The sequence below is a fragment of the Saimiri boliviensis genome, chromosome 3 (assembly GCF_048565385.1).
Source record: "Saimiri boliviensis isolate mSaiBol1 chromosome 3, mSaiBol1.pri, whole genome shotgun sequence".
NCBI lineage: Eukaryota > Metazoa > Chordata > Mammalia > Primates > Cebidae > Saimiri > Saimiri boliviensis.
In genome coordinates this window covers 9,370,677-9,659,034 of record NC_133451.1, presented here as the reverse complement: position 1 = coordinate 9,659,034, position 288,358 = coordinate 9,370,677, and the positions used below count along the sequence as shown (strand labels likewise).

Sequence of the window (288,358 nt, the reverse complement as noted above, 5' to 3'; positions counted from 1 at the left end):
TTTAGGAAGAAGGGCTCCAATTTTGTTTTCCCTAAGAGTGGTATGTTTGAAGTGTGACTGAAGTCTTCATTACCGAAAATAGTCTCTTTCCCCTGAGAGAAGCTTTGGGAAATATGGTTGCCACAGAGACTCACAGCTTGAGAGGAGAAAATCCCCAGGGCCTGTGGGATCAGCCTGTGGGGCAGCCCGTATGCATACCTTTAAGCTTGATGCTGTGAGTCCTTCTTGGAATGACTGTAATCGTCCATCCCCTATCACACGCCTGCAGATCATGGAACAAAATTAACTGAACTCTGCCTCTTGCTGAGCTCAGTTAAGCTGCTCAGAATTGCCAGGAGGAGACAGGAAAGGCCACCCACATGTATTTCAGCATGGTTGACACCTGGCCTATACAGGCAGTGGAATCCAGCCATCATTTACCAAACATGACTTCATGCCAGGCTCTAGGCTTCACTGTGGAGACAAAGAATAATAAAGCATAGGTTCTTTCTCAAGGAGTCTCCAGTCAAATTAGAGAGGGCCACATAGGCAGGAGGAGAATCTTGGGAAGTTTCTCGATGGAAGCATTTTTGTTTCTTTTTTTTTGTTGTTGTTGTTGTTGTTGTTGTTGTTGTTGTTGTTGTTGACCTATCAGGCAGAAAGTCAGAATGCTCAAAGCAACAGGGCAGGGTCTGAGCTTGGGATGGCCTAGAAGCTGGAAGCAGCTTTGGAAAAATATGCTGGGTCTCATTATGAATGCAGGGCTAAAGCATGTGATTGTTTATCCCATAGCCAACAGACAGTTCATAACGGATGTATTTATTTCATTTATTTATCTATGTATTTTGAGATGGAGTTTCGCTCTCATTGCCCAGGTTCAAGTGATTCTCCTGCCTCAGCCTCCCAAGTTGCTGGGATTACAGGCACGCACCACCACGCTCGACTAATTTTGTATTTTTAGTAGAGACGGAGTTTCTTCACGTTGGTCAAGTTGGTCTCGAACTCCTGACCTCAGGTGATCCACCTGCCTCAGCCTTCCAAGTGCTAGGATTACAGACATGAGCCATTGTGCCCAGCAAGGATGTATTTGGACACTCATTTAAGTTAATAGTTGAGCAGCACTATTAACACTGGAGAGGGGAAGATGAGCTAACAACCCCATGTGAGAGTCTGAGGGAAAGGCAATGGAGGTGGGCCTTCTCCTGGGCAGCAAGGAATCAACTGAGAGGACAGAGTTCCTTATACAATGTACACACATGGCCACCATGCCAAGTGATGTTCATGACAATTCAATTTCAACTTTAGAGATGCAAAGAGGAGGTATGGCTTATCCTAGGGCCAACCTCCATCCTTCTTGGACGCAATCCCAATTTACCCATCCAGGGCAGTCTGTGGACCCAAGGTTTGCAAATGAGGCATGCCTTAACGGTAAAAATCATAACTTGTCTCCAGAATTCATGCCAGGTTAATGACTACCTTGAATGCTGTTAAAAATAAATCTTTGGCACACAGGGAGAGGAATTTCAGGGATGCAGATGGGGCTATGCATTTAACCTAGCTTCTTCATTTTTGAAAACATCAAACACAAATTTTGAAAATAAGCCTCCAGAATTGAAATGTCTTTGCTCGGTCAGTCCCTTACTAAGTCATTAAAGGAGTGGCTTCCTGCATGGTCAAATGCAGTCTGAAGCAGATGTGTTTAAAATGTATTAATGATATTTGCTGGAAAATATAACCATTTCCCAACATTTGTATTCATTTCTTTGAGCTGTTAGCTTATTTCTGGATATTAATTTAAATCTTTTCCTAATTTTAATTAGAGGTAGGATTTAATAGTGTTGAGTCTTTTGGTTTTTTTCTTCTAAGAATGAATGTTAACTTCACCAATCCAGGATTTAAAGTATCTGTATTTATTCCAGGACTTAACAATGAGTGGGGATTAATATTTGGATAGGGAATATATAAGTGCATCCACTGTGCCTTTGGAAATTAATTAAAAATGTTTTAAGATTTTTAAATGGGTTATTTAGTTAAATCATCCCAGAGTAATGAACTGGTATAAGCCAAGCTTTACTATAAGTCTTAGGTATTTGAGTGTTTTATAGTGTCTGAGTTTATCCCACCTCAGTATTCAGTAACATTAATATTCATTTTATCTCATCTCATGTCTTGCTTTGCAGCCCTACTGCAAAATGTAGAGGCTGAACCTGTTCACCCACTGCATGTTCAACTGTAGCACTGCTCAGTTCCTTTTGTCTTTCTTCAGACACCATGCTGGTCCATGCCCATTTGTGTATTTTTTAAGCATAATTCTATTTTTAATTGGAAAATAATAATTGTATATGTTTACAGGGTTCAGTGCAATGTTCAATACATTTATACATTGTGCAATGATGAAATCAGGCTAATAAACCCATGCCCATTTGCTTTTGTGCCTCTAGGTGCCTCTGCTTGAACCCCTCTCCAGAGCTGTGTACACCTCACAAATTTCTGCATATTATTAATAGTCAAAACTTTACTAAGACATCCCCTTTTGAGCAAAGTCTTCAATGCATCTTCTAGACACATCTTATACATTCCTCCTTTCATCATTTCTACCCTTTGAACAACTATATTTGTATTCATAAAAAGGTATTGCACTTGTGTTTAAATGTCTGTCTCCCTTTATCCCCCTGCAAGGCTGAGTATAGGGCTTCAAAAATAGCAGTGTTAAAACATCTGAACTCAACTTCCTATCTGAGTTCTTTCAGTGATGTAATTAAATGAAAAAAAGTTGGCTTTTTTAAAAAACTGCCAGGTAAATTATACTTTCAATTTGTCAACAGTATGGGTTGAGTTCAGTCATATGTTGGAAATTTACTTAGTGCAGTTATTAAATGCCAACTGAAAGAAACTGCAGAGAAATCTATTGATTCTACAGCTTAGAAATTACAATTTTCTATTTTAAGGAACACTGCTTATATCAGGAATTGAAATGAAATATCAGTGATATGGTCTGATTACAGTCTATGAGTAATACAGCAGAATTTCCTCTGCACTAGGAGTTTTCCTACTTTCTTCTGTGAACGAACCAAAGTGAGACCTTTAATGAGGGGCAGAACCCTACTGTTTGCTTTCTGCTTTGGTTTCTGATTGTCCAGGACCAACCTGTGATGCCCAGGAAGAATAAAGTGTATGTTAGAGGCATGTCACACAATCAAGATTCAGAAATTACAGTCCAAATGAACTTTTATTATTTTAAGCTCAGAAGTGTAATAAGCATACCTAAAGCTTAAGTTAACAGCAAAATTCTTCAACAAACTCTCATAATATGTGTTTTCTAACCTAGCATTTTACAAAACATGCTGCCAAGGATGGAGTCTCTAGGCTCAGAAACATCTGCCTGACTTTCCCTATTCTCTATGTTGTCATTATTACTTACTTACAGCATAATAGGCCAAGCACACCAGAGTTTGGCTCTCCATCCATGGCTTTGAATTCCAGTTCAGGGAGCCTGGTGACCACTGGCCAGCAGCTCCTCCCCTTGGTTTCCTCCTGTGGGGATATTGCATCACATGAGAACCCACCTCATGCGATCGAGACAGGGAAGATTTCTCCTCCTTCCAGATGACTTACCCTCTCCCTCTTCTACCTTCAAAGGGAACAAAAGTAAATGTTCATGCTTAAGCTCTCCTTCTAAAGAATGCCACATTCTGATGTATCTTTTAATCTGCCATGAATTGAGAAATCACAAATAACCAAGTTTATTTGAATTACCTAGAAATAAGAATGGAGTTAGTGGAAACAAAGAAAGAAAATTCCAGAAATGTATTTAAAAGTCTACCTTCAGGACAAGTTCAAAGGTGTCTGTATAGTAGTGAGGAGGCCACACTGAACAGCTATCATCCTATGTAGATCAAACATCCACTCAACAATTGTCACTTTGCCTGCTGAGTTGTGGTCAATGGACTGAATTCTGCAGATTCAAAGGTGAATTAACATGGAGATACCCTCTCTGCAATTCAAGAACTAGTGTAGATTTCCAGGTGTGACAAGGAGAAAGACAGGAGTCAGGGGTTGTGTCTCCCCACCCTGTTAAGGGACAATGGAACAGAGTTATCAAAGAAGGCTTTATTGAGGAGGGGCTTTCTGAGACAGAATGTACCATGACCTGACACCCACAAGAAGTGAACAACAACAGTTCCTAGGCTAGGGAGGAGGAAATTAATGGCATAATCAGATGTGTGTTTTGAAAATTTCATGAAACGGCCCTCTTGTTTTATAAGATCTTCAATGTCTACATAGTTGTATTGCAATTTACCAAAACTTTGTTATCTAGTAAGTTGTAATTATCTAAAAATATCATGAGACATCATGAATATAGTGAAATATTAACACTCTTTGAAGTTAATACAGTCCAGCTTCACTTAGGAAGAGGGTTTGTGGAAGAGGACGTTTGCTTTAGTGAGTAAAGGAGGTGTCAGTGAGTGGTAGGAAACAGACATCTGTGGGTAACTGAAACTGGAAAATCCCATTGCATCTAGATGTGTAGGAGAAAAAAGTATCAAATCTATTTTTTCTCAATTTTCTCTGGTTTAAATTAAATTTTCTGAGACTAATTTTTTTATTACGAACTATTGTGTTGAATGCCTCCATTTATCTGTTTATGCATAGAAGAAAAAATGTTTTATTGAGTACCTACTATGTACCAAGAACAGAGTAGGTCTTTGCTCATGCTTTATTCATTTAATGTTCACACATTACTAAGAGGTAGATGCTGTCATTACATTACAGACAATGAGACAGTAACGCAGAGGTAGTTTCCTTGCCAAAGCTCAGTCTTGGTTTTCAATCATCATTCCTTCCCGGGCTGCAATGTTTGGCTAAATGGGTTGTGAACGATACCCTCTGGGGTTGTGCAGGGTGATAACCTGATTACACCCCTATGTGGCCCCAAAAGCTAGTGTAAAGTACCACCTAGCCCACTATCCTAAGGGACATCTTCAAATCACCAGTTCTCAGTTGTATTTGTATTTAGGCAGCGAGGTCTTGGAGAAAGGGCTCCATACACTGGGCACTCCACACATTTACAGTCGTGACTCATTATGGATATTTATTTTGTTCTCATGAAAAATAGTCTGTGGAAAAAAGCAAACCGTAGCAGTTTTTTCAAAGTGTTAGTAGGAACCAATTAAATGGGTTTACATGTTATAGTCCCATTTCATTTTCCTTACCCAGAATCCTGAGCCCTCCAGATTTCAGGAAACAACACAGAAAAAGACAAAGATCCCTCCCAGAGCCTCCAGAATAACTTTCAGAAAGTTCATGTTCTGAAGCATTGGCAGATTATCTCTGGGTGCTGACTTACGTTTCCCCTTTGTCCCTTTACATAATTTTTCTTAACTTAGAACCTTTTACTCTTAATTTTCATAAAACTGTAACATGATTGATAATGGGATGACCAGCCCACGGCACAGGCGAAGCGCCAAATGAGGTGTTGGAGGGACCAAGGCAGGAAGCAGGCACGGACAGCAGAGACAGCAGAGCAAAGAGAAGAACCAGAAAGAAATTTTTAAAAACCTAACAGTTGGCCATCTTTCCTGTAACAGCAGACATCCATCTCGATGTCAAACAGCATAACTCTGGGGAGGAGTCCTCAACCAGCCTGTGCTGGTGCACCTCACTTGAATCATAGTGGAACTCATTGGTTTACTTATGTCACAGATGCTTTTCTGCTTCGATGGCAAAGTTGAGTTGTGAAAGAAAGCCTAAGGCCCATAAAGCCTAAAATTTTTATTAAATCTATGATGGCTTTTTATTAAAAACATGGGTCCTTTTCCAGAAAAACCCATGTTATGAGGATTTTTTTTCCCCATTCATCAGATTAAACTCACTTCTGTGGGTCACTGCTGGGCTATAGCTCTCTGGAGCAGCTGTAGAGTCAGCTTGTCACCATGGTGCTACTAGCATGGTACACAGACCTTCATCTACTGAACAAAGATTCTCCAACATGAAAAGTTGTTAAAAGGATATTGATGCTTCCAACAATTGCTTCCAGAACATTTGCTTAAGTGATATTAATGGATTTTTCCACCTGGAATATTCTCTCAGATATCTGTATGGTGTACAGATTTATTTTACTCAGGACTTTGCTCAAATGTTATTACCTCAAAGAACCGTCTTCTCAGCAGCAGACCTAAGTACACATACCCTTTTTCTCCCTAACACCCCTACTCTGTTTTTTCAAAGCACTTAGCACTAACTCCTATGGTACTGTGGAAACATTGGCTTATTATTGGTTCCCTTTCACTAAAATACATCATCTGTGGGGTCAGACATTTTGCTTACAATTTTACTCTTATATCCACACTTTGTAAACATCTGGTTTGCTTGGGCAATGCTTGTTGAGTGAATAAACAAATGAAATCAAGCAACGGTGCTAAACAGATATTATCTCCTAGTAATGGGTTAGATCAGGTGCCTCAGAAAGGAAAAGAAAAAAGATAACAAAGAAAAAATAAGTTTCTAATTAAAACCTGAACTATTTCTTTAACTCAAAGTTGTACAAAGAACTCTCACAGAATTGTCAGATAAAATGTTTCTTCTATTCTATGGTGAGGCTACGAGACATAGTGACATGTGCCTGGAGTAACCCAGGTCTGCATTCAAATTACAGGTCTTTTTCTTAATATTTAATCTTTTTATATAGAAATTATCTCTATATATAATGTGGTTAAGATTAGCTGCCACCAAAGGTTCTTGTGGGTATTAACTAAGATGATATGTGCAAAGTCCCTAAATGAGAACCCAGCCCTCAAGGTGTTCCGTCGGTGACTGGGTTTGCTTCCTCTTCCAGCAGGACAGTTGCCCGTTGGAGAAGTGAGATATAGCCGCATGGCCATCCTTTCCGAAGGCCTCAGGTCCTCACTTTTCATCTTGAAAGTAAAAATTCGAACCAACAGCAGTCTCTCAGACAAAAGTCCCTCCGGTCACAGCCTCCTGTGTTGGGATTGGGGAGGTGGACTCACCTCCCAGGCAATTCTGGGAAGTCTTTGAAAAGGGGCTGCAATTTGTTTACCATTTCCAACAGTCATACTGGTTGCCATAGCTTGACTTTAGGCAGCCCTCCTACCAGCTGCCTCGTTAAAATAAAGCCCTCTTTATGCCTTCAATGGCCAGTGGCCTAGCACATAAAAAGAGCTGCTAGCCACTCCCTGGATTCCACCATGCTTGCAGCCAAAGGCTTGGGCCTCCTCATCAAGGGTGGGTACACATTCCCCATCCTCAACATGCTCCCAAATAGCTGCAATAACGCTAAAAGCTTTCGGGAAAAAAAAACATCCTTCTGCATAAAAGGCGAATTTTATACTCTAATCAAAATAACTGCCAAGTTAAAAAGCATTCTATGAAAAGGGTGCTCTGGGAGAATAAATGAGAAGCAAAGGAATGTTCTCACCCAGACACTACCTCACTGTGGTAGGAAAAACAGAATAAAATAAAATAAATTGAAAGATTTGCATTATTCTCTTCAAGAGACAGTGTCCAGTTCAGCAAACAAAGAGCCTTTCTGAAATGTGAAGGACTTCTAATTATGACTAATAAGCTTGGCCTCACACTAACTTCCAATGCTAAGATTTACGGCCTCCAGCTGCTAGGAGGATTTTAGTTCTTCAGTAGGATGCTTCCAGCTAATTTAGTTGATTCTTGTGTGTCTACAAGGTTGAGGAAATGGGGAATTTCTAGTCTATTAACTAATTCAAGTCAGTAGTGACAAATACAACCAGACTTGGTTTCAAATCCTGGGTCCATTACTTGATGGCTGTGTAATCTTGGACAAGATCTTAGCCTCTCTGCGTTCAATGCTGTCATTTGTAAAATATGCAGAATATTGCCTAATTTTTATGGTTGTTTGGAAGGAGCAAGAGGCTATTTTCAAGGTGCCTAGGACACCATGGCTGGGAGTAATTGCATCTTATTTCTTGACTTCTGTACACCACACAAATGTAGGAAAGGTCTCAGAAACTTAACTTGAAAACCCGTGACTCAAGTGATGTAAATCCAGATACTCAATATGTAGAAGACTTAAGGGGATATGAAAACATCTTTCTATAAGTGAATAGACTTCTACAGGTGACATGAAGGAGTCAGGAAGAAAGGCTTAGCAATTGTAAGGAGACATTTCAGTTTAGATTTAGGCCAATATGAAATACTAATTAAAATTCGCCTGTGAAGTCAAACAAAGCTCAGCTTTTTTATGAACTATGTGACTTTGATTTTTTTTTACTGCCTAATGTCTCAGTTTTGTTTGTGTAGAATGGAGTTTTGAATCGTAACTTCAAAACCAATTTATGACACAGATATTAAATACTTAGTGATGTAAAGCACTCTGTGAGTAGCTCATAATAAACATAACAAATACAATGCTTTATAAAAATGTAATGTAATAACATAATAATCATAGCAGCTATTAAGCTTCCTAACATGCAAAGAGACTCATCCAGAGAAAGAAGAGTGATGGTTCCTGTCTTTGGTGTGAGGCTAGCACAGATGAAAATATTTTTCAGGAGAGGATTCAAGCAAACTGAAGATCATTGTCATAGAAGATGCTCAAGGTTCATTCGGGTCTTAGGAGTTTAGGATTCTAATGCTGACACTGCTTTCAGCTTAATTTATGCAGTGTTTTTAAATAACAGCTCTATTGAGGTACAATAAAAGTCAGAAAACTCACTGTGTCAAAGTGTACAATCCAATGATTTTTAGTATACTCAGAATTAGGCAACAATTATGACTGTTTTATTTTAAAACATTTCACTACTCCTTAAAAATTCCCAGCCCAATTAGCAGTCACTCCCTGTTTCCCCTACCTGCTTCTGAACAACCTCCAATCTACCTGTTAACTCTATGGATTTGCCTGTCATGGACATTTCATAGAAATGAACTCATATGATATGTGATATTTTGTGACTGGTTTCTTTCACTTCACATGTTTCCAAGGTTCATTCACGTTGTATCGTGCATGCGTACTTCATTCATTTTTATGACTTTATAACGTTCCATGGTATGGATATATCACATTTTGTTTATCCATTCTTTTGGTGATGAACATTTGGGTTGTTTCCACTTTTGGCTAACACAAATAATGCTGCTGTGAGCATTCATGTACAAGTTTAAATACCTAGAAATGGGATTTCTAGGTTATAACTCTGCTTAACATTTTTCCACATCCTTGTTTATACTTGTCTTTTTTATTTTAATCATCCTAATGAGTGTGAAGTGGTAGCTCATTGTGATTTGTATATACATTTCCCTAATGAGTAATTATATTAAGCATTATTTTGTGTGCTTATTGGCCAATTGTGTATCTTCCTTGGAGAAATATTCAATATTTACTTGGAGAAATGTCTATTCAGATTATCTGCTCATTTTTATTGAGTTACTTGCCTTTCTATTGTTGAGTTAAAATTTTTTTTTAATATAAGACAAATTCCTTGCTAGATAAATAATTTACAATTTTTTTTTTCATTTTGTGGTTTGCCTCTTCACATTCTTGCTGGTATCCTTTGAAGAAAAATTTTTAAAATTTTTATGATAAATATAAGGGTTTATTTTTGTATCCTTTATTTGATTCCATTCTTATGCCAGTACCACACTATCTTAATTACCATAGAATTGCAGTAAACTTTTAAGTTAAAACATGAGTTACTCAACTTTGTTCTTAGAATTTTTTCTTCTAATCTGGGCTTCTTGCTTTTCCATATAAATTTTATAATCACCTTAATTTCTTCCAAAGAATTACCTGAGACTTGGATAGAGATTTTATTGAATCTGTAGATCAATTTTGGGAGTATTGCCACCTTAGCAATATTAAGTCTTCCAATGCATGAACATAAAATAGCTTTCCCTTTATTAAAGATTTTTCTTTAATTTTCCTAAATTAAAGATTCTTCTTCAACTTCTTTCAGTAATGTTTCATAATTTCAGTATACAAGTATTGCACTTCTTTTGTTAAATTAATTTTTTAATATTTTAATCTTTTTTAATGCTGTGGTAAATTGAATTATTTTATTAGTTTACTTTTCAGATTGTTTATTGCTAGTATATAGAAATGTAACTGATTTTATATCTTGATCTTGTATCAGTTTAAGCTAACAGTAGGAACACCAGCCACACATGTACAAATATTAATAGAAAACTCAATTTACTTGAGAACAGGTAAATTCTCAAGTAAAGGATGCTTATTATTTCCTTTTATCTCTTAAAAGTGTTGGTTAGAACTACATTTTCAACCTACCTCAATTTTGTGTTTGTCTTTTAAAGAAATTGTCAGAGAAGATAGAAATCAGAATAATGGGTAGGAGCAGACAGATGCGAGCTGGTGGCATAAACCATGGTCCTGGAGGTCAGAACGTGCTTTGTTCTTCATAGCCCTGAGAGTTATCCTGCAGTTTTATGCCATCTTATATTATTCTTGCAATTAGAGAACACTGAAGATAGAAACTATCGTATTAATTAACGACGTGCTAGAACAAAAAGGCAACAAATCCTAAGCCTTAGTCAATGTGCTGTTTTCAGAAATATTTTTTCCAGGTTATAGTGAAACCTAAAGAAATAAACAAGTTTGGTTCAATCTATGCTTCTTGTTTTACACAGTTTTGGTATATTCTCCCCAAACCACTTCTGCTCTCATTCCCTGAGGATCCTATTTCATTTTCAATTTTAACGCCATTCTCATTTTCAAAATCGTTCATGCGGCACACAGAAATAGAAATGTAGGCTACCTAACTCAACCTGAAAAAGCAACTATCCAGTACATCCTCCATCCATAAATGACCGCTGTGGCACTATAATGCTTTGCACACACCTCCCTTTCAGCCCTTCTCACACTCTGTTACAGCCATTCGCTCACATATTTGCCCCCACAAACTCTTATGGAAAAGAGCCATGTCGTTTTCATCACTGCATCTCTAGAGCACAGAGTAACCCTTAGTACGTGCTTAGAAAATGTTTTCCAACTGAGTATGTAAAGGGAATTTCTTCTGAGACTCTTCTTTACCCTTTGTAAGTCTCAAAACAGCTTTACAAACATAACTGCTTTGGCATAATTTTTCTAAGCATTTCTTCTGACATTTATTTTGGGAAATAATTTTACCGAAAGTCAATAGAGTTATTGAGCACCTGCTGTGTGGAAGACTCTTCCAGATGTTATGGCACATAGATCGGAACTTTTTCTCTAGCTGCGGACACAATGTATGTATGTATGTATGTTCACAGAGCATGGTTATGTGCCAGAGATGGTGCTTTGATGAATGCAATTCATTTAATTCATGCAGCAAATGCATACAATAGGATACTATTGCATACTATTCTCCCTGACAGGTGAAGGAATGGCAGGTGAGAAATGTCACTTGCACAATGTCACTCAACTCGTAAATGGCCGAGCCAAGATTTGATCCCAGGCAATCTGACCCCAGGACATATTTACTTAACAACAATCTACCCTGCACATACAAAGTCACAGATAATAGTTGACAAGTAAATTTTTTTTCTCCAAAAATGCAGGGGGACAAATGATCACTATAGACCAGGATGTTCACTGAAGGATTCAAAGAGATGATAGATTTCAGCAAGCTGCATAAAGTTGAGCCAAATTTAAACACAGTAACAAGGAACTCCAGACAAGGGGAAACTGTGCACAGCACTAGAGAGATAGGTGGTGGCTCCAGTCACTCTGAGGTAATGGAGAATAGTACCCAATGTACTATTCTAGGCAACAAAGATAAAATAAGACAAACTACATGTTCTCATGGACCTTATATAATAAACAACAAAAAAATAAAGACAGATTTATCCAGTGGAGAGATGCACTATGAAAAAAGTAATAAAGCAGCATAATGAAATTGAAAGGGACAAAGGAAGTGTTGCTATGTAATAAAGTGCATGCAGAAAACAGCCTGTCTGTGAAGGTGACATTCCACCTGCCACCCAAAGTAGGAAAAACAGAGAGACATGTGAAAACCTGGGGATCAGGCATTTGCAGGAGGAGGAAACGGAATATCCAAAGGCCATGAGGTGGAGCATTCTCCTTGAGTGTAAAGAAAGTAAGGGAACCAATATGGCTGGAGCACAGTCAGTGAAGAGGAGAGGTAGGAGGTGAGACCCACAGGTAGCTGGGGCCAGGTTAATGCAGTGAAGAGGAGAGAGGTGGGAGGTGAGACCTACAGGTACCTGGGGCCAGGTTAATGCAGTGAAGAGGAGAGAGGTGGGAGGTGAGACCCACAGGTAGCTGGGGCCAGGTTAGTGCAGTGAAGAGGAGAGAGGTGGTAGGTGAGACCCACATATAGCTGGGGCCAGGTTAGTGCAGTGAAGAGAAGAGAGGTAGTGAGTGACACCCACAGGTAGCTGAGGCCACGATCTATAGAGTCATATAAATCACTGCAATCACTTTGGATTTTTCTCTGTTGAAGACTTTCTATCATCTTCCCATTTGACTCACAGGAGCAATACATGACTCTTCCATTTCAAAAAGATCACTCTGGCCAAATGCTCCTAGAATGAAAGAGTACCTGAGCAGGTAACTAGGGATGCTTGAGGAACCGTATTCTTGGCCAACTCATATAGAGATTGTTTGTTTAAAGAAGCAACAGGAATTGAAGCTAAAGATGGTTGGTTGGGAGTAATCTTGGTTGCCATGCTGGCAAGCTTTGACTTTGACTCTGTGGCAATCAGCAGGTTTGGAGAGGGCACGACATCACTACATCAAATACATGATATGATGCTCTTATTTCCTGTTTCAAATGTCTTCCTGTACTATAAATATCATAGGCACTGATAATATTCAGAATTTTTAAGAAGTATATTTGACTAGGTGATTTACAGGAAACCAATGAAACACAGAACTATCAGGGGCAGCACCATCACTGATCCTTAGCAAGTAAGACAAATTCCAATTTTATTTTAATAAGACTGACATCTTCTGAGCATTTAGCATATGTTAGATACTTGGCTACATAATTTCTTTGCATTAGCTCATTGAATCTTTATAAGAACATAAACAATCAGGTGTATCTTGACTCACAGTTGTGAAACTCGAGACCAGGAGAGGTTGGGCAACTTAGCTGTGGTTACAGTTAAGAAGTGGTGAGCCTTGGGAGTTAGTGTGCTAATATTCCACATTTTGTTTTAAATAGTTCCATACTCCAGTTAAATATTTACAGCCAATTTACTTCTCCTAGGTTTATGAAGAAATTCTAGTAACTCCTAATAATTTGTCTATAAGAGATAAACTGATATCTGTATAACACCTAGAGTGGACACCTGTGTCTAGAACTTGGGAAAGAGGAGGAATAGTGGATCAATTAAGACACAGGAGGAGTAGTGATATTGGACCACAAAATAATAATTTGTCATAAAGTAAAATTCATAGTTCTTCAGAAAAAAAATAAAATGTGTAGTTTTCTTCACAGGATCCTTAAAACATTCTAATAATTACTAAGAATATTTGGTGAAGATTCAGTTCTTACCAAAGGTAACTAAAAATGACTTGGCCACAGTCACACACATGATGAAGCTTAACCTGTATTAACCTCACATACAACTATCTTGGGATTTATTTACTTTTCAAACTCCGAATTCCCTATCTGATTAGGAGGGCAGCTACCATGACAGAAAGAACCCAATTTTGCATCTTAGCCCTCCAACCAAAACCACATTTTACTCCTAAAGAAATAGGGGCTTCCCTTCTGGCTTAGGTTGCTGCACTGAACTCTGCAGGGTAGAGTTTTCCATCAAATGAGCCTAACTCAACTTTCACCTCAGAAATCATAAGTAAGAGTAATGCCTTCTTCACATTAAACATGCAGCATATAAGCCACGAACAGAGTGTCAGAGAATTTCCTCTTGGCGACATCTTGTATTCATCAGTTGGAATTCATTTAGCAGAAAAGACCCCTCTGTCCCTGTGAGTCACCCCTTCTAGCGCTATGACTAAAGGTGATTCCTTTTGACACAGCTCATTTTTGTTTTCTCTTCTGTATAGTATATAGACTTCTACCATGTAAACACCTCATACATGTTGCGTCGGGTATAACTGGCAAAAACATTGCTTTCTTACACTGCTTTGAAAGGAAATTAGATCAGCTGTAGGCAGCTTTGAAAAATTGAGTGCTTATTAAATTCAACAGCAGCAACAAAAGTTGAGTTGTCCATCTTTTCAGGAAAGGAGTAGAGAAGGAAACCAGCTAATTCAATATGAATATGATAGAACACTGCTTAGGACTTTCCAAAGAATTGAATGGGAAGGTCACGAAGAATGGAAAAGCAATGAGACAAAAGAGCAACCTGGGCCTGGCATCCTCACATCCCTCCTCCTCTTAGCTTTGTCTCCGTGATCTACCTATGTCTCCAACTGCTTATGTGTCTATCCCTCTAATTATCTTTCTATTTACATTTATGTATCATTTACCATCCATATCAATTTATAAACTGTGTATGTAGGTGTCCGCCCATCTGTCTCTCTGTTCTTATTTTGATTTTTTCTTTATTTTACAGGAATATATTTGGCACTTATTGTATTAGTCAGTCCCTCTATTAGATAAGGGTATGACAGTCAATAATGTAACTGTCTGGCCCCCATTAGCTTACAGTTAAATGGAGGCAGACTGACAAGTGATCCTAATAACACTTCAATGGAATGAACTCTCTCACGAGGTCAGCACATGGTGCTGTGGGGACATGGAGGAGTGATGCCTGAAAGATACTTGGTGGATGGCTAGGAATTAAACAGTCAAAGAGGGGAGGAGGAATAGAATGCAGAGAGAAGAGGTGTATCTTGATGTGCAGATGTAAAAGGAAGGTCAAAATCTGATTAATCTGAAGAGGTGTGTGTATTAGTCCATTTTACATTGCTATGAAGAACTATGAGACCGGCTAACTTATGAAAAAAAAGAGATTTAACAGACTCATAGTTCCATAGGCTTATGAGGAGTATGACTGGGAAGCCTCAGGAAGCTTACAATCATGGCAGAAGGTGAAGGGAACACAAACACATCTCCCATGGTGAAACAGGAGGGAGAGCAAGGGGGATGTGCCATACTTTTAAATTATCCCATGAGAACTCACTTACCATCATGATAACAGCATGGGGGAAATCCACCTCCATTGTCTAATCACCTCCCACCAGGTCACTCCCCTGGCATGTGGCGATTACACTTCGAATTGAGATTTGGGTGGGGACACAGAAACAAACCATATCAGTGTGGGTAGGACCTAGTTAAATTTTTGTTTCATCTCACTATTGCTTGTTTCTCAACAAGAGACATAAACATAACTAGAACTCCACCCAGAGCACCTGCAATCCAAACATAAACATGCAGTATGGTTTAATTCATATTCCCAGAAATAGGTGAATGCTGATGTCATGCAGAACATTTAGAACATCAACACAGATCTGAGTATACTGTCAGGTTATATGACAAACACAAACCCTGGGATGCTGTTTGGCAATATGTGGAAAACAAATTACTGTTAATAGAGCAACTGTTGAAAAAAAAGGCAAAAAAAAAAGAATAGATACCAGGAAATTAAACAGGAAAGTCAGCCCGGCACTGGTACTGTATTATGTATTCCTTATCGCTGCTTGGAGAGTTTGTGTTTTCATGTAATATATTGCTGCCCAGGTGAAAACAACTGAGAACGTCGATTGTTATCCAAGTAGGATTAAGAATCTGGTTTCTACACTGACGTGTTGATCTAGCACATTTTTTCTCTTTGGATTTAGTCTTCTAAACACAGCCTATTAAAAAGTGCTTTAATTGGCATTTTGTTAGAAGGTTAATAAAAACTTACCAAAAATAGCTTGTGAAGGAAGTAGATAGAAACACAACGGAAAAATATATTCTACATGCACAAATTATTTTCTTTCATTCAGGCTTCTTTGAAGGCAGTTTTTAAAATACTGGGTCAATAACTCAGCCTTTGGCAGTCTCGTCTCTCCAGTGGCCTCCATTATTGCTTGAGGGATCTCTCTAACTCCTGCTCCATTCTTCTGCTTCTATATTGTTAGCTAAAAGGCTTTTTTATTTGCCTAACAAATACTACTGATGATGCATTGCAAATTTGTCCTTGCTACACACAATTGCGGTTTGTTTGATTCTTTTCTGTTTGCCCCTTTTCCGAGAAATTACATGTTCATGTGCATCCTTTTAGAACTGTTTAGAAATCCTACTTCTGAAAGGTTTCACTACAGTTGACTTTTATTCTTTTCCCAAACACAAAGATCCTCATTGTCTACCTTGTGCTGGGAAACAAAGGTAAAATACACACGTAGTGCTCACCTCCAAAGAATTCATTGTCTGGTGGGAAAGAGAGATAAATAGAAAATTATAATAAAATCTGATATGTGAAATGTTAATGATACAGAGTCAAAGATAAAGACAAAGTAACACAGGCTGGCAGAAGGGTAAGGGGGAGTTCTCAGTTTACACTACCCAAAACACAGATGGTTTTATGTCATGAAAAGGTATCAAACCTGTGAGTTAACTCAACTTACCTAATGAGCTCCCCATTCAACTCCCCATCTAAATACTGCCTTTCATTATAATTGTATACTTACTTCTATCTTGAAGCCACCAAGAAGCCATTAAAAAGTTAAAATTAGAATCTGCTTAATTTGACTTCTGCCTCTTTCTCTAGCTAGATTTTTCTTCCTGCTCTACCTTGCACCCTTCCATTCACATGGATCTTTCTCCTTCACTAACCTACACACCTGCTCTTCTCTTTCTGAAGCAAGTGGGGAGAGTAAGGAGGCTACCAAGGTCTGACTCACAGAGAACATGAGGTCAGCATATGTCATAATCACCATCATCATCACCATAACAACCATCACATTTGTTGAGCAGTTAGTATAGATGTGTAGTGGGTGGTATAAGGGTTTCACCAATATCCTTAAGAAAGTTTTATGTCAACTCTGTTAAGTTGGAATTACTCTCTTTGTTTTGTAGATGATGAATTAGTTGCTCAGAAAGTTCCTGACGCTTGGCCAAGATCCTTCAGTTGGGCAATAGTTGAACCATTTGGGAATAGGCTGGGGACATGGGCCAGATGCTGTGTTAATCAAAACTGAAGCTAACAAGATTTGCCTGATAGTGAAACCAGGACTGTTATTTTGGAACTGCTTAAATCCTGCTTTTCTGTTTCAATTTTAAAAGCCCTGGCTTTGAGAAGGAGGGAGAGGCAGAGAGCACAGAGCAGGCAAAGCTGGCAAGACAACCCCAGGTTCTACCCCTGCCACTGCAAGGGCTCTTCTGCCCTTGCTGCTCACCACCAGCTCTACTCTGATCCTGTGGAACATGTCAGGGCTGCTCAACCTCTTGCGGCAGAACCAGCTGTATTCAAACTCTTGTAGACACAGGGCCTGATGGGGATTGAAACTCAGGTCTCTCAAGCGGCATAATGTGTACCCCTTCCCTCTGCTAAGGTTGCAGGTAATGTATTAGCTAAAAGTTCTGAGTGTCAGGTCAGCTTTGTTCTGGCTACTGAACCTTCTGCCAGGTGCTGGAAACATGGTCCTCATTGTCCACAAGGACAATTGCCCTTATGATGGTCCACTACAGGCTTAAGCCCTATTCTCCTTCCTGTCCCCTGTGTTCTAAGATTGATAACTAGATTGCTGCCCTAAACCTTGGGTCAAAGCCTCTTTTGATAATCCATTACTCCCATGGTTCCCAATCTTTCAAAGACTGAGCCCTTAACTTTCTTTCTTGGCTATGCTTCTCTCCTCATTTCCTATCTGTCAAGCCTTATTTTATAATCTCATACATTTCACCCTGATGCTAATAAATAGGACAAAGACTGGGAACCCCGTAACTGGCAGAGTAAGATCTCACCTTTTTAACACAGAGGAGGTGTGCTCATGATGACACAGACCCCAGCAACCTCTCTGGCCTCACACTTCCCATCACAGGCTACACCTTCCTGAAATCACCTTGAAAAAGCACTGGTGTAAAATACCAGGCATTTTGACATCAAAGATGTTTGTTATGGCAGCTGGAATTTGGCCATAATCTAGAAGACACATGGGGAATACAGTTGCAAGTCATTTAGTCGTATTTCTTGCTCAATTGCTGTGCCTTCAATGGTGAGTCTGTTCAATTTTACTTTTGTTATGCTTCCCTCAACCATGAAGAGGAGAAACTTTTCAACAGATTGGTCCTGAGTAAAAGTGGCCTGAATTCTCTAATAAAGAAGAGGGAAAGATTGGGATGGGTAATGTCGGGTTTCTCTCACTTGACAATACAATGTAAACAGTTTTGCCATAATGTTGTGAGAGGGGATATGTGTGGGCCTAAGACCAGAATGGCAGAGCTATACAAGCGACGATAGATTTACAGCATTGCATAAAACCAAATGCCCAGGTTAGGTGTCAGGCAGCCCGGGTTCAGGCTTTGCAAATCCTAGGTCTGAGTCAGTTCCTTAACATCTCTGACTTTTAGCTAACTTGATTATAGGTAAAAGAAGGCTTTTCATATGGCTGTTTTAAGGAAGAAATGAGCTAATGACTATAAAACTCACAGAAGTGCAGGAACATAGCAGATGCTTATTGAGTAGTGGTTTGTCTCCTTCTCCTATTCCATTCCATGGGAAAAAGAAGAGAAAAGAAAAAGATATGTGTCTCTAATGGGCTAGCAGGCCATATCTAACTTTAAAAATGCACTTTTAGGAAGTAAACAGTAGCAATACATATTCAGAAATGAATATTCAGGAGAATGTCATTTACGTATGGTGGATATGCAGGAGTGTCCCCTCTCTGGGGCTGGGACACATCTCTGCGTTCTCTGCAGTTCTCTAGTATTTAGTTCAGCAGTAACACAGAACTAATATTCTATGAAAAGTGATAAAAGCATCTCTGGACAAAATACAACAAACTCCTGTCAACTACAGCCAGCAAAAGAAGGTGGACAGCATGGTGCCTGGCATATGACAGATGCTCAGAATGAATAAATTAGCAGGTCTTTGAAAAACACAGAGAGGCACCCCAAACCAGGTAATGCATGAAATTAATCATCAGAGAAAGCAATGTGCTGTCATTCACCAGTGGTGCTAGGCACTTTGAAATGCTCATTTTCTCAGTACCTAACTTGGAAAAAAAAAGATCCCCATTTTATACATCAGAAAACTAATGCCAAGAGAAGTCCCCTAAATTAGCAAGTATAACATGGTTAATGCATAATGAGGCAGGAATTTGACTGTCTCCAAAGCCGTTTTTATTAAGGTTAACCTGACCCAGGACTGATGGGGATACGGTCTGAATGGGCAGTGAAAGGGAGAAGGCGAGCTGTTGTCATGAATGTCCAGGGTGGTGGTGACCTGAAGGGTTTGGTGACCAAGGGGTGGACTGTGGCCCAGGGTTTCTGGGTAGACATGGGGGCTGTAGTGCCATCAGGGATCTTGCCATGAAAGAGGTTATGGCAGATGCTGGCAGAGGCGCCCCGGAGACAGGCAGCTGTGGAGCCAGGAAGCTGTGGCTATCACGTGGAGATGGGGGAAAATAAAAGCCAATGACATCATGACAGCTATAACTGAAATAGGAGCTCAGAATTGCTGGTGGATTATTCGCTCTCCTAGTTGAAGCTGCTCATTTGTCTTCTTAGTCTTGGGTTGTGCTCTCTGAAATCTCCTCCACAAGAAATTTTCTGAAATGAAATGCTGCAGCATTTATTGTCCTGTTCACTCCCACCAAAATGGAGTGGCATAAATAATTCACATTATTCTCTTTAGGATTGTGTTGGCAAAAATATATTAGCTGATATAATTGTCTGACACTTCAAGGAAGTGATGTTTTAAAAATAGGAACTCGTGAGGAGGGAGAGAGAGAAAAAACACCTGACTCACTTAGCTTCCTGTGGCTATTTACTTTAAAGAAAAGGCTTTTTTTAAAATCTTCGAGTTGCTGGCATATATAAATATATATATATATATATATATATATATATATATATATGTGTGTGTGTGTGTGTGTGTGTGTGTCTGTGTGTGTGTGTGTCTGTGTGTCTGTGTATCTGCTTATAATGTACAAGACACCACTTCTAGGTTCTTAATTCATCAATTCTCACCTCTTCTGCCTGTCCTCTAAAAGTTGAGTCTTTCTTTGCCATGGAACTTCACGGCTGGATGGAATGTAAAAGGCTAGTCCCCATGCAAAGCTTGAATTTCTGTCCTTGGGTGTTTACTCAAATTCAAACAAAACAACTCAGCGACAGGAAAACCCCCTCATCTCAGGGCAGGACTTCCCATGTTCAGTCCTACCATTTCAATTCTACTTAAAAACCTCTAGCTTTTCACTTGTTATTAAGATGAAATGCAAAGAGTCATACCAGCCTTGTCAATCTCTCTCTCACTACAGGGCCTTTTGCATGGGTTGCTAGCTCTGTGTGCTCCTCAAATCCTGTTAAATCTACTCAATCTTCAGTAATGTACGAGATAGAGCTTGAATAAGCTCACAAGGACTGTTAAATTTTCAAATATTTTATGAGCTGATTGTTAAACAGAGCTATTATTAAGAATGAAATTACATAAACTCATAGATATATTAAAGACAAATATAATGAATACTCAAAACTCATTACCTTCTAATTATTTTCACCACATGATACTCTATGATCTTGAGGTCGTTTTTGTATAATAGAAATGCTGTATAATGGTGGCTACAGCACTTGTCTTCCCAACTCTACATTCAAACACTGATAGCTTGAAATTAGCCATAATGGGGACATTTACAACATGAAAATCAGCAAATACTACACACCAGGGCTTGTCCCCTGCCCCACATCCAGAGAGACAGTTGCTAATCCTTTAGCAGCAAACCACTGTTTCAAACTCACCAAACTTCAAACTAGGTTAGATTTGCATGTGGTTTGATTTCATTGGACTGAATTCCTTTCTTGCAAACCTTCTCTTTTTGTAATTACATGTTAACAGCAACTGATACTACTACATGTATGGATTCTACACTCCAGGAGAGCAGATTTCTTGACGGGTTTTACATACCATTATGATATCACAGCAACAAAAAGGATGCCAAACTCATAAGAAGTTATTGGTAAATAACTGTAGGGTAAATATCAGACTCCAATTATTAGAAACATTCAACATGAGTTGGAATCTTCAGCCCCTTTTAAGAGAGAATAACAAAATATTATCTTAACAGATGAAAGAGAGTTCCTCTTAGGAAGAATCTGTCTTTCTTTGAAGTAACATTGATAAGCCGAGGTTATAGAAAAGGCCTGAGAACTGTGATTAGCAGAAACCCAAGGAACAAAAGATGTGGCTAAAAACCCCTGCGTGAGAGGAGGGGAATGGGTAGCCCAGTGGCGTGAGACTGGAAGACCAGGAGCCCTGAACCACCGGTGAGAAATCCCCTGTGGTTGCATTGCCAGAGAGTGTTTAAGAAAAAGAATGTCTGTTATTTCATTTGAAGTTTTCGTTGATGAGAAGTAAATAATTCTTTTTCTAAAACAAATATATGATGATTATACAAATTTCTAGAGAAGCTGTTTAATGTGCACAAAAATACAGTTACGCGGAAGGAATATAGTCCATTGTTTGATAGCACAGTGTGGTGTCTATAGTAAACAATAATTTATGGTATATTTCAAAGTAGTTAGAAGAGAAGACATGGAATGTTCTCAGCACAAATGATAAATGTTCAGAATGCTGGATATTTTAATTAGCTTGATTTGATTATTACACATTGTATGCATGTATCACAATATCACATGTCCCCAAGAAATTTGTAGCTTTCCTTCGTAACTAAACTTTAGTGGGTCCACACACAAAAAGATGGTGTGTGTGTGTATGTGTGCACATGAGTGTAAAATAACCAAGCAAATGAATTCCATGCTTGGGGTAGTGCTACAGGGAATAGATACAGTATGCATGTGATAGTTAAAAAAAAAAAACCCTCATAACTGAAATGGTTAAACATGCATATGAGTTGTAAACTAGAGGTGACCATATGAAGTAAGAATAGATCCATATGAAAATCTTAGCAGTTCTAGAGTTGCCAGTTCATGAGGCATGTAAGATTTTTAGTGGTTGGTTGGGTTTTTTCCTTAGATCTCAAGGTGCTGGGAGACTGGGAACATATATTTCAATGGTGGTTTTATTTCTAAATCTATAGAACAAGACATACTTCATTTCAGTTGCAAATCCCTTTTGAGGTAGGGGAAAGGGAAAATTTGGAGACAAGATTAAAATGCAAGATTAAAAATTCATTGTACAGTTCAAGGTCATTATATTCATCCAGCAAGAACTATTGGAGGCTGAATGGGAATGAGTAGCAGACAGATTTTCAGATATATTTTGGAGGTAGCACCATCAGTAGGACTTGACAGTAGACCAACATTGAAGGTGACGGAAGTAGAGGAGTCATCTAATGACTCTCAGAGCTGAGGGTATGCTAGTATCCCTTGGTGAAATGGGGAAACTGCAGGAGCATCACACCATGGAAGGACAGTCCGTACAGCGTGAGGTTCAATGGTGAGGTGATGAGCCAGGATGGCTGCAGATGGTGGCTATGCAGACCCCACGCTTAGCAGGTAGGTGCCCAGAAATACAGAAATACTCAACGGTTCAGTGGTGTGACTAGGGCCCCACAGCCCCTGCCAAAACAGCCACTGGCCACATCCTTTGGCTTTTACTTATCAACTCACGTCTGCTCAGCATCCTGTTGATTTCTTTGGATAAACTTAGCGATTTGAGTCATATAAATAAGTGTCTATGTTTCAAATCCATTTATTTTTCAAAAAAAAAATGGCAGTAAAAAATATTGTCGAGACCAAATATAGTAACCGCTCTGGGAATTTCCAACATGCATCTTTCGTGCTTTATCTATCTAATCTTTCATATTTGCAAGAACTATATATTAAACATTTAATGAAACGTGGTCAAGTAAATATTATGGGGAAAAAGGCAGTGGGCAGGTAATTGCATATACTTATATTTTTCTAAATTTTGCAATGTTTCTTGTAGTACTTACAATATAGAGGTTTAATGAATGTTAAAAAGCAAACCATGATGGTATTTGACTTTCTGTTTCTGAGTTGTTTCACTTGAGATAATGGCTTCTAGTTTCTTCAGTGTTGCTTCAAAAGGGATGGTTTCATTCTTTTTTATGGCTGAATAGTATTTCAGTGTTGATGGGTGTGTGTGGGGGTGTGGGTATGGGTAAGTGTGTAACATTTTCTTTATCTGTTGAGGGACACTTAGGTTGACACTTTGCTATTGTGAATAGTGCTGCAGTAAACACGTAAGTGCGAGCCTATTTTTCATATAATAATTTATTTTCTTTTGGGTACTCAGTAATGGGATTACTGGATCAAATGGTAGTTCTGTTTTTAGTTGTTTGAGAAATCTCCATACTGTTGTCCATAGAGGCTGTACTAATTTACATTGCTACTAACAGTATATAAGAGTTCCCTTTTCTCCACACCCTCTCCAATATCTGTTATTTTTGACTTTTCAGTAATAGCCATTCTAACTGGTGTAAGATGAATAAAAGACAATCCAGATTCTGAATTAAAAGGTACAGAGTGCCAAACAAGAGACAAATTCAGAAGAGGAAGCAATCATTCTTACTTAGCAATGATTCAAAGATTTGAGTATGAGATATTAAGAAATTAACAGAAATCATTATATAAAATATGCATGTGGGCTGAAGTTCATGGCAAAAGATATATTCCATGAGTAATTAATTGCTGTATAAAATGATCAAACTTGAATGTTTAGTATACGAGCCAAGAATACTATCAAATGTATATGCTAAAAACAAAAGAAAGGATATACCAAGGATCAGTGACCACCGAGGTGACTGCAAACGTGCAGCAATTCATTGGTAAAGGTATCTGTTGACCAAGGGAAAGCCAGGAGATTTTGCTTTAGGCATCATGTCGTGTTATTTCTTAACACTAAGATCATCTATTATAAATGCTTTTAGCTACTCTCTCTCTCTCTTTAAAGTAAAATGTTGCTTTGTTCCTGTTTGTTCTTCACAATAGAACAACAGAATACCTAATTTAAAACTCGTGGTATTCATTAAATAAACTTTATTCTTCTAAATAAAGTTTGGCAAAGGTTGTTTTTTTGGGGAGACAAGAGAGGTTTTGTGAAGGAGACGCGTCACTCCTGACATTTAGGGCTGGATAATTCTTTGTTGTGCTGGGCTGCTCCGTGCATTGTGGGATGATCAGCAGTAGCCCTGGCCCTAACAGTAGATACCAGAAGCCCTTCCCCAGTTCTGACAACCAAATATGTCTCCAGACATTGTACCATATTCACTAGGCGGCAAAATACTCATGCCTCTCCATTTGTACCTCTAATTTGGTGGTTCTCAACCTCAAGCACACTATGCATCAGAATCCCCTAGAAAGCTTGTTAAAACAAGGTGCGAAGCCTCACCTCCAGATTTTCTGATTCACTAGAACTGGGTTGGGGCCCAGGAATGTGCACTTCTCTTAAGTTATCAGGTGATTATGGTGTCACTGGTCCTGGTACCACTGTTTGAGAATCACTGTTCTAGTTCATTTCTTCTCTCTGCTGCCTGATGTTCCATTATTTACAACTGTAGTATTTTATTGCTCTTGTGTTACTTCCCTCTTTTCATAAACAAGGTTGCAGTCAGCATTCTGATGCCTGTCCCCTTACCCTTTGGGGTGTGACTTTCTCTAGGTCTTTACCCAGGAATAGCATTGCAGGTTCATAGGGTGTGTAAATGCTTTATTTCAATAAGCGTTGCCTGATCACACACTAGAATAGCTGATCCCAGGTATGCATAAATAGCTTTATCCCCATTTAACAAAGGATGAAACTATGAAACTGAAATTTAATTAGTCTGGACCTCCAACTCCACCATTAACACCACTAGTGAGTGAATGTCTTGGTGCAAACCCCAGTCCGACTCCACCCTGCTGGTAACTGACGAAATAATCATTCAGTGGCCTTAAGTTCCACCATGGAATTTTCCACAACTCTCAAGCTGACCTTCAGTATGACCCCACCTGTAAAGTGTGCTTGTTTACTCTCCTACTCATGTTCTTAAGTGGACAGAAAGATCAGTCATTTTGCTGAGAATTTTGCAAGTGAAAAGAGTAATGGTTTTTGCTTTATGTGAGTTCTCCACAGAATTGGGTTGGATTTCCTGAGTCAAATTTCTGTTTTTTTATGGCTTGAGAATGAATTGTTGCCATGTATCCCCTGTGCCTGCTTGTGAGTCTCAGATTTCTGCCTTGACCTCTACACAGAAGAGTGGCTGGGACAGTGCTTTGTCTGAGGAAAGAACTCCAGACTTGATGTGATGCTCTATAGATACGTACTGCATGTTGGCCTGTCATTTGCTATGTGGCATTAAAGAAACACCTATTACACATATATGTCTGTTACAGGTGACAACATGTTTTCATAGCAACAGTTATATTTGATCTCAAACCTTCCTGCTAGGTAACAGCAAGCAGGCATTGTCATTCCCATGGGAAGGATACGGCTCACAATGGGGGATTCTAAACCATGTGGTTTATCATGGGTGGAGCTGCAGTGGGCATGTCTTTCCCACTTCAAACTACCCTAAAACTTCTCTGGGCTTCAGTTATTCCAATTATAAAATTGGAAGGTTAAAGAGGTTGTTTAAATTTTTAATAATAATAATTTTACAATTGGAATCTTCATTCTACCCTGCTATGGGTGGATTGTGTCCACCTGGAATTCATATGCTGAAATCCTAATGTCCAGGACCTAGGTGTGTAATCTTGCCTGGAAATAGAGCAATTGCAGATGTAATTAGTTAAGATAAGGGCATACTGGAGTGGGTTGTTCCCCTAATCCACTGTGACTGGTGTCCTTATAAAAAGATCTGAGCCCCAAGCTGTACCTGCTCCTGCTTTTTTTGGATGATCTCTAAGGAAATTCATATCTTCTTATCTGGCAATGGTTGCTGTCAAATAAATTCATTCATTCATTCATCTCTTCTTCCTAAGAGCTATTTCCTCTCTAAAGCCCCATCCGATTTATTCTTTTATTCATCAAACTTTGGACATATACGGTGTTACTGCTCACTGTTCCAAGTACTTACATACAGCAGTGGACAAAGCAGAAAGAGCTTCTGCCCTCATTGGATTTATGTCATGATGGGGGAGGAAAAAAACTTCTTAAAAAAACTAAAAATGTAACATCAAGTGTGGTGTATAGTATTCCAGAAGATGACTTAAACTATAGCAACAGGAAAAGGTAGAGAAGGATGAGGAGGATTTGAATTCTGAGCATAGAGAAGACAGGTTGTAGAATTACATAGGATGGCAGGATAAGCCTCTTCAAGAGTGTGACATGTGAGCAAGGACTTGAAGGGCGAGGTGAGGGAGTTATCCATGCAGGCATACAGCAGGACAGCATCCTGGACAGATGAAATAATGAAACAAAGAGCAAAGATGGGACTGTGATATGTGCAGAATACATTATATTTATATAATGTTAACTATATATAAATATTAACTATATAATCATATGTAAGCCCTTATAGAGTTTCTTTAGTCCCGTGATAAGGACTTATACTGAGAGCAACCCAACCCCAAGGACTCTTGTTGTGAAATATCTCACAGAGCATCTTATGCTATCTTGACAAGGAAGAACTTCTTGTTCAAATAGCTGCTTATTCATTCCTGGGCAAACTCATTTATCCCACCCACACATAAAAGCAACCAGAGCCACGCTGCCCTTTTTTCTTTCTCTCTCTCTCTCTCTCTCTCTCTCTCTCTCTCTCTCTCTCTCTCTCTCTCTCTCCTTTCTCTCTCTCTCTCTCTCTCTCTCTCTCTCCCTGTCTCTCTCTCTCCTTTCTCTCTCTCTCTCTCTCTCTCTCTCTCTCTCTCTCTCTCTCTCTCTCTCCCCTAACCCCCTCTCTAATTCCTGTGTTATCTTCAGACCCCTCTAGGGAGCACTAGAATTTCAATGAACAAAGATTAATGTGCTCTGACTGGAGGAGACAGAGGAGACACAAGAAGTCCTGCAATCTAGTTATTCCCAAACAAGCTGTTTTAACAAACCTGTGGTATCTACTATGCACAGGTAAGTAATATGTTGTGGGGTAGGCATGATTAGTTTTAGTAATGTCGTTATTACTGCCAAGGGTCTCAATGAACAAGAAATAGTCCCTGCCTCAAGGAAGTAGAAACACAAAAAGGATTTCCCATAATACCCCAAGAACCAGCATGTTTTCAGGGCCACCTACATTCCAGGCAGTTTCCTAAACCTTCTTAGTATTACTTCTCTTAATCCACACATCCGTTCTGAGACAGGAGCCTATTCATATCCATAAAGTCTTTCACAAGCTTCCCTGAGTTAAAACAATTAAGTGTTAAAACTAGAATTTAGTTTTCATCCCTTTGATCCCGAACTTCGTAACACGTTCCCTGTACCGACTGGAACTTGAACCAAATGTATCCATAAGTGTTCTTGAGGCAAGAGAATAGAGTCTGGAAGCAGGGACCCTAAGGACTTCCTGGAACTAAATCACAGGGAAAATCCCCAACTTTCTGTGTCCAAGTAAATAACAATGTAACTTTACTTCAGCTGTGACAGGAAACAACCTCTTCATTTGCCTGTAGGGTGTACACGAAGTAAATAACTTTGTAACTTCACTACATCCTCTTCATTTACATAGGGCATACACCAAGTAACCAATGGGAAATGTCTAGAGGGTTTGTTTTGTTTTGTTTTGTTTTGTTTTGTTTTGTTTTGTTTTGTTTTGTTTTGTTTTGTTTTTGAGAGAGTTGCACTCTTTCTCCCAGGCTGGAGTGCAGTGGTGTGATCTCAACTAACTGCAACCTCCGCCTCCCGGGATCAAGTGATTCTTGTGCCTCAGCCTCCCAAGTAGCTGGGATTACAAGTGTACACCACCATGCCCAGCTAATTTTTGTATTTTTAGTGGAGACAATGTTGTGCCATGTTAGCCAGGCTGGTCTCAAACTCCTGACTTCAGGTGATCCACCCACCTCAGCCTCCCAAAGTGTTGGGATAACAGGCATGAACCACCGTACCCAGTTGTCTAGAGGCTATTGAAACCCCAGAAAATTCTGTAATGGTGCTCTTGAGCTGCTTGCTTAGGCCCACTCCCACCCTGTGGAGTTTCAATAAATCAGCTTTTATTGCTTCATTCTTTACTTGCTTTGTGTGTTTTGTTCAATTATTTGTTCAAAACTCCAAGAACCTCAACATTCTCAACTGGTAACATTATGAGAGCAGAGAAGGGCAGGTCATTCACTCCTCCTCTGTGGAGATACAGAAAGTTACCGAAAACTGCATAATAGTGGGGCACTCGGTTGACAAGTGGAGAAAGGACATTCCTGTGAAGGAAACAGCAGGACCACACGCAGAGAAAGTGGAAAGCACCTACAGCCCAGCTGAGCTAACAGGAGATGGGCTTGGAAGGTGATGTTAGAGTCATGTTGATGAGAGCCATATGTTTCATATTTAGGAGCTTAGGAGCTTGGACTTTATACTGGGGATAATCAAAATTCAATCCCATTGAATCTGTAATCTGGTATATCCTTCTTCACCAAATTGGTGAATTACCCTCCCTCCTTTCCTCTTCCATGTTTACCTTATCATATTTATTTATTTACTTATTTTTGAAATAGGGTCTCTCTCACCCAGTCTGGAGTGCAGTGGCATGATCAGGGCTCACTGCAGCCTCTGCCTCCAAGATTCAAACGATCCTCCCACCTCAGCCTCCCGAGTAGCTGGGAATACATTCATAAGCCCCTTGCCTGGTTAATTTTTGTATTTTTGATAGAGATGGGTTCTCACTATGTTTCCCAGGCTGGTCTCAAACTCCTGACTTCAAGTGATCCTCCAGCCTTGTTCTCCCAAAGTGCTGGGATTTCAGGCATGAGCCACCGCATGGCTGTTTATTCATACTTTAATGCTAAGCAGTATGTCAGGCGTTGGCAATACAATAGGCACCTGGTCAACACTGGTTGTTTGGTTGGGTTGGTACTTGCTTGGTGGAATGTATAAATAAATGCGAACTCTCTAAATGCAAGGTCGTGCCATGCTGCTTCTCACTCTCTCCTGGTGCTTAGTGCAATGCCTAACATATGACCTGATAATTACTGTCTAAATGAAAGGTAAAGTGAACAAATGAATTAATAAGTTTATAAATGAATGAATGTATGAGAATATAAATGTGTTGACAAATTGACTTCATCAGCAAATGAATAAAAGAAGAAAATATATTAATATTCTACCCTATCTATCTTTCCCCATAAGGAGTAGAGATTTCACCCTCACATACCATATGCTCTCTATGCTTCTTTCCACTACATCATGACTCAGAAGTGGCCCATATTTTTGGGAAGAGAAATATGTCAATGTGTTTTTTTTTAATTTTTAAAGAAAACTTTTAAAATTTTCAGATGATTGTAGAGTCTCATGCAGTTGTAAGAAATTAAAAAAAATAAAAAGAGCTCTGTGCGTCCTTTACCCATTTTCCCCCAGTGGTAATACTTTCAAAACTATTATTACAGTATCACCATCAGGGCATGGAGTTGATACAGTCAAGATACAGAACAGTTCCATCGTCACAAGGATGCAGCCCTTCTATAACCACACCCAGTTTCCTTCAGCTCCCCCCATTCTCAGTCCCTGGCAACCACCTGTCTGTTCTGCATTTCTATGATTTTCTCATTTCCAGAATATTATATTAATGGAATCATATGTAAGTCATCTTTCTGATTGAATTTTTTCACTCAACATAACTTTGAAATTCACCCAAGTTGTGTACTATTAACAATTCATTCCTTTGTATTGCTGAGCGGTATGTGATGATACAAATGTACCACAGTTTATTGAATCGTTCTCCCATTGGAGAACACTTGTATTGTTTCCAGTTTTGGGCTATTATAATGAATTTGTGTACCAGTTTTTGTGTGAATGTAAGTTTTCATTTCTCTGGGATAAATACCCAGGAGTGCAATTCTTAGTTGTTATTGTTTTAAGAAACTATCAAGCTGTTTTCCAGAGTACCCGTACAATTTTACATTCCCATCAGTAACGTATGTGTGATCCAGTTTCAACATATTCTTGTCACCATTTTGTGGTGTCACTTTTTTTTATTGTATTTTTGTTCAGTTCTTTATTTTCTTCTTTCCCATGGTTTTTCTGTACCTAATTACGTCTTCATAGTACAGTAGGAAGTAAAATGCACAAGTTCTGGGGAGGAATTTTTAGCCTTTCTAACAGGTATGCAGTGATAATGCTTTGCAGTTTTGATTTTCACTGTTTTAAAGGCTGATGGTGTTGAACATTCCACGTGCTCATTTGTCATCTGCGTATCCTCTTCTGTGAAATGTCTGTTCATATATCTAGCCTATTTTCTAATTTCATTTTTTGCATCAAATTTTGAAAGGTCTTTAAATAGTTTGTAGTAATGTTCCTAGTAATCTTTCATTCCTGGTAATGGCATTTTGTGTTCTTTTATTCTTTGTCAGCCTTTTCACAGAAACTTGTAAATTTTATTGATCTTTTTTAAAAAAAGAACTTTGTTTCATTGATTTTTTTTCTGTAATATATTTTGTGTTTTGATTTCTTTCTCCTCTGTATTGTTTTCTTCTCTCTTCTTCCTTTAGATTTATTTTGCTATTTTTTCCTAGGTTCTTGAAGTAGGATCTTAGATTATTGGTTTGAAACTTTATTTTTTTTAACATATGCAGTTAGTGCTCTAAATTTCTCAATAGTGTTTTAGTCATAGCCTACAAAATTTTTATATGTTAATATAAAATATAATTATATACTCAATGTACTTTTTAAAAAAATTACCCTGGAGACAAACTCTTTGACCTGTGGGATATTTAGAACTGTAGCTTATTTTGCAGGGTGTCTGGGGATTTTTCTGGTATCTTTGTTACTGATTTCCAGTTTGATTCACATTGGCTCTGTGTGATTTTAAATACTTTTAAGTTTGCTGAGGTTTGTTTTATGCTCCAGGATGTGGTCCATCTTGATATATGTCCTATGGTCACTTGAGAAGAATGCTACTCTGCCATTACTGGATGGAGTATTCTGCAAAGGTTGATTAGATGCTATTGGTGGTGGTGTTACTGAGTTCTTCTATATCCTTGATAATTTTCTGATTTTTCTATCAATTGTTGACAGTATAGTATTGAAGTTTCCATCTACAATTGTGAATTCATCTATTTCTTATTTTAGTTCTATCAATTTTCAGTTCATGCATTTTATAGTTCTGTTTATTTGTGAATGTATGCACATATATTTAGGATAGTTATGTCTTAGTGAGTTGGCCCTTTTATCATGAAATGTTCCTCTCTGGTAATTTTCTTTTCTCTGATTTCTATCTAATATTAATACGGTCACTCTTCTTTTGATTAATCTTTGCAAGTTATTTAAAATTAAAATATTGATACATTTTCCATCCTTTTAAACTGTTGTATTATTATATTTGACATGAGTTTCTTGCACAAAGCATATAGTTGGCCTATATTTTTTAATCCACTCTGCTTATATTTGTCTTTTAATTAGCATATTTAGGCTGTTTACACTTAGTATGACTATTAGGGCTTACGACTGCTATTTTATTTTATGTTTTCTGCTTGTTCTTTCTGCTTTCATTTCCGTTTTATTTTTCCTGCCTTCCTGTGAGTTATTTAAAAACTTTGTTAAAATTACATTTTGATGTATCTAAGGAGTTTTTGACTATGTCTTTTTGAAGAGGTTTATTTATTATTTTTAGTGCTTGCTCCAGGTATTAGCTTATATATTCAAAATTTATTACAGTCAACACAGTATGGTGTTGTCATTTTACCAGTTCAAATAAAATATAGAAAAATTACCTCCCTTTTCATCTCTCCTTCCACCCTCCATTTTTAATATAATTATCAAAAATATTTCCTTTATATACATTTAAACATATTGATGATGGGTTGTAATTTTTGCTTTATCCATTAAGCATAATTTTGAAGACTTAAGAGAAAAAGAAAAATCTATTTTGTTTATCCATATTTTAACTTACCGTATTATTTCTTTCTCATGTTCTAAGATTTCTTATTTTAACATTTTCTTTTTTGTTTAGAGATCTTTCTTTAGCAATTTGTTAAAACAGGTCTGCTAGTGACAAATTCTCCTAGGTTTTTTTTTTTTTTTTTTTTTTTGCTTTTTTGTTTTTTGTTTTGTCTGAGAATTTTTAATTTCTCCTTCATTCCTGAAAGACATTTTACTAGATATAAAATTCTGGCTTTACAGCTATCTTATTTTCTTCAGGACTAAAAAATATTAGGCCACTTTTCTCTGGTCTCCACGGTTTCTGATAAGAAATTTACTGCCAATCAAAGCATTTTTTCTTTATATGATATTGTTTCTCTCTTTCTGCTTTAAAGATTTTTTTCTTTGTCTTTGGTTTTCAGAAACTTGACTATTTATTTGGGTTTCTTCTGTTTAAGGTTCATTCAGCTTCTTGAATATGTGGATTTATGTATTTACAAAATGGGAAATTCTTGGTATTTATTTCTCTGAGTATTTCTTTCAACTCTGCCCTTTTTCTCCTCTCTTTCTTGTTCTACTTCAGTTCATTGATTCTTTACTCTGACCCTTTTGTTATGCTGTTGAGCCCATCCATTGAGGTTTTGTATGTTTTTGTTTGTTTGATTGTAATTTTGGTTATTGTATTTTCACTTCTAAAATTTCCATTTGTTCTTCTCTATTCTATTTTCTATAAGACTTTGCTTTTTTGCTAAGACTCTTATTTCTTTATTTGTTTCAAGCATGTTGATAATTGCTCTTTCAAGCATTTTTGTGATGACTCTTTATAATCTTCCTCAGGTAAGTCTTATCACATCTCTGTTGGCATCTATTGATTGTCTTTTCACCAACTGAAACTTTATGGTTCTTGGTATAATGACTTTTTTATTGGACATTGCATATTCTAGGTATTATATTATGAGACCCTGGATTTTGTTTAAACTTCATGCTTCAGCTGACTTCCTCTGATACTTTCTGACAAGGGAAAGAAAGCGGCTCCCAGGGGTAGGTTAGGTGTAGAAATACAGATTCCTCACCTGACTCCATTGATACCTCCCTCTTCAGGAGGGGAGGGAGTGTCTCATTCGGTTTTTCACTACTCCCTCCTCTGATACCACCCCAATGAGGAGGGAGCAAAACACCTTATTACTGCTCAATGAGGCTGAAAGTCTAGGTATCCCACCTGGTCTTTACAGACACCACCATGGGGAGGGTTTATTATTGCCTGGCAAGGAGGAAAGCTCTAACTTCTTGCTCAGCTTCCTCCCACACTACCCCAGCTGGGTGCCTGTGGCCCCTCACTGCAAACAAGCAAGGTGAAAGTCTAGGCTTCCCTCTCTTCCTTGGCTGGTGTGGGTGGAATATAATGTTTTTTCTTTGTTATTTGGCTATGGTGCAGGAGTTACTGTGGAAAAGTTTTCTGTCTTGCTAGCCTGCCTCTTTCCTATTCCTTTTGGCAGAGAGGGAAAGTTTTTGTTAAGGCTGTTTTCATCTGTGCCTATCAGCATCTGCTGATTGTTAATTCTTCAACATGAAGTTTGGGACATGTAAAACTGAAAGAAAACTCAGGGAACTGACCATCTTGTTGTTCTTGGGTTTAGAGGTCCCTAGCCAGTCTATCACCTTCTCTCCACATTTAAGTTTTCTCAAATTTTTTTAAGAATGCCCAGGGTTTTTAATTGCATTTAGTGGAAAAAAGTGGGTAAAATACATCTACTCTGTCTTCACCTCAGCAGAGGTTACAATTGTCCTTCATGATTCACCTTTAGAAATATTAAATTGTTTACATGCCTACCTTAACGGAGACATACATTTATTTATTTATTTATTATCATATTTACTTGATCCTATCGATCCTCATCCTCGAAGCCAACAAAAGTTGAAAAAAACAAGGAAAAAGAAAAAACAAGTCATAGAAGCTTTCCTGGCTTAGGAGAGAGTTAATGTTGTCACTTCTAAAGAAGAAACTTTCTTGAGAATTAATTCAGAAACTGCTTATTGTTGATTTCATATTGCTGAAACCTCAATTCTGTGGCATTCACTCAGAAATCTAAATTTTAAAAATAATATTACATGTTGAACTTTGGTTCTACATTATTAAAAAACTTCCTACTTTCTCAAGCAGTGGATCCTCAGGAAGAGAATTCACCTCTTCTTGATGACTCAGTCCTAATTCTAAGCTGCTGAGGCAGTTTGCTTTCTCACTGCCAAGGAACTACAAGCTCTTAATGCATTTTCCTGAATCTGCAGTGCCCCACATCCCTAATTCTTGCCCGTAATGTTCTGGGGAATTGGAAATGAGATAACTATGCCTGATGAAGTAGTGGGTAAATTAAGAGTCAGATACTTGGGCTAAGGGCACAGGGCTTCTCCTACCAAGGAACAAATAGGGATTTTGACATAGGTGATTTTGATAATAATTACAGTGACACTAAAGTAATGTAAACTTAATTTAACAATCTTAGTTATAAGCTATGTGACTGAAGTTGCCAAAGTAGATGTTAAAGAAACAACAAAAACAACAACTAAAGATAAAGAAGAAGAAATGAAAGAAGGAAGAATTGTGGGGAACACCCGTGTGAGACCCCCCAAAAGGCGTGAGTCTCACTATACAGTGAGTTTGATCCCAAACACAGTTTCCTACTGGAGGCAGTCGAGCTATCCGGAAATATAGGAACTTAAAGATGAATGATCAGTTTCTAATGTCAACCACAATATCGTTTTGGGCCTAAAACTATGCGTTGCTGCTAGACCGAGTGACCCCCTACCAGCAACCAGTTCCTGCTTTTAACCTTTTTATGACTTATTATTTTCAAAAATACAAAATGCAACTCTTAGTTGTATTTTTGAAAATAATACAAACACACCTCCTAGTTGTATTATTTTCAAAAATACAAAATGCAACTCTTAGTTGTATTTTTGAAAATAATACAAACAAACACACCTCCTAGTTGTATTTTTTTCAAAAATACAAAATGCAACTCTTAGTAAAAAAAAAAAAAAAAAAAAAAAAAAGAATAAGCCTTAAACCTTACCTAACAGCCTTGTACCCTAGATAATGGTTTAACTGTCGATATTTGCAAAGCAAATGCCACCATAAGGGATGGCTTTGATTTCTGACTCAGAGACTCCTGAATGGGGAAGTTGAGTTAAGTCGAGTCAGGAGTAGACAAAGGAGAATCCGGTTAAAAGATATTCTGATGAGCAAAACCAGAAAACCTTTTCACATCTCAGTTCTAAAACAAGGTCAAACCAGAGATACCTGCAGCCAGGAGGAATAATGTTTGGATGTAAACAAGCTTTGTGATTACAGGAAATTCTGTTACTTTTTACAACCACTGATTGCATATCTGACTTCTCTGTTGTATAAACCATGTAAGGTATACATTTGCATTTCCTCTTGCTATGACATAAACCAGAGCCAAGAAAGTGTATTTATTCCTGGCCTTTGAAAAATAAAATTTGCTGTTTAGGCACAGCCTATCAGCCCTCCAGACGCCTCGCTTTCTCTCTCTCTGTCTTTATTATTTTTCCAGGTGCACTCCCTCTTCCAGGTATTGGGACCCTCTTGCAGGTCGAGAGACCCCCGGGCAGACGTGCCTACCTGTCCCGGACGGTCCACAACAAAGAATAACTTTTTCTGTTGGGAATAAAATTTGTGGAATGTTAGTGTGAATCACAAGAGTACACTGGATCCATTACAGATACTATTATTTTGAATAAGTCTCACTTTGCAACATTGTGGTAAAGATTATTATCCATATTTTGAAAATAAGAAAACTGGGGCTGGAAATTTAAGTGAATTGCCCAAGGTCTGGATTCAGCTCAGTTCTGCCCTTGTCCATTCCATTGTGATGGGGCAGGGGTGGGAGCTGCAAGGTGTAATTAAATACACGGACAATAACCCCATGGTAAATGTCATGGATCTGTCTAATAAAGTGTTTCTCAAACACTGTTGGGCAGGAGACTCCCAAGTCAGTAGGTCTAGAGAGGGGCTTGTGGTTCTGTATTTCTAACGAGGTCCCCAATATTTCAATGCTGCTGGTCTACAGACTACATTTTAAATAGCAAGAACCTAAAAGACCCACTTTGACAATACATAAAGTAAAGTAATATGAATTTGACTTTTAATTGAAATTTATTTTGGGGCAATTTATTGTTTGTGTTCCCCTAAAAATGAAATGTAGTAATAAAAACTATATGAACATTTTATTACTGATACTGAAACCAAAGAAAGATGTTGATTTAAATAGGGGGAAAAAAACTTAATGTACATAAATAAATTAAAAGCATAATGCTGAATATAAAAAGAAAAATTTCCTACCTCTTACCAGCATTTTTCAATATTCTTTAGCTACATTGAAGTCAGAATGCATAATTTAAGAACTTGACAAAAAAAACCCTAAAAAATGAAATCAAGATTTTGCTAACTTAAGTGACTTTTTCACTGAGATTTGCAATATTTAACTGTTAAGTCATGGAATCAATATGAGAATAACACACATACACACACACACACACACACACACCACTATGAATGTATTATTTAAGATATTTTAGATTAAAAGAGATCCGAGGACCACAGAATATATATACAACTATTGTCCTGATTTTTGATCTATGATTTTTTAAATCAAAACAATAACTCTCTGCATATTAATCTAAAAGAAAATATTTAGTCATTTGAACACTATATACCTAAGTATGTTCCAAATGATTCTTCTTTATGTGGCATATGAATTGGTCTTCTGTGACAAAAAGAAGCTTGTAGGAAAATAGGTTTGGAAAATGCAGGTCAAAGTTAATAAAATTATTTACTGAAGAACTTTGCAGAGCATAACTTACTTACTTTATTTCCCACTGTTTAAGTTCATCATCATGGTGTCTAGTTCTTTCTGTTCCCTCACCTCTCTTAAGTAACACAACATATTCTACTGAGTTTAAGTCACCAGTATAATCTTGCTTTACTGTTTAAAATATTTATTACTATTTAAATAGCGAAATCCCAAACTTGATTTTGAGTCTCAGCCCCTCTCCTCCTGGGAGAGTCTATAGTTTGTGGAAGCCACAGTCAGGGAAGGGGGCTCTGGTTGGCTGCAGCTCTTTCTCCTCCATGGCACTTTCTTCCCCAACAAGCTCTGCCTGTCTAGGTTTGTGGCATGGGAAGAGAGCAGGAAAGAACAGAATGACAGAAAGGCTCTTGTTTGGCCAATAGTATCGGCCAAATGTTCTTGTTTGGCCAATAATGAGCTGCTGCCTGGGTTTGGCAGTTACAAAAGGCCCATGAAGTGTCTAAAAAAGGATTACATTAGTCTATCTTGCATTCCTATAAAGGAATACCTGAGATTGGATAATTTATTTTAAAAAAAAAGGTTTATTTGGTACATGATTCTTCAGGCTATGTAAGAAGCATGGTGCTGGTATCTGCTTGGTTGTCACATGATGAGAGAAGGAGTAAGAGAAGAAGGGGAGGGATGCCATGTTCTTTTTTTAACAACCAGCTTTTACATGAACTAAGAGTGTGAGAACTCATTATTGCAGTGAAGGCACCAACCCATCCATGAGGGATCCCTTTCCAGGATCCAAATACCTCTCACTAGGCCCTACCTCCGGCATTGGAGATCAAATTTTAATGTGAGATTCTGGAGGGACAAATGTGCAAACCATATTAAGGGTAAATTTTAGAAACACCCTCACTACCCCCAGGTCTCTCTCTGCAGCTATCTGATGTGGGTCATAACCTCATCTTCTTCAACACATTCCTCTATCTCCTCCACCTCCTCTTGGCTGAGGTTATTCTCCCTTCTTCCTGGTACCATCTTGGACAGGTGCTAAGATTAATCCACCACAGTTCTCTGTTGTTCATGGCACTCATTTTGTCCATGTCTCACTCATACATCCTTTTCCCAGAGTAATTCTTGGAGTGTGGGACATTTGATATCCCCATCTCCCATCCAATCCAACTTCTCTACATACAACTGGTCAGCTTATCTCTTATTCTTTACCTGTGTCAGAGACGATTCAGATTCCAGAACTCTGTGATCACCATTTTTACAGCCCAATGGGTTCTTCTTTCCTACTGCCCAGAAAAAGCCAATGCACTGAGATCAGCAGCTGTTGCAGCAAAGAAAAAGTTAAATAATCACAGAGAGGCCAAGCAAAGAGGATGGAAGATATCTATCAAATCTGCCTCCCCAGGACTTCAGAGACTTAAGACTTTTAAGCATAGCTTGGTGGCTAAGGGGCTAGGGAATGGAGTCTACTAATTGGATGGGAATGAAGTCATTGTGGTGTTGAAATTAACTTCATGAGCTAAGTCAGTTTCTGGTGGGAGTTATAGGACCAGTTGAATCACTTCTTCCCTTGGTATGGGCCACATGTCTGGTGGGCATCAGTTGGTCCACAAGAATGCAGACTCTGAAAAATATCTTAAAGACCAGTCCTGAGTTTCACAATAGTGATGTTATCTATGGGAGCAATTTGGGGAAGTTATAAATCTTGTCCCTCCCACTGTCCCTGGCTACTTGACTCCATGAGCAATAAAGTGAGCAATTATAGAAAAGGAAGCTAAGAAAAAGTGACTGTTACCATTTAACTTCTGCTTATGCCTTAAGAGAATTCTGCCCTTGATTACAATTTCAGCCTTGTAGGTTTTCATTAATGCTATGCAGGTTATTTTAGTCCCCAACCATGGAGGGGTTTAGTTTCAGGAAGGAGCTGTTACTGACTTTGTTTTAAGTTAAACTGTAAGCTAAATTCCTCCCATCGTTAGTTTGACCTATTTGCAGGAATGAGCCAGGGTGGTTAGCTTGTGTGGTTACAAACAAGATGGAGTCAGTTATATTAGATCTTTCTCATTGTTACTGTTAAAATCTTTGCAAAGGCAGCTTCACCACCAACACCCCACCCCTGATCAATATACTCCACTGAAGGGGACTTAAGTAAAATTCTCTGAGTGGTCCTGCTGAATACCACCCACCCCTCAAATCACCAGGCTTGAGGTTAGAGACTTGCATCTCCTCACTTTTCTCTCCACGAGGGGTAAAGGCCTCACAACACAGCCATATATTTTCCGAAAATACATATTCAAAAAAATTCCCTTACACTCCCCTATGATGCCCCTTTTGATACCTTGGACATGGGTGAGACATCTAACTCACGTTTGATCACCTGCTTTGAACTTTCTGCATGTGATCTAGCAGATAACACAATTCTTTTGAAAGGCTATATCCATTGTCTCCTGGTGCCTCAGCCAATATTTCCACGTCCAGGTTCTGTTGTATATGCTAATGAACCTCCGGAATCCCCAAGAATATTTCTGAAATTTCTCCCAACTTCAAACCTTCTTTTCATGGTGCAGATCACAGGACTAGTCAGGAATGCTTCTTGTAAATACTTCAGTGGAATGTTGGCATTGCACAAGACAAGAAATAATCTATTTCAATTTCATCCTTTAGTAAAGAGGGTGATCTGAGACTCAGACAGTTTATTGGCGAAGTCAAAGCACCCAGGTTCTAACTGGAAGAGCTGAAACAAAGTGAGCTGCCCTGACTTGGACACTTCTCAATCACCAATGTCTAGGAAAAAGACAGCCTTTAATGTTTAAATTTTTTTCCAAATTGAGGGAGACTAAAAATATGTTTCCATTTTTAAGTGGAAATAAACCAGTGTTGCTAAACAAAAAGACTCCATGAAGAAAATATAAACAGTATGTTTTTCTAAGACTCTCTGTTTCAGTGTTCTCTGAGACATTTTGTTTTATGGATTAATATATACCTTTTATATTTCAAAATTATTTGGCAGCTATTCGTTGGAAGAGAATGTTATGTGGCTCTGCAGTATTAGGCCGGAAGGTCTTCTGTGAGATTAAAGACCCAAGTTAGAAAGTACTTGTTTTTTCAAAGAGAAATTGATGTTTCTTATGCTTGTATTGGACACCAGAGCCTGAACTTCATGAAGAAAGGAACTCAGAGTTCTCCCTGTTCCTAATTCCCATGACTCAGTGCAGTGAGTCCATTCAGATCAGTGATGCTTTAGTGTTCCAGACATAGGCTTGGCCACCAGTCCATGCCTTTAGAGAGAAAGGAGTATGCTTCCCACATGTTCTGCATCTGTCATATTGATCTACAAATTTTTTGTTTGCTGAGAATCTGGAACCACCACACCTTAAGTATGAAACCAATCTGAAGCCAAGACAGATTCCTGAATTGTAAATAGCACCCAGCTTATGCTCAGTGTCAAAGACGTCAAACCCCCCCCAAAATATTCTTACAGCATTGAGTTTCAAATTCAAAGCAAATAGGTTGTCCTACCTATCAATTCTATAATGTTCTCTCATCAAATTGTTCATTTTTCTTTTATGGAGGAGTGATATGTGAAGAGGACTATACAAAAAAATTGCAGACAGAAGCTGAGTGTGAGGAGGGGACAATGTCAAGGGGGACAGACATAACCAAGGCTTTAATGGGTAATGTCTGTAGTACTAATTACCCTACTCTAAGAGGAATTACCTCTGGGAGGCACCAAAATGGCTCAGGGGAGAAAAAGGCCCTCTGCCTTTGGAGTTGAGCACATCATAGCTCCATTTCCAATCAAGTTCTCAAAGCAATAGTGTCTTCAGCTGTCAGATGGGGACAGGAACTGTGCCTGCCTCAAGAAAGCGTGAGAATAAAATGAGTTAATGCTTTTAAATTAGCCACATAGTATCTAGCACATAATCAGTTCTTGAAGAACACTAGTTTTTATTATTAGAGAGGATTATAATAAAGGAACACATTCCAGAAAACAAAACCTCAGAAAGGCTGGTAACCTTTGGTGGCTTTACTTCAGTTTACTTAGCCCACTTTTTCCCCTTTATATTTTAATTGTGATGGTTGGACCTCAGCTCTGGTTGGTCTGACCAGCTTTCTTGGTCACTTATCACTTCCAGACTGAGAAGCACAGGAAACCAACCACTCTTAATGCCTCACTCCTCTGCCCAGAAATACAAAGGCTGTGTTTCTGACCAGAGCCCAGATCTGTGCACTTGCTTGAGTTAGGATCCCCTGAGAGAGGGCAACCTGGGAGGCTTGCTTCTGCCTATTACCTTATTGTACTTATTAAGAGAAGCCTCTTTCCCTTCCAGAAATGTTTCAGTCTGAATATTGCAATCAAATGATTATCATATCAGCTATCAATAATGCTGTCTAACAAACAACATCCTATCAAAGACTTGAAACAATAAGAAATTGTTGAGCCTGCAACTGAGGGTGGCTTGGGCAGTGCTTATGATCTGGTTCAAGCTCTGCTGGTTTGAGGTGGGATCCCTCCTGCATCAGTAATATGAGCATGCATGTTGGCCCATGATGGGCTGATCTTGGATGGCCTCACATGTCTGCAGTTGTCAGCTATGGTGATAGAGCCACTGGGCTTTGTGTCTGTCATCTTCCAGCAGTCTTGCCTGGTGGTGTTTATTTGGTGAGTTACTTGACAGGGTTCTAAGTGAGCTAAGAAAAGTGTGCAGAGTCTTTGGAGGCCTGGTCTTAAAATTGGCATAGCATCATTTCTGCCACATTCTGTTGCCCAGAGCAAGTTACAAGGCATCTGGATTCAAAGAGGGGGAGTGGAGTTTACCTCCAAATGGAAGATCTAGGACATTGTATTACAAGAAACTGGCTAGGGAGAGGGATAGAGAATTATGATCATTTGTAGAGATAGAGAGCAATGGAACAGAGCTGAGGTCTCGGAGGCAACACCACACATCTACAACCATCTGATCTTTGACAAACCTCACAAAAACAAGCAATAGGGAAAGGATTCTCTGTTTAATAAATGGTGTTGGGAAAACTGGCTAGCCATGTGCAGAAAGCAGAAACTCAACCCCTTCCTGACACCTTACAGTAAAATTAACTCCAGAGGGATTAAAGACTTAAACATAAGACCTAACACCATAAAAACCCTAGAAGAAAACCAGGCAAAACCATTCAGGACATAGGCATAGGCAAGAACTTCATGACTGAAACACCCAAAAGCATTGGCAACAAAAGCCCAAATAGACAAATGGGACCTAATTAAACTCCAGAGCTTCTGCAAAGAAAAAAAAAATCATTAGAGTGAACTGGCAACAACAGAATGGGAAAAAATTTTTGCACTCTACCCATCTTACAAAGGGCTAATATACAGAATCTACAGAGAACTAAAACAGATTTACAAGAAGAAAACAAACCCATTCAAAAGTGGGTGAAGGACAGGAACAGACACTTTTAAAAGAAGACATATATCAGGTCAAGAAACATGAAAAAATGCTCATCATCACTGGTCTTTAGAGAAATGCAAATCAAAACCACATTGAGATACCATCTCATGCCAGTTCGAATGCCAATCATTAAAAAATCTGGAGACAACAGATGCTGGAGAGGATGTGGAGAAATAGGAACACTTTTACACTGTTGGTGGGAGTGTAAATTAGTTCAACCACTGTGGAAGACAGTGTGGTGATTCCTCAAGTATCTAGAAATAGAAATTCGATTTGACCCAGCCATCTTATTACTGGGTATATACCCAAAGGATTATAAATCGTTCTATTATAAAGACACATGCACAAGTATGTTCACTGCAGCACTGTTTACAATAGCAAAGACCTGGAACCAATCCAAATGGCCATCAATGATAAACTGAACAAGGAAAATGTGGCACATATACAGCATGGAATACTATAAAGCCACAAAAAGCAGTGAGTTTATGTCCTTTGTAGGGACATGGACCTTTCCCACCCAGTCTGGAAACCATCATTCTCAGCAAACTGACACAAGAACAGAAAATCAAACACTGCATTTTCTCACTTATAGGTGGGTGTTGAACAATGAGAACACATGAACACAGGGAGGGGAGCATCACACACTGGGGTCTGTTGGGGGTGGCTAGGAGAGGGACAGTAGGGGGTGGGGAGTTTGGGGAGGGATAACATGGGGAGAAATGCCAGATACAGGTGATGGGGGGATCGAGGCAGCAAACCACATTGCCACATATGTACCTATGCAATAATCCTGCATGTTCTGCACCCATACCCCAGAACCTAAAGTACAATTTAAAAAAAGATAAGTAGGGTTGCGAAGGCCAAGGTTTTTGTTATGTAGATGAAGCTCCAGGAAGCAGCCTTCAGAGAGAATAGATAATAAATATCTTTTTCAGACCCGAAAGGTATCAGATTCTCAGTTAATCACTCCTAGATTCAGGAAAACAATCTAGAGAGAGAAGATCTACAGTTGCAAATTTCCTCCATAAGAGATGGCTTTGTAGGGTCATTTAAAAATGTGTCAAAGAAATACATTTTAGGATAGGGTACTTTTATTTCCTTCAGGATCTGCTGTCATAAGATGCTACAACAGAGTCAGGTTAGAATTTGGCGTCTCATAGCCACAAGTCTGTTTTGTCCCCCTCTTGGTCTCTATTTCAATGTTAATGCTGGTGGTTGTGCCTAAACACCAAAAGGGAGGAGGTATAATGAGGCCTGCTCAGCTTCCCTTCCCATTGCAGTCAGAAATACAGTTTTCCAATTTTATCCAGGGTCCTTTTGCCCAAGAGGATGGTCCTTTCAGTTGGTTGGCAGTCTTTTATTTTTGGTTTACAGACCTCTCACAGGGAAAGGCAAGGGAGAGTGGCTTGGCCTGCTCAGTGCCCTCCTGAGTGGTCCCTGCTTCACTGTACCTGTACAAAAGAGACCACAAAATTCTTCTTGTGTAGATCACAGAACTCCCAATATTCCAAGATGTGAGGGAGGGATTCAATGAGAAAAATAGATGAGCAGCTCAGGACATCCATAGGAGACGTATGCAGAAGATACATGTGTACCTCCTCTTTTTCCCTTGAATTTCCCACAGCTGATATCAAACAGATATAGATCTCTTCAGAGATTGCCTCAGAAGGGGTTGAAATGAAGTATTTCCCTTGCCCAGTGAAACCATGGTGTTTATTTTGGCATCTCCGCCTGTACACCAGGGAACCCAGGCATGTGGTTCTTGGCTGGGAACTTCTGTGTGGAGTCAGCTTAACATAGAAACTAAGTCTGGTATTATCTCAAAGTTTCCCCCAATAAATCCCTTTAGTCTTAAGTTTATAGTCATAGCAGCACAGCCCTTGGAAGGACACGGGAGGTTTAGGAGTTCAGAGGGTAAAACTGAGAAGCATGAAGGAGGTGATTTGCCCAAACACAGGTGTGGGCTGAGACTCTGAGCTGCTGAGACAGGTGGAATTTCCACTGTCTCTATTCCCACGTTCCCTGTTGGAGGGCAATGCTTCGAATCTCTTTGTAAACATGCAAGTATGTGACCCCAGAGCAAGACACTAACACAGACCTGTAACCCAGTCACTGGACGGACGGGGCTCAGTTTGCCGAGCCATTTGATGTGCCCGAGGTTCTTGGCCTCTCTTTGCCCCAAGAATGGGGAAGGGGCCTTGGCAGCACTGTGAGCTTACAGTTCAAGTAAATATCGGACCCAAAGAGTTCAGCAGAAAGTGATTTTTTAGGCAGAGGGAGATAGAAAAAGAGTAAACGCTCCCACGCTGTCGTGGGATGGGAATCCGAAGGGGATATCAGTACAGGTAGAGAGGGGAAAGGGGATCCCAGAGAGGGAAAATCCGCACAGGTAAGGTGCAGTGCATTTGAACTGCGAAGTTTTAACTTTGAAGTTATTCCCGCCCCCTTCATGTTCTTGTCCAATGAGAGGATTTATTTCAAACTTGCTCTGGAATGATTGATCTTCAACTCTGACGCTGGATTGGCTGTCCAGCCCAGAACAGAGGCCCTTCCTCCCAGAGTTTTTCCCAGGCTTTTTTAAAACAAAGGAGCACACCTGAAATTTTACCTATCCTTGCCGGGGAAAGTTAGATAAACAACTCCAGGTTCCCGGACGGGGAGGTGGAGGGAGGCATGGCGCCGGGAAGTTCTTGTCTTTGAAACCATTTCCCCTGTGGACCCAGGAAGACACGTTTCTTCCTTTAACACAGTCCCTCAGACCCATCCTGTTTCTGCTTCCTCTTCTCCACACATTGGTTGTGAGTCTAAATGGCTTCTCAGGATCACACACGTTCAAGCAATGATGCTGAAACCAGAGAAACTGTGGGCTTCTCAAATCAGTTCAGTGTCTTACACTTTTCCCGTGCTCCTTACCCGACTTAAATGGAATATTTGTTTTTGTGCATAGTGCCAGTGGAAGGAAGGATAGCAGCCCCAAAAGCTGATTATATCCTAAATCCAAGAGGCCATAAATGTATTATGTTACATGACAAAAGAGAATTAAGGTTGCAGATGGATTTCAGGGTGCTAACCAACTGACCTTAAGATTGAGAAATTGTCCTGGCTTGTCTGAGCAAATGCAATGTACAATTGCAAGGGTCCTTAAATGTGGAAGAGGAAAGCAGAAGACGGGGTAAGAGTCATACAACTTGAGAAAGGTTCAGCCCGATACAGTGGGATTTGAAGATGAAGGATGAGGCCATGAGTCAAGGAATAAGGGAAGCCTCTCTCTAGAAGTTGGAGAAAGCAAGGAAAGGGATTGGCCCCTGGAGCCACAAAAAAGGAAACACAGCATTGCTTACACCTGGGCTTTACCCCAATAAGACTCATTTTGGAATTCTGGCCTTCAGAAATCTAAGATTTTAAAAAATGTTTAAGCCATTAAGATTTTGGCAATTTGTTATAAGAGCAAAAAAAATAATAATACCATCCAACTGTAACCAGTGTTTCTCAAGGTCACACCAATTGGTGAAGACAAATGGGTTCTATCAGCATAAACGTGTATTTCCTTCTCTCTTTCTCTCCACTCACTGCAGAAGAAATGCAGCCTTCAGACTCGATTCTTTCCATCCCATTATTACCTGTAGTTCCCAAGGAGTGTTTTTTATAAGCTTATATGTAAATGTTGGTAATGAGGCCGCAGGTAAATTATTCCTACTCTCTCCTAGTTCTTTACTGATGCCTACTTCAAAAATTACCCTTACCTTTTTTGCTTAATGAAGGTACTTCATTAAGTACCATGCTCGGGCCATACCCACCCTAGTCTCTTGGCACTCAGATGCCTAATTGACCACGTTGGTACCGTTGGACACATTTAGGACTGAATTTAAGAGAGGAAGAGGTCAAGCGAACAGGGACCAAGTCTGCTTTCATTAACCTGTACTGCAAATCTATTGGGTGCCAGACATTTCACCAGACACTTTATAAAATTGTGTCATTTATTGCTCCAAGGTCAGGGCTCTGAGCTTCAGAGGTGTGTTAACTACTCCCTGATTCCACAGCCAGGAAGCAGACTGCCTAGTATGTTGGGTTCATGGGGGCTTGACCTTGTGAGCACAAAGATTCTATCAGCACCAGCTGCTTTGGGCAGAACGGTCATGTTCTGGGTCTAGAGGCTGTGTGTTGTCTAGGCAGCTCCACCCTGCCCAACCTAGAGGGACACACAGGGACCTACTGCAGCATACATTTAATCGATTAAAGTGGAGGGAGGGAAGGGGTCTGGAGGCTACAGCATCCACAGGGGATCAGAGTAGGGAGCTGACATCAAACAACAAGGAAAAAAATATTTTTCAAATGGCAAATGAAAAATTAAGTTTGCAGTTCCATTGTTGCATGTAAAAAAAAATCAAGAATAAAAGTAAAAATGGTTCTGAGTTATTTTATCCCGAATTTATTTTTAAGGCCACTGACAACAAAAGAGCTCTTTTACATGAGTCATTTTGCAAAACAGAAAACATAATTTCCTGAAATGACATTTTACAGAGGCTTAAAGGAAACCACTATTTGACATGAGAAAGATGGATTGCAATTACTTGGAGACTCTCTCTCTCTCTCTCTCTCTCTCTCTCTCTCTCTCTCTCTCTCTCTCACCGCCCCCCCATTTCCTTTAACCACATATCATTCTTGCAAATCTCAAATTTATTACTTTATCAGAGAGGTTTTTCCTGACCAACCCCTTATTTTAAATAAGATTCCCCTCCACCGCCATATGCTCTGAAAGAATATTGTACTATTTCTTCATAGCACTTACTGAAACTGTGATTATTATTCTGTCTGTTTATGTGACAGGTGCTCAGGATATCATGAAATACAATCCAAGCACCACATGATGTTTTGGTCAACAACAGATTGCATATACAACAGTGGTCCTATGAGATTATAATACTGTATTATTACTGATCTTTTCTGTGTTTAAGTATGTTCAGGTACAAAAATACTTACCATTGTGTTACAATTGCCTCCAGTATTCAGCATAGTAACATGCTATACATATTTGTAGCCTAGGAGCAATAAGCTATACTATATAGCCTAGGTGTGCAGGAGGCTATACCAACTAGGTGTATGTATATAAACTCCATGATGTTTGCATAACTACAAAATCGCCTAATGACATGTTTGTCGGAACATACACCCCTTATCAAGTGACACATGACTGTATAGACCCAGAAAAAATTCTGCTCTTTGGAGCTTACAGTGAGACAGTTTCTGCAACTCTTAGTTATACTAAGGAATGCAAAACCCAGCAAACAAATGGCTTTGAGACAAGAAACCCAGGGGCACATAGCAGGGGGTGCAGGCAAGTCATGCTTAGACATTAAACAAATCCCAAAACGTGTTTTTTCTTAGAAATGCGTTTTGTTCTATTTATCCTACCAGTTGACTCAGTATTGGTCATATATTATGTACTCAACAAATGGTTATTGAGTCACTTAAACAAAAAGTAGTCCATTCCTGGCATGTGGATAAACAGTGTAGTTAGTGCCTGTGGCTCCAGGTTCAAAGCTGAACCAAACAGATCTAAAAATTAGACATTTAGACTGTTGTCACTAACAATACCTCAAAGCCCATGCCCACTCTTATCCTTGAGGTGATACTAAACCTAATTAATCACTTTTTTATTTTTAACTTAATTGTCCTCTGGGCTGAAGGCTGTCCTGTTGATGCCATCTCCATGAGGAAACACACCTCATATGACGTGCACTTCCACTGGACTTCCTCTGTGTCCCTTAGTGGTCCTTCTCACTGTCATCCTTGGCTATTTCTAAGCTGCTGGCTCCTCAGACTTCTCCCTCTGTTCTTATGCCCAAGACCAGCATAAATCAAGTGAAAAGGAAAAGTGCAGCTCTTATCTCAATGGGGGTTCATCTGCTTATTTTACTTGTTTAATAAGCACTTATAAGTTACAGGTACTATTCTAGGTGTTTCATAAATGATAATTCATTTAAGGCTGATAACTTCTACAACTTAGGAGTAAGCCAGGCCAGAGACAGAATTCCAAACTCCTATCTAAGAAATAGTGTCAGAGACATATACACCATGAAATACTATGCAGCCATAAAAAAGGATGAGTTTGTGTCCTTTGCAGGGACATGGATGAAGCTGGAAACCATCATTCTCAGCAAACTAACACAAGAACAGAAAACCAAATACTACATGTTCTCACTCATAAGTGGGAGCTGAACAATGAGAACACATGGACACAGGGAGGGGAACATCACACACCAGGGAGCCTGTCTGGGGATGGGGCGCTAGGGGAGGGATAGCATTAGGAGAAATACCTAATGTAGATGATGGGTTGATGGGTGCAGCAAACCACCGTGACACGTGTATACCTATGTAACAAACCTGCACGTTCTGCACAGGTATCTCTGAACTTAAAGTATAATAAAATAAAATAGAAAAGAAGTGGCAGTGCAAGAGCTTGGTATCTAGAGGTCTTGGGCTGCACCACTATCTCCTCCAGAACGCTCTTTCCTGAGAAATAATTATGCATGTCACTGTTCTACAAGCACAGCTGTAAGATGCTTTAGTGCTTCTGCCCAGATTTGCTGGCTCTCAGCACTTCTATCTCTATCCATCCTGTGATGTGCATGCATCATTCTCGGCAGATCTCCCAAGTAGCTTCAGCCCTAAGTTTCCAAAACAGGACCAACTTCCTCCTCCCTACTTGATCTTAGATGTTTCCTTCAGCCCACCTAAACTGGCCATACTCCTCAGCACCTTCCTCTTCTCCACTTTCATGGCCCATTGTTTTCAAGTCTACTTTTTGCATATTTCCCAGTCCATCTTAGGCTGAGTGTTTTTCCTGCCTGCAATGTCCTATCTTCCCTTAGTGTCTGGACACTTGTGAGATCCTCTCAGCTTGTCTCCTTCCTTGCTCCAGGTCTTTACCCACAAGTCTGCTCCTGCAAATGACATGGAAAATGGAAATTAGATCATACCATTCCTGTACGTAAAATGTCTTCAGTGGCTTCTCGCTGTCTTCAGAATAAAGTAGGGACATCTTTACAGGCAAGGGGCATGGTAAGTATGCTGACCTGTGTGGTGCCACCTCTTGATTCTCATATCTTCACACCCGTGTGCCAAGTGGGAGATCTGCAATCCTGCTGTGCCCTCTCAGTGCCTTTGCCTCTGAATAGGCAGCTCTTTCTGCATGGAATGTGCCTCCCACTTCTTTTGACTGCTTAACCACTCCTTCTCCCACTGGCTCCTACTGAAATGGTGTGAGATTCCTCTTAAGAGTATGAATTCTGGAGCTAGTCTACCTGGATTTCACTTTTAGCAGATGTACTTGTTCTTGTTTGGTGACTCCGTGTCACCTCACCTTTCTGTGTCTCATTTTCCCATTTATAAGTTGGGGATCATCCAATCTACCTCACAGAGTAATTATAAGGATCAAATGAGCTAATAAACATGATCCCTTTTCTATGGTGCCCTGTGGTAAGCACTATGTGAATGTTTCTTAGGATCCATTCCTGCATATTATCAGGTTCGTGTCTGTATGCTTCTATTCACAAAACAACTTGCCTATATTCAGTATCTCACAGCACGACAGGTTCTTTGAGAAAGAGGACTGTGTCTTATTTTTCCTTCCAGCACCTAGCACATGACATGCAAGGGCTAGGAGTTCAGTGAAGGTTTGCAGTAGCAGCAAATAATGCTGGTTTTCAGCTATATTCTCACACACACAGCCTGATACAAGGGGGTCAGCACATACATGTTTAATGGAGGACCTTCAGCCACATTGGCTGAGAGAGGCAAGGAAGATGATACTTTTAAGGGGGAGATTTTATTTTACATTCACAGGCAATAGATGCTAACAAGACTTAAATTGACAATGTCTGCTTGCAAAATCTGTAGCATGAGTTTAAGTATTTCCTTGTCAGAATATTGACAAACAAATGAAACAACTGTATTTCATTCATGGCTAGGAAAGTTGGATGGCGATAGTCCCGTAGACATCTTTACAGAAGAATTGGAAGAAGGAGTTGAAGGCTTAAGGCAATTTTGACTAAACAAAAGTTAGAGAGCTGGTAAAAGCTGTTACAAGTGCAAACGGTGATCATGATTTTCCAGCAATTTAATTGTAACAATTTGCTGAAATGTTTCAAGCAATAAAACAGTTGACTAATCTTATTTTCAAAAATCAAAACATCTGTAATTATATGTGTATCATTTTGCACATATATAAAATATACATATATATAATCAATATTTTCATTCCACAGTGACACTTGTGTATTAGTTTGCCGTTGTCTACACAAAACCATTAGAGATTTTTGTAAGTAATTTTCCCCATGCATGCTTGCTGCCTTACCAGCTTACAGAAGAATGTAAACTCCTTTACGAGCCACCCAGACCAAATAAAGGGTCACATGGCTTAGAGTCCTGAGACCTGAGTTCCAGCATGACCACTGCATTCAAGCTGCATAACTAAGAAATCTTTCTATTCTCTATGTCCTGAGTTTCCTTATCTGCATTATCTGTAAAATTCTAAATGTCACCTACATCACAAGTTGGGTTCTGAAATTTGAATGAGGTAAAGATTTTTGGAAACTGTGAATCCCTGTGAATGTATAATAGCAATCCACCTAAGTTTGTCTTGCAAGATAATAAATAATTCCAACGTCTCTGTAAAGTCAGCCTGGATATTTATTTGGCTTTGGAGTTAGACAGACTTTGATTCCAAGGTTCAGTTTCCACCTGCCAGCTATTATTATAACCACAATTACCTTCAGTTTCTTGTAAAGTAATCATATCAGTCTCAAAGCATTTACTGAATATATCTGATGTTGGATATACTATGTAGCCTATCTTATTTATCACAATTATCATTCTCACTTTCTTTACCCCAAAGTCAGCATCTTCTTCACCTCATTATGCCTTATTCCATAGATAGCCATTCTTCCCTCTGCGAAATCTGTTTCTTCTCTGATTTCTGTGAAAATGTAAAAACTTTATGAGTACATTAGTGTTCTCCACACAAGCAGAGCCAATAGGCAACACATATATACACACACACAATGGGTGTGGTGACAGGCATATGTAACCCCAGCTACTCGGGAGTCTGAGGCAGGAGAATCACTTGAACCCAGGAGGTGGAGGTTTCAGTGAGCTGACATTGTGCCACTGTACTCCAGCTTGGGCAACAAGAGTGAAACTTCGTCTCAAAAAAAAAAAAAAAATATATATATATATATATATATATATATATATATATATATATGGAGCATGCGGGTAGGTTATATACAAATACTATGTCATTTTATGTAAGGGACTTGAACATCCATGGGTTTTTATATCCAATCCTCACAAATAGGAAGGATGACTCTGTGTGTGTGTGTGTGTGTGTGTGTGTGTATACACACATGTATGTGGTATGTATGTGTGTGTTTAAGAGACAGAGAGAGAGAGAAAGATGTAAGGAATTGGCTCACACAATCACGGAAGCTGAGAAGTTCCAAGATCCGCCATCAGCAAGCTAGAGACCCAGGAAAGCTGATGTGTAGTTCCAGTCTGTGTCCAAAAGCATGAAAACTGGGAAAGCCAATGACATAAGTTCTAGCTGAAAAGCTGGCAGCCTTGAGACCCAGAAAGAGTCAATCTTTAAGTCCGAGTCTGAAGGATGGAAAAGACCAGTGTCTCCACTCAAGCCACCATGACAAAGAGTTCCCTCCTACCCAGTCTTTTTATTCTATTTAGGTGTTCAGTTGATCAGATGAGACCTACCCACCTGCAGTAGGGAGGGCAATCTGCTTTACTCACTCAAATGTTAATCTCATTCAGAAACACCCTCACAGTAACATCCGGAATATGGTTTGCCCCAATGTCTGGTCACCTCATGGCAGAGTCAAGTTGACACATAAAACTAACTGTGGCAATTAGAGTTCACAAGAGCTCTTTCACTGCTTAAGTTGAAAGATACTCCTTGACCTTTCCTTGCAGGTTTTAGTGAGGGGGTGAAAATATCCGAGAAATGAGAGAATTTTGGAAGGTGCTCTATCAAGAGACAGAAGGAACAGGTGGATCTGTATATGGAAGCAAAAAGCAGAGAGCAGCAAGAACAAAATTAACTTCACAGATTTTCGGAAATCTGAACAAAGCTGTCTTATACATATTGTCACATTCATTTTTCCATTAGTCGCCCATTTATTCATTTATGTATTCACTTAGCAATTAACATTTACTAAGGGCATAACAGTGGCATGGGTATTTCACCAGGTACAAGGGTCAAAGATTCAACTGTAGTATGGACCTTGCCCTCAAATTGTCCCTGTAAACTTGACCATGTTTATAAATGTATTCAGAATGATGTTTAATAAAACCCTATAATTGCTAGTTCAGAAGTTGCCTTTAATGTTACCTAGTATAAAATCACCATCACCCATGACACCACTCTCACCACCAGGGAATTCCCAATTTTCAGACATGTGACTATAGGAACTTACGAGGAACTCACAAACCACCTCCTGAGTTAATAGTTCATAGATGTTCACCTCTCCTAAAGGTCTCCATTCTGTACTACAATCTGCTTATTGCAGCTTTCATGCCCACACTCCTACTCATGTTACAGAAATTAACACAAAACAGCACTTCAGTAGACATATACCCTGTTCTGGCCTTCATGGTTCTGTGTGATGATTATCATGATGGAGACAATGAGGATTAGTATTGACAATTTCATGACATATTATATAACATGGTTCTTTTATAATGAGCCTCGTTTTATTCTCACAGTTCAATAAAATGAAGGCAAGGTGGACATTGTTCAAAGAAGTAGATCGAAATTTAGAATGACTGGGTACAGTTCAATGTTCCCGAGAGAGTGAAGAGCCAGTTTCACCTTGGAAATCACTAGGCAGCTTCACTGAGGAGGAGCCAGCAGAGAGAAAATTAAAAGCAAATGTATTCTCTACACACTCAGTGGCCCTCCTAAGTAGATGAAGAATATACTCTGGCATGAGAAGCCATTCTTGTTGGACTGTTAAACTTAGAGAATGAATTATTTGGGGAGGAGGAAGAAGGTGATAATTATTTTTTCCCTCACACTGTCATCCATTGCCATAATCTTGTTTTCATTGCGCTTATACTTACAAGGACCACCAGTGGCTTATTTTGCTCACCAAAAGAAATGATGGATTGGAATTCCCTGGAGAGACTGACCCCAGCTCCAGCGGAGTCTTCCTCATTAAGGCAGTCATGCAGGCTCATCTGACATTGTCTTAGTTCTCAGAAGCCCTTGCCTGCTCAAGTATTCATGTCTCTGAACTCCGGATGTTAAATGAACCACAGTAAAACTCAGGAATTCCTCATGAGAAACTTTAGGGTGGGAGAAGGCATGGGGCCAACATCAGTGAGATCACTGCCTTGAATCTCCATGGTAACCCTGAGTCCAGGTGCACAACTGACTTTTATGAAGGGATTTTAATATTTCTTTTGCAATCTTGTGTGTCTGGAACCATTCACCAGTGGCAGAAAATGTGGAAAGGTTGAGGTGTGACCGCTGGGTTTCCTAGTCATAGCCAGAGATTTTTCAGTGGTTCCAAGAAAATAGGAAACCAAAGATTGATTGTACACCCTGACCTTCTTCCTCAGTCTAGACTAGACTGCTGGTTCTCAGGCTATCAAGTGCATAAGAATCACCAGGAGAACTTGTTTAGAATGCACAGTTCTACACTTGAAATCCAAAGATTTTAATCACTGGTCTGGGGGAAGTCCCTGGAATCTGCATTTTTAACAAATCTCCTGATTGATCCAGAGAGAACACTGTAAACTTAATCTTAGAGGAAGCCTGTCTTGACGTGGGTTTCCCAGAAAACAGAACCTAAAACATTTGTGATTGACTACTTCATTTGAGAAGGCAATCCTAGGGAGGCTGGAATGAGGGTAACTGGGAAAGCGGCAGGCTGGGTGGGAGACCCAACATGAGGAGATGTTCAGTTGCTGAGTTCTTCGTGTCATGCCCAAGGAGTGCTCCATCTCACTGTCTTGTGGTATTCTTCTCCTATGTCCCTTATAGGCCACTGTGTCCTGAGGAGTTTCTCTGGAGGACAAAGTACAAAGAGCTTATTTTCCAGCTTACCTCTTCCAATGTTAAAGTTAAAACCCACAGAGTTTCAACTCCTCTAGACTGTCAGGTGGTTGGTGCACGGGTTGCAAGCAAGCCCTAAAGCATCTCATGCCTCAGCAGCAACTCGGTTGCTCAGTGCTCCAGCAGGAAGCTCAAGGTGGAGACATCAGGCTGGGTGCTGGCACGTTGCAAAGTGGACGTGGAGCAGATGCACCGAGGGAGCCGGCGAAGCCCGTGGTGAGTGTGACTGTACCTAGAGCTGGGTCGAAACAGATGACCTAGGACCAAAGAACAGCAAGGCCAAAAAGACCTGTGGTGAAGACCCATCAGATTCCAGGCTCAACCTCTGGGGATACAGAAGCAAACTCCTCAGGCCATCTACTTAAAGAAGAAGCTCTAGGCCTGGTGTGTTGGCTCACACGTATAATCCCAACACTTTGGGAGGCTAAGGTATGTGGATCATCTGAGGACAGGAGTTAGAGAACAGTCTGGACAACATGATGAAACCCCACCTGTACTAAAAATAAAAAATGTACCAGGTGTGGTGGCACGTGCCTGTAATCCCAGCTACTCAAGAGGCTGAGGCAGGAGAATCGCTTGAACCCGGGAGGCAGAAGTTGTAGTGAGCTGAGATCTCACTGTTATACCACAGCTAGTCAAGGAATGCACCACGCTCTGAGATTTAATTGAGTTCTTTATTATCCCGCAACTGAGAGGTGGCTAACAACCAAAATTCTCTCTGCTCCTAAGAAAAAGTTAGGTGGTCTTTTATACCCTAGTTTTGAAGGGGAGGGGGTAACCTAGCTGCAGCAAATTTCTCACAAAAGCAGAGTAAGCAAAAGTTAAAAGATAAACTAGTACATGAGAAATAAATCAGTACCAGGTGCGAGGGGTAAAGCTGTCATGAAAGACATACAACTCATAGATAATGGGGGCTCTGGGCGCTTGACGGCACCTGCATTTCCAGGCTCTGCTGGTACCACTTAACTCTTCCTCTTACCAATGAATGCATCCCCACAGGTGCCCAGTGTCAGCCTGCCCCAGCTACATACTATAGCTACATAGTCAGTGGTGAAAACATAACTAAAAAGGAAGAAGCTAAGATGGAGTCTGTCCGGCTCAAGAAGCTAACATAAAGCCTGAACAGCTTTTAGTCTGAGAAAGAGAAAGTTAGTTTTAGCTGGCAAAAAGCAGGTTATCACAGCACCACTGCACTCAAGCCTGTGCAACAGAGTGAGACCCTGTCTCACTCACAAAAAAAAAAAGAGAAAAAGAAAAAGAAGCAGCTATAATTGTGAACGAGGACAAAATGAGATTCTCAAAGACAAAGCAGGGGAATTGAATGTTCTGTGGGGTAATAAACGAATCTCTGAGCTGGAAATTCCTCTCCTCTTCCCTCTTCATTATGTTTACCTCTGTGTTGTAGAAAATAGGTTGGTGAACCACGTACTTGGAAAGCTGGCCTTGTCCAGGCTGTGGGGATACAGAAGCAAACTCCGAGAATATGACTCAGAGGAGAGGGTTTTATCCCCCTTATCATCTCTCGCCTCTGTGAGCATAAGATCTGGGAGGCCCTGACGGGCAGGACAGGCTTAAAAAGAAGCAGGCACAGAATGGGCCACTGAGTTTAGTCTGAGAGGAAAGCAGAACCAGGCTAGGGCGTGGAGTTGGCCAGGTATGAGCTAGCTAAAGCACAGACCCATCTACTTTCTGATTTTATAACATTCAAGCTCTCACAGCTTCAATCTTCTTCTTTTTATTTATTTTTTATTTTTAATTGACAAGTAATTATCAAATTATAAATTATAAATTGAGAAATAATTATCAATTAAATAATGATTGTCCACACATTTAAGGAGTACAATATGAAGTTATGGCACATGTATACATTGTGAAATGATTAAATCACACAAATTAGCAAATACACCAACTCACATACTTATCCTTTCTTTGTGATGGGAACATTTAGAATGTATACTCTTAGCAATTTTGCAATCTACAATACATTACTGTTAACTATAGTTATCCTGTTTACTAGAACTGGCTCCTCCTGTCTAACTGAAACTTTGTATCCTGTGACCAACACCTCTCCTTTCCCATCCACTTCTACATCCCTGCCAGGCCTCTGGTAATCACCATTCTACTCTGTATTCCCGTGAGTTCATTGCGTGATTATTCACAGCAGGCAAGATATGGAAATGACCTAACTGCCCATCAGCAGATAAATAGATACATGGAATATATTCAGCGTTATAAAAGAACATACTGTCATTTGCAACAACACGGGTGAAACTAGAGGACATTATGCTAAGTGAAATAAGCCAGGAACACAAGGACAAATGCTGCATGATCTCATTTTTAAATGAAAATAATGACCACCCTGAGAAATGTTGGTAGTATAACACCATAACATAATACAGTCATGAATCACCAAATGACTAGGGCAAGTTATAAGAAATACATCGTTAGGTGATTTCATAGTTGTGCCAACATTGTAGAGTGTACTTACACAAACCTAGGAAAGTATAGCCTCCTACGCAGCTAGATTATATGGTATAGTTCATTCTTAGGCTACAGATTTGTAGCAAACTATACCATATAATACAGATTTGTAGCCTAAGAACAATAAACTATAACATATAATCTAGATATGGTGGGACATTACAACATAATAGTTATTATTTGTGTATCTAAACATATCCAGCATGGAAAAGGTACAGTACAATTATGCTGTTATAACCTTTTAGGACCTTCGTTGTGTATACAGTTTATCATTGACCAAAACATCTTTATGCATTGCATGACTATACATGCCCAGTTCCGAGGACTAAACGGATGCCCAACCACTGTGAGTGCCCTTGTTATTTACTTCAAGGTGTCTAAGGGTGTGAATGGTAAGCTGAAGGCCCATGCTTGGTCCCACCTGGTCGGATAGAAACTAGAAATTGAGAATCTAGTATGAATCAGCAAAAGAGGCAGTATATTTCGCTGTACTTATGTCATTGGTGCTTCTGCCACTGAAAAGACTGACATGGTAATTGTAGAATCCTGGAGGATGACTTAAGGACAGGGCCTAAGAATGGTTCCCTCGCCTCTACCACAACCAGTAGCAAAGGCTGGAAAAGCTGGTACACCATCTCCAGAAGATACGACAGTATTTTTGCTGAAAAGCCTAGAATATTTGACTGTGTTATCTCAAGTGCTATTTAAACAAATTATAGCTGTTATCCATAGGATCTCTGGCCACTGGAGCTTCAAGATGGTTTCCAACAGCAATCTCCTCACTCTGCAACACATGGTTATGGTCTATATGCATCCCCAAGGAATCTCAGATCCTTAATTTAAGATCACATTTATTAGGTGGCTCACGCCTGTAATCCCAGCACTTTGGGAGGCCGAGGTGGGTGGATCACGAGGTCAAGAGATCGAGACCATCCTGGTCCACATGGTGAAACCCCGTCTCTACTAAAAGTACAAAAAATTAGCTGGGCCTGGTGGCGCATGCCTGTAATCTCAGCTACTCAGGAGGCTGAGGCAGGAGAATTGCCTGAACCTGGGAGGTGGAGGTTGCGGTGAGCTGAGATCGCGCCATTGCACTCCAGCCTGGGTAACAAGAACAAAACTCCATCTCAAAAAAAAACAACAACAACAACAAAAAAAAAAAAAACAATGGTTTCCCTGAAGATTAAAAGGGATAGGGAACTAAAAATACATAATCTTTAGGCATAAATATGGATTTTCTATAGGAATTTTCAAAATATTGATGCATCAGAGTAGTAAATATATGGCTCTGTATCAGGCACTTAGGGCTGCTGTAACAAGTGCCACAAACTGGGTGGTTTACAACAAAAGTGAGTCCTCTCAGGGTTCTGGAGAACAGAATCCTAAATCAAGGTGTAGACAGGGCCATGCTCCCTCCAAAGCATCTAAGGGCGGACCGTTCCTTGCCCCTTTCAGCTTCTGGCAGCCGTAGGCATTCCTTGGCTTGTGGCCACATAACTCCAATATCTGCCTCTATCTTGTCATAGCTGTCTTCTCCCTGTGTGTCTCTGTTCCTTCAAATGCAGTTCTTTTTTCTGTGTATCTCTCCTTTTATTATAAAAGTGCCAGTTATCTTGTCTAAGGACTACCCTAGTGACTTCATCTTGACTTGATTACATCTGGAAAGACTCTTTATCCAAATAAGGCCACATTCTAATGTGAATGGGAGTTAGGACTCCAACACATTTCTTTGGGACAGGCAATTCAACCCAGAACAGGCTCCAAAACCAAAATATCGCTGAGAAGTCCAGTCTGTAATTATAACCAACTTCGCTCCGGAGTCTTTTCTCCCATCAGCACCATAAGAATCACTTCACATTGCTTTTACAACTACTAATCCCTTTTACAGTCATTGTTACCAGACTCCTTATACCAGGCTCAAGGATAACCAAATAAAACAGCTGTGTTGCAAGCCCAGACAGTTCCCGAATGGCCCAGAATCCGTGCTTCCTACCCAGCTGAAGTTTGTTGTATATACGCTAACTGGCCTATCATGAAAATTATGTCCCCAGATTAACTGATCAGTATATATGCTCAATCCACACAAGATAATCTCTCAATACGGGAGCCATACCTTAATCTAACACTTAGTATGGACCAATTTGGCTTAATGATCAAATTATTTGGCATATATTATGAAGTATATTTAACCCTTTCTTTTCCTCTTTTCCGTCTGCTATTCTACAAGGCTGAGTAAGTGCTCTTTGCAGGTGCTAGGAGGTGCATGAACAATACAGATAAATCCCAAGTCCCGTAGAAGTTTTATCATTTTTTTATTAATATTCGCTGAGCACCTACTATGTGGCTGAGGATGTTCTACATGCTATATTTCAAATGAGACAAAACCCCGCCCCCACATAGCATGCATTTTGAAAATATTTTCTCGTTTTCTCCTTACTGTGCCTTAGAATCCTTTCCTCCACATTTTGGATTTGTATAATCTCCTTCTTAGGATCTTAGTCTGCCATAAAATATTTTGATAATTTACTTTTCTTTTCTTTCTTTTTTTTTTTAGACAGAACTTTACTCTTGTTGCCCAGGCTGGGGTTCAATGGCACGATCTCAGTTCACCACAACCTCCACCTCCCGGGTTCAAGGGATTCTCCTGCCTCAGCCTCCCAAGTAGCTGGGATTACAGGCATGTGCCACCGTGCCCAGCTAATTTTGTATTTTTAGTAGAGACAGGGTTTCTCTATGTTGATCAGGCTGGTCTCGAACTCCGCATCTCAGGTGATCCACCCTCCTCAGCCTTCCAAATTGCTGGGATTACAGGCGTGAGCCACCATGCCTGGCCTATTCTGAGAATTTTCCATGCGTGGATCTGATCATTAGGGAGCCATGCTGCCACTCGGAACCCCAGTCTCAGAGTGTTCACGTGCAAGGAGACCATGGAGCTGTGCAAAGACGTCAGGCTTAGAACCCAAGTCACGGGACCGCCAGTTGCTGCCTGTGAACACAGCCCTGCCTTTCAACCTTGCTATGCCTCTGTTAACATACTGGCAAGGACAAGTGATCTGAAGGTTGAAGATCTGAGCCTGTCCTTGCCCAATAGATTACAAGCTGCAGGATCCAGGCAAGACTGGGAACTTAACCTCCTTGTGTCTCAAAAAATTATGCTGAGGAGTTTGCACATTGTAAACTAAAACTTCAAATGAAGGAAAACAAAGTACAGGAAAATGTTGGGAAAGTGTCAGTTACTCTATTTATACCAGCTATTATTATTTCTATTTGCCTTAAAGAGAGGATAGTAATTCTGGTTTTCCTCTCATTCTTTCTAGAGAAGAAAATTTAAAAAATTAAAAAATTAAAAAAAAAAACATTTAAAAAGAGAGAGGTAGGGAGATAGAATGAGGAAGTTGAAAAGTCCTGTCCCTGTATAAAAGTCAAAGGTCTAATTTTATTTTAAGAGTTGAAATTGGCTTCATGTCTCTTATCTTCTATTCTAGGAGTCTCCTTGTCCCACCCATAGATTAATAATCACGTGCTAACACGAAGTTCATCAAGCGATTCTTTGATGGTGTTTTGTGCTGTTTTTTTCTTTCTTAATCTGATTCTTGCTTCAAGACCTAAATTCAACCAATTTGAGGACAGATGGTGTGGGACTCTTTGCCCTGCCAATTTGGAGACCCTGGCAACAATTCAGCCCCTGCACAGAGAGGGAATAATTTTGACAACATGGATTAAAAATACTACAGTGTTTTTAACCTTGGGGAAAAGTGTTTGGCAAATAACCCAAAGCAGATTTTTTTTTGTTGCTGTTAGGAATAATGTCACACTCCCAGCCAGATTTGTCTAAACAAAGCTCTGCTCAAGATAAATTGCTAGCAATGAATACAATTTAAATGTAGAATTGAGAAACATAGCTATTCTAATCTGGAAAGAGATTTGGAACCCAGGTCTCTGTCTTGGTTCTTCCCCGTACTCACCTTGGTGGCCAGTCACTTCACCTAGTTAGGACTGCACCTTCTTATTTGAAAATGTGACATTTAGACTATAAACATTTCAGTTTAACTATTGCTGAGTGATGCAAGGTGGATCCTTAGTATTGCAATGGATTCCAAGATGAGAAATAACTGTGGCCACCCTCAAGGAGTTTTTAATTTGTTAATACATATTATATACCCAAAGCTAATTCTTCCCTCAGAAATTCCCATTGGTTTCCTCTATTTGGAAATCTCTCCCTTCCAGAGCTTCACCTGGCTGGGTCTTTTTCATCACTCAGACCTCAGCACAAACCTCACCTCTGCAGAGATGCAGACTCAGACCTCCCTGTAAAAGGTTCCCACCCCACACATTGCAAGCCACTCTTCATTTCATTATCCTGTTTCATTCTTTTTTTTTTTTTTTTTTTTTTTTCCTGAGACAGAGTTTTGCTCCTGTTGCCCAGGCTGGAATGCAATGGCCCGATCTTGCTTGGCTCACCGCAAACTCTGCCTCCTGGGTTCAAGCGATTCTCCAGCCTCAGCATCCTGAGTAGCTGGGATTACAGGTGTGCTCTACCACACCCAGCAAATTTTGTATTTTTAGTAAACACAGGGTTTCTCCATGTTGGTCAGGCTGGTGTCGAACTCCTGACATCAAACACCTTGGCCTTCCAAAGTTCTGGGATTACGGGCATGAGCCACCCCTCCTGGCCCATTCTTTTGTTGCCCTGCAGTTTCTCTTACACGTTTACTTATTACTGGCATTTCACCAGGTCCAGTCGCCTCTGCCTCTACCTGCTCCCATGGCCTCAGTAGAACAGAGCTACCAATGTTCTGAGAGCCCTCATGGTGCCAGAACGAAAGGGCATGGAGACAACAGGGCATGAATGAATGTATCACTAGTGTTGTGAGAACTTGGTGACTCTGAGACTGGTATAGACAAATGTATAACAGCAATAATGATACCAAAGCTTTCTCAAAGGTATAACAATAATGATACAAACACAGGGGCATTATTGTAATGATTAAATTCTGCATCCATGCAAAGTGCCTAGCACAATGATAGCATATAATGAGGTCTTAATTAGTGATAGCCCCATGAGGTTCTTTTGGGGAAAAGTAGTGTGAACTCAGCAATGAATTTGTAATTAATGGATGTTTATTAATTGATAAACTTTTATCATTTTTTTGGAAGAAGAATTGAGAGAGGTAAAGGAAACCAAGGCAGAGATTTTCAGAAAAAGCTTTTTCTACATTCACTTATCACCTCTCCTTCAGTGATTTCCAAAGAACCTAGATATGAATACAACAATGAGGCTAAGAAATAAATACAAAAGTCAGAAACCATGTTATGCTCAAAATGACTGATGAGCTCATACACTGAGCGCTGAATTTACCCATGTTGGGTTCTTCTGTACTGTGGGATACTTTAGTCAGGGTGGTTGGGCCAGGAAGCAGGGGACACCTGCAGATCCTTGCTGGAGAAAGGTAGGAACACCCCCACCCCAATATAGTTCCCAGACTTGACTAGATGAGTTTGAATGCCAACCATGTTTATTTACTGAGGTGTTGACCAAGGAGTTATTTCTTAGCAGCCACGAAAATTGTCTAACTCATGCCGTAGACCGTGGCAGTTTAAATTCAGCATGTCTGAAATCCAGCAGAGGACATGACTGAAGTGCACACGGAGCTTCCCCTTTCAAAAGTTCTAGTGGTTGTGAAAAAGAAATCACAGTTAATTATGGGGAGGCTCGTAGCATGTGTCCTGAAGGAGACAGGCCATGAGATGAGAAGGGAACAGCAATTAGTGTGAGTTGAGCTCCTTGAAAGGGCCTGGAGTTGCTGCCCGAGGCACCAATGTAAACAGGTGCTAAACTGTAATAAACCAGAGATACTGGCACTAATTAACACAGGTTTCCACTCACATAATTTGTTGAAAAAAAATACATGGGTTTTCATCCATTGAAGGAGATAGCACTCTGAACTAGGAATTTTTTAAACAAACAACACACCCTCTGTGACTGTGTTCAATAGTTCTCTTTTGTGTTTTGAGGGTCTGTGTGTGTGTGTGTGTGTGTGTGTGTGTGTGTGTGTGTGTGTAAGTTGCAAGGTGCAACACCAGTCCTTGAAACCAGCTTGAGACTAGCTGTCTGACAGGAACCTGAACTGGCAATCATTACCAGCTGAAAGGATGAAACCAAACACTGAATAATGTCAGGGTGTTTACCCAAAACCAGGAACTTCTTTCATCAGTTAAATTTGTCTTGTTGGAAACATTTCAAAAGAGGACAGGGTATAGCGGCTCACATCTGTAATCCCAGCACTTTGAGAGGCCTAAATGGGGGTTTGCTTGAGATCAGGAGTTTGAGACCAGCCTAGTCAACATAGGGAGATCCCATCTCTACAAAACTAAAGAAAGTTAGCCTGGTACAGTGTCATGTGCCTGTAGTCCCAACTACTCAGGAAGTTGATGTAGGAGAATCACTTGAGCCCAGGAGTTCAAGGCTGCAGAGAGCTATGATGATAGCAATACTGCACTCCAGTCTGGATGACAGAGTAAGAGCTTGTCTCAAACCAAAAAAAAAAAAAAAAAAAGGAAAAGAAAGGAAAAATAAAGAAAAAGAAAACTTAGATAGCAAAAACAGCAAGAAAGTGGTAAGGTTAGGTAAGGTTTTGCCATCTTTTATTTTTCCCCCAGCACACTGCCTCAATTTTAGAAAGAGGAAGTGAATTAAGAATCAAATCTGTCTCTGCACAAAATGTTTATTCATAAGAAATCTGTTTCTTGGGGGAAAACTGGGTGGCAGGTACTACATAGGACCTTTCTGTGCTATTTTTTTTTTCTTTCTTGTCAGTCTGTAATTGCTTCAAAATTAAAAGGTTAAAATAATAAAAATGATATTTAAAGCATAGATAAAACTGTCAGTTTCTTCTCATATGCACTAAATGAATAGCTGAAGCTGAAAAAAATTTTAAACATGTTCTGTTTGAATAGATTTCAAGTAGTTAACAGATGTGTTATGCCCATATATTCTTCCCTGCAAGTATTTGCAAGATAACTTTATCATTTCATGCATTAACAATGCTAGGAGGTTAGTACTATCAAACCTCTTTTTATAAAAAGGAGAGATTCAGTCCGGTGATATAACTTGTCTACATTTATCCAATTAGTATAGCTGGGTGGGATTTGACCTAAGCCAGTGTAACTCCAAAACCTAACAGTCACCTGGAAAATTAGCCTCCCAGCAGGCCATGCGAGAGCCAGGAAAAGCTCTTTCCCAGCCATCCAGGCACCATGGTTCTACTTGAATACGACTGATCTTAAAAGTCCTGTTTGGGATTTTTCCCCTTGTTTTTTTGCTTGTTTTTTGTTTGTTTGTTTGGCTCCCTGTAATTCTTCCACATGATCTACCCAAGAGTTTCATGCCTTGAGTAGATTATCCAGAAAGTGAAAAGTTAGCAAAATCACTAGGACAAGCATTGACTCAGAAATATCCCACCTGAACATAGATTCAGCTCCATACATATGGCACATACTTCATTCAATCACTTATCCACAACTGAGTATTTCTGGTGGTCCCATACTATGCTTTAGTGGCACTGTGAGACAGGGCCAACAAAAGCCATGGTGGCTAATGCTAATTATAGCCAGGCACATACTAGACCTTTGCAGGAGGTAAGTAATTTTATCCTAATAGCCACTCCTCCAAGTAAGTATTATCATCCTTATGGCACCCTGAGTAGTCAAATTCCTTGCCCAGATCTAGGCACCCACTCTGTGATGCACCTGGATAGTGTGTAACCTGGTTGGCAAAACCCAAATGTCTCTGGATTTATACTTCTTATTATGCCTCAGGGTCCATGAACCTAATAAACTATGCAAGAGGGGGATGGGGGATAAGAGGCAAGAAAACTCATGAAGCAACGAACACAGAACGAATTGTCACCCAAAGAGAAGATGAACGCAAGGGAGTCCCTCAAACTGGAATGTGGGCCAGGCAGCAAGAACACGCGTTAGAACTTGCAGCTGGCCTCCCCTGCTGCTTCCTTGCTCCCTCTCTGTCCTAGCCACCTTTTGCTATATAAGCTTTTCCAGTGAGTTGTGCTGTTTTTCCCACCCAGGCATCCAGAATGACAATATCTTTGGCCTTGAATGTGCTCCCAGACACCTGCTTTACTCTTCCCTTCTCCCCTCCCTCCTCTTCTCTTTCCTGTTTCCTTCCTTCTTAGAAGGCTTCTTTTGTGTCTTCCTTCCTTTCTTCTTTCTTCTTCCCTCCCCTTTTTTCTCCACTTCTGGTCCAGCAAATTTCTACTTATTATCACCACCTCAGCTTTCTTGGCACCTCTGCAGAGGAAATCTTGTCTGAATTCACAGAGTAGAACACATTTGCCTCTTACACATTTCAGAGCCCTCTTTGTTCCTCTCTTGAGGGTTTATTTCTTGTTCAGTACGTCTCTATCCTATTAGATTCTAAACTCCATGAAGGGAGGGACAAGATCTTTTTTTTCACCTCTATATTCCCACACCTTGCCCAGTGCCTGGTAGTAGTAGGTAGAGGATGTGCATATCTATTTGTTTAATCAATACCTGTCTGATCAGGCACTATTCATTGCATTTACCAGTAATTGTAGTCTTGTATATATCTGAAGTCCATTCATTTATTTTCACCTCTTCTACACCATAAGCTCCATCAAACGATTAAGCACATCTCTTACCTAATTTTATTTTTCAGCACCTTAATAGAGCCCCTGATACATGGTACATATTCAACAGATAATAAATTAATGAATGATATTCCAAGAAAAATGCTATAAATATCACCTACACTATTATCAACTTTCTCATTAGACCACACTGTCTTCAGTTCTTTCTTGGTAAAAAACAAGAATGTTCATATCATTAGACTTGAATTCTTATTGTGGTCTAGCCACCAATTGGATGTGAACATGGATTTTAGATTATTTGCCAATAAAGACCACAATAATTCACTTTTCTGTATTAACCTCTTGGATAATCTTCTCCCGCATTCACTCTGAACTTGGCCATGTGACTTGCTTTGGCCAGTGGGAGCATGGCAAACAGAATCCCATCAGAGGCCTGGAAAAGGCTGGAGGCTGGGGCTTCCCCTCTTCCACTGTTCTTGGAGCCCCAAACTCACCACGTAAGTGGACCAAGCTGGCCTGCTAGATAGAAGGAAGCTATGCAGAGGAGAACTGAGGCACCTGGCTGACATGACTGCCAACCAACAGATGCATGAATATGATGATCCTACATCATCCAACTGCTTCCCAACCCACTAGCACAGATCAGTTGATCAAGTCTCATTACGGGTCAAATATGTGCCTGTTAAAATTCATTGGTTAAAGTCTTAACCCCCCAATACCTCAGAATGCCATCTGACTTAGAGACAGAGTCTTTAAAGAGGTAATCAAGTTAAAATCAGGTAATCAGGGTGAGACATCATTCACGGTGGCTTCTGTCCTGATTAAGAAGGGGAAATTTGGACAGACACAGAGGGAATGACACATAAACACAAAAGCAAGGATGCAAAGACACCCACAAGCCAAGGATAAATGTCTGGAACAGATCCTGCCTCATAGCCCTCAGGAGAATCGACCCTGCTGACACCTTAATCTCAGACTTCCAGAGGCCAGAACTGTGAGACAATACAGTTCGAACTTATGTTTTGTTAGCCACTCAGTGCTCAGGACTTTTTTATGAAAACCCTAGAAAATTAATATACGTCCAGACCAAAAGAAATGAGCAAGTGGCACACACACAATCATGAACTAAATAAAATGGTTACCGCTTTAAGCCCCTGATGCAGCAAAAGCTAATTGATAAAGTAGTTAAATTACTCCAGTCTCCCTAGTCTTCAGTGTTCACAATTACAAAATGGGGTTTAAAGTATGTTCCTTACAGGGTTATTAGTAAGATTAAGGAGGATAATGCTGGCAAGTTGCTTAGCAATGTGACTGACTCGTAATTAGCATTCACTGAGTGCTTATTTTAGTGTTTTCCTTGGGGTGTATGTTAAGTCAAAACCAGAGATATTTACCCAAGGAAATATAAACCTCTACCTTTGAATTTATTGTAAATAATGTTGGAGTTTGTTATGAAATTCAGCATCAATTTACATAAAACTAGAATGTCAAGTCCCCAGAAGAGGAAACAGGTACTAGGGTTGGAAAATTTTAGCCTCTGAAAGCTTCATTTATTGCACTCCAACTTAAGAAAAGGAAGTCCTGCTGGCCCTCGGGTCCGAACTCTCAGGTCTGTGGCTGCATGTCACAGGAAACCAAACCTAAAAGGGACCTATCAGGAGGTTTTCTGCTGAAGGGCACTGCTCAGCATTGAGAACAATTCAAGCCACAGCCTTACTAATTTCCAGCACCCCCGAGGTCTCTGCATCGCCCTCCTCACAGGAGACGGTAGCCTCAGCCCAGCGCCCTTGGTGCCTTCCACGCTGTTCAGGTAAACTCGTTAGGCCAGCTTGTCTGAGTGGGCATTTCATGGTCATCTCATTATAAATGATCATAGGAAAGACCTGAGCACGAAACCAAAATGTGTTTCTAGCATGGAAGTCTGGGCCTTCTCTATAACATCAAAAAAGCAAGAAGAAAGCCCTTAACTCAATTGTTAAAGATTCTTTCATTCTTTGGGAGAAGGAATCAAGATACCTACCGATAGAAAATTGAAAGACTAAATGTTTTCAATCTTCTTTTCCTGGAGCTTGGACTCCCTGACTGTTTGTAACTGAAATCTAAAGACCAGGTCCCATGGCTGGCTTTCCTGGCTGATCTTCATTAAGAAAGACCCCTAGAAAGGAAGCCTCCATTCAAAGTAGGTCATTCAAAGTAGAAGTTAACTCCTGGAGCCCTGTGGAAATATATTTTTAACATTTTATGAAGTAATACGATTTTCTTTCTGCTTTGGTATAGAGGAGACTTAGACTTTGGAATCACGCAGACATTTTTTCACTCACACGAGTAAGGAGCTCAAAAGTGAGGTTAAAGTTGGGGTTAAATCCTTACTCTTGAAAAGAGCCAGGAGTCGTCTTTTCCTGGTGTTTCTTGGGTAAAGCAAACTGGAGTGAGACAGAAAAGAAAATAACTATCATCAAAAGAGAGATACTTTGATTTTAAAAGGTGTCGATATGTCTAAACTTTTAATCAATACTATTTTTATTAGTTTACACCAGTGTTACTCATCTGGCTTATCTGTTACCAGTGTTACTTGTCTGTTATCTACCTGGCTATTTTTCTGGCTGTCTCTCTTCACCTATGCTGTGGCACAGCATTTCAAAAGTGTTGTTCTTTGGATTTCCAGGGGTCTCCCAACCCACCAGGAATAATCATTGCAAATATCAAGAAGATAATGGTAGAACTAGTTAATTGAAGGCTTACCAGAGAAATGACAGAGCTTCAGAAATCCTCTGAGAAGTTTAAGATACAATGTGCCCTAGAGAAGCAGGAAAGGTAAATGGCATTTACTTACCTCCAGCTCCTGCTGGCCTAGAAAGTTGGTTATTACTTTCCCCAGTTTACAGACGAATAACTTGAGTTATCTAAGTAATATGTGCACGGTTGTCCGGTCACTAATGTCAGTAACTGAATTCAAAAGGAAACTGAATTTTCTCTCTGACTGATCAGAATGGTGAACAGTGTTGTTCTGCAGTTTCACAGAGCTCATCCTTAAACTCATTCCTGGATGGTCTCTGACACCAACCATCTAAATGGTAGTATTTCTTTCTTATTTCCAACCAGCACTCTCAGATCTGTACCATTTAGCCAGCTCTGGCTTGAACACCAGGGGATTCTGTTTCTTGCTCACTTTGCTGCAAGTCAGGTGCTGTCTTAGAAAGACTGTAGGATTTGACACTTGACCAATATGGTGAGGATCGTGACTCTGTCACTTGTACCAGGAATGTTGCTTCATATCGGATCCTCAATTCCTGCTTCTTTTTAATAGAGTAAGATCATATAAAACCTGTATTGACAATTATTTAGCCTCAATAATATAACAGTTATATTACATGAAATACGGTATATTCTTAACATTTAGTAGATATTCAATAAGTGTTGCCTTCTTTCTCTATTACTTTCCTTTCCTCACTCCAAATCAGCTCTGATTTTTTTCATAAAATATCCCCACAATTACCATGAAATTGACTAAGACACATATGTTTACACATATCTTATTTTAATCTCATTAGAATATAGTAATATTCTACAGTTGTATAGCCTTCTGTAATCTAGGTCTATGAATACGTATTTTCTTCTTGAATGATCTTAACAACTTAATGAAGTAGGCAGAGCACACATTAGAGCATTTAAAAGATGAAACTGAAGCTTAGAAAAGATAAGGATAGACAACATGGTGGAATGGAAAGAAACAGGGCTTTGCGATCATCAAAAATGGATATGAATCCAGTGTGTGACTTCGCTGTTCGTCTTTAGCTAAGTAGCTTAACCACTCAGATCTTTAGTTGGTTATTGTTGGTGTTGTGTAATTTGAAACTGGGTGGAAACATACATTTTGTGCGTTGCTGTAAGAGTGAGAGCAAATGTGCACACAGTGTCTGACACAGAAGAGACAGCCAGGAACTGGATAAATGGTGGCTGTGTGGTATTATGCCCATAGTCACATGAAGAATAGAGACCTAGAAGCATCCTTTTCTGAATCCTAATACATGAAGCAGTTATATCCACTACCACAAGCTACTGACAACATCTGCCAAGACTTCAGTTCTGCAGAGTTTCTAGGCTATACCTAGCCCCCCAGCATGACAAAGAGAGAGATGTAAAATGTTCAAAGGAGGTAAATTATTAACCAGAGGGATAAGTACTTGAATATAAATTATATTTATGATTTTTAACAGATTAAACCAAACATTCACTGATTTTACCAACAAAACTGAGGAGCATCAGGTTAGATATCAGCAATGAAGAAAAAATAACCACACACACACACACCAAACCAGAATTGTAAAAAAAGGAGTTATTATAGGACTGCTTTCTGTGTTTATTGTTTGTTACTCTTGTGGGCAGAATATTTGGGAATAATTATTGTGATTATTCTGCTTAATTTTAATCATGTCTTCCAAAGACCAGTGACTTACAGGTTACCATTTCAGTGTTTTTAGACAAGAAACGCTCATCATTTCTCATTTTTTAGAAGATGTACTTAATTCTTACGTTACAAAACCGGGTTCTGAAGTTCAGGCAGGCTCCACCCATTGTCTGTTTCATGCAGTGAACAGCAAGATATGCCATAAATGAGACCCAGGTCCACCGGAACCCAGAGCTCCTGCTCTCTGCATGGCGCACAATCAGTGTCCTGCTTGTGTGCCCAGGGTCATGGTCAGAGCATTGCTGACTTTCAAACTAGCCAATGGCATTTTAGGAACTCCCAGATACACCACAAGCATTAGCCAAATATGTATTTTAGTTGTTTCTTTTAAATTTCATGGGTGATACTAATTGAAACACTGCTTCCTAAACACTTATGCATGAGAATCAAAATCCCATTATGTTTAAATGGTACTGTGGTTTGTCATGTGAACTAAGATAGGCCAAAAAGACTAGATGCAACATGAAAAGTTAATATCTTAATATTCATGTGTTTGGGTCATAATCTTTAACTACGGTAGGTTCTCTGTTCAACTTAGTTTAAGATAAAGATGAGGGCTAATAGCCCAGGTCCAAACTCTGAGAAGCCTGAATTTTTGTGGAGTGCCTAAGGAATCACATTTCACCATCAGTTTTGCAGATCCAGGAGCTAATTGCATCCAAGCCACAGAGAGTTGGTGGAGCTCCGGAGGTCAGTCCACTGTGGCATGCTGGGCTATGCATCCATCTTTGGTGATTTTGTTCAAGTGTACTCAAATTGTAAGTTCAGATGATTGGCATGTTCCCTCCCAGAAGACAAATGTACACAGGAAACTAAATTGCTATTAGACAGTAGCTTGGTGAGCACAAAGTCAGAGCTGTGTCACTCAGTAGCTGGATTTGCTAAGCTATAGGTGGTCTGATGCCTTGGTAGGCACCTGGAAAGCCAGTCTGCTCCATGGCTACCTACAAATATTTATATACCAGGATGTCCTCACTCATGGGCAAGTCTAGGGAACCTCCCAATCAACTTTATCTGTCTGGGCATTTTACACAGGACACCTCCACACTGTCCGCGTCCCAAACTCCTAGTTATCTACATGCTCTTTTCACTATACCATGCCATCCAGTCAATGAGACATGGATAGCTTGAGTTTGAAATCAGTTACTTCCTGGCAATATGTTTATTGAACTCTCAGAACCTCTGTTTATCCTTTATAAAATGGAATAAAAATATCTACTTCTTGAATTTGTGGTGAGAAATGAGATTTAGTACATAAAAATGCATATCATGGTGTTAGCAATTGTTAAGGACAAAGTAAATGGTACTGGCTATTATCATCATTGTTAGCATTCTTATTATGAGTTTATTTTATATTTAAACAAACCTTCCTTAGATTCTTGGCCTTTTGTCCTCTTTTAGGAAATTTGACCTGAAGAAGTCCTATTTTAAGGTGATTTCTACAGAAAGCTAATTTCGTCATATTCTTATTTTTTTTAATCATTCATCTATCAAAGCCTTGGCAGTGTCTCACAATTCCTCAAGTGTACTAATCCTCTGAAAATGTTAAGATTTAATGAAAAATGATAGAAATTCTTTTGGAATATCTTCCTAGCCAATCTTAAATTCTCAGAGTCCTTCATGGCACTGATACATAGAAATTATTCAGTAATTATCTGAGGAACTATACTTGCATAGCAGTTTATACTTTACAAAGTGCTTTCACTTTCATCATCTCATTTGGTCTTCAAAGTAATCCTGTGAGTACAGAAGGGTGAGCAGTCTCGTAGCTTCAACTTTCAGATTAGAGAAACTGAGACTCAAGTTGTAGAATTCGCTGTATAATTCAGCACAACTGGGCTGAAAGACTTGCCTCCCATCTTGCTCGATAAGTGATCCTGAATAAAAGAAAAGAAAAAAGAAATAGCTAATTATGCAAGTGGAAGTTTAATTCAGGAGTTAGGTTCTAAATGTACTTGAAGTTACAGATGAAATGATGATCTCATCTGGATCCACACTGTGCATTTGTTCAATGGACTGACTTGACTCAGGAAAAGTCTCCTGCACAGAATGACAGAATTGTTCAATACTGAAAAATCTAGGTCATTTGGATAGTTGCTGTATAACGGAAACTAAATTAAACAAAATGCCCTACATACAGTTCTTGTAAGCAGTGAATGGTATTATGATTATGATTATGATTATGATTATGATTACTTGTATTAGTCAATTTTCACTCTGCTGTAAAGAACTTCCCTGAGATTGAGCACCTTATAAAGGAAAGAGGTTTAATTGGCTCACAGTTCCGCAGGGCTGGAAAAGCCTCAGGAAACTTACAGTCGTGGCAGAAGGGGAAGTAGGCACCTTCTTCCCAAGTCAGAAAAAGAGAGAAGAGTGAGCAAGAGAAGGGAAAACTGCCTTATAAAACCATCAAACCTCCTGAGAACTCACGCACTATCACGAGAACATCATGGGGGACCCCCCACCATGATCCAATCACCTCCACCTCCCTTTCTCCCTCAGCACCTAGGGATTACTAATTGAGAAGAGATGTAGGTGGGACTACAGAGCTAAACCATATTACTACCATTATAAATTGTATTACTTTTTTCCAGTTTTGATTCGACTATCTGGGCTTTTGTGTTCCTCTTTTGGATTTTAAATTTCCCTGAAATTTTTTTCTGGCTCTCCTGATCATGAAACAGCTCCTCAGAAAATCACCAGCATACAGCAGGTGCTTAATAAATGACTGTTTAAAAAATTGCAGTGTTTTTGCCATTGGCTTTTAGATGCCCACGGAGATGGTGAGGTTCACTAGATCTATCTTCATCCCATCTTCACCCAAGGACCAGCCTGTAAATTATGGTAAATAAATAGCAATCCCTAAGTCTTAGTTTATTTTCTTACATATTTTTTCCTCTAAAATTTGTTTTCAGTACCACCTCAATACATTAATCAATCATTGGAAGAACAATCACAGTTGGGTATGTTCTGATTTAATCCAGGGCTAGAAGTACCTGCCCCTTGTCAGTGTGGTTCTGTCATCATTTATGAAAGCCAAAAAAAGAAAAAAAGAAAAAAGAAAAATAAGGGCAAGACAGAGGTAAACTTAAAAATAATAAAATATGATATCTGTTAGGATTTTGGCAAACTGGGAGACTATTTTTCTGTAGTCTCACTTTACATGAACAGAAAAATTAAAGAGAAAGGCAAGATCCAAGGAAAAGAGGAGGAGGTGGAGAAGGGATAAAAACAAAGGATACAGGAAGGAAAGGAATATGAGAAGTCTACATGAACAAGACAAGGGATAATGAAAGGGTCTATTCACCACAAAACGGAATAAGAGGAGAGAGAAAGAATCTTACCACTAAAGAAGAATACTCTTTCAGCTCAAGAGAAAAAAAGGAATGGTTTTTTTAAAACAAAACTCAACAGGCTTAATAAATTCAGATACTATAGATTGCATCAGTTCATTAAGAGTGTTTTCAAAATCATTTAAAATAAAAAATGAATGCATAGTCACATTGCCTTGAGATACTTAAGGGAAGTTGCTCATTACCAAGACAGTTGTAAAATCTTATAAAAATATGCCATATATAATAGCAGAAAAACTAGGAAAGCAGTTTCCCTTACCCTCAAAAGAAAGGAAATCTATAATAACCATCCCTTTGACTCCAAATGCCTCCACTCAATGGAAATCCAATAAAATTAAATGTTATATTTAATTAAATTTAGCTGATTGACCTGACCGGGGTATACAATTAGAAATCCAATCAGCATATATTTTCCTCTAAGTAAGAGCATCTCTAAAATGTAACTTTCTCATTTTCGATATGAAAATTAAAGAAAATACATATAACTCTGAAATGTAACCAAATGAATATAACCTGCATCTGAGAAATCTTGATTGCAACATGTTTACTCAAAGCTCCTACATGTGTGGGCAAACACAGACACACATAGACACACACACACACACACTCTCTCTCTCTCTCTCTCTCTCTCTCTCTCTCTCTCTCTCTGTACTGGTTCTCTTCTCCAAATATACATAAATTGCTCTCTTTCTCAATTCCAAAAGACATTTACCATTTTGAATATGTGTGTTGTGATCGTGTAGAAAAAGTCAGACGTGTATCATGTGGGTTTTATGTTATTTTTCTTTTTTCCTGTTTTAATGAGAAAAAAAGCCTTAAGACAATATAGACCTTATTCTCCAACCTTGACCCAGTTTTACCTGCACAGCTACGTCCTACCTTCCTGATTCATTCAAAGCATTTCTTTAGCCATTCACAGTTTGCTTTTGGTCATTTCCTATATCTAGAAGGTATATTGTAGCTATTATTAGAATGATGTTTCCCAAGCTTTAAAATAAACAGGGGCCAGTATTTTTATAAGCATTATATTCTAGGAATAAGTAAGTAATGTTTGGGAGCAAAATAATTTCTTTATTCTAAAAGAATTTTTTTCTTCATGAAATATTAATTTTGGATCAGGTGAAACACAGCAGCATTATTTATGATAAATGTCTCTTTGCAAGCTCAGTTTGGTAGTACTGGTGAATTCCTAGTGGATAACAAGAGTTCTCAAGTATAACAAGGAAATGCGATTTGTTGCATTACGTATTTCCAATTGTTTAAACTGCTTGTGATACCATAAGGGTATTCATTATTTTTGGATTAAGACACACATCAAAATCCAGCCTATTTATAAAACAAGGCTGTGCTTCCTAACACATTCACTCAGACCCCAGGTGGGTTCTGAGCTCAGAAGCCACCATCAGGGTTTTAATTCCCAAATCGAATGCATGTTCTTCAGAAATCTTATGGATACTTTCATCTGCAGAATACTGTTTTCTTTATTTTAGTTTTCTAAAATATAGGTGTGCTTTTTTAACCCTTGAATCTATTACCTCTTTTTTTATATATACTTTAAGTTATAGGATTCATGTGCAGAACATACGGGTTTGTTACATAGGTATACACGTGCCATGATGGTTTGCTGCATCCATCATCCCATCATCTAGGTTTTAAGCGCATGCATTAGGTATTTGTCCTAATACTCTCCCTTCCTTTGTCCCCTTCCCACAACAGGATCCAATATGTGATGTTCCCCTCCCTGTGCCCATGTGTTCTCGTGGACATGGACATGGGTATGGATGGAGCTGGAGGCCATCATTCTCAGCAAACTAACACCAGGACAGAAAACCAAACATTCACATGTTCTCACTCCTAAGTGAGAGTTGAACAATGAAATCAAATCCATTATCTTTACAAAACATTTTTCAAACCACAAGTTATTTAATGAGATAATCAAATATAATGATTGAGAACATCAGCTCCGAAGCTGTAACGCTGTTTGGTCCCAATAAATGGTTGAGACAGGGGTCGCTCTACTCAAGATATGAGCCACCCTGTGTACCTCTCTTTGATATGGTCCCCTTTATACCTGGAAGAGAGTACAGTGAGCCCTGTAGGGAGACAACACACACCACTTCTCAAACTGGGGTTCATTTTGGTTCCCCAAAGGGTTCCAGATCAGGGTTTATAAAGTATATGGGAACTGTATTAATGAAATGAAAGCACAGCGATTCAACCCAAAGTAAATTAATTACGAGCATATTCTGGTTCTTTTGGCTAGGCTTTAGGGCCTGATATACGCTCAGGCGATTTTATTGCCCATGTTGGCATTTGCAATTAGATTTGCATTGGCATCTAGCACTTAGTACAGTGGTGTTTTTCCTTGTTGTAGAAGTAAACTGGCGTTTTGAAAACAGGCACCCTCTCCTTGTGGACTCCCGGAGGACCCAGGGCTCCTTTGCACCTCTACACCACTCCACCCAACACCTCTCTTTCTGCCTGGTCCATCCCTGATGGTGAGTCCCTGAAGGTAGGGTGCGGTCTCCTCTTGAGACCTTCAGAACTTCTTTCAGCTTCCCCATGGCAGAGTCGACTGTGGACCTATTAATATCACCCATGCCAGGTCCCTGCTGAGACTCTAGACTCCACAAGCAGAACTACAGATGACACCCCAGTGTCACTTCTCTTTGACAGAGAAAGCTATGCATGACCTTTATTTCTGAGCCTAACCAGGAAGAGAAACCGAAATAAATGCCTCAATTCCTATTGAAAGTGAATGCACAAACACCATGAGATATACTCCGTTTCTGGAGCATTCCAGCTTCTCAAGGTCTCCTAATCAAGGCAAGAAGAGGTCGTACACTCTTTGATCTGGGTCAGATCTTAAAGGAAGACCCCTTGGAGAAAGACCTGGAAAGCTAGGGCTCCAGAGCCTTCACAGCCACAGGCTGGGGATCCTGCCTCCCCTTCCTTTATCATGGCCCACATGGGGGTTGGGATTACTGCTAAGGAGAGTTGTGGCAAAGCTGGGTAAGACTGTTCAATAGGAAGCTATGTAGATCCCTCTGGGGCTTATTTTTCTCTGTGCTCCCATAACAGCTTATATTCCCCTATTTTTTACAGGTCCATATTTAATGTCACTTCATTACAATCACTAAAGCACTATGGAGAAAATAGATAAACACAGTGATGGCAGAGACCATGCCCTGTGCTCTGTAATTCTTACTATCTGGGATGTGACTGGGACATAGTAAAGCCTCATAAATAGTTGCAGATACAGTAGTAAACTCTACCCTGTACAACTGCAAGAATCTGGACTTTACTTCCTCACTGGCTATAAATAAGACCTGATAGAGAAATTGATGCTTGACATGATTAGAAACCTTTTCCATGATCAAATTGTTAAATGCTTGGATGTGGTAGATTGTGATTTTTTTTTAATTTTTCACTAACAATTGACCCCAAAATAACTCTAACTGTATAGAGGATTATTTGCAAGCAGTGCCATTTCCTAAATGTCTATTTACGATGCGTTTGGAAAGCAAGGTGGGTGAGCATGTGATTATTTGGTGCTTTCCCTGAGAATGAGAAAACATAGGTGTGTTCAGTGACAAGCTGCCAGAGCAGCGTGGTGCTGGGCAAATAGAGAAGGGAATAATGAAACTCATGTCCACTCTTTTCTGCCTCCCTGCCTGTTAAAATACCTGGGACATTTAGACAATGTCCATACCTGGGCTTCTCCCTAGTACAACTGAATCAAACTTTTTGGGACATGATATATTTTAAGGTTTCCTGGTAATTCCAAAGCTCAGGCAGATAGAAGATTCTGTGACTACATCAGTGGTTATAAGCAGCAGGTAAGCATCTTTCACTTCTAACTAAATCCAGTGCCATTTTAAGTCACTTAAAGTGATATAAGGCATTTAATTAATCTTCAAGTTCAGGTTCATATAATCACTATTTCCCCATGTCTTAGATATAGTCTTTTTTCATGTAATCCTCATAAGAGTGCTAAAAGGTAGCTGTCGTGTTACCCCCATTTTACAGATAAGCATGTGGAGGTTCAGAATGGTTAAATGGTTGTCCCAAAGCGTAACTGTGTGAAACAAATTCACCTGTCCAAACCCAAAGAATGGACTCCGAGATCCGGAGAACGGCAAACGCGAGACTTTTAATGGCAGCCTTGCAACATCCTGTATTTAGCATGCACTCACACCCAGCACAGTCTCAACAAGCAATTTATCTGGTAGGGTGCAGGTCCCTCCCCAGTTTCCTCATAGGGTGAGTACTATGGGGTTACCATCTTCCGTGACCTTGCCTATTTATTGTTAGGCAGGGGCTTTAGGTGTACCTTTTTCAGGGTTGTCTTGCTTCACTTTGTAGCCGCCCACAATGCACCGCAATCCTAGTTAGCTCAGGGGCTCTTTAAGTATTTGACTTATGACCTAAATAGCTGGGCAGGCTGGTAAGAACAGACAAAGTGACCTATTGCATACTACTAAACTATTATCTTTGACAAAAAAATCTTTGGTTCAAGTGAGGGCAACTACGTTGGAAGACAAGCTATTTCTTCTGTAGTTTGCTGACCTAAGCTGATTCAAGGCACTTTGTCTTGGAAATAAACCACAATTATACATTATTTCCTTTATAACTAAAACATGTCAGGACCAGTGGGCTTCAAATGCTGGCTGATTGTATTCGGCCAGGTAGAGCCAAGTACTTAACTTTTGTGAATTTCAGTTTGGTTTTGTATAAAATGAGGATCATAATACAGAACGTGTGAAGTTACTGAGTTGAGGAGATGCAGGAATGTATAACAGGTGATCTATGTTCATTCCCTTGTCTTTGAAAATGCACACATCAGGAAGGGAAGGGCCTGTATTGTATATAACATATTACCTTCATAAAGCTGGTGAACATAAGACTCTTTCTGACTGACTCACCACATCCTTTACACAATGACTAAGATCAGATCAGAGTGTGGTGCTGTCAGTGTGTCAGTCATTCTGAGTAGAGCACAGCTCTTTGCCCTGTAGAATGCCTGCCTGTCTTGTCTTGCTGATGACACTGTGTGGCTAGCTCAGTCTCTGGCATGGGTTGCTGAGACCTCAAATTCTGCTTTTTTTTTTTTTTTTTTTTTTTTTGAGATAGAATTTCGTTCTTGTTGCCCAGGCTAGCATGAAGTGGCACGATGTCAGCTCACTGCAGTCTCTGCCTGGATCCAGCAATTCTCCTGCTCAGCCTCCTGTGTAGCTGGGATTACAGGTGCCCACCACCACGTCTGACTAATTTTTTGTATTTTTAGTAGAGATGGGGTTTCACCATATTGGCCAGGCTGGTCTCAAACTCCTGACCTCAGGTGATCCACCTCCTTGGTCTCCCAAAGTGCTGGGATTACAGGCATGAGCCACTGCGCCCGGCCTCAAATTCTGCTCTTTAAAATGATGGAAGAATTTGGGTTCTCTCTATATTTTTAAACTCTTCTAATACAATAAATTGCTTGCATCTCTCAAAAGCTACTAATAAAATATTTTTACCTTTTATTCAAAGTTTAAGATACACATCTAAAGAGCATTGATGTTAATGATCAAATAATATACAGAAATTTATATAAGGCAAAAATTAAGGATTCCTTCCTGATCCCTCAGTTTCCATCCCTGCTCTCCTATGTATTAGCAATTTGTCAGAATCTTCTGCAATTTGGCTTTACACAGAGCTCTATTGGAAAAGACAATAAAATATAAGAAATGTAATGGCATACTCTAACTTTTGAAACCGTTTTTGTCACCAAATATTGATGGATTCTAATTTTTTTAATGAAACTATTTCCATTTTTTTGAGCTGAAAAAGATCTATTTGGCCTGAGCTGTTCATTTTTCAGGTGAAGAAACCAAACCCCAGAGAGCTCCAATGCCTTACTCAAAGCTACATGGTGCATGGCAGGGCTGGGGCTGGAAAGCCGCTTCCCTGGCCACCTTGCCAGACCTCTAATTTGAGGCAATAAGCCTTGCAGAGCACTGTCCTGCATCTGTGGTCCCTGTACTCTATACATGAGAACTGGCCAAGAGCCAGGCATGCAGGGAGCCCTCCATAAAGACGGGTTTTTTTTTTTTTTTTTTTGTCCTATTTCAATGCTACTTAATGCATTCAAAAGAATGGAGTAGCTGTATAAGCAACTATCATTCAGCGGCAGATACTCTTTTTTTTTTTTTTTTGAGATGGAATCTTGCTCTTGCCAGTCTGGAGTGCAGTGGCACGATCTTGGCTCACTGCAACCTCCAACTCCCGGGTTCAAACAATTCTCCTGCCTCAGTCTCCCCAGTAGCTAGGATTACAGACATGTGCCACCACACCTGGCTAATATTGTATTTTTAGTAGAGATGGGGTTTTACTGTGTCGGCCGAGATGGTCTGGATCCCCTGACCTTGTGCTCCACCCACCTCGGCCTCCCAAAGTGCTGGGATTACAGGCGTAAGCCCCTAGGCACTTAAGGCATAAGGGATGAATTTGTCCTGTATGACTGTAATCAATTAATTTAATCTCTATAAATATTAATATTCAAAAATTGGCATCGATAACCCTACAAACCCAAATATAACATGACTGATGTTAAAGCAACTTGCAAACATTGCTTTGTTATACAAGTAATTGCATATCTGTATTTCATAACATTTCATAGTTTGTAAGACATTTTCATATGCATCAATTTATTTCACACTTAAGACAGGCTGTAAAAGAAAGATACTGATACTACTATTTATAAACTAGGAGAGACCAAATGTTCCTTCAAGGCCACACAGCTAGTTAATGACAGCACTGGAACTGAACGGAGGTCTCTCAACTTCCGGTCCAGGAACCTTCCAGTATTTGGTGTGCATTCTTTATATTACACTAATGAAGGTTCAAGTCCTCTTTCCCACCACCAGGTTGGAGACGACTTCCAAATGAGGCCATGAGCTAGACACTCTACACACTGTCCACATCAGGCCATCTGTGAATGGCAGCTTAACAGCCTCCTCCCCTGTCCCTGCTGTCAATATTGACCTACAAGCATAAGATGAGAGGATGAGGCAGGGGGGTGAGGGCAGAGGAAAATACACAGGGTATCAGAGGGCATAGAGCTTAGTTCAAGTTCTTTAGTATGGGTTGAAGATCACACAGTTCAATTTCAAATCCCATCCCCTGGCAAGCATGATCCTTGATCATCTCAATCCAAGGGACTTTCCCTTGATCTTTTTCAGGCACTACCAACATCCCAGCTACCGATCCTTCTAGTTTCACCAAAATGTGCAAAGCCACTCTGGCACAATGTGCATTATAACATCTTCATACCTTTACACATGATGTTACACTTACTTGGAACACTGTCCTTAATTTTGAACCCAGAAGGCTCAGACTTACCTGGTAAGATGCAACTCAAGTATTCTCTTCTCTATGAAGATCACCTTGGCTGACTCTTCAAGATAGAGTTAGGATTTATTATGTTTTGTTTTACCTTCTCTTTTTTTTTGCAAAACATTTTAACGACAGCCATCATGGAGAGATGCAGAAACTGTAGAAGTGGCTTAAGGGCAGAGGCTGTGTCTCACTGGGCGCAATATTTGCACAAAGTAAATTTTCAGTAAATGGTAGTTTCCTAAATGGATGAATGAATGGATGGATAGATGAGTGGCAGAATATACTAAAAATGCTTAAGGCACAGTGGGGTGCCATATGCTGACAGGTTAGAAAATGGAAATTTCTGGGTCCTCTGGACCTTGGCTCTTATTGCATATGGATGTTCTTGGTCACGTAATTTAATCTTCCTGCATCTCATTCTTAACTGTGAAGCCCACTGTCTACCCTACTCCACCCAGCTGGGAGCCCAGGGAAGTTGATGGATATTAAACCATTATCAATAGCTCCTTGCCCTTGGCTTCCAATTGAGTTTCGCTAATGGGAGATAGCATCAGGAGATCCAGGGGAGAAGGAGCATGAGATGGAGATTTTCATTCCACTCACCACAGCTCCCTCCCTGCAGGTCCCACAACTGAAAGCAACAGCTCCTCTTCCTGCAACCCAGGAAGAGAGCTCTGTCTCTGTGTCCCAGTGCCCACCTGGTCCCCAAGCCCCTCCAAGCCCAGGCATGTGACAGCCCCCTTATGTTACCACCTCCAGATACTTCACTGTCTCCTGTTCATTCGTTCTACTCTGCTCACACCTTTTAAATGTTCTCTTTATTAAGCTGTACTCAAATTACCCAATTTGACAGTGTCATCTGTTTCTTGCTGGAACCTCAGCTGATATCCTTTATGCCTCTCAGGGTCTTTGAGTAGATTATATGTGATTATTGACACGAAGCCCTTACTGAAAACTCCTAGCATCTCTGCCACTAATTTATATGGTAAATAACTTAATCTCTCCTATGTGGGTAAATACAAGGCTCAAATAAAATGTTGCATTCTACGTAAAGGGATACAGAATTGTAACTTCCAATAAATATCTCATGGTAAAGTCAAACTTGGAAATGAAAAGCACCCCTTCTCCTACAGGCTCTGGCTCGGAGCAGAGCCAGCCAAGCCTGGCTAACGTGCCCTTGGTGCCCAGGGGAAGCACACAATTGCACGCCAGGGAAAACCAGGTTCAGTTTATGGTTGCTCAGCTCCCGGGGGCAGATGGGATGAATGCTGACAGAAAGAGGACACAGCCTGTCAGAGAAAGAAATCCCCTCCCCCACAGTGTTCCAGAAATAAGCCAATTCTTGACCTGGATTGATTCTCTTCCTGTCATTTCCTCTAAACCAGCACCTGCATCCGATTTTAACAAGAAGCAACGGCGGCTTGTTCCCCCAGAATTAAAACATGATGTGGAAGTTCCAGTAACGAGTTTGCTTTTGTTTTCACAGGCTGAGTTGAAGATCCCTCCCTCTTATCTGCTGGGTGCCAAGAACTATGAACAGGCAGTAAGTACCATGGCATCACTGTGAGCCCCAATTCCCTTCTCTTAGCTGAGACAGGACATATTTCCTGGAAGATGAACTAAGAAATGATGCTACTGTGTCCCCTCTGCCCACCACGGAAAGGGGATTTCCTGAGAGGCCATGGTTGAGAGTGTGCGCTTTGGTGTTGAGAAAACTCCTTTTTCCAGTAGCTGCATTTTCTTATTGACAGAGCACTGGTTCTCACCCAGCATGGTTGTGTGGTGGTGCAGGGACAACATATCCCAGTACCATGATGCTAGAAGAGCACCCAGTCACTTTCCATCCCTGGGTGTAAGGAAGTAAGTAAAAGGAAGTGGGGTGTTCACTTTTTCCCTCCGGAGCAAGCCTGGAGTCCCTTTCTCTTTGTGGACACCCAGAGTAAGTGGTATGGTCAGTCTGAGACACCCAAATTTGTGCGTGAAATTTAAAAATGCCATCCTTGATGTCTTCATATAGAAAAAAAAAAGCAGGACTCAAAAGTTTGAGACATAATTACAGTGAAAATAAGGACCTTGAAATTGGCAAAGTTCGGTGTACCAGCTTTAAAATTAATCTCCTTTATTTGTTCACTTTATTTTGCCAGCCAGAAAGGTAGCTTTGTTATTCGTCTTTGGTGTGAAAAGCAGAGTGATTGTGTTAGAAAGAGCATGAGTTTCAGAGTCAGGCAGACCAAATCCCTTGCCCTGTCATTTTACATCCGTATGATACTGGAGAATGATGATATCCTAACCCTCTGGATATGTAAGAAGTTACTTAACCCTCTGAAAAGCAGAATCTGACTTGGGGAGGGGAACTGCCTGGCTTCTGGGTGGATATCTTGATCCTAGAGGGAGGCTAGGGCACAGAACAGAATAACCAGGCAATGGCTGCATCTCACAGGTGGACACTGGCTGGAGGGCTCTGGTCCAAGAGACAGAGGGAAGAGCAGGTGCTATAGCAGCCCTAGCATCTCAGCTACCCATGGATGCCCACAGGTGTCCAGGTGGAGCAACCTGACTCACAGCCAGGCCCAAGGGATGAGAAGTCTGGAGCTTCTGTTCTTCCTCTTGCCATAAACAGCATAGCAGGAGCTCCCTGGCATGTAGTCCACAGATGGGCTCCTCACGCAAGTAAGAATTAAGCTCATCAAGCATCCTTTCTTTGCCAGGAGTTATGACCTTTTCCTCCTCGATCCTTACAGCAGGACTAGGTGGCTAGTGATACAGCAGATATCACTAGCTCCCTGGAAGATTAGCTTCTTCGTCTCAACGGCTTGTCTGAGATGGCTCAGAGCATTGAGATGAAGGTGGAGCTGGAATTCAAGTCTGACTCCCAGTTCAGTGCTCCTTCCATTCTTCTCCCCACCATGGGAAACGGAGAAAGCACCAGTAAGGCAGTCAGGGGTAATGTCAATGCAGGTGAGCTGGTTAACCTGCGGTTGCACCACAAAGGGGATGAACTCTCAGAACTAAGGTTGGCATTGGGGATAAACGTGGCAAACAGCAGTTTCCTTGTAGGAAAGATGAATTCGAGGTTCGCACTGATGGCATAACCAGCACAGCAGGTGTATTGGTGTCCTGGGCTGCTCTAACAAATCACCACCACATGCGTGGCTTAAAACAGGAGGATTCTATTCGTATACAGTTCTAGGAGGCGGAAATTCAAAATTAATGGGTTGGCAGGGCCTTTCTTCCCCCAAAGCCTCAAGGGAAGAATCCTTCCTGGTCTCATCCAGCTCCTGGAGGCTTCTGGCTTTCCTTGCCTGTGGCTGTATCACTCCACTCTCTGCCTCCATTTCACATGACCTTCTCCTCTGTGGCCATATTTTCTTTTCTTCTCACCTCAAATCTCCCTCTCGCTGTCTGATAAAAAGATATTTGTCATTGGATTTAGGAGTCACCTGGATAGTCAGAATGATTTCTTATCAAGATCCTTAACGACATCTGCACATTTTCCAAACAGGGTCACATCACAAGCGACAGGGATTTGGATGTGGATGTGTGGTAGGGCCACCATTCAGTCCACAGCAGCAGGCACTATCTTCACACTCTCTCCTCTCTTGGGGGCCAATATGGGATGGCTTTGAAAAGTCTGGCAATATTTGCCAAGAGCGTCTGCCTGGCTTTGTAGCTGAGACTCCCACCCCTTCTATCTCTGCTTCTAGGCCTTTTAATAATTCCACCCTGTGCCAAGGGCCTCTTCTATAAGAGGAGAGGTTTTCCCCTTTTATGAGGCCTTTCCATGGTTTTGGTTTTTAGCCAGGGAGTTGGTCTCCGTTGAAGCTTTCCAGAGGGAAGCTTTGTGGTTTCAGCTTTACAGTCACCTTAGATCTGAAGCAGGCAATGCATAGACCAGAGGACAGTCAAACCATCACCATTTCACAAGCATTAGCTTCCTCTCATTAGGATGAGTTCACATGGAGCCTACACACTTGACTATCTGACACCTCAACATTAGGCACCTGCCTTGACGAATAATTCTTCTTTCCCAAACCTCAGGCATCTTTTTTCTCCCCTAACCCCAATCTCTTCTTTCCTCTTTCCTGTTGTGCAGCCTCAACCCAGTCAATCCATATGGGATTATTGCTGGCCTGTCCCAAAGTGAAAAGCAGATACTAAAATTAGCATCCCCCCTGCACCATCCCCCCTGCCAGTGCACTTACACATTAAAGAGAAATGCATAAGCTGGCACTATCCAAATGAAAGGTAAGATGCCCTAGTACACTCCACGTTTTATTCTCCACCTTCAGGTTTCCTGTCCAGGGTGTCCTGAGCTGGAAGACAATGTTGATCTAAGTGCAGACTGCATGACAGCAGTGAAAGTATCACCAGGGAGCTTGCTAGAAACGCAGAATCCCAGCTGCTACAGCCTAGCCCAGGCATGCTGAGTCGGAATCCATACTTTTACAAGATCCTCAGTTGATTCCTGGACACATTAAAGCCTAAGAAGTGCTGAACTAGAACAGGAGTTCCCAGCACCGTTTCCTTCCCAGCACACTTAAGAATTTATCTACAGTAGTAGCCAAGGCATGACTCAGAGAAGGCAGCCACATATGGGTCTGGGTGTGAGTGTCCTTTGGAAATGTGTGCCCCAGCATCACCACACACACAGAGGTTTTTGTTTTGCTGTGACTTGTGAGGTAGTACTCACTTCCTCTGTCAAAATTATTAACTCAGCCAACTCAAGGTAGTAGATTTTAAACCTGAAGAAATATTAGAATCATCAGGGAGGCTTTAAACAAAAACAATTTCGATGTCCTTCCCCAAAGCAAAGAAACCAGAATAGGTGGACATCAGTCTTGTCTTTTATTTGTTAATGCTCAACTGAATGTAATCTACTGCTGCTTTTGTGAAATAATGTCTCACAATTCTATAACCTGGAATTTCTTACAGTTCTATAACCTGAACTACTAGGCAGACTTTGTAACTACACTAATTCCTTACTGTCAGTCTTCTCAGGCTGCTATAACAAAATAGCTCAGACTGGGTAACTCAGAAACAACAGAAATTTATTGCTCACAGTTCTGGAAGCTGGGAAGTCCAAACACATGGGGCCAGCAGATTTTGTGTCTGATGAGAGTACTTCCTGGCTCATAGATAGCTGTTTTTTGTTTGTTTGTTTGTTTGTTTGTTTTGTTTGTTTGTTTGTTTGTTGCTGTGTCTTCACATGGTAAAGAAGGGAAGGAATGTATCGGGACCTTTTTATAAGGGCACTAATCTCATTTCAGGGGAGTTTTGCCCTCTCGGCCTAATCACCCCCCAAAAGCCCACCTTTTAATACTATAACCTTAGTGATTAGCTTTCAACATATGAATTTAAGGGGTTCAAAACATTTAAATCATAGGAGTATCTCTCATTAAGCACTTTTACAATGAATAAATTAATAAGAACAAATGAATTGATGATATTGAAATACATATTTTATATGTACACGGTTATGTGAACCTATGGGTGTATCTATGGGTATATCATTGGATTTAGGGGTCTCACAATACAAACATAGGCACACATATTTGTATATGATCGTATCAGTCAAAAGCATTTATTTATTGAGTATACATTTCACGTGCCTCATTTATAAAGATGAATAAGATTTAGTCTCTGCCCTCAAAGAACATTAGCCATATGTAAAGAGAATTATTTCAGTATTACGTAGAGAGTGATGAGAAAATTCCACAAGTACTAAGAAGAGGTTCTGATGGTATGATTCTAAATTGCTTCTGAAATTAGCAGGCTATTTTTCATTGACTTTCCGTGCAACGAAACTTGCAGCTTCCCTAGCAATGCATTAAACTGCAGAAAGCCTCATTCCTGGATGCTGTTAGAGAAGAGCAGACAGAGTAGGCAGTGGCCCTATTATACCGCAGGGGCTGGATAAGGGCATCTTGGGGTTTGGTTTCCAGTACCTCTTCATCATTCTGGACAGGACTGATAAGAACCTTGACGCTGTGGCTCTGAGTGCTTTGGAAGAGACAAAGTCACCCAAGTGATTGCTTCTGGGCTCTTTCCAGTAAGTGTACTGTACTGGCCAGCCAGGCTCTTTTGGAAATTTGAGTGAAAGACACTCTTGCACATCTCAGATTGGGGATAGATCAGAGAGCAAGGGTCTCCAGAGTGTCCACTTTGAAATAAGGCTTAAAAAGTTACTAAGCTTGTTTCGTTCATTGGTGAAATTATCCCCAGTACTGATGGAAATTTTAGAAAATACACAAAAATACACAGAAGAAAATGAAAATTACCAATTATCCTCACACCCAGCACTAACTTGCTACAGTTGTCTTAGTTCATTTTTCTATATCTATACTTTTAAAACTCATTGTTTTAAGTCATTCACTTAATAATAGTGTTTCCTTTTCTGAGCATTGTCCTACATGATTAAATTTTCTTTAGAATCATGGTGTTTTGAAGCCATGACTCAAATGAGGTTTACCACCCCTTCTCCATAATTTCAAAGTCAAAAGGCTTTGAAATACTGAAAGGTCTGTATAGTGAATTTCACAGAATAACCTGACATGCAACAAGCTACTAAGTCCTTCATTTATCCTAATTAATCTATCACAGGTTTCATTACAGAGATATCAGCATATTTAATAACCAGAGGTTGTTCCAGTCTTCACTGGAAATATTACATAGTATACAGCACAAGCACTCTGTTACTTTTTAAAATCCACGATATTCTGAATTCCTGGCCCCAGGGATTTGGATCAAGGATGGCAAACCTGTATTTTATTTGGCAGTTTATTTTATCTTGCCCTTGGTGTTGGACGTTTAAGTTGTTACCTATAGAGTTTTATGAGGCAGTTTTATCACCAAGATTGAACTTAACACTATATACTGTAGGAGTATTAGAGCAGACAGTGTTGTGGTGTCCCCCAGCTGACAACACTGTGTATAAGGCACACATTTGCTAACTCTACCCTAATTGTCTACTACTATGTAGGAACACGAGTTCAAATTATCTAGTAATAACCTAGCACTTCTTTTCTTGCATAGGGAGTATGCCTTTCCTAATTGCTTGTTTTGGAAAGAAGTTTGATGGTAAATACAGCAATAAAATAGAGGTAGAGATTTAGAGGTGGAGAGAGTCCTAGAGGTGTAGAATTCCACCTTACACACATGGTTATAATTCCCTTAGCAATAGCTCTGTGAGACAGAATTGAGAATCTTCTAAAACACTCCTTCGGAAAAAGAGATGATCTCTTCTGAGGCTATGACTTAGGAAACAGCAAGAAAATTCCTCTTCGTATTGATGTCAACAAAGCCACCTTCAAGTCAATGTTAATCACTGATATTTTACATTTTCCTAGTCAAAAATAGTGATATATCTCTGCAATGCTTTTCCCACTTGAATTTAGTGTCCCCTTTTGAGAAAAAGAGTGAAAAGAATACAGAAATTGTTGACCCTCCATGACATGCCAGGCACCATGCTGGTCATTTTCCACGAGGATCTGTGTCATACTCTGTGACTGCTCAGCACTAAAACAGCCTTCCATATTGCCACATAAGAACAACTTTCCCAAATTCAGGTTCAGGAGTAAAACTGACATATTTCTGACTCCAATATCCGTGATCTTATGACATAAGACGTAGTGATTAAAAACATCTTGCTGTGTATTTCTCATCACGGATACATCACCCGAGTGAATGACGGTTTTGCTCATTAGAGGCATATTTTCTCTTTGAAACCTTGCACAATAAAATGTATTCAGTCCCTAGGTGGGGATGTATATCAGCTCCTCTTGAGAGGACTCAATGTCTGGCAAACAGGAGATGTCCAATAGATGATACTTCTCTCTGTGTGTATGAATGATAAAACTCCATGTAAACTCCAGATCATTATTTGCCTTCATGACATGTGTGAACAACCCCTGCTTTTGACCACCAGGGGTATCTTCATTTTGATTTGCTGCAATAAATAAGTGTAAATCCCACTGAATCTAGGGAAAATGAGAACCAGCAATTTTGGCACCCTGAGATCAGAGTCCCACACCCAGCTGTATAGTCAGTATGGCTGCCCTCCTAGTTACCCAGAAGTAATTATGAACAAACTCTTGGGCCAACCGGGCCTGTCCTCTGATGCTATGAAAGTCACATAGGTAGGATTCAGCTTCGTAGTTGGCTGGTAATTAAAAAGCTGCAAGCTGTGAGAGAACATAGCTGAGATCCAGAGAGAGACTGCCAGAGGTTGCAGACATGGCCAGTGATACTTTTGCAGGAGCAGTAGGTGTGGTTGGCTTTGAGATTCAATAAAGATGATTGGTGATGAGGGAATAGAATATTTTAAGATAGTCTTCTCTCTCTCTCTTACTGGCAAGATTACCAGCTGCTGATAGAACTAGTTAACTTAACCAGATTATCACCACTTGGGAAACTTCCAGCTGAACAAAGTCTCCTGCTGACTGTCCACGGGTTAGAGTTTCCATCATTATGGTCTTTGAAAATGTCACAGAGGATAATAAAGGCTCTGATGTATTTAACACATGAGTTTATTGTTATCATATAAGTAATGTGTATTCTTTGTAGAACATTTAAGGTACAAAAATATAAACATTAAAGGAAACTACCACTAATTGAACCACTGAAAAATGGTAACAGTATTGGATTTTTTTTTTAGACTTTCCAGTACAACTGTGCATTCTGTTTTGTTTTTAACTTGATGTATCATATGTATGTCTCCCAATGTTACTATAGTCATTTTATAGCTATGCAATCTTTCATCCCCTAGGCATCCCATATTTTATATTCTTCCACTGCAGGAAAACAACACAACTCACGAACTAATTTGACAAATTCAATTAACCATGCCCAAATATTAAGAGGCTGTGTTTAATTACGTAGAACTAAGGAAAAACAATCATCCTAGAAAATATTGTGAGCTAAGCCAGTGTTTAGAGAGCCTGAGCCATAATGACAGTGTATAACAGAGTAGTATTTGATTATAAAAACATACAGAGAAATCAGTAATAAGGTCCAGCATTTGTGGTTGCTATTTTACCCATGAAGTCCACACCATTGGTCATTTGCATGTCTATAATTTACATTGACCAACATTCCCGTATAGATGAGACATAAGAAGGTAGAAAAGTTGACATCAGGAAAATTTTGGTCAAGTTCAAGTACACCTGATAGCAAAATTGTAAAATGATTGCCGAAAGTTTTGAATTAATATGATTTGGGGCCAATATCAGGAAGTTCTAGAAAATGTGTCCATTGGACAGGGGGAAAAAAGGAATTCCTGGAGCTCTAGATGCCTAAAATTTCAGAATTCCTAGTAAAGAGAGATCAGATCACAGTAAGAGGAGAGGAGTCCTTACCATAGCCAGGTATCAGTTGCCTCCAGCTTGGTTTTTCATTCTTGCCTTCCGTTCTTCTCTATATTATTTTGTGGGGGTGGGGAGGATATTTTCTGAGAGAGGTCAGAAAGGATTCTGTTGAGGTAATCCATGAAACGAGATGATAAAGTCAAATATTTATCTCTCCCATGGTGGGAAGAACAAATACTTCAATAGAAGTATCACTCTGCAGTAATCCGACAGAAATATTGGTTGTGCCATGTGCCAACGGAGCTGTGACATTTTAGGAACTTAGTCCCTCTGAGCCTCATTTTCTTTATTAAATGAAATAGTAACTATCTCAAAGGGTTGTTGAGAAAATTAAATGACTTAATGTATACAAGATGTGTAGCTCTGTGTATGGCACATAAGGAGCATGCCATAGGTGCTGTAGCCAATTGAATCAGGTTGGTGCAAAAGTAATCAGTTTAAGCAATTACTGTTTTTTGTTTTGTTTGTTTTCTTGTTTTCTTTTGTTTTGTTTTGTTGAAATGGAGTTTTGCTCTTGTTGCCCAGGCTGGAGTAGTACAGTAGCACAATCTTAGCTCACTGCAACCTCCACCTCCTGGGTTCAAGCAATTCTCCTGCCTCAGCCTCCCAAGTAGCTGGGATTATAGGTTCCTACCACTACACCCAGCCCATTTTTTGTATTTTTAGTAGAGACAGGGTTTCACCATGTTGGCCAGGCTGGTCTCAAACTCCTGACCTCAGGTAATCCACCTAGCTCGCCTCCCAAATGGGCAATTACTTTTATTTTATTTTATTTTATTTATTGCATTTTAGGTTTTGGGGTACCTGTGAAGAACATGCAAGATTGTTGCATAGGTACACACATGGCAGTATGATTTGCTGCCTTCCTCCCCATCACCTACATCTGGCATTTCTCCCCATGCTCTCTCTCCTCAACTCCCCACCACCCCAGTCCCTCCTCTATTTCCCCCCTACAGACCCCAGTGTGTAGGGCTTCCCTCCCTGTGTCCGTGTGTTCTCAATGCTCAACACCCACATATGAGTGAGAACATGCAGTGTCTGATTTTCTGTTCTTGTGTCAGTTTGCTGAGAATGATGGTTTCCAGGTTCATCCATGGCCCTACAAAGGACAGGAACTCATTGTTTTTGATGGCTGCATAATATTCCATGGTGTGTATGTGCCACATTTCCCCTGTCCAGTAGCAAAAACTATGATTACTTTGACACCAGCTTAATACTTTCCAGAGGTGGCTACAAAAATGTATCCCACCCCACATGCTTTTCTGCGGTGTATCCTGGACACTCCCCATTCAAGGACGAATCATTTTCTCCACCCTGCTTAACTTGCATGGGCCTGCAGCAGTTGTGACCAACAGACTGTGACAGAAGGGACACTATGTCAGTTCTGTGCACAGTCTTCAACTGTCTGGCCAGCTCTGTTTCCTGCCTTTAGAAGCCAGCTTCCACCAAAGTCAGGCACTGTGACCGCCCTACTGTGAAGACACCCAAGCCTTGTGGAGAAGCCCTGGAGAGACCCTGTGGAGAGATAGAGAGGCTGGTGGCACTAGGCACCCACCTTGAGAACCAAGGATCCAGTCTGGACATTCAGCTCAGTTCAGCCCTGAAATAACCATCTGAATGAAACAGCACCAGAGAACCCTAGAGGAAACCACCAGCTGAGAAACAGGAGAGATAAAAAACAAATCGTCATTTTAAGCTACTGTTTGGGAGTGGTGTGTTAGGAAGCAACAGATGACTGAAACATATTGTCTGCTGTTTATATCATCATCACAATCAACGCTTCAGGCAAGGGCCTTTCCTGTTAGATATTCAGGATACAATTTAAAGATTCATAGGGCTTGATATTCCACCATGAAGAACATTCATTGTAGGTGAGAATAACAATAAATCAGCAAGTGATAGTGGGAGAGCAGGATGCTAATAAGAGGTTGTCTGTTCTGAGTGTGTGCAGTGTGCTAAGAGGACACAGAGGAGTGAGTGGTTATTCTACTGGGAGCAAATATTGGGAAGGGGTGTGGTGGCAGTAGAGGAGACATCTTCACAGAGGCAGTGATGCGAGCTGACCTTGAACAATGGGATGTTATCAAGCAGCAAATGGAAGAAGACAGTGGGGATAGATTTTCTCAACTAATTACAGCAGCTGGAGAACTTCTACCCAGATTTACTGTAAAGAATAACATTAAGATTGATAATTTGACTTACGTCGCTCAAAAGCTCATTCTGAGTAATTGGAGAGATAATTCGAACTACTTAGGATAGATGGTGGGATTTGATTTTTCCTATCTCTCGATTGGCAGGGAAAAGAAGAAGCTGCAGTGCAAAATCAGAAGGAGAATAAAGGTCTGAATCTAACGGGCAATTTTTAAAATCCTGTGTTGGCGGGATGGATTCTGCTGCCCTGAAATGCTTCCTTTTGGGTAGGCTGCAATTAGAGGCATTTGTGCTGCCATTTGCTGCCATTGTTGTTTGTTTGAACAAAAATTCCGTGAATAACAAAAATTCTACATCCAGTTCATCTTCCGTAGATTTTTCTACGAATTCTATCTGCAAAGATCCAAGGAGTTTCATGAAGAAGAAGCATGAAGTATTTTTCTACCGGCTTTGTCAAGGTTTCATTTTCTCCTTTATTTTTTCAATTGTTTTAAATATTGATTAGATACCAAAAAATAGTAATAAAATATGCATGAGGCATAAAAAACAATAAAACATATTACACACTTGTGTAGTTTCTCAGTTTTTATAAATTACCGTTAATTTTGATGTTTTCATTCCACCTTTTATGTTCACAACTGCTCACTTCCAACAAGCAAGAACTATCCTGAAGTTTGGGTTGATCATTCACTTGCTTTAACCTTTAGTTTATATTATGATAAATACTTCGATTTTGCTTGTTTTTGAGATTCCTGCCAAAAAAATCATGTTACAGATTTTATCCTGCTCCCCAACAACTGGTTCTACCGGTTATGAGCTATGAGATCTTGAGAAAGTTAATGAGCCTCATCATACCTGTTTTCTCATCTGCAAAATAAAAAACAAATAGTATGGACTATGCAGTATGCTTGTGAGAATGAAATGAACTAATTTATATAAGACATTAAAACAGTGTCCGAAACATAATGTGCTATGTAAATGTGAGTTCTGATTGTTCTACAGTCTGTTTTATGATTGTCCCAATGTACATTCCAAAGATAATCCATGCTATTGTGGATAGCCATACTTCTTTCAATTTCATGGACATATAGTATTTCTTTATGTGCATGTAATACCATTTATTTACACACTCTCCAGTCAATAGACACTTGAGTTGTTTCTTAAATATTGCTTATGCCAGTGCTGTTAAAAACATTCTAGTTTGTGTGTCTTAAAACATATATTCAAGAGTATCTGTATAGAAGGTATATTCCTAGGATTAAAATTTCTGAGGCTCAGAGTAGGCATACCTCCAATTTTACTGGGCAGTGTCACAACTGTCAAAGCAACCAGGCTTTCAACCCACAAGTGTGCCCAAGTGACCCAGTTTCTTCATGACCTTGTCCAACTTCCATACTGGCAGTTTTAATTTTTACCAAACCAGTGGGTGGCGTTAATCTGTATTTTGTTGACTATGGTGTAGCTAAGCATCCTTTTGGATATTTATTAGCCATTAAGCCTTTCTCTTCTGCACACAGTGCCTGTCAAATCTTTTGCCCACTTTTGTGTCAGGCATTTGTCTTTTTCATATTGATTTGTATGCATTATTTATTTATTCTGTAAACTTTTCTCAGTTTGTGACTTGAGTTGTTTCTTTTTTTGATATTTCCTTTTGGTGACCATAATTTCAGGTCAATGAGTCATAGCAAACTTATCCTTATAATTCATTCATTTTGTGTATTGTTAAAAGAAACTTGAGATCATATCTTCCTACATTGAATTCCAAACATCATAAAATCTGCCTTCCCTTTTTAAATCTTTAATCAGCCTGGAGTTGATTAATTTGTGTATGAGGTGAAAGGGTTTGGGGGTCTTTTATTTCATAGATAAATAACTTTCTCATCACTGTATATTAAAAATGCTATCCCTTCTCCACTGATCTGCAATGCCAGCTCTGTCATAAACCAAGTTTTAGTATGCAGATGGTTCTTTTCCAGGTTTTCTTTGCCATGATTAATGTATCTATCCCATATCAGTGCACATGTCCTAATTAGTATAGCTTTATTGTAGCTGATAATATCTTAGCATGTATATTCTCCAGCTAGTACTTCAGCAGGAAATTGGCTCTTGAATGGCTACTCGTTCATGTAAATATAGGAAACACACATTCACACACACACACACACACACACACACACACACTTTTGGGATTTTGTGCTGGAATTACTTTGAAATCTACAGATAACTTAGATGATAAAATGACATCTTTATGATGTTGATTTCTCTAGTTCATGAACATGTTATATATCTCCAGAGAGACCAAGAGACAGAGAGAAATTCTTCAACATAATTCCACAATGATTCATAATTTTCTTTCCAAAAGACTAGACCTTAAATTCTTTTGAGAAATCTTCTTCAGGCATTTTACTTATTTTAATGATATTGTAAAATGCTAAGATATCAACATTTCATTTCTTCATGTCTGTTGCTGGCATATATTTTTTTATGATGATGCAGACGTCAGGATTTCTAAAAGTTTGATCAATTCTAATAATCTGTTTATTCTTTTCTGTTTGTTATATAAATAATTATATCATCTGTAAATAATTAAATTTTGTATCTTCCTCTCCATTTCCTTTACTTTTTTTCCTTACCTGACTACACTGGTTAGGCTAGATTAGAGTCATGGTGATAGCAGCCATCTGAGTTCTAAATCTTAAGGGATATGCTCTAATGTTTTACCACAAAATACAAGTCTTGTTTTCAGATTTAGATAGGCTTTGAATATCAGGTTAAAGACTAGTATTCAAAGATACTTTAAATATATATATAATATGTATATACATATTTAAAATATATTTTCCTTATTTATTAAAATGATTACATATTTTTCCTTCAGCTTTTGTTAATGTAATAATTTCTATTAGTGGGTTTGCTAATGTTAAACAAAACTTGAATTTCTGAGATAAATTCAACTTGGTCATGACATCTTATTGTTACTATATTGGTGCAGTGTTTCATTAATGAGTATCAATGAGCATGGCCTGTAATTGTCTTTCTTTCACTTTCCTTGCTGGTTAACATCGCATCTGTGCTAGCCTCTTCAAACGGGGTTGCCATGTAGTTCCCAGTTTTCTATTCTGTAGAAGATACTATTTAATGGAGAATACACTGAACCTTTATGAGTAAACTGATCTTGGATTGGTATTTCCTTGGGGGAAGATTTTCAGCTATTGGTTCAATATAGTAGATGGTTACAGAAAGATATTTAGTTTTACTATTCAACTTACTTCATGAGTAATTTTTGTTGCTATATATTTTTCTAAACGTGTTTGTTCACTAATTTTCTGTTATCATTTTAAACTCTGTTGTGCCTATAATAGAGTTCCCTTTTTCATTTCTAACTTTGTCTGTTGGTGTCTTGCCTTTTGCTCCTGATCAAGCTTGCCAAAAGTTAATAAATTTCAGTAGTCCTTTATATTTTCATTTTATTTTCTATATGAGTAATTTCTTGTTATTATTTCCTCTGTATGTGTTCTCAGCAATATGAGTTTGGTATTTCACCAATTCACCAAATTAGGTGCTTTGTTAATTAAAATTTAGCCATCGTTCTGTACTACAAATATTTCACAAATCTGCTTGATCATTCTTATGTCTCATTTTTACTTCTATATGAAACTTTCTTTTTCTTTAGTTAAGTGTAGTATGTATACTTTGTTCACATGTCCACTATGGATATATGACATATAACGTCAGTTCACTAATTTTTGTGTCTAGTCTGAACAGCTAATCCAATGGTCTGTTGTTTCTTCTAGCTCTTGCTTTGCTGTTGTTATCTGAGGGTTTCTTTTTTTTTTTTTAATTTTGTCCACATGCTCATATTTCTTAGAAATTAATCCGTGGGAATGCTTTGAGGCCTGGGTTGAAAGTGTGCTCCTCCAGAGAAAATTTGTACTTGATTTTTCAGTTGCCTAAAGGAACTATGAAAACAGGCCTTCCTTACATTACTCTGATTGGAGGTTTCTAGACAATCTAGGCTGAGAGCCCACACATATCTGTCAATTCGCAGAAGGAAATTTTGTCCTCTAAGTACCAATGTTTGAGCATGCAGAGGTAGGCTTCTCTCTAGTTCACCCTTACCCTGAGAGACCAGCTCTTTAGGGGCCAGTTTCACACAAGGGGTGTCTCTTACCAAATTCTTTCTCTTCACTCTCCTGCTAGGTTATTCCACAGAGTAGAATGTCTGCACTTTGTACCAAGTCTCCCATGTTCTGCCAGGTCATGAAAATCAAAGACCATTTTCCTCTGTGTTGGCAAAGCAACCAAGGAGAAAGCAGATTTCAGTTCTCTGCTTCTCCTTCTAGATTCTCATCTTTATTTACCTTCATTTAGATTTTGGGATGTCTCTGAATGCTCCCTACTTTTGGCATCTATTAATTCAAAACTAGCTTAGTTTCTTTTTTAAAATTTTTTTTCTCCTTTTGCCTGCCACCATCCACGTAAGATGTGACTTGCTCTTCCTTGCCTTCTGCCATGATTATGAGACCTCCCCAGCCACATGGAACTGATCCAACCTCAGAGTTTTTGAGAAAACTCAAGATTGGTCTTCTCTCGGGACAATTAGCCTCAATCATTAACATCCCTCTTGATGTTGCCAAAAGTAGGATTCAAGGCCCTCAGCCAGTTCCTAGAGAGATCAAGTACACAACCTGTTTTAAAACAATGGCAGCCGTCTATCAGGAAGAAGGAATTTTAGCTTTGTACAAAGGCCTGCTTCCCCAGATTACAAGACTTGGACCAGGTGATGCAGTGATGCTGCTGGTTTATGAATACACCTATTCATGGCTTCAGGAGAACTGGTGTTTGCCTAGGAAGTGGTTTTCCCCCTTGAGGTAATGGATATTTGCTATGTAGCACCATGAAGAAGAGAGGCTATTATCAGCCAGGTATATAATTGTGAAGGAGAAAACTGTTCAAGAACAAAATATATTTTAATACTTTAAAGTTATCTTTAGACAACTTGAGATGATAGTTCTGGCCATATAAATAATACTGTGAGAAGAAAAAAAATACATAGAACAATGTCGTATTTAAACTGAACATAGAAAAATAGCATAGAAATTTCACAAAATAAATATAAACTTTGTCTCCAATATTCCTCTTCACTGCTTCACAATGAAAATTCACTGTATTGATCATTATTTTCCCTAAGAGGTCTAGAAATGGTTTAACTCTTTAAAATAAATCAAATTATTCAAAGAAAGACTGGGTTAAAAAAAAGTTAAGCCAAAATTTAAACAGTTTTTATAATGAATTAATTTATGCCATAAATAATATTTAAAGAGCACAAGAAAAATGTTTTTAAAGTACACTAAAATGACCTTTTAAGAATGTTTAATGTTATGAATACTACTTTAAAATGTAGACCTGTTGGGTTTCTTTAGTAACTATACATGTCTCAGCTCTATTTTCTTACATCTACTTTATATCTCACATTGTTGTAAGATAATAAACAGGCATTTTCAAACACTATTTGAAACAGAATGTTAAAACACTGTTGTCTAAGCATGTATTTTTAAATTATGATATTCAAAATCTCTTCTAACAAATAGAAAACCTGAAATAAAATTAAACGACTTTCCTTCACATAGTCCTCTTTGAAGACCACTTTTGTTGATGAGATATTTTCACATTAAATCACAAATTGGAAGCACTCCTTGGACCCATTTGTGCCCTTAGTATTTACATCCAAATACCTTTGCTCAGCTTGCTTACCTGTGCCATTCTTAGGAAGAGTGTATAGAACAGAACTGCATTTCCAGGTCATTAGTTTTAAACGACAGCTTCAGGTGTGACGTTGGCTGTCTGCAATATTAAAATATACATGATGAAGGGAAAATGTTCCGAAAAAGAAATACACTTAGCATTTCCAAGGATTGCTATACTAACATGTGACACCAAAAATAGCTCCTTGGTCTTGATGTAACCAAACTTGATTTTATATCTGCATCCAGAAATGATGCTGATTCAGTAGCTAAAGTCAACAAGAATACCTGAAAGTCCCCATGACATCTGTCCTAGATTACCACTATGGGCTGTTTTTACTATGGGGCTATTTCACTAAAGCATCTTGAAAATAAAAAGTAAAAGATAACATGGCAATTATTACTTTTTATTAATTTAGAGCATTTGAAGTATAGAAACAAAAGGCTTTTTGACATACTCTCTATACATAAAAAAAACTTTGCTATTGAAGGTTAATCATAATATCTATTTATTATGCTACAAAAAATAATATGCTCCCTGTGGAATTCAATTTTTTATTTTTATTTTAATAAAATGTAGTTAAAAATAGAAAGAAGGAGGATTTTATGTTTTTCATTCCACCATCGATGCTCTTATTTTTGCATAAAGTAACACATCTGTTCTTTGCTTAATGTGATTCACCAACATTTTACAAAGGCACATTTGATGAACATGAATTAAGTTCTTACTGCAGGCCAAACTTTGTGCTATTCCTATTCAAATACATTATCTCATTAGATTTAATCTTCAGAGATAAAGGATTCAAGAGTTACTCTATATATTAAGATGTAAAAATGAGATCTTGTTTTGAGAGATGAAAGAGAGAACATTAGCTGAGGTTCGTAAGTAGAACCTGTTAAACCTCTCATTGTCAGAGAAATGTAAAATAGATAAGATGCATGAGATGTTGGAGATATCTTTGAGAAGGGTTTTGTTTGTACTGAGCTTCTGTGTTCTTTCAAGCTTTGGGCATGAATGTCTAGAAGAATGGAACAAAGGAGAAACCATTGACTCAGAACCAGAAAGCCAGAGCCCTCATTTTCTCTCCACTACTCAGAACCTCTATGAACACAGGCAAAACCTTTACTCTGTAAGCCTTGCATTTCTTTATTGGAAAAAGAGATATAATAACTTCTACCAGTTTTCTCCGCCATCTATCATATGCCCATGCTTGAAATAGTGGAACATTTGATCATGAAGATAGATGACTATGGCTGCTGTAACAAGAGATTATGTGAGAAAAGATTAAGCTTTGAAATCAACCAGTTCACAGTTTCAATCTTTTCTCTGCTGGATAAGAGTTGCATGATATAATGTATGTAAAACATATGAGAAATGTGTGGCATTAAGTGCCTCTTAACTTTTAGTTCTTTGAACTTGGAGTCTTAAGACAATAACAGCTCCAACATAAAATGGCATTTGAGACTCAGATAAACTGGTCAGTTTCCTCATCTATTACATAAAGCAGAGATAATAATATATGTCTCACAAGACCAGTCCCCTGATGCCACTTGATATAATACATGGGAAAGGTCTTAATCACTTCAAAAGGACCACAAATATGAGATATCTCATTACATGGTAATTTGTACAGTGAGATATTAACTAAGAATATCAGTAACAAGATAGGGAGTCTTTCCTGTAACACCAGGATTCAAGTGAAATATGAGATATGATATTATTTTTTTTTCTGGTTTCTAGCCTATGTAGAAGGTGAATCTTGAAGGTCTGCTAGTGTCTAGAGAGGAGTCACAGTGAAATCAGTGGATTTGACGGAATTAGATATAGTGGAATGAGCACTGATCTAGAATCTGGAAATCCATGTTTCAGTTCAGAATCTATGACAACATTTTGAGGATAAGAGAAGGAGGATCTATGGGATCTAGGGCACCTAATATACCTATGTTCATCAGGCTTGCATATCCATCACCTATGATCATTTCTTGCATTGAGTCAGGTGAATAAATAAGTGACATAATGTTTTTACAGTTTGTTTTCCCTCTGTAAAATACTGATTATAATGCCTACCTCTTAGAATTACTTGGATACATAGGAAATACTTTACCTAGGACATAGTAGTTGCTTAATATACAGTATGTCCCTCCCTGAACTGCTAATAAGAATCTCATATTTGTATCCTAGGTGGATTTAATATGACTTCTTTTCCTACAAGTTAGAGCTCAACAGCATGTCCATAAAATAAGTGCTCTTCCTAACTCCAAAAGGCTATGTCTTAAATTCCCTTCTTGTTCTTCACTGGAATTAATAGCAACAATCAAAAGAAAATGAACATATTCTGCTGGCAAAACTCAAAATCCAAATGAGACACATGTATAACTATTTCTCAGTCTTCAAAGACTTCAAAATCCACCAGCTCAGATGCCTCATAACAAGTAGTAAGATAGGTGACAGAAACTGAAAATGTCCAAGGACCTCCAACAAGCCTGAGATTCTATGATAAGTCCCCATATTTCAACAGATAGTCACAGAGGAAAGTGGTTGAGAAAATGAACGATCTCTTGATACATAACAAGTGTTTGGTGGTTACTCCAGGGCCAGCCTATGATAAGCTATGATTTCTGTATATCACACAGAGACTGGACCCACTTATTAGAGGTTAATGAAGTAAGACTCGGTCCTTATCCCTGAGGATGTGAAAGTCTATAGGGGTCTGGAAGGCACACAAATGACAGCATCACCTGGGAAACACATGGATAGAGATGTATACAATGTTCAGTGATGGCAACAAGAGTGTGAAAAAAACCTACCCAATGATAGGCTGTCTTGAAGACATATGTCTTCAGGGGAGTCTCAACAACAAGAGTCTTGATTCAGCTATTTCTTCCTGTTGCCAAATCCATGACTTGTGAAATCATGCACACAGTTTGTTCACAGAGTTACTATAGGAACATCTGAACAAAATTGATCTTAGGAGATAATGAATAGTAAGAATAATGGTTTGAATGGATGTTTTGCTCTCTTGCAGAACATATTTTACCCATGATTATGTTCAGGTTTACATGCTAGAAAAAAGAAAAAAAAGCAGATGAGAGAAGAAAGTCTTTCTCTATCTTGATTGCATTGTGGCTGGGATGTCACATTCCGTGCCAAGAAGCATGCAGCTTAGTGGCCCACTTCTGTCTTCTCCATTTCTGTCTTTCACAGGCTACTTTCACTGGCACTGAAGAATTTCTTCCTGGCAAAATGAATTTGCTTGGGTACATCTGCTCCAAAGCTGATATGTCTTGGAAACCCATTATCAGGCCATTTCACTTTGCACTTCAAGTATTGGGTCTATTTCCTGAGCTGACACATAAGTGACATAGAATGTCTCTTAAAATGCCAAAGTTCTCTGGATTTAAAAATAAACCTTAACCTTACAAAATTCAGTCTTTAGCTCTCTTTAGGCTTTATTTAAAAGAAACATTCAAGTTAACTAAAATGCATTTAGAATTTGAAAATTTTAAAAACACTTTAATTGATATATAATAATTTTACATATTTTGAGAGTACAGGTGATATTTTGGTATAGGTATACAAGGTGTAATTGTTAAATCAAGGTAATTAGGATATCTATCACCTCAAACATTTATCTTTCCTTTGTGTAAAGAACATTAAAATTCTTCTCTTCTAGCTATTTTAAAATAGACAATAAATTATTGTTGACTCTAATTTCCCTACTGTACTCTTGAATACTGGAAGTTACTTCTTCTATCTAACTACATTTTTGTACCCATTAAGCAACTTCTCTTCAAAGGAGCTATGTACATAATTTTGTTGTTGTTGTTATTGTTTTCTTGTTGTTGTTCTTTGTTTGTTTTGAGATGGAGTCTCACTCTGCCCCCCAGGGTGGAGTACAGTGGCATGATTTTGGCTCACTGCAACCTCCGACTCCTGGGTTCAAGCAATTTTCCTGCCTCAGCCTCCTGAGTAGCTGGGACCACAGACATGTGCCACCACGCCCAGCTAATTTTTTGTATTTTTAGTGGAGTTGGGGTTTCACCATAGTGGCCAGGTTGGTCTCGAACTCCTGACCTCATGATTGACCCACCTCGGCTTCCCAAAGTGCTGAGATTATAGGTGTGAGCCACTGCACCCAGATAAACTTTTAATGAAAGTTTATCTGTGTGTGCATATGTGCAATTTTATAAGTACCTACTACATATCTGTTACATATATTATGGCATAAGCTAATCCTAAATATTGAATGATGTTTAAATATATTATTATATTTAAGGTAAATGGTTAAGCAGTTAAGTATTTAAATTCACATCTATCTGACTTAAGCACTTGTATCATCTCTATTTAACCATGTAAATTTATAAGCTTCTTAACCCTCAGAAAGGAGAGGAATGGATATTTCAGGATGAATATAGAATCTTAAAACAATAGGGTTAAAAGTTCCCTTGAAGCACATTTATTCACTGTGCAGGCATTTAGTGTGCTCTGTAGTATGGGCTGAGCAATGAGTAGACTCTGGGGACAGTGACATGAAATGTCTCCATCTGTCCATCATCATTCACTTGTGTCTTCACATCATACTATTAGCTAGAGGCAGCAAGGCTCAAGGCTGAGACATGGAATGCATGCTTGACATTGCAGGGGACACCTACCTAAGGCTGGAGTGGAATCCCAGAGAGGAAAGAGATCAGGGAAGGCTCTCTGGAATATGTATTTATTTTCACCATTCACCCCACTTCCTTTAATGGCTCCAGGTCAACTCATAAATGTATTTCAAGATTCAATTGCAGGCAAAGTAAACAGTATGTGCAAGTGCAGAAAGATACAAGATGCTTACCTAGCTCTAAACTGGGATCTTCTAAGCCTTGAGATCTAGCTAAGATTGGTGTAAATGCCCTTTTTATTCTTTGTAAAAATTTGAAGCCTTACTTAAGAAGTATATGGATCCCCAGAATGACTATCTTCTCATAACTGTCTCTGGTTCAGAGTGCAGGGCAGAAATTGGGAAGCAGCAGAAAAACTGATTTGACTTAATATCTTGCTGAGCAATATTGAAGTCAATGAGAAAAGGAAGATCAGTAATACTGATCCTGTTTTCATTTTAAAATTTGTTATTATAAATTGTTTGCATTAATGTTATTTTTTTATTGCATTCATGTTGATTACTGCCATGTTTTGCTTCCCTCTTAAATTTTGCTCTCAATGCAAATGCCTCCCCTGTCTCACCCTGTTCTTCTTCCTGAGCATCCACTCTGTTCTGGGTTGCACAGTGTAGACTACCTGAGCTCAAACTTAGGCTCTGCCTCCTCCTAGCTGGGAAACAATTTACAAGTGACCAAACCTCAATGTTTCTCAGTTTTCTCATCTATAAAATGGAGACAGTTGTGAGGTTTAACTGAGTCAATACATGGAATGTGGGAGAAGAGAACCAAACACCTAGAAAGCACAGTTGTAAGTTGTTATGAAAGCACCTAAATAAACATGAGCAATCATTGCTCTTCCTCTCCCACTATAGCAATAGCCAAGACAAGCAAAGCTTTGTCTTTGTATGTGAAGCAAATATGCTGTATGTGTGAAACAACTTAAATCACCCAACAGACAGATTCATTCCTTGTGACTACTTCCCATGCTGCTCCACCCCTCAAATGTCTCAGCTTCCTGACATCCCACAGGCTCCCCCATTCTCCCTTCACTAGGGAGGGTATCCTTCTTGCCCTCTTGCTCCTGTGTTGCCCCAATTAGTCTCCATATTATACATAACACTTTGATTTTTTTTCTAGTCCTTTCAAAAATCAGTTTCAGGCCTGCATTCATAGCCATGCTCACTGAGATTCACAGTAGAGAGAAGGAATTTCCATGTAACATGATCTAGGGAACTACAGTTATAAAGCATCTAAGAGCATAAAATAATTGAGGAACATAGGTTATTTGATGTGGTTAGGGACCCAAAGATGTCATGGCGGAATTTCCCTCTGGGACATTTGAACATTTATTTGTGACACTGAGAGTTTACAATTGAATTGGTATTTTGGCATGTTATAAACTAATTTGAACTCTGATAGGGGTATATTAAAAAGTGGAAGACGTATGAGAGTGGGGATACTGGTGTAGCCCCTCCCTCACCCATCTTGTACCTGTCCTCTGTTATTATACACCTGTGCATGGCTGCATAGCTTTTCCCCAGTGTTTTCTCCTTTGTCACTTTAGCACCTGTCCTTGTGAAAGCAGGAATTTACTAGATAGTAGCAGCAAGCAAAAGAAGAAGAAAAAAAAAAAACAGTGTTCTGAATCTTGGCTAGTATGTGACCCTCACCTTCATGTTTGCTGTGTTTCTAACTTATGTCACCTGGAGAAGAAAGCATCTTCCTGGAAATTACAAATATTTCTTTATACTTACTCCTCTCTGTGATAGCTGCAGAGGGAGAAACTGATATGACTTCACACTCATGAGATACCAACTTTAGTTTCTGCTCATCTTTTAATCAATTGCTCTAGCACCCATTAATCAACAGAAAGTGTGTTGGATGCCTACTCTGAAACAGGCTTGGTGCTATATCCTTGAGATGGATAAAATAATGATCAAGAGAGATACAGTCCTTGTTCTTACAGTGCCTACAGTTCAGAAGTAAGAAAATAGTCTATCATGGTTGCCCAATAGTGACTGTCACCTATATCTGGCATTTCTCCCCATGCTATCTCACCCCAACTTCCCACCCCACATGGACACAGGGAGGGGAACCTTGGCCTTTCAATCAGAAGCTCTCTGAGGGCAAGTGCAGCATCTCAGCCATCTCTGCATGATGGAGCACAATTCTGAGACATGTCAGGCATGTGGCCGGAGGAACTGGACGTGAAGTAAGAGTGTATATGGCAGTGTATGCTGAAAATAGTAAAGAACTATGTGTATGGCCAATTTCTGTGTTTATTTTTACTTTTATTTATGCCTTTGTCTTTACTGAAATTGACTTACACAGTTTGTTTCTTATATGTTAGGTCGGTGTATGAGGTCCATTTCACACTGCTGATAAAGACATACCTGAGACTGGGTAATTTATAGAGAAAAAGAGGTTTAATGGACTAACAGTTCCAAGTGGCTGGGGAGGCCTCACAATCATGGCGGAAGGCAACAGGCACATGTTACATGGTGGCAGGCAAAAGAGAATGAGAACCAAGTTAAGGGGAAACCCTTTATAAAACCATCAGATCTCATGAGACTTATTCACTACCATGAGAACAGTATGAGGGAAACCACCTCAATGATTAAATTATCTCCACCCAGTCCCTCCCACAATATGCAAGTATTATGGAAGCAATAATTCAAGATGAGATTTGGGGTTGGGCACAGTGGCTCACACCTGTAATCCCAGCAGTTTGGGAGGCCAAGGTGGGTAGATCATGAGGTCAAGAGATCAAGATCATCCTGGCCAATATGGTGAAACCCAGTCTCTACTAAAAATACAAAAACTAGCTAGGCATGTGGTGCAGGCCTGTAGTCCCAGCTACTCAGGAGGCTGAGGCGGGAGATTCATTTGAACCTGGGAGGTAGAGGTTGTAGTGAGCTGAGATAGTGCCACTGCACTCTAGCCTTGGGACAGAGTGAGACTCCATCTCAAAAAAAAAAAAAAAAAAAAAAAAAAAGAGATGAGATTTGGGTGGGGACACAGTCAAACCGTATCAGTAAGAGAGTTGTATTTTTGAGAATGCTAAGTTAATTGATGATGTACTTGAAGGATGCATTTTTGTCATTCATTTATTTATTCATTTATTCACTTATTCAGAAGAAGAGGTCTAAAAGCTAAGAGCTGTCTATATGCAGCACTCCCAGCAGCTGAGGAAATAAATCTCTTAGTCCCAGAGGAGTTCTGGGCAGCACATCACAGTACAGTATCCACTGCAGTCTTGGCATAATGTTTGGATTCTATCCCAAGGGCAACGGGGTCTCCACAGGAGTGGGAGGAGTAGTATCTGCAGTTGCCCCTCTACTCCATATAGGCTCCTGTTTCTGCTGAAGTCATGCTGTTCTCTTAGTGCAGACTCAGGTTATCAGAAACCCCAATGATGGGAACCACCTACTGTCTCTCTGCCTCCATGGAGGCTTCTGATTTAACTAGCAAAACCCCAGTAACAACAGTGCAACTCCCCATCCCTCTCCTACCAGTCCTCCAGCCCCAGGAGGCCTGCAAAACCCCACTGAGTCAACCCACCACACACCCCTAGCAAAGCTTCCAGGCTCCCACTCCAGCTGTCGCTCAAGAGATCTATTCTTCTCTGCTTAAGGGTCAAAATCATGTTAGAAAATTTAAACGTGATTCCCTGTATTCTCCCACAGCTTCAACACACCCAAGGCAAAAATCCTACAGAAATCCAATGCTTTAATTCTTTTACATGAAAAATAGCCCTGACATGTTCAGGAGTTGAGGCTTGAGCTTCCAGAGGCAGCCGCCACGAGGCCCGCTTAGCTGTGACTTCACTTCTAGCTATAGCAAAGGTCTGCCTCTGAAGCTTGAAGCACAGGCTCCTAGGTGAGCGCTTCCTGCTGGCTTCCAGCATCTGCTTTTTATCTGCCTATAAGTAGGTTTCACGTTGCTGCTTATAGTTCTTGCTACAAGGACAGTTCCTGGGCGAGGAAGCAGAAGCCTGTGGTGCTTGGAAAAAGGCAGAAGCATGATGATGGAAGAGGAAGAACAATAGTAACAGCTCACACTAGTGGAGCCCTTCCCAGTCTGCATCTCAAGTCTGGCGATGTGAACTAATAGCCTGGCCATGAGATCCATATTTTGTTAAGGAGGTGGAAGTGAAGAATATGTGTGCAGTTTCGTTAACATTGCATGGCAGTTAGCAATAGAGGAAGAATTATAATATAAAAGGTGTGTGAGTGTGTATATGTGTGTGTGTGACACACACACAGAGAGAGAGAGACACTTTCAAAACCTCTTCAAAATTTTAGCCCATTGTCCTCTTCTATACAACAACGCCCTAAATAACCTCCTTGCCAGAGGCTTCAGAAACAAGAACCGTACTCACTGCCTTGAAAGTTAGACTGTAATGCTATTGATTTGAATGACTGAAGAACAATAGTCTATCATCACACTGAAAATAGAAGGTAGTGTGGTACAGTGAAACAAAGCCCAGGCATTAGAAATTGGGTCCTTGTGGAGTTGAGTTTCAGTGATATTCCACTTTATGTGCATTATGGAAGAAATAACTTCACATCACAATGCCTCCGATGTTTCACCAATGTAGCAGTAATTTCTTTCATGAGGGAATATTTGTCAGGCACTCAGAGCTGCACCATCCAACAGATCTTTCTATGATGATGGAAATGTTCTAAATCTGCTCTGTCCGGTATGGTAGCCGTTTGCCACATGTGGCTATTGAGAACTTAAAATGAGACTGGTACAACTGAGGAACTTATTTTTATTCATGTTTAAATGTTTAATTAATTTTCATTTATATTTCAATAGCCACATGAGAGCATGGCTACCATATTGGACAGTAAATGTCTAGAAACTACTAATTCATGGTCTTAATTGTCCTCCATGACTTATATAATGTAGAAAGTCTTTTCGTATTATGGATGAGGAAACTGAGTCGCAGAGGAAATCCCACTAGGCTCTCATAGGGGTGTCTCATGCCATTAGCTGTTTCCCAAGCTGAGAGCTATAGGCAGCCCCCTCTCACCCAGCTCAGCAGGACATATGCAAGCCCTAAAGCCAGCTGATCATCGCCTGAGCAGAGAGCGTGCTTTGGACAATGAGCCACAGCCACTGACAAAGCATTATTCGTTGTGTCATTGCTGAAGCATCCTGTCTAACCCATTCCCATCACCAGCGGGTGAGGCTGGCTGGGTAAAAGACTCAGAGCCATTCAGTCAGTTTCATGCAGCCTCACTCAGCAGTGCAGGAAAGGACCTGAAACTTGATGTTAGGCTCTTTTTGTATTGGCCAGAAATGTCTCTAACTCACCAGGTAAAGAATAGTCTGAAATGCCCACTTCAATACAATGATTGTGGGCCTTAAAAGACGCCTTCTGGAAGTCATCGGATATGAGCCGAATTGTGTCCCACAAACATGCATATGCTGAAGCCTTGACCCCAAGCATCGCAGAATGTGACTGTACTTGGAGACAGGGTCTGTACAGAAGGAACTAATTTCAATTGGGCCAATTAAGTTGGTCTCTAAGCCAATGTGACTGATGTCATTATGAAAAAAGAAATTTGGGCACAGAGGTATGGACAGAATCATGTAAAAACACAGAGATAAGACAGCCTGCTACAAGCCAAAGAGAATGGCCTCGGGAGAAACCTTGATCCCAGATTTCTGGCCTCCAGAAGTCTGAGATAATATATATTTGTTGTTTAAGTCATCCAGTCTGTGGTTCTTTTCTACGGCAGCCCAAGTAAACTAATACAGCATTAATTTGATAAATCTCCCCAGATGAGTCTAGCAGGAAGCACAGGTGGACAACTCCAGCTTTAATTCATCAAGGAATGATAATCACAGCAACACCAGTGTCAACACTCACAAGCAATGAGAGCATTATAGATTGTCACAATTATATACCCCTGTCATGTACATTTTCAAGTTCACAAAGTCTATATTTAATAAAGCTGAGTCACGAACGTTAATTCCTAGACTCTTCAATTCTGGGCAAATTCCATGTCATCATTTCATATACCTGCTTTTCACCAAAGCCACCTTTGATTCAGGGTTACCATATTCCCCAGTTTTCCTAAGACTGTTCAAGTTCATGCTGTTTTCCCAGAGTAATTATTAGTAGAGCCCCCTCTCCCCTTCAAAGCATCTGGATGTATACAATTTATTATATAGTCATCCTACATATAAGCTATATTAAATAGTGAAAGTTTTCCCAGGGTGGTTACAAATCCTCACTAGAGCATGGTGGCTGTCAGTATGGTAAGGAAATGTCTATTTGCAATCGGTGTTCTCACAGGCACACCTGTGGGTGCAAACGCAGGCTGAATGTCAGGCTGTGGTGTAGAAAACATGGTACAGTTAAGGGCTAAATTCAGGAGACCAGTACCTTGGTTTGGACCTGCCACTGGCTTGCAGTGAGAGCATACGTGAAATGAGAGAATTAAACTAGATGACCTTGTGCTCACTCCAGCTTTAATTTTCTGGTTAATTCAGTAATCACCTAATGTGTTTAAGGGAGCCTTGGAGAGAGTATGCAATAAAAGAGGAATGATGGGCATGTTCCAGGAGCTGGGAGTCTTTTGGAAAGGTAGGACATACGTGTGATTCTAATGCTCCAAAATATCTGAAGTAAGAAACAACCTTGCCACACACAAAAAAAGTTTTTAATTGTTGCTTACCACATAAAGGTCTATTTTTTTGTTCTCACAAAGCTTGTTGTGAGTACAGCAATTCTTCTTGGCAGATTTCTTCCAGGCAGTGATATAAAGGTTCCAATCTTGTAGCTTCCCCATCTGGAACAGGCCTCTGAGGCTGGAGATGGAGAACTGGGAGGCAGTAGGTAACATACACTCCCTTTTGCTCGAGCCCCATTGATTGGAACTAGTTGCACAGCCTTGCCTAAGACTGAGAAATGTGGGAAAACACACAGGTCCTCAATAAGCAATAGGTGACTTTGATGAGCAACCTCACAGAATCCAGAGAATGATAGAAACACGTTTATTTGCTGTTCCCATGTCCTTCTTAGCAGCCTCTGCAGTCTGCCTGCAGTAGGCACTTGGGAGACCCTGCTCCATACTGCAACACCTGTGTGCACAGAGCCATGGTGCCCAGCCTGAGGGAACTGTTTCTCTCCTCAGAGTCACAAGTGTGCTTGGAGTCCAAAGAATGAGAAAGGGGCAGGAATTTACAGTAGAGAGATATATTGGTATGATAGATGCTCTACTCTGAAAAATGGGAAGACTTAAAAGACCTCCCCTACAAAAGCTTTGGTGGGAAGAACAAAGTGGGTGAGCAGGGATCAGACAGCACCTTTACCAGGTAACCTCCATCCTTCCAAATTCAGTTGCAATCAGGCATTTAAGCCTCACAGATAAAACGTCCTGCCTGCATGCCCTAGCTCCAGACACACTCCCAGGTGTGTGGTACGAGAGCTGTCTCCATGCCTTGCCATGCTGCTGTTCCTTCTGCTATGCTCTCCTCCCCTCTCCTCTACCCAAGACCACTCGGGCCCCATGATACATTTAGGTGTCAACTGCCTGTATGCTTTCCTAGGATGGCCATAACAAAGTGCCACAAACTGGGTGGCCTTAACAACAAGAATGTATTTTCTCTCCAATCTGGAGGCCAGAAGTCTGAAGTCAAGGTTGTGAGCAGGGCCGTGTGCTCTCCCCTGTCTTCCAGCATCTGCTGGCAGTCCTTGGCATTCCTTCCCTTCCAGCTGCGCTACTCAATCTCAGCCTCGATCCATGCGTGGCCGTCTTTCACTCTATGTCTGTTGTCTTCACACGTGCTCCTCTTTCTGTGTGTGGTTCTCTCTGTGTCTCTTCTCATCTTATAAAGGTACAAGTCATATTGGATTGAATGGAACTTCCATCTTAATTGCTTCTGAAAGACCCTATTTCCATATAAATTCACATTCACAGTACCTGGGGTGAGGACTCCAACACATCTTTTTGGAAGACACCACTCAACCTTGACAACGTTTGGGAGGCCTACCCAGTCCCCGTCAAGCAGAATTACTCCCTCCCTCCTCTTTGTTCTCATTAATCATAGACTGTCTGTTATGAGTATAGTGTTTGTTCCATGGCAGGAGTTAGCAGTTTGCACATCTCTCTTTCCCACTTTGTGAGAAAAGCAAATTGCAGAGAACACATCTCATGTACCATTTGCATGTCTCTAGCAGCATTCCTCACGAAGCCTGATGCTGTGCAAAGGAGCCTAGTCTAGAAGGAAAAAAAAAAAAAACACGGATTTTGGAGACAGGCATTCCTTTCCACCCCACACCTACCATCTCCTAGCCATGTAACTTTCGACAAGGTCCTATAGGTTGGACAACCTATAAGCACTTTCATTTCTTCATCTTTGAGATGGAATAATAATCCAACCAAACCCATTTAATTCATGAAAAGAATTTATTGGCTTGGGAAACTGGGAGATTCCAGAACATATCTAGATTCAGAAAGAGCAATATGCAAGGATTTAAAGGACATCAGCAGGTTCCTCTCTCTTGCTCTCTTCCATTTCCTTGCTGATACTCTGCAGTACCAGCTTTATCTTCAGACAGTCGCTTTCCACGTCCAGCACAGATGGTGGAGAGTGTCTAAGTATATATCATCTGGAGAACATGCTATCCCAAGGAGAGAAAAGGCCTTCTCGCTCCTGGTGAGAGTGCTTACTACACAGCCAAATTTCTGCCAAGAGATTAGTGTCAGAGGTGGACAGGATCAATCAGTCTCTGCCACAGGAAATGGAGCGATCTGATTAGCCAGGCAGGATCTCCTGCACTTTACTGTCAGGAGAGGCAGATCACATGACTGAGAGCAGTACCCGTTGAGGAAGTTGCTGGTCACAACGGGGCAGTCAAAATGAGCAACATGTGTCTAATACAGAATATCGGAAACTCAGGAAAATCACAAAGCTTCATAAACCTGTTGCAGCATCCAACTTCCCTTTAAATTCTTGTCAAAATGCTGAATGCCTAAGTAAGTAAATTAACATAGCACTTGACCAGTCAGTAAATATGTTGTCAATCTAGAAATCAGGTGAGAAGTTGCTTCAGAAGATTGTCATCTCTTTTGAATGGGGAAATAGCCAAAGGGCTGTTATAATGGGAAAGCTCTAGACCTGGAATTGAGAGAGCCAAGATGTCCACCTGCTTCAACTAAGGAGCCATGCAAGTGGGATAGGCCTTTCCTCTCTCTGGGCCTCAGTTTCTGCCCAGAAGTCCCAGTCCCAGTCCAACTGCTCATTTTATCAAACATTTTTTTTCCAGCAATGATATTCTCAGATCCTTCCTCATCTCTAATGACTTTCATTAATCTGAATAAACCTGAAGGGAAAAGTCAATTGTTCTGCAGGAAGTTTGCATAGGAAGGAAGCAAAAAAGCTTCAGAAGGCAGAGCAGTGACAGGTATCACACAAAACCAAGGTTAGACGGGGAAAGCTGGAAATGAAGAGGTGCCTCTGACAAGCAGTAGGGCAACTGAAAGTACTTAGAGTAATTAGCGCTAAAAATTCAGTCCTTCAGAGCACAGGGTAAGCCCAGTAGGCAGAATCCAGGCTGCTGGGTTATTTGTTCTTCCTTAGATCAAAGGTGGAGAGGTAGAAAGCATGAAGCTTGAGTTGCAAGGGAAATGACAGGCAAATGAAGAAAAGAGAACTAATTAACTGCAGCCTCGTTCCCCAGATTACAAAGGGCGGAGTGCACACAGCAAGCTGGCTGGGAAGCTGGGAACAGTGGGGTCTCCAGGCTTGCCCACTGACTAGGTGCTAATGCAGGGCACACCTCCCAAAATGACCACCCTGGCGTCTCCTTTTATATCCGAAACTCCCTTTGGAAAAAGGCACTTTTTCAAGGCAAATAGTCAATCTTCATTCCCTAGCCTCTACTCTGTGTCCCTTCTCTTCTCATGTGCCTTACTGATGACCCTGATGGCCTCTGTTTCTCTTCTCTGACTCTGGCACCTTCACAATGCAAGTATTATCCAAGGAGAGTGAGTTCCACAGGATGATGAAGGGAAGGGTTCAGAGTGAGTCCATCAGTCTGCACCCAGCTCTACCTGTGTGATCTTATACGGGGGGCTCAGCTATGCTGTATCTCATTTTCCTTGTCTGTAAAATGGGAGTTCTAATTCTGACCTCACTAGTTGGCCTAAGTGTTAATGGGAATATGGTTGGCCTAAGTATCAATGGGAACTCAGCGCATAGCTGTTACCATTATGTGACTGAGCACCCAGCATTGTTTAACCTTTTCCACTACGACCAACCTCAAAGGGTTGATACGGGAACAAATGAGATATTATATGTGCAAGTGCATACAATATCTAGCACAGATTATATTATGATTGCCAATTCTATTACCATTTGAGTGACGGATTCTGTCTGCTTCTGTATGTATATCCTTCAGCTCCATTACATTCCTACTGTTTGATAAATGAGTGAAGTACAAGAATGACAGAATTCTTCCTCTTTGGAGATCTTGCAGATAGACACCTACAAACATTGGTTCTAGGGTCAGATGTTTCTGGATTAGGCATGGGTCTCTGTCAAATTGCCTAGCTCGTTTTCTTCCCCTGCAAACCATGATCACAATCAAATTCACCATGTAGGGAATGAGAATTAAATGGGAGAATGTCAAAGTGTTAACCTATCATCTGGTACATAGTAAGTGCTCAATAAACGTGTGCTTGCATCAGATACTCTGGGAAAGCCACAGCCCAATAGTTGCAACAAAGCTGATGAGGAATGTAACACATGAATAAATAATAATGCTCTTGATTTGAGAGAATGCACATTCTCTAAACTTAAGAACTTTTAACTTAGCTTTGATTCTGTAAAGGAAAGGAATATCCAAATTTAAAATGCTTCCAAGCTGGGTGCAGTGGCTCATGCCTGTAATCCCAGCACTTTGGGAGGCTGAGGTGGGCAGACCACCTGAGGTCAGGAGTTCGAGAGCAGCATGAACAACATGACAAAACACCATCTCTACTAAAATACAAAAGTAGCCAGACATGGTAGTGCATGGCTGTAATCGCAGCTATTCAGGAGGATAAAACAGGAGAATCACTTGAACCCAGGAGGTGGAGGTTGCAGTGGAATGAGATCACAACCCTGCACTCCAGCCTTGGTGACAGAGTAAGACTGTCATAAAATAAAATAAAATGCTTCTATTATGAGTTAGCAGCCACATCTGATTATTTGGGCCTAAGTTTGAGGCATTTTAAAATAGTATTTAGTTCCTAATATGTGATGAATGTAAAAGTGGTGAGAGCATTGAAAGTTGTGCAAATGAAAATTGAGAATTTTTCTGTGAAAGCTGAATAAAAATTGCAAAGGTAACATGAGTGTGTGGCATGATCTTTTCAATGGTAAGAACATTCAGAAAGACCAAGAGAAGGCTGTTATGTTTGAAAATGGGGGCAATGTGCACCAACAGTGTTTAGCAAGAGATGAGGAAAAGTGAATGCTGGGCACTAGGCTAGACCCAGGGTCCAGTGATGAGCAAAAGGAGATGTCCCTGCCCTTGTGGCATTGCAGGGTAGTGCAGGAAACAAATATTCCACAAATAGTCACACAAAGCTTGTAGATGCTAAATGAAAGTTGTATAGTAATATCACATATTGTGGAACCCTATGCATGTTGCTTGGGCAGAATTAGAAGTCCCTCCCCCTCTCCTGATGTATTCCTATTGAATCCCTGCTAAGGGCTAAGGACATTGTCTTCACCCTTTGTGGGCTTGGAGACAGAAAAAAGTGATTGGTGGACATGGCGGAGGTCAGATGGAGAGAAGTGGGAAGACCCAAGAGAGTTTGGAGGGAAGATCTCCAGGATTGGTTATGAAATGGTCCAGAGGTGTGAGATGGCCAAGGATGATGCCTGGACGCTCATACTGTACAGCTGGGGGAAAGAAGGTGCCATTCACTGAACCAAGGAAGTCTGGGAAGATGGAGTTTTCAATGTTAAGAGTTACATTTTGGATATTTTAATTATCAGATACTTGTCAGGCATCCAGTTAGAGAGAGCAGGTGAACCAGGCAAGAGCTATTCATGCCTTCAGCTGCCATATTAAAGTGCAAACTCAACCTGCAAAACAGGTAATGCATACATTGAGCCTTCTATTTCTGAAACAGAGGGTAGGTGTTTAAATAAAAAGACAGACCTCAGAAACACACACATTTGAATCCTTATCCCATTGTCCAATAGCTGTGTGATATTTGAAAGACAGTTGAGAAAATCTTCTGCTTGTGTGAGCTTCACTAAATGTAAAGGTAACTCCTATGTCACAGAGTTGCTTTGAGACTAAAATGAAAATTTTCTAATTGGCAGACACCACTGTTGAAATATTTTCCCTTTCACTTTTTCATTTCCCTTTCTCTCCCCTATATCTCAGTTACTTGATAATGAGGCTAGAGTTAATTCATATTAGACATGGAATCAAAGATATCCGAAATAGTTCTGCAATGTTTAAAATTATTTGCCTTGCCCCCAGCTCCTGACCATTGCATATACATGTCTACATTGATTGATAGATCAGTCGCCTATCCACCAAGGATCCTCATCTTATTTTCACATAACGCAAAGATCTGAAAAACATTCAGCTGCCCATAGTTGTGATCTTTCCTCTCTTGCCATTTCATTTCCTTTTTTCTTGGTCTAAGTATCTGTAGCCAAGGCAGTACTTCCTCTCCCACCTGTCTCTGGTTTCCAGCCTTCTACTTACCCAGTGCCACCCATCCTAGAACAGAACATAATTAAGTGACTTCCCACAGAAGGCAGCTGGAGCACTCAGCCTTTATGAAAGAGCACGTACCTTAGACACTTGGACATGCTTTTCCATCAATGTGTTCCGGGCAGCAGTCACTTGGACTCTGCTTAGAACCTGTAGAGCTCTTTGGGGCTGACCTCACCGTGTTTACCCAAAGACTGCTAGACATCGGGAGGAGCAGGAGGGACACAGAAGGCCAAAAGTGAAGCTTTCCTTAAGCTATGAGAGTGGATCTGGAAATGCTGATTCCCTAAAGCAGCACCGGCATTTGATACCAATGATCTGTGAGAAAACGTCAGGAAATGTATTCCTTTATGTTTCTCCTTCATACATTGTGTAAATAACATCAGTATAGCCCTTATTTATTTCTCCATCCATTTATTCATTCAGTAAATATACATGGAGTTAAATGGCTTGGGCTAATGAGAGAAACACCCTCAATTCTGCTTACCTGTTTATAAGCAGATGCCCATCCCAACACCTAGGGTAATGGTGCCTGGCACTGTGACAGGCCAGTGGTAAGCACCCCATAAATAATGGTTTATTGTTATAATTACTGAAGAAATTTACAAATTTATGAATAAATGAAAAGGTGGGCTGAAACTTGATGAATGAATGAATGAGAAAGAAGGATGCTAAGATTGTATAGACAGGAAATGGAAATGAGGTGGACTTGGGGAAAGGTATATAAGCCTTCCCTCTCCCTCAATACTGCTATAATTAATGTTCTTGGTTCTTCCCCTCCTAGAATTCACAGCCTATTTGGAGAGATAGTGGCTCCATAATACGTGTTGTGAATCCACAACACATAGCCCCGAGCTCAGAGTAGAGTGAGCAGAAAGAGTAGAAATGACTCTGAGCTTCTGGCTCAACAGACACAAGTTGGAATCCCAGCTCTGCCTGTGAGAGCCTGGGCCAGTCTTTTGAGCTCACCAGATCTTTATTTTTTTCCTTGAGGGTGGGTGACAGGAGCTTATCTTACAGAATGATCACAGGGTCCAATGGGTACAAAAATGTGTCATAGTAACTTGCCAATCATCAACTACTATAGAAAGGCAAAATTGTTCAAAGAAATTAGCAGGCTCAGGAATGAACAAAATTTCAGTTCCAACCTACAGTATCTCATCAGTGTCCACAAGGCTGGTGAATATTTGCAGACAATAATCTAATTTTCTGGAGTAGGAGCAAAGTGAGGCTATTCTCTGTTTTATCCTTTAATTATTGTCAATCTTGCAGGTCTTTCTTGCTCCCCAGGCCCTCAGAGTTTTTGCACTGCCATGGTCCCCTAATGCCATGCATGACTTGACATTGCTTGGTGATGACTGAGGGGGTAAGAGAAAATTTTATTTTTAAAGATTTATGGAATATTTTTAAAGCCTTGAAAATAAACAAGTTTGAAGAGGTTCTAATTTTGGAAACCTTGAGAGAGACTGTGGCTCTGTTTATAAAAGAATTTCCCAATGAGCAGCCAGCACAGTAGGTAGCTCCTGATATGCTCACCTTCACACTGCCTTCCCTGCTGAACTCTGCAGTTTGTAGGACAGTGTCAAAAACTAGTTGGGCTTGAGAGACATTGGCCTGGGTGGTCTCTTCATGAGTAAATGTGCGATCTCCTTGAGGTTTGCTGAAACACTGAAACTTGTGCTGAGGTTTTCTTGATGTGGTCGTCCCCTTGCTGATGCCTGGTAGGTGTTAGCATCTCCTCACCCTGCCCCAGCTGTGCCCACCTCTGATCCCTAAGATGTGTAAACATCAGGATGCCTCATATGTGAACATCCCATGACCTTGACTCTCAGGCTGCCAGTATGTCTTGGGAAAGGGAGCCTGCCTCACCTCTTTTCTGGAAAGCCCAGGCCACGTCCATGCCAAGAATTGAAGACGGACCTTCACGCAACCTGTGAGGGAGGCAAACGTAGGTGCAAAGGGAAGATTTCTCCTTTATCCTCTGAAGTTTCACTGATAAATCAATTCACAAAAGGCAGATTCGTTGAAGAAAACACATACAAATTTATTTGACCATAGTTATAGGTGACACAGGAGCCCTCTGGATGACGACCCAACCCCACCATGGGGTACAGAAGCTGATAAATCATCGTGAGGTTACAGAAAGGATGGGGGCATGGGAGCTGGTCATACAGGTTATGGGAGCAGGGAGAAGAAGACTTCTGTTGAAGGATGTTATGTGGCTACTAGGGAGAATTTAAGAGACTTAAAAACAGGCAGTCATCTGGGGCAAGCTCTGTTGGGCCTGCAGAGCAGACAACGTTTTGTGACAAAAGTCCATCCAGGTGTGTTGACAGATTTTAGCCTTCCTCCCTGCAATATGAAGTCAGCACCACCCCCAACCAGTCAAAGTGGACGAGTCAAGGGTGTCCCCCAAGATTCAGCCTCTACAGCTGAAACGTAGGAATTATTTCCACACACAAATGCTTTTTGTGAAGGTTAAATTAAAAGGGCAGTTGAAACAAATGTGCCCAGTACAGAGAAGGTCACAAACATTGGCTTCCTTCCATAATCTAGAGAATTCCTTCCCCTTATGAGAACTCTCAGCCTTGAGCTACGCTAGTCTCAGACATGTCAGTAGGAGTTTGATTGGTAGCGGACTGGCGTAATTCAGCCGAAGTGGAAGGCTTGATGTTGGCACTTCTCGCCTAGCTCCGTCTCTCTCTGTTTCTGTCTCTGCTTTTCTGACTCTCAGGTTCTCTTTATCTCTCACTGTCTCTGTGTCTCTCTGTCTTTGTGCTTCTCTGTCTCTGTCTCTCTTTATCTCCTGCTGTCTCTGTCTCTGCCTCTTCCTGTCTATCTCTGCTTCTCGGTTTCTGTCACTCTGTCTGTGTCTCTCTGTTGCTCTGTCACTCTCTGTCTTTGTTATCTCACTGTCTCTGCCCCTCTGTATCTCTGTCTTTCTGTCTCTCATTGTTTCTCTCTGCCTCCCTGATTTTATATATATATATATATATATGTGTGTGTGTGTGTGTGTGTGTGTGTGTGTGTGTGTGTGTGTGTGTCTATCTCTCTCTGTCCCTCTGTCTCAGTACCTATCTTTCTCCTGCTTTCTGACTCTCTGTCTCTCCCTGTCTATCTCTGCCTGTCTCTGTCACTCTGCCTCTTTGCATCTCTCTCTGTTGCTCTGTCTCTGCCTTCCTGTTTCTGTCTCTGTCCTTCTCTGTCTCTCTTTATCTCCTGCTGTCTCTGTCTCTCTGCCTCTCCATGTATATTTCTGCCTATCTGTCTCTGTCACTCTGTCTCTCTGTGTCTCTCTGTTGCTCTGTCTCTGTCTGTTTTAATCTGTCTCTGCCTATCTCTATGTCTCTCTGTCTTTCTGACTCTGTCTCTCTGACCCTCTGTCTCTCTCTGTGTCTGTCCTACTCTGCCTCTGTCTGCCTTTTACACACAAGCACATGCACCCACCCACGCCTGTAGTACAATAACCATCTGGCATTCTTCATTTCCAAAGTCTATTCATGATCTCACTGGGTCTAAGGGGACCAGTCCATTGGAAGAAGAGCAATGAGCCCAGAAGGGCCAAGCTCAGTGCAGAGGCAGCAAGGAAAGCAAACACAAACTGTTGAAATAACCTGAGGGTGGTGTCAGGCTGTCATGTTTGCCCTGTCTCTCGCCTTACACACCAAACGCCTCCCTCTGCAGAGTGGAGGACAGCTCTGCTTTCAATGACATCAGTTAATGTTTCCCTGTCACGGCGATGCTCAAATCCTGCCAGCCATTCCCAGGGCCTGGTGGATTGGCCTGTTAAAAACTTGCATGGCTTAACAGCACCATGGGCAGGAGATCTTCCTATCAAAGGCGTCTCTGAGCTAATGTTACTGTGATCTTAATGTGCCTGCAGCTTTGGACATGAAAGATGCATTCACATTCACAATACCAGGATAGTTATTATTCTACTGCCCAGTAAAACTACTGTGATTTGTCCTTGGAAACTACCAAGAAAGATATCACAGACTCTCGTCTCTGAAATCAGAGAAATAGAGTTGAGAAAATGTTAAATCCAACCTGAGTTTCCACCTGTGAGTTTAGAGATGTTGAGCTGGTCAGCTCCCTCTGTAAGTCTATTTCTCACAGCCATAACACAAAACGTTTGGGCAGAATCTCCGTTTCCCAAGGTATGTTCCTCCAAATGCAAGTCATCAAGATTCTGCAAAAGAATAAAATGAGTTGTTTCATAACCAAATAATATGGGAAGCAGCTCAAACTCTCTGGAGTTTCATGATGCTTGTTTGCATATTAAAGATCCTGAGAAGTCCTGCAGGAGTTATGCCTGTGTGTTTGCTATTAAATAGGTTTCAAAAAAAATCTACTGGACACTAATCTTTGTGGAATATCTACTGTTTGACATGGCTTGAGTTTATCTTCATTGAATAGCTACTGTTTAACATGGCTAGGGGTTAGGGTTCAGCATATCATGTTAAGGCTTACCTGTTCCAGCATCTGCATTCCTCCGGCTCACGTGCTCTGGATTGTTTTGATTGTGTAAACCTAAACCATTTAGGCTATTTACTTTTCCACCTAGGGATGGGGAAAATAAAAAGTGCTCTTTTCAGAGAATTCTAGGTTGTTGCAATCACTGGTACACTCTCATTTCACAGGAATGTATGTTTTAGGCACATCTCAACTTTTCAAGTCAGACACATACCTTGCTGCACGTAATATTCAACATGTTTTCTTCCTTTCTTCACTTTTCTACACTTCTTATTTTTCTTCAAACATGTACACTTCTTATCCTTTAAGAGAAGACATCACTGTCCTGATTTGGAGTTCCACAGAACGTTTTCTAGGACTGGGTTCTTCTGCGGCAACTATATTTTTCATTATCTGGGCACTTTTCACACTGAACTGAAATTGCTTATTTTTCTATTTCCCTTCTATACTAGGAGTTCCTACAGGTCAGGGTACAAACTTTTAAGTATTTTATCGCCTGTGTGGTTAACACTTAATATCTGAAACTTACTTTAGATATTGTTCGTATATCTAATTGATTTAAATACTATGTCAGGTACCATCTTTTTTAATCCTCTCAATTATCCAATGAAGTAGAAGCTGGCCTTTCACCTGATTTATTGATGAGGAATTGGAGGCTGAGAAACATATCCTGGCATTGCCTAAGGATTAGAGGCTGCATAACTACAAAGTTAGGGGCTGAAATTTGAACTGAGACAGTCAGATTCCAGAACTCTTACTCTGCCCACCATATTATATTATCCAGAAGCACCAAGGAGATGTTTAGCAAATATTTGTTGAAAGAGAAAAGTATGAGGCTTTATTAGAAGAGTAATCCATACGACAGCTGCTTCTCTGATTTTACATACTCTGAATCTTGGGGCAAATAATCTACCAACCCTGTCTAACCCAGGTATCTGTCTTGAAAAACCTAGAGAGGGATTTATTAAGTCAGGAGTTCATGAAGCTGATCAATGTGTTTACTGAGTAAAGGAAGACTTATTTTCTGGAATGAGAACTGTAGGTAATATAGATTTGTAATTAATATTTAACAGCTTTATTAGGGTATAATTTACTGCTATGGACTAAATATTAGTATTTACCCCAGACTGGTATATCAAAGCCCTAGTTAATCCCCAGTGTGATGGCATTTAGAGGTGGAGCATTTGGGAAATAAATGGGTTTGGATGAGGTCAAGGGGATAAAACCCCTATGATGAAATCAGTGCCCTTGTAAGGGAGGAAGGGACCAGAGCTCCCTCTCTCCCCGAAGTGAGGACACAGTAAGGAAGCAGCTGTTTGTGTGCCAGGAAGGGAGCCCTCACCAAGAACCTGACCATGCTGGCACCCCAATCTTGGACTTCCAACCACCAGAACTGTGAGGAGAAAAAATGTTTATTATTTAAACCACCCAGTCTATGCTATTTGTTTACAGCAGCCCACGCTGACTAAGACATTTTCATAATAAAAATCATTGTTATATACTCAAAATGGGTGAATTTCATAGCACAATTTTTATATGCATTTGTACTGCTGTTCCATCCACCAAACCATGACAGCAAGTTTTAAGACCAAAATTATGTTCTTTCTTGGCAAAGAACTGGTGAAAACTTCCAGATGGTGTGGGTGCTCCCTTTCTGCCCTATACTGTTTCAACCAAGGTTGTTCAAAGACCTTCTTTCCTCATGCCCGTATTGCAGTTAGCCATAAGTTGTTATAGCCTGTCACCTCCTCTCATGAATTGTAAGCGCTCAGAGGAATGACATCCGTTTTACATTTTTAAATGAACCCAAGAATAAAGGAAGCGACATACTTGTCTGGTGAAAACAGAAGACTGAAAATCAGGTCACCCAAGTTTGCCTCCCAGCATCACTCCTTTATTTTTTTTTACAATGAAAAATTAAATACATATAGATAAATTAACACTATTTGTTTATAAAAATAAAACTTTTATTTTTATTTTTTATTATTATACTTTAAGTTCTGAGATACATATGCAGAATGTGCAGGTATGTTATATAGGTGTATGCCATGGTAGTTGGCTGCATCCATCACCCCAGCATCTACATTAGGTATTTCGCCTAATCCTTCCCCTACCCCTCACTGCCCAACAGGCCCTGGTGTGTGATGTTCCCCTCCCCAGGTCCATGTGTTCTCATTTTTCAACTCCCACTTATGAGAGAAAACATGCGGTGTTTGGTTTTCTGTTCTAGTGTTAGTTTGCTGAGAATGATGGTTTCCAGCTTCATCCATGTCCCTGCAAAGGACATAAAGTCATCATTTCTTATGGCTGCATAGTATTCCATGGTGTATATGTGCCACAGTTTCTTTATCCAGTCTGTCATTGATAGGCATTTGGGTTGGTTCCAAGTCTTTGCTATTGTGAACACTGCTGTAATAAACATATGTGTGCATGTGTCATTATAGTAGAATTATTAATAATCCTCTAGGTATATACACAGTAATGGGATTTCTGGGTCAAATAGTATTTCTGATTCTAAATCCTTGGGGAATTGCCACACTGTGTTTCACAATGGCTGAAAGAATTTATACTCCCACCAACAGTGTGAAAGTGTTCCTATTTCTCCACCTCCTCTCCAGCATCTGTTGTTTCCTGATTTTTTGATGATTGCAATTCTAACTGGCATGAGATGGCATCTCATTGTGGTTTTGATTTGCATTTCTCTAATAATCAGTGATGATGAGCTTTTTTTTTCATGTTTGTTGGCCTGATAAATGTATTCTTTTGAGAAGTGTTTGTTATATCCTTCACCTACTTTTTGATGGGGTTGTTTGATTTTTCTTGGAAATTTGTTTAAGTTCCTTGTAAATTCTGGATATTAGCCCTTTGTCAGATGGATAGATTGCAAAAAGTTTCTCTCATTTTGTAGGTTTCCTGTTCACTCTGATGGTAGTCTCTTTTACTGTACCAAAACTCTTTGGTTTAATTAGATGCCATTTGTCAATTCTGACTTTCATTGCCATTGCTCTTGGTGTTTTAGTCATGAAGTCTTTGCCCATGCCTATGTCCTGAATGGTATTGCCTAGGTTTTTTTCTAGGGTTTTTATGGTTTTAGGTCTTATGTTTAAGTCTTTAATACATCTTAAGTTAATTTTTGTATAAGGTGTAAGGAAGGGGTCCAGTTTCAGTTTTCTGCATATGGTTAGCCAATTTTCCCAATACCGTTTATTAAATAGGGAATCCTTTCCAAATTGCTTGTTTTTGTCAGGTTTGTCAAAGATCAGATGATTGTATATGTGTGGCATTATTTCTGAGGCCTCTGTTCTCTTCTATTGGTCTATATCTGTTTTGGTACCAGTACCATGCTGTTTTGGTTACTGTAGCCTTGTAGTATAGTTTGAGTGAGCTGGCGTGATGCCTCCAGCTTTTTTACTTTTGCTTAGAATTGTCTTGGCTATATGGGCTCTCCTTTGGTTCCATATGAAATTTAAAGTTGTTTCTAATTCTGTGAAGAAAGTCAATGGTAGCTTGATGGGAATAGCATTGAATCGATAAATTACTTTGGGTCAGTATGACCATTTTTGTGATACTAATTCTTCCTATCCATGAGCATGGAATGTTTTTCCATTTGTTTGTGTCCTCTCTTATTTTCTTGAGCAGTAGTTTGTAGTTCTCCTTGAAGAGGTCCTTCACATTCCTTGTAAGTTGTATTCCTGGGTATTTTACTCTCTTTGAAGCTATTGCAAATGGGTTTACTCATGATTTGGCTCTCTGTTTGTCTGGTATTGGCGCATAGGAATGCTTGTGATCTTTGCACACTGGTTTTTTATCCTGAGACTTTGCTGAAGTTGCTTATCAGCTTAAGGAGATTTTGTGCTGAGATGATGGGGTTTTCTAAATATACAATCATGTAATCTGCAAACAGAAACAATTTGACCTCCTCTCTCCCAATTTGAATATGCTTTATTTCTTTCTCTTGCCTGACTTCCCTGGCCAGAACCTTTAATACTATGTGGAATAGGAGTGGTGAGAGAGGTTATTCTTGTCTTGTGCCGATTTTCAAAGGGAATGCTTCCAGCTTTTGCCCATTAAGTGTGATATTGGCTGTGAGTTTGTCCTAAATAACTCTTATTATTTTGAGACACCTTCAGTCAATACCTAGTTTATTGAGAGTTTTTAGCATGTAGAGGTGTTGAATTTTGTTGAAGGCCTTTTCTGCATCTATTGAGATAATCATGTGTTTTTTTGTCATTGTTTCTGTTTATGTGATGGATTACGTTTATTGTTTTGTGTATGTTGAACCAGCCTTGCATCCAACGGATGAAGCTGACTCAATCGTGGTGGATAAGCTTTTTGATATGCTGCTGGATTGTGTTTGCCAGCATTTTATTGAGGATTTTCATATCGATGTTCATCAGAGATACTGGCCTGAAATTTTTTGGCCAGTTGTGCCTCTGCCAGGTTTTGGTATCAGGATGATGCTGGCCTCATAAAATGAGTTAGGAAGGAGTCTCTCTTTTTCTGTCATTTGAAATAATTTCAGAAGAAACAGTACCAGCTCCTCTTTGTACCTCTGGTAGAATTTGGCTGTGAATCCATCTGGTCCTGGGCTTTTTTTGGTTAGTAGGCTATTAATTACTGCCTTGATTTCAGAACTTATTATTGGTTTATTCAGGGATTCAGCTTCTTACTGGTTTAGTATTGGGAGGGTGTATGTGTACAGGAATTTATCCATTTCTTCTAGATTTTCTAGTTTATTTGTGTAGAAGTGTTTATCGTATTCTCTGATGGTAGTTTGTATTTCTGTGGAATCAGGGGTAATATCCCCTTTATCATTTTTATTGTGTCTGTTTGATTCTTCTATCTTTTCTTCTTTATTAGTCTAGCTAGTAATCTATCTATTTTGCTGATCTTTTCAAAAAACTCACCCCTGGATTCACTGATTTTTTTTATGTCTCTATCTCCTTCCGTTCTGCTCTGACCTCAGTTACTTCTCATCTTCTGCTAGCTTTTGAATTTGCTCACTCTTGCTTCTCTGTTTTTTTAAGTGTAATGTTAGAGTGTTGAATTTAGATCTTTCCTGCTTTCTCTTGTGGGCATTTAGTGCTATAACTTTTCCTCTAAACATTGCTTTAACTGTGTCCCAGAGATTCTGGTACACTGTATCTTTGTTCTCATTGGTTTCAAGGAACTTATTTATTTCTGCCTCAATTTCATTATTCACCCAGTAGTCATGTAGGAGCAGGTTGGTCAGTTTCCATGCAGTTGTGTGATTTTGAGTAAGTTTCTTAATCCTGAGTTCTAATTTGATTGCACTGTGGTCTGAGAGGCTGTTTGTTATGATTTCCATTCTTTTGCATTTGCTGAGAGGTGTTTTACTTCCAATTATGTGGCCAAATTTTGGAGTAAGTGTGATGTGGTGCTGAGAAGAATGTATATTCTGTTGATTTGGAGTGGAGAGTTCTGTAGATGTCTATTAGGTCCACTTGATCCAGAGCTGAGTTGAAGTCCTGGATATCCTTGTTAATTTTCTGTCTCATTGATCTGTTTAATATTGACAGTGGAGTGTTAAAGTCTCCCACTAGTATTGTGTGAGTCTAAGTGTCTTTGTAGGATTCTAAGAACTTGCTTTATGAATCTGGGTGCTCATGTATTGAATGCATATATATTTAGGATAGTTAGCTCTTCTTATTGCATTGATCCCTTTACTATTATGTAATGCCCTTCTTTGTCTTTTTTGATTTTGTTGGTTTGAAGTCTGTTTTATCAGAGACTAGGATTGGAATTCCTGCTTTTTTTTCTTTCCATTTGCTTGGTAAATATTCTTTCATCCCTTTATTTTGAGCCTATGTGTGTTTTTGCATGAGAAGTGGATCTCCTGAATACAGCACACCAATGGGTCTTGACTCTATCAAATTTTCCATTCTATGTCTTTTAATTGAATCATTTAGCCTGTTTACATTTAAGGTTAATATTGCTATGTGTTAATTTGATACTGTCATTATGATACTAGCTGGTTATTTTGCACATTAGTTCATGCAGTTTCTTCATAGTGTCAATGGCCTTTACAACTTGGTAACTTTTTGCCGTGGTTGTTACTGTTTTTTCCTTTCTATGTTTAGTGCTTCCTCTGGGAGCTCCTGTAAGGCAGGCCTGATGTTAACAAAATCTCTCTGCATTTGCTTGTCTGTAAAGGATTTTATTTCTCCTTTACTTATGAAGCTTAGTTTGGCTAGATATGAAATTCTGGGTTGAAAATTCTTTTTGTTAAGAATATTGAATATTGGCCTCCAGTCTCTTCTGGCTTGTAGGGTTTCTGCAGAAAGATAGGCTGTCAGTCTGATGGGCTTCCTTTTGTGGGTAACCCAACCTTTCTCTCTGGCTGCTCTTAACATTTTTTTTCTTTATTTCAACAGTGGTGAATCTGAAGATTATGTGTCTTGGGGTTGCTCTTCTCAAGAAGTATCTTGTGGTGTTCTCTGTATTTCCTGAATTTGAATGTTGGCCTGTCTTGCTAGTTTGGGAAAGTTCTCCTGGAGAACATCCTAAAGAGTGTTTTCCAACTTGGTTCCATTCTCCACATCACTTACAGGTACACCAATCAAACATAGGTTTGGTCTTTTCACATAGTCCCATATTTCTCAGAGGCTTTCTTTGTTCATTTTTATTCTTTTTTCTCTAATCTTGTCTTCATGCTTTATTACATTAAGTTGATCTTGAATCTCTGATATCCTTTCTTCTGCTAAATAGATTTGGCTATTGATACTGTGTATGTTTTGTGAAGTTCTTGTGCTGTTTTTCAGCTCCATCAGGTCATTTATATTCTTCTCTAAACTAGTTATTCTACTTAGCAATTCCTCTAACCCTTTTTCAAGGTTCTTAGCTTCCTTGCATTGGGCTAGAACATGCTCCTTTAGCTCAGAGAAGTTTGTTATTACCCACCTTCTGAAGCCTACTTCTGTCAATTCATCAAACTCATTCTCCATCCAGTTTTGTTTCCTTGCTGGAATGGAGTTATGATCCATTGGCAGAGAAGAGGTGTTCTGGTTTTGGGAATTTTCAGGTTTTCTTGCACTGGTTTTTTCTTATCTTCATGGATTTATCTACCTTTGGTCGTTGAGGCTGGTCACCTTCCAATGGGGTTTCTGTGTGACATTCTTTTTGTTGATGTTGATGCTATTCCTTTCTGTTAGTTTTCCTTCTAATAATCAGGACCCTCTGTTTCAGGACTGCTGAAGTTTGCTGGAGGCCCACTCCAGTCTCTGTTTGCCTGGGTATCACCAGCAGAGACTGTAGAATAGCAAAGATTGCTGCCTGTTTTTTCCTCTGGAAGCTTCGTCTCAGAGGGGCACCCACCAGATAACAGCTGGAGCTCTCCTGTATGAAGTGTCTGTCAACACCTGATGGGACATGTCTCCCAGTCAGGAGGCACAGGGGTCAGGGACCCACTTGAGGAGGCAATCTGTCCCTTAGCAGAGCTCAAGTGCTGTGCTGGGAGATCCACTGCTCTCTTCAGAGCCCATAGGCAGAAACAGTAGGATCTGCTGAAGCTGGGCCCACAGCCACCCCTTCTCCCAGGTGCTCTGTCCCAGGAAGATGGGTGTTTTATCTATAAGCCCCTGACTAGGGCTGCTGCCTTTCTGAGATGCCCCACCCCTGATCAAAGAGGATGAATCTAGAGAGGCAGTATGGCTATCCACTACTTTAAAACTAGATGACCACAAGCCTTAATTTTCCCATCAATATAATGGGACTAATACCTCCTATAACCCCAGGTTCCAGGCTGGCTATGTCTCTGATAATCTATATGGTATTTACCAAATAAAGGGATAGAGAGTGCAAAGACTTTTATATATTTTCTATTCTTTGAAATCTTTGATGCCTGGATTTTAAGAACTCAAATTTCCAAACAAAAACTTTTTTCTTAGTCTCTAAGCAGCCATTGTTCCAAAACCACTTGCTTTTATGACCTAGACTGCAAATAACAAGTCCTGTTTTGCTCAGTTGAAAGAGTGATTTGAGAACCATTTAACGGTGTACATTTTCTCAGCATCGCAATCACAGAAATACCTAGGCTAAGTGGCTCAGTGCTGATCCACTGTGAAAATTTGCAGAGTGTTCAATTACCCCTAGAATTGTTCATCTCTTACCTGTGGAGCCCCAGAGTCTAATCACAGGACAATACGCTGCAGTTGGAAATTTTTTCACAGCACACAAAGAAAGTTCACAGAGAAGCCACAGCCCCCACACCCCACCTGGAAAGTGAATTGTTCTGCAGTTTTCAACACACGTATCATCCTTTTCTTGACAGTGTGTTCTTAATGTCTTCCTGGAGATGACAGAATAATAAATAATAACAATAAAACTAACATTGGTTTGCAAATCTAAGGACAGAATAATTCAAGGGCTATGGAGTCCAGTGACTAACATTTGTAGATCTTAACTGGATCTGATTGGATTCAGACACATGTCACATTTCTGACCACAACTTGATCAAAGATCTGTTCCTTTATCTGGTAAATATCATACAGATTTTTAGGGGCATAGCCAACCTGGAATCTGGGGTTACAACAGGTATTATTCCCATTATACTGATGAGAAAATTGAGGCTTGTGGTCATATGGTTTTAAAGGAGTGGATAGCCATACTGCCTCTCTAGATTCCTCCCCTCTGGGCAAGGGTAGAGCATCTATGAAAGAAAGGATAATATCCATTATCCAGTGGGTATCCTATGAGTCTTCTTGACTGGAACCCGGAATGGAAAGACCTCCAATGACATTTAGTTTTCTTGGATTGAATTATAGACTTCTTCAGTTATTCCTTATTCTACAAACATTTAATACAGGTCAACTATCTTCCAGTAACTATCCTTGGGGCTGCAGTTAGAAGACAGATAAAATACAGTCCCTGCCTTCAAGAATCTCCCTATCTGAGGTGTCCTGTTACCATTCTGCCCTCTCCAGGAAGACGCTTCCATTGTGTTTCAAGAACAGGCAGGCAAGCAAGCCAGCAGTTACAGTACTGTACTGTCAACATTATAAGAGAAGTAAGCACAGAGCACCAGGAGAATTAGGAGCCATGGAACAGGTGCAGACAGGCACCACATGCTAAAGAAGGCAGACCTGGATCTCTGTTTTGAGAGCAGAGTAAGAACAAACTTACTCTTGAAGTGTGGGGGAGCCCCACAGCCTAAGCATAAGAAACCTTATGGATATGAGATGCTGCATGCCCTGTGAGGAATGGATGGCACATTTGTAGCAAATGTAAGGGGATGGGACAGCTTTGTTAGAGAGAGCCCCACTGAGTGGATCCAAATAAAATCAATAACAATTGTTTGACATTTAAGTCAGTGCCTAAGTGAGGTGATTTTAGGATAGGCGGATTTCTGGCATTGATGTTGATTGACGTGGATACTCTGGGTGACAAAACCTCTCTGAAAAGGACAACGCAATGGATTCCAAATGAAGCGACAGCCTCCTAGTAAAATGATTCATCTAAGGAACGAAGTTTGTTACAGCTACCACCTATCCTGTGACTGGAGTAGACAGTTTCCTGATTCCAGATTCAAATCTTTCATTTTCATAGCGAGGAGTTTTGAGTGCTTAGGCTCTGAGGAAAGGGAGGAGGATGGGTCTAAGAAGATGAGACACAGGCTCAGTTCTCTCCCGTTTTCTTAATGCACAGAATTTCTCACTTGGCTGTAAAGAGCAGAGAAAGAAAGGGACTGTCCTGGCCACAGATTTCTCACATTCTTGTGTGAAAAGAAAATGGGATGGTGAGTGAGGATCCCTCTTTCTGTACCGTTGAAACCCACTAGAGAATATTCAGACAGAGTATTGTGGGAAAACGTCCTGGGCTTTGAGCCAAAGAGGAGAGTCTGGCCTGCAGCAGCCACTTACCTCATGGCGACTGAGGTAGGATTTTTACCCTCCTTAGCCTCAGTTTCTTCACCTGTAAAATAGAAATAGGAATGCCAGCTCCACACAATGCAGGGAAGACTACTTGAGTGTCTCTATGTGGATCACACAGCACAGCATGCTGACCGCCTTTCTATTTGTGGCTGTTTGTTTTGTTCTGTCTTTTGTAGATCATAGAGATCTATTCCGAGCCATTCATTTGCTGAATGCTCCTTTTCCATTCCCTTTCATTTATTTTCCCTTTTTCCACCCCAACACCTCTGTGTACACAAATACACTTATGTTTCCTGCAGAAATGAAGCTAATTCTTTTTTTGTTTTTCTTTTTTTTTAATACATATTTTTTATTGCACTTTAGGAAATGAAGATAATTCTAACACTCAATTAGTGAAGTCGTTGCCACACAAAGAGCAGCCAAGGTGCTGTGAGAGGGAGGGTGGCTCATAACATTTCATTTCATTCTGAACAAGGTTAACTACATCATTATTAAAAAAACACAGTCCCAAAGGCTCCATCTGTCTCTCATTGATGTCTATTCCTGGTTTGCTGGCAGCAGTTCAAGGAGTCTGACCGGTATAAAAACACAAAGCTCCTGAAACCAGAGTGAGTTTATTTTCCTAGCAGATGATTACAATGCTTAGCTCTAATTTAGCATGAAAAGGCTCCAGCGATTGCCTTTGGAGATAGCTGGGCATTGTTAGCATGAAATAGAGCACTTGGTTCATGGGTGTTCACCTACCTGCAGGTATAGCTCTAGAAGGACTAATGTGTTACCAAGTTTCAGTGGAGCTGAGCAACTGGCGGTATAGAATGCAGAGCTACTGACAGATTTTCTGTGGTCAAAGACAGAGCCTGAGATACTCATTGATGATTGGTCAAGGCTGAAAGAATGCTGGCAACATGTACTTATCTCCTGAACCTTCTTTTAGATATAAATTTATTTAGGCATACTGCATGGTTTGGATCTGTGTCTTCACACAAATCTCAGGTCCAGTTATAATCCCCAGTGTTGGAGATGGGGCCTGGTGGGAGGTGATTGGATCCAGTGGTCAGAGTCCTCCTGAGTGAGTTAGCACCATTCCCTTGGTGCTGTTCTTATAATAGAGTTATTGTGAGATAGGGTTGTTTAAAAGTGTACAGCACCTTTCCCCTTTCTTTCTTGCTCCCACTCCTGCCATGTAAGATGTGCCTGCATCTTCTTCACTTTCTGCCATGATTGTAAGTTTCCTGAGGCCTCCCCAGAAACAGAAGCAGCTATGCTTCCTGTACAGCCTACAGAACCATGAGCCATTTAAACATCTTTTCTTTATGAATTACCCAGTCTAAGGCACTTCTTTATAGCAGTGCGGCAATAAATGAAAACAGCATTTTTTACATGTCATATAATGCACTCATTTTAAAGTATACTATTCAATGATTCATTAATAAATTCACCAACTTGTATAACTATCACTCTAAATAAGTTTTAGAAGATTTCCATCAACCTAACATGATGTCTTATGCCCATTTACTGTTGGTAACATTTTTTTTTTATTATTGCATTTTAGGTTTTGGGGTACATGTGATAAACATGCAAGATTGTTGCATAGGTACACACATGGCAGTGTGCTTTGCTTCCTTCTGTCCCCTCACCTGTATCTGTCATTTCTCCCCATGCTATCTCTTCCCACCTCCCCACCCCCCCGCCCCTCCCCAATTTCCCCCCAATGGATCCCAGTGTGTAGTGCTCCCCTCCCTGTGTCCATGTGTTCTCATTGTTCAACACCCACCTATGAGCGAGAATATACGGTGTTTGATTTTCTGCTCTTGTGTCAGTTTGCTGAGAATAATGGTTTCCAGGTTCATCCATGTCCCTACAAAGGATGTGAACTCATCGTTTTTGATGGCTGCATAATATTCCATGGTGTATATGTACCACATTTTCCCTATCCAGTCTATCATCATTGGGCATTTGGGTTGGTTCCAGGTCTTTGCTATTGTAAACAGTGCTGCAATGAACATTTGTGTGCATGTGTCCTTGTAGTAGAATGATTTATAATCCTTTGGATATATACCCAGTAATGGGATTGCTGGGCCAAATGGGATTTCTATTTTTAGGTCCTTGAGGAATCGCCACACTGTCTTCCACAATGGTTGAATTAATTTACATTCCCACCAACAGTGTAAAAGTGTTCCTATTTCTCCACATCCTCTCCAACATCTGTTGTTTCCCGATTTTTTAATGATCGCCATTCTAACTGGTGTGAGATGGTATCTCAATGTGGTTTTGATTTGCATTTCTCTGATGACCAGTGATGATGAGCATTTTTTCATATGTTTGTTGGCCTCCTGTATGTCTTCTTTTGTAAAGTATCTGTTCATATCCTTTGCCCATTTTTGAATGGGCTTGTTTGTTTTTTTCTTGTAGATCTGCTTTAGTTCTTTGTAAATTCTGGATATCAGCCCCTTGTCAGATGGGTAGACTGCAAAAATTTTTTCCCATTCTGTTGGTTGCCGATTCACTCTACTGACTGTTTCTTTTGCCGTGCAGAAGCTGTGGAGTTTGATTAGGTCCCATTTGTCTATTTTGGCTTTTGTTGCCATTGTTTTTGGCGTTTTGGTCATGAAGTCCTTGCCTACACCTATGTCCTGAATGGTTTTGCCTAGATTTTCTTCTAAGGTTTTTATGGTATTAGGTCTGATGTTTAAGTCTTTAATCCATCTGGAGTTAATTTTGGTGTAAGGTGTCAGGAAGGGGTCCTGATTCTGCTTTCTGCACATGGCTAGCCAGTTTTCCCAACACCATTTATTAAACAGGGAGTCCTTTCCCCATTGCTTGTTTTTGTCAGGTTTGTCGAAGATCAGATGGTTGTGGGTATGTTGTATTTCCTCTGAGGCCTCTGTTCTGTTCCATTGGTCTATATCTCTGTTTGGGTACCAGTACCATGCTGTTTTGATTACTGTAGCCTTGTAGTATAGTTTGAAGTCCGGTAGTGTGATGCCTCCCGCTTTGTTCTTTTTGCTTAGAATTGACTTGGCTATGCGGGCTCTCTTTTGGTTCCATATGAAGTTTAAGGTGTTTTTTCCAGTTCTGTGAAGAAGGTCATTGGTAGCTTGATGGGAATAGCATTGAATCTGTAAATTACTTTGGGAGGTATGGCCATTTTCACGATGTTGATTCTTCCTAACCATGAACATGGAATGTTTCTCCATCTGTTTGTATCCTCTCTTATTTCGTTGAGCAATAGCTAGTAGTTCTCCTTGAAGAGGTCCTTTACGTTCCTTGTTAGTTGTATTCCTAGGTACTTTATTCTCTTTGTAGCAATTGTGAATGGCAGTTCGTTCTTGATTTGGCTCTCTTGAAGTCTATTACTGGTGTATAGGAATGCTTGTGATTTTTGCACGTTGATTTTGTATCCTGAGACTTTGCTGAAGTTGTTTATCAGTTTCAGGAGATTTTGGGCTGAGATGATGGGGTCTTCCAGATATACAATCATGTCATCTGCATATAGAGACAATTTGATTTCCTCCTTTCCAATTTGGATACCCTTTATTTCTTTTTCTTGCCTGATTGCTCTGGCTAGAACTTCCAGTACTATATTGAATAGGAGTGGTGAGAGAGGGCATCCTTGTCTAGTGCCAGATTTCAAAGGGAATGCTTCCAGTTTTTGCCCATTCAGTATGATATTGGCTGTTGGTTTGTCGTAAATAGCTTTTATTGTTTTGAGATACGTTCCGTCAATACCTAGTTTATTGAGGGTTTTTAGCATAAAGGGTTGTTGAATTTTGTCAAAAGCCTTCTCTGCATCAATCGAGATAATCATGTGGTTTTTGTCTTTGGTTCTGTTTATGTGGTGGATTACGTTTATGGACTTGCGTATGTTGAAGCAGCCTTGCATCCCTGGGATGAATCCTATTTGATCATGGTGGATGAGCTTTTTGATATGCTGTTGCAATCGGTTTGCCAGTATTTTATTGAAGATTTTTGCATCTATGTTCATCATGGATATTGGCCTGAAATTTTCTTTTCTTGTTGAGTCTCTGCCGGGTTTTGGTATCAGGATGATGTTTGTCTCGCAAAATGATTTGGGAAGGATTCCCTCTTTTTGGATTGTCTGGAATAGTTTCAGAAGGAATGGTATCAGCTCCTCCTTATATGTCTGGTAGAATTCAGCTGTGAACCCATCTGGACCTGGGCTTTTTTTGGGTGCTAGGCTCTTTATTGCTGCCTCGACTTCAGACCATGTTATTGGTCTATTCAGGGTTTCGGCTTCTTCCAGGTTTAGGCTTGGGAGGTTGCAGGTGTCCAGGAATTTATCCATTTCTTCCAGATTTACTAGTTTATGTGCATAGAGTTGTTTGTAATAATCTCTGATGATGGTTTGGATTTCTGTGGAATCTGTGGTGATATCACCTTTATCGTTTTTTATTGCATCAATTTGGTTACTCTCTCTTTTCTTTTTTATTAATCTGGCTAGTGGTCTGTCTATTTTGTTGATCTTTTCAAAAAAACAGCTCCTGGATTTATTGATTTTTTGAAGAGTTTTTTGTGTCTCTATTTCCTTAAGTTCTGCTCTGATCTTAGTTATTTCCTGTCTTCTGCTAGGTTTCGAGTTTTTTTGATCTTGCTCCTCTAGCTCTTTCAATTTTGATGATAGGGTGTCAATTTTAGATCTCTCCTTTCTTCTCATGTGGGCACTCATTGCTATATATTTTCCTCTAGAGACTGCTTTAAATGTGTCCCAGAGATTCTGGTATGTTGTGTCTTCGTTCTCATTGGTTTCGAAGAACATCTTTATTTCTGCCTTCATTTCATTATTTATCCAGTCAACATTCAAGAGCAAGTTGTTCAGTTTCCATGAAGCTGTGTGGTTCTGAGTTAGTTTCTGTATTCTGAGTTCTAACTCGATTGCACTGTGGTCTGAGAGACTGTTTGTTATGATTTCTGTTCTTTTGCATTTGCTGAGGAGTGATTTATTGCCAATTATGTGGTCAATTTTAGAGTAGGTGTGATGTGGTGCTGAGAAGAATGTATATTCTGTGGATTTGGGGTGGAGAGTTCTGTTAATGTCTATTAGGTTTGCTTGTTCCAGGTCTGAGTTCAGGTCCTGGATATCCTTGTTGATTTTCTGTTTGGTTGATCTGTCTAATATTGACAATGGGGTGTTAAAGTCTCCCACTATTATTGTGTGGGAGTCTATGTCTCTTTGTAAGTCATTAAGAACTTGACTTATGTATCTGGGTGCTCCTGTATTGGGTGCATATATATTTAGGATCGTTAGCTCTTCTTGTTGCAGTGATCCTTTTACCATTATGTAATGTCCTTCTTTGTCTCTTTTGATCTTTGTTGCTTTAAAGTCTATTTTATCAGAGATGAGAATTGCAACTCCTGCCTTTTTTTGCTCTCCATTTGCTTGGTAGATCTTCCTCCATCCCTTTATTTTGAGCCTTTGTGTATCCTTGCATGTAAGATGTGTTTCCTGGATACAGCACACTGATGGGTTTTGGCTTTTTATCCAATTTGCCAGTCTGTGTCTTTTGATTGGGGCATTTAGTCCATTGACATTTAGGGATAGTATTGTTATGTGTGAATTTGATGCTGTCATTTTGATGCTACCTGGCTGTTTTGTTGGTTAGTTGATGCAGATTCTTGATTGTGTTGATGCTTTTTTACCATTTGGTGTGTTTTTGGAGTGGCTGGTACTGGTTGTTCCTTTACATGTGTAGAGCCTCTTTCAGGAGTTCTTGTAGAGCAGGTTTGGTGGTGATGAAATCTCTGAGTGCTTGCTTGTTCACAAAGGATTTTATTTTTCCTTCACTTATGAAGCTTAGTTTGGCTGGATAGGTGATTCTGGGTTGAAAGTTCTTTTCTTTGAGGATGTTGAATATTGGCCCCCAATCTCTTCTGGCTTGTAGGGTTTCTGCTGAGAGATCTGCTGTGAGTCTAATGGGCTTCCCTTTGTGGGTAACCCGACCTTTCTCTCTGGCTGCCCTTAGCATTTTCTCTTTCATTTCAACCCTGGTGAATCTGACAATTATGTGCCTTGGGGTTGCTCTTCTTGAGGAATATCTCTGTGGTGTTCTCTGTATTTCCTGGATTTGAATATTGGTCTGCCTTGCTAGGTTAGGGAAGTTTTCCTGGATAATATTCTGAAGAGTATTTTCCAGCTTGGATTCATTCTCTTCATCACATTCAGGTATACCTATCAGACGTAGATTAGGTCTTTTCACATAGTCCCACATTTCTTGAAGATTTTGTTCATTCCTTTTTGCGCTTTTTTCTCTGTTCTTGCCTTCTCTTTTTATTTCATTGAGTTGATCTTCGACCTCTGATATCCTTTCTTCTGCTTGGTCAATTCGGCTGTTGAAGCTTGTGCATGCTTCACAAAGTTCTCGTGTTGCGTTTTTCAGCTCCATCAATTCATTTATACTCCTCTCTATGCTGTCCATTCTCATCAGCAGTTCGTCCAATCTTTTTTCAAGGTTCCTATTTTCTTTGCGATGGGTTAGAACATGTTCTTTTAGCTCATTGTAGTTTCTTACTACCCACCTTCTGAAGTCTGATTCTGTCATTTCATCACCCTCCTTCTCCATCCGGTCTGGTTCCCTTGCTGGTGAGGAGTTGTGATCCCTTTTAGGAGGAGAGGTGTTCTGGTTTCGGGAGTTTTCATCCTTTTTGCGCTGGGTTCTTCCCATTTTTGTGGGTTTATCCACCTGTTGTCTGTCTCTGTCCCAGGGAGTTGGAGCTTTATGAGTTTCCCTTGCACTACTGCCTTTTTTGATTTTTCTTTCAGGTGGGACCCGCCCAGCTAGCAGCATGCCTAGCCACTGCCTGCCTGCAGGGGCTTTGCTGAGCTGCTGTGGGCTCCGCCCAGCTGCCCTGAGCTCTTCCCTGTAGTCCTTTTTATAAGGGCATAGTTAGAACTGTCTGGGCCATGGTGGCCCCACCTCTGTTATGGTGGACTCTCTCTGTTGTGGCAGGTTGCCTCGGCAACGGCAGCCTGCCTCCATAGCGGTGGAGAGTCTCAGTAATGGCGGAAACCCCTCCCCCACGGAGCCAGACCGTCCCGGTTCAGCTGTACTTGGTTTGAAGGGCTCAACCCAGAGGGTTTCCAATTACTGTTTTTGTTTTGGTTGTTGTTGGGGGTGGAGGGGTGGGACCAACCGAGCCTGATCACCTGGCTCCCTGACTCAGAGTCTTTTCTTTTAAGTTGAACGACCCCACGTTCTGGTCGCTTGTTGAAAAGGCGCCGGGATGTCCCGTGCTGCGACTCACGGAGTCGGCTCGAACTGCGGCGCCGGCTCCTGGCGGATTTTTTGCCTAGGAATCTCCTGGCCTGACTCGCTATTTCAGATGAGTGGGGAACTGTGCCGTCTCAGGGCTCTGCTCGCCAGCTAAGAGGGCTCCCAGACCATTGGCTTTCGTACGGAGAACCGCAGCAACAGGGAGTGGTCACAGCAGCCGCGCGGGCGGAATCAGCCCCGTGGGGGCCAGAACAGCCGCACCGGCTGGGACTGCGATGCTGGCGACCCCTCTGCTTGGGTATCTCCTGGTCTGTGGGCAATAAGAGTTCGTCTGGAAATGCGGCGTCCACTCACCCTCTGCACTTTCACTGGGAGCTGAAGTCCTGAGCTGTTCTTAGGCGGCCATCTTCCCAGCATTCTGGGACATTTCATTTCATTTCAGTACCCCATCCCCACCCACTTCTCCAGATAATTACTAATCTACCTTTGTCTCTACAGATTTGCCTTTTCTGGATTATTTCACATAAATGGAATCATTCAATAGGTGGTCTCTTGTGTCTGGCTTCTTTCACTTATCATAGCATTTTTGAGGTTAGTTGACATAGCATGTGTAACAGTTTATCCATTTTTATTGCCAAATAATATTCCATCGCATGGTTATACATTTTGTCTATCTACTCACCAATTGATGGGCATTTGGGTTGTTTTCCATCTGAGGCTCTTATTGATAATACAGCTAGGAATCTGAATGTGTAAGTCTTTGTGTGGACATACATTTTTATTTCTCTTGGGTGGATATCTAAGAGTGGTATTATTGGTTAACATGGTATATCTGTGTTCAACTTTTTAAGAAACTGTCTCCAGAATCTTGATTCTTTTGCAGAAGCTCATTTCCTCTTTGCTCTCCAACTAAAACACTAGTGATTCAAATGTAAGCAACATACTTCCACACTTCTCCCTACAGCCCAGAATGAAAATCAAAAACAGAAGGAAACAAAGCTGTTTTTTCTCTCCTGATTGCACTCACAGTAGAAAAGTGCAGAGTTCGAACCATAAAATGAGACTGCCAAGGAAGTGATAAACTCTTTTTTCCCTCTTTTTCAGTCTTTTCTGGCTGTATGGTACAAGTAAAACGAAGTAACAGTAGAGATACTGAAAATCAAAACACAAGCTTCAAAAGTCATGTTTGACTCATGAATCACTAACTAAAGCCTTTATTTTTAATGTTCTGAGCAAAGATTAACTATTATTTCATTGCAATTTGATTTACCAGAGAGTTTTGTGCACCTACCAAGTGCCTAGTACAGAAAATGATGGAAGTAGAAATTTCAACTGAATAGGCCAGGCATGGTGGCTCATGCTTGTAATCATAAATCCTAACACTTTGGGAGGCCAAGGCAGGTGGATCACCTGAGGTCAGCAGTTTGAGATCAGCCTGACCAAAATGGAGAAACCCCATCTCTACTAAAAATACAAAATTAGCTGGAGGTGGTGGCATGTGCCTGTAATCCCAGCTACTCAGGTAGCTGGAGGTGGTGGCACGTGCCTGTAATCCCAGCTACTCAGGAGGCTGAAGCAGGAGAATCATTTGAACCTGGGAGGTGGAGGTTACAATGAGCAGAGATCAGCCATTACACTCTAGCCTGCGCAACAAGATCAAAACTCCATCTCAAAAAAAAAAAAAAGAAAAAAAAAAAAGGAAGACAAAAGAAATTTCAAATGAGCAGCTTATAGTCCCACTGGTGAGAAATCCGTACCTTATTATTACATATCACATTGTAGTTCATAATAGGATTTTGGATTTTTTTCTCCCCTTTTGCACACATCAATCCTATTAACAAAGATTCTTTCAGAGGAGAAGAGGAAAAGGAAGATTGAACTTGGAATGGTCCCCAGTTTTACATCTCCAGCTATAAACAATAGATACTGGGGAGTTAAACTTGCAGTACAGCTAAACAAATACTGAAGACATTAGCATATTAGGCAAGGGATAAGGAGGTTCTTTAATTTGTATATGTATGCATTGGGATGGGGAGGGGAGGGAAAAAGGGGGGGAGGGGAGGGAAAAAGGGAGGGAAGGAAGTTCTATGGGATTTCTGTTTCTTTTGTGTTGCTATTCTTGAAAGGATAGTAGCATTAACTTATGTTGTCCACTCACTCTCCCAGTACACCTAAGACACTATTACTGTTCACACTTTAAGATAAGACACATGTGGATCAGAGCAGTAAAATCATTGTTAGGCCAGAGGCCCGGGGTTTCATTCTAGGTGTTCCATGCACCAGCTATTTCTGGCCCCCAAGCTGAGCTCGTTCTACCACGGGATGCTATAAATGGCAATGCTTTAAGGTGGGTTAGCCAGCAATGTTCTGGCAAATTTTCGTACATGTTGAACAACTCTCTAGAAAAAAAAAAAAGTATGCCTATATATATATAAAGTGTGTGTGTATATATATGTGTGTGTGTATATTTACACACACACACAACTTTGTTATAAATGTCACTGGTATAAAAGATGTATAGTACATAATTTACAAATAATAATAAAATATGCAGTACTCCTCATTATAAATTCCGTATAGTCAGTTGCCTCTCATAGAATGATTTCATTGATTTTGGCTGAATGCTTCTATTTTTAGCAAATCTGTGGTTGCAATTGACAAGTGGTTGTAGTTCTAACATCAATATCGGTCTATATTTTCCTTTATAATAATGAGTAAAACAAAAGTGAAACAACAAAGAAATATGAGAACTTCACTTTTTCTTCAGAGATGTGGGCAACTTCTTTGTTGAATCAGATAATAGTTTTCAATACTGGAAGAGCACATCCTGTTTTGTGCTATTCACAGTGTTATAGATATCGACACAGCACACTTAAGTTAAATCTGCTTTATTAACATTTCCTCCATTATCTTCTTAAGTCTAATGTGTCAACAAAGCAATAAACTGACTTGTAGCACGTGCCAATTTCTATAGTGTAAATACTCCCACTGTGGCCAATGTCTGGCTGCAAATATGACTTCACTAAATTGAGAGTGGTGAAGAGCTGAACAGTAGCATATTTCCACCATTCAGATAAAATAGATGTACATAACATCAAGACCATAGATAATAGCAAAATGTGATAAATAATTAGAAAGTGATGCATTTTGTATATTCATTATGTTTGATCTTTTAGTCTAATTTATTCAATTATAATTTTACATAATTTAATGTTTAATGATGACTGTTTAAATACTGGTGTGCAAAATTCCTGAAACTTTAATGCAGAAGTCAGCTGTGCTGGGGAGCATAAGCCAGGTTCAGCACACCACTGATAACCCAATATTGCCTCTGCCCTTCTTCCTCTCCATGCAGGTTTGACATTGAATGCCTCCTTTATTGCTGACTCTCTGTGAAAATGTTTCAGGCTTTCCAGAACACTACCATTGACTAGTTGACCTTAGAAAAGTATTTGACCTCAGAGAGTCATTTCCTTATTTGTAAATCAAGGATGATTGTACCTGCATCACAGCATCACTATAAATATAGGTAAAGTAACCAACCAGTACCATGGCAAGACAGCATACCTACCCAGAAACTATGAACTTGCACCCTCATCTCCCCCTCAAAAGTCCTGGGGTCTATACCTGGAGGAGGTGCATGGAGAACTCCACTGGCCCATCTTTGCTCTTCTTTTTATTTATTTATTTTTATTTTTATTTTTTGAGACAGAGTCTCACTCTTGTTGCCCATGCTGGAGTGCAGTGGTGCGATCTCAGCTCACTGCAACCTCTGCCTTCCAAGTTTAAGGGATTCTCCTTCCTCAGCCTCCCAAGTAGCTAAGATTACAGGCACGTGACACCAAACCTGGCTAATTTTTGTCTTTTTTAGTAGAGATGGAGTTTTGCCATGTTGGCCAGGCTGGTCTTGAACTCCTGACCTCAGGTGATCTGCCCACCTTAGCCTCCCAGAGTGCTGGGATTACAGGTGTGAGCCACCGTGCCCGACCTCTTTCTTGTTTTTTAAGATAGAGTCTCACCCCGTTGCCCAAGCTGGAGTGAAGTGGTACAATCTCAGCTCACTGCCGACCTCCACCTTCTGGATCTAAGTTATTCTCCTGCCTCAGTCACCTGAGTAGCTGGAATTACAAGCATGCACCACCATGCCTGGCTAATTTTTGTATTTTTAGTAGAGATGGGGTTTGGTCATGTTAGCCAGGCTGTCTCGGACACCTGGTCTCAAGTGATCTGCCCTCCTGGGCCTCCCAAAGTGCTGGGATTACAAGTGTGACCTACCATGCTGGGCCCTTCTTTGCTCTTCTAATCTCTGTTTTTAATGCACCCAGAACTGATAGTGACCAGATGGCCTCTGTGATTAGGAGAGTGGGTACTCATAGGAATCAGTCACAACAAGGCTCTTTACGTATTGATTTTTTGATCCTCACAATAGTTCTCTGAAGTGTTCTCATCAACTGTATTGCAGATAAGAGAAATAAATCCCAGAGGGATCACATCAACTTTCTCCAACTTGAATGTGCACACAGATCCAATGGCCTCTTATTACAATACAGATCCCGATTCATTGGGGCTGGGGTGGTTTCTGGGATTCAGCCTGCCTAATCAACCCTTGGGAGATGCTGCTGGTCTAGGGACTACACTTTGACTACCAAGAAATGGGAATGCCCAGGCTGAAAATCAGATATGGGCCATTTAGTCAAGTTCACATCGCACGCTCTTAATGTCCATGATATTCAACCTTCTGGAAAAGCATGAGTCTATGGAGAAGAATTCCTGGAGAAACAAGAGCATCATAAATACCTGTAGAACCAAGGAAGAAAAGCTCTTCCTTAAGGGAACCAGGGGTCTTTGCGGATAAATCTAGCATACCCGGGTCACCTGGCATCTCTGTAATGACAGTGTTTACCATTATTTGAGCCACTCATCAATGTGCTAGTCACCATACACAGACGATGTCCAACATGCCACAGAAATCTCCCACCAGCAGGCTCCGTGCAGACATCTCACCCAGACATCTGCCAGGGGAGGAAAATTTAATCACTAAATTTATTGAAGTTTGAGCCAAAGACTCTCGGAGCCCAAATCATCTAAATTCTTACATTACAGCTGGAGAAATTTCGGTCTGGAGAGGGCAGGCACACCATGAGTCTGAGGTTGCTCTCTCGATCTCCAGTTGGTATGATGGTGGCCACTGAGGGTGGCCTAGGCACTCAGGGCCACTGGTCAGCACCTGGCTCCCTGCTTCCTCTGGAAACCTAAGCACATGCTTCAGGTGGGACAGAACCTGTCCTGCAGGATGTCAGAGACAAAGCCGCAGAGTCAGACAAACTATGCGGGATGGAACAAAGGAAAAGATGCAAAGTTGGAAGACTTGTTCTTTTAATGGCTTCCAACAGAGCAGACATTCAGGAGAGATTAATTCTGGGGGTGAAGTTTCAGCTATTAAGAAGATAATAGCACTCCCCTGCTCCCATCCTGCTCCATCTTCTGCTGGGGTTGCAACAATAGCTTCCCAAAAGGTCTCTCTGTCTCCACTTTATCCTTCAATGACATACCTATTCTCCAGCCAGAAGACAGAGAGATCCTACTGAGTCATAATAGTTATCTTTGTGTTCCTCCGTCTGAGACCCCGACATGGCTTCATAGCCATGGCCCAAGTGCACCGCCTCTCAATGACTATAGACAGGGTCTCCCCACATCTTCCCTGATTCTCCCAAAAGGCTCTTGGACCGTCTTCCCCACGCATCCCTGCACACATTTCATTTCAGCCACGTGGACCTCATTACCTTGATTCAACTACTTAGCCATACGCCTGCCTTTCAGCTTTTCCTGCAGAAACCCCACAGCTGATGTGACCAGTGCCTTTTCCTGTTCTCCTTTCCAGCAAGGCTGACCTTGACCACCCCAAGGAATATTCACACCCACCTGACCACCCCACCCAGCCCTCTGATTCTGGCACCTGCTCTGTGGTCCTTCCAGAGCACCTCGTCACCTGCCAACATGCTATACCCATTCCCGATTCATTCTGTTTACTGTTATTGCCCTTCTCTGTTCCATGGACAGAGATCCTTTTTTGCTTTGCTCCGTAAGAGTTAGGCGCCTTCTTTATTTTGTTCACTGATATATCCTGAGCACTGAGAGTAATTCTTGGCCCACACTGAGCCGTAAGAAAAAATAAATGTGTTGTTGAATACATTTTGGTAAAAATTTCTAGACTAAATACTTATTGAGGACTTGTTCTATTCCAAGCATGGTTGTAAGCATTTTGTATGCATTATCTCACTTAATTCTCAGAATGTTCTCAAGATAGAGCAAAACCTGAACACCCTCAGTGCCAAATGCTGCTATTAAACAGTCCCTGGGGAACACAGATGAGACGAATTGTAATGATTGACTCTGACCCTGGCTTTCTAGGTTTGATTATCTTTTGATAAGTACTTTGAATACTCATGTCACCAGACAACACGATAAGATAGATCTGCGGCACCCAGAGCTCTGCAGCCTGGCAAAGCTACTGTGTACCAAGGGCAGTAGACAAGCCCTGGGGTAAATCTGGGCTTCTAGCTGCTCTCCATTTCCATGAAACCCACCTTGAAACGAAAGAAAGAAAGAGTCTTTGGGTCAGATAGGCCTGATACTGAATGCCATCGGGCATTTACTACTGTGCAGCTGCATACAATAGACTTTGCCTCCCTGGGCTTCTTCTCCCTATCTGTAAAGTAGAAATATGGCTTAACCTGAAGTGTTGTCAACAGGAATAATTGAGAAACAGGGCGGGGTGGGCGGGAGGCTGACACATTCTCAGCATGACACTGTGGAAGTGGTACCTTTCACAGGCCAGTGTCTCCATTGCCTTTTGTTTTGGGGAATGGCTTCAAACTCAAGCTTCTTTCTTGGGACCATGATGTTGGACAGTCCTTACACAAAAGCTCAGTTGTGTCACTTCACACCAATCTGTATGGAACTCTTCCTGTGGGCGGGGGCCCCTTCTAAGAGCTGAGAATATGGAAATACAAAACATGTCTTTTGTTTTCTTTCACTGAGAGATGTGGGCAGCTTTCTTCAGCTCTCTCAACACTCTGCTACTGAGAGGATCAAATGAGATGGGCCTAGCACCAGAAAGCTCGCCGTCAGTGTTGACGTGTGCACCTTTTCACCGTAGACACTGTGGGAATACGGGCTGTGACATGCTGCATTTACCGTTTACAGACAGAGCTCTGGCCAATTGTTCATGATTGCTGCTCTTTGGGGCAGAAGGGGAGCTGTAGGGAGAGTGTGGGGTGTCAGGGACCAGAGCATGAAGGGCCTGTGAGCCATGTTCCAAAGACGGACTGTGACCACAGGCAGCAGGAATGACCGATTTGAGAATGAGGATCCTGGCTGCAACACAGCAAATAAATTGGAGGAAGTGAGAAGTGGAGGGAAGGAAGGGGAGAGAGTGCTGGAGATTCCCAGAGGACAGAAGGCAGGACCCACCCCCAGGAGCCGGCACATCGTCAGACCTCACGCTCTCTTCTCATTTCCCTTCCCTACCCTGTTTTCCCTTCTTTTCTTTGGACCTGCTGGAGTCATAAAGTATAGCAGTAGGAGATGGAGGAAAGGCTATTTTTTCTGGGGGCTCCTTCTCCGGAAGCCCCTCCAGCATTCACGGGAGGCCCCTCCTAGCTTTCCTGCAGAAGAAGCTCCACCACGTCTTTTTTTTTTTTTTTTTGAGACTTAGTCTCCCTCTGTTGCCCAGCCTGGAGTGCAGCCTCCACCTCCCAGGTTCAAAATGATTCTCATGCCTCACTCTACTGAGTAGCTGGGATGACAGGCACCGGCCACCATGCCCAGCTAATTTTTTTTTTTTTTTTTTTTTTTTTTTTTGAGATGGAGTCTTGCTCTGTCACCAGGCTGGAGTGCAGTAGCGCAAACTCAGCTCACTGCAACTTCCGCCTCCTGGGTTCAAGTGATTTCTGTACCTCAGCCTCCCAAGTAGCTGGGATTATAGGCACAAGCCACCATACACAGCTAATTTTTGTATTTTTAGTAGAGACAGGGTTTCACCATGTTGCCCCGGCTGTTCTCAAACTCCTGACCTCAAGTGATTTGCCTGCCTCAGCCTCCAAAAGTGCTGGGATTACAGGCGTGAGCCACCACGCCCGAGCCATTACATCTTTTTCACTTGGCTTTTTATGGGTTGTCTACTTACCAGGTACAAATCAAGTTTTTATTACGCAGTTTTGTGTGTGTGTGTGAGTGTGTGCTGATTTTTTCATGTTGTTTTCTATCACACATCCAGAATCTTCCAGGTATGACCATCTATAAATTAAATCCCACCAGGAACACATCTATGGACCTATAAAAAGAGTAATTCACTGTTGTTATTGTATTTCCTCATTACATACATCGATGGTCTGTTAAAAGCCACATCCCCTGACAGTCAAGACAGAGCAGAATAAAAGGAGAAAGCATTCGAAAAGATGAGCTGTAAGGCCTCTCTGTCTGGGTTCATTTATTTCCTCTTGCTGAATCAAAATTTAAACAAAAAAGAAAAGGGGGCAAAAAGCTTTCATGGGGTTTCTGGAGATCTGGGCATCAAGGATTCGTGATTATTTTCTTGTTTTCTAAATTAGATCAGCTTTTTTCGTCTTTCTCTTTTTCTCTCCTCAAGAAGATTACAAAGAAAAAAAGCACGCATTCGTTTAAAAGGCACATAATGAGGCTTAATTAGAAAACGAATACTTAAGAAGTCAAGGCCAAATAAAAGGGACCCAGATCACCTCAGATGGAGCCAGAAGCTGTAGTGGAACCTTCCCTGTCTCTCAGCATCTGGTCGGCTTGGAGGGATGATTTCACTTCCCAAGGTCTCATTTTTCTCATTTGCAAAATTGGCAGGTTCAAGCAGATGATATGTATTTTTCCATCTAGCTTCATGCTTTAAGATTCTTTGAGACTACAACTCTGGGATGGGAAATGAAGGAACTAAAATCAAATGCCACCCTCCAACTTTGCACCTGCAACCCATAGGCAGTGCTGGTCTATTCTAGGATACTCTGAATCCCTTTTCTGCCTCAGTAAACAAGAATTAGTTATTCCCTTGAGGCTTTCCTGCCTCCAGCAATCTTGGATCTTCTCATGCACAAATATTTCCTCTACTGCTCTTCTGTGTAAGGGTCTTGACAGGTGGTCCCTAATGTCAGGAAACCCAGAGTTTTGGTAGAAGATGTGCCCACAGATGATGACTGTGCAGGTGGCAGTCCCTGAAAACCAAAGTCTGATCCATTTCAATGGAGAACCCAGGGCCTTACTCTGAGTCAGAAGCTACAAGACAGGAATGCAGCCCAAGTGGACTCCAGGGACTGGAAGGAGATCAGAGAATGAGTTACCTCCTGACCAATAAGGAGTTCTGACTAGGTATGAATTCAACAGGCAGCTGTTAGAGCTGAGTGCCAAGGGATAATCGGGCCAGAGCCAGGTAGACTGTCCTGAAACCTGGCAGCCATTCAAACCAGGAGTAAACAAAAGTAGGAGTGTGGGGAAAAGAAAGGCAAGGGGAATGAGAGCACCTTGCTCACTGGCTTGGTTCCCACTCACTTGGCTGTCAGCTTCATGAGTGAAGCATCTATTCTGTCTTGTTGAATGTGACCCATGCCTGTTATGAACTGAATGTTTGTGTCCCTTAAGTTCCTGTGTCAAAATCCCAACCACCAATGATGGTAGTAGGAGGTGGGGCCCTTGAAGCCCTCATGAATGAGTTTAGTACCCTTATAAGAAGAAATATGAGAGAGATTTTTTTTTTTTTGGCCACGTGAGGATACCACAGGGAAACAGCTATCTGCAAATCAGGAAACAGGCTCTCACCACATGCCAGTTGTGAGGGTACCTTGATCTTGTACTTCTCAGCTTACAGAAGTAGGAGGGATAAATATTTGCTATTTAAACCCCCAAGGCTATGGTAATTTGTTATAGCAGCCTGAATTGACTCAGAAAAGGCCTAATACAATACCCAGCCCATAGTGGCTACTTCATGCATATCTGACTTCAGGATAACATTAGGGTTTTCTTCCCAAGTTTAATTCAGTTCAGTAAAGAATTTTTGTCGTTGTTAAGGAGTTGGTTCCCATGACCCAGACACAGAGCCCTTTAGGAATAGTCAGCAAAGATGCAGAAGGAGAGGCACGGGGTTCGGGATGAAGCTGGGGGCTCAGGAAACACAGCTGTTGTTCACTAAAGAGAAAACAAGCATCATTCTAGTCCACAGAGGAAACATGTTATACTCGCCTAGATAGATTTCTGAAAGATGATTGGAAAGGATGGCATCTGTGCTGGTACCAGAAGACCAAGGAGAACTGGAAGATGTAGAAGAGGGAGAAGAGGAGGCAAAGGGAGGGAATGGGCCCAGCAGGCCAAGGAAACTGCATGAGCAAAGTACGTCTCAACTTGCTATATTTCAGCTGAGCGAGAAGTCCAGTATGCTTGGACTATAGGTTGCAAAACAAAACTGAAAAGTTGAAATGATTACGAAGATAAAATTGGAAAAGATCTTTGAGTGGAAAGGGATTCGTATCAAGGAGATCAATGAAGGAATTCTTGCAGGGGTCCAGGAGAAATATCAAGAGGCTTTGGTAAGCACAGGACACTCCAAGTTCTCATGTCATGTTACATATGTACATCTCTCAGAGTACATGGAGTTTTCAGGACTCTTCTACTAGACTTGCAGCTGCTAATGATTCAGGACTCCTTTTCCTCTCTGTTTAACACAGAGACAGAAAAGTGCTTAGGATATATTTGATTATCCACCATGGAAAACATCAAATAGCCTCACTCTCTGATTTGACAGAAGCATTAACCAGGGCTTATAGTTATGAATGGTTAGTGGTTTAGTTGAGTGACACAATGAGTTGATAAAATAGTTAGGGCTTGGCTGGGCACCATGGCTCATGCCTATAATCCCAGCACTTTGGGAGGCCGAAGAGGGTGGATCATGAGGTCAGAAGTTCGAGACCAGCCTGGCCACTATGGTGAAACCTCAACTCTACTAAAAATACAAAAAATTAGCTGGGTGTGGTGGCATGAACCTGTAGTCCCAGCTACTCTGGAGGCTGAGGCAGGAGAATTGCTTGAACCCAGGAGGTGGAGGTTGCAGTGAGCTGAGATCACCTACTGCACTCCAGCCTGGGCAACAGAGCAAGACTCTGTCACAAAAAAAAAAAAAAAAAAAAAAAAAAAAAAAAAAAAAAAAAAAAAAAAAAAACACCAGGGCTCAAACCTGAATCACACAGCCAAGCTCTCAGTTCCATTCAGCTGGCTGCCCCTGGACTCATTGTCCAGGATTGTGGCTGAAAGTGAAAACTCCACAAACGGGAGGCACTGACAAGATGTATAGGACTCTCTGAGCAAGCTCCCTAACGCTGCAGCTGCTTCTGAATAGAAGTTTGTCTTATATTTGAGCCATTTCCACAACTTTGTCCTACAGACATATTGCCATGCAGTACAGAAACAGCCTCCAAATTCAGTGGGTTGTGCTTTCTCGCATGCAGATGCACAAGGAGATACAGTACTTTATAGGATTCCAATGTCTGAGCAGGGTTTGCAATCATGCCTTATCATCAGTGTCTGCTTCCCAGCAAATGAAGCTTCCTGCTAGATAGCAAGGCACAGGTTCATTGCAACAACCCAGATCAGGAGAGAGCTTGTACTATGGCCAAATGATAGATAACAAGGCCCACTGTGTCTTTACTGGCAGCTCAAACTCCGCTATGACTCAGCTGGGGGAGAGCAAGCATGCCACAGCAGGGCAACAGCAACCCGTTAGGAACCTCCCACCGGTCCTTGTTCTTTTTAGCAGAAACCAGATCAGAGCTTTGCTCAACTCTTGTGAGATCCATCAGTACAGAAACTCTTATGGATGTACCTTTTCCCCCATTCCTCAGACACCCAGTGTTGCCTAGAATGGACAACCGATTATCAATAGTGTCTGTTCACTGAAGTGACAGGTTTTAAACCAAGATATGACTAACTATAGGACCCAACTGGCTAGAGCTCTGAGCCTTGGTTTTCTCCTCTGTAAAATCGGGACAATATGTGTATCTGATTTAAGAGATTGTGAGGATTAAATCAGCTCACCCAGGACCGTAGCTGCAACAACCGAGGTGCTTACTACCTGTTAAAGATGTTTTTTCTCTTCTATCTGTCTAGAGGCAATTCCCGATGAATACATCTTTATGATGTGTATTAGTCAGAGCTCTATAGATAAACAGAATCAACCGTGTGTATATATAGTCATGCACCACATAACATTTAGGTGAATGATGGGCCTCATATATGATAGTGACCCCATGAGATCATAATGGAGCTGCAAACTTCCTGTCACCTAGTGATGTTGCAGCTGCTATAACACTGTAATGCAACACATTACTCACACGTTTGTGATGATGATGATGATGGTATAAATGAGACTGTGCTGCCAGCCTATAAAAGCATAGCACATACAATTACATAAAGTACACAATACTTAGTAACAGTAATGCCTATGTTACTGGTTTATGCATTTATTAGCCTATACTTTTTATTGTTATTTTAGAGTATGCTTCTTTCGAGTGTGTGTGTGTGTGTGTGTATATATATATATATATATATATATATATATATATATATATTTTAAAAGTTAACTGTAAAACAGCCTCAGGCAGTTTCTTGAGGAGGGATTCCAGAAGAAGGCATTGTTATCACAGGAGATGGCAATTCCATGTGTGTCATTGCCTTGAAGACATTCCAATGGGACACGGTGTTGGGACGGCAGGCAGTGTGGTGTTGACCCTGACCCCATGCAGGCCATGCTAATGTCTGTGTGTCTTAATTTCTTAACTCCTTAACAAAAATGTTTAAAAAATAATAAAAATTTTGAAAGTTTAAAATTAAATGTTTACAGAATAAGTAAATAACAAATATCTTAGTACAGCTATACAATATATTTTTGTTGTGTTATTATAAAAGTCAACATTTTAAAAATTGAAACATTAATAGAGTACAAAAGTTAGAGTAAGCTAAGTTTAAATAAAAAATATTTTTAAAATAAATTTAGGGTATCCTAATATACAGAGTTTCTAAAGTTGACAGTAGTGTACATTCATGCCCTAGGCCTCCACGTTCATTCACCACTCACTCACTGACTTACGCAGAGCAAATTCCAGTTCCACAAGCTTCATTCATGGTAAGTGCCTTATATTTACCATGTGTACCATTTCTTATCTTTTTTTATTTATTTTTACTGTACATTCCTATTTTTAGATATCTGTAGATATACAAGTACCATTGTGTTACAATCGCTTACAGTATTCAGTAATATGCTTTTTGGGTTTGCAGTCTAGTAACAATAGGCTATACCATATCACCTGGGTGTGTAGTAGGTTGCACCATCTAGGTTTGTATAAGTACACTCCATGATGTTCATACAAGGACACATTTCCCAGATTCCCATCATTAAGTGAGACAGAGACAGCGCAAGAGAGATTTATTGTCTTGCAAGATTCTGGGAACTTGCAAGTTTGAAATCTGTAGGGCAGGCTGGCAGGTGAGAGATTCGGCTAAGAGTTGATGTTGTCATCTTAAAACTAAATTCCACAGGGCAATAGGCTGGAAGCTCAGGCAGGGTTTTTATGTTACAGTCTTGAGGCATAATTTCTTCTTGTTCAGGAAACCCTAGATTTTGCTATTAAGGCCTTCAATTGATTGGATGAGCCCCCCACCCGCTCACCATTATGAAGGATCATCTGCTTTAGTCAAAATTTACTGATTTAAATGTTAATCACATCTAAGAAATAGCTTCACAGCAATGTCTAGACTGGTGTTTGAACAAACAATTGGGCACCATTGCCTAGCCAAGTTGACACACAAAATTAACCATCACACCATGCAACTGCAAAGGCAGTGAATAGGTGACGAGTAGTTATTAAAACATCTCATTGGCAGAAATTCATTATTGGATGATCCTCTCAAGTTCCTCCATGAAGGGTTACAAGCTCAAATTTTCAAGGGGCAGTCTGCAAATTAAAAACATGAGATAATAGGGAATGAATGGTGGGGCTTCATGAACTCGAAAGAATAGACCCTATGTACATATATTTAAACTTTAAAAAAAGCTGTGACAAGAAGGTTTTTTGCACTCTGTGCTTTTGCCAGGATGGACGGTGATTGGCATCTATACCATGGTGCATCCCGACCCTGGAACCTCACTTAGTTGCTCAAAGAGAGTGCTTAAAATCTCCTAGGTTTAGAAGAAGCGTGTGCAGGAATATGCAATTTGAAACAAGTTTACACCTAGCACCCTTACAGCTTGGAGACCACATGGAATGAAGAAAATGGACATCCATCACTTGGCTACAGTTCTAGAACTGCAGCTTTGCCTCTCTATTATTGAATAAGCCACATTTCTTACCTGGCTGAAATATCTTAATTACCAACTGCTCTTCTTGATGCTACTGGTTGTTCAACTATGATATTCTTTAGTCATTTGGGGTAAGAATTGGGCCCTAGAGAATAAATCTGATCATGAACACGTAATCAATACATGAGGAAGGTACTATACCCCACTCTTCCCCATGTGCACAATGGGAATCAGATTAACTGCATAGCTTGCTCAGTTGGCAAAGCTGCATTCATATCCATTTTACTCACTCCCAGGGGACACCTGCCTTCAGGATTACTCCTGCCTTTAGCTCATCCTTTCTCCTTCTGATCCTCTTTTACTGAAAATATAGCCAAAGCCCATCTTGGCTTCTTTGCATCCTCAAACTCACTAAAGAAAAGAGTCAGAATCCAAGATGATCCTGTACTACATTCTGTGAGTCTCCATCTAGGTTTCCCCCTCAACCTTCTTTGGGAATTGCCTTGGCTGAGCAGGGTTGCCTGACCTGGAGCAGCCCACACCCACTGACTGGGCACCCAGTGGTGCATAGACCTGGCCTTCCCACCCCAATGTGGGACACTCAGAAGAGTCCTCATTCCCTGTAGGGGCCACTGAGGCCTCTGTTGCAACTGCGTCATGGCCCATTTTTCCCTTTGCCCAGTCCTGCCTCTTTCTCTTCCCCAGAGGGGCTGGTACCAAGAGCACTCCCTAAAACACTTTCTGCATGGTCACCTCTGTCTCAGAGTCTGCTTCCTCAGGAGCCAAACCTGTGGCAGTTTCTGAAGAGATGAAACATGTGATAAAGAAATTCAGCAGGATAGGGATAGAATAGGACTGGCCTCATAGGATCGTTCTGAGGATTAAATGGATTCATATGTGGTGAAATACCAAAGAGGACCAGTTATGTGAAAATCTTATATAAGTTTCTTGCAGCTCTGATTTCATTATAATGACAGTCTTATACCTTATTATTCCTCATGATGTTTGTATCAAAAATCCAACTGTAGAAGACCCTGAAAGAGAACTGTGGCTTAAGAGTAATTTTAGTGTTTTTTCAGCAGCCTGCAAGCTCACTGTGAGTGTATAGAATGAGAAGCTTCTGGAAAAATCAGAACTTAAGCTAAAAGTCCATTGAGAGAAGTGTAGTTTCATAACAGAAGAAACGGCATCCTTTCTGGGCTGGTCAGCCTGCACCTGCTATATTGGGTGTAGCTGGGAGCATCTCACTGTATAGATGAGAAATTAGAGGAGAATGACCAAGTTGGGATGGAGAAGATGTCTTTAACTCTTGGAGTAGGCTTCGCTGTCAACTCACTGTGTCATCTGTCTGGCAAGTTCAACCCCCCGCTGGTTGTCACCACCTACTGAAAGCCTTCCTTGACTATACCATCACTTAAATATTTGAACAGCTTCTTCCTCCTTTTTCTTCTAGACCACAGGTACATTTTTTTTATCATTGTGCCTATTGCACTACCCATGTTTGGATGTGAGTCTGATTCATTTTTTCGTATCTTGGGACAGATGAGATGTTCAGTGCTGCTTCCAGCTGGGTCTCCTCTGGGTCCCTCTGCAACATAGCTGACACATACTCTGCAAGAGACAGGCAAACTGATGCTTAGCCCTGGTTCTTCCCTCTACTAGCCTGGTCACCTGGAACTAAATCCTCTCCACTCTAAAGCCCCATTTCCTCATCTGTAGCATGGAGCTGAGAAGAATGCCTGCCCATTTACTACTGAGGGTTGCTGCAAACATGAAATAAAAAGAGAGTTTGAGTTCAGCTCTCTTCTTTAAAAGGCCAAAGCTGAGTATCTAGAAGGGTCAGAGGTAGCTCCCAGGCTTTTGGGTTCTTGAGGCACCTAGGAAGAAGTTGAGAAATTCCCAGACTGTGTCTCATCCTCCTAGAAGTGGCTTTGTTAAAGCCATGTAGGCAAATGCTACATGGGCTGTCAGAGCACAGAAATGATACATATAACCTCTCACTAAGAAAAAGATCTGTGTCTGATGGAGAATAACCAATTAGAAAGACCCAGAAAATAGTTCCGTGTTTACTATCTGGAACTTAGTACAGAAGTCAGAGTGCAGATGGAAATTTGAGGGCTCCTTCTCAGTGAAGGGGGTAGGTCAGAATTCCCCTGGTATCAGAAAGATTCAAAGGACTCTATCCGATTAACTACATGGCTCACTATTGTGTATGAGCCCATATTCACAGGCCATTTATGTATTTGTTATCTAGGTATCTATTCATTATCTTACAAACATTCCTGCAAGCATGCAGGGTCAGTTACACAGTGTCCTGGGAGAGAAAAAGATGCCCAGGATACAACCTACCCTTGCAAGACTCCAATACAAGGAGACATGGACATGGACATGCATAACGAATGTATATGCAAGGCATTTGACAAAATAAGATTGATTAGTTGAGTATGGTCTGGCTCCCTAAATACACTAAAAATTCCAGGAGGCAGCCTTCATCTGTTCTTTAATTACTATACCCTATTGCCTAATGCATTGCCTGGCATGGAAAAAACCCAACAACTGTTTCTCGAGTAAATGAATGATTAGACTCACAAACAAAATGAATTACAATAGAAAAGTATACAAAAGTACCAGAGGGACTCAAAGTGGAAGCAGTAGGAAAGAATTCATAGGGATGTAATATTTGAACTTGACCTTGAAGAATGAGGCCGGGCGCAGTGGCTCAAGCCTGTAATCCCAGCACTTTGGGAGTCCGAGGCGGGTGGATCACAAGGTCAAGAGATCGAGACCATCCTGGTCAACATGGTGAAACCCCGTCTCTACTAAAAATACAAAAAATTAGCTGGGCATGGTGGCACACGCCTGTAGTCCCAGCTACTCGGGAGGCTGAGGCAGGAGAATTGCTTGAACCCAGGAGGCGGAGGTTGCTGTGAGTCGAGATCGCGCCATTGCACTCCAGCCTGGGTAACAAGAGCGAAACTCCATCTCAAAAAAAAAAAAAAAGAGTAATTAGGTCAATGATGGGAGCATTTAAAAAAAAAGTCTGGCCAGAGGTCACAGTGTGGGGTGACCTGGCAGAGAGAAAAGGTAGCAGGAAATAAAGGAGCAACAGAAATGGGATTCAGGGCCACTGGGGCAGGAATCTTAGCGATCATGGTTAAGACTTCGGGTTTTATCTTGCAGTAATAGGGAACTGATGAAGATTTTCAAGGTGGTGACTTGATAATATTCTGCTATTAATAACCAGAAAGGTTGTTCTTGCTGCAGTCTGGTGTATGGATTGGAGCCCAGGAGGCCAGGAAAGCAGTTAGTGGTAGATGCTGGAGGCCAGCCTAGAGATACTAAAAGCAGAAGTTAGGCTGAATATATTAGCTGGCTCATGTGACAGGAGACAGAGTCAGGAGGCATGTGCAAAATCTGACTGTTCAAATACGGTATCAGATTAGGATGACGGTAATGACAGAGGGGAAGGAATGGGAAGACTCAAGGTTAGCACCCAGGCTACTGCTTTGGAAGCCATGTGAGCAATAGAGCCTCTCACTAGGATAAAGGCCTATGTCTGCTGGGGAATAACCAATTAGAAAGACCCAGAAAATAGTTCAGCATTCATGTCTGGAACTTAGTAGAGAAGTCAGAGTACAGATGGAAATTTGTGAATTTAGCTGTATTTGGATAAGGAAAAAAGAACTATGAATTATGGAATATGTGAAATAGTGCAGTAGTGAAATTTTAAAATTAAAAATGGAAAAATTAAATTAATTTTAATTAATAAATAATGAAATAAGCCATCATCTTTCTAGATGGTGAATTTATATAGTGACAAGATAAACCCAAACAACTCACAGATTTTTAAATTTATTATGCTCTATTCTATGGGCTACAGGCAGAATCCCTGTAGATGAAGAGAGAACCTCCAGCCCTCATGAAGTATTTCCTGGACTTCTTTAGTTTTGTGTGTACATGCATGTGTGTCCACGGAGCTCTTTGGTGGGTCAGGCATTGACCCATAATATTGAATTAATATATTCAGCCTTACTTCTGCTTTCAGCATCTCTAGGCTGGCCTCCAGTATCTACCCCTAACTGCTTCCCTAGCCTTCTGGGCTCCAATCCACACACCAAACTGCAGCAAGAACAACATTTCTAGTTATTAACAGCAGTGTATTATTAAGTCACCTTCTTGAATTTTGCAGGATGCTAAGCCCTGCAAATCCTGCTGTGGTGGAGATGGAAGTTCAACAGTCAGATGTGAACACAAGTTACCAGCTAAAACAAAAGTAGAATTAAAATTCAGGCAAGTGCTGTGAAGGAGCGAGTCTGAGAGGTCGAGGAGGATTCTCTGAGGAAGTAGCACTTGAGCTGAGTTCAGAAGTAAGGGCTGCAGTTAATGAGAAGAAGGAAGACAAGGGCATCCGAGAAACAGCGAATGGTACCTGAAAGAGCCACATGGGTGGGAGCAGAGAAAGTCCAAGGACCAGGGAGAGGCAAATTTGCCCCAAGTGGAATTGTTAGGACAAGGAGGGTAACCAAGCTAAGGAGGCAGTTGTCAGGAGCATTTGAGGAGGAAAAAATCACCAGTCAGTGTTTGATAGAGCTCATGGAATGGCTGCAGAAGAAAAGAAAGTGTGAAACATGGCTGATTAAATGAACTAGGAATGTGTAACAAAGATGGTTTATGATAGTGAATATATTTAATGAATGTTAGCAAATTAACTCAATGAAAAACAATTTAATCTTTTCATAGAAAGTGCCTTAGCAAAGTGCCTAAATGATAGGGGAGCTCAATAAATATTATTTGAATCAGAGTTGTAAATAGTCTGTCTTCCCACGTTGGATAATGTTTACTAGATTTTTATCAAATTCAACAAACACAGGAAAGCATCTGAGACATTGCCTGGCTCAAAGTTGCTGTTCCTCAAATTTCTTAATAGCCTCTCATCAACCATGTGGCAAAAGTATGATGTTTTACAGAGGAGACAGATACTGGCAGAGCTTAAGGAAGATACTAAGGTCACCTTGCTGATGAGAGAGAGGCAGCCCACATTTTTGTCTTGACTGGGCACTTATTCTGCCCCACACTACCATTTTCTGTAAAATAAAGCTCTTACTTTTAAAAATTAGGTAATTGAATTACTTTAAACATAGATTTTCTTTAACCTCAATGGTAATGCAAAGAAAGATTCAGAGTTACGTGTGAGACGTAATTACTTAAATCTGACTGGGTGGTTGCTTCTATGAATGAATGCACTTAATTAATTTTTTCCCTAGCTTCTTGCTTTTTTCCCAGCTATAATTTATTTTCTTTCATCCCAGGGGCAATAGAAGGACAACTAAAGAAGGATCCAATGATTTGAAATTCCAGAACTTCAGTCTGCCGAAAAACAGGTCAGAATATTTACTTGTTTATTAATAGAGGAGTGAAAAAAAAAAATTTAATTCTGTAGCAAGTAAGCCGAGCATCACACACACGGAAATTGTCAATGTGATGGAGTGACCGACAGTGACTTAGAGTCAGATAGAGACCAAGGTGCAGGAGAAGGGACTTGGCGGGGTTGGAGGAGCCAGTTGGTGTGTGTGATACAAACCTATGCTGAGAAGCCCCCACCTCCACAGCTTTGCAGGCCAGACCTCTTTCCGCCAACCCCTCCCAGGCTCTGAATAACCCCAGAGAGAGCCAGTGATGGGGAGGCTTCTGTTCCTCTGCCAGTGAATGATTTGAATCACGAATCATGGATCAGGCCACAAGTTTGCCTTGGAGTCTCACAGCAAGCAGACAAGAGAGAGCCAAGTGCTTACATTGTTATCTGCTTTGTCCTTCGATTGAGAAAAACGTTTACTGAGCAGTTATACCATCAAAACTTGCACAGTCTACTGAAAATGCAGAGACAAAACACAGTCTTTCCCTCAAAGGCCCTGCAGACTAGTCAAAAAGCTCAGAATCGAGTGCTAACTTGATGGAATTACTGACAAGAGACAAAACCTAAAGTCAAATCCAGCTCTGCGCTGCCCAGCGCTGTCCAGCACGCTAAATCTGGGCCAATTCCTCATGTGCAGAACTGTTCTCAGTCCTGCCTCATGTGCAGGCAGGACTCCCTGGTTAAGCCTTCCTGGGGTGGCTTCTATTCCTAGAGGTACCCAAGGGTCTTCACAAGCTATATTAATCCTCGAATCCCAATTCAAGTCCACCCATCAAACATCCTTCAATCCCCTCTACTATGTACCAGACACTAGAAGCAGTCTTGGAATCCTAAAATGTGCTGGAATAAATAGTTCCCCTAAGCAGACTGAATGAATCCAGTAAGATGATAGAATAAGAATACTTAAGGTGTTTTTCAAAATCACTTTGAGATGAGGGAAATTTGTGGATGTTCTCAGATTTCTTTAATGTTTACATTAAATACATTTGAATAATGCATTTTAAGTCCGTTTTCCTTATTTCTTGACAATAGCAAGAGATGGAAGATGGAAGGTTTCGAAGCCTTCCTTCAAATGGAGAGGGTTGAAGCAATTACATACATCAAAGTAATATTTACAGTTACATTTGGAGGGGAAAAAAAAGACAGAGAGAGAAGAGCAGTGCTTTTTTCTGAAGCAAATTATTTCAGAATGTGTCATAGCACGCTGAAGATATATTAAAAAGAGCAACAGATGATGTTTTTGCAACCTGTTCCAAACTACTTATAAACCTAAAATTTTTAAAAATCTGTAGACATACAAATCTCTACACCACTGCACATTTTATAATGAATGTATTATATGAAAATACACTACTATTTGAGATACGTAAATCAACTAAAACTGTCTGAAAACTACAAATTTGTGTCTACCATCTTCCTGTAACTATTAACCAATATATTTACTCCTGTAAAAATTTTAATTATCCACATTTGATGATAAGGCAAGGAAGAAGCTACTTGTGGGCAGCATTGCAGTGTAGAATGAGTCCATTGGATCGGATTTCAGCTGACCTGCTTATTAGCTGTGTGGACCCAGACAAGCCTCTTTTCATCCCAACACCTCCTGTGTTTTAGAAATGGTATTTGAAAAAGTAGACTCTCTTGTTCGCTATTAAATCTTTTGAACCTTCCTGTATTCACAAAAGAAATGGATGACCCATGAGGTTTGCCAGGAATAGAGTAGGTTCTCATTAAATCATGTGGACTAAGAGTCACTGAGTGCTCACTATGTGCTAGGTGCTGTTGTAAGAGCTAATAGGCAACTCACACTGGATCCCAACAATTACACACTTGTTAGTCTCCTTTTTACAGGAAAGAAGAATGCAGCCCAGAGAGGGTGAATAACTTCCCTCAAGGCTCCGTGGCTAGTTGTTTCATGGCAAATGGCTGCTGTAATGATGATTATTAATATCGACAACTCTACTGCTCCCCACCACTGCCCTCATGCTAGGTTGAATGTGGGAATTAACTCTCCTGAAAGCTCAAGAGGGCTGCTTCCCCCACAGCCCGGCCACCCCAAGCTCAAAAGTGCATTGATCACCTGGTAATAAACAAAATAAAACACCAAGCTGAGTGCTGGGCCCCACTTGGATGATACGGCCCGGGAGAATCTCCAAGAAAAATGCAGATTGCATCCACATTCATTATCTATGAACTGTCTGCACTATTGAGATGAATGTGTTTCATAACATCTCATGAAAATTATCTCATTAAATCCCCAGTACCCACTTTTATTTTGTACTGTTTCCTCGTGTATATCGTGAAAGAAAACACCAATTGATGTTTCCCAATTAAATCCAAATTCCACTCAATAACTGAGCACTCGATATGCACCAGAACTTTGGCATTTAATCTTCACCGTAATGCTCCGAAGTAGGCATTTGTATTCCCATTTACAGATAGAGAAAAATAGTCTAAAGAGGGTTACATGTTTTTGTCACAGTCCCAGTAGAAATTGGTACCAGTTGGGTTTGAATGCAGAGTCTAGCTTCAAGTCAAGGGCATTTCTGGGTTCCAAGTAATCAAAACTTCCTTATATGTCAGCATATCCATATGAATGCAGGTTTTGATTCTCACGAGTCACTAATCTACTCATGTCAAGTCTCCCCACCATGAGGAACGAGCATGTGCCCAGCCCCTGGAAAGCTCAGCCACATCTATCGCAGGGAGGCCTGGTAGCTGCGGTTCCTAGAGCATGGGCCTGGGACCAGCAGCTTCGGCATCATCTGGGAACTTAGCAGTGCAGATTCCCAGACTCTGGCCTGTTACACCACTTCTGCTGCAGCCGGGTTGAAATAAGCCCTCCCCGTGGGTTCCAATGTTTGCTCAAGTTAGAGAACCTCAGATGGAGGCCTGGTTACCAGGAGTACAAACTTCCAGGTTGGAGTGAGAGGCCCCTGGGCTGGAATTTTGCTCTGCCCCTACTTGCTGAGTGACAGTGAGTGGGGTGGAGGAAGGAAGATGGAAGGTAGAGGATGGCAGGGAGATGGGAGAAGTGGTGGGTGCAGGAGCTGTTTTTCCCACTGGGAAAATGTCTGACCCGTCCCATTAACCTCCTTAAGTTCTCTTTGTTGGGCATTGGAAAAATCAAAGATGACCGAGACATAGTTCCTGACACCCACATGCTCAGTGTCTGGTGGGAAGCAGAAGAGTGGGTGTGGAACTATCAGATACATACATAACAGATCATAAGCCTGTGCCATGCACGTGGCAGACATACACACAGGACCAGGGAACAGGAGGGACACAGGATCAACCAGCGAGCCGAAGGGCTTGCCAAGTCCTCACTCTAGTGAGCAGCGGCACCAAGGTTCCAATCCGCATCTTCTTGCCAAGCTCTAGTCTCCTTTCCATCCCCTGCCCGCGACAGCACTGCTGGAAACAGTGTCACCACACTATCCACATTCAGCCCCTTCCCATTCGTCACCTCATTGGCTATGGACTTCTTCCTTTCTCCCATAGCACTAGCAGCAATAGTTAGATCCAGGGGGACAAAGTGCAGGCAGCTGTAATCTCTCAGGGCCTGTGAGGCCCAGGTGTCATCCTTTGGAGACTGGAGTCTTTTGTTTTTTTTTTGTTTTTTTTTTGTTTTTTCCGAGACTGAGTTTCACTCTATCCCCCAGGCTGGAGTGCAGTGGTGCTATCTCAGCTCACTGCAACCTCCGCTTCCCAGGTTCAAGCAATTCTCATGCCTCAGCCTCCTGAGTAGCTGGGATTACAGGCACCCACCACCATGCCTGGCTATCTTTTGTACTGTTTTTAGTAGAAATGGGATTTCACCATGTTAGCCAGGCTGGTGTCAAACTCCTGACCTCAGGTGACCGCCTCTCTTCGGCCTCCCAAAGTGCTGGGATTACAGGTGCGAGCCACCACCCTGGGTCTGGAGTCCACTTCTATTCTGTGCACTAGGGGGCCCTCTAGTGGGCCCCTTCAGCCAGACAAGACCAGGAGCTGGTTGACCACCACCTCCGCCTGCTCTCCTGGTCTGGCCCTCCTGCCCTGAACCTCTGTAGCACTGAGACTGCCATAAGGGTCACTCTTCTCACCGTGGGCCACCTCCCTGTCAGAAGGCATAGTGCCATCCAGAAAGATCTCACAAGCAGAGAGCTTTACTACAGGTTCTCGGTTCTTTCCGAGAGGACACAGGGAATAGAACACGGTGCTCCACAGGCTTTCCAGGAGTTGCCCCCAAAGGGCTCCTACAGAGTAGATGCTCAGGCCAGGCACTGTGGCACACGCCTGTAATCCCAGCATTTTGGGAGACCTAGACGGGTGGATCATTTGAGGTCAGGAGTTCCAGACCAGCCTGGCCAACATGGTGAAACCCGGTCTCTACTAAAAATACAAAAATTAGCCAGGTGTGGTGGCAGGCACCAGTAATTCAAGCTACTAGGGAGGCTGAAGCAGGAGAATCCCTTGAACCCAGGAAGTGGATGTTGCAGTGAGCTGAGATTGTGCCACTGCACTCCAGCCTGAGCAACAGAGTGAGACACTACCTCAAAAAAAACTAACAAACAAAAAATAAAAAACAGAGTAGATGCTCAAGAAACACTGGCTGATGGGAAAGGAGGAAGAAGGGAGAATCAAGGCAGAACCCTGGGTTCTTATGTTGCGAATACCCTAGGACGGTGTTGACCTGTAGTATACCAAGAGCCTCCTATGGTGCCTGGCACTTACTAGATACTTAAATAGATGTGAAAAAGCAACTTTAATAGGGAGAGAAGGATGGAGAAAAGAGGAAGTGAGGGAAATGGGGGAGGCTCAGAGAGGAGATGAAAGGATTTCAGGAATTGTCCTGCCCATTGGAGGGATGTCTGAGCTAAAACAAGTCCAGCAAATTGTCCTGCTACTCTGCTTGTCTGCCGCAGAACCCACCAGAATGTCAAATCTTTTTGTTTTCATTGTTTAATATTCGCTGGGAGCATTGATAGCTGATAGAAACAGGACTATAGCTTACACAGACATGTTTTCTGCCCTCAAAGAACTTAAAATCTAATTGAGGAAAGGAAAAAAACACAAGTAAGATTTTACCGTATGAGAGTTAAATAATAAATTAATAATGATATGTCTTCTTCTAGATTTACTAAATGCATGATTCGAGCAAGAAGTGCCACAGGTGCTCAGAGGAGGGAGGAGACCAGGTGGGCCCCAGCAGGTCAGGTTTCTGAGGAGGTGGGAGCCTCACTCGGCCAGGGGGGTCTTGGGGAGATGAGCTTAATGGGAGTTCTGAGTAGCACCAAACACCTACAGTGTTTTCTCCAGTTTCCCTTCAGGGAATTGCATGCCCCATATATTTATTATAAAAATAAAATAGGTAAGAGGAGAATTCTTGAAACCAATTGGGAATTCCCTTCAAGAAAGAATGAACCCATGTATTCACTTATGAAAAATGAGCCTTGGCCTGACTCCACCTTGGAGAGAATTTCATCTGGATCAGGAGAAGCTCTCTAATCTCTAATCTTTAATGAAAATGTACAACCAATTCAGGGGAATTTAAGTGGAACTTGTGCACACACAAGTTGCTGGGATAAGACAGGTCCATGGGTAGACCCAGATGTGATCTGCAGCGTATCTCTGGACCATCTCACTTTGGGATGCCCCTCTTTTCTATGCTTCCCTGTGCATGTTCATGTGGCATTCATTCACACAGGCATTCACTCATTCTCTCTCATATAGCAACACGTTGGTGTGCACATGCTCCAGGCACTGTATTAGGCACCAGGTCTCCCTTTTAGGAGCTAGAGGTTCAGTGTAGGAAGTCTGAGAATTCAACTTGCATTCTGTTTTTGTTATGCCAATATGAGTTTCATTTCTTAGGCACCAGGAATGTGCCCAGCTAAGGAGAAGAGGGTATTGGTGGTCACATGGGAAGCAAGGTACACAATATATCCAGGCCATCACTACCTATTCCCTGGAACATTATAAAGCCCACTCCTTCTCTCCCAAATCAATGCTGTGTGTTCCTATGTTACTTCTATGAGACACAGTTCTAAGCATCCTTTAGCCTTGTGAACGTCCACACTACTTCCAGGATGACAAAGGCTTTGCTAGTTCATCCCCCCAGATTCCCTACTCTCTGAGCACACTGTGCATTTCCAAACCATAGTCCCCACAGCTCCACTATGTAAATGCTCCACCTGTGAGTGGTGGAGACAAAGGAAGGAGAGAGGTATCATCAAACAGGCTCGGTGTGACTCCCAGGGGGGCTAACCTCAGCTAATCCATCTGCAAAATTAAAGGGTTCGTGTATTGTCTTTAACATCTTTTGTGGCACTCGTAATATTTTATAATGGCCCTCAAATTGAGATAAAGTTGCTTCCCACCAAAAATTGCTATGAGGTTTGGGTGAAATCATTTTTGTAAAGTGCTCAGTTCCAGATGCAGTGTGGACATTCCACTAGAGGGAAGAAGGTGATGATGAATGCAGAAACTTCCCATCCTTCCTTGTTTTTCACTAGATTATATTTAAAATGAGTAACTCTTAGAAGTATAAATTGTTTTTCCAAATTTAGGGAATCTTATTCTAGAGTAGCCTTTTAATTTCAGGGGACAAACTTAAAACGAGACGTGGTGCTGAGCCAGTTAATTTAAGAGGTTTGAGAGAGAGAGAAGGCTGAGGCTGGCAGTGTGAAATCGCCCTGATCATTTCCCGAGGGTTTTGCTGCTAAATCCTGGACTAATAGTCGGTGCCTGGGGAGACCCAAAGGACTGCATACCACACACGAGGAGGCAGAGAAAGATTCCTGTCCATGCCAGGAGCTTGACCCTGGAGACAGAACCAAATCCCTCTCTATGGGACTGGAATAACACACCATCCAAACTCTGTTCCCATGGATAAGTAGAAGGCAAGCATGCCCGGTCTACTTCATCAGAGCCAGTTCTGCTGGGCAGCAGGAGAGAGAAGTGGAAGAGGGGAATGAGTTTACTTTAGTAGCCTTTAAAAATTAAAAATTATTAACTGTGTTTAATTATTGAAAAGTATTACAAATTAAAAATAATTCAGAATTTAAAATCGGTATTTGTAATGAGCTTTAAATATTAAAAACCACAGTCCTCCAGAGGTCGGGCTTGTTCATTTCCTGCGCCATGAACTCTCCTGCTGCAGTGTTGACACCTGCTTACACACACCGGAAATAGAGAGGAAGGAGGACTTGCTTTCTTCAGGCCCAAACGTGAAGGGGAGCAGAGACAGGGAAGGCAGAAGGGCGGCTGCCAAGTTATAACACCATCCAGCTGTGGCCTGTTCGCACATGGCCGTGTTATTGATGCTGTTGACAAAAGGAAGCCGGGTGCATCCTTGTAATTCCCCGGCAAGCGGCAGCTTTCTAACACATGGGCCTTGCTTGAGTGCAGATAGAGTGCATCAAATCTCCATGAAGTTTGCTAGCAGTTCCCTTCATTAATCACCCCGGGCTGTCAAGTTGCAGCATGTTAACACAGGAGTCCTTTCAGATAGCTCATCCCTTGCTTGTGTCAAGACAATGTCCACAATCCATTTAGACAAAACCATGGTGTTCGGGACACCTCCCTGATCCCCCCTCTCCCAGACCCTAGGCGGCTGGTCCCAGCCCTCCACTTTTTCCTTCCTGCTTTGTTTCTGCAGCTCTCTGGCTCACAGCAGCAGGCTCAGCTGGAATAACAGCACCATTCCCTGTTTTGCTGATGCTTCCTCTGCTAATTCACTTGGCTTGCATTGACGTACGGAGAGCCCCAGGGGGCCTCCTCCCAGAGGATGTGACATATGAATGAGCACCATCACTCTGGAGCCCCACTGAGAGGCAGAGTGGATTAGATAAGCCACTTGCACAATCCGGAGGAAGCTCCCAGACAAGAGAACTCCACGGCTAAGTTGCTGCTATAGGCATGTAAAGAAGAAGGGATTTGGTGGAGGGAGTCCGACAAATTTCAGCTCTGCTGATTGCTTGTGCCACTTCAGGCAAGATGCTGAATTCGTCTCAGTTTTAGTTGCAATCTACAAAGCGGAGCTTAAAATGCCTAAAGCCTGAGTCTATGCCTTAAATGTCTGCCTCACCGCCAAAAGTTTCCTCCCACCCTCTTTACTTACTATTGTGTGTACATCAAGAACAATTAACATAAGATTTACCCCCTTAGCCAAACTTCAATTGTATGATATAGTACCGCGTAGGCACTGTGCTAGCCAGATCTTGAGGACCTATGTATCTTGTCTAACCAAACCCTTGTACCCTTTGATTAATATCTCCTCATTTCTCATTTTCTCCTCCACCCAGCCCTTGGAAACCACCCTTCCACTCTGCCTCTATGAGTTTGACTATTTTACATGTATCATAAAAGTAGTATCATGTAATATTTGTCCATTCACAAGTATATACTTAATATCCAGCCTCAACAAGTTGTATACGTTAACTATGTACAGCTTTTTGTATGTTAAAAAAAAATAGGTAAACAGGAACATTGAATTTCAAAGTATAATAAAAATTGTGAAAATGAATGTAAATGGGTTGAACAGACCATTAAAAAAAATGCCTGCCAGCCAGAGGTGAACCTACCTCAGTGCTTAAATGGGTTATTTTCCTTTCTGTTTGGTGCCACTCTTTTCAGATGTCAAAAGACTCAGTTCTGCCTCCAAGTGTCTGAGACTGTGAACAACCCACTGGCCACTCTAGGCCCCAGTTCTCCCATTTAAAGACCTAATGCACTGGACAGCATTGTCCCCAACATGCTTTTTAGCACCAGCTTGCCTTTGATTCTAAAATCCCGATAAGGCCAGGGTTAGAAGATGGTCAGAACTCTAATTTAAAAGTCGAAATTCTTTCTGGAATCTCAGAACAGTTTGCCTTCTATCGAAATTCCTCAGCTCAGATCTGCATGCTGCCTGCGCTGGATGCTCTGCCTTCGGTCAATGGGATGGCTTGCCACACTTATGTTAAACTCACTGTACACAATCACAAAAATGTATCATTTCCATTTCCCATGTCATGAGTTGTAAGTCCTGGGATCCTTTTGAGGCCTTAATCAAAGACCAAGATGTCAGAGAAAAGGCCATATGTTTTAAGTGTCAAGAGAAAGCTCTCAAGCCCTCGATAAATGACTTGCTCCTCACTGGCTGATTTACTGTTAATTTCTGCAGAAACTCCGGCAGCTTGAAAGGGCGCCAACTGTTAATTACAAGGGCTCCGAGGTCACAGCTGCTCAGTACCTCCTAAGCAGGATTTGCCATTTCCTATAGGCCTGGGGTAGGGGAAACAGTAGGGCCGGAGAGGCAGACAGGCTGGTGTCAAATCCCTCACTCTTAGACGGTCTGTGCAGTGGGCAAGTTGTAGAGCCCTCTGACCACCCTGTTTCCTATTCTGTAAATTTGAGGCAATAACAGTGAGCCCACAGGTCATTTGGGGGTTTAAAAATGATGAGCAGGCTGGGCGCAGTGGCTCCCACCTGTAATCCCAGCACTTTGGGAGGCCAAGGCAGGTGAATCACCTGAGGTCAGGAGTTCGAGACCACCCTGACCAACATGGAGAAACCTCATCTCTACTAAACCTCATCTCTACTAAAAATACAAAATTAGCTGGGCGTGGTGGTGCAGGACTATAATCCCAGCTACTAGGGAGGCTGAGGCAGGAGAATCACTTGAACCCAAGAGGCAGAGGTTGCAGTGAGCCGAGATCACGCCACTGCACTTCAGCCTAGGCAACAAGAGAGAAACACTGTCTTAAAAAAAAAAATGGTGAGCAGAAGGCAGCAAGGTAGGCTGAAGTCAGACTCACATCGCAGACTGTGGTCTCCTGGTTACGGATATCTTACTGCTTACCTATTCTGTGCCCAATGTCCCAGACACTGAATAGACCTCATAAATATTTACACTTAGTGTGTGTTGCGATGTTGAATTAATTGCTCCTATGACGCACTTTGATTGCCTTGGAGGAAAGGTGTAATGCAAAGGCCTGTGATTATTAAAGGCACAAACAAGTCAGTTCATGGAAGCAGCATCCTCAGGAGCCTTCCACTACCTTGGGGCTTTTCAAAGCATTGCCCAAAACCTGGGGAAAATGTGTTTCCAAAAGGACCCCATCCAAGGGTTGGATTGTGGCTGTGCAAAGACCTTGTCAGAGAGTGAGACCAGGCGTGGTGGCTCATGCCTGTAACCCCAGCACTTTGAGAGACCAAGGCAAACAGATCACCTGAGGTCAGGAGTTCGAGACCACCCTGGCCAACATGGTGAAACCTCATCTCTACTGAAAATACGAAAAATTAGCCCAGTGTGGTGGCGCATGCCTATAGTCCCAGTTACTTGTGAGGCTGATGCAGGAGAATGGCTTGAACCTGGGAGGTGGAGGTTGCAGTGAGCCAAGATCGCGCCATTGCACTCCAGCGACAGAGCGAGACTCTGCCTAAAAAAAAAGGAAAAGAAAATGGGCAAAGATATGTACAGATAACTTACCAAAGAAGACACATAAATGACCCAAAACCTTTCAGCAAAAAAGAAATTCAATCGCACTAGTCATCAAGGAAGTGAAACGGGTAAAATGAGTGCCATGTAGGCAAAGTGGTTCTAAGGTATAGATTTAAAGGTGGTGAGGCACAGTGAAACGATCACACTCCATGAGTAAGACTATAAATTAATATAAATTGGCACAGCTCATCCAGAAAGCTACTGAGCAATATGCAACAAGGGGCCTAGAATGCTCACATTATTTGACCCCTTAATTGTGACTGATAACATCTCTCTATAGAAAGATTCAAAGATGAGGCTTAAATATTCAAAGATGCAGGAATAATACACACGGCAACATGATTTTTAGGACTAGCAAGAACCTAAATGCCCCTTTGAAATATCAGGTAGATCAGGCGTGTCCAACCCCAGGCCACAAACCAGTACTGGTCTGTGGTGTGTTAGGAACTGGGCCGCACAGCAGGAGGTGGACAGTGGACTAGCGAACATTATCACCTGATCTCCGCCTCCTGTCAGAGCAGCCTCGGCATTAGATTCTCCTGGGAGCACAAACCCTGCTGTGAATTGCGCGTGGAAGGGATCAAGTTTCACGCTCCTTATGAGAACCCTACTAACGCATGATGATCTGAAGTAGAACAGTTTCTTCCCTTCATCCTAAAACCATCCTCCACCCCCATCCGTGGAAAATCTCTCTTCCAGGAAACTGGTCCTTGATGCCAAAATGGTTGTGGACCACTGAGGTAGATGATCAGTACCTTGTTTTTGAATAACATTTGAAGATATAGAATGTATTTGTAACATCAAAATTCTACACATTCTTTTATATTATTTTTTCAAGAGATCTTGCTAGGTTGCCCAGGTTGTACTTGAACTCCTGGGCTCAAGTGATTCCCTCACCCCAGCCTCCTGAGTAGCTGGGACTACAGGTGTCTGCCACCATGCTGGGCTCTTTTATATTATATTTATGCTGATAAAAGAAAAACTTCAGCATAATGAAATTTAAAGGAGCTTAATTGAGCAATGAATGATTTGAGAATTCGCTGGCCTTCCCAGCCAGCGGAAGCTCAGAGACTCCAGTGCAGCCACATGGTGGAAGCTTTACGGACAGAAAAAGGAAACTGATACATAGAAAACGGAAGTGAGGTGGTACAGAAACAGCCAGGTAGGTTACAGTTCGGCGTTTGCCTGATTTGAACACAGTTCAAACCATTGGCTACATTTGATTGGCCAAAACTCCATGATGGGCACAAGTGAAGGCTATTGTCTGTTTACACCTCCACTTTTTATAGTTCGTGATGTGCAGAGAAACCTTTAGGCAGAACTTAAAATACGTAAGGATGTGGTTTTAGGCTAAACTTGATTTAACAATACGTCTATGTGTTTAAATGTAGGCATACATCTTCAGGTACGTACATATACAGCTATGTACATGGAAATAACCAAAATATAATCTGTGGTGTCAATTTTCATTTTCTTCTACATGCCATTTTCTAGAAAATAGAAATATGTACAATATTTCTATATATAATAGAATAATATGTAACTTCAGATCTACAATAGTACATACATAAAGTAACTTCAGAGGCTGACTTGTGCAATGACCCTTGATGACTGCCTGTTCCTATGAGGGGGGTGGTCGGTGGAGGCAGAGCAGTGGACACTTAACTTGGTTCTCTTTTCTGCCCTAGGTCATGGCCTCACCTCAATAGTGACACAGGTGAGTTGGGGCTCTCTGCCACCTAAGTGGTGGGAATGACAGCAAGGGTCTCTTGGGCTGTTATTTCCATTCTTTTCTGTTTTCATTTCAATAAAACTATGGCCTATTCGAAATGACATTAGCTACTAATGCCATTCCTTCCAGTTGCCCCACGGTACAGCCTGATCTGTGACTCTCACAAGCTTTGGAAGGTGGCTGGCCAGATGGGGATCCTGGCTCTCTACTTAGCTGTGCAGCTTTGGATGAAGCACAGATCCTTCTGAGCCTGAGTTCCTTCATCTGTGCAATGGGTATAAGTCTACCTCAGTGCCAGTCCTGTGGCGACTCACTAATTTACCCCCAGAATATGAGTGGAAAGAATGAATGGTTCAAAAGCCAGCTTTGATGCTTCTCCTGTATCTCTCTTCATAGCCTATTTGCTCATACTAGACACTTAACAGGAGCCCATTAAAGTTTGAGTAAAAGTATGTACTGTTCATCCGGGAGGGTTATTATTTCATGGAGAGTCCCACAGAACTTCCCTAGAAAGCTGATGTCTACATAGAATGACTGGAATGAGGCAGAAAAACGGAGACATTGTCCAGAGGCAGCATGCAAAGAAGTGATGGAGTTGTGAAGAGTTACGCAACCAGCAAAGGAATTCAGAAGTTTCAACATAGAACACATTGGCACATATAACTCAGCATGTCCCACCCAGCAGCCGGGAGAACTGGGCAAAAGCAAAAGTGAAATTGGGAAATATGAGTTCACACAGGGAATGAGCCCCCAGCCTTAATCCCTCTTACAGAAAAAGTTTTCGTTCAGATTCCCAGTCAGGCCTAAGCCAGGTTATGTTCTCTCAAGGTAGATGTTTCCAAATTGTGTTGGGGTTGTTAGTATCAAATGCACCTCTCCACCTACCTGCACCTCACATCCCCTCCCACCCTGCACTGACATCCTGGAGGATAGAGAATATTCTAAGGGGGTTGTACCTGGGAATGAAGTGACTTGTCTGATGTGCTTGGTGACTGGTCAATCATACAGCGCACGGTAAAATAGAGCAGCTAGCTCCACCTGCCTGTACCCTCTTTTTTCCATCTTGCTGCTCACCTTGGTTAAGGCAGGAAAAAGTGAACAAATTGAAACCCCACAAAAGTCCATTGAGACAAAGTCTCCCAGGCCAGCTCATACACACTCAAATGCACACCTTACCAAAAACAGCAGCAAAGCATGACATTCCCAGTCTGTTAGAAATGACAGCCCAGCAGACCTATGCATACTTATGAATCAGTGAAGGCATACTTATGAACCACTACAAATGTCTACTCGAGTATAGCAGACCTGATATAATTAAGATATGCATGAGGATTTACAAAAAAGACAGTGCCTGACAGCGGTATTTATAACATTCCTAGATACTTCTGGTTGTTTCCAATTTTTTACGATGTGATTATCTGAAAACAGGAGAGGGCATTCATGTGAGAAAATACTACAGAGCCATTAAAATGATGATGATGAAGCATATTCATTGTCACGGATATGTGGATAGCATGTTATTTTGAGAAAAAGGTAAAAATAGCATACACAGAGTGATCGTATATGTATAAACTATATATCTATGATGTGCAGTGTGTGTGGTTATGTGTGTGTATCAGTGACTTGACTATAACCAAATATTTGTATATTTGTATTATTTGTTTGCTAAGGTAACATTTTAGTAATGTTTATTCCCTTCTTTTTTGTATATCTGTGTCTTATAATTTTCTACAGAAGCATATGTTTTTGTATGCTAAAAACTACCTATAAAAAAATATTCTTTAGAAAACTATTCCAAGCCTGGAGAAGACACAGACACTTAAACTGGGACAATCTGTCAAGGTCAATACTTTCTCAAAGGCTGAGACACAGAGAACAGTGCAATGTTTTCCATAAAATAAACTCATGAGTTTTTCTCCTTCCACTAAATAAAGAATGAAGTTGGAAAAGATGGCCCTATTTAGAAAGTGGGTCCTTCTGTCTTAAGCCTCCACATGTAATAAAAGCATTGATGACGATAGATATTAGCTGATTTGATTTAAAAGACAAGAAATTTCATTTTGTCCAGGAAAATGTTACTTTTTAGTTTTTCTCAGGAAAACAGTCTTCAAGGCTGATTTTTCCTTCTTGTAAAAGAAAAAAATAATTAGGATTTTAGGACAAGCGGGAGACAGGCAGGTATAGAATATGTGAGCATCCAATGCCCCCTGCTGGCTGTTTCTAGATGCCGCAATGCCTGTATTAATTTAGCGGAGGCTGGCGTCTTCCTGGTTCTCTCCCCAAGGTGTTGGGAATATTAGTGAACAGAAACAAATAAAAAAATGACAGTTGAATTTCTGGGACAAGCCAGGATTTCAAATCATCCCAAGATTGGTAAACCCAAGGATTAACATTATCTTCAAAATTCAATTACAACAGTTAAAAATCATAACTGTTAAAAATGAATATTCTCAAGCCTACTTTAGGGTTTAAGCTTTTTGGCCGGTGTATAAGGCCAGGAATCCTTACTTTTAACAAGATAGTTTCAATTCAAGTAGATCTGGGCCATTCTTCTTTAGAATTGCCAGCCCAGGGTTAAAGAGAGAGAAAGAAGAAAATTATCCAGACTGTTCCCACCAAGAAGCTGTTCTCAATTCTCGAGATAACAAATGTCTCTATATTTTGTTTGAATTTTTAAGGAGCATCCAAGTTATGGGATGGGAGGCAGCTGTCTTATCTATCACCATTCACACATTCATCCATCCATCCATTCAACCAATACGTGGTAGGTCCATATAACCAGCTTTGGGCACAGATTTTTTAAAAAAGAAAGTAAACAAAAATTAAAGGTCCTGGTGACTCAGGTGGTCTGAGAATGTATTACTGTATTTTGCAGATGAGGAAATTAAGAACTAGAGAACAGAAGTCAATTTCCAAGGGCCACCTGGTGAGAACATTATGCCTGTTTTTCAAATTTCCATTCACTGTTTCCTGTGTAGCTATTTCTGTGAGTTTGGACTATTTGTGGCTTAGAATTATTAGCTCATAATCAACAGATCAAAGAACTGCTGTTCAGTGAATAAACTGCAATGCCCAGAGAGCTAGGTCACTGAGTCTCTCTCTCTCCTCTCTCTTTATATGTGTGTGTATGTGTGTATGTATACACACACATATATATACACAGTCTTGTGTCACATACTAATGGAGATGTGTTCTGAAAAGTACACCGTTAGGGGATTTCAACATTGTGTGGACATCATGGAGTGTGCTTACACACACCTAGACCGTGTCGCCTACCACATACCTAGGCCATATACTATGGCCTATTGCACCTAGGTTACAAACAAAACACCCTGTGCAGGATGTTACTATGCTGAATATTGTAGGCAGTAATAACACAATGCCAAAATTGTTTGTATCTAAACATAGAAAAGGTATAGCAGAAATACAAAATAAAAGATAAAAATGGTACTCCTGTGTAGGACACTTACTGTCAATGGAGCTTGCGGGACTGGAAATTTCCCTGGATGAGTCAGTGAATGAGTGGTGAGTGAATAGGAAGGCCTAGGGCACTGTAAGCCAATGGAGCCATTATCATTTCTACACTTAGGCTGCCTTAAATTGATAAAACTATATTTTTTCTTCAATAATAAATTAACCTTGGGTTACCATAACCTTTACAATTACAAATGTTTCAAGTTTTGTGACTTTTTGGCTCTTTCCTGGTAAGACTTATCTTAAGCACAAATGCATTGTAGCATTTTACAAAAATATTTTCCTCTTCATAACCTTATTCCAGAAGGTATTTTTCTATTTTTATTTTTTTTTTTCATGTTTTAGCCAAAAAATAAGACACAAACGCACACATGAGCCTAGGCCTACACAGCATCAGGATCATCAATATCACTGCCTTCTGCCTCCACATCTTACCCACTGGAAGATCTTCAGGGGCAGTGGCAGGCATGGAGCTGTCATCTCCTAGAATAAGAATGCCTTCTTCTAGAACCTATCCAGAGGGACCTGTCCGAGGCTGTTTTGCAGTTAACTTTTTCTAATAAGTAGAAGGATGCTGTAAAATAACAATCAAAAGTGACCGGGCATGGTGGCTCATGCCTGTAATCCCAGCACTTTGGCAGGCCGAGGCGGGCGAATTGCCTGAGGTCGGGAGTTAGAGACCAAACTGACCAACATGGAGAAACCCCATCTCTACTAAAAATACAAAATTAGCTGGGCATGGTGGTGTGTACCTGTAATCCCAGCTATTCAGGAGGCTGAGGCAGGAGAATCACTTGAACCCGGGAGGCAGAGGTCGCAGTGAACCAATATCACACCATTGCACTCCAGCCTGGGCAACAAGAGCAAAACTCCATCTAAAAAAATTAATGAACGAAAAGTAAAAAGTATTACCTAGTAAACACATAAACCAGTGTTATAGTTAGTTTATCATTATGAAGTATTACATACTGAACATAATTGTATATGCTAGACTTTCATATGACTGGCAGCACAGTGGGGTTATTTACACCAACGTCACCACAAGTACGTGAGTCCTGCATTGTGCTATGATGTTATAATGGCTACAACATCATGAGTAATGATACAGATCCGATGAGTGGAGGAACAGCAGAGTCCTTAGTCTTGTGCCAAACTGGTTAAAACGGCGCAGACACATGTAGAGTAGTTTTAAGGAGTGCAGAGTTTAACAGGCAAGAAAGAAAGAAGGAAGAAGAAAGCAGCTCCCTGGTGCAGGGACAGAGGAATGGGGGATTTGAACAAAGAGAAAACCCCATGTATGGCAGAAAAGTGGCTGCTTACATGAGGAGGCTGGAGGAGGTGGAGCCTGATTTGCATAGGGTGCAGGGGATTGGTTTGACCAGGCCTGTCATTCATGTAGCCTGTGAAAAAACTGGCCCTCCCACTTTAGCCTTTTAATATGCAGAGCAAGGTGCCATGATGTTCTACACAAAGAGAGGGTGCAGATGTGGGGGTGGCCATGTTGGCAGGCGCATGTGGGGCAAAGGCAAGAAGAAGGGGGCGGGAATCACCATGTTTGTGTGGACCGGGTTTCTAATGGCTTGCCTTTGCATGTCAAAGCTTGCCAGAGGCTCTGAGAGCTGGGGCTTTCCCGCTAGATGAGAAACATTTCTGGAGCTGCTCTAAAAGAAACAAATACTTTCCAAGGACCCTTTTTCCTCTCTATTTGCCTAAAACAATTTCTTAACAACTCCTTTAACAGTAATAGGAATTTTTCTGCTCCATTATAATCTTATGAGATCACAATCATCTATGTGATTCACCGTTGACCGAAACATTATTTGGCATTGTAAATGCATATTTTTTTCCTATATCTATCTCCTTCATTTCCCTCTTTCTTCTTTTCTTCTTCTTAGTTATAAGCCATATAGTCAAAACTCACTGACTATCATAATCCTTTACTCAGGAATGGTGAAAAGGAATACAAGAAACTTGATTTCTCCCTTTCCCTACAGACATAGATTGATGCCAAATTGAAGATGTTCTGAAGTTTGGAAACTTCCAGGGGAAAGGGATTAGACTACCCTATTTCTCATTATACTGAGTAAAATCAGCTTGATGCCCTCTATCCCCAAATATCATATGGTTCCTAAAAGAAACTGAGGAAGACCTCATAATATAGAGAAAAGAAAGTGTGTGGGGCTGTCAATCCAGATCCCAGAGTTTGAACCCTGGTTCTCTCACACCACCAGCGAGGCTTAGGACCTGATGATGAGGAAAAAGGAAAGACACCTACATACACGGAGTCCTCAGCTTGTGCCTGGTACTTTATAAACTTATCCAATTTAGCTTCACAGGACTGATCTTATTATTCTCACTATACAGACAAGGTAAACCAGCCAGGCGAGGTGGTCATGCTTGTAATCCCAGCACTTTGGGAGGGTGAGACAGGTGGACCACTTGAGGTCAGTAGTTCAAGACCAGCCTGGCCAACATGGTAAAACCCCATCTTTACTAAAAGTACAAAAATTAGCCAGGCGTGGTGGTGCATGCATGTAATACCAGCTATTCAGGAGGCTGAGGCAGGAGAATTGCTTGAATATTGAACATTAGAGGCAGAGATTGCAGTGAACAGAGATCATGCCACTGCACTCCAGCCTGGGTGACAGGGTGAAATTCCATCACAAAAAAAAAAAAAAAAAAAAAAAAAAACAGATAAGGCAAAACAAGTCCAAAAGACAGAAAATTTGGAAAGAAATCAGTGAAGTAGAACTCAAATCCATAACAATGCATGCACTTGTTGGTGTTATGTGCCAAACAGTTATGGCCTCTGTATTTTTTTAATCTTATAATAAGGGGACACCCTTATTATAAGGTGGCCACTGAATCCATGTGCTTCACAGCTGAAGGGGACCCCAGCTTGAAGAACCCTCGTGAAGAATCAGCAGGTGGATGTCAACAGAGTTGAATGCTAAAAAATCCACACATTTTGTTTAAAAATCAGCACTGAAAATGAACAAGTTCTCGATATAGATCTGAAAGCAGTGGAACGACCCAGGTTGAGTGAGAAGGATTTGATCGTGAAGTTAAACTTGAAAAGACAAACACAGAACACAGCATCTTGTTACTGGGCGCTGAGCCAAGAAGTTATCCTCTGGTAATTATGAGTTGATTTCCCATGTAAATTCCATTGACCAAAACTTCTCAACAGCCATTTGAGGGTAGGTACTATTATTCCCATTCTACAAGTTAACCCTGGTTAACTGAGGCTTATAAGTAATTGGGTTTGCCTCAGGTCACGTCGCTCAAGAGTGACAGGGTCAGGATTTAAACCTGAAACTTCTCGACCAGCTCCCATGAAAAACATGTTGCCTTCCTCATGCCTTTGATCAGCAGCTCTGCTCTGTTACTGCCAAACACTAACCTCCATAAGGAGATAAAACATCAAAGACTGCAAGACACTTAAAAAAAAATCATGGGGCTTAAACACGATAGATGCTTATTTTTTTTTCTCTTATGTAAGTCAAGTCCCAAAGTAAGCAGTCTGAGGCTCTTTGGCAGCTCTGATCCTGGAAGGGAAGTCCTCAGAGACCCTGTTCTTCCTGCCTTCTTCCTCCCTCCCTGGTATTGGCCTCAATCTTACAACCTAAAATAGTGATATCTGTACTCCAGGCAACAGGATGGAGAAAGAAGAGAAAAAGAAGAAATAAAAGGTGCAGGCCGGGCACAGTGGCTCAGGTCTGTAATCCCAGCACTTTGGGAAGCTGAGGCAGGTAGATCATCTGAGGTCAGGAGTTCAAGACCAGCCTAGCCAACATGGTGAAACCCCATCTCTACTAAAAATACAAACCGTAGCCGGGCGTGGTGGTGGGTACCTGTAATACCAGCTATTAGGGAGACTGAGGTAGGAGAATCGCTTGAACCCGAGAAGCGGAGGTTGCAGTGAGCTGAGATCGCACCACTGCACCACTGTACTCTAGCCTGGACAACAGAGCAAGACGCTGTCACACACACACACAAAAAAGTTCATAACAACTTCAGGAAGTATCCTAAAAATTGTGACTTGATTTTCCACCTAGATTCCATTGACCAAAACTTGGACTCATGGCCATGTGTTGCTACAAGGAAGATGTATAGCTCCAGGTGACCACATGCCCAGCTAAGTAGCAAGAGGTTCTAGTACCTGAGAAGACAGAGAAAACAGACATGCGTGCAGAGACACACAACTCTCTCTGCCACAGAGTGGTTAGTGACAGGTAGCCAGGACTCATGGACCTCTCAATTTTCAACACATATTATTATTTGATTATGCTTTAAGTTCTGGGGTTCATGTGCAGAACGTGCAGGTTTGTTATATGGTATACACGTGCCATGATGCTTTGCTACAACCATCACCCCATCATATACATTAGGTATTTCTCCTAGTGCTCTCCCTCGCCTATCATCCTACCCGCAACAGGCCCGGGTGTGTGATGTTCCCCTCCCTGTGTCCATGTGTTCTCGTTGTTCATCTCTCACTTAGGAGTGAGACCATGTGGTCTTTGGTTTTCTGATCTTGTTCAACACGTATTATTAAATCTAGCTGGCAACCTCCAGATTTGGAGACAACCCTGATCTTTGCCACACCTCTCCTTCCCTTCTTCATTTCCCGAAGTCTTCTCTTGTAACTGAAATGAAACTTGGGGGACCTGTCTGGCTTGAGAACATCTGAGAAACCTGCTGACTTTCTTTTCTAGAGAAATAGAAAGTGCTAAACCTCTGCAGGCTTCCTAATTTTATTTCTCTTCTCATACAAGATACGCATATTCTTGCCATGGGACCCACTGGGAATTCTTCCAGTCCAGATTTCCTTTGAATGTGAATATCCCATGGCAACAGCATTTGAAGGTCCACTGGCTACCCCGTCCCTGAAAAGCCACTAAATTGGGGCACAGATGAAGGCACCGGCCCTGTACCTCCAGAGACTTAAGCTCACAGAAGTGTTTCCAAATGAAAATAATCCGAGAGTCTCTATTTACTTAATGGCCTACCTTCCTCTGGAAGGGAATTGGAGCTTCTACGTTAGCGGTTCTAAAACTTCAGGGTGATAAATGTCACCATAAGAGCTTGAGGAGAAAAGCAGACTGATTGAACTGGTTTGCTCTGGGGCTCAAGTTTTGCCTTACTTACTTTTTTTAGCTGAGGCCGATGCAAATGGTGAGGAGACCCCAGTTGGATGGGTATTGGCCACACACCCCTGTCATCCTTGGCTGGGCCTCTGTAGATGCAGAAGAGCTGCTGAAGGGCTAGAGTCATTGCCTTCTGCCTATCAGGAGACCCCCTGGGCTTTACACTGTGCATATCCATCTTCACTTCCCTCTTAAAAATAACTTTCAAAGGGACTTTTTTTTTTCTTTTTCGAAAAGATGTTTCCTTGAGGGAAACACAGAAGTCAGTTGTTTTCTGGAGCTGTCTGGTGTCTGTAGGTGATGAATGACCCTCCACACATCCACACAACACAACCATAACTCTCCCGGGATGCAGATGTAAAATCTACTAAGAAACTCTCTTTCTCTTTTTCGAAAATGGCCCTAGGAAGCCAATCTATCTTTCAGGTCCAGGAAGATGCAAAGGCCTGGAAGGGTTTGGGTGAGCCACTTTGGTGGGGATCCGGGTCCACGAGAGGAAGAATAAAGCTCTATTCCCTGAGCGCGGGAGAAGGAAGGTCCCGCCGCGGCTTCCCGGCTCTGACATGTTCCTGCTGTACCACATGCTATATTTGACAATTGATTATTTATTTATTGTGCATTCACCATATGCCCATCTCTGCTCCACGTGGGTTGCAGAAGCCAAAAGGAGCCTGAAGTCTTGCCGTTGCCTGGGGAAAGGCAGGTACCACAGTCTGTAACGAGATTATTTACTGGTTGACTTTGTTCCTAGATGCTATGGAGAAATTTAAAAAAAAAAAAGTCTGAATCAAGGAGGACTACCATCTATAATGAATAAACTACAAATGTTAGTGGAATATAATATAGGTTTCTTTCTTGCTCACATCACAATCCAATATGGATCAAAGGAAGGCTTTTTCCAAACACTCATTCTGATTCACCTCCCTTTTACCCAATGGCTTCCATCATCCCCATGGGCCTCAGCGTCTCTGCCGAGCCACCAAGGCAAGAACAAGAGCATGGAAGGTCAAGTAGGGCAACCTAGAGTCCGTCGCAGCCAACGCCCCAGGGGCGAGAGATCCATACCATGCCCACCTGCCTGCCCAATGCAGGGTAGGGAGGGAGGCGTACAGCAGCCAAGCACTACAGGGAAAGGAGGCCGGCCTAGTGCACACGTGTGGGCAACATTCTCACCGCCATACCAGGTGCCAGGGGTGGTGAGGAACGGGGCTGGAGAGGGGCTTTTTAATTTTTGCCTGACATCGGTGGTCAGGGAAGACCACTCCAGGAGAGATGACATTTCAGATACAGTTGGATGGTGGATAAAGATCCACGCATGAGCAGAGCCAAAGAAAAAAGAGGGTAGTGGACAGAGGGATGGTGGTGTGTGCAAGCTCCTGCAACAGCATGAGCTGGGTGTGCTGGGAGACTCAAGGGATAAGATTAGGGGATTTAGAGTGAAAGAACTAAAGTTTAAGAAAACTGTAGGCAGGGTGCAGTGGCTCATGCTTGTAATCCCAGCACTTTCATAGGCCAAGGCAGGTGGATCATTTGAGGTCAGGAGTTCAAGAGAAGCCTGGCCAATGTCGTGAAACCCCGTTTCTACTAAAAATACAAAGATTAGCTGGGCATGGTGGTGCCCTCCTGTAATCCCAGCTGCTCGGGTGGCTGAGATGTGAGAATCGCTTGAGAGGTTGAAGCCGCTGAAGTCGGAGGTGAGAGAGAGGTAGAGGAAGAGTTTCATGATTATTATTACAGAATAGTGAGACTGGCTTTATTCCAGATGATGGAGATAGCTACAGGCATTACCATAATGAGCATTTGCAATACGGGAGAGATTGGGCTCAACTCAAAATACAGTAAGTACAAGTGGAAATTTATAGCCAAGGGAGCAGGGAGAGGGTCTGGGAAAGGAAAATTACAAAGAGAAAAACTTTTGTTAAAAAAAAAAAAAACAAAAACAAAAACAAAAAGAATAAAGCCAGAAGAAGATGTAGAAATGCTTATCATTTCATGGTTCCCTTTTACAAGGGTGGGGCAGAGGTGGATTCTGGCTAAACTAACCTGAAAGGATGCTTGCTGAAGGCAGGCCAGAGTGATCAGACATCATCATGGAAGGAAGGTGGCAGAGGAGGGCCCTGATTAGATGAGATGTGGAGGGTGACCAAGCATGGAGAATGGGAGATTCTGACTAAACTGACTTAGCAGGAGTCATGCAAAAATTGGACAATGCAGAGATGAATGCGGAATCCCACAAGGTAGGGCCTCATAGAGAAGAGAGTTCACAGGAGCCTGACTACAGTTTGGTCCAGGAGAGAAGACGCAGGAAAGGGATGAGATCAGAGAGCAGGGTGGAGGAAAGTCATGCTGAGGTCTGGGGGCCACACAGGGCACCTGGGCAGTAGGACACGGGCAACGAGTGACATGAACTGATGCACAGTGTCAGGACCATGCTTTAAGATAGCATTTCCAAAACTCGGCACTGATGGCACAGATAGGTACTCTAGGAGACTGAGAGAGAATGATAATTCCTTTCCTAAAGAACACACAAGAAAGAAGTAATCAGATCCTGCCTATTTGTATTTCAGGGTCATGGTGAGTAAGACAGAAAATACATGCTTTAACAATTCAATGAGATTGATGAGGCCTGGAGTAGTCAGAGAGAAAAGCAGGGAAATTGGATCTGAAAGGAATATGAGCATCTGGGAGGCAAAGGGGAAGTGAGAGGGAGAAGAGGCTCCAGGCACGGTCTACACCAGCAGACACAGAAGGGGCATGAAGCATGTTTGGGGAATCCGGGAGAGTCTCAGGCTGGGACGCTCGCCTCCGGTGAGAAAAGAGACTCCGCAGCTCCCCGAGAAGACATCAGCATCATGACTGCACTCCTTGAGGCCAATTTCCTAAAATGAAATTATATTGAACCCTGAATTAGACAGTGGCATTGTTTTCCTGGATAACCAGGGCCAGAACAGATCCCCAATAATTCTGAGCGCATTTGCTCCTTCCGGTCCAGCTGGTCTTTAATGAGTGACCTTATTAATTTAACTCGATTCATGAGAGAGTACAAATTGCTGCTCTAAAGGGCTGGAAAATGTGTTGGTTTCTCTGCCGGGGATCTCAGTGGGGATGTAATTGTGCTGGGTCAGGAAGGTGTCATCAGCGCCCCAGAGCTGCTATCCAACCACAAGGATGGGCTGGGTCCGAGGGCAGGTGCAGGCAGGATTCTGTTCCTCCAGGCTCATTATTTCAAGGAGATTAGCTCTGTCTCATTAACACTCCTTGTATGTACTGGTCTTAGGCAAATTCCAGAACTGTGTTTCCACTGAGCCAAACTTGCATTAATTTGTACATTACACCTTAGAAAAGACTTGGGCATGCTGATACAATTAACAACTCTTTATTTCATATTTTGGTAACATAAGGGAATTTAGAGTGAAAGAACAAAAGTTTAAGAAAATGATAGGTCAGGCACAGTGGCTCATGCCTGTAATCCCAGCACTTTGGGAGGCCAATGTGGGCAGATCAACTGAAGTCAGGAGTTCCAGAGCAACCTGGCTAACATAGTGAAACGCCGTTTCTACTAAAAATACAAAAATTGGCCAGGCGTGGTGGTATCTTTCTGTAATCCCAGCTACCCAGGAGGCTAAGGCATGAGAATCGCTTGAACCCAGGAAACGGAGGTTGCAGTGAGCTGAGATCACACCGCTGCACTCCAGCTTAGGTGACAGAATGAGACTCTGTCTCAAAAAGAAAATAATAAAGCCAGAACAAGATGTAGAAATGCTTATCACATCATGGTCCTCTGCAATACTTAGATCACATTCAAAAATTTATCCTGAATTTCTCAGCAGCCAAAGGAAGAAGGGAAATATCCTTAAATCAAAGCAAACCAGTTGCTAAGAAGCGTGCAGCTTCTGCTCCTGAGACCTGAAAGGAACTTCTCACGTATGCGCTAATAAAGAGAATTTGATTAAAAGAAACAATTTTTAAAAAAAAAAAATATCTGTTTCTAATGCTCGCTGATGCAGGCTAATAGCAGGAAACTACAATGCAATTTAGGAAAATAAAATTTATAAAGAACAAAAAATTCTGCAGTGGTTTTGAATAATCTGAGGTTAAAGTTTTAAACACAGAATACTTCCTGGGCTGAATGACCCCAGGCAACCTTCCAGAAAACAATCCCAGTTAAGAGTGTCGAGTGCTGAAAAAAGGCAACTACTGTGTTTTCATTCAACAAACACCTGGTCTATAACTCAGTTGTTCAATAGGGGGTCTTGTGCCTGCTGCTAGGAATGAATGAGTGAGTAGCTATGTCTCCTGTCCTCAAAATACTTAAAGTCTATTTAAGGAGACAGATGTATGGACAGATTATCGCAATTGCAACATGCTGTGTGTGCCTTGTGGGGAAAGAGAAGGGAAAAATAAACCTCATCATTAGCTGAGCTGCTGCTGACTCATGGACTCTGAGAGCAACTGATATGAGAGGTCTTCTAACATTCTGTTTCTCAGCAATGGGAATTTTGACCTGCTGCAGTAGCGGTGAGGTTTCTTACCTCCAGGTCACTGTTTGATCTGAATTTGATTCGATTTTCTTTTCTCCCTTTTCATTGTCCCTGTTTTACAAGAGTAACAGGTAGAATGGGAAATAAAGAAAAACGCACTTTAGTTTTGAAAAATTATAATCAAGGTTAAGTTAATTAAAACTGACAAAACATTTCTGGAGAAAAAGTGGGCCCAGTCTCTTTGATGTTTGGAGCTACCACAGTGATTAAAATAACACTCGATCTGCTTGTGTTGGCAGGCCAGTACCAGAGGATTAACAAGCCTCTCCCCAACTGGGTAAGTGAGCTGCTTCGCTTATCTATTTTCTCAGTCTTTAATATTTGCAAAGTAGATGGATTTTTTTCAAGGTACTTGGTAAAATTTTTAAAAATCAACAGCAACGACAACAACAAAATAATAACAATAATAAATTTTCCAAGTGGCATACTTTCCTGGCAAGAAAAACTACATTTTAATTCTTGGTTATAAAATTATATTTCAATTCCTCAGCTATAAAATGGAAATAAAAATTAATTAACATGGTCATTGTGAAGGCTGATAAAGTGGAAATACCAACATACTGTGCCGGCAAGTGCATTATGAGAAACGCACTTCCTAACACTCATGGGAAAATTTTAAATTGAAATAAACTTTCTTGCGAGCAATTTTATAATACTAGGTAAGTAACATTGAACATCTGTTGGAAACATAGTCCCCAAATTCGTTTGTTGATAGAGTGGAGCCAGGGCCTTTGGGCAGTAATTAGATTTAGATAAGGTCACCTGTTAGGATCCCCCATGATGGGACTGGTGACTTTATAAGAAAAGAGAGACCTGAGCCAGCCCTCACCCACTTAGCATGTGATGCTCTGGGCCGTGCTATGATATAGTACGATGGCACTCACCAGATGTGGCCTCTCAACCTTGGACTTCCCAGCCTCCAGAGCTGTCAGAAATAAATTGATTTTTAAATGAATTAACCAGTCTTATATTCTGTTATAAGAACAGACATGAACTAAGACAACACTATTTGGACAGAAGTCAAAATTATAGATGCTGCAACACCTAGAATGTTTTGAATTCTCTGCTCTTTATTTTTGAGGTGCAAAACAAATTTTATTTATTTATTTATTTTTAATTTTTTAGAGACAGAGCCTCACCCTCTTACCCAGGCTGGAGTGCAGTAGCGTGATCTCAGCTCACTGCAAACTCCACTTCCTGGGATCCAGCAATTCTCATGCCTCAACTCCTTTGTGGCTAGAATTACAGCACAAGCCACCATGTCTGGCTAATTTTTGTATTTTTAGTAGAGACTGGGTTTTGCCGTGTAGTCCAGGCTGGTCTTGAACTCCGGAACTCAAGTGGTCCACCCGCCTCAGTCTCCCAAAGTGCTGGGACTATAGGTGTTAGCCGCCACACCCAGCCATGTAGAACAAATTTTAATTCCTTGTGCTGAGTTCCAGTGGGGATGTGAAGGGAAGAGTTGTTTGGGCCCACCTATCACATCTGTGATCTTTGTGACTTTGGAAAGTTACCAGTTCTAGTTTCTATATTTGTAAAAGGAGGATAGAATTTCAGTTTTGAGGGCCAAATCGGGGAATGTGCATGAAAATATGTTTCTTTTCGTCCTTTTGAGCTCTTGGCATAACATGATGCTGCTTAAATCTTACAAAGCTTCACATTGTAGCACCTGGATTTCACTCTCAGGCCCAAATGAAAACTAAACACAGTTTTGCAAATGAGGCAAGAGGTGAGCATTCTGAGATGCAGGGAGGCAAAACAATTGCTCAGTGGCTCCACATGGTGATGAAAGAATTCAAGATCAAGAGTTGTGTCCCTGCTTACACAAACACAATGCCGGCTGCAGATTTTAATGCAGAGGTACACATTCCAGAATTCCTATGATGACCATTGCATCTGAGTGCATCTGCTGGGGACTGGTGTCCATTCCTGCCAGTCTAGTGTTCAGACCCAGAGCCTTTGATGAGTACCTGTGTTAGTCTTCTAGTGTTGCCATCACAAAGTGCCATTATCTGGATGGCTCAAGCAACAGAGGTTTATTTTCTCATGACTCTGAAGACCAGAAGTCCAAGATCAAAGTGCCAGCATGGTTATCGAGAACTATCTCCTTATGATGCAAATGACTACCCTCTCCCTGTGTGCTCACATGGCCTTTCCTCAGTGTGTGCATTTGGGGAGCCGTGGGGAGAGAGAGAGAGAAAGAGAGAGAGAGAGAGAGAGAGAGAGAGAAACCGAGAGAGAGAGAGAGAGAGAGAGAGAGAGAGAGAGAGAAACCGAGAGAGAGAGAGAGGGAGAGAGAGAGAGAGAATCCTCCTCTGGTGTCTCTTCTTAAAAGAACACTAATCCTATCAGATAAGAACTCCACCCTTATGACCTCATTTAACCTGAATTACTTTTTTAGAGGTAACATCTTCACAGATAGCCACACTGATGATTAGGACTTCAACAGACAAATAGTGTGTGAGCAGTAGGGGATGGGGTGGGGGTAGAGAAACATTTAGTCTATAACAATAACCAAAGCAAAAACTAAGGTTAGAGAGAAATGGTTGAGGCCATCTTTTATGGCACCTGTTCTTATTAACAGTACAGATATGTAGGAATCCCATTTTACAGATGAAAAAAACAAAGCTTCAGGGTGAAGGTACATCTCCAAGGCAGCAAAGTGAACACTTCAGTCAAATGAAGACTTTAGTCCAATGACGCTTACTCCACCTCAAATGTTGTAAATACCAACAGTCTGTAACCTGGTGTCCTGGCTCCATTTCCAAAACGGAAAAATGACAAAAAATGGCAGTCTTGGCCAATTCGTTTGGGGACGGGGCTGCTGGGGGGATATGAACCCATGGAATTTTCTCAACTATACATTTTACCTAAATTCTCACACCTAAACTTGGTTGAATCAATTAGAATTTCAAAAATGATGGTACCAGTTTTAGCACAAAATTTCACCTTGCAGTTGCTTTTATTGTGATAGTGTTATGTTTTAGAACAACATACAGAGAGTGGTGTCACTTCTTGAGGCTCATCCTTAATGATAAAGATCCAAATAATTGCATTAGTTTTCAGTTGCTGCCGTGACACTTCCCCACAGATTTGGCAGCTTGACCATTTATTGTTGCATGGTGGATGCAATCAGAAGCCTGGCCACAGCAGGTCTCAACTAGCGCCCCTGTTCTGGGTCTCACAAGTCTGAAAGCAACATGCTGGCAGGGCTACATCCTCCTCCAGGGGCTCAGAAGAGGCTCTTGTTTCCATAGCATCCAGTTCCTTTCTGTTGTAGGACTGTGGTCCCCATGCCCTGCTGGCTGACTGTTGTCAAATCCTTCTACTGTTGAATTCTCTGTAAATTATCCTCCCAGATCACTCTTTCTTTCTCTTCTACTTCCTTTCTCTGACTTCCTCTTCTGCTTTTTAAAGCAGCTTTTTTTGAGATAAAAATCTACATACCACTCAATTTCCCCATTTTATGAGTACAATTCAATGGCTTCTTAGTATATTCACAGAGCTGTATAACCATTACTCCAATCAATACATTTTTATCATCTAAAAATTAAACCCAGTTTTCTCCTTCCCCCAGCCCTTGGCAAATATCAATCTACTCTTTATTTATAGGTCCTCCTCTTCTGGATATTTCATATAAACAGAATCATGCAACATTCTGTTTTGTATATGACTACCTTCTTTCATTTAGCGTAATATTGTCAAGGCTTATCCATGTTATAGCCTATATCAGTACTTTATTCCTTTTCGTTGCTGAATAATATTCCATTGTGTGACTATATAACACTTTATTTACCTATTCGGCAGTCCATGGACATTTGGGTTATTTCTACTCTTCTACTATTAAGAATAACACTGCTATAAACATGTGCTAGTTTTTGTGTGAATGTGGAATTGCTGGATTATATAGTAGCTCTGTGTTTAACCTTTTAAGGAAATGCCAAAGTGTTTTCCACAGTAGCTGCAACCTATTACATTCCCATCAGCAATGCATGAGAGTCCCAAATTCTCCACATTATTGTCAGTCCTTATTATTACCTTTTTAAAAGTCATCTTGTTGGTGTAAGGCTGACATCTCATTGTGCTTTTGATTTGCATTTTTTTTTTTAAGATGGAGTCTCACTGTTGCCAGGCTGGAGTACAGTGGCATGATCTCAGTTCGCTGCAACCTCCACCTCCTGAGTTCAAGCTATTCTCCTGCCTCAGGCTCCCAAATAGCTGGGACTACAGGCACACACCACCATGCCCAGCTAATTTTTTTGTATTTTTAGTAGAGGCGGGGTTTCACCATGTTGCCCAGGATGCTCTCAATTTCCTGACCTCCTGATCCACCTGCCTCAGCCTGTCAACGTGCTGGGATTACAGGTGTGAGCCACTGGTGCTCAGCCGATTTGCATTTTAGTAATAATACTGAGCATTTCTCCATGGGATTATTGATGATTTGTATATCTTCCATGAAGAAACATCCATTCAGATCCTTTAGCTACTTTAAAATTTGGCTATTTGTCTTTAAATCATTAAGTTGTAAGAGTTTTTCATATATTTTGGATTTAAGCTCCTTATCAGATACATGATTTGCAAATATTTTCTTCATTCTGTAGTTGCTTTTTTATTTTTTGTGGTCTTTTGAAGTACACAAGATATTCATATTAATTAAGTTAAATTTATATATTTCTTTTATTGCTTGTATTTTTCATTCCAAGAAACCATTGCCTAAGCCAAGAAATGAAGATTTACTCCAATATTTTAAGAGTTTTATAGGTTTAACTGTTAAATTTATATGCATGGCCCATTTGTATTTAATTTTTGCATATGATATAAAAGAGGTTCAACTTCACCATCATGCATGTGAATATACAGTTGTCCTGGGACTATCTGTTAAAAGACTATTCTTCCCACCCAGTGAATTGTCTTAGCACACACTTAAAAATCAATTAACCCTCAGCATGAAGGTTTAGTTCTGGACTCTGAATTATATTCCAATGATCTACATGTCTGTCTTACTGCTAATACCACATTGTCTTGATTACTGCATCTATGTAGTAGCTTTTGAAATAAGTATCCTCCAACTTTATCTTTTTTTTTGCTCAAGATTGTTTTGGCTATTCTTGGTTCTTCTTATTTTCATAAGAATTTTAGGATTATCTTGTCAATGTTTGCAACAACAACAAAAAAAAATCAGTATATCAATTTTCAAAATATTTCTATTTGAACAATGTTAAGTCTCCCAATCCATAATCATTGGCTGTCTTTCTATTATTTAGGTCTTCTTAAATTACTGTCAACAGTGTTTTGCACTTTTCAGTGTACAAGTTCTACACTTCTTTTGTTAAATTTATTTCTATATATTTTATTCTCCTTGATGCTATTGCTAATATAATCATTTTCCTTTTTCAAACATTTTTGTGCAGATGAGGTCTCACTCTGTTGCCCAGGCTGTTCTCAAACTCCTAGTGTCAAGCAATCCTCCTACCTTGGCCTCCCAAAGCACTGGGATCATAAGCATGAGCCACTGCACCTAGCCCATTTTCTTTCTATCTTCAATTTGTTAGCACTAATTTATAGAAATATGAATTTTCATTACTAGTATATAGGAATACAACTGAATTTGATACATTAATCATATATCCTGACACCTTGAGGAATTGTTTATTAGTTCCAATAATTTTTTAGTGAATTCTTTAAATATGAGATTATCTTATTTGCAAATACATCCTCCTTCTGCTTCTAAGGGCTCATGTGATCACATTGGGCCCACCGAGGTAATCCAGGATAATCCCCCTGTTTTAAAGTCAGCTGATCAGTGACCTCTATTACATCTGCATTGTCCCTTCACAGCAGTACCTAGATTAGTATTGACTAAGTAATCAGAGATGGAAATATTGGGAGATCTCTAGATTTCTCGCTAGCACAAGAATAAAACTTCCATTTAAGACCTCAGAGGCTAGACTCTTAAATATTTAATTTGCAGGTAAGAAAATCTACCCCACTCCGGTAACCAGCACTGCAGTCTTTTTTTGTCAACATGGTACCTTCCTTTGACTCACTGGAATGTTACCACCTGTTTAGGAAAGAAACTTTCCCGCAGTCCTGGATGGAGCAAAAAGCCACAGTAATGATGACTATGAAGACCCTGAGCTTCAGATGGAAGAGACGTGGCAGTCGATTAAAATTTTACCTGCCCGCCCTATAAAGGAATCTGAATATGCAGGTAATGTTTGGGCGTCTGCCTAAAATATGAAGATGCATATACCTGCTGCCATATTGCACACTATTTAAAGGTGCAATTTCTGAATTAAACAACCCTAGGTTAACATCTGCCCCCATGACTTACTAGCTGTGTGACCTTGAGAAAGTCTCTCAAATTCACTTTCTGTATCTGAAAATAGGATTCATAATAATAGAATTCACCCTAGAGAGCTCTTTTGAAGATTAGATGAATGATGCATGTTGAGTTCTCACCAGAGGACCTGGTACCAAGCCAGAGATCTGTAACTCTCAGCCACTGTTATCGTGATGCTTTCCTTCGGCCCTAGGAACATCTGATGAGCCTAACAGAGGGTGGACAGGCAGGGATGGGGCAGCGTGGGAAATGTGAAGGTGAGGTCTGCATAGAAGGCAGTAGAATTAAAAAAAAAAAAAAAAAAAAAAAAAGACTTTTTAACTTGGTTAATTCATTTTGCAGCCAGCCAGCCTACAAGCATCAGCAGGGCATGACAGCAAAGCTGCAATTGTTAAGAATAAAGAGGACCTAATTTCACACCTGCCTCTGTCTCTAACTGCAGCACATAGGGCAGCTTCAGCAAGTTCCTTGAGATAAAACACCCTATTGTAAGGGAAAAGAAGAAGCATTCACAATTTCTGAGGGCCTGAACCACTAAAATAAATCTATTGAAGTGTATCTGGAGAAAATCATCTTGTAAATGATGATGACATTTTTTTGTTCATTCATTCAATAAGCATTCATTGAGCATCACTATGTGCTAGTTTCCATGTTAGGATGGATCAGGGCACACAAAGACAAACAATGCATGATCCCTGCTCGTTGTGATGATCCAATGAGTTTGTAGATGTGCAGATATTTTGTAAATTGTAGTGTGCAGAGTCCACATAAGGTATGACTTTAATATTTTTCTGTTTGCACAGATACACGCTATTTCAAGGGTGCAATGGACACTTCCCTTCCATTAGACACCAGGACCTCTATCCCCATTGGACAGCAAGCCTGGAACACACAGATGAAGTTGGAAAGAGTGAGTAAAGGCTAGACTTTGTGACCCAAACACGTGTAGGGCTCTTCCTAAACAGCCAGAAACTGCCCCATCTCCTGTCCCTCAGGCAATCTCATTAGGGAAAGAGCAGGTCGAGCTCACTGAGGTGGACAAGAGGTGACTTTATGACTGGTAGCATCATGGCTCTACCTCTAGAAGGGAGGAGAATTCAGATGTGTTGAACACTGTGAGCCAGAGAGCAAGCTAAGGACATTCACATGCATCTCATCTAATGTTCATTGCATTCTCCAGAGAAAGAACATGAACTCAAATCTTTCTGATCATAATATAAGATTTTGCCCAAAGTCTCAGCCCAACGTGGTGAATTATGAGCTGGGAGGTAAAAGTAAGTCATGAAACCTCTTTAAGCCTCCTTGTAACTTTATCTACCAAACAGGGAAAAACAGAAAATCCTACCATACTTATTTCAAAATGCTGTTTGAAAGCTATGAAAGATAATTTTGCACCACTGTACTCCAGCCTGAGTGACAGAGACTGTGTCTCCAAAAAAAATAATAATAATCTAGTAAAGGCAAATACCATAAATGAATACATAGAATTTTATTTTTAATAAAACATTTGCTAACACTCAATTTTCTTTCTTTTTTTTTTTTTTTTTTTTTTTTTTTTTTTGAGATGGAATCTCTCTGTCACCCAGGCTGGAATGCAGTGGTGCAACATCAGCTCACTGCAACCTCTGCCTCCTGGGTTCAAGCAATTCTCTGCCTCAGTCTCCTGAGTAGCTAGGATTACAGGCTCCCACCATCCAGCCCGGCTAATTTTTGTATTTTTAGTAGAGATGGGTTTCACCATCTTGGTCAGGCTGATCTTAAACTCCTGACCTCATGATCCACCCTCCTCAACCTCCCAAAGTGTTGGGATTACAGGCGTGAGCCATCATGCCCAGCCAACATTTAATTATCTTAATAGAGAAATGCATAAAATATAAATGATCGCCCCGGGATTGCAGTTATCGGTCACAACATTGTGGTGCTCTTCATTGTCATTATTTTCTATGCAGATGTCTGTCATACAAGGGAAGTTTGTTGTATATTGTTTTGTATATACCTGCTTTATTTTTCTACTCACATTAAGTTCTGGTTACAAAACAATTTCCTATGTGATAAGCAAGCATTCATAAGCATCATTTTTATAGATAAAGCATAACCCATTATGGGATTTTCAAATTATTTTACTAAACCACTGAGTGAAGACATTTTATAGGCTTTTAAATATTGTAAAATTTCCTTTCTAAAAAATTATTTCCATTTACCCTTCCAGAAACCCTATATAAGAATGTACACCCCCTTAGAAATATCATCAAAACTGGCCATTATATTTTCAGTTGCATTCTTTAAGAAGAGATTTTACTATTTTTTTTAGTTTGTACTAAAGTTATGAGTGAGTATTAAAGTGCTTTCAAATATTCCTCACGTGTTACATATTCACATTGCCTGTTTAACTTGAGGAATTCTGTTAATTTGGACAGAAAAATGAAACTACAAATTTTACCAAGCAAGACCGACCGTTTACACAGAAGATATCTGATAGAGATTGAGGGGGCAAGATGAGTGATGAAAAATCAAACATTCCTTTTCACACAGGCACAGCAATGATGGAAAAACACTTCAATCATTCACTCAACAAATTCATTTAAGAACTATGTTATCATGGCCGGGCGCGGTGGCTCAAGCCTGTAATCCCAGCACTTTGGGAGGCCGAGGCGGGTGGATCACGAGGTCAAGAGATCGAGACCATCCTGGTCAACATGGTGAAACCCCGTCTCTACTAAAAATACAAAAAATTAGCTGGGCATAGTGGTGCGTGCCTGTAATCCCAGCTACTCAGGAGGCTGAGACAGGAGAATTGCCTGAACCCAGGAGGCGGAGGTTGCGGTGAGCCGAGATCGCGCCATTGCACTCCAACCTGGGTAACAAGAGCGAAACTCCGTCTCAAAAAAAAAAAAAAAAAAGAACTATGTTATCAATGCCTGCTAGGATCAGACACAATTATAGACTCTAAAGCAGGCATCCCCAAACTTTTTACACAGGGGGCCAGTTCACTGTCCCTCAGACCATTGGAGGGCCGCCACATACTGTGCTCCTCTCACTGACCACCAATGAAAGAGGTGCCCCTTCCTGAAGTGCGGCGGGGGGCCGGATAAATGACCTCAGGGGGCCGTAGTTTGGGGATGCCTGCTCTAAAGACACATCCGTGAAGGACCAATTCCCTGCTCTCAAGAAACATATATGCTACTGGTAAGAGATCAATAATAAATAAATACACACTAAACAATATATAAGCAAATGTGCTTTGAAAAATAATGATAATATGGGATAAGGGAGGTCAAGGAAAAAAATTCTCAGTAGAGGTTGGACTGAAAGAATGAATGACATTTAATCCTTAAAACAATCTTGCACCAGGAGCGGTGGCTCATTCCTGTAATCCCAGCACTTTGAAAAGCCGAAGCAGGTGGATCAAAAATTCAGTAGTTTGAGAACACCCTGGACAATATGGTGAAACTCCGTCTCTACTAAAAATACAAAAATTAGCCAGGGTGGTGGCAGGTGCCTGTAGTCCCAACTACTCAGGAGGCTGAGGCAGGAGAATCACTTGAAACAGGGAGGCAGAGGTTGCAGTAAACCAAAATTGCACCACTGCACTCCAGCCTCGGCAACAGAGTGAGACTTAATCTAAAAATAAAAATAAAAATAAAACACAACAATCTTGCAAAATCATCACTCTCATTTTAATGGCTCCAATTTTATAAGCCCTGTGCCTTTGGACCTGTTACCCTCTTTGAGACTTCATGTTCGTACCTATAAAATCCCATCACTGTTACAGAAATACATAGAAAACACAGTATTTCTACGTGCTTCCAGCACAAAGGCTGAGGTGAGAGGATCACTTGAGCCTGGGAGTTCGAGGCTGCGGTGAGCTGACATCGCACCACTGCACTTCAGCCTGAGTAAGATCCTGTCAAGAAAAGAAGGAAAGGGCCAGGCACGGTGGCTCAAGCCTGTAATCCCAGCACTATGGGAGGCCGAGGTGGGTGGATCACAAGGTCAAGAGATCGAGACCATCCTGGTCAACATGGTGAAACCCCATCTCTACTAAAAATACAAAAAAAAAAAAAAAATTAGCTGGGCATGGTGGCGCGTGCCTGTAATCCCAGCTACTCAGGAGGCTGAGGCAGGAGAATTGCTTGAACCCAGGAGGCGGAGGTTGCGGTGAGCCGAGATCGCGCCATTGCACTCCAGCCTGGGTAACAAGAGTGAAACTCCATCTCAGAAAAAAAAAAAAAAAAAAGAAGGGAAAGGGGAAGAAAGGAAATGGAACTTCAGTAGGATCCCATAAATGGCTCTTTGTACTTCCAGCCTGATGCACAAAGCAATCAGTCCATAGAGGACATCTGTATGAGGTCAGGTGCTATTTTAGCCCCAGCACCTAGCACAGTGCCTTTGTAAGAGGTTCTCAATAGATGCTGGTTAAATGAATGAAAAAATAACAAACTTTCAATCATTTGAACTCAAGCTTTAAAAATAAATACCTGTTTAATAAGAAAAGAGACAGAGTCCTTCCCAGTTCAACTTCTGTTCACGAAGAAAACTTTCTTAGTCTGGCCTTCAAAATCCTTCTACTTTCCTGCTATTTTTTGCTACTATCCTCAAGATCTGCATCTAGGGCAGTCCCCCAGGGGCTGTCTGAGAGGATACTCATCACCAGAGCATAAAACACTGTCAGGGAATGAGAATTCCAGAGAGAATGGACCAGTGGCTGAAGAAGGAGGGAACACTGAACCAAAAGTTGAGCTGAACCTTCCCTGAAAATGACTGAAAATCCCTTTTTACATAAGTAAGCCTTCATGAGTAGAATTACTTTTTTACAAAGGATAATTCTCATTTGATTTTTTCAAAAACAACCATGCCAGGATTTAAGCCTTTATCCTTACTTTCTGTTCCTTTGTATCATCTTTGCAGTTTCCTGTTAAAAACAAGTTTCTTCCTTTGGTTAGATCACTTTGTAGGTGGAACTGCAATCTCAGTACATTAAGTGATGTGAAATCATGTGAGGAAAAAGGCTAGGGCAAGGTGAGCAAGATTTTGGAGGGGCATTGTCTCACAAATTCAACAAGTGTCTGGGCTCAATTCAGATAAAGAGGGAGTTTTAGCCAGGTGCAGTGGTTCATGCCTGTAATCCCAACATTTTGGGAGGCTGAGACAGGTAAATTGCTTGAGCCCAGGAGCTCAATCAAAACCAGCCTGAGTAACATGGTAACACCTCGTCTCTTTAAAAACAAGAAAAAAAAAAAATAGCTGGACATGGTGGAGCATGCCTGTAGTCCCAGCTACTCTGGGGGCTGAGGTGGGAGGGTCCCCTGAGCCTGGGAGGTTGAGGCTGCAGTGGGCTGTGATTCTGCTACTTCACTCAGTCTTGAGTGACAGAACATAAAACAAAACAAAAGCGGGGACTGTTCTACTTTTGTAATCCGTGTTGTAAATGTCAAGTATGTATGCCAAGCAGATTATCTTTTTTGTGGCAATCTCATTCCTAGGAGTTGGTTATTACTAGTTCTGCACATTTTTGTTGTGATTAAACTATCTGCAAAATGTATCTTCAGCCCGGTGTGATGGCTCACACGTGCAGTCCCCATGTTTTGGTAGGCCGAGGCAGGCGGATTGCTTCAGCCCAGGAGTTCAAGACCAGCTTGGGTGACATGGTGAAACCCCCTCTCTACAAAAAGTACAAAAGTTAGCTGGGCATAGTGATGCATGCCTGTAGTCCCAGCTACTTGGGAGGCTGAAGTGGGAGGATCACTTGAGCCCAGGAGGTCAAGGCTGCAATGAACTGAAATCGTGCCACTGCACTCCAGCCTGGATGACAGAGTGAACTCCAGCCTGAGCAACAGAGTGAGACCCTGCCTCAAAGGGAAAAAAAAGAAAAAATGAAATGGATCTTCAATAATTTTTATATAAGCCAGTTCTTATTTAGACCTCTCAGATGGGTTACAACTGTCTTACCCTAAACCACTGCTCATCCTTCTATTTATTGAGCATGTACTGTGTACCAAGCACTGTGTTTAGCAATGAGGGTAGAAAGGCGAACTGCTGCCCACAGTCTAAGGGAGGAGGCAGTGACCCAGATGGGCAGTTTCCATGTTCTAGGAAGTGCTCAGATGGAGCTGAGCACACCAGCGCCTTTGGAGGGGTCTTACGAAAGAAGCCGTGCAGTGCGGTAGCACATGTTGCATTGTGATCAGTGGTACTCGGTGGAATGTTTTCGCCCCCCTAGGGACTTTTGACAAAGTCCGGTGACATTTTTGGTTGTCATGACTGAGTGCTACTGACATCTAGTGGGAGAAGACAGGGATGTTACTAAGCATCCTACAAGGCACAAGAATGATCTGACCCCCAATTCTCAATAGTACCCAAACTGAAAAATCCGTTATAATGCACCTGTGAATCCAAGCTCTTATTTCTCTTTGTTCCCAAACAGTCTAGCATTGCTACGGCCACATAGTAAGCACTAGTAAATATGTATTTCATAGAAATTGGAACTCTCCCCAGGAGTGGGGCAGGAAATATTCCTGGGCCTGGGAATTCTCTAGTAATACTGCTGCTTGGGACTGCGTGGAGCCCCATCCTAAGACCCTGAGCATGCAAGTCCCACCTGCGAGGGGGACAACGGGGGAACATCTCCTGTCTGCGTGACCAGGCTAGCAATGCAGGGCGGGGCATGGCACTGAGAGAGAGACTCCCTCCATGGAGCAGGCATGCAGGGAAGACTAAAAGATGAGGGTGCAACGAGAACACTGAAAACACCCTCCAGCACCTCAGTCGCCATAAGGTAACCCTGGAGACATTGGAAGCAAATGGTGCAGTGAAGAAGACAACAGCCACGATTAAAAAATCCAAGCAGTACTCAACCCTGACTAGATACAACCCAAAGAAGAAGGGCCATGCCCTTTCCAGGCAAAAATACTGTGGTTCAATGTTCCACAGAGGATAAGAGGTGACAGGGCATTCAATGAACCCCTGACCCACCATGCCCAACTCAGCCTGGTGCCAATCAAGACTAATACTAGCAGCCTAATGTTAACCTGGGCTTAAAGGTTTTCAAAGACATAGGGAACCCTTTATGATCTTCATCTTCTTCACCCTTACGTCTTCCCATTGTGTACCCTTAATAGTTCACTCATGTCTTTAATAATATTAATAGTTCACTCATGTCTTTAATAATATTAATAGTTTACTAATGTCTTTAATAATATTAATAGCTCACTATGTCTTTAATAATATTAATAGCTGCACATTTATTCAGTGTGGTTCGTGTGTTCTTGGCACATTGCATGGTGTGTTCTGTGTTATCCTCCCATCCTCAAAAAGGTATCAGTGCTTTTGTTACCTCCATTTCACAGATGAGGAAACTGAGCCTCAGAAGGCTAAGTAATTTGCCATGTTCTCACAGTCGGCAGGAGCTGGAGGTGGAATCCTAACCCGGCCCTTCTCACAAGGCCATACTCTGACCTGCCCGCCTCATTGCTTTCATGTACCTGACCCCATAGATGGATCTTCATGTTAACTCAGAGATGTGAATGATGAGCATTTTTCCTGTGATAAAGATGAAAAATCTGAAGTTCATACTATACTCAATGCCTTTTACAAAGCCAGCAATAGAGGCAGGATTTGTTCTCAACCCCATGTGTTTTTATACCAAACACCACTCAGGCCACTGCACCTTTCATTGGCAGAGGTGCATGTATTTATACATGTTTGCTGACAGCCAACCATACATTGAAAACCAGAGAGTTCAGGGACTTATGGCTTTATCCTTGGGAACCTAACCACAGAGTCAAGATCAGAGATGGTCACAGAGTCACAACTGAAGATATAATGGTGCATGTTGTCTTGTACAGGTGGGCAAACCCATTTCCAAGGACATCAGGAGCCAAAACATAAAAGGTAAAGTCATGTCACACAAAGTTTAAAACGTAAGTATGAAAACATTTATTTTGCTTCTGAGAACCTCTTGCATTGTTGTTTGTGGTCATGAGTGATCTTAAACGAGGTGATCTACTGAATTACACTTCAGGAAATAACTAATTTTAGACAGAGTCTCGCACAGTTTACGCCTATTTATCGCCTTACCTTATTAATGATGAAATTGATTGTAAAAACTCACATTCTCTGTTGTGCAATTGTGGAAATGAATTGTTTTGAAACATATGGATTGCATTAAATATAAAATCATGTTATCTCTCTAAGCATACCCCTAAAAAGTCACAAGATAGAAATCTAATTTTAAAACGTTGATTAATTAATATGAAAACAGATTTTAAGGCTTTAGGCAAAACAACTCAATTTGAAGACAAAAATACACGTACAAGCCTGAAAGCAAATAATCAATTTCAGTAGTGCTAGAAGCATAAATGGAAGATAAGCCGAAGAAACTTTAATGGTATTGTATCCATTACAGCTTCTCTCGTCTTTCCCTCATGCCCCTATCTCCTCCAACAATGTTTGATTGGAAAAGATGACAATGCCAAGATTTACTTTCCCCAATAATTGAAACATATCAAATTCACTTTTCATGTGTCTAATGCTATCTTCTATAATGTAGTACTAGCACCATCTTTTCTTTAATGGGAAGATGTACAGCAAGGGTCCCAACAGGAAATAGACTGCACATTCAAATTAGGATAATTTAAGGAAATGTATGCCCAAGGAACTATTTACCAGGTGTGTGAAGTATAGGGAGAAGAAGGAATGGTGCCAGAACACGGCTAACAGCAGCGGGACTGGCCCTACCCCTAGGTGCAAAGGGATCAGGAGACAGTTACTGAAAACTGCAAGGAACACACCACCCTGAGAGGAGCAGTGATCACTGGATGCCACCAGCCCAAATAGACTTCTTGGGGAGGAGGTCAAGGGAGTAAATGCCTGACCTCTCTCTCCAGCCTCTCTGTGACCTCTTGCTTGGGCTTCCCAATGGCTACACCTAACTAGAAATGAGAGGACAGGGCAGTCCCTGTGTGTCCCTACTGGTCAGTGCCCCAGGCAGAGAGCAGGGTAGAGCAGGGTGAAGGCAGAGGGAGGTTCTGGAGGGCAGATGGAAGACACTCAGCAGGAAGCGCCAGCTCAGTGGAAAGAGCACGGAGAGGAGCTGAAACCGAAGGCACGCTCCCTGGCTGTGTGACCTCAAGTAAGAGACCTAATCTTTCTGAGTCCTTCTTCTCCTTTTCTTTAAAGAGAAAGAACAGCTGGTGAATTAACATAGAAGAAGTATTTTCACTCTTCTTAACAGAGAAAGGGATGGGAAGCATAGAGGAATCACAGACCAGACCAGGATCATCTGATACACAAATGGCCTCAGTCATAATCATATACTTTGTAGGCATTCATTGAGAAATGAGTCCTGGAGAGAAATCAGACGAGAAATGAACTTCACAATTGCCGCCTTAATTATAGTTCACTATGGGCATCCACCCTCATTTCTTTGGCTGCAGAAATTTATTTGACCATTATTTCACATATCAGTATGTCTGTTTACCTATCTGTGTGTTTACCCTTTGCTTCAGTTCACAAAGATATTAGTTAATAAAAGCTTGAACAATGAAACAGAAGAAAATCTAGATAGAGGACATAATTAAAATGAAGATAAAATGTAAAATTCTCAGGCACACATCACTAAATTCTATTACGGTTAAACTGTGAATTTGTCTCTGAGCTACCTGGTAGTCTAAGCAAAAAGGGAATCAAGCTTTCTTACATGATATGAATTTCCCATTACAAAAAACAAACCAGTTCCTCAGGGAAAGCAACAAAAACATATCTTTCAGGATAAAGTTAGTGCTGTGTCTGTTTTACAGCAAATGTTGGCTGATATATGAGTCCCATGACTACAAAAATATGAGCATTTTGTAAAGCAGACTCCAGTGTAAGCTGAGACCACAACTACAAAGAGGACTTCAGTGAATGCAAAAGGATCAGAGACGTTGAGGCTTTTGGGGTGGGGCAGGTTGGGATAGAAGACTTCTTCAAAACGAGTTATTTTTTTTACATCATCCTCCCCTTCACCTCTGTAACTGATGGTTCCCCATCACCATGCAGAGCCCTAAGGTACCATATCTAGAACGAGGCTGGAAGGGGGAAAATTAATATGAATGCCCTCCATTTTAGGATCAGGCATCTTGCTGAAAAAATGCTTGGATGATTTATGTGTTTATTACAAAATTCTGTATTTTTGATGCAAACACATTCTCAGATAATTTATTCACTCTCACAAAATGTCACAGAAAAAAACATATCGGTTGTTTCAGTAGTGGCAGAATTTTATGGTGATATTTTTCATCAAGTTGAGCAGTTATAGATTTATGTTAATGTACATTTTATGTCATTTTTCTTGCAATCATATTCTGACATTATCTGGAAACTGTCAGATTTCATGAACTTATCTTCCCTAAGCTTGACTTTTTGTTTTTCATTCCTAAAAAATGGATAAAAGTTTATTTGGCAGCAAAGTATTTACAATATAAGTTATGTGTGATGAACCACTAGCATTAACTGCTGATCCGGAAGAAATCATCTTATTTTCAGACAGGGATAGCTATAATTTTCAAATATAATGTAGCTTCTTTTCCTAGAGAAACCAAAGCTGAGAATAAAGGAAGCTAAACTGCATTTTCTCTTTGCTGTAGATGTGAACCAAGCACAAACTCTAAGCCAATTTCCTTTGAAGTGACAAGCATACCATATACAAGAATGAATTTATAAAGAAATACAATAAACCTCCAAGAACAGAAAAAAAAAAGAGAGAGAATTATGCATAGGCTAGTGAACATGTATATCCAGAAACATGAGCTGATTGAAATGAAGCAAAGTAGAATTCCACAAAATGCCATCAAAAGACCTTTATACTAGTTTGCTTTTAGACGAGTTTAGATGCTGAAGAAATTAGAATCAGAAATGAGTTTAATCTGGGTCAATTCACTCATTTTGCATAAGGAAGCTTAGCAAGGGAAGTGGCTTGCTCAAGGCCATCGGCAAGTAGTCACAAGACCAAAGCCAAGGTTTATTCCACTATGGTAATGTTGCCAGGGTTTTCTGTGTTGGCTAGTGTGTAAAATGCATTCTGCAAACTCTCCCTCTCATTCCGTAACTAACATCTCATTCATCCAGACTCTGCAAAGCGCAGGGCCAGAGTGAATTGATAGATGATACTGCTCCCTAGTGGCAGAACTTGGCAACACACAATATTACAACAATGAGATTTTTGGTATCTTCAATCCTTTGCAGAAATAACTCGCCTGAGGTTGGAGAATTGATCAGCAATAAATGTAATATTATTCCCCTAGCATTTCAGATGTAAATGTATTTCAGCCACAACCCATGGCTCAAAAGCAACAGAGACATTGATATAATGCTCATTCGAAGTTAACGTTAACTTCATGAAATCACTCATTAATTGAACTAAAGAACAGTATTTTGTCTCGCTACCACACAAGAAAAACAATGCAGCTCAGAGAAAAGGAAAGGAATCTGTAACTGCTTGATGTAACAAACTCATGTTCTGATAGAGAAATATGAAGTAGCCACAAATAGGAGACTAAAAAGGTATTTAATAAAAGAAGCTCCAGAAAATTCATGTCCCTAAATAATAATTCCCCAGTGAAGATTCGATTCCCAATAGCATTGCAATGTACAAGAACTGCCTTTTGCGTAGGCAAAATATGGTCCTCCCCATGAAACCATTTCAGAATGACTTGATACGCATGCATAATGAAAAGCACTTTTACTTTTTCCTGTAATTTTGGGGTGTTCGCTGGAATCAACCATCCCAGTTTGCTCTGGGTGGAGGGATTCTTCAAAAGCAGGACATTCCAAATTAAAACCAGCAGCATCTGGGGTAAACTGGGACAAGTGGCCTCTATACCTGCATGGTTTACATGCAAGTCAGCAAAACGGAAGGGTTATTTTGTTTATTTAATCAAAAGTTTTAAAATAGCAGAATCTCCATGATCCAGCCCCTCCTTGTAACTGAGACACACCATCCCTCCCAGAAGCTCGAGGGGCCCAGGAGCAACACCACCTTCCCAGGAAGCACACGCTACCTTTAAGCAGCCCCAACTGTTTACTTTCAGCTCAGTCTGAGGAACAGCAATGTCTTCTTACAACCTCCTCCTATTGGTCCTTGCTCTAAGTAAGATGCAATGAATGAAGCTCTAAGAAGCTCAAAGTAAAGTTATCTGAAACTAACTGTGTGAGATGTTGAGAGTCATAATAAATAAAAGGGAAGGCCAAGCGTGGTGGCTCACGCCTGTAATCCTGGCACTTTGGGAGGTCAAGGAGGGTGGATCACCTGAGGTCAGGAGTTTGAGGACCAGCCTGCCAACATGATGACACCCCATCTCTTCTAAAAATACAACAACAAAAAAAATTAGCTGGGCATGATGGCTTGCACATGTAATCCCAACTAGTCGGCAGGCTGAGGCAGGAGAATTGCTTGAGCCCGGGAGGCAGAGGTTGCAGTGAGCGGAGATTGCACCACTGCACTCCAGCCTAGCCAACAGAGCAAGACTTCATATCAGAAATAAAATAAAATAAAGAAAGAAAGGGAAACTCTGAATGCACTAACTTTGAGAAACACTGAGTTAAACAAAAATAAACGCATATCTTTACTGTCCAAGTTTTTAGAGCCTTGTGGCTCTCCAGAGGGGGACAGGGCATGGAGCATTTATAACATCAGTGTCAAGAAGCCGTTTTTTCTTAGGTCATGTTCTTTGACCCATGCTCCTTAGAAAACATTTGAGAAAAACCTAGACCGACTCATACATTAGTTTCAGTTCTGGGTTCACAGTACATTTCCCATTCAGAGTGGTTTCTCGGGTGTTATAAATGATCCATTGTTTGGGGCGGATATTCCTCAATCTATGAAAGCCACATCTATAGACATCTTGTGGACATAACTGCTTCCACCCTGAGTGCCTCCCATCCTCTTCCTGCCAGTCCCTGGGGGAGTGTTGGACAGTGATAAGCTTGCCTTCTCTCTCCTCTACTTAGTTTTTCCAATTCCAAATCCACATCACAATGTGAAGAAAAGGCCATTAATAATAAACATGAAATTGGAATAGTAAAAATGGCTTGTATGGAAAGGATAGAGAAGATTGTAAAGCAGGAGGAAAATGTGCACACATGGAACCGCCAGACGAGTTCTTCCTGCCCACTGCGTAAAGAGAGACCATGGCACGCCGTAGAGAAAGAGTTTAATAGACACGAGGCTGACCATGCCACGTGGGAGATGTTCATATTCAAATCATCTTATTCAGAGCTCATAGGTTAGGGGATTTTCAAAGGCAGTTTGCGGGAAGGGATGAGAGGGCGGGTAACAGGTGCTTGCTGCTGATTGGTTGGCGTGGGGATGAAATCATAGGGGTTTGAAGCTGTCTTCCAGCTGATGAATTGCTTCTGGGTGAGGCCACAGGTTGGCAGTATGGTGGAGCCATTGGGTTTAGGTGGAACCATAGATATCAGACATGCATGCAAAAAACGAGAAAGCTATCTTCAGAGGCCACTGTACAACAGCGGTGTTATTTGCAGGAATAACTGGGCAAGTTGCATGTCTTATAACCTTGGGAATAATGGCTGACAATCATTTATGTCTGTGCCTTAGCAGGACTTAGGCTGTTCTCTTCCCCACAGCCTGATGGCTTCCCGTTAGCTTTACAAAAGTGATTGAATTTTGGACAAGGCCTATTATCATTGAAACTATAGCCTGATTGTCTTCCAAAGCTAGCTTGCCTTAATAGTGCAGGAGTAGTTAAGGGAAAGGCAAGATGGGAAGTGAGTTAGCTTAGCTTACTCTTAGTCTTATAATTCTCTCACTGATACAATCTTCACAAAGTCAGTTTCACATGGAAGGAAAATGTATCTTATTTCATCATAATTCAACCAATAATATATAATACCTCTTAAGTGCTCAGCACTAGGGCTGGCAATCCGTAAGCCCCATAATAAGCACTCTGTTTATATGTCTGTTTTTCCAACCAGACAAGGAGTTCCCGAAAGGGAGGGAGCACATCGTATTTACTGACAGTTACAACACTGCCTAGTGTGTTTGTATGATCCTAGGCCACTTTGTTTTAAATTACCTCGTGCCTGGGCACTAAGCTGGCTCTGAGTCATGTGAGACCTTAGGCCTGGAGGAGCCTGCAGTCTGGTGATTCCTATACTAAGTATTGTGGGAACTCAAAAAAGTATTGTGGGAACTCAAAAATTCTGCCTTGGAGGAAGAATTGTGTCTCCCAGGAAGGCTTCATAGGACATTTGACTGAGGTGTGAGACAGTGTCCTCAGCGGAAGTGATGTGTGATATTCAGAAGCAGCTAAGGCCCTGTGCAGTGGTCATGCCTGTAATCCCAGTGTGAGCTAATATGTCAGGCTAAGGTGGGTGGATCACCTGAGCTCAGGTGTTCAAGGCCAGCCTGGGCAACAAAGCAAAACCCCATCTCTACAAAAAAATGCAAAAATTAGCTGAGAGAGGCTGAGGTGGGAGAATAGCTTGAGCCTGGGAGCCAGAGGTTGCAGTGAGCTGAGATCGCACCACTGCACTCCAGCCTGGGTGACAGAATGAGACCCTGTCCCAAAAAAAACACAAGAAGAAGAAGCTAGAAGGTGGTCGTTTAAGTAATGCTGGACTTGATGACAAGTAGCCCTGGGTTCAAATCCCAGCTTTACTGCTGCCCAAGTATGAGTCCTACAACAAGTAATTTCACCTCTCTAAATTTAGGTTTCCACGTGTATAAAAACAGAGAAAACAGCACCTACAACCTGCAGTATTTGACTTTCTTAAAGGTGAAAACCAACGCAAACCTGTGGCACAGTCCTTGACACACAGCAGACGTGCAGCAAAGGCAGGTTGAACCACGCTGGTGTCTGTCCTCCTTCCTTTACCCTCGGTCCTTCTCCCAGCTCTGGAAAGTTTTCCAGATCCTCTCTCTGGCGGCCAAAGGCAGTTTCACAGAGAAGGGAAATATATCTTATTGCATCAGAATCTTATTTCTCATGCCCTGTGGAGTTTTTTCTTTAGCATATACAGTAAATCACTTAGATGAACGTACAAAATGTTTTAGATGAACGTATAAAAATAAGCTAGATGTCTCCATCACAGAGACATTGGTTTATCAAACATTGTTTTCCTGACAGCAAACACGTGGCACCGGCTCGGGCACACGGTGGATGAGAACTGGCCTCGTTTTCTGGGCTGGCCCCTGACGTTTGCTGTCTCACAGCATCTCATGGCCACAGAGATCAAGGATGCAGACACACACAGAGTGAGGTTAAGAGCAGAAATGTTACAGGCAAAAGAAAGAGAGGAGCTCTCTGCTATGGAGAGGAGCCCCAGAAAAATGGCTTCCCAATCTACAGTGAAATAGGGGGTTATGGATGAGCCAGTGAGGAGGCAATGTCTGTTCTACATAGGGCATGAAAAACCAATCAGGACCAGCTGTGGCATCTATATAGGGCACGAATCTCTGGCAGCCCCACCTCAATCTTATTATGCAGGTGGGTTCTCAGCCTGAGCTTTTCCATGCTGCCCATTTCCTTCATACTGCACACATGCTAACAAAAAAAGGGAAGATGAGGATTCCATGATGGACATGCCTGGCCCCAAGGTAGCCTTTTTGTAATTGATATAGCTGCAGGCCTCCTCCCCGCCCCACCCTGCTACTGACCACACAAACTTCCAACTTTCTTATCTATTTTTGCAGCTCCATCTTTCAGGCTCTTTGTTAAAAAAGAAATCATTTCTTGGGTTGTTTTTGTTGGGTTTTTTTTGTTGTGTTTTTTTTTTTTTTAGAAGAGAAGTTCTTCTGGGGACTCTTTTGCGCTTACTATCTGCCTAAATAATTTCTATTTCCTGTATCAGATGCATAGCAAATATTTCAAAAAATTAAATCTGTAATTTCGCCAATTTTAATAGTTTAGTAGGTCCTAGAAGCACCTGGAGATGAGGCTGTGGCCTCAATCACACATTGCCATTAGGCGGGCACCTGTAGAGGGGCAAGTCAAGAAGCCTGGGTGGCTTTTGGCCCCATCTGCCTCTTTTGGAGTTTAGGTATATTATATTCCTTCGCTGGGCCTTAATATCTTATCTGTAGAAACACAGTAGAACTCAGTGGTCCGGCATTTTGTGAATTCATGGATATGATTCATACATACAAATCCAGCTACCCTACCACCCATATCATCCTCTCCTTTCCCTTCCTCTATCCCCTGAGATACCCAGGCCAGGGGAAAAGATATCACCCAGGCTTCCTTTGGAAAAATGTTTCTATCCCACATCTGTCACTAACCCTAGCATGAAAGCAGGTGAAGTACACGTTCCTAGGAAAATACACTTTCTGACCCTCTTTGAGGAGCTGCTAGAACAGGCAGGTTTCTCCCACATCCTTGGTTTGCCTAACTTAATCTCTTCCCATTGCAACCCAAACAATGGTTTCAGCAGTGTATGACTGTGATTAATTTCTGAAAGTTTCAGCAGACTTGGAGAGCTTTCTCAAACAGGCCTTGCCAAATATGAATTAGTAGCCACTTGACGCATAAGTTGCTTCTGCGGACTGTTCCATAATTAATCATCAGAACATCATATCCTAATGGTTTGCTTTCATAAATCATAAAGGTCTTAAAACACAGTAAAATTTTTGATTGAGACCAAGTTTATCTAATTTTGTCCCAAGCCTGCATCTCTAATTACAGAGCATTATACTTATGTTCTATTTGTGAAAGTGTTGATTTGCATGATTGTGTTTCATAGTTAAAAGGTATGGCAGCCGGGGCTGGTGGCTCATGCCTGTAACTCCAGCACTTTGGGAGGCTGAGGCCGGTCGGTCACCTGAGCCCAGGAGTTCAAGACAACTCAGTAGCCTGGGCAACATGGTAAAAGCCCACCTCTACTTAAAAAAAAAAAAAAAAAAAAAAAAAAGAATTAGCCAGGTGTAATGGTTCACACCTCCAATCCCAGCTACTCGGGAGGCTGAAGCAGGAAAATTGCTGGAACCAAGGAGGCAGAGGTTGCGGTGAAGCCAAGACCGCACCACTGCACTTCATCCTGGGCAACAAAGTGAGACTTGGTCTCAAAAAAAGTGGGGAGGGTATTGCATATGTTACATATTTAGCACAAATTGAACAGTAGCTAAGTGAAAAACAAAGACAGAGGTCCCCCCTTACCCCCAGTTTCACTTTCCACAGGTTTAGTTAACCATGGCGAACTGAGGTCCGAAAATATCCAGTGGAAAATTCCAGAAATACGCAATTCCTATGTGTTAATTTGCACACCGTTTCTGAGTGGCATGATGACATCCTGAACAGTCCCGCTCCCATCATTTCTTTGTCCAGCGTTTCTGCTGCGCTGTGTCCGTTACCCACGCGTTAGTCGCTTAGCAGCCATCTCAGCCATCAGATCCCCTGCCTGGTTTCACAGTGCCTGGGTTCAAGTCACCCTTATTTTACCTAATGATGGTCCCAAAGTACAAGAGAAGTGATGCTGGCAGTTCTGATTTGCCAAACAGAAGATATAAAGTGAGTCCTTTCAGTGAAAAGGTGGAAGTTCTCAAATTGAAAAGGAAAGAAAAAATATTGTATGCTGAGGTTACTGGGATCTACAATAAAAATGAATCTTCTATCCATGAAATTGGGAAGAAGGAAAAAAAAAAAGTATGTGCCAGTTTTGCTGTCACATATCACCTTTATCATAGGTCTGCCTGTGTGTTTACGAAAAGCATAGGACATAGAGGATTTGTTACTATGCTCAGCTTCAGATATCCACCGTGGTCATTTCCCCCCAGGATAAGTCGGGGGGCTACGGTAACTTCAGTGTACATTTACATAGTTTATTTTTAATAATGGCCATATGTAAAACCAGTTCACAGAATTCCTGAAAGTTAAAGCAAGTGCCCCTTGCAAGCCGGCACCAGCCACTCCAAAGAACAAATCTCTTAACTCTTTTTCCTTCTCCAAGAGGCCTTACTTTAACCCTCCCAGAGTACGGTGACATTGACAATGTCTTCACGGTTTCACCATAATAACTTATAGTGGAAACAGTCAAACCAAGCTCCATCGGATGCTGCAACCATGCTACGCCCACCTCAATATGTCACCTCCCCAAATGCAGTAATTTTGACAGCTCATATGAGATCTGTCTTGAGACTGAAAAGCCAGCGAGTCTCTGTCTGGGCAGATGGTGCTAATTGCACCCTATGACCGCGAGGTGGCGGGCATGCCGGGCTTCTCCAAGAGAAAACTGAAGATGAGAAAGACCACTAACTGTTCGGCTCCTCCTGTTTGACAGACAGAGAAACTTTTCTAGCGTTTTAGAATATCTGGGTACTTCACTGGGAGGGTAAATTCCCATTTTCCCTCTAATTTTTCATACCGTCATAATAGCAGTAACTGCAGCTGTGCATTAAGAACTGTGCCTTGAAGTGCATCAATGCATTTATTCCACACGTGAATTTCTGTGAAGTATAAATAAGCACTCCTTTCTCCTCCAGATGGTGAAACTCATACACTCCTCGATCCATTTGCTTATTTCATAAACATTTATTAAGCGCTTGCCATGATCCTGCCCATAGTATGAACAGAATCAAGAGTCAATCTTAACAAACTCAGCTCCAATGCTCACTCTCCTCTAAATATCACAAAATACTTGACTTATTATTGCTTTATTAAATAAAACCCCCAAATTTAAAAAAGCTTGCTAGAGTTTATCTGAATTACCGTCAAAGCTGTGTAACAGTAGATAAGTTACTTTGCTTGTTTGATCCACTTATTTTTTCACTTGCAAAATTCCTTAAAGTTCACTTTGACCTCTTACTTTGAAGGATTTTGGTTAGCTAAGCAATGATTAAGTGAAGCTCATGGTATTAGTGGTTGCCAGTTGGCATTTTTGATGTGGCTGAAACCCCCATGGATTTTTGTAACTACTGCTTATATTATCCTACACAAGAATCTTAAAAGTGAGAAAGGAATGCTAAGTGATACTAGAAAAAAATTCTACATTATAATGACAACATAGCACACATGGACAGTGTCTCATAAAGATTCACCCTGAGTAACACAAAAGACCCTGAGTGGCCAAGGCAATCTTGAGTAAGAGGAACAAGGCTGGAGCCATCTACACTTCCTGATTTCAAGTAACATGACAGGGCTGTAGCAGTCAGTGGTACAGCAAGCATGTACACAAGTAGGGCAGAGTGCAGAGCCCAGAAATAAATGCATGCATTGAGTAAACTAATTTTTGATGAAGACATCAAGAACACACAATGGAGACACAATGGTCTCGTCAAAGAATAGTGGAGAGACTAGATATTAACATGCAGAAGAACAGAGCAGAACCCTGGTCTCACACCATTCAAGGAAATCAACTGGGGATGAATTAAATCAACTTGGGATATACACAAAACTCCTAGAAGAAAACACGGGGAAAAAATCCTTGACATGGGGTCTTGCCAATGACTTTTTGGGTCTGAGACCAAAAGGACAGGCAACAAAAGTAAAAATAAACACGCAGGGCTACATCAAACTAAAAAGCTTCTGCCCAGCAAAGGAAACAATCAACAGAGTAAAAAGGCAAACTATGAAATGGGAGAAAATATTTGCAGACCATACACTTGATAAGGATTAATATTCAATATAGACAAGAAACTCAAACAGCTGAATAGCTAAAAAAATGAGTGACCTCATTGGAAGATGGGCAAAGGATCTGGGTGGACATTTCTCCAGGGAGGAAATACAGGTAACCAACACATAGAGGAAGCGGTTCTCAGCATCACTGGTCATCAGGGAAATGCAACTCAGAGCCACAGTGAAATAGTGCCTCATAACTCTTAGGATGGCTATTACTTAAAAAAGAAAAGAAAAAGATGGCAAGTGTTGGCAAGAATACGGAGAAAAGGGATCCCTTGCACAGAGTTGGTGAGAATGTAAATTGGTAGTGCCATTATTTAAAACAAAATAAAAGTTTCCTCTAAAAAATTAAAAATAGAAATACCATGATTCAGGAATCCCTCTTCTGAGTACATATCCAAAGAATTGAAAACAGGATCTTAAAGCACTGTCAGCACTCTGTGTTCACGGCGCATTCTTCACCATAGCCGAGATACGGAAACAACCTAAGGTTCATAGACAGGTGAACGATGAAGAAACTGTGGAGTATACATGCAATGGAGTATTTTCCAGCCTTAAGCGGAAGGAAGTTTTTCCATTTGTGACAACACTGATGGACTTGGAGGGCATTAGGCTGGGCCCAAACTAGTCAGACACAGAAAGACAATACTGTAGAGTCTCACATGCACGTGGAATCTAACACAGTCAGAGTCATGGAAACCAAGAGTAGAATGGTGGCTGCCAGGAGCAAGGTGGATGGAGAAATGCGAAGGTGATGCTTAAAGAGGACAGAGCTTCAGTTACGGTGCATAAATAAACTCTGGAGATCCACTCTACAACCTAGCGCCTACAGCTGATGATACTGTACTGGGTACTTAGTTTGTCAAGAGGATAGTTGTTAAGTGTTCTTACCAAAAAATAAAAATAAAATAAAGTAACAATAACAAAAAGGGCAGGACCAACTTTGGTAAGTGACAGATAATGTGGTGGTGATGGTTTCATGGATATGTACTTATCCCCAAATTCAATCTTGATGTGTACAATAAATTTGTAAAGTTCTTCTATGTCAATGATACACTTTTAAACCACTTAATGAAGTGGTTTAAAAAAGATTCACCATAGTAAAGGCAATGTTTTTACCATGTTGTACAAGACTCCATGTGATCTGGGTACTCTCCCACCTCTGCCATCAGCTCTCTGGGCTTACCATCCCCTTGTGCTCATCCCACCTGCCATAATTCAAATGCCCCCTCCAAATCTCATGTTGAAACTTGATCCCCAATGTGGCAGTATTGAGAGGTGAGGCATAAAGGAGTAATTGGATCATGAGTGCTCTGCTTTCACAGATGAATGAATCCATTCATGGATTAATGGGTTAATGGATTAATGAATTGCTGTGGAAGGGGAACTGGTGGCTTTATAAGAAGAGACCCCCAAGCCAGCATACTCAGCCCTCTTGCCACCCAACGCCTTGCACTGCCTCAGGACTCTGCACTGAGTCCCCTTCAGCAGGAAGGTTCTCACGGGTTGCACCCCCTGAGCTTTGGTCTTCTTGGCCTCCACAACTGCAAGAAATAAATTCCTTTTGCATGTAAGTCATCACTTAGTTTCCAGTATTCTTCCTTATGCAACAAAAAACAGACTAAGACAGAAAATAGGCACCAAGAAGGGGAGTGTTGCTGATCATGAATACCTGGAAATGCGGAAGCAGCTTTGAAACTGGGTAACGGGCAGAAGTAGAAGAATTTGGAGGTGCAGGATAGAAAAAGTCTAAATTCTGGTGAAAGCTTAGGAGACAAGAAGGCTAAGTAAAGTTCGGAACTTCCTGGTAATTAGATAAGTGGTTGTGACAAGAATGCTGATAGAAATACAGACAGTAAAGGCCATTCTGACAAGGTTTGAGATAGAACTGAGGAGCAAGATATTGAAAACTGGAATAAAGGCCATTCTTGTTATAAATTGGCAAAGAACCTCAATGAATTGTTTTTATGCCTGAGGGTTTTGAGGAAGGCCAAACTTGAGAGTGATAAACTAGGATATCTGGCAGAAGAAAATTCTAAATAAAATATAGAAGGAGGCTGGGCACGGTGGCTCACACCTTTAATCCCAGCACTTTCAGAGGCTGAGGAGGGTGGATCACGAGGTCAGGAGATTGAGACCATCCTGGCTAACATGGTGAAACCCCATCTCTACTAAAAATACAAAAAGTTAGCTGGGCATTGTGGCACATGCCTGTAGTCCCAACTACTTGGGAGGCTGAGGCAGGAGAATCACTTGAATGTGAGAGGTGGAGGTTGCATTGAACCAAGATCATGCCACTGCACTCCAGCGTGGATGACAGAGCAAGACTGCATCTCAAAAAAAAAAAAAAAAAAAAAAAAAAAAACAACTATATATATATATATATATATATATATGTATGTATGTATATGGAGCTGCAGGGTTATTTTGGCAACTTACCTTAATATTTGAAAGCAGAGAAATAATTTACAGAATTTATAATTAAAAGGGAAGTAGAGTGGATAAATTTGGAAAACTCAGCCTGGCCACATAAACAGAGAAAAAGTGTTCAGGAGAGAAAACCATGGGTATATCCCAGTGACCATTTGCTAAAGAGATTAACAGAGACAGAAGGAAGCCAGATGCTATTCCTCAAGGCAATGAAACAATGACCCCCATTGTGTTTCACAGATCTTGAGGCTGCCCTCTTATCACAAGCCTAGAGTTCTAGGATGGAAGAAAGGTTTCAGGGGATAGGATTGGGGTATGTCTACCAGCTTACTGCCCACAGCCACCCTGGGACTCAGCTCTGTACAGCACAGCATAGCACTTCACGGCTGCCTGGCTCAAGCAACTCCAGCTGAGACTCTTGTACTGAAGCTCTGCAAGGTACAAGTTATAAACCTTGGCATTATCTGTGCGGTGCTAATTCTGCAGGCTTGCAGAAATCAAGAGCTGTGGAGGCTCAGCAACCTCCATCCGGATTTCAAAAGATGTCATCCAAGGCCTGAGCACCCAAGCAGAGACTTAGTGCAGGTGGAGACATTGCAGAGAGCCCCCACTAAAGCAATGCAAAGCAGATATGTGGTGTTGAAGCTAATGCAGAGTCCCCACCCACCCGGGCAATGCCTAATGGAGCCATGGGAGCAAGGTCACTGCAGAGAATCCCCACCAGGGTAATGGGAGTGAGCCTGCTGCCAAGACCCCTGAGCTGTAGAGCTACTGGTGTGCAGTGCCAATCTGGGAGAACTGGGTGGACTAAGCCCAACAAAGCTATAGTGGTGGGGTGTCCTGAAGGCTTAGATGCCCTAACCCTTGCTCCAGCATGCACAGAGTGCCAGACATGGAATAAAAATAAGTTATTCTGGAATCTTAAGACCCAGAGTCTTCTCTCCGGGGTTTCAGTCTCACGCGGGGCCTGTTATCCCTTTCTTCTTAGTGCTTTCTCCCTTTTGGAATAGGAATGTGTACCTTACACTGGTCCCACGATTGCATCTTAGAAGTAGGTAACTTGTTTTGATTTCATAGGCTCAAGGACCAGACTCTGAACTTTGAACTTTTGAGTTGGTACTGAAATGAGTTAAGACTTTGGAGCTACAAGGATGAATGAATCCATTTGTATGTGAGGGCATGCATTTTGGTGAACCAGGGGGTGGAAGGCTGGTTTGAATGTCTCCTCCAAAACTCATGCTGAAACTTCAGCCCCAAGGTAGCAGTATTGAGAGGTGAGACCTGTAAGAGGCAATTGGATCATGATGGCTTTGTTTTCATAAAGATTAATCCATTCACAGATTAATAAATTAATGGGTGTTGAGTTACCATGGAAGGAAGACCGGTGGCTTTATGAGAACAGGAAGAGGGACTCGAGCTAGGACATTAGCACAGTCAGGCCCCTCGCCATGTAACATCCTTCATGTCTTAGTAAACCTGAGAGTCCCCACCAGCAAGAAGGCTCTCACCACGTGCACCTGTGTGTTCTTGGACTTACCTAATTTTAAGGAAATCACCAAATTTTAAGTCTTCTGCTTTAAGCAACAGAAAATGAACTGACACCCCTTGAGGACCTCTGCCCTTGCTCTTTCCTATTCCAGAAATCCCCTTCCCAGGATATCCACAGGACATGCCCCCTCGCTTTCCTCAGGCCTCTGATTTCATCTTCTAACCACAGATGCCTCCTAAGACTGGCCAAAAACACAGTAGCCTGGCCCCAGCTCTCCGGGCCCTGCTGTCCCCCAGTCTGCTTTATTTTCTGCGTAGCACTTGTCTTCACTTGTGAATGTTTATTTATATTTTTGTTTACGTATTTCCTAACTTCTGCCACTGGAATATAAGTTTCATGGGAATAGCAACTTTATTTTGTTGGTATTATACTTCCCCACACCTACATCAATAAATACATTAAAAATGAGTCCATGCCTGACACATACTATGTGCTCAATAATAAATCAGTGAAACAAAAGAAGATAGATGTCCCATTCGAAACTCACAACCCCTGAAGCAAACTGGTTAGATATCTTGAAAACCATAAATGGAATTTTCCTATTAAGCTACAGGAACTCAATTTCTTTATTGAATTTTTTTCCCAGTGAATTAAACTGATCCCCAATAGATAGAGTGGAAAAAGCTCTCTTGGAAGGCCAGCATCTACTTTTTCAGGTAAAGTTATCAACCCAGGCAGCAAGAAGGTCCACCAGGGAGCTCCGGAGGTGAAGCCAATAAACAATCAAATGAAAGGAAATTAATTTATGTTTTCTGATTTTGTGCCTTAAGCAAACATCATGTGACCTAACTTCTGCCACTGGAATGGAAGTTTCATGGGAATACCAACTTTATTTGTTGATATTATACTTCCCAACACCTACATCAATCGATAAATAAATTTCTGTGATTTCCTTGAAATAGTCAAAGATCTCACGTTAACTAGATTGCTCCTGTTGTTGAAGTACATCCTGGGTCACATTTTGTGTTTTCACAATGCCAAAGACATACATTACTTCTGGGTGCAATCAGTGTTTGGAATTCATATAAAGACGTTAATCCTACCTATTGCAAAAGTGTCTTTCAAAACTGAAAACGGAAAGGAAGAATAGTAATTTTATTCTTATTCTTTGAAGTAATTATTTTAGACCTAGAAGAGCCATTAAAATTAAACAGACCAGTTTGTGTTGTGTTGTGTTGTGTTGTGTTGTGTTGTGTTGCTTTGCGTTGTGTTGTGCCAGTTGGACCTTTCACCAAGAGGAATCTAAAGAGAAGGTACAGTGGAGAGCAGGCTGACGTTAAGCCTTTAATGACAGGGGGTGGTAAACCAGTAATCAGTCCCCTGCACCCAGGCACCGCGGGACTTCCAGGGGAAAGTGCAGGGGGCTCTTCAGCACACGGTTAAAAATCACTAATTTAGTCCAACCTCCTTGTCTCACAAGTGAGGAAAGCAAAGGGGACTCTGTGAAGCCACCCAGCCAGTTTTCAGTGGAGGTTTAAGTCTCCTACAGCAGGAGATAGACATTTTCTCACTGATTTTCCAACAGCCCTATCAAATAGCATTTATTACATCACTCCCATTTTTAGAAATAATCAAACATTGCTTTTCCAAGGAGCCTTCTTCTGACAACCCAGACTAACCTAAGTCTCCCACATATTCATTTAATACTTTGTCTTCTCTACCTGAAATCCTCATCAGATGGTCCGTGATGCCCTCAGTGCAGGTCTACCCACTAAGGTATAAACCCTACCAGTCATATTCACAGTCACATCCCCAGAGCCAGAAGCTTGGCCTGTGAACACCCCAGCTAGGAGCACCTTGACAGGAAGGATTGAATTTGTCCTTTTACTCCAGTGCCTGGTACTGTGTTTAGCTCAAAATAGAAGCTCAGTAATTATATTGAGTCAAATTACAGAAATAAAACTACCTAGAGGTAGGTCAGACAAATCTGTTTCGGGCTCTCCTTGGGCTTTTTCTAGGGTTAATTGGCCTTGAGAAATTATCTTACCTAGTTTGTCCTCAGTGTTTTCATCCATAAAATAAAGAAGTTGGATTCTGGGGGTCTTCAGAAATTATTCAGTTTTGAAGAGTCATACCACATGCAATGAAATCTTCATTCTGCCATTGACTCGCTGGGTGAGTATAGGTGAGATATTTAACCTACCTATGCGTCAGTTTCTTCCTTAACAGAACAAGGGTGAGGATTTAATAAGACCACATCACTAAAGTGTTTATTATTATTCTGGGTATCTCAAAAGATCTCAACAAATATTAACTGACATTATCATCAATATTATTATAAATAAAAATGATTTTCCTGTAAGCATGTATAAAATCAATGCTTGATGACATTTTCCATAAATTGACTGGCATTCCCTCTTATGTTTTAGGAGACACATCTTTAAGGAAGAACAAGGTAGGAGAAATCATTAAAATGCTTTTGTTCTTTGTCATGTACTTTAGAAGCATAGCAATATAGACAACACAAAAGCTCAGATAGCTCTTGAAAAATATGTCTTATAAGTCTGGTCACAATTTGTCATTTCTATTTGTAAACCAAAAACCTGTTAACCAGTGGCCCTGCTCACAGAACGATAAACTTAATTTAGGTTTCTCCTTTCTTTTTCAGATTCCTTTACCACCTCCTCGGTAAGACACTTTAAAATAGCATTTTGTTTCACAGCAAACTGAAATAATTTGTGCCAGCATCTGAAAAAGAGCAACACAAACATTTGACATTGAAAACCTAATATGATTTCAGAATAAGAGATGGATGTAGAGAGAAAGAAAAACTAATGTGAGATGTTCAATGAGCAGGATTAACCAGGCCTTTATTAGTTAACTATTCAGTATACCTTCACTCATTATTTCTTGATGAATGTATTCCTCCCTTGCTTCTATCCATTCCTCTCCATTCTTTTGGTACAGAAATCTGCTGGATGATATGCTGGGTATACTTCTGGCAGGGCTGGATTCATATGAAAATGGAATATGCCCTCAAGGAACTTACAATACATAAGTATATATTTATGTGATATATATGTGATACATACACAAATACTATTACATGTATACATATCTATGGAGAAAAGAGCAACAGACAGCTGCAGAGGCTCTGAGTGACTGGCCACTCTTGCTCTATTGGGGACCCATGAGCACTTCTGCCATAGCATGCATTACACTCTCTGGCAATCATTTCTTGACTTCTCTTTCTTTCCTCCTAGAGGGAAGCAGCTTGAACCAAAAACTTTATCTTTTTCCTCTCTATATCTCCAGCATCCACCAAAGTACCTGATGCACTTTATGAAGCAATGAGTGAATAAGTGAATAAAATGAGTGAACGAGATATTCACTGACTTTCAAACATATATATATATATTTGGAGGCAAAGTCTGGCTCTGTTGCCCCGGCTGAGTGCAGTGGCATGATCTCAGCTCACTGCAACTTTCACTTCCTGGACTCAAGTGATTCTCCTGCCTCAGCCTCCCAAGTTGTTAAGATTACAGGTGCATGCCACCATGCCTGGCTAATTTTTGTATTTTTAGTAGATATGGGGTTTAACCATGTTAGCCAGGCTTGTCTTGAACTCCTGACCTCAGGTGATTCTCCCACCTCAGCCTCCCAAAGTGCTAGAATTACAGGTGTGAGCCACCAATCCCGGACACATTTTTGTATTTCTTTGGGTAGTTCTAAGAACTCAGGTCTCCCAGTCTGGGATGAATGGAAGGCTGTTACCATTTTCTCCACAGGTCTCCTAAAGCTAAAGCAGGTGCACTGTGGAACAGCATGTGACTCCCTGTAGAAAATTATATCCGGCCCTTTATAAAACAGTGCCAGACCTGATCAGGCTTCTCTGAAGTTAGCATCCCAAAACTGGCATTTTCAACCCAAAGCTGGGGACACTGAGGGCAAAGCAATGTGGATTCAGGGCCTGAGGCATCGTTGATGCAGCAAACCTTCTCAGGACCCTACTCTGACTCTCCACACAGGCCTCTGATCACACTTCCGAAGAAGTACCAGCCCTTGCCCCCTGAGCCAGAGAGCAGCAAGCCATCTTTCTCTCAAAGACACACATTTCCGGAAGTCCAGGGAAAGCCCAGGTGAGAGATTCATCATTAATGGTCGAATGACCAGCATGAGTGTGGGTGTGGGGGAGGGGAACAAAGGGAAACCAAACAAAGTACCTGTCAGAACAGGCTCCCTAATGGTCAGTGTCTCACACCTGTAATCCCAACACTTTGGGAGGTGGAGACAGGTGGATCACGAGATCAGGAGTTGAAGACCAGCCTAACCAAAATGGTGAAACCCCATGTCTACTAAAAATACAAAAAAAAAATTAGCCAGGTATAGTGGCAGGTGCCTGTAGTCCCAGCTACTCAGGAGGCTGAGGCAGGAGAATCATTGGAACCTGGGTGGCAGAGGTTGTAGTTAGCCAAGATCATGTCACTGCACTCCAGCCTGGGCAACACAGTGAGACTCCATTTCAAAAAAAAAAGGAAAAGAGGTTTAATTGACCCACAGTTTCACATGGCTGGAGAAACCTCAGGAAACTTACAATCATGGTGGATGGTGGAAGGGGAAGCAGGCATGTCTTACATGGTGGCAGGTGAGAGAACCTGTGTCCAGAGCAAATGAGGAAGAACCTCTTATAAAATTATCAGATCTCATGAGAACTCATGCACTATCATGAGAGCAGCATAGGGGAAACCGCCCATGATCCAGTCACCTCCTACCTAGTCTCTGCCTTAGCGCCTGGGGATTACAATTAAAGATGAGCTTTCAGTGGGTAAACAAAGCCTAACCATGTCAAGGAGGAACCAGTTATACTAGAGGAAAATAGTCCTAGAAACCTATGTTTTGATTCTTTTCAGGAAATATAACTTCTCTGTAACAAAATGAGTTATTGAAAGAATTGCTCATTTGTGGCCTGAATTAGTTAATAAAGAAAATGTCAAGTTCCAGAACAGAATCAGCATGTTTTATGTAAGAACTGAAAGGGGATTCAGACTATTTCAGGACCGATATTGGCCCCCAGCTTCCCATCACTCAGGCTAGAGAAATATAGCCATGCTTGAAAACTCTTTTATCAAAAACATAATTGCCTTTATGAAAAATAAATATCATAAAACCAACCCTCTGGTATTAAATACTGATGATGGCTCCTTGTTCCCAAACGTGTGAGACATTCGGCAACTGACGCTAATCACAAAATGTGACAAACTCGAATGAACCTATTTTATTTTCCCGAAAGAGTTTAAATTTCCAAAATTACCTTATTTTGAAAGTCAGAAAAGAGATTAGCATTTTCTTCTTGTTTTTGCATGGAATGAAGGATGCTTTCTTATTTTTCATTCTTCTTCAAGCTTGCATCAGCAGTTTGGGGCACAGGCATTATTTAGTGAGGAAGTGTTTCTCATGAATACAGAAACTCAGGCTCTCGGGCTCATTTTGAGCTTCTATGGGAAATCCATTCATCACTGATTCTAATGGGGAATATTAAACAGCCTAAAATGTCATGCCGCCTTCTGTGGTGAATGTCTGTTCTACTTTTCACCTCCTACAGCCCCACACAAGCATAAGTCTTCCGAGAAACACCCTCCTTGTTGTCTCTCCCGTGGAACGCCTGCTTTTCTGTTCCCCTTTCAACTGTCATGGCACTATGGGAAGGAATAGAGGCTCTCAAGTCTAGATTCAAATAGTCTGGGTTTGTATCAGTTCTCACATTGCTATAAAGAAATACCGCAGACTTGGTAATGTATAATGAAAAGAGGTTTGATTGGCTTACAATTCCATAGGCTGTATAGGAGGCATGATTCTGGCATCTGCTCAGCTTCTGGGGAGGCCTCAGGAAACTTACAATCATGGCAGAAGGCAAAGGAGAAACAGGCTTGTCTTACATTACATGGCAGGTGCAGGAGCAAGAGTGAGGGAGAGGTGCTATACTCTTTTTTTTTTTTTTTCTTTTTGAGACGTAGTCTCGCCCTGTCACCAGGCTGGAGTACAGTGGTTGGATTTCTGCTCACCGCAACCTCCGCCTCCCAGTCTCCCAGGTTCAATCAATAGTCCTGCCTCAGTCTCCTGAGTAGCTGGAACTATAGACATGTGCCACCACACCCAGCTAATTTTTGTATTTTTAGTAGAGAGGGGGTTTCGCCATGTTGGCCAGGATGGTCCTAATCTCTTGACCTCATGATCTGCCCACCTCGGCCTCCCAAAGTGCTGGATCACAGGCGTGAGCCACTGCACCCAGCCTACACTCTTTTAAACAACCAAATCTTGTGATAAGACACTATCATGAGAACAGCACTGAGGGATGATGCTAAATCATTCACGAAGGATCCGTCACCGTGATCCAATCACCTCCCACCAGACCCCATCTCCAAAAGTGAGGATTATACTTCAACATGAGATTTGGGGTGGGGGGGGGACACAGATCCAAACTATGTCAAGGTTGAAATTTAGATTTTACTTCTCATGAATGGTGGATCTGGGGAAGTGACTGTGAATTAGGGGTGACTTTATCCTTCCTCTCCCCAGTAGACAGTTAGCAATGTTTGGAGATACTTTTGGTTGCAACATCTCGAATAAAGGATGTTACTGGCTTCTAGAGAGTGGAGGCCGGGGATGCTGCTAAAATCCCATGGTGCTCAGGACCGCCCCACAACAGAGAATAACCTTCAAAGGTTAATATTGCAAAGGTTGAAAACTTTGCCTTAGCTCTTCTAGCAAAGTACTAAACTAACCTTTTCTAAGTCTAAGGTTTTCCTCTGCAGTAAAATACAAATAATATTAATATCTGCTACCTACCTCGTAGGCTAAGGTGAAAATTAAATGAGCTGATTCCTATAAAGTGCTTAGCAATGCCTGGCCAGTACCTATTTTTAACTAACATTTATTATACTTTTATTACCTCAGCCCTTCTCCATTGGTACCTATGTTATTCCATGTAATATAACAAGTTAACAAGTCTGTTTCTTCCACCCCACGAAGGTGTGGAAGAGGAACTGAATCATTTCAGTACCCATATAACCTGGCACAGTGCCTGAAATATGGTAGATGTTGGGTAAATATAAATTTCCGTCTGCAACTTTCAAAGGAACCTAACTAGACTAGGAATAAGCAGATTTGCTGTGCTTTGATTTCCATTTTCAAAGAGTGAGAAATCGGGAGGCAACAATAATAATAGACCATCAAAGCCATGATTCTGTGTCATCAGAATTGGAAATGTAATATGCTGCATTCCTAAAACTCCTGGTGCAATAGTCTAATATGTAGAGGGCATATCAAACCTCAGAGAAGGAGACAGAAAATAGGATCAATAAAATATCGAGACTGCATGCAGTGGCTCACGCCTGTAATCCTAACACTTTGGGAGACCGAGCCAGGTAGATCATACATGGCAAGGAGTTCAACATCAGTCTGGCCAACATGGCGAAACCCCATCTCTACAAAGATACAGAAAGTAGCTGGGCATGGTGGAGCATGTCTGTAATTCCAGCTGTTCTGGAGACTGAGGCATGAGAATCATTTTAACCCAGGAGACGAACGTTGCAGTGAGCCAAGATCGCACCACTGCACTTCAGCAACAGAGGTCAACAGAGGGAGACTCTGTCTCAAATAAATAAAAACTAAAATAAAATATTGAAGATGATGAGGTTGTTCAATATGGAGAAAATAGGATTTTATCTTCTTTCTGTTTCCTCGTGCTGGAAAGAACAGTATCGTGGGACCCAGGAGCAATGAGTTTGGATCCCAGTTGAGACACTTTTGGCTGTATGATTTCAGAAAAGCTCTTTAACGACTCTGAGTTTTGCTCTTCTTATTTATAAAAAAAGAATAACCATCCTCGTGTGATAAAGTGATGATGAAAAGAAACGCCATTCCTGTAAAGTGCCTAGGTTAATATCTGTCACCGCACAGGAAAAGAAGAAAAAAAGAAAAGAAAGAGAAAGCAAGTAAGCAAGAAAGAGAAAAAAGAAAGAGGGAAAGAGGGAGGGAGGGAGAGAAAGGGAGAAAGAGAAAGGGAGAAAGCGAGGGAGGAAGGGAGGAGGAGAGAGAGGGAGGGAGGAAGGAGGAAGGAAGGAAGGAAGAAAGGAAGGAAGGAAGGAAGGAAGGAAGGAGGAAAGGAAGGAAGGAAGGAAGGAAGGAGGAAGGAGGAAAGGAAGGAGAAACCCAGCTTCTCCCATCTGTTCTTAGCAGAATTAGGTAAGCAGCATGCATAACCCTATACTTTTCTGGAAATAGAGCCTGTGTTTTATAGTACAGTGGTTCTCATCCTGGCTTTACACTTAAAATAATTAGAAAGCTTATTTTAAAGCACTATGTCCAGTATCTATTTTAATTGCTCTGAAGTGGGACCTGGGCATCAGAATTTTTAAGGCTCCCCCAGGTGAAGCGAATAGGCAGACAGGGCTAAGAACCCAGAGGGAACCAGGTTTGAGGAATACATCCACCACAAAAGCTTTGAAGGTGTTTAAGCCTTATCTGTGCCCGAGTTTCCAGAGTCTCACATAATGCTCACTCGACTGCCAAATGTGTCCCTCTGTGGGCCCAAATCGCATCAGTCTATTGGGCCACTGTCTTGGTGATGTTGACATCTTTAGAAGTTGCATTTGATATCTCTGGCGTTCCTGTAGTTATAGTTTACATTTATTGAATCATTTTTAGATGTGTTGAGAATTACGCTGGATCTCTTCACCAAAATACCTCAAGAGAGTAATTACATTTTCTCTTATTGAATTTTTCCACCAGACTTTAAATTATGGTCTCCTAAGCCTTGAAAGAGTAAGGCACCTAGTCCGGTGGATGGCATACATGCTCAGAAAAATAGTACTTCCCTACTCATTGGGCACCTAAGGTCACCAAGCTTCAAGGAAGTTAGGTAACTCAGAATCACAGGGTTGCCATTTGACTATTGAGGGGGTAAAAACCTGCACAGCCTCATAGAAGACACTGGGGATACCACGATAAATGTGACAGCTTTGCTTCTGAAAGTGAGAGATGTGCTTTCAAATTCATTTTTTAGCAGGGCCCACATGGGTAGTAATATCATCATTAGTGATGCCCAAGTCCCATGTTATCAACCACATAAGGATATTGCTCTGAAAACAGACGAAACTTTGGCAATCAGAACTTCTGCAGCCAAACCAGGCAACAGAGTGCCTGCTCCCTCTCTGCCAGCTGTTGGTAAGGCACTGTGAGTGAGATGAATTGCCTTCCCTAAGGCAGAGGCCAAGATTTACATCTGGCAATCAGCTTTATCAATGACAGGCAGTTAGGCAGCTACAGTCCTTTGCAGCAGGCTGTGCTCACCCTGGATGGTCGCTGTGGTTCCAGCTATTGTGTTTCAGGCCCCATTTGTCTCTGCCAGCTCTGCTGTTCTCTTTTTTAAAGCTAAGCCTTGGTTTCACAAAACAATTACTGAATTGAAGCCATTCAGCAAAGGAACACGTCACCCCGGTCATTCATTGACAACTCAAAACCAGAAGAGAACTTTGAAGTCTGGAGAATGTTGGTTGGGCGTTCTCAACCACTTATCCTCCATCATTATGATTTTTACACTGTCCATGTACTTAATGATTTTTCTGCTCTGCTCATTTTTTCAACTTAAAGAAATTTACTTAAAAGAAAGACATAATTATCATAAATAACTTCAATACAGATAGCTTCAAACCACAACTTTGAACTCTGGGGAATTTTCCCTCTGATAAAAGGGAAAGTAAGCAAATATTAGAAGGGTGTTTCATATCTACTAACCACCGCATTGAGCCTTTCTCCTTGACATAATCTGAAAGACAATTATAAAGGGAATGACTTTTCTACGATGGATCAATTGCAGTTTTAATACCATTGTCCATGCACCAAATAAAATCATCCTGAGTAACAGCAAGAGTAATCAACAACATTTTCTGAGTTGTAACTACACACAAGCCCAGTTTGAAGTCTTACATGTGTTAATTCATTTAGTCTCAAAACAGCACTGTGAAAAAATCGGTATTACTATCTCCAATTTACTGATAAAAATGAAGAAATTGAGAGTTCATTGTCTCTTATGTTCTTTAAGCTTCAGTACACTCAATGGCCCAAGGTGCAGGGTTTGGCCAAAATATAATTTAAATGAAGGACCCAATCTTTAAGAAAACAAAACACCCCCTTGCCTAACTGTGGCTTTCCATTTTCTTTTTCTTTCTTTTTAAAGTAGAGACAGGGGCCTCACTGAGACTCCTGTCCAGGCAGGTCAAACACCTGGCCTCAGGCAATCTGCCTGCGTTGGCCTCTCAAAGTGCTGGGTTTACAGGTGTGAGTCAAGCACCCAGCCAGCTTTCCCTTTACAACCAGCAATGCTGGCATCACATCAATTCATGCAATCTCTATTGCAAAAATATATGCTCTGATAATTTGGAAAGTGAAAACAAAAAATCTTTATAGGTATCAAGAAACCATGATATCTTAAAATAGAATGTATGGTTATGGAGATATACAAATTTGTATTTATGAATGGGATCTATTGATTTTAAAGTACAAACTTCATTATTACTGTTTTCCAAGTTGTTGCCATTGAGGGAAACTGGATATAGGGTACATAGAAACTCTCTGTATTATTTCTTACAACTGCATGGGAATCCATAATTATCTCAGACTAAAAAGCAAATGTGAACATTAAAATGCTCTGCAAATGTAGAATGTTATCTCATTCCAAACAGCTTCCACATCACATTCTTTCATTAGAACCTTCAACAATTTTCTTCACTACTGTCTGGATTTATCAGTTTTACATGTGGGAAAACTAAGCTTCAGAGAGAGAATTTAACTTATCCAGAGTGACGGAACCCATAGATGATAGAGCAAGAATAAAATTCAATTCATTTAAAACTAAGCCAAAAACTAAGGGAGTCTCAGGAAGGCCTTTATTTATAGTAAAAAGTAATACACTTATATGTATAATGAGGGCCTCTTATGCATAGGAAAAAATTGTGAAAAAATTAATGACTGTGGTTTTTTTGGCCATCTTCGTGGACAGAACTTGCACAAAGATGTGTTCAAAGCTCTCAAAGAGTTAGAAACTCTTGTTTGCACAGAAATGCCTTCTTAAAATTACTTGAGTTCTCAGTTAAAATTCCATTTATTAAAGCTACACATTCCAAGCCCTAGCTTTCCTGAATCCTCAGATTTCAATCTATAAAGTGTATTACTCTATTTATAAATCTAGTGATTTTATCCAAACAGAAAGACAATCACTCTGCTTATTCTTCAACAAATGTTCAACCAACTTGAGTGAGATAGGTTAAAGAATCTTAGTAAAACTGTTACAAACTCAGTTATATCTCCTTAAATATTTGAAATATCTTTATACATTTAATTTACTTGATTTTTAGCTACCTCTAATGTTGACAGGGCAGGTTTCAATGCTAGCCAACAAAACTTTAACAACTTCTGTAAATCCAGTAAAGTAAATGTATAAATTTTAAAAAATTAATTTCTCTTAAACAGTTCATACTCTTTAAAATGGAAACAAACACATCTTGGCTCTTCTAACCAACTTCAAATTGAAGCCATACAGCCAATCTGTCAGTATCCTTAATACGCTGGCTTCTTAAAGATTAATACTGAGATGAGCCACATTTTAACCCCAAAATAATTAATACTCTGGCTGTTTGTTCTACTTCATTACCTCTATTCAAATCTCTTTGTCTTCTCAGGTTTCTAACGAAAAGGGGGAGGGAGGGTGTGAGATGTAAGAGGCTCAGACTGTGGAACCTCAGTATAGCTGCCTATTGCAGATCTGAGGCCAGGATCTAGCATCTGAGCACTGTATGTTTCTGGGATCATCCTACCTGACACAGCTTGACTCCTAAAACTCTAGATCAATAGCTTTCAACTGTGATGAGCACACTTAATATTCCCATATTCCTCAGATCTGGTGTTTTCACTGACAGAGCTGGGGAGTTGGAATGTATATCCTCACTCCACTCCCTTCACAGTTTCTTCACCATTGAACAGGTTCTGATAACAATGCACAGTGAATGCCCAATATTGTTATTTATTTATTTATTTATTGAGACAGCGTCTCACTCTGTCACCCAAGCTGCAGTGCAGTGGACAATCTCAGCTCACAGCAACCTCTCCACCTCCAGGGCTCAAGCTACTCTCCTGCCTCAGCCTCCCAAGTAGCTGGGACTACAGGCATGTGCCACCACCCAGCTAATTTTTGTATTTTTAGTAGAGAGAGGGTTTCACCGTGTTGGCCAGACTGGTCTCGAACTCCTGAGCTCAGTGATCCGCCTGCCTCGGCCTCCCAAAGTGCTGGGATCACAGGTGTGAGCCACTGCAGCAGGCCCCAACATTGTTACTTTTTATTTCTAGCAATTCTCACATTAACACTTATGAGTACTCTTGCTGCCATTTTCAGATTTTTTTAAAAAATGAGGTTTGGAGAAGTTAATTGACTTGCCCATAGAATGAAAATCTTGGAGTTTATCCTGAGACCTCTCCAAAATTCACATTATTCAATTCCATGTTGGAATTTTTTCTCTACCATTCAATTTCATGTCTTTTTCCTGTCTCCGCTCTTCATCAGCATTCTTTCTCTTACACTTGCCTTCCTGGGATCCCACTGCAGCTGACAGCTTCGTATTGAAAACTCTTTACGTTCCCTAAAAGTAAAAAACTAAGAGCTTGAAAACCAAGTTAATAACGGGTCTGACTGTGCTAATGAAACTTAATGTAGGAAATCAAATGTCAGGAGAAATGATGATGGTTTTTAATTTCTCCTAAAATGAGATGCAAGTTTATTCATGACCTTTCTGTTACCACGTTTTATTTTGGCTCTTAACTTTGTCTTTTCCATAGAAAATTGTAAGAAAAATAACCTGGCTTTAGTTTTATGGAACAGTGATAAACATCACACGGGACTATGGGCTGTTAATTTGGCGATGAAAATGTAATCAAAGGTTTGTAAGGCTCAGAATGATTTTATCTCGGTCGTCATGAACTGTGTTTTATGTAATACCGTATTTCTTCTTCTTGCAGTCAGATAACCTTAAGGGACTTAAGTGAGGTAAGTAGCAATTTTATCCTTGGAAGCAAAGAAGGGAATTTTGAAGCATTAAAAGTCTGCAATAGGCAAGATTCTATTTGCTTCAGACACTTTATTACACTTAATTCTCACAATAGCTATGCTCAAAACACGTTAGTATCTCTATTTTAAAGATGAGAAAGCCAAAGTAAAATAAGTTTAGCTCCAGATTTTAAACCAAGATCCTATTTGGCCACCCCAGTCATTCAGGGTTCGAGGTGCCCAGTTCAGCATGGAAGATATACAGTATCTACTGATCGCTTCCAGTCTCTAGAATTACAGGAATAAAGTGTTAGAAATCGTATTGCACTTCGCTGTTTTTCCTTCATAAGAAAGACAGGAATGCAAAGTACAAGGGACGTGAGATTCAGCGTTGCACAAGACCTGGTTGAAATCCTGCTGTGCCACCTACTTGTTTGGTGAACTTCAGAAAACACTCCCAATCACTCCAGTTTCTGTTTCCTGAGGCATGAAATAGGGATGGGTACATTTCTGTGCAAAGTTGATGTGATAAAGTCAAAGCAAGTGCATAAATGGCCAGCGACCAGTAGAGACTCAATACATGGCATGAAAGCCTTGTGCGGGAGAGCTACAGTAGAGCCTTCCAACGGGATTGACTCCCTTCACTGCCCAAAGAGGACGTTCACTAAGAGGATAGTGGGGTCACCATGACTGATGATAAGACTGTCCATCAGTACAAGTGGCCTCAACTCACTCCCACTGGACTCGAAGGAATTTTGTTCTTGTCTTTGTATTTGACCAATGCTCTCATCTAGATCGTAGATGTAAATTTCTTTCCTTGTTTTCTTTGTCATTTGTTGGTTTTAGGAGAATGTTAAAATAAACAACTAACATTTCTAGTTTGTCACTCAAACAAGACATTTACTACCTCTAATCTCCCTAACCCACAAAACAATCATGTCAAGAAAGATAACATACATAACTACTTGATGAGAAGAACAGTCCTGGTTCCATTGAGGACTTCCCCAGGCTCATGCTATTCTGGGAGGGGTTGTACTTCCTTAGTGTCTCCAGGAAGGAGCAGGCTGGGTGATGCTCAGCTGCTGGGGAAACCCACACATCCAAGGTCCTTGAATCCAGGACTCCACCCCCCTTCTTCCTGTAAGGCAGGCTTGGGTATCTAAAGTGGTAGTTGGCTGCTACTCACGATGACCTCAAATCATAACCCATTGGTCAGTCTGAGAGGATGGTAGGCCCTCCAATCACAAACAAGCAAAAAGGAATTGAGGGACAGGGAGTCAGCCTTAGATGGCAGGAAGTGTGCAGGACTGTTTGTTTTCTTTTCAACTTTAGTTGGCATTCTGCTAGAAGTTGATATCGTCTAAAGAACAAGAAGGTCTAATGGAAAAACGCATTCTTGCTCCTTATCTTTTGCCAAGACATTTCCCATTGTTTGTTTGGGCTGAGATTCAAGACCATTTCTTCATGACAAAAGCCCATCAGGGCAAACTGTGCTTGTGCCTGCCCTCAGTGCCTGCCTGAATGCTATCTTGTGGACTGGAATCTCTTATGTGCTACCTGCCCCCACTCAGATTCACATGGCATTTTATAGTACTCAGAAAAAGGAAAGACTCCTTGTTTCATTTTGTACTCACAAAGCCCTAAGAGAAAAATGAAGCCCCGGAGAGGTGGCAAACTCGGCCAGAGTCTTTATAGCTGGCAGGAGATAGGGCCAGTCCTGGCAATCCCAAGGCCTAGGTGTCTTCCCCACAGCCATGTCTCTCTGCCTTAAAAAAAATACAGAAATACCTCTGAACTAAAATAACTAAACAGAATACGGAAGAAAGGAATGGAAGGAGGGGGCAGAGAGGGTGAAAGAAAGAAAAGGAGGAAGGAAAAGGGAAAGAGGGAGGGAGAAGAAAGGAAAGGAAAAAAGGAAAAAGAAAGGGAGAGAGATAATAAGAGAGATACTGCTATTTAACTTGACTATTTCCTAACAATAAAAAAAGTTACAGAAGAAAAATAAGCGATTTCATTCTACTTTTCTAACTACATTTGATGTTAAATTCAGAACCCTCAGGCAAAAAGTTGGTTGGTCTCAATTAAATAAAACAACGGCTCCCCCAGATGGAGGGCTTCTCAGCCTTCGCATCTCTTCTTCCCCTCCCCTTTGACAAGCCTGAGAGCAACTGCTGCTTCTGATTGAGCACTTTGAACAGCCAGGTTCAAAGTCCCCGGGGAGACTCAGTAGGGATACTTTCCAACCATTCATTAGAACGGATTCATTACTCTTTTTACTTAGCCTATAGATTTTCTTTGATTTTCTGTCCATAATGAAATGTATGTCCTCTTTCCCGAATCCTAGGGAATGCCAAAGTCTTTGAAATAAAAAGCCTTCTCTGTTGGCTAGCTTCGGAAGAGATATACAATGCCTCTCTAAGCAATTTGCTGCCAGAAGTTTCTTATCAATGAAGCAAATATGAGTCAGGACAGCTGGGCTCAGGGTCAGTTTAGCCTTCAGATGACTGCGGGAATCTAGGTGAACGGCATGACCCCTTGGGACCTCATCGGTAACCAACCGTCTTTAACATTTCATGGACCTCATACCACTTTGAAAATGTGATGAAGGTATAATAAACCTTTCTCACCCCAGAAAAAGAAAAAATATATATGCACATACTTATAGAGAAAAAAATTTAGTTTTTCATTTCAGAAGGTTCCTGGACCCTCCTCGGCCATTCAGTGATCTCTTTCATCCCCCTGGTTAAAGCAGTTCTTATCCAAATGATACCTGAGGTCCTCCTCAACTGATGCAATATATAGACTTCATAAAGTTATTTGCAGTTAAATAAATACTGCAGCAAACACTGTACCTACTGTAATGCTTCTTGCTTCTTCAAGGGTACAGTAGGGCCCCAATATACAAGCCCAATAAGCATGAAGATTTTCATAATGAAGCATGACCAAGAATTCTACCACCGTAAGGAAGGAAGGAAGGAAGGAAGGAAAGAGGAAGAAAATGTTTAGGAAGATAAATGGCTATACTTAAAAAGGATAACGTGACTATTTCCAAGCCTTGTTTAAAAAAATAAAAATTTCGGAACAAGTATAAAGAAAAAGTTAACCATAGCCTTATTGCTTAAGCACAACCTTTACTAGTATTTTATCATATGACTTTCAATCATTTTTTTCTGCATGCAAATATACGTAGCTATAAAATATAACCACATAAAAATATATCACGGGTCCAGTTTTTATTTCAAACTTTTCATGTAACATGGATGCATACAAAAATACTTACATGTCTTTATAATATTCCAGTAAGTGCGTATAGCATCAAAACTAACGATTTTCACTTATCTGGGCATCTAGATTGTTTTTAATGATTTAACTCTGTAGAAGTAATGATGCAATAAACGTGTTTGTGCATAGAACATGGCTCAGATTTCAGGTTGTGACTTAGAAAGAGTCTCATCAATGGAATTATTGAGATAAGCATAAGAGTAGTTCTAAAGTATTTTATAATTTTGGTAAATTGCTTTCAGAAAGAGTCAAAATGATAGGTAGTCCCATCAGCAGACTGTGGACTTGTCTGTTCCTTCACACAAAGATTAAAAATGTTTGATTTTTGTTTAGTTTTCTGAGGAATTTAGCTTTTTTTAAGAATATAAATTATGCTAACAAAAATTTTACCAAAATTCTAGCAACCAAAAGTTCTAAAACACACAGGTTATTATATTAAATTCTCTATCATCAATGTCAGTAAACATTTGTTTTTAATTCAATACAGGTCCTTGAAGCAGAAAAAGGTGAATTGTTTACATTTGTTTTCTTACCCTAATACTGTTAGAGTGGATTCTGTTTCTAGATCTATGGTGTTCATGGTTATTGAAGAGGATTGACTGTTTGGAAGTCTGGGATGGGGAGGCATGTGTGTGCATGATGACATGATCCTCAGAGTCCTCTAGTCTAAACAGGTGATTTAAATCCAGGGTAGGCCACACATCTTTCTTTAGCCATAGGCTACCTACCAAAATGCATTCTACTGTCACCCTCTACCACTTTGGAAAGACATAGCTGGTCCGCTGCTCCAAAGAAGCTCTTGGTATCTCTGCCTCTGATGTTAGCCATGCACACACACGTCTCTTTAATGTACACACACATACAAGTACACACATGCACATACCTCTACAGTGTTGGTGTTGCTGTGCAAGTATGCAATCCAAGGATCACTCATATCCTAAATGGCAGGATGCTAAGCAGGAAGTATTTTCATATTCACCTTTGAAATCCTGTTCTCCATTCCTCTAGAATGATGAATTATGTCCAGAGCCAAAGGGCCTGCATCACAGACCAAAGAGTTTGCAAGAGGCAGCATAGTTCGACAGAGCAACATTAGGTTAGGATTTCAGAGGCTTGCCATCAATTCACTGTGTGGTTTTGCTCAAGTAGCTTTTTCTCTGTGAGTCTCAGGTCTGCTCTTCTCTATATGTTGACAAAGCTAAACTTGAAGAGAGGCCTAACTTGGGTTTATGGATTCCTCATGGGTCCCTAATGGAGGAGTAGGAGTTTGTTGGCAAGCCTAAATAATTCACAGACCTAACTGAAACCATGCCCTTTCCCACAACAAAGCTCAACATCCTAACTAAAATATTCAGGTAGTTCAGGTATTGTTTCAACAGACGACACAACAATGATTATTAACACAACAATGTGGCATTGTTCAGCTCAAGAGGGGCAACTCTGGGTGGCTGTTGATGACATGAAGTGATTTTATGGGATGCATGATTAATGGACCAGTCACTGACTCACATTTCAAGTAATCACAGTCCTTCAATCAAAGGTGTCCAGTTTGTGATGCACCTTGGGCAGAGTACAGAGCAACAATCACAATTAAAATATGCCAGTGCCCGTGTGCATCCTTAGCTTTATTACTTATGATCACAACTGGAAGAGTGTTTTATAAGATTTTATATCGTAGTATTATGATATGCCCTTGGCAATTCTGGATGGCTGGTTAAATCTCTCTGTAATGAAAAGAAAATAAAAAGCAGTAACATCAATTGCATATGTAATTACTAAATAACTTGAGATTGTATGGTTGGCAGAACTTTTAAAAATTTGATGACTGAGGAAGGAAAAAGTTGAGAAACTGTATCCCTGGTTGGAACCAGGTAGGAACTGCTGGTCTACATTAGAACCCTAGGAGCTCACCTGCCCTGTCACAGGAGAACATGAGAATACAAGTGCCATGACCAGTTGGGCACCCCAATCTCCTCCATCATCCAGAACAGTCCTTTTGTTTAACTTTCTTCTTGTGAATATCTCAGCTGAAATGCCATCTCTCAGAAGGGTCTTTCTAGCCATACATATAGTCACGCCATATTCCAAAGTAGTACTTTATTTCCTTTATATCACTTGTACTGCCTAGTAGAAATGTTCTTTTTGACCTACTTGCATGCTTATTTTCTGTTTCGTTTCATTAGCATGTAGGAACCAGGTCTGTCTTTTTCTCCACTGTATTCCCAGGCTCTGGCTGAGTACTTGTCCCATAGCAGCTATTCAGTAAACATCTGTCAAATGCTATAAATTAATTAATGAATGAGACTGAAACTAAAAATCTTTTTAAATCATGGGTCCAGAATAATCCCTAAATACCTTCCAATGAAATATTCTGTCTTTCTGGGAGGTTCAGTGATGTGTTCTAGCTTGTAAATATTCAAAGCAATTTTTATAACCTCAGAAAAAGTCACACTCAGGAGCCAGAAGAGTTGTAGAATACGTGAGTTATAGTTTCCACTGACCATCAAGAGCCCCCTCCTAATAATCAGAGATTACATGGAGAAAATTATAGTAGTTCCAGGGGGCTTCTAATGGTTCTCAATTATTCTTATTTTGCAATCTGACCAAATTATGTCACTGTTTTATATAGTTCCTCATAACCAGAGGAAGCCTGAATCAACTCATCTGTTGCAAAACAAAAACACTCAAGAGATTCCACTTGCCATTAGCAGGTAAGGAGCCAGGAATCCCTTTTCAGGTCTGAGGCTGGGGGTCAGGCCATGTGCTGTCTCAGATAAATGGATCACTAAGACTTTCTGAGAAACAGAAGTCTTTTTTCTGAAGCCCAATAAAGAGGCTCAAGAGAAACTCGTGAATCATAGCTGTTACTGATTTTAAATAATGTTGTTCTCTCTGAAATTTATAAATGACTGATTGTTATAGAAGTTTGGAACATTCTAAGAATTAAATATTAATCAGATAGGATTAACTGGAAAGGATGCTAGTCAGCCTGGGAGGAAAAGTTTGTTGTTTCAAACTATTCTGGGTTGATGACCACACCAAAGCTCACAGTTACTTCTAAACAGCAATTTATGGATAGATGACCAAGTGTGGTTGAAAATGCCATCATCAGATTAGATACTTGCCTGCTCTACTTACTGTGACAACTGTCAACCCAACTGAAAAGGTAAAGAAACCAAGGCTCAGGCAGGTAATTCATTGCCCAAAGTCACTAAATTGGTAGTGACTGCCCTAAAACAAAATCCAGGGCCTCCAGTATTAGTGCTGTAAGGCCCTCATGGTCTCACTCTGGCCAGTGGCTCTGACCTCAGTTCAAGCCACTCTCCCCGCCCTCTCAGCACTGCAGCCTCATCAGATGCCTTCCAACAACCACAATGCCACTTTATGCATGGCACTGGTGTACACCATGCCCCTGCCGGTAGCACCTGCCCCATCCACCCTCTCCCTACTCTCCACCCTCTCCCTACTTGGAAAACTCCTATTCCTCCATGGAATCCCAGCTTAAAGCTTAATGAATCCAGGAGATAATTTGTATCCATTCTTCAGATGAAAAACATGAAGCCGAGAAATACTGAGCCCTTTACCACTGAAGCCAAGCCCAGCCTCAAAGCCCAAGCATTGTTCAGTAGCCAGTGCTGCCCATAAGGACTTGATTGTAAACATGCAGCCCATAAATCCTGACTAGCCCTGGTGACTGCCCATGGCTAAAAGGCTGCCTTTGATCTATTCAGTAAGTATTTACTGGGAATGTACTATGTTTGTGGTGAAACAGAATGAAGAACAGCACTGAAGTCAGGCTGCCTGACTTCCATCAGCAGTGAACCATGTGACTTGGGCGACCTCACTATCTTACATGAGACACTTAGGGCAGAGTCAGGCATGTTGTAAAAGCCCAGTGAACATTAGCTGTCATTCCTATTGCCAGGCCCTGTATATCGGGGGGCATGATCACAGATCACCATATCCTATTCCTTCCCCCTCCTTCACTTTCTTCCCTGGTCCCATCTGGCACCTTCAGTAACTTTGTTCTCATTTCTTGGCCTATGGGTACTGGGACATGTAGCTTCACTGTGCCTTGGGGGTTGTCTGGTATTTAAGTTCCGAAAAGCTTAAATACAAAACTATAATACTCTTTCTTCTTCCTCTTCTTCTAATTCTTCTTCTTCTCCTCCTCCTTCTTTCTTTTTCTATCTTTCTTTCTTTCTCCTTTTTCTTCTTCTTTCTTCTTCTTTTTTGAGACAGGGTTTTATTCTGTCTTGCAGGGGCACAGTCACAGCTCAATGCAGCTTTGACCTCCCAGGCTCAAGAGATCCTTCCACTTCAGCCCTCAGAGTAACTGGGACTACAGGCACACACCACCATGCCCAGCTAATTTTTGTATTTTTTGTAGAGATGGGGTCTCACCATGTTGCCCAGGCTGGTCTGGAACTCCTGGGTTCAAGCGATTCACCCACCTTGGACTCCCAAAGTGCTGGGATTACAGATATGAGCCACCATGCCTGGCCCCCTTTTTTAATGTAATTTTCTAAAAGGAAAAAATATACACAGTATTGTATAGTGGAAAAATAACAAGTTCTCAAGTTGTAGCAGTTATTTGATGTGGTTTCACTTCTTTTGTTTGTTTGTTTAATTTGTTGAATAAAGACTCTTGATTTTTCCTCCTCTCTTAACTGGCTGCTTCTTCTAATTCCTCGTCTTGGACTTTTTCCCAAACTGACTAAATGTTGGTATTCCTCAGAGTTCATCCGAGGTCCACTTTACTATCACTAAGGCCTGTGTAACCACATTCATCCCCGGCATCAAACGTCAACCCTGTGTTGATAATTCCCAAATCCCTATTTTCTGCAAACCACCTCTCTTAGCTCCAGACCTGTGTATCTAATGACCCCGCGAGCACTTTTCCTTAGCTAAGTCCCAGGCAGCACAAACTCATAATGGTGAAAATCAAACTCTTCATTTCTGCTTTCATTCCCAAACTCGTAATATCCTTCTGCAAAGAGTTTTCATCCCAGTACACTCAGTAAGCTCTCTTTCCCATCTTCACTCCTCCTATCCCATCCATTTTCAACTCCCAAAATTATATCTCTAAAACGTGTGTTGAATGTGTCTATTTCTTCCCCACCTGCCTAGCTCCTTGCATGGTGCAGCCACCATCAACTTTAGCCTGGACTATTGCACTAGCCTTCCAGTGATGCTGTTATCACCCGACCTTTCATCTAGAAGAAACTGCTTTCTGGTCTCTTGCATCAAAGGCCATGCCTCCTTGCCTCTGGGCTTTTGCTGTGCTGCTCCACCTGCCTGGAATACTCTCTCACTCCTGTTCACACAGGGGTCCGCTCGGTTAGTCCTTTCTCCCACAAAGCCTTTCCTGAGAACAAAAGCAATTTTGTCTCGTTTACATGACCTTTTACTACCACAAAAACTTATGCGATGCACACCTTTACCATAACATTTATTATACATTATAATTATGGTACAAGAATGTGTTTCTTTCATAAACTAAGCTTCATTCAGGCAGAGGCCATATATTCTTCATCGTCTGTTCCCCAGAACATACCACACCATGCCTAGTAAGTGTCCAACATGTTTGTTAAATGAAAGAGTCATCATTTTTTAAATTTTTAATTATTTTGCTCTTTTTTTTCCCCCTCATATTCCTATCAACTATGCACTTCTGGGATATCCTCAGAGGATATTTCTGTTCTTTCAACATTTTCTAAAAATCCTCAACTGTTAGAGCAGAAAAATTTTGCTATTTCCTACTTTCCCCCACACATTTAACAAAATTGGACACTTCCTGCTAGTAAAAGGATTCTGGTTTTAACAGAGTCAAATCTTGAATTTCAGTAGAAGTCTGGCGGGCAATGACAGAGTAGTGTGATGGATGGATGAACTGCTGGTGTTTTTATCTACAAAACAAAACACATGACCCCAGGCTTTTATGGTGATAACATAAACCAGATATATGCTCAGTTGATTTCATTGGCGCTAGAAATGGATCAGGTTTCATTTAATTAACCCAGAGGCTTTAGTCAATAGCACAGTCCTTGAAATAGAGCATCTCTCATGTAATCAGATTTAACTGTAGTAGCACCTGGAGCTTATATTGATGCTGACCACTATACAAAATGAACCAGAAAATTACAGCTAAATATTAAGTAGACTGCTAAGAAAAGCCACTGATGAACAGTCTTGGTAGTATCATTTTTGTATTTAGAAATCCTTATTGTTATTTTATTTGACTTAAAGTTTTATAATCTCTTTTTCTTTGGGGGTTTCTTATAATCATTGAATTTTCTTAGCTCATATTTTTAGAAGGAATACAATAATTTCTATATTCTTCTTCCACTCTACAGTTGCCTTGCAATTAGTAAATAGTTTCTATTGACTATAAGCTCCAACCAGCAAAATATTGTTTTCCATAGTGACTGTAGCTACAAAGCAAGTTTAAACTCATGGCTTCAAAAAGTAAAGAATAATGATATGTGCTCACTGAAAACACATGAGAACTTATATGGTCAATTTGTTCCATGTCTAATATTGCCAGCTTCAGAAAGGAGGAGAACATGCCTCCTAGTGCGTTTCAAAATAAATGATTCTTCTAGCATATCCAGTAAAATATAAAGTGCCTTATAAATGTGACTTCAGGCTATTATCATTGACCCTGCCTCTGCGTGGAATGTTACCACCAAGGGAAATACTAACATTCTTTGAATTCTAACATATTTTCTTACAGTTCTTCATTCATAACAAGCAACCACAATGTGCAAAACAGAGGTAAGAGCACTTTAAGAATTATAAAATAAACAGGTGAGTCATGATACTGTGATATTGCTGCACTGTGACTTAACCGTTGTGAACCCCAGAGTCACTGAGCTGATGTGTACAGATGTAATTAGCTCATTTCCACTGTGTTACTATGACATAGTTTTGATCCATGATTAAATATGGCTACTTAGGCAGTTTCTAGTTTTTCCTCTTGTGAATCTTATTGTGCTATGAACATTAGTATAGATGTCTTCCATGTATACAATGTGATTATTTTCCTTCATAAGACTGAAATGGCTCCGTCTTAGGATATGCATCTCTTCAACTGCCCTAGATGTGTTTTCCAAAGTAGACATTAATTAGTCTCACCAACAGTGTGAGTCCCCATTGTTCCCCACACTCTCCAACAATTGTTTTTGACAAACTTTTAATTTTTCCCAATCCATTGGGTACAAAACAAACTCGTCTCAAGAAAAATTTTGAAATGAAGAAAATAAAACTGACACCTCTTACTGTTTGTAAAGTAAAAATCAAAAGGATATCCCATCTGTGGTGATGTCTGAAGCGGCATATAAATACAGAGTTATATGACTGTGGTGGGTGTTGATACTATTAATTATTTTGCACAAACTAGATCCATCATATTCATTTGTCTTTCCTTTTTTTTTCACTCTACGTGCCATGAAGACTCTGTTGAGATCTGGCACTGGAATCTCTTCGTTGTGCACAGGAAAAAAAAAAAAAAAAAAAAAAAAAAAGGGGCCTGGAGGCCTGGAGAAGTTTAGGCCTGGGGGAAGCAAAGCCCACAAGGTAATGTGGAGAGGATGAGGGCTCTAGTGATCCTGCTCCTAATTCTACCTCTCTCCTTATACTGAGATTACTTTGAACAAGTTAATTATTTAAGCCTCACATTTTCCCTTTCATAAAATTCAAGTAGTAATGTTAACTGATATATTCATATTAATATATGCGTGTGCACACACACACAGCCCTCTGCCTGCCACATAGTAGGTAGCTGATACATTTTAATGTCTTTTCTCATTTTCTGCATTCTCTTTTCTTCTTCCCATCCAATTGACCTGGGTGGACCTACAGGCTGTCTCACTGGCTTCCACCATGCCTTCCTTCATATCATTCCTCCATATGCCATCTGGACCTGAGGCTGGAAAACCAAGTTTATCAATTCACTTCCTCTCATATACACATTGCTAATGAGAGTTTCCCAACAGAGGATTCCCTTATTTAAAAGGTGCCCAAGGAGGGCTGAGATAAACCCGATGGACTCAATCCCTAGTCATCAAATGTCAGGATTGGGAGTCCTAAAGGTCAGATCTAGGTAGATGAAGATGAAAATACTTGGAGCATCCAGGAGGAAAGTCCAGGGGCTGACCAGGCCCAGAAGGGGCATTACTTATAGAGGTTTCGTTGCAGGGATGGGGAAGCAGAATCATAGCCTAGAGGGGAATCCAGAATCTTAACTTGAAATATAAAATTGGCCAGGCGTGGTGGCTCCCGCCTGTAATCCCAGAACATTGGGAGGCTGAGGCGGGAGGATCACCTGCAATAGGGAGTTAGAGACCAGCCTGGCCAACACAGGAGAAACCCCGTCTCTGCTAAAAATACAAAAATAAGCCAGGCGTGGTGATGCGTGCCTGTAATCCCAGCTACTCGGAAGGCTGAAGCAGGAGAATTGCTTGAACCTGGGAGGTGGAGGTTGCAGTGAGCCAAACTCCAGCCTGGGTGACAGAGTGAGACTCTGTCTCAAAAATCAGATCAAATCAAATCAAATCATGCACAAATGAAAAATAAAGAGCAATTGAATAATGGAATGGAGTGATGGAAATGGCCTTCACAGACATGAGTCAGGTCAAGTGTCCCAGGGCTGTAAGTAGATCATTTGCACTGGGGTTGCTTAGGTTGCTCTCAGCTCGCCTCACCTTATCTCAGAGGAAACAGGTTACTGAAAGAAGCCTGGGATAGATGGGGGAAATGTTCGAGTCTTCACTAATTCCTGTTTTAGTAAACAGACATCCTCCAAGAACATGGTTTGTACCGAAACTTGGGCTGGGTCCCAAGAATGCACGGTGGAGACCACCCAAGTTTCTTTTAACCAGTGCTTAAGCACCCGTGCGATGTTCCTCCATCAGCTGCAGGACCCATACTCATTCTACTGGGTACAAATTCATTCCTGAATCACCAGTATTGGGTGATGTTAAGTGGGCAGAAAACAGCACAGTCTACACTCCCAGAATTATCGGTCTAATGGGCTCTCTAGTGCGCCAGGTATGGGCATTCATATAGCAGAGTAAAATTTACACCTCTGTAGTTTTACATGTTATTATACTTATTTTACAAATGAGAAAATAATTTTGGGAAAGTTCAGTTCTTCTTGTTCAGTTACAGCCTGATAAACAGATTTGCCTCCATTTCTTTCGTCAATTAATTCAAGTTAAACTATTAGGATCCCAAGAAAGTGGATCTCAGGACAGAAAAAGATATTTGACGTGTTGGAAGAGGCTCCAGTTGTGGTTAGATTCCAAAGTAGCAACAACGTTATTTTCTAAGTCTGGGATTGTAGATCATCTGTTTTCTTTTCTTTTTCTATTTTTAGTTTTTGTTCACTAACGCTTTATTTTTGCTTTAAAATGGATGGCTCTTTTTCTTATAAAATTATTTTTTTAAATCACATATAAGGGTAGTTAAATTTTTCTAATAAATATGGACCACCTGCTTAAAATAAAATGCTTTATTATAAGTTACAACAGGGAAGTCTAGAACTGTGCTTCCCTAGTAATATAAGCAACACTCACAGCTAGCCTTGATGAGTGATTCTATGATCAGACATTGTGCTAAGAGCTTAATCTATAACACATAAGAATTTTAAATATTAGCGATTACTGATATCAGTGTGGTTTTTCAACCCATGCCTTTGTTATTAGGCTACTCTCCCTCAAATTTATTGTGCGCCTGCACTGTGCTGTTCCCACTGTTCCTCCCCTTAGCTTGTGGCTTCATTTCTGTGACCTTCCATTCTCCATGTTAGGAGAGTCCTATTTCCTGGGGTTAAAAACTTAAATGTAATGTTTTATTTAAGAATAAAATTTCCAAATATTAACAGCTTCGATTACTTTAAAACAAAATCTACTAAATACTTACAGCCAGTTACATAGTCAGAATTTCATTCATTCTTTCAACAAAGATCCAACCAGGCTTTCAGGGAAAAATTACCTGACAAACTTGTTTCTGTTTCTTTGTTCGGTTTTAAGTCATTCTCTGAACAAACTACAAATGCATAGCTGTTTCCAAATTCTCTTTTTAAAGTAGGACTTTTAAAATATCCAAGCAAGGCACTGAAGGTTAAAAAAGAATCAATCAGTTGCCATAATATCATGACAAATTCATAATCACTGAACATTATTAGGTATGCAACACCATCTAAGTGCTAGGAAATACCGAAAATGATTATTTTCTCTTCGGTATGTTCCTATTTTTTCAATCCATGTTGAAAAGTTAATTATGGCCATTTAAATAAGTCTCAAGTCAATTTTATTGTATATTAGCATAACTCTGTTGTCTTTCTCTTGGTTAGGATCTACCTGGTACACAGGTCTCCATCCTTTTACTCTCTGTGTCATTGTATGTTAGAAGTACAATTAGCACCTAACTGGAATTTTTAAATCAATCTGTATCTGATTTTCAAATGCTAATTTTGCACCTTTGATATTTATTGTGATTACTCATATTTCGGGTCTGTTTTTCTATTGTGTTATGCCTTCTATCTGTACTGCTGTGCATTGAGTTTTTTTTTTTTTTTTTTTTTTTTTTTTTTTTTTTTTTTTGAGACGGAGTTTTTGCTCTTGTTACTCAGGCTGGAGTGCAATGGCGCAATCTCGGCTCACCGCAACCTCCGCCTCCTGGGTTCAGGCAATTCTCCTGCCTCAGCCTCCTGAGTAGCTGGGATTACAGGTACGCGCCAGCATGCCCAGCTAATTTTTTGTATTTTTATTAGAGACGGGGTTTCACTATGTTGACCAGGATGGTCTCGATCTCTTGACCTCGTGATCCACCCGCCTCGGCCTCCCAAAGTGCTGGAATTACAGGCTTGAGCCACTGTGCCCGGCCGAGTTTTTTTGTTGTTTTTTTTTTTTTTTTGTCCTGCCGTATACTGGGTTCATCTCTCCTTTATATTCCTTTCTTTCTTTTTCTTAGAAGTTATACATTCCACTATTAGTCTTCTTTCGGTTACCCTAAATATTTTTTAATAATGGCATGCTAAAATTTTAACAGTCTGAAATTCATATTTTCTTTTCAAACAATACATAAAAACTCAGAATGCTGAAGGTGTGAATTCTTCACTGTGTTTGAAAGTTAAACTTTTTTATCTATAAAGTAACATTTTAAAACTAGGAATGGCTCTAGTTTTATTCCCACCTTTAAAAATAGAAATTTGTGGGTGAAATTAACCACAATTAAGGTAATTTAAACTTTAAGTGATCGAACAGGTTTCTGCAACAAATATTTTGATATAAATAAGCCCTCATAACAAAAATCCTTAGGCCCAACATTAAAAGCTACAATCCTGGCCAGGCGTGGTGGCTCATGCCTATAATCTCAGCACTTTGGAAGGTCGAGGTGGGCAGATAATCTGAGGATAGGAGTTCAAGACCAACCTGGCCAACATTGGGAAACACTGACTCTACTAAAAATACAAAAATTAGCTGGGTGTGGTGGCAGGCGTCTGTAATTCTAGCTACTTGGGAGGCTGAGGCAGGAGAATTGCTTGAACCTGGGAAGAAGAGGTTGCAGTGAGCCAAGATTGTGCCACTGCACTCCAGCCGGGGCAACAAGAACAAAACTCAGCCTTGAGCAGTGGCTCATGCCTGTAATCCCAACACTCTGGGAGGCTGAGGCAGGCGGATTACGAGGTCAAGAGATCGAGACCATCCTGGCCAACACGGTGAAATTCCGTCTCTCTAAAAAATACAAAAATTAGTTGGGCATGGTGGCACACACCTGTTGTCCCAGGTCCTCAGGAGGCTGAGGCAGGAAAATTGCTTGAACCCGGGAGGCAGAGGTTGCAGTGAGCCGAGATCACACCACTGCACTCTAGCCTGGTGACAGAGCAAGACTCCATCCCAAAAAAAAAAAAAAAAAAAAAAGTAAAGCGCAAAACTTCATTTCAGAGGAAAAAAAAAGGTACAATCCTTGCTCTCATTAGAATAAAATTGTCAGTGTATCAGAAGTACTGTTCTTCTTAGTAAATTTGTAGATAAATTTGGCTTTTTGATTACCAGAAGCAGAATAAGTGCCTATATAATCTAAATGTTACAGAAAATGGCATGTATGTGCTAATGTTTAATTAATATTTCATCTCAAAAAAACCCCATCCTTTCAAAGTTCTTGTTCATATGATAACCATGACCGTAACTTTGGTTATGTTTTTTAGAATGAACTACAACTAAAAAGCTTATAATTCTGTATTCATTCTGATTACATCTTTTGCATTTCATATGTTATTTTTGCCTAGTATCTTACTTACATAATGTTTGTATATCCTCAAGGTTTTATGATTTTTTTTAATAGTTACTCCTTGCTTAAAATTACCAATACATTTACAGATGTTTTGCTTGGTATTCCTTCTTATACTTCATGTTTGTGGTCTAAATTTCAAAAAAATATATTTTTTATTATTATTGACTGGAAAGACATGCAATGAAAATAAGTTATTTTGATTGAGGATAGAGAAAATACCACATTAACATTTGACAAGTGGAAGTATCTTAAAGCTTAGCTGCCATGTGAAATCAAAGCCCTATCAATGAACTTCTGATATTCTGCTACTTTAAAATCCCTTGGTCTATCTTGTACTTGAATTTATCTTTTATGCAGGCAGGATTGTGCAGCGTCATGCATTGATCACTTGGAAAATAATGGGTAATAGACATACACAGGTCTTCCACTGTTGATATATGTCATTATGTATTTTTTTTTTTTGAGATGGAGTTTTGCTCTTGTTGCCCAGGCTAGAGTGCTGTAGCACGATCTCAGCTCACTGCAACCTCTATCTCCCAGGTTCAAGCAATTCTCTTGCCTTAGCCTCTCAAGTAGCTGGGATTATAGGCATGCACCACCATACCCAGCTAATTTTGTGTTTTTAGTAGAGATGGAGTTTCACCATGTTGTTCAGGGTGGTTTCGAACTCCTGACCTAGTAATCTGCCCGCTTTGGCCTCCCAACATGCTGGGATTACAGGCATGAGTCACCACGCTGGCCCTTTATGTAATATATTTTAAAAATCACATTTGCACCACCCACCACATCAGAAAAGTGTATATATAACAGTGGCCGATACAAGATTCCTCAAATTCCAGGTTGCACTTGCAAAATCTGATTTTATAATCAGTAACAGATACTGCCCCTTGTTTTCCATGAAGTGACAGGCTCACTTTGTTTTTAGTAACATATCCATCAAATATCCAAGTCAGAATAACGATAGTGTGTCAGTCATTCTTTTGGGTTATAAAATATGATGTTTCTTTTTTTAAGTTATTCTTTCAAGTTAAAAAAATGGTGTTCCCAAAATAGGGAACAAAGTGTTGATGTTTAAGAAAATGAACAGAGTTCATTACATACAGAACAGAGTAGACAATTGGGGCAGAAATGAGGATGAGGATCGAGAAACATGAATAGACAGTTCATTCAGAGCCTTACAGGCAGTAGGAAAAGGCTTATATTTTCTTCCAGGTGGAAAGGAAGTCATGTCAGAAATTTTACCAGGGGAGTGGCAAAGTCAGAATTCCGTGTGTGTGTGTGTGTGTGTGTGTGTGTGTGTGTGTGTGTGTGTGTTTCTCGGTGCAGTGCCTCGAACTAGGTTCACAGCAACCTCTGCCTCCCAGGTTCAAGTGACTCTCTTGCCTCAGCCTCAAGAGTCCTCTACCATGTCCAGCTAATTTTTGTATTTTTAGTAGAGACAGGGTTTCACCATGTTGGCCAGGCTGCTCTCGAATTCCTGACCTCAGGTAATCCGCCCATCTCCTCCTCCCAAAGTGCTGGGATTACAAGGGTTAGCCACCATGCCCAGCCTGGAATTACATTCTTAAAAGATGACTCTGAGCGCCCTAAGGGAAGAGAGGGGGAAGGGCAAAGTTACAGCCAGAGAACAAAACAGAGAGAATTACCATCACTGAGTGAGCTGATGGTGATGTAGACCGAGAAGGTCCTCACAGTTATAGGAAGGAGCAAAGGGTTCCAGCTCCTTTTTGGAGGTGGGGGACAGTCTGCACCAGTCACACAATCACACTGAAATGTGAATTTAACCTTTCCAGAACATAGAGGAGGCATGCAGTCCTGTTCTCCTCAGAGATGCCAGTCTCCAGCCAGCTGCATCCCTCATGAAAATGTACCGCCCTATAAATACACAAGCCGGAGGCCACCTTTCCCTGAAAGGTCTGATAGAAAGGTAAGCAGACATATCTCTGCCAAGTTCTTCCAGATGTACTTGGCATCTAAATAGAGCTTTCCTGAACAGTGCCCAAAAGGAGATGATTTATGTTGGACTTTAACTTTTTCCTGTCTGACTGTATATTACTGGGTTTTAATATTTTAAGGTATTTTAATATCTTTAAATACGTTGCTGTATGACATACTACATTGCTCTCTCACCAGATTCTTTGACTGGTATGTTTCCAGATTCTAACATATTTTTAAAAAATTAATCCCAAAATACAGATATTTAGACATGTGTTTTATGTTTACTGGCTGTCCAATAATCTTACGGGGGATTAACTGGGATTTATAGGTTGCAATTTTTTTTCCAGCAAAAACCTTGTGTATAACATACTCATTTCAGTTGAACAGTTCAGCAACCATTAGTTGAGCAGTTATCATGTGCCAGACAATGTGGTAGAGGTTATGGTCCCCACCCCAATGGAGATGTAAAGAAGGTGGAGATGCAAATGTTTACAGATGTGTTCTTGTGTGTCCTTCATCTATTTTCTGCTGTCTTTCTAAAATATGCTCCTTCCCTACAATTGGTTATTTTTGGACCATTTTTCACTTATTATCCTGTGATGGGGGGATAAAGCTTTCACTGTATCTTGTACGCTTTTATCCCATCACCTTGGGATGTTACTTATTAAAGTCTTTCACTGTAAAGCCCCAGAGGATGTGCCTTTTCCAGGTATCCATCCCATACCCTGCTATTACTCACTGTCCTGCTACAGAGCTTTTGAAGGTTTCTATGCAGAAGCAGAGTGTAGAGGATATCACTGGTAAATTCCTACAGTATCCTAAAGCTCTGTTGTTGTCCTTATATTCATATCAATTTCTACCTAATTCTAAAAGGGGTCTCATAATCTTAAATTCGACCCTGAAAAATAGTTTCACATTCTGGCCAGGGACAGTGACTCACACCTGTAATCCCAGCACTTTGGGAGGTTGAGGCAGGTGGATCACCTAAGGTCAGGAGTTCAAAACCAACCTGACCAACATGGTGAAACCCTGTCTCTACTAAAAATACAAAAATTAGCCAGGCATGGTGGCAGGTGCCTGAATCCCAGCTACTTGGGAGGCTGAAGCAGGAGAATCACTGGAACCCGGGAGGCAGAAGTTGCAGTGAACTGAGAGAGGTCATTCTACTGTACTCCCACCTGGGCAAGAGAGCTAGACTTCATCACACACAGAAAAAAAATTACACATCCTTTATTTATTGCCCCTTGTTATGCACTCGACTTCCTTTTGCTCTGTTATCTTCTTCATAAACATGGGGATCTCTTGGTTCTAACTAGAGATCTACACAAGATCACACTCCCTCCCAGATCCCAGATTCCTCATAGGCATGACACAGGCTTGGACCACATCAGGATTTCCCTGATTTCAGCTATTTGAAAATACTTTTATGATTTGTGCCATATCTATGCACCATCAATAAAAACATTTACTTAATACTCTTTAAGTTGACCTGTTTTCACTTTATATCACTACTCTGGTTAGTTTTTTTTTTTAAAAAAACCAGTAATGTATATCGTAAAAAGTCACTTTAAAAGTAATTCCATTCCTTAGTGTATGCCCAAAAGAATTAAAAGCAGACGCTCATATATTTGTACACCCATGTTCATAACATTATTTACAATAGACAACAGATGGAAAGAACCTATATGTCCATTAACAGATGAATGGATAAACAAAATGGTATACACACACAATGAAACAGTATTTAGCTCTAACAAGAAATAAAATGCTAACGTGTAATACAATATGCAAGAAGCTTGAAAACATTAAGCTAAGTGAAATAAGTCAGACATGCAAGACAAATATGTGATTCCACTTATACGAGGTACCTAGAATAGGCAAATTCATAGAGACAGAAGATAGAATGGTTAACCTGGGCTCTGAGGAAGGAGGTGGAAGTAATGGAGAGTTACTGTTTAATGGATACAGCATTCCAGTTTAGAGTCATTAAAAGCTTTTGGACTTGGATAGTAGCAATGGCTGCAAAGCAGTGTGAATGTAATTAATGCCATTGACTGATACACCTAAAAATGGTTGAAATGGTAAATCTTATTACATTGTTGACGAAAAGAGTCAATTTCTGGAAAATATTTGAAGAGATATATTCTGAGCCAAATATGAGTGACCATGGCCCGTGACACAGCCCTCCAGAGATGCTGAGATCCTGAGAATGTGTGCCCAAGGTGGTCAGGGTGCAGTTTGGTTTTGTACTTTTTAGGAACATAGGAGACTTCAATCAAATACATTTTTTTTTTTTTTGAGATGGAGTTTTGCTCTTTTTGCCCAGGCTGGAGTGCAGTGGTGCGATCTCAGCTCACTGCAACCTCTGCCTACCGGGTTCAAGTGATTCTCTTGCCTCAGCCTCCCTAGTAGCTGGGATTACGAGAGCACCCCACCATGCCCAGCTAATTTTTGTATTTTTAGTAGAGACAGGGTTTCTCCATATTGGCTAGGCTGGTCTCAAAGTCCTGACCTCAGGTGATCCGCCTGCCTCGACCTCCCAAAGTGCTGGGATTATGTTTAATAAATACACTGTTACAGTCCAGAAAGGTGGGACAGCTCGAAGTGGGGCCTTCTAGGTTATAGGTAAATTTCAAAATTTTCTGGGTAACAATTGCTTGAGTTTAGCTGAAGACCCGGGATCAATAGAAAGGGAATATCACTGACAGATAGAGGGCTAATTATCAGTTAAGGGATTGTGGAGACCGAAGTTCTTATTGTACAGAAGAAGCCTTCTGGTAGCAGGCTTCAGAGAGAAGAGATTGTAAATGCTTGTTATCAGACTTAAAGTCTGTGTTGATGTTACTGCTGGAGAGGTATAATGAGGCATGTTTGACCCCTACTTCCCGACATGACCGAAACTAGCCTAGCAGGTTAAATTTTAACAATGCCTTGTTAGAGGAGGAAGTCCATTCCGATGGTTGGGGCAGCCTTAGAATTTTATTTTTGGTTTACGATATTTTTGCTTACTTTTAAAAAAAGCAATTGCAATGCAAACAAAACAAGCTATTAAATTGTAGCAGGATGCTGTTACCTGCTCACGCTGTCACCATAAGGATTGCTCTTCTTCTGTTAAAGAAGAGATTTGAAATGTCAGAGAGCTATTAAAGACATATTAGAACCAAAATGAAAATTCCCTTTTGATTTATTCAGGGGGCTAGAAAGAGAATTAGAAGGGGACTTCCTTCCCCCAAGCGATGCGGAGATACATAATTCAGTTTCTGAGCACCAGCTAAACTCACCAGCCATCCCTCATGAACACACTTGGAGAAACACAAGTCTAATCTCGAAACGTCCTCCAACTTGGACAAATAAATAAAAACAGAGTAGATGAAATGCACCGTGACTGATCTCTGCCATGTCCATGGATTGGCCAAGAATCCATCCGAAATCAGCAGACCACTCCGAGCTCAGATAACTCAGGCTTCAGTGGGGAGATGGGGTTCCTAGGCTTCCTTCATCTCTAGAGCCTGTCACGTGCCTTTGGGGAGTGAGGCAGAGCTGGCCCCGACATGGACTTTTTCAGCACCAGCTCTCCCCTGGGGGTAGGGAATAGGTCAAATAAGAGGTGACTTTTGGGCCGGGCACTGTGGCTCACACCTGCAATCCCAGCACTGTGGGAGGCCAAGGCATGTGGATCACCTGAAGTCAGGAGTCCGAGAACAGCCTGACCAACATGGTGAAAATTACTTGGGCATGGTGGTACATGCCTGTAATCCCAGCTACTTGGGAGGCTGGGGCAGGAGAGTTGCTTGAACCTAGGAGGCAGAGGTTGCAGTGAGCCAAGACTGTGCCATTGAATGCAGCCTAGGCAACAAGAGCGAAACTCCATCTCTAAATAAATAAATAAATAAATAAATAAATAAATAAATAAAAGAGGTGACTATTGGTCCCAATCTTGATGCAAAAGAATGGCTGAGATGGGTAGGCAGAGGTGAGGACAAGGAGAGATTCCAGGCAGTAGGGCCAGCTCTGGTCTTTCCTGAAGCTGTGTGTGTCCAGAGTACAAGCATTTTGTCTGGCCAGACCCATGTCTGAAATAGGGTGTCAGGAAGTGAGGCTGCAGGGTTGACTTAGAGCTAGCTCATACCTTTCCAGATGCTGTTCACATCAGGGTGTTCTCATGTGAACAGAATCAGAATCTCAGTATTGGGTGGATCAGGTTTATTTTTCAGTGGACCAGAGACTCCAAATAAATGAGAAACCAAAGACGTGATGTCACGTACCTAACTCTTGCCAACCATGTGACAGGTTTTGACTTTCTGAACCCTTACTGTCCATCTTAACCAGGGTTAATACTACCTGACATGCCTACTTCAAAGAAGTGTTGAAGGGATGGATTAACATGCTACTATGTAAGGAAGGACCTTATAGATGCTGGCCTCACAAGGGGGTTATTTCATGTTATGATCCTCGGAACCCTGTGAAGGAATTGCAAGTCCATGATGCAGCTCCCTGACTGCCCTTCCTTCTCCCAGTTAGTCTGGATTTTATAATCAAAAGAATTTCAAATCATTTAATATTGATATAAAATAAAGCAGTGTGGCACAGGGAGAAGGCTAGACAAACTAGGACCCAAATCATAGCTCAGCCACCTGTGCCTCTGGTGAAGTGGCAGAGACTGAGCTCTTTCTGCACCTCTTTCTCCCCCCTCTGCTGTTTGTATGTGATGAGGGCAGTACAGGCTTCACAAACAATACACATTTCCACCTCAGCAAGCCTCAGTTGCTGAAGATTCAGAAAGCACTGATAGATAGAGGGCTTATTATCTATTCTGAGGGTGGTGCTGAAGAATCTTTCTCAACAGATTCTCATAGACTTCAGAACTCCCTAGCTACAGTAACTTTTTCTATGTCTCTCTGCCCTAAGCATCTGTGGGCTTCTCCAGGTCAGAGACTAAATGTTGGGTGCTGAATATCTACTATAGATTAAACTATGACTAGGCACTGGTGGAATAAAAGCAAATTTTGAATTAATTAATCAATAATTCGGCCGGGCGCGGTGGCTCAAGCCTGTAATCCCAGCACTTTGGGAGGCCGAGGCGGGTGGATCACGAGGTCGAGAGATCGAGACCATCCTGGTCAACATGGTGAAACCCCGTCTCTACTAAAAGTGCAAAAAATTAGCTGGGCATGGTGGCACGTGCCTGTAATCCCAGCTACTTAGGAGGCTGAGGCAGGAGAATTGCCTGAGCCCAGGAGGCGGAGGTTGCGGTGAGCCGAGATCGCGCCATTGCACTCCAGCCTGGGTAACAAGGGCAAAACTCCATCTCAAAAAAAAAAAAAATTAATCAATAATTCATACTTCTTTTTAACCCTAAAATATTTCTTATTGATTCGGTACTGCAGGATATCCAGCACAATGAATGGTACGTTGGAGAATACAGTCGCCAGGAAGTGGAAGAGGCATTAATGAAGGAGAACAAGGTAATGCCTTCTACATGACCCATCATCGTTTCTATAGGCATCTTACGGCTTTCTGCTCATGGGTTGCAAGATGTAACAAACAACAGCTTCAATGTAGTATTTCCTGCATCACCCTGCATTTCTCAATGCTGGGAGGTTGTAGTTGAAAAGAGCATTTAACATGGATAGTTTCAGGTCTGATGCAGTGGCTCATACCTGTAATCCTAGCACTTTGGGAGGACGAGGTAGGTATATCATTTGAGGTGAGGAGTTTGACCAGCCTGGCCAACATGGTGAAACCCCATCTCTACTAAAAATAGAAAAAATAATTAGCCAGGTATGGTGGCATGCGCCTGTAACCCAAGCTACTCAGGAGGCTGAGACATGAGAATCGCTTGAACCAGGGAGGTGGAGGTTGCAGTGAGCCAAGATCGCGCCACTGCACTCCAGCCCAGGCAGTAGAGTGAGACACTGTCTCAAAAATAAATAAAATAAAATAACAAAACAAGAAACAAAACAACATGGAGAGTTTGAGATCTTAGGGTTGGCAGGGCTAATTATCAGCTGTGTGGCTTTTTCAAGTTTCTAAATAACTTCCCATGTAGATTTAGTCATTTGTAAAATGAAACATAGTAAGATCAACCCTAAGGAACTATTTTCAACATGAAATATGAAAACTGGGCTATAGAGTTCACAATAGAAGGGGCTTCCTTCTGCTTTCTTCAAGGTTTATCTTCTTAATAATCAAGGTTTGCCCAAGGTACTGTTGGGTCTTTATGCCTCACTTCTTCGAGAAAGGAGCAGGGATTATGAAGGCTGCAATAGTCAGGATATAATAGGTTATGCTGCCGCAACAACCCCATGATCTCAGTTGCTTAACATAATGAAACTTCATTTTTTGCTTGCATACCATGTTCAGGATAGGTTTGGGTGGATAAACTCAGGTTGCTGGGGGCTCCATCTCAATGGTGGGCTTCCACCTTCACACACTGGCTCTTCTCTTTTTTCTTTTCTTTTTTTTTTTTTTTTTTTTGAGGCAGAGTCTTGCTCTGGGGCCCAGGCTGGAGTGCAGTGATGTGATCTCAGCTCACTGTAACCTACTTCCCAGATTCAAGTGATTCTCCTGCCTCAGCCTCCCAAGTAGCTGGGACTATAGGCACCCGCCACCATGCCCAGCTAATCTTTTGTATTTTTAGTAGAGATAGGGTTTCACCATCTTGGCCAGGCTGGTCTCGAACTCCTGACCTCGTGATCCACCTGCCTTAGCCTCCCAAAGTGCTGGGATTACAGGTGTAAGCCACTGCACCTGGCCCACACTCTGGCTCTTAATACATCCCTCAGAAGTAACATATTTTACTTCTGCTTACATATCTTTGACCAAAGGAAGTCACATGACCAACCTTAAGTTCAAAGAAGGTGTGGAAGTGCAAACTTACCAGATGCCCGAAAGGAGAAGAGAACTGGAAGACTTATACTCAGGTCAAATGACTACCACAATCATCATCCCAAAGAGCAAATAATTATCAAACAATGACTATGTGCAGAGAACTATACGAGATTGCTTAGAAGTTATAGAAAGTGTCTCCAGACTGCTGCAACATCAAAATCTATCCCCAGCTAACCAGTACAATGGTCATTGTTGATGGAGGTAATCCAAAATGAATGAATGAATGAATTAGTGAATAAATGATAGGCCTACAATAAATTTTAATAAAACCTAACTCCCAGAATTGATGTTGTAAAATTAAATAAATTATATGTATAAGTTGCATTGATAAACAGAAGCATGCCCCCTCCAAAGGTATTCACATTCTAATCCCCAGAACCTATGAATATGTCACCTTCATAGAAAAGGGGACTTTGCAGATGTGATGAAGGTAAGGATCTTGAGATGGGGAAGGTACCAGGCATTATCTGGGTGGGTTCAATGTCATCACAAAGATCCTTGTAAGAGCGAAGCAGGACTGTCAGAGTCAGAGAAGGGACGTGATAATGAAAGTGGAGGTCAGATGAATGGGAGAGCCACAAGCCAGGGATCTTGTTGGCTTCTAAATACTGGAAAAGTCATGTAAACAAAGTCTTCCCTATTGATTCTAGCCCAGCAAGACTCATGTTTGACTTCTGACCTCCAGAACTGTAAGATAATACATTTGTGTTTTATGCCACTAATTTCATGGTTGTTTGTTATAGCAGCAGTAGGAAATGACACCATTGCTAAAAAAGTATCTTGAACATACATGGAATAAATGGAACATCCCATTTCCTTGATGAGGAAACTGAGGCTAAGCCAACGTGTTGGTCAGAAAGTAAATAAATCGGCAGAGCATGCGTTCAAGATCAGTGCGCTTTTCACAAAAATTCCAGCTGCCTTTAGTAGCCCTCACAGTTCTTGTCACAGCCCAGGTGGAAAGCCTGGGTGGTTGGTTGAGGCAGCTCCTCAAGGACCTTCCTTTTCTCCTTCCAGGGAATCTGTCCATGCCTTGGTAGAGTGGTGAACCTGGTGATGGTAGATTCCAACCCTGGCTCTCCTTCTTGGCTAATCAGTGCTCAGTGCACTATTGCACTCACAGAGCCTGTTTTCCTGAAAAACTACTCTTAGTAGACCTGCTTCCAGGAACCTATGCATGGACTGTGCTGGAAAAGCAATATGCATGTTACCTGATGTTTTTCTGGCAGCATTTGGGTGCTCAGCAAATGCTCCCTTCCTCTCTTTCTGTATGTCTGTTTCTGCCTCTTCCCAAGAAACATTAAGAAAATAAAATCTCAGTTAAATGACTTCATATTTTCCTTTTGTTTGTCTCAGTCAGTTCTGTCAAAATGTGTTTCCCATTTATGAAAGATAATTTAATTTAAATTTCAGAATTACTCAGATTTATTTTGACAAATTCATTGCAAAGTTTAAGAGGATATACCCAAATATTGGCCATGAGTTTTGGCCTCTTCTCTCTTGCTGATCTTTGGCAGTGCTCTGTGCTTGAACATTAAGGCTTCAATTATGACTAAACATTTTAGGCAGAATAAGTTCCAGAAAATTCCTCCATCCTACTTTATATAGTCAGAAGTTTGTGTATTTAAAGAGTAAGAATTTTGTTTGGTTTTGAAGTATTCCATTTAGTAACTGTGATGCATTTAGTAACTGTGAAGTATTCCATTTAGTAACTGGGGATTCACTTAAGTCTTTTGACCTTTATTCCTTTACCTGTAAAATGAGACAAATACTTCCATCAACGTTTATGTAAAGAATCTATAAATGGACCAGGTGTAGTGGTTCATGCCTATAATCCAGCACTTTGGGAGGCCGAGGTGGGTGGATCACCTGAGGTCAGGAGTTTGAGACCAGCCGGGTCAACATGGAGAAACCCCTTTTCTACTAAAAATACAAAAATTAGCTGGGCGTGGTGGCTTGCACCTATAATCCTAACTACTCAGGAGGCTGAGCAGGGAAATCACTTGAACCTGGGAGACGGAGGTTGCAATGAGCTGAGATCACACCATTGCCCTCTAGTCTGGGCGAAAGAACAAGACTATATCTCAAAAAAAAAAAAAAAAAAAAAAAAAAAAAAAAAAAAAAAAAAAAAAAAACCTGCAAATGAAACAATGTCTGCAAAGTGCTTGGCACCTTGAGAGCAATTCTCAATGCACCTCAGCTACCAGTATCATCATAACATCACTATAATGTTACATTATTATTTATAAATTTTGTATACCTAAAATATTGTTATATTGCATTACATAGTATTATTATCATTATCATATATCTAAATTTATAAATATTCATTATAGAAATATATAATTATATGTAGCTTTTATAAAATCTAATTATAATTCATTATAGATATAAATCACTCTGTATTTTATCTATGTCTATCATATTTATTCTTTTTTTTTTTTTTTTTTTTGAGACAGGGTCTCATTCTGTTGCCCAGGCTGGAATGCAGTGGCATGATCTTGGCTCACTGCAATCTCTGCCTCCTGGGTTCAAGAGATTTTCCTGCCTCAGCCTCTAGAGTAGCTGGGATTACAGGCACATGCCACCATGCCTGGCTAATTTTTGCATTTTTAGTAGAGATGAGGTTTCACCATCTTGGCCATGCTGGTCTCAAACTCCTGACCTCAAGTGATGCACCCACCTCAGCCTCCCAAAGTGTTGGGATTACAGGCATGAGCCATCTCACCCAGCCTCTATTTATTTTTCAGAGATCACTTATAACCCTCTATACAATACACACAATTACACTTACAGATTTTTCAGTGTTTTTCATCATATAAATGACACAATGTAACCACAAAACTAAGCCTGGTAGGTGTGTTTACGTTCAGGAGGACTGCTCCATTTCTCACTCTTTTACAACCAGCTCTTACTATCATTCTGTATTATTCCCCGGAGTGTAAAATTATTTCTAATCGATATCCTGTTCTCAGCTCTTGGACCATTTGACACTGTTGACCTGCTTTTAGAAACTGTCAATCTCCACATCTTGACTTCTGTCACTCTGAATCTCCTGGTCTTACTTCATCTTTCAGATATTTCCAGGTCTTTTCTGTCTCCGCTTTTTTGCCCTGTACTTGCCTTCACCTCAACTTAGGCTACAATACCTCCTCCCACACAGGATCTCTCCACTCAGTTTCCTATCCATGACTTAGAAGCCCCATGTCTCTTTCCGGAACGCTAATCTTGCATAGACATCTTTCCACACTGAAGTCCAATTTATTAGGTAAAAGCTTCTTCTGCTCAAAGCCTGCAGTGGCTCTCACTGTCTCTAGAATAATACCCAAGCATCAGGCAGAAGAGGAAATATGTGAACATTCAGAGATGAATATATCAAGAAGGGGCCAGGAGAAGGGCTTTTCCATGCAGAAGAAGTAGCACATGTGACATGGTTTGTGATCCTACACAAATCTCATCTTGAATTGTGATCCCCATAATTGCCATGTGTCTAGGGAGAGACCTGGTGGGGGGTGACTGGATCGTGGGGGCAGTTTTCCCCATGCTGTTCTAGTGAGTGAGTTCTCATGAGATCTAATGGTTTTATAAGGGGCTCTTCTCCCTTCACTCCTCACTCAACTCTCCTGCTGCCATGTGAGAAGGTCCAAGTTTGCTTCCCCTTCGCCTTCCAAGTGATTTTAAGTTTCCTGAGGCCTCCCCAGCCATATGGAACAGTGAGTCAATTAAACCTCCTTCCTTTATAAATTATCCAGTCTTAGATATTTCTTTATAGCAATGTGAAAACAGACTAATACATCATGCAAAATCTGGGAGCCCCAAATCAGATGGTGCCTTTGGGAAATGGTGGCTTGGCTGGAGCCAGGAGCCAGGAGCTGCAGGAGCAGTGAGAGATCAGTCTGCAAGATAGGTTGGTCAGCCAGGTGCGGTGGCTCAAGCCTGTAATCCCAGCACTTTGGGAGGCCGAGGTGGGTGGATCACAAGGTCAAGAGATCGAGACCATCCTGGTCAACATGGTGAAACCCCATCTCTACTAAAAATACAAAAAAAAATTAGCTGGGCGTGGTGGCATGTGCCTGTAATCCCAGCTACTCAGGAGGCTGAGGCAGGAAAATTGCCTGAACCCAGGAGGCAGAGGTTGTGGTGAGCCGAGATCGTGCCATTGCACTCCAGCCTGGGTAACAAGAGTGAAACTCCATCAAAAAAATAAATAAATAAAAAAGATAGGTTGGTCATGCTAAGTTCATGGGCACTATGCCCAGGTCAGTAGGAGATAATGAAATATTTTTCTTTTTTTTTTTAACCAGTGTCCCGCTCTGTCCCCTAGGCTAAAGTGCAGTGGTGCAATCTCAGCTCGCTGCAATCTCTGCCTCCTGGGTTCAAGTGATCCTCCTGCCTCAGCCTCCTGAGTAGCTAGGATTACAGGAGCCTGCTACCATGCCCTGCTGATTTTTGTATTTTTAATAGAGATGGAGTTTTTCTGTGTTGGCCAGGCTGGTCTCGAACTCCTGACCTCAGGTGATCCACCTGCCTTGGCCTCCCAAAGTGCTGGCATTACAGGCATGAGCCACCAACCCCTAGTGTTGATGAAAGATTTTGAAGAAATGAGTGTCAAGATCCAACTGCTACACATCTCAGAAAATGACAAGAACCCTTAGACATGCAGACACTCAGTAAAAACTTACTGAATTGTGGTTTAGCGAAAACTAAATCCATCTGGGAATCTCATACATGCAAACATCATTGTTGCCACCGTTACAAGGGCAGAATGCTGGCATGCCTGAAAAGATGACTGGTACTCTTTCTGCTTCAGGATGGTTCTTTCTTGGTCCGAGATTGTTCCGCAAAATCCAAGGAAGAGCCTTATGTTTTGGTTGTGTTTAATGGGAACAAAGTCTACAATGTAAAAATCCGCTTCCTGGAGAGGAATCAGCAGTTTGCCCTGGGGACAGGACTCAGAGGAAACAAGGTGGGTATAACTTAACTGCCTTCCTGTTCCAGGCTAAGTGCAAGAAATAAAGGAAGAGTTTGGGAGATATTACCCTGGAAGAGGATGCTGCTGCCCTGGAGGAGGGGTGTGTAGGCTGACCTCCCCTCCTCTTCCACGAACATCTGCACATCTTACATTTTGGCCCACCAGGCCAGCGGCCAGTTCTGACCATTTCATGCACCTCATCCCCTGCTTTGCCTGTTAAAGAAACTCATTCTATAAGACACATCTAAACTCTGCCTCCCAGGAAGCCTTCAGGGGAGCATATACTAAGGCCAGATTCCTTTTCCTCCTCAGCACTGAATTGCCCACTGCAGACGTTTCTGATGTCTGTCGGAATTCCTTGTCTATGGATTTGTGTCCCCAAAATAAATGTGAACTCAGACACAGCGTTTGGGCTATATTGAGCATGCCTGTTCTCAGTACACATCTGCTGGTGGAGGCGAAATAATGAATCAAGTAAAGTATTTGTGAATAACTTAAAAATCAATCCACAAGAAAGGGGAAATTTTCACTAAAAAGTGTATATGCCAGGCCTAGTCGATCTGCATTTTTATTTTTTGAGACAGTCGCATTCTGTCGCCCAGGCTGGAGTGCAGTGGCACAATCTCGGCTCACTGCAAACTCCTCCTCCCAGGTTCAAGTGATTCTCCTGCCTCAGCCTCTGAGTAGCCAGAATTACAGGCATGCACCACCACACCTGACTATTTTTTGTATTTTTTTTTTAGTAGACATGGGGTTTCACCATGTTGGTCAGGCTGGGTCTTGAACTCCTGACTTCAGATGATCCACCTGCCTTGGCCTCCTAAGTGCTGGGATTACAGCCACTGTGCCTGGCTAGCATTACTTGTTTTGATCCTCAACAACTCTTTGATGTCATGATTCTTCCTATCTTAGATGTAGGAAAATTGAGGCTTGGAAAATTAAATAAATGGCCAAAGACACACAGGCAATAACGGGAGGGGAAAGGAGAGGCTGCTCTTGCAACTCTTCTGTTGATAAAGGAAGGGGTAAAGGAAAGAAGAAATGAAGTGAGTTACGAGTCACCGTATCTAAGGATGTGAGCTCAGGCAGTGACTTAACTTCTCTGGGCTTTAATTTCCTCAAATGTAAATGTTCTTTTAAAGCCTAGACTTCAGTAATTTAGTGATTCTCGTTTAACATCTCCAGGTTGCAGTTTTGTCTGCTGTTGTGCGTAGTTACGAGCAGAATCGTGTCTCTTTCATTCCAGAAAACCCACACATGGAAGTCCTAACCCTCGGTAGCCCAGAATGTGATTGTAATTGAAGATAGGGCCTTGAAAGAGGTCATAACCCCATGAAGGTCAGATGAGGTTATTGGAATGAGTCCTAATCCAATATGACTGATGTCCTTATGACAAGAGGAGATTAGGAAGCAGACATGCACACAGGGGGCACCACATGAGGACACTGGGAAGAGACGACCATGTGCAAACCAAGGAGAGAGGCCGCGGGAGAAAGCAGCCTTCTAGCACCTTGACCTTAGGACTTCAGCCTTGAGAACTGCGATGAAAGGAAGTTCTGTTGTTTAAGCCACCTCGTCTGTAGTGCTTAGTTATGGTAGCCTTGACAAACTAACACAGGATAAAACCAGAACTTTCACACAGATACCGATTGCTTTTCAGCAAATAACAAAATAGGGCACATTGCCAGTGCTGCCAACATGCTTCAGGTAGGCATGTGTGTGAAATTGATTCACAAGCTGCGTAAAGATTCCAGCTTAAATTCCGTGTCTGACTCAGAGCACTCTTTTGAGACTCGGAGAGGAGTCAGTACCAGTGAGGTGACCATGGGGTCAGTTCACGATCCTTTGCTACAGCCCAGGAACACTGTGACATGAACAAGTGCCTGAGTGAATCACTAGATTAATGCATAAATCTACCAGGCACAACCACATTAAGAAAGTGCTATGTTCACACGAAATTGAGAAGTGGCCAGTTCATCATTTTGTGAAGAGGATTGGCAAGTTAATAAATGTAAAACACTTAGAACAGTGCCTGGGACCTATCAAGCCCTAGATAATTATTAGTTATATTTTTATAACTGTTACTGAGTCATTTAAATAACTAGGATATAGTCCCCCTAGATACCTATGGTAATGGACTTTCCAGCTCAGTGTCCCTTTATCCTTCTATATCTTCTCCCAGCTCACAGAATTTCTCATCTTTAGGAAAGCATTCTATAATTCTTATTTATTTTTTGAAATGGAGTCTTGCTCTTGCTGCCCAGGCTGGAGTGCAATGCACAATCTTGACTCCTGGGTTCAAGCGATTCTCCTGCCTCAGCCTCCTGAGTAGCTGGGATTACAGGTGTGCACCACCACACCCAGCTAATTTTATATTTTTAGTAGAGATGGGGTTTCTCCATGTTGGTAAGGCTGGTCTCGAACTCCTGACCTCGTATGATTCACCCACCTCAGCCTCCCAGACTGCTGGGATTACAGGCATGAGCCACCACTCTCGGCCAGGAAATCATTACATAATTCTTAAATGCTTGGGTTTAAGGGTTTCTCTTCCTTAGATAATAGAGGATGTGGACCTGGTGTGCCTTTACATGTGCCAGGCCATTGGGCCAAATGCTGTTTAATTTGTTCTCGCATGGAGTTCTTGAAAAAGCTCTAGAAAGGACATTAATGAACGCCATTTACTAGGAAGGAAACTGAGACCTGAACATAGTTACAGCTTTTTCTTTTTCTGGAACATTCCCTACTTCGGTCTGCTAATAAAGAAGAAGTAGAATGACTCTGTGATAATATCCTAATAGCTTAATCAGACAGTCAGACGGTTCACTGTCCGTCTTGGCAAACAAGGAGTGTCTCCTATGGCAGGCCACAGATTAGACCCTCAGCCTCCAGATGAGCTGCTCTAATAATTGTCACCAAGGATCCCTTAGAAAACCTAATGTCTGTTTTAAGAAGCTCCTTTCTGTGTTCATCTGGAATTTTCTCCTCCTTTGCATTCCTTATTGTTTTTCCCATATATGTGTTGAACATACATTTCCACAGGTGAAAGAATAAATCAATGAAAGCATTCATTAATAATACAAATATATATATACACAAATCAAGCAATGAGAAAGAAAGCCAAGGCAGAATCCTGAGTTTTGGTGGTTTTTTTATATGCACTGAAACTATTCTGTGCAGTTAGCCATTAATAACTAATTTAATCTATTGAATCCTCATAGCCACCTTCTGAGTTAGCTGCTGTCAATATTTCAGTTTAACAGATGTGAAACTGAGGCACAGAAATGCTAAGTATCTGCCCCAAAGTCACAGCTAGCAAATCAGAATGCTGGGATACAGTATATTTTGCAAAATATTGACTTCCGTTACCAGTTGAAGGTGTCCAGGTTCTTGGCATCTTGAACAAAGAACTGGGCAAAACAAACAAAGCAAGGAAAGAATGAAGCAACAGAAGCAGATTTCTTAAAAATGAAAGGGCCCCCTTACAGAATTATCTGCAGTTTAAATATCCTCTAGAGGTTTCCATTGGTTATTTGGTGTGCACCCTATGTAAATGCAGAGGATGAAGTAAAGTACACAGTCATTTACTCGGTGTACGCTTTCTGTACATGGCGAGGTTATTTCCTGTCATAGCTGATGGGTTTCCATTTGACTTGGTTCTAGAAAGTCCTTAGGTTTCCTGCCTCCAGGCCCTATTCTCATGCCCTGTTTCCACATACATGGCAAATACAAGCAATCCCCCACCTGTTTGAAAACATTTCAGGCTGAATCACCGTTAAGGAATAGTTAACACTTAGTTGGAGTTTACCCTATGCTGGAGAGGAGGTTAAAAAAATGACAGTTCCCTGGTGGTTCTTCCTGCCTCCCCTCTGAGGGAGCTACACCCTGGTTTAAGAGGAAGACATCTGGATTTCACTCAACTCCCTCAAGCTTTTTACAGCCTGAGCCTTTTGTCTTGCTGAGGAAAAATCACACCTCTTCAAAACAAGATAAAGGCACTTTGCATAGCAAGGATCTGCTAAATGCAAGCCAACAACTAGCTACTTTAGCCAGTGTTCAAATAAAGCAAGCATCTTCACCCAACTCAGCAGGAAAAACATAATAAGAAACAGCATCTTCTAGGATTATTTTAATTTCCTGTGGTTTTGTAGCTATCTTGCAGCTTTTGAATTTAACCACACAGATGATGCAGCAATGCCTAACTCATAGGAGTTATTTTGAGTGTGACATGAGATGATGTGAATAGTGGCAGACACATAGAGGCAGGTGCTTAATAAGTATCACTTCCCCAGAAACTTCGCGGTTTAAAACAACAGACATTTATTCTTTCACAGTGCTGGAGGCCAGAAGTCCAACATGATGGTATCAGCAGGGCCAGGCTTCTTCCAGAGGCTCCAGGGAAGAACCACTCCTTGCCTCTTCCAGCTTTCCATGGCTGCCTGCAACCCTTGGCTTCCTTTAAGGCCACATCACTCCAGTCTTTGCCTCTACGGTCACATGACCTTCTCCTCTTCTCTGATCAAAATCTCCCACTGCTCCTATCGTTTTTGTGTGTGTGTGTGTGTGTGTTTTTTTTTTTTTTTTTTTTTTTGAGACGGAATTTCGCTCTTGTTACTCAGGCTGGAGTGCAATGGCGCGATCTCGGCTCACCGCAACCTCCGCCTCCTGGGTTCAAGCAATTCTCCCGCCTCAGCCTCCTGAGTAGCTGGGATTACAGGCACGTGCCACCATGCCCAGCTAATTTTTTGTATTTTTAGTAGAGACGGGGTTTCACCATGTTGACCAGGATGGTCTCGATCTCTTGACCTCGTGATCCACCCGCCTCGGCCTCCCAAAGTGCTGGGATTACAGGCTTGAGCCACCGCGCCCGGCCCCCTTTTTTTTTTTTTTTTTGTGATGGAGTCTCACTCTGTTGCCCAGGCTAGAGTGCAGTGGTGTGATCTTGGCTCCACCTCCTGGGTTCAAGCAATTCTCCTGCCTCAGCCTCCCGAGTAGCTAGGACTACAGATGCCCACACCACCACGTCCCGCTAATTATTGTATTTTTAGTACAGACGGAGTTTCACCAAAATGGCCAGGCTTATCTCAAACTACTGACCTTGTGATCCACCCGCCTCAGCCACCCAAAGTTCTGGAATTACAGGGTTGAGCCACCAGGCCCGGCCACACTGCTCCTATCTTATGAAGAAACACATGATTGCTTTTAGGGCCTACTGAGATAACCTCAGATAAGCTCCCCTTCTCAAGATCCTTAACTTAATCCTGTATTATAGCATATAAAGTAGTATTTACTCTTTTACAATGTAAGGTCATATTCACAGATTCTGGGATTAGGACATAGACATATTGGATGGGGAATCATTCAGCACCCCCTGCTCATTTACTTATTTATTATCTAAGCATTAATTGAATGCCTACAGTATGTTAGATTCAGTGTTGCATTCTGAGAACACAGAAAGCGTAATATTAAGTCCCTGCCATCCAGGGAAGGCCCTGTTCACCTGTGCTGATCTCTGTAGGTACCTATGCAAGAATAAGATTGGTAGAACACTGGCCCTAGCCAGCCAAGGAGGCACCTGCCTTAAACAACCTGCACTTTGGGAGGCCAAACTGCTGCCAAATGTCAACCCTGCATCTCAGTTGCTTGTTGTTGTTGTTGTTTTTGAGACGAAGTTTCACTCTTGTTGCCCAGGCTGGAGTACAACAGCGTGATCTCGGCTCACTGCAACCTCCACCTCCTGGGTTCAAGCAATTATCCTGCCTCAGCCTCCTGATAGCTAGGATATAGGCATGTGCCACCATGCCTGGCTAATTTTTTGTATTTTTAGTAGAGACAGGGTTTCTCCATGTTGGTCAGGCTGGTCTTAAACTCCTGGCCTCAGGTGATCTTCCCAAAGTGCTGGGATTACAGGTGAGCCACCACACCCAGCCTGCGTATCAGTTGTATAAGTCATGTTTGTCAACATTTCTGTGAAATCTCAGAGAAGGGAACAATTTCAATTTCCAGATCTTTCCTTTTTGTTCTGCAAATGTTTATAAGTTTCTAAAAATCACCATATACATGATAAACTAAACTTTAGAAGACAGACAAATAATTAACCCGTGGGTGTTTTTTTTTTTTCACACCTCCCGTCTACTTCCTCCTCATCCTTCTTGCTTGGCATTTCTCTCTCTCTTTTCTCCCCCTTTCCTTCTTTCACTCTCATGTGTGCACCCAAACAGATTTATTTACTTTTCTGGCAAAGAAACATTGTCCACAGTTCATATATAGAATAAACACAAAAGGTTTAAACGGATTTTAAGATCTAATATTAGCATAACATTTGTTGTCCCCCTGGAAAAGATGATTCAATATGCAAGAGCTTCATTAATTTTTTTTTTCTTTTTTTTTTTTTGAGACGGAATCTCCCTCTGTTGCCCAGGCTGGAGTGCAGTGGCATGACCTTGGCTCACTGCAACCTCCGTCTCCCCAGTTCAAGTGATTCTCCTGCCTCAGCCTCCTGAGTAGCTGGGACTACATGCACACACCACCACACCCAGCTAATTTTTGTACTTTTAGTAGATATGGGGTTTCACCATATTGGCCAGGATGGTCTCCATCGCCTAACCTCGTGATTCCCCTGTGTTGGCTGTCCAAAATGCTGGAATTACAGGTGTGAGCCACTGCGCCTGGCCAATTATAATCTTTTCTAAAAGGCTCTTCAGGATAATATTTCAGTTTTGACCCCATCATTAGAAACCAATAATAAGAAAAGACCAGGCCGGGCATGGTGGATCACGCCTGTAATCCCAGCACTTTAGGAGGCTGATGCGGGAGGATCGCTTGAGATCAGGAGTTTGAGACCAGGCTGGTCAACTTGGTGAAACCCCATCTCTACTAAAAACACAAAAAGTTAGCCGGGTGCCGTGGCATGTGCCTGTTATCTCAGCTACTTGGGAGGCTGAGGCAGGCGAATTGCTGGAACCTAGGAAGTGGAGGATGCAATGAGCCAAGATCATGCCACTGTACTCCAGCCTGGGCGACAGAGTGAGACTCCATCTGGAAAAAAAAAAAAAAAAAAAAAAAGGAAAGACCATGTGACTAATTTCATTTGTCCTGCTTCCTACTACCTGTTAAAATTGCAATTTCGTATAAAATGTCATCCATGTAGCAGATTATTAAAACAATTAATAGCAAATGTATTATTTCAGGACAAAGAAAACAGGAATGAGAACAGGACAAAGAAATAATCCTCCTTCTGAAGACTGACACTAGGAAAGATTTCCTTTTAGCAATGTGGATTTAACCAAGTTTGTGAAAGAATTCTGCATGAAAAGTGTTTGTTGTTGTTAATAACCTTTCATTTTATCAAGCATGAAGAAAGAAAAAGAAAACTTTGTGCTTGGTTTAAAATTGGAAATGAAATACAGAAAAGCATTCTCTTCCTAAAGGCTTACAGTAATGGTATATAAACTTCTTGGTGATTTCATTGCTCTCCCATGATGTTCTTGGCAAATCCAGAAGGGAGGAGTTAATAGTAAGGCCTGGAATTTACTGAGCACTCACTGTGTGTTACACTTTCTTTTCAATGCTGTACTGTATATGCATCAATTCCATTCTCACAGTGAACCTCAAAGTCAGGTCCTATCACCACCATTACCGTTCATAGAGTAACTGAGGCACAGAGAATGCAAGAAACTTGTTGACAATCACACTGCTAGTGGTTGGGAGAGCTGGGCTTTGAATTCAGGCATTTAGGTTCCACAGGCCCTGTGCTTACAATTACCTTTATATAGTAGAAATTATTCTCCCCATTGGACAACAGGCAAAGTACCTTACCTTAGCATCAGGTAGAAACTCATTTATTGTATACGTAATATGGGTGGTGCTATGGTCTGAACGTTTGTATGCCTCCAGAATTCATGCACTGAAATCCTAAGCCCTAAGGTGAAGGTGTTAGGAAGTGGGGACTTTGGAAAAGTGTTTATGTCTTGAAAGTGGACACCTCACAAATGAGATTAGTCCTGTTATAAAAGAGGGCATTGCTCTTTTGACCATGTGAGGACACCGCATTAAGGCAAGAAAATGGGCTCATTAGACACTGAATCTTCCAGTGCCTTGATGTTGGACTCCCCAGGCTCTAGAACTGTGAGACATACATTTCTGCTGTTTCTAAGCTGCTAATTTTACAGTACTTTTTGTTGTTGTTTTTTGAGATGGAGTCTCTTCTCTGTCTCCTACACTGGAGTACAGTGGCATGATCATGGCTCACTGCAACCTCTGCCTCCCGGGCTCAAGTGATTCTCCTGTCTTAGCCTCCCAAGTAGCCAGGATTACAGACACATGCCACCAAGGCTGGCTAATTTTTTATATTTTTGGTAGAGATGAGATTTCACCGTGTTGTCCAGGCTGGGCTCGAACTCCTGACCTTAAGGGATCTGTCTGCCTTGGCCTCCCAAAGTGTTGGGATTACATGTGTGAGCCACCGTGCCTGGTCTAGTTTTGTTTGTTTGTTTGTTTTTAGATGGAGTCTTACACTGTCACCCAGGCTGGAATGCAATGGCATAATCTCAGCTTAATGCAACCTCCGCCTCCCATGTTCAAGCGATTCTCCTGCCTCTGTGTTATAAGTAAAATTTTCAGTGCTGCAAAAGAAGTAGCATTTGAATATAAATTTCCTTGGCAAGGCAGTTTACTTATATGGAAGGGTGCAGATCACAGATGGAACAATGGTGAGTGCACAATTGGACAGAGGGGAAGGGGCAGTTATTCCTGATGGAGGTAGCTCCTACTGCTGTGTCGTTCCCCCGATTGTCTAGCGTTAGATTGCACAGTCTAGTCTAATTCCATTTGCTGATTTTAAAGGAAGCAGAGGTACGAGCCAGAGTGGCGGGGTGGGTAGTTCGGCGGGAAGGACATTACATGCAGGTCAGAGCAGGTAGCCAGGGGTCAAAGCAGGTGACCAGAGCAGGTGACAGGGATGAGTCAGGATGGAGCAGGGGACCAGGGGAGAAGAGGTGAACTACTGATTAGAACTGGTGGAAAAGGTTGTTTACTGAAACTACAAGGAAGTTAAACTTTAAAATGGAGAATTAAAGAGTAAGAGAGCTGAACATACTGACATACTGATTCTTTGAAGAGAAACTTGGGGTTCACTACATCTAACAGCCTCCCGAGTAGCTGAGATTATAGGCGCACATCACCACACCTGGCTAATTGTTTGTATTTTTAGTAGAGATGGGGTTTCACTATGTTGGCCAGACTGGTCTCAAACTCCTGACCTCGTGATATGCCCATCTTGGCCTCCCAAAGTGCTGGGATTGCAGGTGTGAGCCACCATGCCTTCCAGCCCAGTATCTTAACAGGCTGAACTCACTAAGTCAGATTGACACATAGGTTATATCATTGGAAACTGTCACAGATCCAGTAAAAGGTTCAGAGGGACAGGGACTTACAGAATGAACCAGGACTCTTTGGGTATAAAAAGAGAAACCCCAATTCAAATGAGCTCAGGTGGGAGAGGAGGAAATTGGTTGATCCATGTAACCAGAAAGGACAGAAATGGGCTAGATCCAGGGACTAGTTAACATCAAGAAATTCCAACTCTGCATTTCTTTCCCCACATTTTTGTCCCCACTGTGGTATCTATTTGCTCTTCAACCTCCCCCCACCCCCATGATGGTAGGAAGGAGGAGTTGACCCTGGAGGTCACAGGTTTTTAGCTTTTTAACTCCTTTCTAGTCAGTGTGCTTCTAACAAAAAAGAATGTTCCCTCCCAACAGCCCCGAGGGAAGCCACTGAGTGATCTGGTGAGATTGTTAAGCTCAATTGACAATTTTCACAGCACATATCCCTAAATGAAATGATCCGTTTGCATAGGAAATTATTTTCTGCATGCTTCCAACAGAATGTCATCTCTGTGAGGTCCTAACTGGTCAATCTCATTCCCTGTTGGCTATTCCTGAGGCCTTCCAACATTTCTGCACCTAGGATGCCCTGTGCAGAGGAAGGAGTAGACAAAACCAAATCAGAGGCCGAGTAGCCCGCCCCCACGCTGGCTCCATTTCTTCAGGCTGTATCATCTGTACCTTGGTTTGTTGGAACATCAGCGGTCAGGAGCTATAGGCAAAGTTGAATAATAAAAAGAAGTATCCTGGAAAGTGAGGCTTCATTCCTGGCCTCGGCCTCCCTAACCAAGGGAGTCTGAGTAAATTAGTCCGCTTCTCTGAGCTGAAATTCCTTTAGCTCTTTAGAGGAAATAATTCCGGGCCGGGCGCGGTGGCTCAAGCCTGTAATCCCAGCACTTTGGGAGGCCGAGGCGGGTGGATCACGAGGTCAAGAGATCGAGACCATCCTGGTCAACATGGCGAAACCCCGTCTCTACGAAAGGTACAAAAAATTAGCTGGGCATGGTGGCGCATGCCTGTAATCCCAGCTACTCAGGAGGCTGAGGCAGGAGAATTGCCTGAACCCAGGAGGTGGAGGTTGCGGTGAGCCGAGATCGTGCCATTGCACTCCAGCCTGGGTAACAAGAGTGAAACTCCATCTCAAAAAAAAAAAAATAAAATAAAATAATAATAATAATAATAATAATAATAATTCCCCGTACCTGTTCACCTCATAGGCTTGCTTGCTAAGGAGAATCCAAGGTGTTTTGAAACTGGGGAGGCAGGTTGAGCAAGCTCTTCTGGATTATTTCCCAGTATTCTCCTTCAGGAACTCATCCAAACTCACCTAATCAGAATTTCTGTATATGCAGAATGGACATTGGAGACTCAGAGAGGGAGAGTGAGAAGGCGGGTAAAGGATGAAAAACTCACCTGTTGGAACAATGTATATTATGATGGTGACGGGTATGCTGAAAGCCCAGACTTCGCCACTATACAATTCATCTGCATAACCAAAAGCCACTTGTACCTCTAAAGCTACTGAAATTTTTTAAAAAATTACTATATATGCTCAAGTCTTCTCAATACCTGTCCTTGTGCGTGGCTCTGTACATTCTCTGCTTTTAATGTCTTTCAACCCTCCTGTCTGGAATGAACCATAACATAGCCCATTTCAAGTCTGTATCCTTGACAAAGCACTTCCCCACTTCCCCAAACCTGAAATAATCTTACTTTCCGTTAAATTGTCATAACACTTTATCTGTATATCTAGAAACACTGAAATCTGCAGTCATCTCATTATTTCACAAGAAGTCCAAGGAGGGCAGCTAAACTGGCTAAGCAGCCCTGGGGTTGTCTCTGTTCTATGTATGCTAGAATTCCTTAAACTTTATTACTGGAGAGCAAGCTCACTGCAGGCACTGCCTCCCAATTTAATACATTAATGCCTGAATCTTCTGTATTTTTGCTGTTCAGAGCTAAGGTTGAGGTTTGGGAGGCAACCAAGGCCTGATTGCTGTGTAATTAACCCATCTGAGTTTCTAGGATAGAAAGGTTGTGATAACAATAGAATGGAACTTAACCCATGTGATCTGATTCCAGAGAGGGAAAACTCCATGTGGAGAAAATTTAAAGAGCTGTCATAGGGTTCACTCTTGGTCCTCTGAATAACGTTTTTTTTCCCTCCCTTGTTATCATTCTTCTCACTCATCCTTCAAGGTTGCCCTATTCTTTTTAAAAACTACTTCCAGCCAGGCGTGGTGGCTCACATCTCTAATCCCAGCACTTTGGGAGGCTGAGGCAGGTTGAACACCTGAGGTCAGGATTTGAGGCCAGCCTGGTCAGCATGCCAAAACCCTGTCTCTACCAAAAACACACAAATAAGCTGGGCATGGTGGCGTGTGCCTGTAATCCCAGCTACTCAGGAGGCTGAGGCAGGAGAATTACTTAAATCTGGGAGGTGGAGGTTGCAGTGAGCCAAGATCAGGCCACTGCACTCCAGCCTGGGTGACAGAGCAAAACAGTCTCAGAAAACAAAACAAAACAAAACAAAAAGCATTTCCTGAAACATCTTTACCATACAAAAATTGTTAAATGGTTTACCTCTTCCCTATGCAAAATGAAGCACCTTAACTATACTTTAACCTGCAGAGACAAAAGATACTTTAAAAACCATTAACTTTCTTTTCTGTGTTTCAGAAGTTCGATTCAGTGGAAGCCATCATCGAACACTTCAAGTATTTTCCCATTATATTAATTGATGGGAAAGATAAAACTGGGGCCCACAGGAAACAATGTTACCTGACTCAGCCACTCTCTCTCACCAGACACTTTTCACCTCTGTAGTGGTCTTTGTGTTATCTTTGGTTTCCTGGATTCAATGCTTCCATTGTTTTCATTGATTTCAAAAGATTATTTTCTGTGTCTTCCAAAGATGATTTTTTTGACATTGTAGAAAAGAAAAGCACTCTAGAACAGAAAGTGGAAAATCAATCACAATTTTAAAAGTTCAAACCATAGAGAAAATGTTTATTTTCAAACCACAGAGAAAATAAAAACATTCTAGTATTTGGCCACTGGAAAGTAAGTAAAAATAAATAAAAACTCAGGTTTTAAAAGTTTCTTCTAGACTACATCAACAAAATTCTATAAACATAGCCATTATGCTCATGATACAGGCAAGCGGCAAAGGTGACCAGAAGCTATTGCTTAACTGTTTGCAGCTAGTGCAGAACAAGTCTGTGGGAAATTCCCAAATCTACGCTCTTTACAGGACACTGTGCTGCCTTTATGTCAGCTGTTTGGCCTTACACATCTGCAATGTGTGAATGATTTCTTACACTAAAGATGTTGATGAATATTAGCTCTCTTTTATTGTAATCCTAGAAATTCAAGTATAAGGAAGAAATGTGATATGGAAAACCAGCAATTGTGAATGTCACCTTGAAGATAGAAACTGAAAATACTCTGACCATGGTGTGAAATGCCCACAGGACCAGCCTCCAGCATCCTCTGCTTCTAGAAGCTTTAAGTCAAATGGAATTAACACATTCATAGTAAAGAGCTCAGATTATATCCTTCTCTAGCAGTCAGCCAAGCATGTGTCTGAGGGAAACTAAAAATTGTATTAACAATTCAAATTATGGACTTCCATTCAAAGACGAAGAAAAACTATCCTCAAATTAATGCTAATTCTTGCAGTAACATTGCACCTGTCATGATATTATTCCTGTGCCGGGCATGGTGGCTCATGCCTTAATTTAATAAAATTAAATTAAGAGGATTTAATTTTATTCTTGTTTGACAATAAAGATGAGGAAGCAGAGGCTTGAAGAAGCTATAGATCTGTTTAATCAGTTATGAGAAGAGAGCCCCAGATTGTAACCTGCTTTGCCTGGCTCCATGCAAGCTCATCTTCCCAGGTACATTCTTCACACTGTGGCATTTTACTATCAAGTTGAAAAGTGATAAAAAAAAGAGAGAGAAAGAAACAATTTGAAAATACAGATTTACCACCATAAAATAAACTCTTCCACTGGCAATAGGCTTTTTTAAAACTATATATACTGTTGAAAATAACAGTGTATCATGATGCCAAATGATAGCAAAGCTTACACAGGAAATTCATAGAGTATTTATATAAGTGTAGCGTTAATGCAGGAAGAAAACTGAAAAGAATTAAAAGGCAGTAGAATCAGATGAAAACAATACCAGCAATGCCCAGGATCATCCCTTCTGTAAGACAGCAGACAATGAGCTCTCGGAAAAGCTCTTAGCATCTACCCACCATCCAAGCACCGGCTCAGGTGCTCTTCCTTCACAAGGTAAATGTGAAGTGATGCCTGTAAATTACATCTGGAGCATGTAATGAAGAAGCTCTTTGTAAAGCTGGCATTTTTGAGACCTAACTGAGCCTATCTTAGAGTGTGCCTGAAGATTACACATGAACCAAGAGATAAAAGTGTTTACATTGGAGCTTGGATACTAAGGACCTCACTGGTCTGGCCAGAGCTAAAAGCTGGAATTCAACAAGCCAGGGACAGTATGGAAACAAGGACTCTACAGAAGGGCTCCAGGCTCATGTCAAGAAAGAATCTGACCCTCATCTTACAAAGCTATTGGGAGATGACTGATAACTCCAACTCACTGACTCATTGAGGCCATACCATTCAATGCTGTGTTCTCAAGAAATGTCTATGAGTCCTCTCAACCATTGCTGTCGATAAAATAGGTGAATGTCAGGTGGAGGTTATCATTTGATGAGGTGTATATTTGAATTAATGTATTATCACCTCTTATCTTTATCACCTTATATCATACATACATGATATAATTCCAAAAAGAAAAAGAAGTAGAAATTAAGTAGCCTAAAGATGACAGCAAGAATGAGGGGAAAAGAAAGAAAAGAAAAGAAAAGAAAAGAAAGAAAGAAAAGAAATTAAACATCTTGCCATAAAAAGTCCACAATATTTTTATCTATTTGAACATTTCTGTAAAAAATATAAAATTGAAAATATTGACATGGGCTGCTTCGGTTGATTGGGATTTGAGGGACTGTGTTAATCGGGTTTTCTAGAACTCAAGACACCAAGACAGAGTTCGAAGTGCAAACACTGATTGGAGGTTAATGTTTGAGAAAGATCAAAGGGAGAAGAAACAGAAGTATGGGTATAGGGTGGGCTTTCAGGCTCTCACCTGTGAGAGGGAAGAGGGGAGGTGTGGGAGTGAGTAGAAGAAGCACGAGATTGAGATACAGTTCTGGAGAGTCTTGGCTAACTCATGGTGAAGCCCAAAGCAAAATCTTCCCATAGAGGAGAGAGTGTTGTGGTGGGCAGAAATGTCCAGGTCTCAGTGTCCCACGATGCTAAGTCATGGTCTGGGGCTATCCTGGAAAACAATAACAACAAAAGACCCGCAAATGCTGTGGCAGATCCAGAAAGCGCGGCTGGATTCTGGCCACTAACTTTCTGGCCAGGAAGTTCTTTCAGCGGAGTCCCAAGTGACCCACCTCTGGCCTGCCACAGCGATAGTCTGAATTCACTGTTTTCAGTGTTGATCATAGTAAGAACAATCACATTTACATTTTGCTTGTAATGGATGATTAAATAATAAGGGCATATAAATCTAATTGTATTTGTTTCTTACGACACTTCTGTAAAGAAGAGAGGGCAGCTATTTCTAAGCATTTTACAATTCAGGAAATTGTACTTCATTGGCCAAAATCTCTCAGTGACATAGTTGTGACTAGAACCAAGGTCTTCATACACAATTATGCTATTCACAGTCTACCTGCTTTATTAGATCTGTAATTGAATATTCAATGATTTGGCTTTGACGTGCCCAAATTCCAATGTTTCAATCACTTTTTAACCATTACTTTATGTTTAGTTTAAAAGTATTACTTGATATCTGGTTTCAACAGAGTAAGGGAATTTTAGTTTTATCCAATTACAGCATTTATGCATTCCAGATATTTTTTGGACTAAATAATTCCCATTCTGGAGAAACGTGCATAGCTTCATCATGAGTCACGTATTGTGTTAGCACCTTTGTGTACTGCATGTGTATTCATTACTAGGCACTGTTGTAGATGTTGAAAATAGAGCAGTAAATAAGAGAGACACATGACAAATAAATATACAAAAAAAAAAGATAATCTAGGGTGGTTTCCCATTACTCAATTGGATTTCTATTTTAACACTTATCTCTGAGTGCTTGTGGGATGAGGTCAACATTAAATGTTTTCATGAAGCTCCCTTGAGATAGCTTTGAAAAGTCCTGAGTCAGAAAATTTAAAATTCTCCCAAATTTATGTGGGGGGTATGTGTGTATGTGTGCATGTGTGGGTGTGTTTGAGTAACTGCATAAGAGCTGTAATCAGTTAAATCTCCTTTTCTAATTACTGTGGAGGAATCAAATGAACTCCATTGTCGAATGTAGCCACTTGTCATGTATGTGTGTACACATACACAAGTTTCTATGAGATAGTCTACATTGTATAATATTAGCATTATATTTGTATATCTTTCTTTATTCTGAGCAATATTTGTTCTTGCTAAGCACATTTATGTCCATAATTTATAGTCATGCTAATTTAAATAAAAGCAAATATGTAATTAAATTTTATAATTTTCTCTGTATCTGATTATTGAAGAAAGAAATTCGAAACATAGCTTAATTTTGTTTCATGCCCTATTGCCCCTAAAACCCTTTTAAAATCATATTTAGGGCAAAATTAGGATCAAATTTCTAAAACAATTATTGATGTATGGGCATTATTCTAGACTTTGGAGGTGAAGATGAAAAAGACACAATCCCTGTGATTGTTAGCTCAGAGCCTGGCAGGCAAGATACACATGTAATAATCATCTTAACATGTGTGGGTTAATATCTCATTGTGGTTTTGATTTTTTCTCCCAATGATTAGTGAAATTGAGCACCTTTTCATATGCCTGTTGGCCAGTATCAAAAAAAACAAAAGATAACAAGTGTTGGCAAGGCTGTAGACCAATGGAAACCTTGTGCATTGCTGGTGGGAATGCCAAGTAGTGCAGCCACTATGGAAAACAGTACAGAGTTTCCTTAAAAAACTGAAAATGGAACGACGATGTTCAGCAATCCGACTTCTGAGTATGTACCAAAAAGAAATCAAATCAGGATCTTGAAAAGATATCTGCACACCCATATTCATTGGAGTATTTCTGACAATTATCCCAAGATATGGAAACAACCTAAATGTCCATAAAAAGTGAATGAATGGGTGGGGCACAGTGGCTCATGCCTGTAATCCTAGCACTTTGGGAGGCTGAGGCGATCAGATCACTTAAAGTCAGGAGTTCGAAATCAGTCTGGCCAACATGGTGAAACCCTGTCTCTACTAAAAATATTAAAAAATTAGGTGGGCTTGATGGTGGGTGCCTGTAATACCAGCTACTCAGGAGGCTGAAGCAGGAGAATCACTTGAACCCGGGAAGAGGAGGTTGCAGTGAGCCGAGATTGTGTCACTGCATTCCAACCTGGGTGACAGAGCGAGACTCTGTCTCAATAAAATAAAATAAAAAGAATGAAGAAAATGTGTTATACAAACACAATGGAGTATTATTCAGCCTCAAAAAAGGAGGAAATCCTGCCACATGACAAGGTGGATGAATCTGGAGGACATCATGCTAAATGACATAGCCAGGCACAGAATGACAAATACTGCATGACTCCACTTATATGAGGCATCTCAAATAAACTCATAGAAACAGAGAATACAATAGTTGTCACCAGGAGCTGTGGTGAGAGGGAAATGAAGGGTTGCTGTTCAATGGATATAAAGTTTCAGTTACACTAGGTTAATAGGTACTAGAGATCTGCTGTATAGCATTGTGCCTGTGGCCAACAATAATGTTATCTACTTAAAATTTTGTTAAGAAGGTAGACATCATGTTAAGCTTGTTAAGTGTTCTTACCACCAAAAAGGAGATGGGGCAGGAGGAAATGTTTGGAGGTGACAGATGTGCTTATTACCTTGATGGTGATGATGGTGTCGTGAGTGTACATACATCTCCTAACTCATTAAATTGTATACATTAAATATTTCCAGTTTTTTATTATATCTATCATACCTCAATGAAGTTGTGTGTGTGTGTGTGTGTGTGTGTGTGTGTGTGTGTGTGTGTTTAAGCAAAAGATAACATATGTTAACAGGATAATGTAATGCAAAATAATAGATTTGGAAATTCTTTCCCTTGTACCACCACTGCATTGGTAGGCAGAAATGGGATGTGTGGGGAGGGATGTAGTTGGGAAAATTTCCCAGAGAAGATGTTCAGGAAGAGACTTGAAGAGTGCACCCAGAATGCAAGCTTTAGAATGAGCTTGTCCAACCCTCAGCCCATGGGCCACGTGCAACCCAGGATGGCTTTGAGTATGGTTCAATACAAATTTGTAAACTTTCTTAAAACATGAGATTTTTTTGCAACCTTCTTTAAAGCTCATCAGCTATTGTTTGTGTTAGTGTATTTTATTTGTGGCCCAAGATGACTCTTCCAATGTGGCCCGGATTCAACAATGAGCTGCGTGCCTGTACTCCTAAAGCAGGGGTGCTCAACTGAACACACTGTTCAATTGATACTCCTGTTTTAAGGGCACTATTCTAGGCCATGGGGAATAAATCAGGGACTACCGATTTGGAGGGGTAAGTGGATACAATAGATGCAGCATCTGTAGAGAAAGGAGAGATAATGTATTAAGTAGTTCTGGGTAAATTGGCTCATCATCCAGAAAAAAAATACAATTATGCCTCTACCTCAAATCATATACAAAAATATATTTTACATGAATCAAACACTAAAGAGCAAAAAACAATCTTTAAACTGAGTCTTACCTCTTTGTCTAATAATTTTTAAGACTTTGAGACAGGGAAAGAGTTCTTAAGACAAAAAAATAAATCATCAAGGGAAATATTGATAGATTCGTTACACCAAAATTTAAAGTGTTTCCAAAAGTTAGACAAAGTCAAAAGACAATTAACCTAACATTATGAGCAAAGGTTGTAAACATACATGAAAAGCTGGATACCCACTCCTGTAAGTTAAGAAAATTAGTAACAATTAAGTACAATTAAGAAGATTAATAGGCAGGGCGCAGTGGCTCATACCTGTAATCCCAGCACTTTGGGAGGCTGAGATGGGCAGATCATGAGGTCAGGAGATCAAGACCATCTTGACCACATGGTGAAAACTCATCTCTACTAAAAATACAAAAATTAGCTGGGCATGGTGGCATGCCCCTGTAGTCTCAGCTACTCAGGAGGTTGAGACAGGAGAATTGCTTGAACTGGGGAGGCAGTGGCTGCACTCCAGCCTAAGCTAAAATAATCAAAAAACTAAGTAAAAGGACACCTTACTGACAAAAAATAAAAGACAAAACAACAGATACTGCAGACATTGAAGGGATATTAAAGAACTATCAGAAGCACTTTTATTCCAGTGAAGTTGAAAAAGATAACTTTACAGATGAAAATCAGTACAAGGAGAAATAAAAAATCCAAATAGCCCTTCATTGTTAAAAGAAATGAGAAGCTTTCTCATGAAAAATGTCTCTAGACCAAAATGAATCCTATCAAGCATTTTTAAAAGCTAATATCAAGTCAGGTGAGAAGCAAGCAGAGCTGGTATAGAGGCTTCTCCCAGAAGGGACTCAAGAGAGAAGGGTTAGCTATGGCATCCTTGATTAGAAAGCATTACCCAGTCCTGTAAGTTAAGATATCTAGCTTTGTTTTTGTGTGCCTATTACAGCTGGTCTGTGATGGAATTAACAGAGGATGCCAATAGCCATTATCATGGAGCTATCATTAAAGACAAATGAGGGCCAGTCGAGGTGGCTCTCACCTGTAATCCTAGCACTTTGGGAGGCGGAGGTGAGCAGATCACAAGGTCAGGAGTTCGAAACCAGCCTGACCAACATGATGAAATCCCATTTCTACTAAAAATACAAAAATTAGCCTGGCACGGTGGCATGTGCCTCTAATTCCAGCTACTTGGGAGGCTGAGGCAGGAGAATTGCTTGAACCCTGGAGACGGAGGTTGCAGTGAGCTGAGATCACACCACTGCACTCCAGCCTGGGCGACAGTGAGACTCCTTCTTTTAAAAAAAAAAAAAAAAGGACAAATGACATGGAGCCTAATGGAGCAGAGTGGGAGATGGAGTCTGGCTCCTGTGGTCCCTCAGTACTAGACAATGGACCCACTCAGAGGGAGATTTCAGCCAGAATGCCTAAAGAGAGGCCTGAAGAGTGAGCAACCCCCATGAGAATGGCAAATGGGCTTCCTTGCTACCTATTTTGTGAGGGGTGGTACTGAGTGTCAACTTGATTGGATTGAAGGATGCAAAGTATTGATCCTGGGTGTGTCTGGGAGGGTGTTGCCAAGGGAGATTAACATTTGAGTCAGTGGGCTGGGAAAGGCAGACCCAGCCTTAATTTGTGTGGGCACCATCTAATCAGCTGCCAGCAGGGCTAGAATATAAAGCAGGCAGAAAAATGTGAAAAGGCAGACTGCCCTAACCTCCCAACCTCCATCTTTCTCCCATGCTGGATACTTCCTGCCCTCGAACGTCAGACTCCAAGTTCTTCAGTTTAGGAACTAGGACTGGCTCTCTTTGGTCCTCAGGCTGCAGCCAGCCTATTGTAGAACCTTGTGATCATGTGAGTTAATTCTTAATAAATCCCCCTTTGTGTGTGTGTGTGTGTGTGTGTGTGTGTATATATACACACACATATATACATATGTGTGTGTGTATATATAGGTGTATGTATATGTATATATACACACACACACACACACAATTAGGCTCCATATGTGTGAATATGTGTGCGTGTGTGTGTGTGTGTGTGTGTGTGTGTGTGTGTGTATTCCATTAGTTCTGTCCCTCTAGAGAACCGAGACTAATATAGATTTTGGTATCGGAAGTCCATTAGATAAAAGTAAAGTGAGCAAACAGACCCTAGAACATTACTCAGTGCTTGTTGGGAGGCCTGGCAAAGGACAATTACCCAGAAAACTCTCCCAGCATTTCCAGGCTTCATGCATATCTGACAGCTAAATAGCAGCCAGAGAAGCGTTAATTAAAATAGCAACTACATAGCACTTTCACCCATCACACTGAGTGAAATTAAACATTCAGATAATGTCAAAAGCTGATGAGGATGTACAAACTAAAATTTTCATCTTCTAGTTGGAACATCAATCAGTATAGCATTTTGGAAAGCAATTTAGCAGTATTTAGTAAAATACAAAATGTATGCACCCACTGTAATAAGACTTCCAATTAAAACATGGCTAAATAAGAAGCCAGACACAGTGGCTCACACTGCAGTCCCAGCACTTCGGGGGGCTGAAGCAGGCAGATCACTTGAGGTCAGGAGTTCAAGACCAGCCTGGCCAACATGGTGAAACCCTATCTGTACTAAAAATACAAGAATTAGCTGCACTTCCTGGGTTCAAGCAATTCTTGGGCCTCAGCCTCCCGAGTAGCTGGGACTACTGGCATGAGCCACCATGCCCTACTAATTTTAAGGGTAATTAGTGACTCCAATTTCCAAGCCTTTCCAAGTTTTCATAAGGGGAATCAGAGTGTTTCTTATGGAACTTCTTCCTACTAGGCTAACATTTTAGGTTCCTCCATTTTGTTAACTCAGTTACCATTTGTCCATTTAATTTCCATCATCCAGAATTTTGTTGACATCGATCTTATTCTTCCATGTCTTCTTCCATTCCTTCTATCTATATTCTTGTCTTTTCAATTGTTTTATTGATTTGGCCACTGCACTCCAGCCTGGGCAACAGAGTGAGACTCTGTCTCAACAACAAAACAACAACAAAAATATAACTAAATAAGAATGTAACTTTGATCCCTGTAAAAACTCAATTATAATCAGGAAGCTCAGTAAGAAACAAGCTGATTCCCATTATGAAAACTTTGAAAGACTTGGAAATTGGAGTCATTATTTACCCTTAAAAACTGGTAAAGGGGGCCAAGTATAATGTCTTACACCTGTAATCCCAGGACTTTGGGAGGCTGAGGGTGAGGGGATCACCTGAGGTTAGGAGTTTGAGACCACCCTCACCAACATGGAGAAACCCTGTCTCTACTAAAAATACAAAATTAGCCAGGCATGGTGGCACATGCCTGTAATCCGAGCTACTCAGGAGGCTGAGGAAGGAGAAACACTTGAACCCAGGAGGCGGAGGTTGTGGTAAGCCGAGATTGCACTATTGTACTCCAGCCTAGGCGACAAGAACAAAACTCTGTCTCAAAACAACATTAACAACAATAACAGAACTGGTAAAGGGACTGGGGTGAAAAGAAGAGTTATTCATCAGCACTCATTATAAGAATCCATTATAATCAACACATCCCTCACCTAGGAACCAGAGGTTTACTTAGCCAGGATATCATCCTTCCCCAACTCTGGCAGCCATCGAGACAATGCATCTCCAGAAGTATTTTGAATTAAGCATATAAGATACAGTTGAAAGTGGGAGATAGGTGCTGTGGTAAAAAATGGGGTTTAAGTTTAAGTTTCATTACCAATGTTTAGAACCCCAATGCCTTTTAAACATTTGATTCCAAGGAGGAAGAGAACAGAGCAGTTCTGCTATGAATACTGATCCTTCATAAATGACATCATAAAAGAACAGACTCCCTGATGAAAGAGCAGATTCCTACTCTCTCATGCTACAATGAATCTCACCCATGCACATACAAATTTCAGTCCACATGATTGTGCCTCACTCTTACATGTGAACTATGAGAAGCTTGAAGGGAAGCTTCTAATGGGAAAGACATGGCTTTTATTTTATTTTTGAGACAGAGGGTTGCTCTGCCACCCAGACTGGGGTGCAGTGGCATGATCTCTGTCCACTGCAACCTCCATCTCCTGTATTAAAGTGATTCTCCTGCCTCAGCCTCCCAAGTAGCTGGGATTATAGCCGCCAGTCACTGAACCCAGCTATTTTTTGTATTTTTGGTAGAGATGGGGTTTCACCATGTTGGCCTCAGCCTCCCAAAGTGCTGGGATTACAGGTGGGAGCCATGATGCCCAGCCAAGACATGTTTGAAAATGCTACAAACCAGAAAAAAAAGGAAAACTCGAGGGAGGTAGATAATATGGAATGCTGAAGAAAACAATACTACCAGGAGAAATATAGTTAATTTCATGGAGTGATAAGCCACTGAAACCACACAATATGAATAGAATGCTATTTAAATAAATACATATTCTGAAGCAAAAACTGAGAGTACTGAAAGGGAAAAATAAGTATATTTGGAAATTTTAAAACAATTCTCAGAAACTGATAAAGTAAGCAAATAAATAAGGATATATAGAAAATTTTAACACCACTATCAACCAACTAGACTTGTTATTTACAGGATAGTTCACAAAACAACACAAAACGAACATAGAATACACATTATTTTCCTAGCTCACATAGAACATCCAAGAAGAACCATCTTCTAGGACCTAAAACATATTGCAATAAATTTTAAGGAACAGAAAAACTAGAAAGATTTTATTTTGTGAGCCAAAATACATACTTTTTAAAAATTATACTTTAATTTCTGGGGTACATGTGCACAATGTGCAGGTTTGGTACATATGTATGCATGTGCCGTGATGGTTTGCCACACCCATCAACCTGTCATCTACATTAGATATTTATCCTAATGCTATCCCTCCCCTAGTCCCCCATTCCCCAACAGGCCCCAGTATGTGATATTCCCCTCCCTGTGTCCACATGTTCTCATTGTTCAACTCCCAATTATGAGTGAGAAAAAGCAGTGTTTGGTTTTCTGTTCTTGTGTTAGATTGCTGAGAATTATAGTTTCCAGCTTCATCCATGTCCCTGCAAAGGACCTCAACTAATCCTTTTTATGGCTGCATAGTATTCCATGGTGTATACGTGCCACATTTTCTTTATCCAGTCTATCGTTGATGGGCAATTGAATTGGTTCCAAGTCTTTGCTGTTGTGAATAGTGCTGCAATAAACATATGTGTCTTTATAGTAGGATGATTTATAATCCTTTGGGTATATACCCAGTAATGAGATTGCTGGGTCAAATAATATTTCTGGTTCTAGATCCTTGAGGAATCACCACACTGTCTTCCACAATGGTTAAGCTAGTTTACACTCCCACCTACAGCGCAAAAGCATTCCTATTTCTCCACATCTTCTCCAGCATCTGTTGTTTTTTGACTTTTAATAATTGCCATTCTAATTCACATGAGATGAAATCTCACTGGGGTTTTGATTTGCATTTCTCGAATAACCAGTGATGATGAGCTTTTTTCATATGTTTGTTGGCTGCATAAATGTCTTCTTTTGCAAAGTGTCTGTTCGTATTCTTCACCCACTTTTTGATGAGGTTGTTTTTTTCTTTCTTGTAAATTTGTTTTTTATAGATTCTGGATATTAGCTCTTTGTCAGATGGATAGATTGCAAAAATTTTCTCCCATCCTGTAGGTTTTGGTATCAGGATGATTCTTGCCTCATAAAATGAGTTAGAGAGGAGTTCCTCTTTTTCTACTGTTTGGAATAGTTTCAGAAGGAATCATACCAGCTCCTCTTCATACCTCTGGTAGAATTCAGCTGTGAATCCATCCGATCTTGGACATTTTTTGGTTGGTAGGCTATTATTTACTGCCTCAGTTTCAGAACTTGTGATTTGTCTATTCAGGGATACAACTTTTTCCTGGTTTAGACTTGGGTGATATCCCCTTTATAATTTTTTATTAAGTCTATTTGATTCTTCTCTCTTCTTATTAATTTGGCTATTTTGTTGATCTTTTCAAAAAATCAGCTCCTGGATTCATTGATTTTTTTTGAAGGGCTTTTTGTATCTCTATCTCCTTCAATTATGCTCTGATCTTAGTTATTTTGTGTCTTCTCCTAGATTTTGAATTTGTTTGCTCTTGCTTCTCTAGTTCTTTTGTGATGTTACAGTGTTTATTTTAGGTCTTTCTTGCTTTCTCTTGTGGGCATTTAGTGCAATCAATTGCCCTCTAAAAACTGCTTTAGCTGTGTCCCTGAGATTCTGGCATGTTGTGTCTTTGTTCTCATTTGTTTCAAAGAACTTATTTATTTCTGCCTTCAATTCATTATCTACCCAGCAGTCACTCAGGAGCAGGTTGTTCAGTTTCCATGTAGTTGTGTGGTTTTGAGTGAATTTCTTAATCCTGAGTCCTAATTTGATTGCACTGTGGTCTGACTGTTATGATTTCCATTCTTTTCATTTGCTGAGGAGTGTTTTACTTCCAATTATGTGGTCAATTTTAGAATAAGTGTGATGTGGTGCTGAGAAGAATGTATGTTCTGTTGATTTGGGGTGGAGAGTTCTTAGCTGTCTGTTAGGTCTGCTTGATCCAGATCTGAGTTCAAGTCCTGGATATCCTTATTAATTTTCTGTCTCGTTGATCTGTGTAATATTGACAGTGGAGTGTTAAAGTCTCCCACTATTATTGTGTGAGAGTCTAAGTCTCTTTGTAGGTCATTTAGAACTTGCTTTATGAAATCTGGGTGCTCCTATACTGGGTGCATATATATTTAGGATAGTTAGCTCTTGTTGTTGCATTTATCCCTTTACCATTATGTAATGCCCTTCTTTGTCTCTTTTGATCTTTGTTGGTTTAAAGTCTGTTTTATCAGAGACTAGGATTGCAACCTTGCTTTTTTTGCTTTCCATTTGCTTGGGAAATAGTCCTCCATCCCTTTATTTTGAGCTTATGTGTGTCTTTGCACATGAGATGGGTCTCCTGAATACAGCACACTGATGGATCTTGACTCCTTATCCAATTTGCCAGTCTGCTTCTTTTAACTGGGGCATTTAGCTCATTTACATTGAAGTTTAATATTGTTAGTTGATGCAGTTTTTTAATTGTGTTGATAATCTTTGCAATTTGGTATGTTTTTGCAGTGGCTGGTAGTGGATGTTCCTTCCCATGTTTAGTGCTTCATTCAGGAGCCCTTGTAAGGCATGCCTGGTGGTGACAAAATCTCTCAGCATTTGTTTGTCTGTAAAGAATTTTATTTCTCCTTTGCTTATGAATTTTAGTTTAGCTGGATATGAAATTCTGGGTTGAAAATTCTTTTAAGAATGTTGAATATTGGCCACCATGCTTTTCTGGCTTGTAGGGTTTCTGCAGAGAGATGGGCTTCCCTGTGTGGGTAACCCAACCTTTCTCTCTGGCTGCCATTAACATTTTTTCCTTTATTTCAACCTTTGTTAATCTGAAGATTATGTGTCTTGGGATTGCAATTCTCGAGGAGTATCTTTGTGATGTTCTCTGTATTTCCTGAATTTTAATGTTGGCCTGTCTTGCTAAGCTGTGGAAGTTCTCCTGGAGAATGTCCTGAAGAATGTTTTCCAACTTGGTTCCATTCTTCTTGTCACTTTCAGGTACACCAATCAAATGTAGGTTTGGTCTTTTCACATAGTCCCGTATTTTTTGGAGGCTTGTTCGTTCCTTTTCATTCTTTTTTCTCTAATCTTGTCTTCATGCTTTATTTCATTAGGTTGATCTTGAATATCTGATATCCTTTCTTCTGCTTGATTGATTCAGCTATTGATACTTGTGTATGCTTCACAAAATTCTTGTGCTTTTTTTTTCAGCTTCATCAGGTCATTTATGTTCTTCTCTAAACTGGTTATTCTATTTAGCAATTCCTCTAGCCTTTTTTCAAGGTTCTTAGTTTCCTTACATTAGGTTAGAACACGCTCCTTTTAGCTTGAAGGAGTTTGTTATTATCCATCTTCTGAAGCCTGCTTCTGTCAATTCATTCTTCGTTCAGTTTTGTTGCCTTGCTGGCAAGGAGTTGTGATCCTTTGGAGGAAAAGAGGCATTCTGGTTTTTGGAATTTTCAGCCTTTTTGTGCTGGTTTCTCCCATCTTCATGGATTTATCTGTCTTTGATCTTTGATGTTGGTGACCTTTGGATGGGGTTTTGTGTGGATGTCCTTTTTGGTTGATGTTGATGCTATTCCCTTCCGTTTGTTAGTTCTCCTTTTAATAGTCAGGCCCCTCTGCTGCAGGTCTGCTGGAGTTTGATGTAGGTCTACTCCAGACCCTGTTTGCCTGAGTATCATCAGTGGAGGCTGCAGAACAGCAAAGATTGCTACCAATTCCTTCCTCTGGAAGCTTCGTCCCAGTGGGGCACCCACCAGATGGCAGCTGGAACTCTCCTGTATGAACTGTCTGTCAGCCCCTCCTAGGATTTGTCTCTCAGTCAGGAGACACAGGGGTCAGGGACCCACTTGAGGCAGCCTGACCCTTAGAGGACTTCAGCACTGTGCTGTGAGATCTGCTGCACAGAGCTGGCAGGCAGGGACGCTTAAGCCTGCTGAAGGTGTGCCCACAGCCACTCCTCCCCCAAGTGCTCTGTCCCAGGGAGATGGGAGTTTCATCTGTAAGCCCCTGACTGGGGCCACTGCCTTTTTTCAGAGATGTCCTCCCCAGAGAGGAGTAATCTAGAGAGGCAATCTGGCTACAGCAGCTTTGCTGAGCTATGGAGGGCTCTGCCCAGTTGGAACTTACCTGTGGCTTTTACCCTGTGAGAAGAAAACCACCTACTCAAGCTTCAGTAATGGTGGACTCCCCTCCCCCCACGAAGCTTGAGCATCCCAGGTCAACTTTATACTACTGTGCTGGCAGCAAGAATTTGAAGCCAGTGGATCATAGCTTGCTGGGCTCTGTGGGGGTGGGATCCACTGAGCTAGACCACTTGGCTCCCTGGCTTTAGCCCCCTTTCCAGGGTGTTGAACAGTTCTATTTCACTGGTATTCCAGCCCCATGGGGTATGAAAAAACTCCTGCAGCTAGCTCACTGTCTGCCCAAATGGCCACCCAATGTTGTGCTTGAAATTCAGGGCCCTGGTGGTGTAGGCACCCTAGGGCATCTCCTGGTCTGTGAGTTGTGAAGACCGTGGGAAAAGCACAGTGTCTGGGCTGGGGTGCACCTTTTCCCATGGCACGGTCCCTCATGGCTTCCCTTGGCTAGGGGAGCGAGCTCCTGGAACCCTTATGAGGCAACACCCCACCCTTCTTCGGCTCACCCTCCCTGTGCTGCGTCCATTATCTAACCAGTCCCTGTGAGATGAACTGGGTACCTCAGTTGGAAATGCAGAAATCACCCGCTATCTGTGTTGACCTCACTGGGAGCTGCAGACCAGAGCTGTTCCTACTAGGCCATCTTGCAAGTGTCTCAAAAAGTGAGTTTTTTAATGAACACTTTTCAAATTAAAAAAATACTGCTCAGGCAGGGTGTGGCGGCTGATGCCTGTAATCCCAGCACTTTCAGAGGCTGAGGATGGTGGATCACCTCAGGTTAGGAGTTAGGGACCAGCCTGGCCAACCAATTTCTTATCTTTTATGAGACAGAGTCTTGCTCTTTCACTCAGGCGTGATCTCAGCTCACTGCAACTTCTGTCTCCCAGGTTCAAGTGATTTTCCTTAGCCTCCCAAGTAGCCGGGACTACAGGCATGCAGCACAATGCCCAGCTAATTTTTTTTCTATTTTTAGTAGAGATGGAGTTTTTCCATGTTGCCCAGGATGGTCTTGAACTCCTGAGCTTGGGCAATCCATCTTCCTTGGCCTCCCAAAATGTTAGTATTATAAGCATGAGCCACCACATCTGCCCAATATATGCATTTTTAAAAAGAATTAAACAAAAAATTAATAAGATATTTAGAAAAAACTTCAAATATTTGGAAGTTAAGTAAAATTTTAAAATTACTCATGGTCAAAGAAGGAAGCAAAAAAATATTTCATAATGAATAATGAAACACCATTTACCAAAATTTGAGAAATGCAGCTACCTTTGAAATATAAAGACTCAATATAAGCATTGATAGTTTAAAAGTTAAAAGTTCGTTCTTTAGAACAATTAGGAAAATTAAGAATCAGCTAGCTAAAATAATCAAAAACATAAAAACACACTAATAATAAAAAATAAAAGACAACACAACAGATACTACAGACATTGAAGGGATATTAATGAAATATCAGAAGCACTTTTATCTCAGTGAAGTTGACAAAGATAATTTTGCAGGTGATGATTAGTACAAGAGGAAACAGAAAATCTGAATGGCCCCTCATCTTTAAAAGAAATGAGAAACTTTTTCACAGAAAAAGTTCTGGACCAAAATGAATCCTATCGGACATTTTTAGAAAATAATATCAAATCAGGTGAGATGCAAGCAGAGGTTGTGTAGCAGCTTCTTCTCAAAGAGAGGCCAGAGAGGCCTCAAGAGAGAAGGGTTAGCTATGTGACTTTTTTTTTTTTTTTTTTTTTTTTTTTTTTTTTTTTTTTTGAGTCAGTCTCACTCTGTCACAGAGGCTGGAGTGCAGAGACACAATCTCAGCTCACTACAACCTCCGCCTGCCATATTCAAGCAATTCTCCTGCCTCAGCTTCCCGAGTAGCTGAGAGGCTGGGACTACAGGTGAGTGCCATCATGCCCAGCTAATTTTTTTTTTTTTTTGTATTTTTAGTAGAGATGGGGTTTCACCATGCTGGCCAGGCTGGTGTCAAACTCCTGACCTTGTCAACTGCCAGCATATGCCTCCCAAAATGCTGGGATTACAGGTGTGAGCCACTGATCTCGGCCTTCCATCCTTGATTAGAAAGGTGATCAGCATGCAAAAGCCCCCAAGGCCCTCGGGCAATATAGCCAAGCTGTGTTTACAGGACCCATTAAATTTCAGGACAGCTAGTCATGGACTCTTCAAAGTGCAGAACTTGTGTTAGGAGGAGTAGCCAAATATGCTAAACAAGGTCTTACAAAGATGGGTGAAATTCTGAAAATTGCAGGCTGTGACTTCACTAATGTGGTAAACAATTTTGCTGGCTGACATACATGACTTCAGTACTGTTAATGTAATTTACAAACAGTACTTCAGGACTAATTTTCCAGCTAGAGCTGCTTACCAGGTTGCTACTTTGGCCAAAGGAATCTGAACTTAAATGGAAGCAGTAGCTGTCCAAGGACCTCTCATAACAGCATGACTATAAGTCTATAAGTGGGCCCAGTGTTGTTTCATCTGGAACGTTTAACAACTTAATTTTTATAACTGATGTAACATCTTAATTGACATCTTAAGTTTTACAGTTGATGAAAGTGTAAGGTTTGACCAAAATGCCTGAAGTTATTATGCAAATACTATAAAAGAGGGACAGTTCAACATAAATTGGAGATTAGATCATAAATCCAGTTACTGATATTATTAATGTACACCTGTATTATTGAATGTAGGAAAGAGATACTCATCAGTTATTCAAATAAATAAAAAAAATAAATAAACATTCAAGAAAGTAAGTTATTGTTCCAGATATATAATCAAGAGCATACCTAATTCAAACTAACTTAATGATGTGAAATATTTAGCTCTCATGTCAGATATATGATTCTGCTTTTACTTGAATAAAATTAAATTATTTAATAGTCATGGTCAAAGAGAAGAAAATGGGCCAAAAATTTTATACAGATATTTTTTTCTTTCTTTCTTTTCTTTTCTTTTTTTTTTTTTTTTTTTTTCAGAGACAGAGTCTCACTTTGTTGCCCAGGCTGGAGTGCATAATCTTGGTTCACTGTAACCTCCACCTCCTGGGTTCAAGTGATTCTCCTGCCTCGGCCTCCCCAGTAGCTGGGGAAAGAAAGAAAATTATAAATGAATATGACACACATACATAAATACAAGTTTTTATTTTTTCTTTTGAGACAGTCTTACTCTGTTGCCCAGGCTGGAGTGCAGTGGTGCAATCTTAGCTCACTGCAACCTCTGCCTCCCAGATTCAAGTGATTCTCCTGCCTCAGCCTCCCAAGTAGCTGAGATTACAGGCGCATGTTATCATGCCTGGCTAATTTTTTATATTTTTAGTAGAGATGGGGTTTCACTGTATTAGCCAGGATGGTCTCAATCTCCTGACTTGGTGATCCACCCACTTTGTCCTCCCTCAGTGCTGGGATTACAGGCACGAGCCACTGCGCCCGGCCCCAACATTAAAGAAGCAATTAAAAACTTCTCAACAACAACAACAACAACAACAAAACCCAGGACCGGATGTTTTCACTGGACAATTCTACCAAATATTTAAAGAATTAGCACCAATATTTCTCACATTAATACAAATAATTAAATAGGTGAAAATACTTTTAACCTCTTCTCTGAGACCAGTATTATCTTGAAACAAAGACAACAAGAAAACTACAGTCTAATGTCCCTGATGAATATTGATACAAAAATACCAGCAAACTGAATTTAATAGCCTATCAAAAGAACTGTGCATGATGACCAACTGGGATTTATAACTGAAGGGCAAGCATTGCTCAACACATGAAAACTAATCAATGTAATACAACACATGATCAGAATCAAAGTCAAAAACCACATTTCATTTGATGCAGAAAAAGCATATGATAAAATTCAACATCTTTTAATCATAAAAAGCATTCAATAAACTAGGATTAGAAAGAAGCTCCCTCAAATTATCCAGAAGATCTAGCTAAGATTATTGATGAAGGAGGCTCCACTAAACAACAGATTTTCAATGTAGACAAAACAGCTTTCTTTTGGAAGAAGATAATATCTAGGACTTTCATAGCTAGGAAAGAGAAGTCAATGTCTGGCTTCAAAGCTTCAAGGGATAGGCTGATTCTCTTGTTAGCAGCTAATGCAGTTGGTGACTTTAAATTGAAGTCAAAGCTCGCTTACCATTCTGAAAATCTTAGGAACCTTATAAATTATGTTAAATCTACTCTGCTTGTACTCTAGAACGAAAACAAAAAAGCCTGGATGACATCACCTGTGTTTACTGAATATTTTAAGCCCGCTGTTGAAACCTACTGCTCAAAAAATAATATTCTTAGCCGGGCGCGGTGGCTCAAGCCTGCAATCCCAGCACTTTGGGAGGCTGAGGCGGGTGGATCACAAGGTCGAGAGATCGAGACCAACCTGGTCAACATGGTGAAACCCTGTCTCTACTAAAAATACAAAAAATTAGCTGGGCATGGTGGTGCATGCCTGTAATCCCAGCTACTCAGGAGGCTGAGGCAGGAGAATTGCCTGAACCCAGGAGGCGGAGGTTGCGGTGAGCCGAGATCGCGCCATTGCACTCCAGCCTGGGTAACAAGAGCGAAACTCCGTCTCAAAAAAAAAAAAAAAATAATAATAATATTCTTTCAAACTATTACTGCTTATTAACAATGCACCTGATCACTCCAGAATTCTGGTGGAGATGTACAAGGAGATTAATATTCTTTTCATGCTTGAGAACACAACATCCATTCTGCAGCCCATGGATGAAGGAGTAATTCTGACCTGGGTGAGGTCAGAGAGGTGACAAAAGACAGATGAGTGGGATTGGAAGGCCCCTGCAGAGACTCAGACGCCAAGAGACTTAAGTTTTAAAAGACTCCCTTTGGGCAGAAGTCAAGAAAACAGTCAGGAGGTATCCAAAATAACCCAAGCAAATGATGCTGCTGTTTCAGGGCTGGATGCAGCAGTGGAGGGCTAAGTGGCTGTTTCGAGGTGAAGGTGAGGAGTTCCAGCAAGACGAGCTAAGAAAGATGCTAGTAAGGATGGAATTGGGCATTCAATCCCAGGAGAGTGACTCCAGAGCCAGCCTAGGCATTTCAGCAGAGACTTTCTGAAGGTGAAAAGGGTTGGGGGCAGGTCACATGGGGGCCTTGCAGTTTAAAGAGAGGGGCGGACCCTCCAGGCCAGCCTGGTGCAGTTCTGCCCTGGAGCTGCTGCTACTGTCAAGGAGCTTCTGTGTTAAATGCACCCCTTGGAGATGACAACACAGCCTGGATTGCACCCCAATGCCACCCCTTGCTTCACCCAGGTATCCCCCCTTGCCTGGCACCCTGCGCCCACCAGCATCTCTGACGGCTGCTTCCCAGAAGTGCAGCCACCATGATAATGGGCTTTTGCACCAGCAGTTGAAGAAGATACCTGATCAAAGCAGTGCAATTTTGTACCCTTAGCACTAGCACAAAAGGAAAAAACAGTTTCACGTGGAGAGTAAGTGTCAAACAATACCCAAGAAAACGCTGGTGAAAAAAATAGTGGGATAAGTGGGGTGGGAGCCAAACTTGCTTTAGCAGATTTTTTAAACAGAGTCTCGCTCTGTCGCACAAGCAGGAGTGCGGTGACATGTAAAACCCCTGTAACTAAAAATACTACAACATCCACAAATAGGAAACTGAAGACGTGATAAAGGTGATATTACAAGTCAGTGGGAGAAGGGTGTTTATTTATTTTATTTATTTATGAGATGGTATCTTGCTCTGTTGCCAGGCTGCAGTGCAGTGGCATGACCTTGGCTCACTGGAACCTTCACCTCCCAGTTTTAAGTGATTCTCCTGCCTCAGCCTCCTGAGTAGCTGGGACTACAGACATGCGGCACCACACCCAGCTAATCTTTTTGTATTTTGAGGGGAGATGGGGTTTCACTGAGTTGGGCAGGCTGATCTTAATCTCTTGACCTTGTGATCCCTCCGCCTGGGCCTCCCAAAGTGTTGTATTACAGGTGTGAGTCACCTCGCCCAGCCAATTTTTTTTTGTTGTTTTTTTTTGACTGAGTCTCCCTTCTTCGCCTAGGCTGGAGTGTAATGGTAGGATCTCGGCTGACTGCAACCTCAGCCTCCCAGATTCAAGCAATTCTCCTGCCTCAGCCTCCCAAGTAGCTGGGGTTACAGGCATGTGCCAGAACACTCAGCTAATTTTTGTATTTTTAGTAGAGATGGGGTTTCACCATGTTGTCCAGGCTGGTCTCAAACTCCTGAACTAAGTGATCCACCCTCCTCAGCCTCCCAAATTGCTGGGATTACAGGCATGAGAAGGGCGGTTTATTTAAATAAGCATTTCTAGAACAACTGCCTATCAAACGGGGGCAGTGACAGGGGAGGCAGAGTTTTCCTTTCGCCTCTATAGAAATGTCCATGAAATTAAATGTTTAAAGATAAAAATGTAACAGAAACAAGCTAGAAGATGTACAACAATGTATACATGCCTCTGGCATTTGTGGCAGTGGTGTGTGTGTTGGAGAGGGGACTTTTAAACAAGATAGGAAACTCAAGAAAATGAAAAGAAATAAACATTTGTCTATGTAAATATTTACAATTTGACAGTACATGAAGTCAGAAGACAAAGAATGTGCTGCAAAAAAAATTTGGATTCCTACATATTCCAGACAAAGCATTCCTACATATTTTACATAAATAACTCCCATAAATGGATATAAGACAAATAACCCAGGTAAAAAATAGTCAAAGGATAAAAATCATTATTATTATTATTAGTTGAGACGGAGTTTCGCTCTTGTTACCCAGGCTGGAGTGTAGTGTCCTCTCACCTCACTGCAACCTCTGCCTCCTGGGTTCAAGCGATTCTTGTGCCTCAGCCTTCCAAGTAGCTGGGATTACAGGCACGTGCCACCACACCCAGCTCTTTATTTTGGTACTTGTGGTAGAGAGAGGGTTTCACCACGTTGGCCAGATTGGTCTTGAACTCCTGACCTCAAATGA

The 288,358-nt window shown here is 41.0% G+C and overlaps 1 protein-coding gene across 6 annotated transcripts; it reads left to right on the top strand.

The window, feature by feature from the left end:
- Positions 1-67,032: 67,032 nt before the first annotated feature.
- On the top strand, positions 67,033-270,379 carry CLNK (cytokine dependent hematopoietic cell linker). Of its 6 annotated transcripts, none has more exons than XM_074395896.1 (19): positions 67,033-67,307; positions 82,185-82,241; positions 156,608-156,679; positions 168,868-168,896; positions 182,313-182,350; positions 188,143-188,284; positions 189,220-189,326; positions 196,261-196,306; positions 214,375-214,400; positions 214,614-214,633; positions 215,974-216,084; positions 225,014-225,041; positions 228,811-228,829; positions 230,953-231,034; positions 235,060-235,100; positions 242,417-242,550; positions 247,949-248,026; positions 254,263-254,418; positions 267,174-270,379. In XM_074395896.1, the coding sequence occupies exons 2-19, from the start codon at positions 82,231-82,233 to the stop codon at positions 267,198-267,200; spliced, it is 1,167 nt and encodes a 388-aa protein (XP_074251997.1). In that variant the 5' UTR covers positions 67,033-67,307; positions 82,185-82,230; the 3' UTR covers positions 267,201-270,379. The 6 variants fall into 6 exon arrangements, with proteins under 6 accessions (XP_074251997.1, XP_003934733.3, XP_074251995.1 ...); XM_003934684.4 differs by having other exon boundaries at positions 266,487-270,379; XM_074395894.1 differs by lacking the exon at positions 267,174-270,379 and adding an exon at positions 262,925-266,577.
- The last annotated feature ends 17,979 nt before the right edge of the window (positions 270,380-288,358 follow it).

Excerpts from the sequence above, each read along its gene's own strand:
- CLNK (XM_074395894.1), top strand. Across the intron at positions 196,307-214,374 it reads CAGGAGCCAAAACATAAAAG|GAGACACATCTTTAAGGAAG; the intron begins GTAAAGTCATGT and ends CTTATGTTTTAG. Across the intron at positions 214,634-215,973 it reads ATTCCTTTACCACCTCCTCG|GCCTCTGATCACACTTCCGA; the intron begins GTAAGACACTTT and ends CTCTCCACACAG.